The sequence below is a fragment of the Octopus bimaculoides genome, chromosome 3, assembly GCF_046866305.1.
Source record: "Octopus bimaculoides isolate indiv1 chromosome 3, ASM4686630v1, whole genome shotgun sequence".
Taxonomy (NCBI): domain Eukaryota; kingdom Metazoa; phylum Mollusca; class Cephalopoda; order Octopoda; family Octopodidae; genus Octopus; species Octopus bimaculoides.
The window spans coordinates 25,016,917-25,272,784 of record NC_142930.1 but is presented as its reverse complement, the minus strand read 5'-3'; the positions used below and the strand labels follow the sequence as shown (position 1 = coordinate 25,272,784).

Genomic DNA, 255,868 nt, shown 5'->3' with positions numbered 1-255,868 from the left:
TAAGAAAATAATAAAAATATATATAACATCTTTTGTTTTGTCAAGCAAATTTCAAAGCAAATTTTTGAGTCAGCAGCAAGGAACCTTTACAGGTCACTTGAAATGCCAGAAATGGCAGTCAAAAATCTTTCAAATCACACCTACTATTTTAAAATATCAAAGACATTGAAATACTATGTCTGAAAATCAAAAACGAATTGGTTGTGGCTAGAGGTTTTTGTTACTTGGCCTGCTCATTACTCTGATTTGAATCTCATCAACAACAACAAATTCAGTAAATTTCAAGCCACTAAAAGAGCTTCTCTGTGATGATTTGAACTGCTAGAAGTAGCAGTGAAATATCCTCTAAATCCTATCCTATAATTTTTCAAAAGACGATACCTATGACTACATTAAATAAAAATATAATGTAGAACAATAGAGAATCTACTATAATCAACATAAAACAGCATTCATTTGTGAACAACAAATCAAGAATTAAAAGAACTAACAATGGATCCTATGACAGAAATGAAACTTTTCCTCTTATGTTTACTGAACAAACATTTTTTTTCATTTCTTTTATTGATTTAGTCAAAGGATGGAGGCAGTGCCCATAAGCTTCTTAGTGTCTCTAAGACTGATAGGGGGAGGAAGTTAGCCTCAATTTGGGAACCTGTCTCAAATTCTTACAACACAGTGTACTCTGCTAATGGCATTTGAGGGTCAGGTGGTGGTATTAAACCTAACCAAGGAAAAAGGGAGTTCTCTCTGTTAATTAAATTTCAGTCAAAAATATTTGGTCAGTCTAAGATAACGGTGGAACTGGGACTCTCTTGGTTACAATGATGAGGGTTCTAGTAGATCCAATCGACGGAGCAGCCTGCTCATGAAATTAATATGCAAGTGGCTGAGCACTTCACAGACATACTTGCTCTCAATATAGTTCTCTAGGAGATTCAGTGTGACACAGAAAGTGATAAGGCTGGCCCTTTGAAATACATGTACTTCTCATTTTTGCCTACTGAGTGGACTTGAGCAACATGAAATAAAGTGTCTTGCTGAAGGACGCAATGTGTTGCTGGAAATTGAACATCTGACCCTATGATGAGTAAAGACCCCCTTCAGTCATGAATGACCATGGGATTGCACCTAGAAAGTTACCCTCCGAGGCACAAGACCAGCAGTTGCCCATACATACCAGTCTCCCCTCTCCACGCCACTGATGTTATCCAAGGGAAAGGAAAATGCCAATACAACTTGACACTAGTGATTTCATAACTCATATCTACAGCTGAGTGAACTGGAGCATTGTGAAATAAAGTGTCTTGCTCAAGAACACAACACACAGTCCAGTCTGAGAATTGAACTCACAACCTTATGATCGTGTGGCTGACGTCTAACCATTGAGCCATGTGTCTTCACAAAGGTGCATGACCCTATGATCATAAGCCAAAAATCCCAACCACTAAACCATATGCTTTCACTATGGTAGAATACACTTATGACATGCCATGGGATCAAACTGGAAACTATGTAGTTGCAAAGTAAGTGCTTTAGCTCACAGCCATGCTTACCATAAGACAGGAAGATCAGAGTCCTGAGTATAACTGAAAAAAGTCTTTAATCTATAGAGAAGGATGGATTTCACATTAAAGCTGAAGAAATGCAATTTAGTTTTTGTGGTAATGGCTATGTGTAGGGGTCCCCATAATAAATCCTCTACTTTAGTCAAGACATCTGGGGTGTAGCATCTATCTTATGTTCCCATCATTATAATTACTCATCCTTAGATCTTAATCACTCTTTTGATTTGAATTTTTAATATTTTTTTTTGCCAAAGACCAGCTTTTGAAAATAATTTTATTGACAATGTATTTTTACAGAAAAAAATATCAAAAGTATAAAAGATCAAATTATTGAGAAAAGGCAACAACACATAACTACTTCACCAAGGAAACAAAGATAAAGAAAAAAAAAGGTGGAATTCACATAACAGAAGTGGGGAGAATGGGTGGGAGTAATGAGTTGTACACCCCAAAATAAATGGTGAGTTCAGCCAAACCTCATGGACATTATTGTAAAGGCATTGCTGTGGAGAATGACTAGCAACACTTGCGGCAACGGCTTCTCCACCTTATGGGGCTCATTTCTCAGATGAGCCACAGTTATCCTGATTTTGAAGAGGAAATCGGCAGTGCAAGATCCACGAAACCTGAAGTCTCAATGGCCACCAGCACAAACAGATAGCAGCCAGTCAGGCTCCTGTATTTGTTTATCTTCTCCTCTTTTGAATTGTCCTGCCTTTACTGTTACTTTCCATCTCTACTCAGTGGTTGAGTAGTTATGAAAGGAAGTCAACAAACCACTTCACGTTTGAGTAGAAAGAAAAGCATCCAACGGTTATAGTCTACAACACATGCAAACTTGGAAAAATTGATATGAAATAGTAAAAGGGACCTTTCTCCAATAAAAAAAACCAATAAAAAATCCTAGGGGCTTGAATCAGAAGAGAGATAGACATTTCCTTTGAATAGATTCTAGTCTATCTCACGTAACACTCCCAGATGATTTGTGACCTACCAGTAACATGTAAATATGCTATATGAAATATATCCCATGGTCTGAACTCAAAACCTGTGGAACAATAATCTGACACTATCAATTTCTACAAAAGACATATCGAGGGAGGGTGAAGAAAATGAGGTTGTGTGATAATGATGCCTTTCACCTAAAAGCATAAATAATGTAACATTAATTGTTTACAACTGAGAATAAAAAAAAAGGAGTTGCTCGATTTTCTGCCTGGGAACCTTTCTCCCACCCACTCTCTCTTCTCTCTCTGTTACACACACACACACACACACACACACACTCTTTCTTTCTCTCTCTCTCTCTCTATCTCTCTCTCTCTCTCTCTCTCTCTCTCTCTCTCTCTCTCTCCCTCTCTCTCTCCTTTGATATTTTCTAAACAAATAGCTCAATAATGTATTGATTTCCCTAACGATGAAAATCATTAGGGAAATCAATATATTAATGATATGGTTTGAAACAGCCCTGTGTAAATGTATTTAATTCAGTTCTCTATACATTTAGAGTTCAAATGTCAACAGGAGAGATTTAGATTTAGCATTCCTTCTTGGAGTTGGAGAAGGGGAGGATAAAATAAGTTTCCCTTATGTATTGAGTGGTAGTGGTGGCAGTGGTGGTGGCAATGGTAGCAGTGACATTGGTGGTGGTGGTGGTGGTGGTGGTGGTGAGGTGGCAGTTGACAGTTTCCAGAGAAGATTAGTATTGTAAGTTAAGTGAATTGGAATCAAAGTAAATTGTAAGTTAAGTGAATTGGCTAATCACCAGGAATCAAAACCAAATCAGAATGAGCCAATGCGATGCCTCTTGGTAATCACTTAACCTATTAGAAATAGCAGTCAAATATCTCAGAAGTCATATTCAATAGTTTTTAAAAATAGAACAGCATATGGCAACAACAGTCAGATCAGAACCTTTTGCTTTCTATGGTACTCTCCACACACACACACAATATGTGGTTATTCAACCTGCTAGAAACAGCTACCACATTCCTTCAAATCAACCTCTGGCTCCATAGACATGTTATCTCCTTGATCTGCCTTTCCTACCATTATTTCAATGCCCTCTGCTTTTCAGAAGTAGCTAGTTACATAACATATTTTAACTCAAACATTCCCAGCACACTTCTACCTCTCTTTCTCACTTCCATCAATTATACTGTTCTCTGGGAATGAAACATTACTGTTGTGCACAGTCAGTAGATGATATCTTTGACAGAAAATGACCAAGGAAGTTGCAGGATGAACTGGTGAGGTCAGAATTCAAGATGATGAAACTTCCATCCATTCATTCACCTTCTCCTCTCACTATTCCCTGGAGAATTGTTGTAGTAAAGTTCTCATGCACATCTTCCATAGGATCCTATCAGAAGCAACTATCATTTACACATCCAGCTAGATTCCCAAGCACAACCAACAAAGATTACGAATTATTATCCAACTATCTCATTCTTGGTCTATCCCTAGGTCTCCTGCTGACTGGCTCAGCTTGAAGAAACTTTCTTGCAATTTTTTCCTGTGACATTTTAATCACATGTTCATTGCACTGGATCTGTGACTTCTCAATGCAGGGAAGCAACAGCTTGACCTGGAGAGACTCTCTGATCTACAAGTTATGCATCCTGTCAAATAATGGAGGAAACCCATTTCAATCGCTTGTATGATAGAACTTCACAGATAGAATAACATAGAACTGAGTCTAGTTGTTATTCAACCTTAGGCGAACCCTGACTGAGAATACCAATGATCAAAAGCATTCTAGCCATCACCATCCCATCATTTTAAAGGTATGTAAGGATACACAATTTAATGTAGTTCTCCTTACTTAAGAAAGTAGAGGTCTATGATTTGAGAGAGACTTGGCTGCAATTTCTTGTTGGTTGAGTAACCATACAAAGGACCCCTCATTGGTTTGAATGGCATTAGTAACTAATGTAGAATGTTGCTGTTGTTTAGCCCTAAACAAGACCTATGATCAAAAGTATTCCAACTATGACCATCACATTTAATTTTTTCTCTAACAATGTATCTTCATTCTTTAGGCCCTCAGCTCCTGAGAAAGTTTTGGGGCATCATCATAATATTTGATGTCTCTTGGGTATTTTAAACCAGATGAAGTCTATCCCTCTTCAGATATGAACTTGGCTGATTTTTCTGAGAGAGAAAGTGAGAAAAAAAATCAACTCCTAGTGCTGGACTGCTGTTTTATTTATAAACCTTGAAACAATGAAAGGGCAAAGTTCACCTTGGTGGAATTTGAATTTCAAGTGTGGAGGACTGCAATGAATACCATAGGACAGCCTATCTAATGTTCTAATATCTGCCAGCTTGCCACCAAGGACAACATTATCCAAACACTTTTCTTTCATATCTTAAGACAAGAGAGATTTAGCTGCTATTTCTAGGAAGTTGAACAACCACATAGAAATTTCTTTGTTGGCTCAACTAATCATTGTTTAGCCCCAGATCAATGTTGACAGAGTAAACCTATGATCAAAAATGTTCCAACAGTGACCATCCTGTCTTTGTAGAATTATCTAGGATTACTTTATGAAATATTAAATGTATCTTTTGATTTAATGACAGCAGGCAGGGTATAATTTGTGGGAGATTTGGCTGTTGTTTCTTGGAGGAAAACAACCACATAGACATTTCCACCCCCACCCAGCACAAAGCAGTATTTGTGGACTGTATGGTTTCAGGGTTATTTCTCTTTGTCGGCACAGAATAATTCCCAAAATGGGACTGCCACATTAGGTTGGCAAAAAAATGTTACTTTATATATATATATATATATATATATATATATATATGAGATAAATATATTGTCTTTTACTTGTTTCAGTCATTGGACTGCAGCCATACTAAGGGCAATGTCTTGAAGAGTTTTAGTCAAATAAATCGACCCCAACATTTATATTTCATTTTCATAAGTATGGCACTTATTCTTTTGGTCTTTTTGCTGAACACTAAGTTACAGGGATGCAAAGAAACCAACACAAGTTGTCAGTGTGTGTGTGTGTGTGTGTGTGTGAGAGAGAGAGAGAGAGAGAGAGAGAAAGAGAGAGGGAGACATGCACAAACATAAATCACACACACATAGACCTATACATATATGTTTAATGATAGTCTTTACATACATATATAATGACAGTATTTCAGTTTCCATTTACCAAATTTATTCATAAGGCTCTGGTCAGCCTGGAGCTATATTTGAGGATACTTGCCCAGGGTGTAGCACAGTGGGACAGAATCTGAAACCCAGTGGTTACAAAGCAAGCTCCTTTACCACACAACCAGGCTCATATATATGAGTATGTGTATTTATTATTCTTTAACAAGAATAATGTTGACAGTGACTTTGAAGTTTTGGCCAGGTAAGCCATCATTGGACAGTCCAATGATGACTTAGCTGGCTGAAACTTCGAAGTCACTGTCAATATCATTCTTGTTAAAGAATAATAAATTTATACTTTACCAAAAGTATTGAGTAATTCTTCAGTAAATGACAAATGAGGGCTCTGCAACTTCTTGTGAACAACTTGCATGGATGGTTTGTTGTAGCGGTAGTCATTGGTCTGTTGGTTGTGTGGTGTTCATACAGCAACGATGTAGGCAGGCATCTTGTGAAGATGAAAGCAGAGACTGACTAGTGTCAGATACATCATTGTCAGAGATGAGCTGCATGTGGTCAGTGGTGTGTGCCAAAGACCTAGTGCAATCAAGAACTGCCATTCTTATAGAAATCAGGAGGTCCCCAGGGCTGGTGATTAATTTCCCATGTAAGGAAAAACAATCTGTTGTGCCAACATGATTGGACAGCTGGAAACCAACCAATATGAACACCAAGTTTGGCTAATTACAAAGTCATGTGATCTGCTGGAAAGAAAAGGCCTGCAGAGCTGATAACCTGGTATTTAAGCCTTAACAGCTCACAATGAAAACATCTCACACATAATGACAGTATAAATCACTTCTGCTACATAGTGATCAAATAGTTGTGCTGCACATTAGCTCATTCCCTCCATCAAAATGACATTGTCTGTACAGGTGTGTGGTACAGGTGTGTGGTATGCTTTACATCATGTCGAAGTGATTGCAGAGCAACAAGGAATTAAATGTTTTGCACAAGAAAACAAAACACCATCTGGTCTGGGAATTGAAACCTTGATCACAAGATTGTGAGTGTAACACCCTAACTACAAAACCATGATAGAGAAATTCAAAGCATTGCTTAGGTTCAATGTCTACAGAAGATTTGTACTCAAGTCCTAAAGGCAGCATTCAGCTCTTTCTATCGTATATTTGCATGTTATTGCTTATAGCTTTATGTGTGTACTTCAAGGTACACTATTCCCCACCCACCCAATATATTTATATATATGTACTTACATATGTATGTAATAGGAAGTTGGCATTAAAAAATATAATTTTTAAAAATGCCTATTTTATAAAGAAAGATGTAGTTTTAGGGAAAGCCAGCATGTTTTGCAAATCTAAGAAAAAAAAATGGAATTCAAATTATGATAATGATATAAAATATGATTAAAAATAGAGATTTGTGACTTTTAATTAAAAAAGGAGTTTGAGGAAGCATAATAATTGTTGGCCTAAATATTTGCTCATGCTTGCAAATAAATGACCAAGATATATAAAACAGAGCTGTAGTTGAACAGACGTACTTTTAGAATAGTTAATAAAAGCTTTAGCCATTTCAATCAATATTTCTAGTAAAGAGTGAAATAAAACCAGAAGGAAAATTGGCAGAAACTCCATGGAAGGTTTCCAATATCTCAGGAGAACTAGAAATAGGTCATAAATATATATTTGAAGACCCTTTCTACTACTACTACTACTACTACTACTGCTGCTGCTGCTGATAATAATAATAATAATAGTCTCAAATTTTGGCACAAGGCCAGTGATTTTAGGAGGAGGGGTAAGTTGATTACATCAACCCCAGTGTTCAGCTGGTACTTATTTTATTGGTCCTGAAAGGATGAAAGGCAAAGTCAATCCCAGTGGAATCTGAACTCAGAATGTAAAAGTGGACAAAAAACAGCTAAGCATTTTGCTCAGTGTGCTAACAATTCTGCCAGCTCACCACCTTTTAATAATAATAATAATAATAATAATAATAATAATAATAATAATAATAATAATAATAATAATAATTCACCTTTGGAAACATAGGTGTTTTGCTCAACATCCTTAAACAAACCTTATTCAGGGGCCTTTTGAGCAGGATGGGCTACTTGACCTGAAGAAAATTCTAACTGGGCCCCACCTGCGTGGTCATGCGCTGTTTATTTTGATATGAGATCACCATGTCATGCACATATGGTTGTGATGCATGTGCCTGGTGTACCCTTATCAGACAGGTAGTCATGATGGGTATAATTGGCTTCGTATATTTTACCCCAGTGCCACTTTGATGGCATGAATTGCTCTGGTGCACAGAGCTGCGCTCGGTAGTGAAGTGAAAGCATGTTATAAAAATAAAACTACTGAACAATAATAATAATAATAATAATAATAATAATGGTTTCAAATTTTGGCACAAGGCCATCTATTCTGGGGGAGTGGGTAGGTCAATTACATCGACCCTAATGCTCAACTGGTGCTTATTATATTGTCCCCAAAAGGGATGAAATGCAAAGTTAACCTAGGTGGAATTTGAACTCAAAACATAATGAGTTGGATGAAATGTTACAGTGCACTTATCTGAAGTTCTAACAATTCTGTCAATTTACCACCTTAATAATGATAATACTCCTTTCTACAACAGGCATAAAACCTGAAATTTTTTTGGCGGGGGAGTGGGGCTAGTTGATTAGATCAACTCCAGTGCTTAGCTGGTATTTATTCTATCAACCCAAGAAAATGAAAGGCAGAATTGACCCTGGCAGAATTTGAACTCAGAATGTAAAGACAGATGAAATGCCACTAAGCATTTTATCTATAGTGCTAACAATTCTGCCAGCTCACCACCTTTGGAATATTCAATATTGATTTCAAATTTTGGCACAAGGCCGGAAAGTTTGGGTGGAAGGGGAAAGTCACTTACATTGTTCCAATTACCCAACAGGTACTTATTTTATCAACCCCCAAAAGGATGAAAGGCAAAGTCGACCTCCACAGAATTTGAATTCAATGTAATGAGAGATGAAAATGCCATTTTGCCTCGTATGCTAACTGTTCTCTCAGCTCATCACCTTTAGAATATTCAGTATTGGTTTCAAATTTTAGCACAAGGCCAGCAAGTTCAGGGGTGGCAGGTAAGTCAATTACATTGACCCCAATACTCAACTGGTACTCGTTTTATTGGCCCCCAAAAGGACGAAAGACAAAGTCAACCTCAGTGGAATTTGAACTCATAACAGAAAGACAGATGAAATGTTGCTAAGCATTTTGACTACCGTGCAAATGATTCAGCCAGCTTGACATCTTTTTAGAATATCAAATGTTCTTTTCTATTCTAGGCACAAGGCCTGAAATTTTGGGGGAGAGAGACAGTCAATAAAATTGACCCCAGTACACAACTGGTACTTAATTTATTACCCCCCCCCCCAAAAAAAAAGATGAAAAGCAAAGTCAACCTCGGCAGAATTTGAACTCAGAATGTCAAGACAGACAAAATACTGCTAAGCATTTTGCTTGGCGTGCTAACATTCCTGCTAGCTCATTGCCTTAAAATATTTAATATTCTTTACTACTCTAGACATAAGGCCTGAAATTTTGGGGGAAGGGGCCAGTCAATTAGATCGACCCCAGTACACAACTGGTACTTAATTTATCGACCCCAAACGGATAAAAGGCAAAGTCAACTTCAGCAGAATTTAAACTGAGAACATAAAGACAGACGAAATACCGCTAAGCATTTTGCCTAGCATGCTAATGTTTCTGCCAGCTCACCACCTTAAAGAATATTTAATATTAACAACACTTTATATATGTGTTTGTTTCAATATGATGTACTTCAACTTAATATAAACAAGAGAGTATGTAGCAAAAGAAAACAACATTGAGAATACCTTGTATGTGTCAGTTGGGATATTTTCATTAGTAGTGCAGCCTGATATTAACTAAACAGTTAGAATATATTTGGTGTACACACATACACACACACACACACACACACACACACACACACACACACACACACATGCACACACACACACACACACACACACAGATACACAGACATGCACACACTCACACACATACACACACACCAGGTATGGACTTGTGATCCTTCAGAAAATTTTGTGCAAGATGTTAGAAAATATAGTTTTTGTTTGGTTAAAGTTGTAGTCTGCAGAGTCACAATTCTTGATCCACTGTGTACAGCATACAAAAGAAATGTAGGATTGTTACTCCCAAGGCCACTTGGCTGATTGAGATTAACTAAACAGATTCTTAGATGTGTTTTTTCTAAACTAATTTTTATGGACGTTCAGGTATCTGAGAATTTTGATGGCTTTCTAAGTGGAATTTCCACTGGTGATGATACTCATTTGACAGTTCTGATCTCTGGTTTAAAGTTGTAACAAGTTGTTTTAGTTAGGTAAAGTCTACAGATCTAAGCTCTGTTATAGTATTATTTGTTCTTTCTCGAGCCATACCTAGCTCATAAGGGCCGGTTTCCTTGTTTCATTGGCATATAGTTTCCCCACCAGGACAGGATGCCAGTCCATCACAGGTGAGCTGTGAGATGCAGAAGGAAAGAGTGAGAGAAAGTTGTGGCAAAAGAGTCAGCAGAAGTTCACCATTACCTTCTGCCGGAGCTGTATGGAGCTTAGGTGTTTTGCTCGTAAACACACCCATTGCCCAGTCTGAGATTCAAACCCATGAGCCTGGTGCAGCTGCTAGCTTTCCAGACCTCAGTCAAACCGTCCAACCCATGCCAATATGGAAAATGGATGTTAAACGATGATGATGATTATGATGATGATGGTGATAATGATACATGTGAGGAAGAGAGAGAATGAGACGGATAGAAAAAGAAAGAGAGGGAGAGAGGAGGAGGGAGAAAGTGAGGTGGATGAAGGTTTTTTTGAACCAAAGTAGGTGTGCTGGAATTGGTTTAAAAATTTAGAAATTAAATTTTATGAGACTGTCTCTTAGCTTAGAGTCTTGTTGGTTGTGAAATGTTTTTACCAAGATATTGAGAAATGTCCATCTATAAATAATGATAATAAAAAAAAAGTTTCAAAAGAATTACATTTTAAATATTGAACAAAAATGAATATTAACAAACTGACATATTTGCATTTGAAAGTAGATACTTGGAAAGAAAATCATCTCGTGGTCAAATTTATTTCCTGTCCATGAACAAATGAGATAATTTGAAGAAGCAGTACCGCATGAGGTTTATAATTAGAACTTCATCATTATTGTTGTTATCATAATCATCATCATCATTAGCATCATCATCTTAATGTCTACTTTTCCATGTTTGCATGGGCCAGATGGAATTTGTTGAGTTGGATTTTCTATGGTTGGATGCTATTTTTGTCACCAACCATCAACTGTTTTCAAATAAGGTAAATATTTTCTCATGACCAGTTACATTTTCATGGAAGATTGGAAATGAAAGACACAACTTGCATGACAGTGACACTTGTCTACAACACTCACACAATGTCAAGGTAAGGAGACAGTAACACACTTACACACACACACACACACACACACACACACACACACACACACACACACACACACACACACACACACACATACACACTCACACCTACATATACATATGAGAGTTTCTTATAGTTTCTGTCTACCATGTTCACTCACAAAGCTTTGGTTGACCTGGGGTTATAGTAGAAGACATTTTCCCAAGGTGTCGTGCAATGGGACTAAACCATGAATCATGTTTGGAACATTTTAGAATTTAATTCAGCATTTGTTTCTGTGCAGATCAAAATAAACGTTAAAGAAACTTTTATTTGAGTTGGTGAATAAATAATGTATTCAACTTCACCCTTTTAGATTTAGAGCTCATATCTTTGAATTTTTTATTTGTTTTTCTCATTCTTCTGGGCATAATAAAATATGTCCTAGTCAATTACTCAAGTTGATTCCTTGATTATGTGCCTCCTCTGGAAATCAGTGACATTGTGACAAATACATAAAAAAAAATCATTCAGACTTAATTGAAATTCAATTGTATCAACCATAAAGTGTTTTGTTGACAGTTTTAAAATATATCTTAGCCATTGTTTCTACCAATTATTGATTATTGTCTGCTTAATCCATTCAAACAACAGTATATGATACAGAGAGGTTGCCAACAATTTTTGAGAGCTTAGTGTTGGGATTTTAAAACTATAAAAAGTTATAATGCATAAAATATATGGTGGAGCAATGTACAGATAGTAGTGTAATGCTAAAATTATTCGTTTTTGTATTTTCTTGAATCATATATACATACATACATACATACATACATTCATATATATATATATATATATATATTTATATATATATATATATATATATATATATATAGAGAGAGAGAGAGAGAGAGAGAAAGATAGATATACACATACATACACATATATACACACACACACACACATATATATATATGTATATATACACATACACACAACCACACACACATGTTTATATGTATGTATATACTTATGTTAATTCTGTCAAAATTAGGCTTAAAGGTTGACAAGTACTTTCGGTTGTGTATGTAATAACCATAAAACATGGCTGCTGTTGTTTGGTGAGGTCAGACAAATGGGGATTAAATGTGTTCAAATTTGATGTGGATTATTGTCACAGTCTACTGTTTGAATTTATATTGTTGGAGCACGACAGAATACTGATTGTCTGGCTTTCTTTTAAATACATTATTACATTGTTCTCAAATACCATGACAGCAACAAACCATTGACAATACTTCTACTTGGTTGCTTTGCTTCACAGGAAAAGCATCTAAATCTTTCTCCAAAAATTTCACTTTACTGTCCTATATAAAGATAGAACACATTAGATATTGTACTACCACAAGACTTAGGTCTTTCATGCACCCAAGGACTCATAAGTTGAAGCTTAACCTGGTCTCCACAGAGGATAAATGACCGAGATTGCAACACTACCCCATGACCAGGATACAGTTCTGTTTCAAGCTTAACTTCTAACTCATTTACAACCAAATGGACTGGAGCAACAGGAAATGAAATGGTTTGCTCAAGAAAACAATGCACTGTCTGGTCCAGCAATTGAAACCATGATCTTATGATTGTACTACTACATATCCCTAAATAGATGATAGCATAGTCAAGGTTGGAATACCTATCATAGGTTCTGCCAAGTCTGGACTGACCTGGAGCTGCATAAACAACAACACTAACAACAGCAATCAATTTATAACTTACTGCATCCCCACAATTGTAAATCAGTAACAACAACTCGTCAATGACTCTCACATAGATATGATTACTTACAACATTAGATATATATCTTTTAGCCTCTAACATCACAGCAAAAGAATGGCAAAATGCATTATTGCTACATATGGTAGGTGATGAACTGAGATGAATCCATAAAACACTTTACTTGCACAAATACAGATACAATAAAACAATTGAAGCTTACGTCACACTGACTTCAATAAAAGAACCTAACCATCTTGTTAAGAACATCACTTTGTGCTCTATGATTTCAAGCTTGATCTCAGTAAAAGACACGTTAGGGATGTATCCCTTACTCTTCCTAGAGAAGGTTAATGCCTTGTGAGCGGAATTTAGTACACATAGAACTATGTAGAGGATTCTGTTGTGCTTGTGTTTGTGTGAATGGAAATATAGGGTTGTGGTGTGTGTGTTTGTGTGCTGATGTAAAACTGTGTCAAGTCATGTTCTTTTATGTAAAAAGAAAAACTTAGCCATTCAATAAACAAAGATTGATAAAATAAGTACTCGGTCAAAATAAGTACTGAGCTCAATTTGATTGACTAAAAGTTGAAAGCAGCGCCTTGCCAGGATCACAGTCCAATGACTGAAACCTGAAAATATATGAACAAAGTTGCTTTCACAATACAGAACTCTTATTAATTATATTACACATCTTCAGAAGCTTGCATCGACACGTAATGTTAACAATGCAACACACATAGCACTATAATAGATTGATTTATAGAACAAAACACAAATATGCAACTTGAAACAGTTATAGATCTCTACAGTTAATCCGACCAGCAAAATTCTCTTGAATTGTCAAGTAATGATTTATCAGGTTTCATTGTTAAATAACAATGCAATCTGTTGCTTCAATCTTCTTCCTAAGCTGCTGAAAAAGCCCTCATGGGGTATAATTTTACAGGGGGTATAAATCTGGATTTAAATATATGGATATCCTTGTATTTATCAATGCCTTATGATTATGAAGCAGATTTGGAAAAGAGAATTAATGAAATCTAGGACAAATTTTTAAATTAAATAGAAATATGAACAGAAACAGTTGGAACAAGTCAGTATTCATTAAAAGGAAAGAAATGTACTGCCTTTGATATGGAAGTAAAAGTCACGATCATAATGAAATCAAAGTTTTTATCATTTTTAGCATTGAACATGCTTAGTAAGTACCATTAGTGACATACAATGGGGCTTCTTTACAGTTTTTACTTACCAAATTCCACTAGCAAAGTAATAGTCAACTCAAGGCTATAATAAATGACACTTGCTTAAAGGGTTCCTCAGCTGAGGAACCATATGAAGTGTATCTTGTTCAAGAACATTGACAAACCACCCAGAACCATATGGTTTCCAGCCAGCTATGCCTGGGCCCATAGTTGCCCTGCAAACTGGGTATTATGTTTCTCCAAATATGAACTCAAAACTGTGAGAAAATAATTCTGCTAATATGATCAATAGAATTGTGGAAAATAATGACAATGAATTATCATTTTCCAATATTCAATAATGAGTATTTGAACAACTCAACAATTGATGTAGATGGATTTTATGTGTAATGTGCTTCATAGTAGATTCTGGTGCATCATGTAACTTAACTGATGAAAATACTTCAAAGGTGATGAAAATGATAAGACTAAATCTACAATTTAAACATTGGCAAATAAAAAAAATATCAACTAAATATCTAAAACGAGTTATTGTTAAGTGATTGCAATTTTGCAGCCAAATAATTATATCTACAGAAATGAAACATTTTTAATATCCACATCTATACTACATTTTGATTTACTCGATCTCCCATTATTTTATGGTATCTTATTTCTACATATATAAATAATAAGCAGTGAGAAAGAACTTACAGATGTTGGGACTTGTGCTTGAAAAGACATGTCAAACTAGGTAAAAGCATGGTTGTCCTTGCATACAGGCTCATCTCCTGCTGAGCATCCATAATCTTGCGAACTTGTAGGTGCATGTAAAAAGCAGTTGTGCTGGTGCTGCATAAAAGACTGCAGTACACTCTGTAAAGTGGTTGGTATCAGGAAGGGCATCCAGCCATAGAAACCATGCCAAAAGAGACAAGGAGCAGTTGGTTAGTTCCTGTCAAACCATCCAACCCATGCCAGCATGGAAAATGGGTGTTAAACGATGATGATGATGGTATCTGGAGTGGATTCAAACTCAGTACCTTTATTTCTAAACTAAAGTAACATTCTTATTCACCATGCCACTGACACTTACAAAATCCAGTTTGATACAATGTATATCCAAGAAAACAACACTTCATGAAGATGAGAAAAACCGATTGAAATATAATGTAAATATTAAAAATATTACTTCTCTAAAGATGGGTTTAATCAGAAAAATTGTAATCTTAAAAATTTGTAAGTTTTCTTTATAGATTAGTCAGAAAATGAGCAGAGACTTCTCAGATTAACAGGATTTATAGGGTTGATGTTTAGTCTCTAGATTAACATTTGTCAAGAAAATATGAGAATTGCAAGAATTCCAGAGAGATGCAGTGCAGTTCTAACAAAAAAAGGATTTGGAGAAGGGTTTAGTCTGGTAGCTGGGACATGAAACACAATAAGGATGACTAGAGGGAAATAAATGTATATGCCAGATGGATTTGGGTGGAGGAAGCATATAAATAGATAGTTAAAAATATTAGAGGTTATTGTAATAATGATATATGACGAAAGGAAATAATATAACATGTCTGAATAAGTAGTTGTCAACCTCTTTGTTGCAGTCTAGGATATTTATATGCGTCAGCAACATTGTTGCAGATATATGAATAGTTTTCCAGTTCTTAGGTTTTACTTTAGCTTTATAGTCAGCAGTTTACTAGCTGGATGGGACTGAAGCGGTAATACAGTCTCTCAAATAGTTGTGGTGTCAGAAAAAGATGGTAGCCCATAGGTTTCCATTGATCTTCAGCAAGTTGATTAGGCAAGTGGAAAGGAGAGAAGTTGGCAGTCAAACAAGCAATGAAGTTACAGGGAAATTAAATGAAGTGAGAATTTCCAAGAAACTAAACCTTAACATGGATAACTGTCAAATAAAGCTACCAAGATTCAAATGAAGGACTCTGTGTGGTTGCTAAAAGGGGTCTCAAATCACAATTATTGTCTTATGGCTTCATTGTTGTAGGCATGGCTGTGTGGTAAAAAGTTTGCTTTGTAATCTCTTGGTCCTCTGTTCAGTCCGGCTGTGTGGTACCATGGGTAAATGTCTTCTACTGTAAGCTCAGGGTTAACCAAAGCCTTGCAAGTGGATTTGGAAAACAGAAACTGGAAGAAGCCCACTGTTCATATACATACATACATACATACATACATACATACATTCATACACACACACACACACACACACACACACACACACACACATACATATACATATATATGCAATAGTATAAGTACCAGGCTTTAAAAAAATGAAAATAAATACTTGTGCCAATTTGTTTGACTAGAATCTGTCAAGACAGTGCCCCAGCTTGACCACAGTCCAATGACTGAAACAAGTAAAAGATAAAGTGTAAGCATGCAAAAAGATTAAATGGAATGATTTTAATCGTAGATATACTCACTCAAGACAGACATGGACTTAAATAAATAAACAACAACAACAACATCCAACTACATTTAATGTAACAATATTCACAGACATCAAAGGTTATATTGTTACAAAAACTGATTTTAGGGAATTAGCTCAGCATCTAGAGAATTAAGACAAATAATAGATTGCTGAACTTTTTAGAAATCAAACTGCCATGAGCAACATCTCAGATGACAGCGATATAGAAGCAATCAGAGAGAAAAAAGAAAAGAAAAAGAAACCATCGAAAATTGCCTATCAATCTTTTAAGAAAAATGATCTCACGTTAAATTATTAAAAAAAAATGCATGTTCAAAGTGAAAGAGATTGCATATATTGTTTTTCTTTTTATCTCAAAAGACAGCACAATCAAATAGTTTAAATATCAAACAAGCCAAACCAAATTATGCAGCGTTTGGAGATTACTAAATTATTTGGCACAATTCATTCCAAACCTAGCAACAAATTCTAAGAAAATTTGCCAACTGATAAAAGCAGATGTGAAAGGGAAGTGCAGTGAATCTTATAAAAGAACATTCAATGAATTGAAAGAACTAATTTCAATACAATTCTCATGCACATCAACATCAGGATAGCATGTAAAATATAGATCGATGCCAGCAAAGTTTGTTTTGGTGCAATCTTATCACAAACTAATAATCAAAGAAAAACAAAGAACATTAATTTTGATGCTATTGAAAAGCCAAGGAAATACAATCATACAGAATAAAGAAATGTTGGTAGTTGCTGTTATTTTGTTAATGTTTACCAGCAGGTTAGCTCTAATCAAGCAGACCTATGTTCAAAAGACATTCCATCTATGACCATTCCTTCACTTCTTTTCTTCAGAAATAGTATCTCTAGGATTATAAATGTCAGAACAATTTGGCTGCTATTTCTAGTAGATAGAGCAACACATGTGAAACTCCCTCATTGGCTTTGAGAGTTGCGTAAACTTGTAAGAAATTTCACATCTATCTCTGTAATAAACACTTTACAATAATCTTAAACCCTATTTTCATGTCCCCAAATCTACTGTATTAAAGGGAATCCATCACTTCATATTCTTCCACAGTTTTTAAGACATCAGCCATATAATTTCTACATCATATGTGAACTAAATGCAGGAGAGGCATTGTTGAGATCTCCCAAGACTTTAAATCCAAACTTGGGGACAATATTCTAGAACATTTCATAAATCATATATCAGTCAATTCAGCCTTAAAGATGATAACAAATGCCAGAATAAAAAAGATAACAAATGCCAGGATAAAAATTCAGTCATCATTCTTCAAACAACTGGAATAACTGTTTCTATTAGAAGTACAAGGCCTAAAGGTTTTTTTTTTTTTTTTTTTTTTTTGGTGGGGGTAGTAGATATCATTGAATCTGATACTTGATTAGTACTTTAGTTTATCCACTCCAGAATGATGAAGATTGATCTCAGTAGAATTTGAACTCAGAATTTAAAGAGGAACATCTTCTTCATCATCATCATTGTCTTAACACCCACTTTTCCAAACACAGTTTATTGAGGCAGGATGCCCTTCCTGTTACCAGCCCTCAGCTATTTCCAAGTAAGGTAATATTTCCTTATGGTGAGGCATGTTCTTGCTGAGTAATGGAAGTGGATAATACTGCTTGTATGACAGTGGCACTCACTTACATCTTCCACACGTGATGTCAAAACAAAGACACACACACACATATATATAAAAACACACATACATATGATAGTTTTTACACAGTTTCCATCTACCAAATCTATCAAAGAATGTTTTCTGATGCCAAACTTTAAGCATATTTTTTTTACAAGACACTAGTTGTCAGTTAGATACCAATACACTTTAGATACCTAAACACTGAGAATGTACAAAGTCTGAGTAAAAACTGACTCGTTCAGCCCATGTTGCAGTGGTGGTGGTAGTGGTGGTGGTAGTGGTGGTGTTGATGATGATGATGATGACAATAATGATGGACACATCTTCAAAATGGAATATAGAATCACTACTTACATAACAATAATTAATGTGATGTGTGATGCCAGCAAAGTATGAGAAGTTTTTTCATGATATCCTGATGCATCAAAATAATAATCTCACTGTTATGAGAAAACAGGGGTGAAATAAATACAAAGTCAGTAAGTTTGGCAAATAAAACAAAAAGGCATCAAAAGATTTATCAGAACTTATCTATTATCAAGAATATGGAGGAGAGGAGAGAAGGGGGGGGGGCGGCAAGGTGGCTGAGTTCCTTTTGAGCATTGGGCCTCATGGAGGCAATGACCAAGGCCTTTGGCATTATATCATGTTTGAGAAGAAGACCCATCAAGACGAGCAAAATTGCAGTCGTGGCAGATACTGGTGTCACACAATGGCACCCATGCTGGTGGCACGTAAAATCACCCATTACACTCTTAGAGTGGTTGGAGTTTGGAAGGGCATCCAGCTGTAGAAAACTATGCCAAATCAGACAGGAGCCTGGCGCAGCCTTCCAGCGTGCCAGCCCAGTCAAACCGTCCAACCCATGCCAGCATGGACAACAGACGTTAAATGATGATGATGATGATGATGATGATGATGATGATGGAGATGATGATGATGATGATGATGATGATGAAGGCAGAATATAAAGAGTCGATGTTTGATAGCAGGGGTACTAACAACAATGATAACACAAACAACAATACTAACAACAACAGCAACAACAATAATCCTTTCTACTGTAGACACAAAACCTGGAATTTTGCAGGAGAGGTTAGCTCAGTGCTCAACTGGTACTCATTTTATTGACCCTGAAATGATGAAAAACAAAGCCCAGCATGCTAACAATTCCACCAGCTCACCACCTTAATAATAATGGTTTCAAATTTTGGCACAGAGCCAGCAGTTTTTGAGAGGAATTTTGTGTCCACACCCACTCCTGCACATAATCTGTCCCCTGAAAAACCTTCTGCCATAATACATCTTCCCAACATCCTTTTTCCCCACCCATGTTCAACACCCACTGCATTCCCCTCCACTCTTCCACATGTACCTACCTGTACACAATGCCTCTGTTGAACCTCTTCCATACAACATAATCTCCTAATACCTCCTCTCTCTACTTGTGTCCACTCTTTACATTTCGCCCTCCATTTACAACTCCCCTTTTGCAATCTTGTCACCTCAGCCACCCTCTCCAATTCCCAGTCTACTTATTCTACACCCCTTTCCATCACATCTTCACCATCTCTCTCTCTCACTCTCCACTCTCTCCTCACTTAAGTTAGCCATGTTTCCCCTCAAATGCAACATTCCTTTTTCCGGTCCCTCAATACTACTCCCACCTCAGTTGAGGAGTCTTGCTTTGCAAGTTACTTGGCGACCTCACTGCTGCTGGTGCCATGTAAAACACACCCAGTACACTCTGTAAAGTGGTTGGATTTAGAAAAGCTTCCAGGCATAAAGACCATGCTAAAGCAGATAGTGGAGCTTGGTGCAGTCTTCTGACTTACCAGTTCCTGTTGAACCATTCAACCCATGCCAGTATGGAAAAATGACGTTAATGATAATAATAGTGATGGTAATGAAAAATGGTAGCATGGAAAGCAGAGACTTGATACATGGACAACTGCTGGTCTTCCATACAAAACTTTATATTGGAGCTTGGAATTTATTTTGGAGAGGAATGCTTTCCAGCTGCTGATCAATTGTAACACAAAGCATACAGAAACCTTGGAGAGAGTAATTTGACAAATATTTGATTGCTATTTCTAGCAGGTAGAAAAACCATGTAAAGTGTTCATGGTGTTCAAATGAAACTCACTTTTTCTTTTGTATTTTTACTGCCTTGATTTCTATCAATGCAGACTATGCTAGTCTTCATATTTTCTAATGATTATGCTAGTCTACATTTTGAAAAAAATATCTTACTTTTATCATAAAAAGAAATGTTCATTTTTGGGCATTAATTTTAAATTTGCTCCCAGAATTTTTTGCATTAAATCAAATTTTTTCAGAAATGGATTTTCAAAATTTAGCAATGTGGTGCAACTGAAATGTGCATATTAGTAAAACAGAAGCAGCAAATATAAGGTATGATAACTAGTATAGTTATTTTAGTTATTTTATAGAAAGATCAAGTCATTTTTACTGATATTTAGTTAATACGTTATGCATTATTGAGAGAGTAAATATCACTGAAATGACATGAAATAGTTCAACAGTGCTGTATTAGTGAAAGAAATGCATCACCCCACTGAGAAATTTTATCTGTTTCATATTAATTCAACAACGGAAGATGTAGAATAAGCTAAAAAAAGGGGAAAATGAGGTTGCTTAGGCAAGTACACTATTTATAGAAGCATCTTCCACTTCTTAGATTGTTGAACTTTTAGGAATCAACAATAATTTGGCCATCATATTTACTTTTGACCATCTCTGGTCTCTTTTCCCAAATCTTTTATGTTTTGATGGAAACATTTCCCTTGTACTTTGCCATCAGTCCCTAAATTAGCAGAGAAGTAGTCTAAATGATTATGGCGGTACAAAGGTCAACTGAAAAGTTCATAGACTGACCATGATACTCTCATGAAATGTGACCAAATGAGGTTTATTTTTCAACATAAACCCCCTTGCAGTCCACACACTTCTTTCATCACACTTCTTACATGTGCTTAGATCCTATTGGTGATGAAGCTTTCATCCTGTTGATCAAAAAAAGTCACCAACAGCAGATATGTCATCATCACTGTGATACTGGTTCCCAGCCAAGTGTTTTTCATATTGGGGAACAGATGATAGTCAGATGGAGCCAAATCAGGAGAATAGGGAGGGTGATCAACCAGTTTAAAGCTACAGTCACACCCAACAGCCATTGAAACCAAGGACTTGTGTGCTGGAACATTGTCCTGATGAAATAAGGCCACTTTCATTAGGTTTCCTGGGTGTTTGGTCTTGGTAGCCTTTTGTAACTGCCTCAGCGAGTTAGCATAGTACTCTCCATTGGTTGTGTGGCCCCTTTGGAAGAGAACAATGCCTTCTGTATCTCAAAAAGCTGAGACCATCCCATCACCTTCCTGGCAGATGAAACAAGCTTGGCCTTTTTTGGAGCAGGTGAGAAGGGGTGTTTCCACTGCATGGATTATCTATTTGTTTCTGGCTCAAAGCGACGAATCCAACACTTATCCTAGTTTAGGAAATGTTCAAGGAAACCAGTTGGATCTGCCTCAAACAATGTCAGATTTTCCTGTGATGTGATCAGCCTGGTCCACTTTTGATCAGGTGCTAGAAGACACAACACCCACCAAGTAGAAACCTTTGTCATGCCAAGTTCATGGTGCAGAATATTCTCAACTCTCCCATGGAATATGCTAACAACATTGGCTATTTGATTTATAGTCAATCGCTTCTCATTTATCACCATGTAGTGAACACGATCAACGTTTTCCTCAGTGGTGGCAGTTGAAGAATGTCCAGTCTTTGGGTCATCAAGACTCTCCCTTCCCCTTCTAAATTCAGCAGCCCACTTCATGCTGTTGATAAAACTGGAGTGTCTTCTCCTAATGTAGCAACCATGTCAGCAGGAATGCCCTTGGAGGCTAAACCCTTTTTTTTGCAGGTACTTGTTAACACTATGATGGCAAACATTTTTGATTTCAAGAGAAGTCACTACTAATTACTTTTGAAGTCTTTTTTGAACAGTCAGGAGTCAGTTTACTTTGAAAGAAACAATGCAGTTATTAACAAGAAGAGATGACATTAATGCACACAAGATTTCATAGCTCTAGCATTACTCCTTTATAGTCAGCCTATGAACTTTTCAACCCACCCTCATAATGCACTTTAATACTCATTTTATATCTTAGCTTCTGAAAGGGAGGAAGTAATTTATTAGATAGTCATAATTTTCTGATTTGTCTTTGCTCCAAAAGGATTTTTCACAACTTCTGTAAATGTTACCCAGACGCTTTTCTCAACTGGTTTAAGTTAACTTATAAATTGCTCATCTTTCATTCGTGTTCATATTTTAAGACACCAAAGACACCTGTCTTCAATTTCTCTTGACATAAAGTAGGAATTTTTCTACATAGATCTTTGAAGGAGTCCCCTTTCTCTAACATTCAAACATTATTTCATCAAATCTTTTTTAATGAAAAATCCTGAAAAAATGCTGTTTTCCGCTTTTCCTAGGAGGATGTTCATAATGCACTTGTCAACATCGAAATCTTAGCAGCCATTCCTTCAGTTCAATCATTCCCAAACACACGCACAAAAAAATGGGATATTTAGGAGAAACCACACTGATGTCCAAGTAGTATGTAAATTGCGTTCAACCTTCCCTATATCATGCAATTGTGTTCAAAATATTTGAGAAGTTTTTCGTTAGTTTTTTATGGTTTCATGACTTTTATTTAGATGTGGAAAGCAAACACGACCTTCAAACATTAGGCCTCACTGAGGCAATGACTAATGACCGGGACCTTTGGAAATATGCAGTGCATGAGAAGACCCGGCAAGCCAAGTGAGACCATAATCCATGGCCTTTGCCAGAAGTGTAGCCAGCTCACTTATTCATATCTTTACTTCGTTGGACACTAAACTCTGCTTGCAAAGACCTGTTGAGGCAAGTAAAATCGAAATCGAACCATATTCGATGACTGGCACCTGTGCACTAACAGCACCATCCAAGCGTGTTCATTGCCAGAGCAGCTGTCTGGCTTCCATTTAAAAAGGGGTTTCTCATATTAATAAGGGAATAAAACTTCCATTTAATAAGGGGCTTCCCTTACCCAGCACCTGTATGTGATATATCCTTAGACTATGTTACAGCTGTATTACCAATATGAAAAACTTAAGCAAACTAATAAAATTAACTGAGGCTAAAATTGCATATACAAAAATACTGATGACTGTCACCTGAGTCGGCCATGCAATGCTTAAGCGATAATTTATGGATCAGGAGTCACCTCCACCAAATCAAATTTGAATATTGTGTATGAACACTTCATAGGTATGGTGGAAGGGATATTTAAACACTGATGCTACAACTCTACTTCTCCCTTTAAAAATAATTAAAAAAAGCATTTCAGCAAACCTATTCAATTATGTCTTGATTTTGAAAGAACATGCTACTGTTTTTGACAAGTGGAAAATTTTGGAAAGATATTGACCATACAAAAATGATACAAGATGTTGGTTATGTGTTGGTAAAAGAGGTTTCATATTCGTCAACCTTAAACTCACAGACTGTGGATATTAGATCAGATACCTTCACAAAATGCCACTACTCTGACAAATATCTTCTGAAACACTAAAAGATTACACTATCACCTGACTGAATAAATCAACATTTAACAGTTTACCAAGAGCAATCAGCTTCTATTTCTCTCCCTTGTTTCTACTTACTCTAAATCACTCCTGAAAGTATATATATTAGCAGTTTTTTTTTTAAATCCTTGCTAACATGTCATTATTTTATGTTCATCTTGGTTTAAAACTCCCTTAAGGCTGTTTATAAAGTAGCAAATATTTTTTTTAATTTGGTATACCTATTGATGTTTGTTTCCTCAACTTCAAAAATTTTTGAGTAATTTCAATTAACTTGGCTGTAAATAAATGCATTTATTTCTTAGAACAAGAAAAACAATAGCATATCAACACACAAAAGATGAAAATGAAAAAGGATGAATAAAAACAAAGATTCTTTTAATGTTTATATAGTTTGGCAATCTTTTAACAGATTGATTTAATAATTTGAACACTTTTAGTAATATTTTTAATTATTTTTTAATAAGTATTTTGTCAGCACAGGTTAATTTGCACATATATATATATATTTATATATATATATATATATATATATATATATATTTATACATACATAAATATTTATATATATGAACATTTTGTTTTATAGTTAACAATTTTCAATATAATTTTCATTTAACAATTTTTAATATAATTGTGAATTTTAATTTCAAAATCAGTTAAATGTTTTTTTCTGTTAATAAAAAAGAAATAAAAAATAAACATTTAGTAAATTTTTTTGAGGGGTGTGTATGGAGTGGGGATGTGGAAGAAAATCCAAAGAAAATTTAAAAAAACAGGAAACCTCATCATGTGAGAGTTGTATAAGCCCCCTTCAAATGATAAGCTGGAATATTACAGTCAAAAACAACTGTTGTAAGAATAGTATATAACAGACCACTGTGCAGATGTTAGTAAATGTAGTGATGTAGGACTTTAATAGAGAGAAAGGAAGTGTGTATATGTTTCAGGGAGAGAAAGAAAAGCAGGGCTAAAGCAACTTGGATCACATATGAAAGACTCAGATTCTTTTGGTTGTAGTAAATAAATGGTTTCAGTTTTGTTTAAAATATTTACATTAATATAACAGCATTTATGAATAGATGTATGTGTGTGTATGTGTGTGTGTGGCTGTGTATGTGTGCAGGGGGTGTATATAGTTAGTCAGAGTATGTGAGTGTGTATGTACAGAGGTGCATATTTTGTTTATTGCAGTGTGCATGAATATACACGTTACTGGTTTCACATGCAAAATCTTTGAAGTGTGAAATGCAAAATCATTCAGTGTTGGAGAGTGTATATAAAAATCTGTATGCATGCATGAATTTATTTATGAATATTATTACTCTCACATTCTGTCTATTGAAGATTGCCAGCATCCATGTAAATACACAGGTATAGTGTTAATGCCCTATGTTTATACACACATACATACATACACACACACAGAGTGTATGTGCATGTATTTGATAGAATAATTAGTTTGGTGTAGGGTCTTTCAGAAGGTTTTATTCAACACCAAACTGGCAAACAGACTCTTTGGTTGCATATTAAACAAAATATGCAAAAATGAAGAGCTGTATCCTATATATTTATTAGACATATACACACACCAAATATTTCATACCCAGTGACATTTAGCATTAAAGCTAAACTAATACCTCATCTATGGATTCTTTGTACACTTACAAAAATAAGTGCATGTGCACAGACACACAAATGTATATATGCATGTGTGCTTGCACATCAATGTATATATGTGTGTATATACATATATATATATTAAATGAGTAATGTCAGAATATTGCTAATAGACAATCTGCTGAGACAACATCCAGTATGCCACATTTATAACTGAGGGGGAAATGCATCATTTTACTCCACAACATCTCACTTTTTACTCTTCCCTTCCTTTTTGCTCCTTTCCATATGAGGCTTCATAAACAGATAGAAATAGTGGCAAAACATTAGTAAAGAATTGGTAAAGGGTTTCAAATGAAAAGTAAGTGTAGTTAGAGTATGATTGCATCTTGCCCCTAGCAGTGGATGGTATGTTTATTAAAGTGGTGGTTGAGGAAGTGGGGAGATTGATAGTAAGAGAGGTGTATAATCAAGTGTTTGGTACTAGGAGGGGTACAGTGATATTGTTACTTGGTGTGGGTAGAAGGACTAAGGTTTTGTATGTGCATGTACTTTATATATATATATCAAGATTTGAACTTGTGTCCACAACCAGTCTTGCATTCAGGCAATCTACAGTACAGTTTAATACATTAAGTGAGAGTTGTGTGTGATTGTGTATGTATACATGAGTATGTAAGTGTGTGTGTGTGTGTGTGTGTGTGTGTGTAATTACTGGTCTGCATATTGTTGGAATGTGCATATGCATTTATGGGTGTATATGTATTGTGTCTGTAACAATGGTTGGCAGATGACAAAATCAAAGATCAATAGATCCTTATATAATTTTTTGAGAGGGTAATGGGAGTGTAGTTAGCTGTGGTAGCCACTGATTTCTTCCAGTCTTGCCAGAAGTATAGTGGCAGCTGGAGTGAGAAATTTGTCAGATGTGCTGCGAGGACAAGGTTATAGCATCAATTTAAACATTAACTGGACAATTGCTTATTCACATCTCATTTTAAATATGCAAGGCAAAGAATAAGAAAAATACCCTCAAGTGTAAAAAAATGCATATCTTAAATACATTTATACACCTCTTAGGGATTTTTCTTTCCATATTTAAAAAAATGTTTTACATATTCCCTGCCTCTAACATTTTGTTTCAGAGACAAAGTATTTTTGCTTGCTTTCATAAGTTCCTTTTAAAATATCTTTAAAAATGCAAGCTTCCTTTTTGTTTTTAATGTTATTGTTAATAGTTGGTAAACTGGTGATTTGTGTAATTTGACGAAGGGCTGACATGAACCCAAGGTAAGTCTTTCCTCTTGTTAGTGTCCTTTTTTGAAGATTTCGACCGTTGACTGGCCTTGTTGCGTAAGCTCTGGCGATCAACAGTTGCATAGAGAGGATTATTAGCAGCAGTGGATCTACTTACTCCAACACCACTAGCTGGAGTGCTGTAGCAAGCAGCAGTAGAGTCGTACATGTGGTTGTCATAACTAGGGGGCTGTTCAGAGCTGATCACACTAGGTGAGCCACCGGCACCAAGGCTATCAAAACTGGTTGCATGGTTTATGCCATAATGGTAACTGCTTTTGAAACTGTTTCGAGCTGGTGACTTATAACGCATCTTGACAAACTCCATTTCATCATTCACACTGGTAGCTATGAAATAGAGAAAATAGTATCATGGCTAATAAACATCAGAAAATGAGGAAATTGTATTGACCAATTTCTGAAAAGAATCCAAAATTATATCAGTATATCTGTTTATATATATATATATATATATATATATATATACATACGAAACGAGTGTGTAGATTCAGAATGTGCAAAATATATATAGTACTGTATTTCACATTTTCAAGTTGTTTAACCCTTTTCTGATCATACTTCCAGTGAAATATATTATCAAAATTTCTGTTAATTTTGAAAGCAATCAAGAATTTGGAGGGACTTTGTAAAATAACTTTTCCATTAAGCTAGTTGTTTGCATTTGGAACAGAACTTAGTGAAAGGTTCTTACATAAAATTGCTATGGAAGAGTTTAATTTAAATATGATTTTGTATCAAACCATGAGTAGTCTCAGTAGATTGGTATCAGAAGGGTTAAACATACATTTACTTCTAATGAAACAATTCTAAAGTTCAATTGAAGAAAAAGTGTATAAATGATGTGTGTTGAGATGCAAAGTAAAAGCAAAACATTCAAGCAAAAGCCTTCCTTGGAGAAGAGTAAAAAATAAAACATTTGTTGAAAGGCTCTGCTCTAAAAGGTTTTTCTTTTTTCCTTTACATATCAACAGACCTCACTTTTTGATTCACACTCATTTTACAATTAACAGAGTCTTTTGCCAAATGACAGAATCATAAGGGTCATTATATTCTAGGGTTTACGCATGATGATGTAGTTAACTGTTATAATTTTCGGCACATCCTCTTTCACTTCCCATATACGGTACAGATATACACTCAAATTATATATTAATAATATAAAAATAATATAAGAATATTTACATACATATGTGCACACATCAGTGCAGAAATTGCATATATGACAATCATTATTACAACTAAAATTCCAAAAATAAAATATATACATAAAAATATTGGATTTCTGTTTTAAAATATTCATCAATTGATAACAAATTAGTAAAGGTTTAGTATATTGACAAAAATGAACAAACAACAGAACAATACATTTTATCTGAAATAATCCTGAAATAAGACTTATTTCTCTTATTAATATGTTTCAGTATCAACCCTGTGTAATATTGATGTCTTAGCAGAAAGGCCACACCTTTTCACAGGGAGAATGTGATTGTGTAGTATTTGATATAACTTTGAGAAAATTAAAGAATGTTGTTTAGCACCAGGTCAGCCTTGACTGAACAGAACATTGATCAAAGGCATTCCAGCTTGACCATCAAATTTCTTATTCAATGTATCTTGACTATAAAGTCAGTCCCTTTGAAATGTAGGATTGAATTCATGAGAAATTTGGCCATTATTTCTAGCAAGTCTAGTGATTGCATAAAAGTTACCTTAAAGAGGTAGATACAATGAAAGAAATTGTCTTTAAGAACTGAAAATTGAACCCTATGATAGGCATCAGCACTGTAAAATTTATTTTATCTAAACAAGACTATAAATGATAAAAATAAACCTGCTTTCATCCTTGTATATTACTTGTAATTAATTTACTGATCCCAGAGAGATGAATAATAAAGTTAGCTCTGGTAGGATTTGAACTTAGAAGCATGCACAATAAAATATCATAATGAATTTTAGTCCCATACTGTTATTGCACTTCTTAATGTCATCATGCTTGACCTGCATAATAGTGGAATTTGGGTTAAATGTTGGCAGTAACTGAACAATGCTGGCATGATAATATTTAGGTTTGCCTATTTGTTTGTTTGAGTTCAAATCCAGACTAGGCCAATTTTGTTTTTTCATTCTTACAGAATCAGACAAAATAGGAGTTAATATATGGGCACAAAGCAATAATGAAACTTCTATAAATAGCAGCCAAATTTTACCAAATTAAAAAAATGAATACATTGTCTAGTCTTGGATATACTGTGTCTAAAAATTAAAGATGACATGGTCACAGCTGGAATGTCTGATCATAAATCTACTTGATAATTGATCTGGGATTAAACAAGTGAGGTTTATCTCTTGGCCATGTATTTTGACAAAAATAAGATACTGGAAATATGTTAAATGAAAATGCCTAAACAAAAATAAAAACATCCTCCTTCTTTCAGTCATGTTAAAATGTGTTAGCTAATGGAAGGTCTGCAAGACAAACATTAGAGTAACAAAATCAAGGCAATAATTGCAAGCTATAGGTTTTTTTATGTTATCCAGATTAACATCATCTGGTTCTTAGAGACTTTTAGCAAAGTTCATTGTTGCAAGCATTTGGAGGAGCCCCTTGCTCTCTCACTCTCTCTCTTTACCCAAGTCTTTTTCAACTTGGTCTTTTGTTTCATCCTTTTGGATTCAAAAATGAGTTAGAGTAATAGTCAAGCACTGAAGTAGATTCTTCTCATACTCTCTCCCTTTCAGCTATATTGCAATGAGAGGATTGTAGGGACCACTCACAATGTCCCTTTTCTCAAAAATGACAAATGTATTGGTTAAGGGTCTGGAAAACTCTTAAAAAGAGAAAAGAAAACCTGACATGGAATCATTGAAGGATACAGCACAGAACTGAATTAAGGATGAATGCTCATACATTTCTTGAGAGCATTGATATATATGTATATATTAGTTTTATTGTATCTTTTTTTCTCACTACCTATTTTTCTTCCTTGCTCTCTTGATAGTCCATCAAAAGGAAAAGAGTAACATTTGAAATGTTAAGACACTTTCCCTTTTCCTTAAAGTGTTCAGCGTGCACACACTGTTATACTTTGCCTTTGTTAATGGCCTGGTCAGAGGAGGAAATTATCTCAAAACCAGAGATCTAGCACAAATGCTTGCAACAGAGTGAACTCAACTAAAGGCACCCAAGGGGCCAGCTACTAGTGTTAAAGTGGGCAACAGAGTAAATCTACCACCCTAAAACAGCCACTTTTTGGGCTTCTACACAGTTCCCATGTCAAGTAAATTTTACTCACAAACCTTTGCTCAATCTGAAGCTCAGGTACAGAAAGTACCTTGTAGTGGAATCTAACCCCAAAATATACAATACAAAGTGAATTTCATAGTCATACAGCCATATCTGGAACCATAGGTTATTGTGTTACCATAGAACTCTTCATTTTTATATTTGTATCTAAAGCAAGTGTATTTTGGAGAGTTCATCTTTAGTTATAACTCACCAGAAAAATTGAACTGCAGAGCTACAGCAATACTTGTTTACATCTGAAGCAGCAGCTTACAGATGTAGACTATATTGTGCCACCAAGTTATGGTTAGGTGGACTTGTCCACTAATAGTTAACTATTACCAATCCAATGTTCTGCTATTTCTACCAATTCTTATATTTAAAAGTAATGTTTAAAAAATATATAAGTTAATACAGTCATGAGTTTTCTTACAATGAAGCAATGAAATACACTTTATAAATCATTTTCAAATAAACCATAATAATAATCAGAACTGACTACATAGAACCTCAAACATCTTCTTGTAATCAATTTAGGTCGAGTTCTTTTTAATTTCATTTATGCCACCATTAATATGGAAACTTTAATGCCATGTACAATTTCCTGAACAACTTAGAAATAAAGCAACAATCGAAGACAAGAAATGCCAATTGTTTTCCACTAAACTTTCATTTATTAATAATTATCTCTTAATGAGCCATAAAGCCATAAAGTGCCAAGAGACAGAAAGAGAGAGAGGAAACATAAATGGGAATTTATACCATGTATATAGTTCCCAAAGCATTATTGCAGCAAGTGAAGCATAACTTATTGGTTCTGAAAACTAGCTTGCTGAAAATTTACTGCTGTATTATACCATATCACACCAAAATCCATTAATAATGGTGTCTTAGATAAGCATGAGATCATAGAATTGGAGAGTACGAAGAAACTAGAAGTTGTGACATTTAGTTGTTTCCCAAAAGTGTAATTGATTTTTGAGTATCAATGAGGATTAAAAACAAAAACTTAATTACAGAATTGGTTCACCAAGAATTTATTGGTTCACACAGTAATATTTTTAATAAGCACAGGTAAATATAACAAACACGTTTAGACTAATTTCTTCATGATTGCTTAAAGTAATTTAGATAGGACTTGTATGTAGTTGTTTAAAACTGTTAAACAACAAAAAAAAATGCAATCAATAAGAGTCTGAAAGTCTGAGTACTTGCACTGTGTTAAACACCCCCAGTTATATAAAGTTAATAAATCAACAAAGTAATTTAAAATGTTAATTATTGTAACGCAAACTATTAAATAATATGAGATCATAAGCACACAAATGAAATCACTGAAATAAAGTGTTGCTGGATTGAATTACATGTTGGCTGGAACAGAGAGAGAGTGAGTAAACATAAAATAGAGTGTAAGAGAGAAGGAAAGAGAGAATGAGTGAGAGTAAGAGACTACGTGTGTGAGTGGAAATGTGCAGTGCAGTAATTATAAATGCTGTGCCTCACTGAAGTTAAATCATCATCTGATCAAGAGAACTGCAGTTAGTTTAAAGTAGAAAGAATGAAGACCTGACAAGCTACTAGAAAGTTGACAATCTGGTATTACTACTAGTGTTATGTCTCTAGTAGTAAAGACACTTCACTTTCAGGAATCCAGTTAACCAACCTGTAAATTGGTACCTATGAGGATACAACCTCTGCCTGCAGATAAAGGAATATATAACATGGTTAAAACGAACATTTAGTGCAGTTTCAATTCCTGCATTAGGTAATACATAAGATTGCTTTGCATGAAAGCATATGCTAATCCCTGACGGTATTTTAAAAGATAGTACTAAGTTCTGATTTCGTCATTTTAAATGGATGAGAAACATTTTCCTGGATAAGATGCTAGTCTCCCTCAAGTAACATTTCTGAAGCTTGTAGCTTAAGTGCATCATTCAAGTATTCAACAGTGGCTTCAGAAATTTGAACTTAGAACCATTTGGACACTTGTCTAATATCATATTCTGTGACTTCAATCACACACACACACACACAAACACATGCATGGAGAGAGAGAGAGAGAGAGAGAGAGAGAAAGAGAGAGAGAGAGAGAGAGAGAAAGAGAGAGAGAGAGAAAGAGAGAGAGAGAGAAAGAGAGAGAGAGAAAGAGAGAGAGAGAGAAAGGGAGAGAGAGAAAGAGAGAGAGAGAGAAAGAGAGAGAGAGTGAGAGAGAAAGAGAGAGAGAGTGAGAGAGAAAGAGAGAGAGAGGGAAAACCTTCACCTGCTTAATTTTTATGGAAACTAATATAAACTGTAAATCTCAACCAATGACACAGGATCTGCATTCAGATCTGTGTCACTAGTCAAATGAATGTGTAACCATTTCTGGTCACATATCCAGAAATGAGTAACCAACACAAAAGTCTGTGGTGGAAATTCTCAAATAGTTTGATCAAATGTTCCTCAATCCCACAAATACTCTAGACTCAATGCCACTCTTATCAATATCCTAGACATCCCCTACCCTTGTTATGAAGTGTTAATCACACAATTTTCTGAACAAATACCATGTATAATTTACACCAAAGAAAAAAAAGAAAAAAAAGAGACCATTTAAATAATACGTATTAGTGTTGTAGATAATATGAAAGTAAAGTGTGCTGTAATATATTGCATTTTTAGGATATTGTTTTATTGAAGATACCACTAAACCTATGTACTGCTACAATGGCAATCAATCACATTGCATGTGTGTGTGTTTTATCAAAGCTTTGCACGTCACTTAAAAGTTGCTTTCTTGTCATAGAAGGAAAGCCTTGTTTAAATATATAAATAAATGCAGTAAAGAATAAAAACAACAAAATAAAGAAAATTACTGGAAAAAAAAATCCTCCAATACAGTCAACAAAACCATGCTCTCCACCCTTTCCAATTCCATCGCAATACATTCTGTAGACATTTAAAATTCTGTACATGGGTTGGTGGGGATAGACATAAAGAACATAAATAAGGATAGAGAACATTAATTACATGCAGCTATAAATAGGCACAGAAAAAAGATAAAGCAGGAAGAACAGACACTGATGTAATATGAGAAAATAGCCACAGTATAAAAGCACTTATTGTAAATATGTTGTAGTTGTTTTAGTTGATCCACCTTGATCATATCTGCTATGGGAGACCTATGACAGAAATAGATCAATTAAATCTTTTAGAATCAGCCCATATATCATGCACCCCATATATGTGGAACTTCAGTCTATTTTGGGGACTATTCTGTGCATGCAGTTGGTTAAGTTATATTTTTGTGTTGAATTGAAATAGAATGAAAATTTTAAGACAAACTGTAAACCAAAACAAAATTTATATGTAATTGTGATAAAAATTGGTAACTTGTATATTTCCTTTCTTCATGCTGCTACAAGAATCTATACACAGGCAATTGAAAGGTAATAGATGCTTAATAATAATAAACCCAGTCCTATATATATAAAAAAAAACAACAATGAGGAACAAGTTTTATTTTATTCTCTTTGTACTTGCATGAACATGAGTGGAACTAAATGTAGCAACAAGCAGCAGTATTTTTGCTAGTCTCATTTCCTGTATAAATGAATTACATACCTTTATTTGAAGATATTCAATACATACAATATCCTTTACATTTTCCAGTATTTGATTTTGTATGGTACATAAAATTTTCAGAAGTAATAGATATAATCTTGAAGTAGTATATGTATACAAAATCATATACAATTTGTTTTGGTTTTTCATTTTGTCTTGAAATATTACTTTCGTTTCAACCCAACATGAAAATAGGACTTAACCCATCTACACCACCATATAATTTTCATTTTTGTAAATGTTTGAGGATATATTTCAGTAGTTTTTTTTTTTTATCATCATCATTTAATGTCCATTCTCCATGCTGGCATGGGTTAGATGGTTTGACAGGAGTTGGCCAGCTGGAGAGCAGTCTAGGTTTCATTTTGTCTGTTTTGGCTTCTTCCTAATCATCATCATCATCATCATCGTTTAACGTCCGCTTTCCATGCTAGCATGGGTTGGACGATTTGACTGAGGACTGGTGAAACCGGATGGCAACACCAGGCTCCAGTCTGATTTGGCAGAGTTTCTACAGCTGGATGCCCTTCCTAACGCCAACCACTCAGAGAGTGTAGTGGGTGCTTTTACATGTCACCCGCACGAAAACGGCCACGCTCGAAATGGTGTCTTTTATGTGCCACCCGCACAAGCCAGTCCAGGGGCACTGGCAACGATCTCGCTCGAAAATCCTACAGGAGCCAGTCAGGCGGTACTGGCAACGGCCACACCATTTTACAGAGTGTACACTGCTTTTAATGTGGCACTGGCACATTAACTGTTATTAACTTTGGTGGTACCCAGAATAACATAAGGCAAAATAGAATTGGTCAATAACAGATTCCTTGCATTTCACAGAAAGAGGTTGGCAACAGGGTTTAATGTAATGTTTCTGTTAATCTCGTAGTTATTTTAAGCATGTATTTTTGCTTTTATATGATCTACATCAGATGATAGAAACGAGCCTAATGCACCACCTAGTATAACACTATCAACTGATGCTTGTGCTATGTTGTACTGTGTTGCAAATCTCTGGTTTTCTCCCTGTTCAGGTTTATCTTGACAACAATAACTTGCAAATTATTCTGGTTGGGTATCAATAGAATCAATCTCACCAGTCTAGGAGCACCTGTAAAGCTAATGAACACTGGTCCCCTTCTCCTGAGAAACTTTAGCAATATTTGATAGTCTTTATGTGGTTTTTAAGATCTCCAAATGTTTGAGAATAGTAGACTTTTTGTTTAACTACAGTTAGCCAGCTGCACAAACTTATGATCAAAAGCATTCCATTCGTGATCAACCTGTACATTCCAAGCCAGTGTAGCTAGAACTGAACTATCATTTAATGTTTCCTTTGGCTTTTAAAACAAGAATATGTTATAAAGAAAATCTGACAGCTGTTTTTAGCTGGTTTGAGTAACCATACACAAATTTTCACATTGATTTGTAGTAGCGCATATAGCAGGGCTGCAGAAGACAACAGTTATGAACTGTCTTTTCTCTCTGCATCTCAAGATCATCTTTTTTAGGTAAAAAGTTATGGCTGGAATACCAACAGATCTACACTGAAGTGGGTGGAGTGCCCAGCAGTTGACGTTTGTTAATGCGATTTTTAAAGAAGACAATATTGATTACCATTGACAGCAGGGAAACCTATTGACTACACTATAAGAGGGACATAACTAAAAATTTTGACTTTACAGTTTAATCCATGGCAGGTTATTCTGGTAGAACCTCGGCAATCACCAAACTATATCAATGAGGTGTTTTGAATCCAGTATTCAATTATAGTAATATTTGTACCATAACATTTTAACTATTTACAGCTAAGTGGACTATAATCCTTTCAAAGTTTAAAGGTTTTGATCATGAGTAGAGTACAACACATAGCTAGTGAACTGACTTCTCAGCTATTGTGGGCTATACAAGCTATGTCCCATGTACCTTCGAAGAGGCTAAATAATACTGCACTGGAGATAATAGAGAAATAAAAAATAAATTACTTCACCTTCCATTATCAGAAATAGCCATTAATGGATGGTCAATTAAATCAATTTAAAAAGATGACAGAACAGAAATGTAGATGTTCATGCCTCCCCACTTGCTGGTGTATTAGAGAAGAAAGTGAATTAGCTACCACCAGGGATAGAACCCAGATCACAGGAATGATTTGCCAGGATCTTGGTTTCAACACCACTGTACTCTTTTTATGAGAAGAATAAATACAATAAACAAAAAGAAAAAACATAAAGACATTTGAAATACAAAGTGATTCATTCCAAACATCAAAGACAACACAAGAAATACTCCAGTTTTTTTTTCTCTTTGGAATGGTGGAGCAGAGAACAAGCAGTATAATCAGCAAAATTACATCAAGTTTAAACAGAAAAAAGTGCTCTAGCTATGACAAAACAATAAATAAAAAAAAAGTGTTTCATATACATACATATGTATATATATATATATTTTATCTTTTCATATACGTACGCCAAATAGAAGTTGCTTGGTTTAATCCAAAGACTCAACAATTGCTCCACTGTGAGAAGAACGGTGAACATCGAAGCAGGCAGAAACAAGAACAAATCAAAGACATATAAGCAAAACGGCAAAGCAAAGTGCAGATGACATAAAGCCTGGTAAAATCTGAACACTATGTATATTACATATATAATCATATAGACATACGCACATAAATGTGTGTGTCTTTCTTCTCTCTATATATGTTGTATTTTATAAAATAACAGAAAACAAAAGTTGTACAAGTCACCCCCCCCCCCAACCACTGCAAGACACAAATTGTCAATACAGAACTAAATGTGGCAGCTGAGGATAACATAATGGAGACATCAGAGAAAACAACACGAACATACATCAAACAATACAGACAACAGTGGTAAGCTGAGTGAAAAAGAGGATTTGAATAATAAATCACTAATTCTCAATCGAACATTGTAATGGGTTTATGTTACAGACCGGAAGACAAAAATGATTTCTTCAGCTTGCTAAATTCCTTATAAACAAACATGTATTTCCATTATTTTGAACATGAAAAGAAAGTGGGTGTTATAAATAATCAGTACAATGGTGATATTTATGTAGCATTACTATTAATGGCTTGTTTCAGAAAACTATAATTAGTTTCTTGGATCAACAATCATTTGTCAAAAACTTTCTTTTCCATGAAAGCAAAGAAGAAAAAACAAAATCAAAAGGTGTGTACAGACCATTCTTCCAATAGTTAAAAGAAAATAACATGAAAATCTATTGTATTTAAATTAAATTATTTTCCAGTGACAAAATATTTTAGCATGGAAGGTTTAAATCTTGTTACCATATTTTTGTTGAAATACTGTTTTGTTAAAATATTTTTGTCATTGTTTCAATTAACTTTTAAAATAATGAAAAATTCAGTAAAATGATTTTGTACTTATTAAAGCTGATATTTAGAATATAAACTGACATTAAATATAGATAGAAGGTTTTAATTTATACCACGTTAGGTAGTTTGTAAGAAATTAAAAGGAAATTAATCTCAGATTAATTAAAAGCAACAATAAACAGAATATAAATCTTTGTCTTAATTATATTCTGTCATGCATGTAGTAGAGAACATATACATAATCTGTATTGTGGAACAGTTTTGTAGATATTAAAGCACACACACTCACAGCAACATTTGTTTTATTTTATTATTTCTAATAGTAATAATAACATTAACAATAATAATACATTGTTACTTATCAAAATACTTAATATTATTGATATTCTATTTTATTGTATCACAGTGAAGTGGAGTATAAATCAAGATACACTGAGACAAAATATCAGTGAAATAAAGTGACCAAATCATAGATGTACAGGAAAAGACTTTGATAGCTAATAATATATATGATTGCAAAATGATAAAATAAAGTGAATACAACCATGAACACATATGTTTAATGGCTATAATAAATCTACCACACTACAGTTGTCTTATTCCTCACACATGATCATAGAATAGATCTCTTGGCAAAGAAAGCAACTAAAAGATACAAACATACATAAAAATAGGTTGACTGACTTCAAGCTTTGCCTGTCTTAAGGCTTGTTAAAAACAAACTGAATAAGCTTTGAGATAGGTGATACAAGTCAGAGTTAACCATTTTCTCATAATAAATTTGACTCTACATTTAGTATTGACTCTTTTAACCAGTAAATGTTATTTGTCATCAAATAATCCTAACATTAATATATACATACATATTATGAAAAAAATAAGATATTTCAACCATTTTAACACTGCTAGCATTATATATGTATAAATCTTTTTACATCTGACAGTTTGGGCAACACCTAAAACCAGCTGAGTAACAACTCTCTTCACCAACTGACTTATTCTACTGAAAATGAGAGAAATGTTCAAAAAACTGTAATCAGTTTCCTAATGTGTATGGAGAAGGAAAAAAAATGAGGCTATACAAAGGTGAATATTCAACAAGAACCTACACATCTTGTGAACTTTATATAAATGGGGGTGTAAGAAATGACATCAAGACGAGATTGAATGAGGTTTATTTCTAGCTTCAATGATTATTCCTTCAGTTTTAGCTGCCAATAAAATTATGAGTGTGTATATGTTGTCTGCATATATAAGGATGTACGAACACTTTCACACACACAATGAACTTTAGTTTCTATCTATCAAATTCACTCATAAAGCTTTTGTTGATCCAAGGCTACAGAAGACACTTGCCCAGGGTACCAAGTAGTGGGACTGAACCTGAGACCACATGGTTGGGAAGTGAACTTCTTAACCACAAAGGCATATCTACATGTATTTTTATTTTCATATTTCCCTTTTTACTTTCTGTATCTCTCCCTTTCAAAATTAACTTATATAATGAACTCTACTAATTGCAACTCTCTTAACTCATCTCTGATGATGGGATATCATTTATTTCCCTGAAACAGCTGTAAGACTACCTTTCTCTTTATAAATGTCTTAAAAATATCACATTGCCTTGGCCTTATCATCTTATTTAACACACACACATGACATCACTTATCTGGCATATATGTATGCCTGTTTGTCTCTTGTCTTTTTATTATATGCTCAAACTATACATTTCTTATAGCCAATCTTGTTCTGCAGATGCAGTGTTCATCTATTATTTGCTTATACTAGTGTCTTCTCACCCATTGAATATATATAAATATTACTTTGATTTGGAGTAAGGAGTGACCCGCAAAGGCTCATTGAAATCAGATAGATGAGAGATCTTCAGTGAAGCGTGTAGAACAGGAAACATGTAGGTATATATCTAAAACTAAAGAGAAACCTGTTAAAAAAGATTTAAAGTGAAACAGGATCATTTTAGAAGATTTTAAGCATTTCAGAAATGGTTTGTGGAAGCAGGAAGAAATGGAACCTAGCGGAAAGGGGAAAACTGTGCAGATGTTATAAAGGATTGACAGCATGTATAGATCATGGAAAGTTGCAATTAGCCAAAGAGTGTATCTACATGCTTGGAGATGGAGAAGTTAAGTATTAACTTACAGTAAGTCCTGAAGCAACAAGAAAAAGACAAGATAGTAACCTCAGAATATTCAAGATCTATGAAGTTATTAGTAGAGGTGAAATAATACATTGACATAAAACAGAATAAGTTTAGAGCACACACACACTTTATATATACAATGAGTATACAGGGATAAATTATCCAAGTGGGTACTATAAGTGCTCAAAGGAATAGTCCAGGTTTTTGGCTTACTATATCAAGTAGTAAGAAGCACCAAAGATTGCTTAGGGTGAGCAATCCCACTGTAATTCTTCTGATGGTTAAAGCCAGGGTTGGCTCCCGAAAATGCGTGTGTGTGTGTGTGTGTGTGTGTGTGTGTGTGTGTGCATGTTTGTTTTCCAAGTTGAAAGTTAAAAAATTGGAAATGAAGATCACTTTAAATACTCATTGGTCTATATTTTGTAAAAAGAAATACTATTTAGAGTTGTAGTAAATAAATCATGAAAAGTGCTATTGTCACCATATTTTTTACCACATTATAAAATGTTAAATTCACTTTTAATTTATTTCATGAGGTGAGTTTTGGTTGAACTATGTCAATGACCAGGTTACAGTTGTGGGACACATATTTGACTCCTTATGAAATATATTCAAAAGTGAATTCAACAGTTTGTGTGTGTTATAAATGGCTGGAATGGCTTTTCCATAGCATAACTGCAATATTTTGATAGGTTATTTTAAGCATGTAATAAGAGCAAGTGTTATAATTTGACAGACACACACAGACATGGGGTATTTCCTGTGTGAACAGTTAGGTGCACAACTGCTATTAATGATTCAGCATCCAATTGCACTTTGAAACTTACTGCAGATGATGCAAATAACCACAATGGTGAAATGAGCACAAGATAGAAATGATATAAACTACATCTTGTGTTTATCATGCTTTTCCATATGTATGTAAGAGAGGGAGTTGTCTAATGTAGTGTAGTGATATGAAATATGTATTGTAAGTGATATGAAATATGTAGCAAATAGAAAATAATGTATGAACAATTTCTAAATAACAGCCAAAAGGTGAGATAGATTTAAAACAAGTGAGAACAATATATTTCAATATGACAACAATATATTTGAGTAAAAAAACAACTTAAATGCTCTTACTAGTTGAAAGTTCAAGCTACATTTAAAGAAATATTTTAATTCAATATGAAGTTCTATGTTTAGTGAATACTATAATAATAGATAATGTGTGTGTGTGTGTGTATGTGCGAATATATATATATTTCATTGAAAATAGAATAACAAAACTATCATCTTGGGAAAACTATAAGAATAAGTATAGAGAAAATCTATTTTGGACAATTGAAACAGAAGGAATTAAAAAAAAAAAAAATCAATGTGTTTGGCAGAATATTTTGAGAACATTTGTAAGATGTAATCTGGTTTTGACAAATTGTGTAGCAGTCAACAATAAAGGATAAACAAAACAGAATAGCCAGAGTAAAACATCCAAATCGCCCACAAAAAAGCCCCAACAAAACAACCACTGTTAAAATGGAGACAACATATTTTAAAGTATTTTTAATCTTAAGAGCATAGCCATGATTAGAATGCTGATCAGACAATGAACTTTGACTAAAATCAGCATAGTACACACACACACACAGTTGTCCAATCTGTAATATTAAATTAATGCAGGCTATGACATAAATGTGAAACTTGAGCTGCCAAGAATTGCTTCATTTTTGATGCAGCTTGCTAACAAACACACACAACAACTATAGTCATTATCTAGTGCTGTAATCCTTAAGACAGCCATTAGTATATACATACATAATGCAAACACATAAACACATACATGGAGAAATAAATCTTGGTAAAGACAGCTGCTATAATTAATATCGTTGTCTTGATTATATAATTGCTTTCTGTGTGTGTGCATCTTACATCAAGTCTCTTTGTATCAGTCATTAAAGATTTATACAGTATTCATTATTATGTTTTAATGTTTACTACTACCATTACTACTATCACTACCATCTGTTTTCCATTTAGCTTTGAAGTCTAACAAAATACTTCAATTCAAAAGATTACCAAGCCATGAGACAATCAACAATGTTTTGGAAGACATCTTGAAGCTTGAGATATGACTTGGCAATGGGAAAAGATGGTGGAATATTTATGAAAATATTGAAGATTTTTTCCAATTTCAGAATATTTTTCTGGATAGAATAAAATATGAAAAGTAGTTATTGTTGCTCCTGGCCCAAGGAAGTATTTAAATTTGATATGGCAAGCTAACAAAATACTCTTTAATTGCATCAATAAACGATACTTATGAAGATATCTATTTACAGCTATGTGGACTGGGCTGATGAATGCTGTGTCTGGAATAACAAACCAACCATCAATCAGCTGAGACAACAAACTAACTTTCAATTAGTTGGGTCAATAAACCAATAACTTTTGACCAGCAAGGAGAACAAACCAATTTTTGACTAGCTGAGATAATAAACCAATCATTGATCAGTTGAGATAATAAACCAATCATTGACCAGCAAGGATAACAAACCAGTAATTTCTGATCAGCAGAGGTAACAATCCAATCTGATCAGCAGGGGTAATAATCCAATCTGATCAGCAGGGGTAACAATCCAATCTGATCGGCAAAAACAACATATTGATTTAGTTTCATAAATGGTTTAACATTTATCAAATTATTTTATATACAAATTATACGTCATCTAATCAGTTTATCAATTTGTTCGTTGAAGGAAGTGGAGCAACAGCTATAGTAACTTCAAACAACATTTGAATAGGAGATCACTCATTGAAAGTTGGTACAGTTTAACTTTTAATAGGATTGTTGTCAATGGAAAACCTGGGTAGAAAGTAAGTTTCATGATAACTAAAGCATTACTAGTCATTGATCTCTTGATTAGGTAACAAAGTTGATGTTTGTGAGGAAAGCTAGAGTCTAAAGATTTATCTCCCTACACACATACACATACACATGAGTGTGTGTGTATATCATCTGTGTGTGTGTGTGGGGGGGGGTGTTGCAGGAATGACTGGATGGTTAAGAAGTTAACTTTGCAATCTTAAGGTTCCATCTTATGACATGGCATCTTGGACAAGCATCTTTTACCAGTCTCAGTTTGTCTTTTGAGGGAAACCTGGTAAGTGGAACAGTGCAGAAGTCTATACAAGGAATTGTAACTGTTATTCAAAGAACAAGTTTTGCCACACACTGTATGTCCCACTGTCTCTACCTCTTGATTACTTTAATTGTACAAGTATCTGTAAGATATCCAGCCACTTAAACTACAGCTTAATAAATAAGCAATTTAATTCTATCTGTGAGCATTCAGTCTTCTTAGAAGTTTGTAGGAATATATTAATGTTCGGGAAGACAGCGCTTAGCAGTGATGTGTATAAATACAAGCTTGTTACTATTTGTTGACAAATGGATGTAAATGCACTGAATCAGCTTGCAGTACCTCTTAACCAGACTGTGGGATGCATGCATTTTACAGTAATTATCTCTTCTTCAGTTTGTATCTATTCACATCAATGCTCAGTGCTGTCAACCCATAGCTTATTTACGATGAGCTGCCAAACAGCGCTACTAGTAACTGAATGATGATGGGAATATCATAAGAGAGATAGTCTCTAATGTCAGCTAGCAGTGCTGCCTTGTCCAGTTTTTGTGACTGAAGAGGAGGTACCTATTCTGAATTGCATGCATCCCAGTCTGGTCAGGTGGTGCTGCAAGCTGATTCGGTATATTTATGCCCATTTGTCAGCAAACAGAAATTTTCTCAATGACAAAACACAGTGGATGGCTTTCTTACAGGTTCAAATATACCTCAAGCACATTTCAACTGGTAACAAGTTTGTAATTATTTAATGTGTTTTTAAGATAGTAGGGAGACATTTAAAAATTTAACTGCTTTTTCTAACAGGTCAAACAATCCCAGGAGACTTCTTTCTTGGCACATTATTATTGTTTAGCCTGATGCTAATAATTCAAATTTATCATTATCATTGTTGTTGTGTAGTTATTTGCTTGGTTACACTGCTGAAAGACTGGGTTTTTCAACAAACTCATTATTTCCACCCAAACTTTTACTTATGTAGTTAAGTCTCACAGAGCAAAAAATATTTCCTTTTAATCCTTAAGTAAATATGGAGACATTGCAAATAAGAGAAGTCAACAACTTTATCTGAAAGAAACACATTAACATCATGACTAAATTTGTTGTAGAACTATGATAACTTAAAGCAGATAGATTTCCTAGTGTGTGTGTACATGTGTTAGTTGAATGGTATCTTCTAGTCATGTGAAGAAGGAATACTAACCAGTTCTTCAACTATACAATTCATTCATTATTTCTTTATAAAAAGACCCAACTTGTTTTACTAATAGATTTTTTTTTTAATGTAATAATGTCAAACTTTAACATAACTTCAGTGTTATGATGATGAGAGCTATGAAAAGAATAATAATGAAAATAATGATTTTTAACACAAAGCTGAGTTTACAGCATGAAGGTTGAAATGAAATAAAAAAAAACAAAAGCGAAACAGAAAAAAAATCACAAATTTTGGAGAGTGAATGGTTGATTAAATCGACCCACTACTTGATTGAGTTATTAATAAAATTGTCTACTGGAGCATTTGGATTCAGAATGTAAAAAATATGAAACTAAATATCACAAGTCATTTAGTTCTATACCTCTTTTTTCATAAATATTTTTTTCCCTGCCAAGTCAGAAAGGGAAGGACAGCATCTGTGACCTTTTACTTTTTTGGGGCCTCTAAGGCTAGTGAAGAAGTTACTTTAAGACCAGACACTTGGACCAATGCTCACAACAGAGTGAATTCTGCTAAAGGAATCTAAGTTGTCAGATAGTGGAATTGAACCAGGCAATGGATTAACTCTACCAATCAGATAGGCCATAGCAGGATTTGAACTCAAAATGTAAATAACCAGAACAAGGAATCTTGTCTGACATTAACAATTTCTACTAATCCACTGCCTTGGGCTGGTACTTTATTATACTGAGCGTGAAAGGATGAAAAGTAAAATTGACCACAGAGAGCCAAAACTACAACTCCTTCACTCTGTCAAATCACTACCTTCTGTAAGTATGGAAGTGTGTGTGTGTGTATGCATGTGTATATAACATCCATCTTCCATGTAGGTATGAGTGCTTACACTCATATGCATGCACACACAATTCCACCATCCATAACTTCTTATACATAGGAAGAAAGGTGAAGTTACTTCCAAAAGCTGGATTAAAAGAGATAGAAATAAAAGAAAAAATAAAGAGACTTAACTGTACAATGATATTAAATGATAATGAAACTTTAACGAGCTGTATTATAAAAAAAAACAATAATATCAATTCCCAAATGCAAATACTTTTATACATTTACCTTCATTATTGTCAACAACACACAGGAAATAAAAAAATATACTGAAATTGATTATTCCGAAATATACATGTAGACCTAACTGGATTCCATAAATCATTGTTTCAAAAGAAATGCATCATTTATATCAAAGAAGACATACAAGTACAAGATATATATATATATATATATATATATATATATATATATATATATATATATATATATATATGCACACACACACACACACATAACTACAATGATACAGTTAGGCAAATGTTAAACTTACTTTAAAACATTTAATAATCTAAGACTTTGGATGAAAATACCTCTTTATAAAGAGTGATAAGACTAGAAAATGCCTCTGGATTTGGTGCACAAGACACAGTGCACCAAATGCAGTGATTGCTACAATGACTGCATGGTTCAACACATTTGCATAAAAAAACAACTCCATACAAACACTCCTCATCAGCCAAAAAGCAGCTACATAAATATCAGAACCATGATCATGGTTACCTATTTGAGCTGCAAGATCAAAATGCCAGGAACTTTAAGATCAAAGGAGCTATTCTCATCAGACAACACAAACCAGCCATCAATGATTAATAAGAATTAAACAATGCTCATTGGCTAATCTAGCCATTCCCACTGTTCTTCATACAACACAGCTTTTGACCCTGCTTTTTCTTTAGACTTGTAGCTTTTAACCTACTCACTGACAATAGATTCCTGGTAAAATAACTCTGAAACCTACTTTATGCAACATCATTTGCAACCCAGCAGCCACCATAATTTGCATCTGAACCAAATTAAGTGTGTTAAATATGCAAATACTCATTCCATATCTTGCTTTAAATGGTGCAAATAACTTTTTATCAGTTGGAAGATATAAGCACTGATCAGGAAACAGCTTGTTCACTGAAAGTATAAATAAAGCCAGCAGCTTAGCTTTAGTTTTTTGACTGATGAGAGACAACATATCAAAAAACTGGTATTCCAGAATGCCATGTGCCATTGAGATGAGTGTGTTGAACACACTGATGTCATAAAAAGGATATAAGACATACACTGTAGTGTCTGAACCTGCTTAGACATGTTAAGAATAAGCAGATATTCACTCCAAAATTATTCATACCTCAACATTTAATTTACCATTTCATACAGACTAGAAACTGTAAAGAATCTAAATGTGTTCTGTTCTTATCACTCTTTGTAGAAGATTGACCTGGAATATGTAATATTTTAGCATAACAGTTTAATCTTTGCTCTCATTTATACTTACTCTAACTACATTGCTGCAACTTTCTAAATCCCTACTTTATTTTTTTAATATTCTGTAATGCTTCAAGCAAATTGCAATACTTATATATATATATATATATTCAATTTTACAAATGTGAGAAATATAACTCAATACATGAAAGAGCATTTATATATATATATTTTTACTAATAGAGAGGCTATAGTAACTCAAGAACTTAGAATTTTATGCCAACATACTTAGCTTGTTAAATACATTGGCATCAAAGTAGATTCTTGAGACGCTATATCTTTGGCTAATAAAATATTATTGGTATAGTCAGTGTATGAACTAATGCATTATTATCAATAGTTTCATGATAGTTAAGTAATCATCAAATAATATAAAACTAGTGACTGTCCATAAAAACACACTGACTAACATGAATTTGTAGAATGCATGAATGGATTTCAGTTATTTGCCATGACTGAGACATTACAAAGAGCACAATTTTATTGAAATCTCTTGGCTGAGCTGGGGAATTTCTTTTACATTTTACAAAATAAAAAAGGCTTTGAAAGAATGTCTGAAATCATTCATGGATTAGGGAGTTCTTAAAAAGAGTTTGTTGAGGGTTAGCAGAAAAATAGTATTTAGGGTATTGTGAAAATATACATAAAACAAAACTAATAAATAAAAAGGGGTATATGATAGATCAACATTAGTTTGCTTAATCAAGAGCTGGTGTGCATTTCCAAAATCTTAGCTATTAGCGAAAGTGGTGGCAATTTTATTGGGATTGCTGATGTTCAAGATTAGTCCTTTTCTCAGCTATACATAAATTGCACGCTTCAGACCTGTTGATACATGGTCTATTCCTATCTAAAATTTTCTACTTTAAGTTAGAGTCAGTGGCATGCTCTTTTAAATACCAGACATATCTATTTTATCATATTCCTTTTTCTTTGAAGGCTAATGTGTGGTTGAAGTAATACTATTTAAAACTGCCTTCCACCATATCAATGTAGTTTTTACACCCTATAGTGTGGTTTGTTTTAGTAGAGCTTACTATGAGTTAATTCATACATTTACTATACCTATACACACACATCTTATACAGGCACACACATGTAGAAAAATTTGATAAGCATCAATATTAAAGACCAATAATAAATTTCTTTTCAGAAATACTTTACGAAAATAACATGCTGACAAGTATTACAAGAGTTTTTTTTTTTAAATATCTCACGCTGAAAATTTGAAACAAGGCAATCTGAAATATGTTTCAAACATTATTCATGATGATATTATAATAATAAATCATCATTAATAATAATAATGATGATGATAAACAATAAAATAATATTTTCATTCTTTTTATAAAATAAAATTGTGAACAGAAATAAATGAAAAAATAAATTTAAACTTTTCATGAAAAAAATTTAGATTCCTTTATCAAAAAATTATATTAACAAAAACAATAATGAGATTCAATATACAAATTGCTATAGAAGCTTAATATCAGTATGTATTTGTGTGTGCATGTATGTGTGTATGTATGTATATAAATAAAATCATTATGTTTATGTTAAAAGAGCATTCATCATTTTGCTTGAGAGTAAAGCACACATAAGCTAAGACCATGCAAATCAAGTTTTGACATGGGCACAAAGCCTTAGATATATAATGGGCACAGCAAATGAGATTGTGTGATGTGCATGCCTTTTCAAGAGACATAAATGATGTGTGAAATGAAATGTCTGGCTACAACTGGGAATTTAAACTGGGTTGCAGACTTCACCAATAGCTTGTCTCTACTCTGATGCTTGCTGAGGGAAGGACCATGCAAACAATGATATCACTACAAAGAACGGTCAAGTTGGTCTTAATCAAAAGCATAGGATACATTTGAGAAGTGCTTTTAAAGGATAAGTCAGAAGCCATGGAAAAAGAAAAGCAGAATAAATTTTCAAACAGTTTGTTGGTAAAAAAAATAATCTAATGAACCTGATTAATATATAAGAATTTTGATTCTAGATCTGAAGAATCTAAATTCAGTTGCTAAGATGAGAATTTAACTCCAATGATAATCACAGCTAAATTTCTAGATTTGATATCGAAACTGAGACTAAATTCAACTTCATTATCAAAACCAGAATTTTAAATTCAACAGTTTCAAGGCCGAGTCCTTAAAATTTATTACAATATTAAATTTAGTACCCTAAATTTAACCTCAGAGTTGAAAATAAATCCAATAATAAATCCTAGCTGGGTATTTAAATTCAACTTCAGAGCTGTTGTCCTAAAGTCAGATATAACTAAACCAGAGACTTTAACATAGTGATGATATGATCAGAACTATATTTCAAATCTTTGAAAGAATATTGAAGGCTTAACAATAAAACTGAGACCTTAAATTCAATATCACTAGAAATGAATACTTAGATTTGACTATACTTTTTTTTAAATATTCAGAATTTCAAACTAATTTATAGATTTGGTTACTAAGTACTAAAATTAGTCCAATTGCCAAATCTAAAAGGATTCTATATTATGGTTATTAGTGTTGTTATGGAATGATCAACTGCAAAAGAATTGTTGACTGCAAATAACTATAACAATTCAAGGAATAGAAAGACTTTGTAATTAAGATCACAGATTATAAAATTCTAGAAAACTAAAATTTGTTTTTTCCTGTCATTAAATTCAAAGACATGAACCAGATGACAACAGTTTTTTGCATGGAGAATATGCCAGAAAATTGTATAAGAGTGGTATAATCAACTGAATTGATTTATGCCTGAGATTTGATAAAATTTTGAAGAATAAAAGGCAGATATGACTGCCATGAAAATTTGACTAAAGATCTGAAGTTTGAAACAACATATTCTAAAGCATTTAATTTCTGTTACTTCACTACTACTGTCATGAAGATAATTTATAGGCATGCAGATTTAGTAATACTTAAAAGGAGAAAAAAATGTTTGGTAATCACTTAAAGAAATTTAACATCAACAGAAGAAATCCGAAATTAATAGTTAGTTAAAGTCAAAGAATACAAAAAAAAAAAAGAAAGAAATACTATGAGTAATCTGTTTTAAATAAAATATAAACCATACAAAACAAAAAGAAACAGGCAACTGTAGCAATTAATACTATAAAAGATTAACCAAAATTAAGCCATCTTAGAACTGAAACAGGTTGATGAATATAAGTAATTTAGACATCACATTCTTTAGTAAAGAGAGCTTGGTGGTGGTGATGAGGTGTAAAAATATCTGGCTTCAATATTGGAGAAGTTGGTGGACAAAGTTATGATTTTACAAGGCAGACTACCTTTAAGAGCAGGATAGGACAAAGAGCATATCTCATGCAACAAATTAGTTTGAAAAAAATTTAATAGAACAAGAACATCCATTATGGGCGGCCACATTTCCCTTTCCCCACTCCCAACTATTTGCTAAATAAAGGATGGAATTAAATGAATACTACTTCACATAAGCATGAAATCATAAAGGTAGTGTACTTTAAAGACCTATCATTTTGAATTGATTCTATTTGGAAATAAAATTTAAAAATTGAAGGTAATATTACATAAAAACTGTTTAATATCAGTATTATGTCTCAAATACTCACAAGGCAGATGGTTAGGTCAATAGGGTGCAGGATAACCATGACATATTAGCAATTTATATTGTCACTGCTACAGTATTGTTCCTGAGGCCAATAACCAAGCTCACCTAGCTCTTAGTAGGCATCAGGTGAAGGTCCCTAAAATACTGGTGATGTTTATGTCAAGCATGACAAGCTCAAGCACAACTTGTCTATTATGAAGGACACTTTAGAGGCAAGACAGTACACACAAGATCTGTGAAGACAAATTCAGCTAAAATTAAATTTATTCTGAAGCATCTCCAACTCAAAATTCTTTTACTCTATCAATAACCCCCAAATTTCATCTGATCTTTCTCTGCAGTGCTACAATTGCAAGAATTGATGAATAATTCTTTTATAGAATGTCTATTATTTTTAGTTAAAAACCAATTTCCTCAAACCAATCCTAGATCTAAGCAAAACTGACCCATAAAAGAATAAGCCCATAAGAAAATGGCACAATATTGCAAAATTTTTAAGTGCAAACAAATGTGATAGGCAATGGTCAGAAAATCTTTTAACAGACTGAGTCTTTCACAGTTCTGGCCAAATACTTATATGCAGCCACCACCCAACAGGAGGCAGAAGTACAGTACTTTATCACTCAAGTGGTCATTACTCCCTCACTAAAAAAAAACCTAATAAAGAATATAACTTTGCTCAATATATCCAGGTTGTTACACTATGCCCCATACAATTAATTACTATCCAAATATACATGATTTAGGCATGTATATCTGGGACAACAAATGTTATTTGGTCAATGATCTGCATGCTACAGATCTGCTTCATCAGAGCTGACCTGTCCATCACAACAATAACAAAAATTACTGATAGATAAATACAAAGGGGTTAATTAGGCCACCCACAAACAAAAATTGTAATTTAGTCAAACAAGACATTCAGAAGGTTAAAAAAAATTAGCAAGAGAAAGGGATAGTGGAAATGGATTGTTTAATATGTTAAGGGGATGCCACTGATGGAAGAGACAAGTATCTTAGGACTACATACGAGTACAAGGGTTGCAGCTGCATGTGGGAGCCTTTGCCCTGTGACTGATAGGAGGTATACGAGTCAAATCCTCCAATGAAATCGACTGGAACAGAGAACAAGAAAATCAGCTAAAACACAGCATTTAAGTTATCAAAATTTTTTCAAATCCCCCCCCAAAATCAAAGAGTTCCAGATTAATAAAAAAAAAATCTCATGTACAATCAAAGAAAAGTGCTTTTGAAATGAATAAAATAACAGACAAGACACATACTGATAAATAAACGTAAAGGCAGATTTTTTTTTAACAGTAAACTTTTCTGTTTGCTCCTTTATGTAACATTTTCATAAATACTACAAGCAATAAAATATATCCATTCAATGTTGTTGCTCCAGTTTCAGTAGAGAATATATATATATATATATATATACATATATATATATATACATATATATATATATATACATATATATATATTATATATACATATATATATTATATATACATATATATAAAGAACATTAAGTCATGGCTTGTATGAAATATTCTTCCCAAAAACTAAACCAGAAAAAACAGCAAATGTTTGAGAAAGATTATAAAATTCCCTTGGCATAAATAACTTTGAATAAAAAAGTTATTATACAAAGTTATCTAATTAAATATAATTGTGAAAACATAATAAAAAACAGATAAGTAACAAAATCAAAGTTTTACATCATACAACTTAATTCTGTCATGAAGTTCACTTGAATAAAATAACACAAAAAAACTAAGTTTTAAACCTTTCATTTGCTTTCATGCATACAAGAATAGATATATGTATATACATAGAATTAAATCAACAGGAGAACCTGTTCAAAAATGCCCATTATTGTCCAAACTGACTTAGCCAAGTTAGGTTATATGTGGTATATATATATATATATTATATACTGTTCCATCATTAGTGAGATCAACAAAAAAGTACTCCATCTAGTGAGTGACAAATGTAATTTAATAAGACAGGATTTAAATGTGAGCTACTATCAGTTTCATGCCTCTAAAAATACAATGGTCAGACATGCTTTAGTCCAAACAATTGCTTGGAAATAGATGGCATACTATACAAACTTATCTAACGATTTTATTTTCAGAGGCATGAAACTAACAGTCACATGAATTTAAATCTTGTCTATTAAATAAGGTTATATATATAGAATTTTAGTTGAAGGGATCAATGACAGTACTTTATTTTTTAACCCTTGTACTTGCTTTATTGGTCTCTTTTTGCTGAACTGCTAATTCACAGCACATATACATACACACATATATTAAAACAGAAATGAAGAGGAAAACTGTCTGGCAAGAATATACAAGGACATTTAATTTAGCTATATAATAAAAAGGTGTGTGTTTAACCTCACTCTCTCTCCAATGATGGAATGCTCGCCCTCTGGAATCTTCATTCAACACAATGTTCCAATAGCAGGGATATTCTAGAAAAAGCTGTTAGAGACTATGTACACCTTTTTATTATATAGCTAAATGAAATGTCCTTGTCAAGTCCTGCCAAACAGTCTGCCTCTTCATTTCTGTTTTAATAAATACCTGCCTGCTCAAAGGGAAGCCACTTCTAGTCACTTTGGAACCCCATGCCAAAACAGATAAAAGGGCTTGGTACAGCCCCTTGGCTTGCCAGCTCTCATCAAACCAGCCAACCCAATCCAGCATAGAAAACAGACATTAAATGATGATGATTTGAGCACCGAAGGGCATTTCTTCAGACTGTGTCTCAAAAAATAATATTTTTTAGACTCAGTGTGAAGAAATGTAGTACATGGGTTCTTAAAAAGATGTGTGTGTGTGTGTGTGTGTGTGTGTGTGTGTGTGTGTGTGTGTGTGTGTGTGTGTGTGTGTGTGTGTATATATATATATATATATATATATATATATATATTTATTTATTATGAACTCATTATATTCATACTGATATATATGTTCATAAAATGAATCTCCCATGTTATATTGAAACAATTGTAACTATAGAATTAAAAATACCATAAATTCCAATCTTTGATTTAAAACATAAATACATATCCCTGTATGTACCAAACTATCAGACGTTTTTTCCCACCGCTGATCACAATACATTTCTCATTGTTTTAGTTCTTCTCACACACACACACAGTGACTTAAAATCTGAGTTTCATGCATTGATACTTATCATAGTTCGATAAGTGTCAAAGCATGAAATTCGCAGCTCCTGAGTCACTCTTTTGTTTCTGCCTATTAAAAATATAATATATAGTCCTGTTTTAAGTTTTATTTTCCTGTTAGTCTCACCAAACACATATGTAATATTGCTAGATAACTGAAACTTCAGAGTTTTAGAAAGGAAAAAGTAGGAAAATTTCAATTTTTATACCTTTGTTGAATATGTAACGACAAGATTACTAAAATTATTACTACAAGGAATTGAAATCAAATTGCAGTTTTCATTTAACAGAAGCTTACCTGCATCATTATCTGTAAAAGATGACTTATGTGAATGAAATGTGTTGAGTTTATAGAGATTATTAATTGTATTTTAGTTTACCAGAAGATTGAGACTCCTGGTTGAGTTGATGGGGGTATTGAACTGCTGGTGGATTTATATTCATTCAATTGACAAAGCCCCACTAACATTATTTAACAAAACAGTGGTGGAACCTTCATATAGCCATTCAAACTTACTAAGATAGGGAATCACAAGGGTTTTAGACAGAGACTGCAAATGTTGCTTAGTCTGAGGTCATGAGAGGTTTGAGTGGAAAAAATTTCAGAATGTTCTCAAAGAATGCTAGAACAAATATATTCTGAAGAACAAAATATCATAATGAATAATATCTAAGGAGCATTCCATAAAAAGAAAGAAAAAGCTAGAGAGAAACCAATGAAGATGGTTAATATCTCTTGCGATAAATACCTCTTGGAAATTAATTTCTCAATGGACTCCGTATCCTAAATATTTGAGTGTCAGCCTTCATACCTATTTCCCTTTAATAATGATACTTCTAGTACAGTAAACCTATGGGTAGGGGTCATATTCACCAAAGGACAGAAACAATTATTGCAAGGTCAATCCAACTATGCCCATAGTAAATGTGGCAGATTTCACCATATGTCAGCTTCTTATACAAATGATACAAGAGAGATTCTCATCAAAATTTATATCTGAATCTAATAATTCCCAAATTCTAAAGATCCACCAAGCTGGCACTCAACTTAACCTTCCAGAGCTTTAAGTGGATGAGAAGTAAACATTACTCTGATAGAACATTGGCCCATAAAAGTAAACTTTTTACCAGAGTAAAAAAACAAAGTTATGGACATTGATATTCATAGCTAGATCACAGCAGCTCCGAGCAGAGACCTATGGAGGAGAGTAATCTACTCTTGAGCCTATACATATGCATAGTCATTAAGGGCCAGTCTATGATGATGATATAACACAACAATCAATTAATTAGCCACATGAAAGGCAGTTCAGAATTGTGGCAAATCAGGGTACCACCAACGTTCTCTTCCTACAAAGACAACACCATGCTCTGTAATCTGGGTCACTAAGAAAAGTAGGGGTAGAGAAATTGCCTGAGAACTGTGCCAGTTATGTACAGGAATGTCAGCAAAGAACTTAGTGTGATAGTAGGTATCCATCAGGGTTCAAATCTCAGTGCCTTCTAGTTCATTATAGCCACCCACACCATAACAGGATTTTAAAACCATCTGTGTTAATTTGTGTATGCTGATGACCCAGTTCTCCAGGTCGAGTCTGTTGAAGGATTCAAAAAGAAATTCCAAACATGAATACAAAGTATAGAATCAATAGATTTTAATATAAACCTTGTCAAGACAAAACTTTTATTTTGTAGTAAAGACAGAACTTTGCTGCTCTATGAGAAGTGGCTTGATATGCTGAAAAGAAGTTGGTAAGTATTCCATTTGGTGTACACAATGTAAACACAAAGATACAGAAAGATCACAACTAGACTGTGAAAGGACTTTACATGTAGCAGGTGCTGAATTGTACTTAGTAGTAAGAGCACCCATAAAACTCATTCTTTCAAATGCCTGGAAAGCTTTCCACTAAATTCTTTCTCAGTGAATGAAGAGCAGATTGCATGATGCTAGTGTATGAAGTGCAGCATTGCAGGAATGCAAAGGATGTGCATAGGCTGATAAAAAGAAAATGAGGCAAGCATGCTCTGCTGGTTATGTAATATTAGTGTGCATAAACAACAGGGCTCAAATGAGTTGAGACAAAACCTGGATATAAGACCAATTGACTGTAGTGTGCAAGAAGGGATAATGTGCCAGTATGGACACGTGATTGTTTTCAGGATGACAGTTATGCAATTCAAGTAGAAGGAACCTGTGGAAGAGAAGGATCTGGGAAGACATGGTGAAGACTGATCTCAGGTTGGTGAACCTCACAAAAGCAATAAGGAGCTGCAACAACTGGCGAGATGCTGTGCTAAAGAAGATTTGTCCAATCCATGCCAGCATGGAAAATGGATGTAAAATGATGATGATGATGATTAACAACTCAGTACTGCATAACAATTATCAATTTTGCAGCAGTGAAATCTAGTACACATGGGCTATACTTAGTGTTAATTTGGCAAGCTCACATGGAGTCTAGTTAGAGCTAGTTATATTTGGCTATTGGCCACAGGCAATACAATGGTAATAGCAAGAGGGTTTGGAACTTTTAGATGTCACTCAACTTGAGAGAAATAGCAAGCGAATTTTCCATAAATCATATCCTATTGTCAGCTAAGAAAAGAGTCTACGTTTTAGCTGATGATGACACCCAGTCTTTTAACCCAGTACAAACAGCAACACGGTCTCCCATAAATTACCCTTGACCTTAGATAGGGAACAAAAGAATGTAAAATAGTTTTTAAGAAACATATAAAAAGAACACAATATATTATTTAATACTAATAAGGATAAACTAATACCAGAAGACTTGAGTTCTACATATTGTTCAGTCTGCTATATATTTACTTGTCAAAAGATTTTAATTTTCTATTTAATATCATACATTTTATAAAAGTTTAAAAAGAAGAAAACAAATCCCTAAACACACCCAAATTCTTCAAAAGAAATGAAAGAGAAAATAAATTAGTTCAAGATATCAAATATTTCATTTAGTACGGAATAGCTAATGTAACAAACTTGTATTTCATTACAGTATTTTAGTATAATGAAGCATTTACATTTAAATACTATATTTTTTTTTATGCAAACACAACCTCAATTTCATTATTATTGTTGTACCCATAAGACATTAAATCATTGATGTGTACTATGTTTTGAAAGGGTGGATTAAGTCAAGTCTTTTAGAAATCTAAAACACATGTTTGTGTTGCAGATTTATTTTGATATTATTGGAGATCATATTTACTGAAACTGATGAAAATAAATTAGATTATATTGAGGAGAAAAGAATTTGAAAGGCATGATGTATTTGCTTTTGAATAAAACTGATTTAGATGAAAAATCAGTTGTCTGTGTGGAAATATTTTTATATTGTAACTCAAAAGTAGGGCGACACATTCAGTCTCAATTACTTAGATTGTGGACTTAGTTTGGACAAAATATTTGACTAACCTTGATTGATATTTATTAGCTGAGATAATAGGGAGTCAGACTACTAGTCTTAATTTGTATTTCATCAAGATACTACACTTTCATTAGCTCAGCTGTAAACAGGCACCATATATAGAAACAGGTAAGTTTTTAGATCTATTGTATAATTAATGAGTATTATATTAGTTTGTAAAATTTACAACATACTTTCATTGTGTTTAGAAGTGAAGATATCTCATTTGTTCATATGGAATAAGCACCAGTGCACTGTGACACATTCAGGTAATAGCAATAAAAAATAAAGAACCAAATAAACAAATTGCTGGGACAAGCAGCAGATTACCATTATTTAGTCTATCTTTGATTCTTAATTCAAATCTAAAGTTTATGGTCAATAAAATAAGTACTGACTATATACAGGAGTCAATTCAACAGACTGTAGAAATCAATAATATAAGTTGACCAAAATTACTATAAAATGATTAATAATCAATAAACTATACATGTTCTTTAATACTGTCATAATCTTCTGGTTTGCTATATGATAACCATTATTTTATAGAAACCAAACAAACAGCAAAAAGTGAGTAAGTGTAAATACATTTATATATTGCCCAATTCATTATTTATTTATTTTGTGTGTCAAACTAACAAAACATTTTATATTTTACTTGAGGAATCATTATTTCATTTCAAGTATCCAGCACTGTTCTAGTTAGATTTTGATTATTTTTGTACCTTATTAATTCAAACATTTAAATCTCACTAAATCTTCTGTGGGAGGTATTTTGGTAAATGCTTACTCTTACTTAATCCATCCTAAACTCTTTTGAACAGTCAGTGAAAGCAGCAAACACACGAGGTATATTAGTTTCTTGCAAGAAAAAGAAATATCCATTCTTTTGGCAGATCCATTTCTTGAAGAATGAGAGAATATGACTCAATAATTTTAATTGCTGCCTTCTTAAGCTCTCTTAATCTCTGCTAAACAGCTCTGACCAAAAGGTTAAATGTTTCACCTCACAGAACACTTTTTATTTCATTTTGTTTTTATTGACTCTTCTAATGCAAACCACCTTTGATCTCCTAAAATTCTAGTAATTATATTTGATTATCTTCAGCCCATTATTGATTCCAACAGAATTTTATGATATCATTCAGCTACAGTTAATGATGGGTAATAAAGGTGAAGACCAAAAACATCGATAAATAACCAGTTATGTTGATTAGAATATATTAGAATTACTAGGTTTAGAGTTTAAAGACTGTTTAAATGTAAGAAGGGTTTTGAAAAGATGTGGAATTTGAATGGACGAATATGTGTTATATATAACTAAAGCTGTCCAGTCAAAACAATATAATGGGAAGGCTTATAACAAGAGAATATGGTGAAGTTTAGAGAGAGGATTTAAGAGTTTAGAATCTAATAATACTAATACCTGACAAACTCTCAAAAGAAAAGTTTTAACTGAAAAGTGGTGATAAATTATAGATTCATAAAACATTCAATATTGTTGCTAAATAGATCTAATATAAATACATTTTCAAGGACTTTAGAATTATTCAAGAAAATGTGCTTCTCCAAGAGATTACATATAGGGTGGATGTAGTGAATATAGTGGGTGGCAGCCTGGCTGATAAAATAATACACTCCACTCTAATTATACATTACATCCAGAGGCAACTCCAAGTCATCTGCGTCTCTCAGGCTCAGCACAGATTTTGCATAAGACATGTATAAAAGAAAGTAAGAGACCTAATGCACACCACAGACTTATACGTGCACTGATAATTTAACAATAAGATAAAAATATAGTTTTAGTATATCTTTCTCCATTTCTAAGTTAAGGGTAAAATTAAAACAACCTAGCAAAACACAATGATCTTTACACACAGATGTACAGAATGACAGCAAGCAGATAACGACAGTGGAATGCACAACAAACATCAGCAATCTGACTGTCACCTGTACTCTTGACAAAAGATGCCAGTTAGTCTTTTACACCTACCACGCTCGTTTGTACTAGCCTGAGTTGCTGTATAATTTTTCATTCCTTTAAGAATATTGTAGGATGGAAACATTTCATAGATTGGAATTTAAATCCTAATCTCTATAGAAATTTGTTTCAAGAAAACATTGAATTTAAATTACTTTTAATTTTTACAATTATAGATAACTCAGGCTGTAACTTCCGAGTCTGAGTTAGGCGTGAATGAACGCTGTCGAGAGACCGTCTGCTATGAATGATATTTTTTGACACAGGACACCTCTAAGGTGACCACCAGACGCTGAATGAAAATAAATGAACTGCAGCCAGGCTCAATAAAAGGAGTCCAAGTTACTGGCTGCAATTACATACTTGATGTCAGTGTTGACAGAAATTGAATCAGCTTGCAAATACACGTTCATGTAACAGAGTCTAAAGAAACTGGTGATAAGCTTCATCTGTAATAATATATATAATAGTCAACTCCTTTGGAGAAAAATCATAAGCATAAGTATTAAGAAAATTTTCAGAATAAATAGGGAAACATCCTGTCAAATATTACAGACAATTTAAATGGAGGAGAGGGTTCAGGAATATTTATCCAGAGTAAACTAAAATCTATTTAATAAAAAAACGAGATAGTGATAATTATTTAGGCATTTTGATCAACTTTGTTTAGGTAAGGGTGAAGTTTAGGGTATTAATTCAGAAAGATAGGTTTAGGTAAGGGGGGAAAAAACTGCTGATTGGGTGGAAAGAAACTTGTACACCTGACTGAACTTCCTAGATACAGGTAATTTCACCACAAATTTCTTATGGATTTTCTTGAACATAAAACAGGTAGAATATTTGAGCTGGGTAGGGCTGATTTAAATGCTAAATGATTAAAGAATGAACCTGCTGTCAATAGCAATAAAGTCCCTACATCCACATGGTACAGTTTCCAGCAAAGTGGGCCAAGCCATTCAAAATTATATGTCAAGTACTCAGTACCATGAGATACAAAGCCATACTATTTGAATCAGCAGCTACAATAGTAATAATTTATGTAGTTGCAGCTATCAGATAAATAGAGAATGGTTGAGAGGAATTAAATGTATAAAAGACAATACAGCTAAGTATATTTTGGAGGTTGTTAGTTTAGCTTTGTGACTTCATTTCCTGCTTATGATAAAGCTGTGGATTGAAAAAACTATTTACAAGATTTGGGAAATAAGGATTTAATAACAATTTAATAATGAGTTCATAGAAAAAAAAGCAATAATAATGATTTCTTAATGACACAGTCAAACAATGTGCAGTTGACAGAAATTACCCTAGTATATACCCAAAATTGGAAAGCTGAAGGTAAAGTTGACAATAGTAGAATTGAATTCAGAACATAGACAAAATGGAATATTAAATGATTTGTTTCTTAGTCCACCACACTACACTTCCATTGCTAAAACGATCATCCTAAACATTCTACATTGTCTAAGTCCGAATTTCAAACTCAGCAAATTCTGTTTATTCATAACTAGTATTTCAAAATGGCATAATTTAAAATATATTTAACATATATTTAACATCATCATCATCACAACCACTGTTTTTACAACCACTTTTTTCATGCTGGCATGGGTTGGATAAGACTTGCTGAGGCAGTATTTTGCAGCTGGGTGTCCTTCTTGATGCCAAAACCTCTTAAAGCCTTTACCACTTTGCAAGCAAAGCAGATCTTATATGAATTTAAATTTACTGATAAAGATGAAAGATAAGGGTGTGATTAAAGAAACATTTTAGAATAAAACAAATAAACAATCGAATCAATGAAAGGAACTCTGCATAGTTACTTGACCTGCTAAAAATAGCAGCCAAATCACCCTCAAATCAAACCCATTTTAAAAGAGGGATCAAAACATTGGATAATGTTATCCTTGACACTGTACATTTAAGGACAAAAAAAAAAAAAACAGAGTGGATGATAGTCAAGGCTGTAAAGGCTTTCACCATACATCTGCTCAAATATATTGGATAATGTAGTCCTAGATACACTGTGTGGAGGAAAAAAAAAGAGAGTCACAGCTGGAAGGCCTTTCATCAAAAGTATGCCTGATCAAGGCTGACCTGGGGCTAAATGACAACAGCTAAACAAATAAGTTACAAGCAAATATACACAAATGCATACATCTGAACAAGATTAAGGTGAGACAAGACTTGTGTAGCATCCAGATTTCTTAAGATGAAATACAAACCTTGCTTTAGACATCAATAATTTCACAGTAATCAACCTAGAGTGATATTTAAATGTAGTGATTTTACAGTGATCAAATTGCAGAGGTATTTGATAAAAATCTAAAGCTTTTTCATTCAACAAAATGCTGAAAGAATAATTTAAAAAAAAAAAAAAAAACATCGAACAGATTTTCAATAAGAATTTTAAAAATCTAACCATAAGAAAATGTCAAATTACCCATTAGAGATTATGTGTGCATAATTTCATTTAAAAATAAATATATATGCTGTTGTAAACAATTAATTACCAAATATTATTTAAAATACAAACAGCTGAAAAAAAAAATGGGAATAAAATTAAATCTGGAAAATAATGATAAAGAAAAACACTTGAATATATAGATAAGATTTTTCCTTTTGGGCAAAATATGTAAAGTAAATTTGTTTCCTAAAGGAGAATTTAGTTCTATCAATGGAGTATTGGAATTGACATTTAAACAACTAATACTGCAAATATAGGATATGGCTGCAATAAAAATCAATTAACTATCTTTGCAACTGAAAACAAAGCAAACAAACAAACTAGATAAACAACAGGACTGCATAAGTGTGCAAATGTATACATTCCTATACACATGCAAATAAACAGGAAACACATACAACCAAAAGCTTTCACAAATGTGTGTCCATGTGTATGTATGCATGTATGTTTACAGTTTGTATGCAATAGGTATAGGTGCAGCTGTGTGGTAAGTTTGCTTCCCAGCCACACAGTTCTGGGTTCAGTCCCACTGCTTAACACCTTGGGCAAGTGTCTTCTACTATAGCCTCGGGGCAACTAAAGTCTTGTGAGTGGATCTGGTAAATGGAAACTGAAAAGAAGCCCATAGTATAAATGTGTGTGTCTTCGTCCCCCACTACTGGTTGGCAACTATGGTGTTGTGTTTATGTCCCTGTAACCTAGCAGTTCAGCAAAAGAGACTGATAGAATAAGTACTATGCTTCAAAAAAATAAGTACTGGGGTCGATCCATTCAACTAAAAATACTTCAAGGTGGTGCCCCAGCATGGCCACAGTCTAATGACTGAAACAAGTAAAAGATGTGTGTGCACGTAAATATGCATTCAATGGACAGCCATGAGTGAAGTAAGACACGTATGTGTGTGCGTGCATATATATATTTATATATATATATATATATATATATATATATATACATGTGTGTGTGCGATCATCTGTTTTCCATGCTTACACACACACACATTTCTATCTTAATAGAAGTGTTACAAAGCTGTGTTGCAACTGGTTATTAAAGTAGTAGCTCAACCAATCAAGTGTAGATGTTATATACCTGAACGCTGCAAAGCTTTTTAATACATTTGATCACAGGATAATATATCACAAGCTTCATGATCACAGCATAGTTAGAAAACCAGGAGTGATTGTATGACTTTAATGGACACAAATCAAGATATTGGCCAAGGACACCATTTCAAAAGAGTTAATTTTGAACAGAGTGCTGCAGGGTACTATTTTTTTGGCTAATACAATTTGAAATAGCTCTCTCAGACATTACCAGTTATTATACTTTGTTATTGCTAGTTATGTTGATACCAAAATATCAAAGGCAATCAAGAGACCCAATGATATCAAAAATATAGGGGAAGATCACAATGCCATTTGAAGGTACTGGTATCAAACTTTAGGAATTTGCAGAGTTTTGTCTTATAAACCATGCAGTGCTAAATGTGTTAACCTATCTCTCTGGGTTTGTTATTAGTTGCTTACAGTTTAAAAACCATCACAGCTCTTCAAGATCCTCTCAGAAAATGTAAAAGAAATGTATAAACATACACAAATGCATACACATGCATAAACCCAGCAAAATGTCATCAATAGCAATAATGTGAAACAACATGTATGAACAATCTATAAAGTCTAAAAATGACTGCTGCACACTGAAATATTACATGAAAGAGACAAAGAATTAACAGTATCAACAATATTAATAATAATCGCAACAAAGAAATACAAGAGCATTTTGCTGACAAGCTGGAAATAATGAAAGTAGGTATGTCTTGACTACAATTACAAGGACCAAGAAAATTCAGGCAAATCATAGCTGCATATAACTGAAGATGTCTTCATAGCAAAAGCAAATATGGGTTATTATAAACAGTATTCATGCTTTTATTATCTGTTTAAGATGAAATCAAGGTTTTTTTTTTTTGCTAAATGTTTTAGAACTTGAAATATTTAATGTATGTATTACATGTTATTCTTTTACTGGCTTCAACTATTCAGTAATGATCATGCTCGAGCACCATAACATTTGAATTACTTATAATTATAAAATTAACTATTTTTATGTAACATGTATAGAGAAAGCTACTGATTTTTAAAACTTTTTTGTAGAAAAGTATGTGTTTGAATACATGGTTGTAGGAGAAGTATGTGAGGTGAGTAGTGTGTGTAGACATAGTTAATGAACTCTTTGTGATTTTAAAGTTCTGGGTTTGAGCTCACTGTATGTATTTTAGAAAAGTTGCCCCTATGAGTAATATTTGATTGGCAGAAACTCTGTGAAGCCTGACAGGTGGACTGTGCCTGTAATTTGAAGGCCTGGTCTCATCGCACACCGTCATGCTGATTTTGCTTGTTTCTTGAACACTCAGCCACTAATTCTATAAAACAAATGAGTAAATAGTTCTGTTGATCAAGCAACTGAAATACTTATCAAAACAAGAGTTTGCGTGTATGTTTACTAAGGGCTTCAGACCCATACCTTACGTTTCAAACATGTCATACATAGGCAACTGTAAAATTCAGCAGAAACTCGACAATCAATAGTCCATCAAATATTTAAATCCATTCTAATATGAACAAAATTCTATCAGGTCCTAGATACTGAATTTAAGCCCTAGTTACCACAATACACATACAAAGATATTTTGCATAAAAGTGTAAAATCCTGTGTTAGCTGATTCTTACTCATTAAAGTAAAAAAGAAAACAAATTTTAAATGAAATATTAAAATATTAATTAGAAATAACATCATTATACTATCTCCTTGGTAGTCATGCGATCACAAATTCTATAGAAATTCTATACTTTTTTAATTTCTCCCCCATCACCCAAATTTTGAAGGTGATACTCCAGAATGGCCTTGGCTGTAGTGGCTACAACATACTAAAAGTAAAATCTTAATGTCAAAAATCCAGGTGGCAGGGCACTAAAAAGCAACTACATATGATATCTAGTCGTAATAAAACAATTTTAGTTTGGTTAGAATATTAATTATTGAACGAGTTATTAACCTAAGATTGTTTTCAGACTACATTTCTATATATTTGATAAAAACATGGACACTGGGATAACAGAATTAAAGAGAAAGAAAAAACAATGCATAACAAGTGTAGCTTATTCCTTCTTAAATCTTATCTATCCAAAGTCCATTTGGCATTTAATTTGATGTACAGAAATAGATTTTCGTTAATATTGAAAATAAAGAACATTTGTTAATTCCTTGGAAATACAGTGTGTGTGTGTGTGTGTGTGTGCATATTGCTAGAAGTACAATAATAATAAATTATAACAATACTGATTAACAGGCATTTTAATAATTTTCAGAACACGATAAATGGAAAAACACAAACAAAAGTTGGCAGTCAAACAGGCAACAGACAATGTAACAAATGATAGCAATAGGTATATGCATACACACACACACACACACACACACACACACACACACACACACACACACACACACACACACACACACACACACACATGCATGTCTCAATAAATGTACAAATGAAAGAAAATGTGCTTAATATGTTTATTTATATTAATTTTGACCCAGAATCACATTGCTTAAATCTTCAAAGGAATGGAAAAACATTATCATTAATGGTGAGTGGGGCTTTTCTTCATTTGCTTTCCAACTCTAAATGCAGCTGATTAATCTTTCTAACAACAAATCCCACTGCTTTCCTTAACATGAAATCTGAACTGTCATTTTACTGCCAAGAATGAGACTAATACTATTCCATAAACTTTTATCAACACTTACTTAAACTTTATTGAAACCTAATACTAGACCAGTTGTTCCCAACCCTTTTATTTAAATGAGTTTTCCCAAGGACCCCTTTTAATATGCTTATCCTTTTGTGCATGTATGTGTATATATATATATATATATATATATATATATATATATATATATATATATATATATATATATATATATAATGTAAGCACACACACACATATACCACCAGGGGTCCCAGGTGGGGAACCCCTGTACTAGACCCTCTAAATAGAAAAAGGGAAACTACACTAAGCCGAAATTACCAATTCCACTATCAGTCAGAAGTAGCTGGTAGACACCAATTCTACCACATTATCCAACCCAACTAAAAAAGATGGTACACATCATCATCCAATTAGAATCAACCTTGTTTAGAAGCTATCAAAGTCTGCCACTCAGAATCAAGTATTTGAATGATCAGGGTTATTGGTTTTATTTCTGTGAAACTTTAAGTAATGCAATTCTGAGTAAAATGTTAATACAAATATACACATATACGTATTTAGACATATCCATGCATGCATATATATACATTTGTAGATAGATAGATAGATAGATAGATAGATAGAAGAGATACATATCCATGCATGCACTTATATACATGTATAGACATATCCCTATACATATACATGTATGCACAATAACAATATGGAAAGTAAATGAAATGAAGAGAAAAATGACAAATATTATACAGCCAATGGACTAACTTGCCAGGTCAAAAGCAGCATGCAACAGCTCTCAGCTGAAGGCTAAACTATATCGGAGCTCTTAAGTTTGGGAAAGGAAATAATCTAAAAGGATCACAATCGTTTCTAAGGGTATATGGACAAGGACTTGGTTTGTAGGGTTCTCTGTTTTTTTTTATTTGTAACTTGCAAGTAACAAGATGTAGGGAAGAAAGTAACAAAACAAAAATAAATTGAGTGCATTGGTTGTTCCTTGTATATTATTTAATTTTATGTATTTATTGGTAGACATAAAGGACAATTCACCGTAAGGGACCCATTGATAGAAATTGAAATATACATTACTTGCCTACTCAGCAAATGTTGAAATGTTTCAATGGTGTAATGGTTAGTATATTTATTTAATAGACAAAATTCAATTTGTCCTGAAGGATTTGTAAAAATACTGCTCTTGAATTATAACTTACAAATGCATAGTTTGATATTGTTTATATATAAGGGACAGAATTCTATCTCCCATGGATTGATTTACGAATTTAGTTTAAATAAACAGAGATAGAGGGCTAGAAATAATTTGTCATTAAATGAGCTTGCTATGAAGTAAAATCAAGAGTTTAAGAATAATTTATTTCTCACAGAGGAACAATTTCCTGTTTGTAGATGATTAGGTGTATAATGCAATTCTTTACAAGATATCACTAAAATTATTATTATTTTAGGAGAAATATCTTAAATGTTCAGAAAATTTTTTTAAATAATTAAAAAAAAAAAAAAGGCATGAATATGGAAAATATAATTATTTTGAAGGTAAATAAATAAAATGTGTTGCTTAAAATTACAAAATAAAAAACACAGAAAGAGAACTTCAGGGAATGACTAAGGATCTAATTAGTTGAGATCTGAATATTTTTACAGCTTAATATAAATTTTGTTTAATTAATGACAGACTAACTTCCATTTTAACAGAATTTTTAAAAAGTTGGCTTCTGTCATTATGACTTTCATATTTGTTGTAAAACCATATACAATACATTGTACAAAGTGTGTGTGTGTATAATTAACTAGATAAATAAGACCTTTAAACTCTTACTATTTTTCTCTTACAGTACAGTAGCATAATCAAGGGAAATTTCTCTAATTATATTTTCAAAGGTTTGGGCTGAAACTAATCACCTGTGTTAATTTAACACTATGAATTACACGTATTAAAAAATTACAATGTGTCAAATATAAGAATAATTTTTGAGTCAGAGAGAAAATATTAAAAGAAACTAATTGTATTTGTTTTTTGTTTTTTTTTTATAACAATTATTTTTTTTTAAGTACCTGATTTATGTACAGAAGCTATCAAAAGCAACAGGGTAGCAAACAAGACAACTAAAGAAAACCTACTAGCATCTTATAGTTTTATAGACATCACAAGCAATGCAACAACACAATATATGTTCAAACAAAGTATTAATCACCAAGAGAATTTATAAGAAAACGAAATCCAAGAATTTCTTCACAAGTAAACTCTAAATGAATTAGTAGGAGGTTAAAGTGTTAGAATGTAATGCTTTATTAAAGTAATCACTTGAAAGTGTTATCGTTGTTAATCTTGTTGTTGTTGTTATTTAAGCAAGAGTGCAACCATAGTAACAATAATAAGAGCATTTCAGTTGTTGACAACTGCAGATGTTTGTTGGTCAAGGCCATAGAAGCTGTTATTCCCTGCTGCAACTGATCTGTGATTCAGAAAAATGAAGTGACAAGAGCCTTGACTACATTATGGAGCAAAGAAAAGGAGAAATAAGAGAATGGAAGAGTGAGAGAGTACTATGGAGGGGGTAGAAAATAAAAGAGAGAGGGTATTCTTAAAAATCTTAAATCACTGAGAATGGAACAAATAAGTTCCCTTTGAAAGAGAGTTTTTTTTTGGAGTATGAGCATTGAATAATATATATGGTCCTTATTTAGGTGGCTGTCTGACTTGGGGAGTGAAGGAAAGAGCCAGAAATGAAACCTAGTAGAATCAAACTTTAAGATTATACATGACCAGGTAGGTGAAAAGTTTACTTCAGGATCTAAAGGGAAGCAAATTAATTTCAGGATTTCACCTTATTTGTTATTTTTCAATTAAAGAAGAATAATGCATCATAAACTAGTGAATTGTTGGGTCACCAGTGAAGTCTTCTATCTTAATCCACCATGACATGAGCAAGTTTGTTAAATGGAGCTCATCTCTTTCTCTCTATCTCTCTCCTCCAAGTTATTGATAAATTAGCCAGAAGTGAATTTGTGGGTGCAAACCTTAAAGTTTAAAAAAAAACAAAACATGAAAAAGTGGAAGCATTCATACTTTTCCAAAGGGCACAAAAAACAAAAATGTGCAGAAATATTTTTGGAAAGGGTCCAAAGTTGCTTTGCGATCCCAAAATCTAAAATTCCTTGACAAATTCTATTTCGTCAGTTAGTCATCAGCTTCCTAATTTAATTTTGCAAACTTCCTGCTTCTATAAATCTCACCACTACTTTAAGTTCACACTAGATAACAACAATTGTAAAGTACAGATACACAAGGCTATGTGAATCACAAATTTTAATATACAGAGCCTATTAAGTAGTCTCTACAAGGTTATTTGACTTGTTAGAAATAATAGCAAAATCTTCCCTACTGCCTTAAGAAAAACAATGGAATGGATACATATATAGGTGCGGGCATGATTGAATGGTAAGAAGCTTGTTTCCCAACCACATGGTTCTGAATTCAGTCCCACTGCATGGTACCTTGGGCAAGTGTCTTCTACTATAGACTTGGGCCAACCAAAGCCGTGTGAGTGGATTTGGTAGATGGAAGCTGAAAGAAGCCCATCATATATATATATGTATATATTTGTGTGTCTGTGTTTGTCTCCTCACCATCGCTTGACAACTAGTGTTGGTGTGTTTACATAACTTAGCAGTTCAACAAAAGTGACTGATAGAATAAGTACTAGGCTTACAAAGTCGTGGGGTCAATTTGCTTAACTAAAGGCAATGTTCCAACACGGCAGTTAAATGATTGTAACAAGTAAAAGAATAACAGCCATAGATATACAAAAATGTATGGCCATAGTTGAAATTCCTTAAATCAAAGGTCCTCCCAATAAAGGCTGACCCAGAGAAAAACAATAACAACATGAATATTTCCCATCATTATTCCAATCTATGATACTTAAAATTTTAACTACTAAAAGTTATTATATAAACAAAGGCAGACAGTAAATTTATCTCAGTCATATTTTGAATTATATCTATCTAGTACTTCCCAGTATACACAACTACAAACATAAACCAATTTATACTTGTACACAATCTTAATATTACAACACTCCACATATTATACATAAAAATACATTTAATGTTGTGAATATTAGATGTAATCAAAAAAACTTAGTTCAGTCTTTAGCTGAACTGGCTAAATTTGATACTCTTTTCTTACAATGTACTATAGAGAATTCTAATAAAATAGGGAATCTAACACAGTGAACAGAATTTTGTTTAAAAATCTAGAAATATTTTGCGTAAATTGTTTTTATAAGAGACACCGTTCTTTTAATAATAGTGTCAAGCTTTTAAATACTTGAAAGAGAATGAGAAGGGAATAATTTAGAAACACAGTTTCACTAGCTACAAAGTCCCGAGTAGTCTATGTGTTACTAGACTTGGGATAAAATATTTTAAAATTAGAAAAAAAATTTAAAAGAATATTTCTAAACTATAAAAAAAAACCCTTACAAAAAAAAAACATTTGATGTTGAAAACTCATCACCATAATCAGTTCTCTGTTTTAACCCTTTCATTACCATATTTTTAATGAAATACACTGCCTACGATTTTCAATTAATTTTGAAAATAATCAAGAATTTGGAGAGATTTAATAAGATAATTTTCTCATTATTAAGCTGATGTTTGGAACATAAAAGGTTTTTACATTAAATTGCAATGAAAGATTTTTATATAAATATAAACAATTTAAAACAAATAATTTTCTATCACAAAACCACGGGTGGTTTCAGTTGCATTTGTATCAAAAGGGTAATGCAAGTTATTCATGAATTAAGCTTTTCAATACCTTGATTCATCAAATAGACTATCATTAACTTCAACTAAGATACAATCAACAGAGGATAGGTTGATATGATAGACACAATGTTTATGTCAGAAGGTCATAAATGTTTATAGACACGATGTTTATGTCAGAAGGTCATCACCTACATGTGGTCAGTTTCATTACTAATCAGTGACAATTTAACACTCCATCACTATATAAAGAGCTCTTAATTCTTTTTTTTTTTCTTGAATGACTTCATCAGAAAATGAAGGACAAAAAGGCAGTGTCCATAACTTGTTAGGGCCTCTGAGACTGGAGGGAGAAAGGGAAGATATCCTTACACCAGAGACCTGGCTTGAGTGGACTCTGCTAGAGGCACTTATTCCTGAAAATTTTGTCTCCTAACAATGAAAACTTGTTGCTGTGAGCAAGAGATATCGATATAAGATATCCGAGCCTTCTATAACCACAAACAGGAAATTTGCAAAACAAACTTTTTCAACATTGATAAATTGAAGCAAATGATAACTGGGGTTGGATTATCAATGACAATTGAGGTTATAAGTTGAATAAAAAAAAAACAAAGGAAGAAAAAAATGATGAGTATAGCGCTAAGTTGTGTCAAAGACAAAGCAAATTATAGAAAAAATATTTCATCAACCACAATATAAGCAAAATGACCAAAACAAATGGAGATGAGATTTCTTACAATTCAATTTTGAGAACTGTTTCAAGATAACTCTACATCGCTGACTTAACAAATAACTGACCGAAATTGATGAAAAGCAAAAAAAAAAAGAAAGAAAAAAAAAAGTAGTTTAATTAATTAGCAAAAAGTAAAAATATTTCAAGCAGAGTTCTCTATAATGATACTTGAAATGCTTGATATTTCTTCTTACGGTACTCTCACATAGTTCAGTTTTCTTTTTTTTTATTGAATCGACTCTTGATAATACAAAACCATTTCTAGTATCCACAAATCCTAGTGATGTGGAAGTTTTATTAGCTATTTATTATTTCCAATGAACATTTTTCTCTTCTCACTATGTATGTATGTATACACCTACACATGCATTTATACATATGTGTATAGGTGCAGGCATAGCTGTGTGGTTAAAAACTTCACTTCCCAACTGCATAGTTTCAGGTTCAGTTCCACTGAGCAAAGTATTTTCTACTATATATTTACTTTGACAAGAATTTTAATATATTTTTCATAGAGATTAAAACAATGTTAAAGCCAAAGCAAAGTGAAACACTTTAAAATGAATTTTATCATCATTTATAAGAAATAAAATGGAAAATAATTTGTTCTATGATGAATTTGAAATTCATTCAACACCTCTAATCTTTATGTCATATGTACACTAACAAAAGAATGAAAGAAAGTTGATTCATTCTGGATCAGCCCTGAATTACCAGGTCTGTGGATCAAGGACATTTCAGCTGCAAATATCTGCACTTGTTTTACTTTTAGATATTGTATCTAGGACTAAATCATGCAATGTGTCTTCCCTTTATTTTTAAGTAAGGATTGATTAAAGAGGGATCTGAATGCTATTTCTAGTAGATCGAGCAGCTACACAAAGTTGTAATTAAAATTACAATAATGTTTTCATTTCTTACAAGTGATGGCAAAACTGATGACATTCTCATTGGATTTCAATAGGAACAAGACTGTAGAAATTCGTTATTGGAAACAGCATTGGTTAAAAAATAGTATTCTGTATATCTTACTTAATGCAGATATACTATAGAATACACAAAACTGATTCAATTTCCATAATTTTACCTGTTGTACTATTGTACCTGTTAACTATACTGTAACATAATTACTACACTAAGTAAAAGACCAGCTTATATTGTCTAAGAATATTGTTGAATGCATCAATTGCATAATACAGATACATATATTATTTATCACTGAATAGCTAGAAAGCAATGATAAGATACACTGGATTTTAACTCAGAACAGTTGATTAATGACCCTGATACTGTGATGTATTAAGCCTAACTTACTAATGACACCATTACTAATGACAACCATTTCCTATTTTTCTTTTATCAAAATGTGAAACCCAATAAATATTTCACAAAAAGGTTGCTTGTTTCAATAAAGATTGTTAGTTATACATACAACTGGCTTCTGCAGTTTTTTTCCCCTCTACCAAATTCTAGTTAATCCAAGGCTATGGTGAAAGACACTTGTCCAAGGTACAGCAAAATGGCATCAAACATGGAACCACATGGTTGCAAAATGAGCTTAATGACACAGCAAAGGCTAAGTTGACTTCAGTGGAATTTGAACTCAGAATGTAAAGCTGGAAGAAATATTGCTAAGCATTTTGTCCAATACTAATGGTTCTGCCAATACTAATTGTTGCCCATGACAACAAAGTTAGACTAGATTTACTGTGCACTCAACTGGTATTCATCAATTCTGGAAAAATGAATAGCAAAACTGAATCTAATAGGATTTGAACTCAGAATGTAATCAGACATAATATTATATACTCTGTCCAGCACTCAAGTGATTTAGTCATCCACTGTTTTAACAACAATAATAATAATGCTTTCTAATTTTGGTACAAGACTAGTAATTTTGAGGGGAGGGGGCAAGTTGATTACATTAGATCCAGTACTTGTCTGGTTCTTTATTTTTATCAACCTTGAAGGTCACTCTTCTTATTGTCCGTCCAGAGGTTTGAACAAACCATATACCCCAGGAACTTAACCAAACCTGTCTCTCCAATATATCAAAATGCAGAACTTGCTTCTCCAGGTGGTGAATTGCAAACCCAAAATCTTTTCCAGATTAATTACTGCTTCTGCCACTACCTTGCATTCCTTTAGAATAGTGCCAACTAACTTATGTTCATAGTATCTGACAATGATTGTAGCTGTGTCCTTTAAAAGATTGAATTGACAATGTCTATCTTCTGTATTTCTCATCTCATTCAGAATTCTGATTGCTTAGTCACGAATGGCAAGGATTGTCAACTGCTGCCATAGTAATTATTCTAGATACTTTTGGAACAAAGAGTAAAAAAAAAAAAAAAAAAAAAAGCAAGAAAGAAAAAGAAAATGATAGCAGATTGTTCATGTTCTGACATACAATGACTAGTAATTACTATTTGGGAAGAAGTTGATAATAAAAAAACAATAACTGTTAAACTTACAAAAAAAAACAACCTTAAGACATCTTAGAACCATATTGGAGCACTAATGGAATGAGGTTAGTTCCAATGTAAAACATGAAGATAATATATAATAGTTTACCTTTGTTTTTGTTTTTCCCTCTTTTTAGTTGAGACATACACTATATTATCTCCGTTAATGAAATTTATCTATTTCTATGAAACTATCTACACCTAATTTATTCTCTATATCTGCCCACTGATACCTATTAGCAATAACTATTTATCTATACCTGTATTTCTGTGAGTATTTATTTGTTATGAACTCAGATATATATTTACATAAAAGGAAAGAAAAAGAGTGTGAAAATGTGAGACAGCACTGTGGAAATTTTATATATATATATATATATATATATATATATATATATATATATATATATATATAGTATATGTGTAGTGCAGAGTGTAGAATATGCACCTTACTGGCACTTGTGCTGGTGGCATGTGAAAATACATTCGAGCAAAGTCATTGCCAGTGCAGCTGGACTGGCTCCTGTGCAGGTGGTATGTAAAAAACACCACTTGAGCGTGGCCATTGCCAGTACCGTCTGACTGGCTCTTGTGCTGGTGGCACGTAAAAGTACCCACTACACTCGTGGAGTGGTTGGCGTTAGGAAGGGCATCCAGCGGTAGAAACTCTGCTAGATCAGATTGGAGGCTGGTGCAGCCATCTGGTTCCCCAGTCCTCAGTCTGATCATCCAACCCATGCTAGCATGGAAAGCAGACGTTAAATGATGATGATAATGTTTAGAACTTCATGCATTCCTTTGTAGTTCAAAGGATATGGCTGTGAATACAAATCAAATTACTTTTTGAAATATTCAGTAGTTATCCATCGATAATCTGAACAGATAGTGTGAGTGTGTGTGTGGTTTAATTAAAGGCTAATTCAATACTTATAAGTTGAGAATTATATATAATTTTAGGGGTAAGATTGACAGTGACTCTAAAGTTTTAGTTCAGTTGTCTTTGTCAGAGTGTTTAATGAAGTCACTTTTCTTTGCAAAAATAATATATATATATATATATATATATATACTTCGTGCAGGTGACACATAAAAGCACACACTACACTCTCTGAGTGGTTGGCGTTAGGAAGGGCATCCAGCTGTAGAAACTCTGCCAAATCAGATTGGAGCCTGGTGTTGCCATCCGGTTTCACCAGTCCTCAGTCAAATCGTCCAACCCATGCTAGCATGGAAAGCAGACGTTAAATGATGATGATGATATATATATATATATATATATATATATATTAGTGTTAGCATATAAGGAGCTAGTGCAATCACTTGTAGTAGCTGTTAACAAATAAAGGACTCAAAGGAATTAAAACTGTCCAGAGTAATTATTATTTATTAATTGCATAGTTTCACAGCAATCTGCAGTATGTTTTGGTCTAATGACCTTAATGAGTAGAATGACTGAAGTAGACACTCTTGATAAGTTGGCAATAACCAAATGAATGAAACTATTTCAACTGTTCCTTTGTTTATTTTGCAAAGAAAGCTCTGAGATTTGATCATAAGGTCTATTTACACAGTAAGGTTAGGTATATGCTTATTAATTGCAAACAAACAGACCACCCATCAGACAGACCAGCCAATAGGATAGATGCCAACTTGAAACACATTGTGTTAAAATTTGCAGACATTAAGCTATATCACAAGATAAAAAGAATGGATTCTATGTTATAGATCTTCCCGCAGTCCTCCCTGACAATGCAGTAATGAATTGCGAAGTGGCAATTCAAGCTAGTTGTAAACAAGTGTACCAGTATATATTTTGTGAAGGAAAACCCAGAATTTACCAACTCCCTCCACAACACAAAGCTTAAGGAGTTTGCAGTTGAGCATCAGCAAACCATTATTGTCAACAATGATCTGTATTGGACAACAGTTCTAAAATTATCAAAAAGGTTGAAGGTGTAAGACCTTTGTTAGCTGCTTACCAGCTCTCATTTAAAGCTATATATGGCTGTGATAGTGGAGGCGCAATGGCCCAGTGGTTAGAGCAGCGGACTCGCGGTCATAGGAATGCAGTTTCGATTCCAAGACTGGGTGTTGTGAGTGTTTAGTGAGCGAAAACACCAAAAAGCTCCACGAGGCTGTACTCTTTCACCACAACTTTCTCTCACTCTTTCTTCCGGTTTCTCTTGTACTTGTATTTCTAAGGGTCAGCCTTGTCATACTCTGTGTCACACTGAATATCCCCTAGAACTACGTTAAGGGTACATATGTCTGTGGAGTGCTCAGCCACTTGCACGTTAATTTCACAAGCAGGCTGTTCCGTTGATCGGATCAACTGGAACCCTCGATGTCGTAAGCGACGGAGTGCCAACAACAACAATGGCTGTGATATGACCACACAGTTTGCATCACCAATCTAGAACAACCATCTTGTCCAGACTATTGATTGAGTGGAAGTTGTCCAGAGATGTACAACCAGATGAATACCTATCCGTGCAAGAATAATGTTAGTCATTGACTAATGTTTCTTTCCTTAGCACATATTCGCTTTTAGTGGTTTTGTTAATCTTTTCAACATTAAATATGCTAATACAAATTAATTTACTAGTTAATTTAATGTGGGTGGATGACACATATGAATTATTTAATATCTAAATAATTCTATCTTGTTTAATTTAAAGGTTACTATTTGGAAGGTAGACAAAACACAAACCCCTGCTCTATCTGTAGAAACTCTATAAGATGTACCCAGTGTAAGCTATGGACACATAAGAGGTGCAGCAATATCAAAGGAAGGCTAACTAGGAAGATAGTTCTTGTATGTGGCAGATGCTCAGGAGCAATAAACACTGAAAATGTGCAGAAAACCACTTTTGCCACATTCCAGGGAGAAAAACTAGAAGTAGATGATAGCTTCCGTTATCAAGGTGACCAAGTTAGTAACGGGGGAGGGTGTGCTGAAAGTGTAGCTGCTAGAATAAGAACAGCCTGGGCAAAGTTCAGAGAGCTCTTACCTCTGCTGGTGACAAAAGGCCTCTCACTCAGAGTAAAAGGCAGACTGTATGACGCATGTGTACGAACAGCCATGCTACATGGCAGTGAAACATGAACTGAGGACATGCGTAAGCTCGCAAGAAATGAAGCTAGTATGCTCCGATGGATGTGTAATGTCAGTGTGCATACTTGACAGAGTGTAAGTACCTTGAGAGAGAAGTTGAACCTAAGAAGCATCAGTTGTGTGCAAGAGAGACGATTGCACTGGTATGGTCATGTGACAAGAATGGATGAGGATAGCTGTGTGAAAAAGTGCCACACCCTAGCGGTTGAGGGAACCTTTGGGAGCGGTTGAGGGAACCTTTGGGAGCGGTAGACCCAGGAAGACCTGGGATGAGTTGGTGAAGCACGACCTTCAAACATTAGGCCTCACCAAGGCAATGACTAGTGACTGAGACCTTTGGAAATATGCAGTCTGTGAGAAGATCTGGCAAGCCAAGTGAGACCATAATCCGAGGTCTCTGCCAGGGGTGTAGCCAGCCCACTTATGCATACTTTTCCTTCATTGGACACTAAACTTTGCTTGCAAAGACCTGTTGGGGCAAGTGAAATTGAAATTGTAATTGAACCAAATTCGATGACTAGCACCTGTGCCAGTGGAGCGCTAACAGCACCATCCAAGCGCAATCATTGCCAGAGCAGTGTCTGGCTTCCGTGCCGGTGGCATGTAAATAGCACCACTCGAGTGTGATCGTTACCAGCATTGCCTTACTGGCACTTGTGCTGGTGGCACGTGAAAAACATTTATGCGAGGTTGTTGCCAGTCCCGCTGGATTGGCTCCTGTGCAGGTGGCACGTAAAAAACTCCATTTTGAGCATAGCCGTTGCCAGTACCGCCCAACTGGCCCTTGTGCCGGTGGCATGTAAAAGCACCCACTACACTCTTGGAGTGGTTGGCATTAGGAAGGGCATCCAGCTGTAGAAACTCTGCCAGATCAGATTGGAGCCTGGTGCAGCCATCTGGTTCGCCAGTCCTCAGTCATATCGTCCAACTCGTGCTAGCATGGAAAGTGGACATTAAACGATGATGATTATGATATATATATATATATATATATATCATCGTTTAACATCCATTTTCCATGCCGGCATGGGTTTTATATATATATATATATATATATATATATATATATATATATAGATTAGCACATTTGTGAACAATGATTTTAAATATAATTACTGATTAACTAATCAGTAATGATCTTATGAAGGACTGATTGAAACAAAGCTATATTGAGAACTTTAACTATGAAATATGCTAATAGTCCAAAACATTTTAAAAATATTTATTGTGGTAACATACTTTTAATGTAATTGATAAGATCTCAGTCAAAGTTTAGGATATTACTGTAATATCTTCCTTTTACTTTTAGAAACAATGTTGCTAATATTGTAAGTCAGTCAAACTGATATTTCATTTATCTGCTGTGTGTTATACAGACAATCAGAAACACTAACAGTGAGTAATTAACCCAGTTGACTTCAAGAGAAATATCTATCATATCTTTAGTTGTCCACAAGGAATTGGACTAAGCACAAAGTAACAAAACCTACAAACTCCATCACTGAGATGTTTATCTTATGTTCCCATGGCACCTACTGATAATGAATTAGTCTAGGCCATTGAGAGTTAAAAATATTTTCTAGGGACATAGTGTGGTAAAGGTAAAATAATACAGACTGTTGACCCATTAACTTGACGAATTCAGCTTAGTGTCTCTAAGGGAAAATTAGAAAGGAAGTAGGAAAGCTGACAGGATGGAGAGACTAAAAAATGTTTTGAAATTAAAAGTTATGTTTTTGACTAGGCCCAAGGATAATCTTTTGCAGGGGAAATGTATAGGCAATTGATTTAAAGCAGGATATTACTAGCACTTTTTAAATAAACCTAGGGAGGATAAAAGTCAAAGTTATCTTTGGTAAGATATAAAACTAAGAATATAGGCAAAGCAAACAAAGGAGCCACTATATGGAGGTACCAGGTAGAAATAAATAGCAGTCAAACTTCCCTCAAATCAGACCCTGCTAACTTAAAGTATACAGTAGATAATGTAGTTCTACAAATACTATCTGAAAGCAAGATAAGATAATTATGGTTGGAATGCTTTTGATCACAGGAGTTGCATGTTCAGGGCTTGCCTAGGACTAAACATACCTGAATGTAAATGGAAGAAATTAAATAGTATAAGGAATTTAGTGTGGTGATCTAGTCACTTCTGCCAATTTCATTGACCTAATTTTACGATTAGTATGAATAAGCATATGCAGAATTTAATGAAAAATATCACTTCAGCTGTCAAGGAATCAGAGATTATATGTAATGGTAGAGAAGCTTAAATGATAACAATTATATTAAAATTTTTAAGTCTATCTGGGCTTGATGTCTTTGTATTTTGCACTAGGGGGTAGGGGATAACACATCTGATGCTTCATTAATTCATTTCTTTAAAAATAATATATCTGCTTCAAAAATTTCTTTGACAAGGCAATAATAATAGAATTAAAATAAAGGAACAAAATGGCCTGATGGGGGTAGAGAAAGTAGGGAAGGGTTCATTCTTTTTTCTATTGAATACATGTTATTTCCTTGATGTGCTATTGTAGGAAAATAATAGTTACTGAGATTTTGTTATTATGCTGGCTTATCTGAAGGGCTGAATTAATAATGACATTCCAGTGACAAAGAAGGTATTACTTGACAAGATGATGGAGTAATTTTTGGAGTAAACATTGAACAAAATTAGACATGAGTCATTAATGTGACAATCTTTTAAATATCTAAATATTAATACTAAAAATATAACCCTGCCAAAATCTACAACAATAACAAAAATGCTTTAAATTGTGTATGAGAGAGAGAGAGAGAGAGAGAGAGAGAGAGAGAGAGAGAGAGAGAGAGAGAGAGAGAGAGAGAGAGAGAGAGAGAGAAAGAGAGAGAGAGAGAGAAAGAGAGAGAGAGAGAGAGAGAAAGAGATTGCTCTTTGTCATTGTCATTTGGGTTTCTATTATTAGCAACAATAGATTAAAAGCCAACAGCATACAAATGCTACCACAAACATGAGTAAAGGTTAAAACCTTTTTCTCTTTTTTTTTTGTAACCTGCAGGGCTATTTATGACATTATTTATAGACCAGTCTTCCAAAACCACAAACCAAACATATTTACTTAAAGAAGTAAATGAAAAAATACTTTAAATAACTTAAAGTCATAATTGAACATTAAAACCTTACAAATACCTTGAGTATCCCTTCGTTTTTATAAATGTACTTAAATGTAAGGAGAAATAGTTTTTCTTAAGGATAGCTACCTTTTGAAAAAATGTAATTTTACTATCATCTTTGAGCAAATAAGCTTAAGATACAATTTTTAGATGGTATAGTCATGAAGATATTATAGATTAAGCATATTTTAGTGAAAAAGCCAAAAAAGAATCTTTAAAATTAAAAAAAGTGGGATAAGTAAATAAATTTTAAAGTACGCAAATGAAAAAAAAAGAACCCTACTTAGAGAAAAACCCTGGAATAAGGATACTCTAATGGGAGACCTAGCAAGTTAATCCAAAGGTTAGATAGCATTGTCATAAGAAAAATCTAATGACCAATGCTATTGGGATGGGCATAAAAAATAAAAGAGTGTACAATATTTAAAAGATTGGTGTACAACATTAACACAACCAACTGGTTATGTTGTGACCATTAAGAATTGGGTCTAGGAAGACTAATGCTGCAGTGAAATGTCACGCACCTGAGGCTGCAGGGATGGCAAGCCGCAATCTAAGGTAGTAGTAGTAGCAGTAGTAGTAGTAGTAAGAGAAGTCAGGGTGGTAGTTGGACGGAAAAAGAGCCACAGGTGAGCAGGTAGCAGTCAAACTGATGACGACTGAGCAGAGGAGGACCAATCCAGGCTCTCCGTGTAGGACACATAGGTGGGGAGTGCCCAGCTGTCCCGGAGCTGTACAGGCTGATACTTGGCACCGCTGTCACGGTCTTTGGGGCGAGTGTAAGTGCTAGTAGTTGTTATGTACTTACAGCTCTCATCTTCTTCTGTGTACATGTAGATGGTGATGCAGGAAATTATAAACCCAAAGAACTAGAAGAAAAGAAAACAATTCATTAACATAACAGTTTAAAATCAACCAACCAAAGCCACAAGATACATTGAATACTAAAGACATAAGACAGCTTCTGTAGTGGTTGTTGTTCTTTAGTCTCAAGATAGAACTGATCAAGCAGGACTATGATCAAAGACATTCCAGCTATGACCCTCCCATATTTTATTACAAACATTGTATATATAAGGCAACATTATCTAATATAATCTTTTAAGCTGGTAGAACATGATTTTAAGGAGAATTGGTAGCTATTTCTAGCAGACAGAACAGTCACATAAAAGCCCTTTCATTGGCTTCATTCAGTTTCTATTTTAAATAACTATAGTTAGTCAACTTGCTAGAAATAGCAACCAAACTTTCCTCAAATTACACCATGAATAATGCAGTCCTGGATACATTATACATGTAAAATAGATGTATGGTTTGCAGCTGGAACACTTTATTATAGAATCTGCTCAATTAAAGAGGTTTTAATTTTGTCAAATCATCATCATTCAATGTGTTTTCCATGCTGACATGGTTTTGATGGTCTGACTGGAACTGGTAAGCCAGAGAACAGCATTAGGATCCAGTCATCCATTTTAGTATGATTTCTACAGCTGGATGCCCTTCCTAATGCCACCCACTTTAGAGTGTACTGGGTGTTTTTTACATGTCACTGGCAAATGATTACAATAAAATCGAATTACTTAATGCAACTGAGCAAAGAAAATATAACTGGTCTCTTAGAACTGTACATCAGGTTTGACAATTGGTCTTGTAGTGTTGATGCTGAAGGGTCAACACAGAAGCCAGTCATTGTGTAGAAGCTCAAAGGTGTAGTTTCCCCAATCCTTTCAACATGACTACAAGACTAGAATTTAGGATAGTAGAATAATGAAATACTCATCATTTTGATAGTGCTGCCACAACTTACAATAGTGAATTACACCAACCTGAAATACCTACTTGGAGCTTGGGGGAATCAAAGTCTTTTGTATATAGTCACAATGCAATCCTAAAGACAGGATAGGAACTGCAAAATTCTTGACTAATTTTCCAGTTTATTAGTGTTGGATAGAGCACAGTGGTTACTGCAGGTACCTGAAAAGTACATTAGTCACTGCACAATAGAGAATTTACTGCAGATAGCAGCTGTTACTGCACAATATATAACGGCACATTAATCATTATACAATACAATCATCACTGGAAACCATAGTGGCTACAACACAGAAGAGTAACCAAGGAAGTGGAGTATGTAAATATATATGTGCAATGCATAAAGTATATATGTATGCAAAAGTCAGACTTTGTAACGGGGGGTATGCTGATAAATACTTCAGAGAAGTGGAGGTGATTGTAGTAGTAATAAAAGAAGCAGAGAAAGGAAACTATGTTAATGAATTAGTGAGGGAAACTACTGGATGAAGTCAATGATTTTTGTGTACATAGCAGCAGTATTATCCCATAAATGTGAGCAATACTCCAGTCAGGAGTCTTTCCTGAGTCTTATTGAAAGTCAGAAACTAATTGGGTTTGAAGTATTTCATGGCTCTGAAGTGGAGTCCTAACCTTTGTGATGCTGTTTTAGCAATGTTATGTGTTAGGTTACCATAAGAAATCATCAGAAATTGCAAAAGATATCAAACGCTTCAATTCCAATCAGCACTAATCATTTCCAAAATTCTAAAGTTATTGTTCCTAAATATATAATATCTCAGGTTCTAACAATGCACAAAACCTATACACTACTATATCATTAATTTTGTCTTTGGTCGTTTGACTTTTTGCTATTGAAGTGAAATGTTAGAAATTATACAATAAACAGCTGAACATAATTAAAATATTGATATTATCAACATACAAATTGCCTTAAATTTTTTTTTAAAAAAAGCAGAGACAGATAATTAGCAATTAATAAATAAATGTATAACATATTTGACAAGTATTCTATGTCAGTTTTAGTTTACTACACACATACTAACATACTGTAAATGTATACTGTATGAATATAGTAAAGGTGTTAATACACAAACATTTAGACTAATCAATACATGCTTATATTGAAAGAGAGAGAGAGAGAGAGAGAGAGAGAAAGAGAGAAAGAGAGAGTGAGTGTGTGTGTGTGTGTGTGGGTGCGTGCGTGTAATAAATCAGAATAACACAATGATGTATGTTTGGTAAAACCAATTAATTGCCAGTAATTGTTCAGTATTAGAGATATCTTCTCAGATGGAAGAGATAATAGACAACAAAAGCATCACAAAAGGATTGAACATACATTACCCACTCTCCTGGCCACACACAATTTTCTTTATTATCATCATCTACATTATCATCATCATCATATAGACTATCTTTATTATTATCATCATCATCATTTTTAATGGGATTTTTTTCTGCATCCAATTTGCTTATACTTCTTAATGAGTAACTCTTCAATTTTGGATATTTGGATAAATTGTTAAAATAAATATATTTACAGACAAGCACCTTCTTTAAACATTGTCAGTCAACCAACCAATAAACAAGCCAATAGTAATGTACATTGGGAGGTGGAGTGGATATTTCCAGTAAGCTTAACTAAGGTCTGTAAAATAGTGTTGGATTTATCCATCTCTCATTTCTAGGAACAGAAAATTCCTGCCATGTTATTAGTCTATTAAAGCGTGTACACTCTTCAACTCTGGTGTGCCCCAAGGATCAGTCATGTAACTCTCAAACTAGACCACAGGGATTAGGTTTAATTTTCAATCTTAATCCTCTCATGTAAGGCCCGTATTAGTTGATTGCTCACATACCTTATACAATATTGCTGCTACCCACAAACACACACATGTACGTGCACAAACACACAAAATCATCCTACATAGTACACAAAGCAAGGCACTTTGACTGATAAATATTTATTCTCCAATAAACTTCAATCCAATATTTAGCTTCCACTTTTTACCACTACTTTCACTTTGACAATAGCTTTTGTTCTTCTGAACAAGCTAACTACTTACCTTCTCCAGCAATACAACCTACCTAACCAACCCATCATGCCATTGACTGGGTCTCATAAGGCTTTATATAAAGCACTTTGCCCACAACCTTCTTGCCAGAATTTTACACTAGTGGGATTCCCTTCTCGCTTGTTTTTTCTAAGAACACATGTTGAAGCTGAACATCAGCTGCTTCCATATACTGTGACTCGCCCAGCTGCTCTCACTCTCCATGTGCCACAGCTCGCCCAGCTTGCCCAGCTGCCCTCACGCTCCATGTGCCGCAGCTCACCCAGCTGCCCTCACTTGCCACCTGCCATGGCTCATTCAGTTGCCCTTGCACCACAGCTTGTCCAGCTGCTGTTGCTCTCCACATGCTGTGGCTTGCCTAGCAGCCTCCACTCTCATTGTGCTGTGGCTTGCCCAGCTGCCTCCACTCTCCATGTGCTGCAGCTTGCCCAGCTGCTCCATGCACTGCAGTTCACTCAGCTCCATTCACTATGAACTTTTATCACAACACATGGTAGTTCAACAAGCTATGTCTGGTTCACACAATAAAAGAGTCTATTAAATCACTTGACTTACTGGAAATTACAGCCAAAACACTGTCTTCTTAAAAATGAAAGGCTACATTGGGCAATGCAGTCCCTAGTGAAAAAATATCAGGATAGCACCCACTACACTCTTGGAGTGGTTGGCATTAGGAAGAGCATCCAGCTGTAGAAACATTGCCAGATCAGATTGAAGCCTAGTGCAGCTTCCTGGCTTGCCAGTCCCCAGTCAAAGTGTCCAATCCATGCCACCATGGAAAACAGACGTTAAACAATGATGATGATGGTTACAGTTGTAATGCCTTTGACTACTCATCTGATCAATCAGAGCTGATCTGGACTTAAACAGTAGTAATACCTCTACACATGACAGCTCAGTTTACCAAGGAGCATCTCAGTCACAGACACCAACTAGTATCTTCTGAGAATGTCACTGGCAACATAGTCACTTGTGTGTGTGTGTGTGTGTGTGTGTATATATATATATATATATACACATATATATATATATACACACACACACACACACACTGAACTACTTAGTTGATGTCATCTAAATTCCAATGAAAGAGCCTTGTTTCTTTCTCAGTTTGAAAGAAATTTGAGAAATAAAACCAGAACTCACATGCATATAGTCATACCTGCATATTCTCACACACAAGATTACTACAAAAGACAGTGCTATAGCTATATTGTTATTTATTCAATATATAAGAAAGAAATATTGAGTCTGAGACAGTAAGAGAAAGAGAAAGCAAGAGAGAGAGGGAGAGAAAGTGAGAGGGATACAGTAACAGGAAATTTCTAAAGAGTGTATGGTAAGCTGATAAAATATTCTCAATATCCAACAGCACAAAGTTGTTAATGTACTGAACAACATTTACCATTTCTATACAGTTGTTTACGTGAATCTTTATATATAATTGGTAAAGAACTGTCTTATTCACTAATGAAAAAAAAAAAAAATTAACTCATTAGTCAGCTGCTGAGTTATGGAACTTGTTTTTATTCTTCCTTTTTAAACCCCTACAAGCCTATTACACACACACACACACACAAAATGTATGTGTGTGTACGAATGTAAGGGCATGTAGTCTATAAATCTATATATATATATATATATATATATACACACACACACACACATGCATACACACAAACACTTTAAAATTATCACTGACATTCTTTTAAATGTGTAGATCTGCCATAGCAGATATTTTGCGATGTTATTATTTCTACTTGAATAGGAAAATTTTATGAGCCATTAATAATTCATAGCAAATAGAAGCTTTACTAAATAGAGGATTTATATCAATAAGGAAACACTGAAATAATTCTGGAAAACAAATCTACATTTTGTGGTCAAAGAAAAGAATTTATATAATAATTCATTTATTGGGAATGGTAATTTCTAACAGGCATTGAGCCAAGCATTTGGAGGTGGGAACAGTTGAATGAGACAACTCAGAGAACTGACTGGTCCTTTATTTTATTGACCATGGGAAGATGTGAGGCTATGTTAACTTTGGTGGTATTTGAATTCAGTAAATAAATATTATAAGGTATTTTGGCCAAATAGTCTACAGATTTTGCCACTCCACTATCCCTATTAATATTAATTAATGAAGATAATATATATAAATAATATAAAATATTTTATATAAACCACACTAAGCCCTTCATTTAATAGCTTTTAGATTTAATGGACAGAATAATAAAATACACTAATTAATCATTTTAAAAATAAAAAAAAATTATATGAATGGAATGTGTGTGAGAGGGAGGGAGAGAGAGAGAAAGAAAGAAAGAGGAGGGGGCGGACTGTTCCATAAAGTGATATAGGAGATGAAAATGAAGCATGAAATAGAAGCACTAGCAAAAAGAAATAGAGGGAAAGAAAAATATTTGGGGAGTCACTGGTATACATGCTAAAGAATGGTTGAGATTAAAGAAAATCTATGCATTTCTATTACTGAGAAAGTATAAGAGCATGTCACATGAGAGAGAGAGAGAGAGAGAGATGGAAGCAAACATATACAAAAAAATATCCGTTACGGAATTGAAAGAATGTTGGAAAAATTCAGATTGAGAGGTTATTGGTACTGTTGCTGTTTAGCCACAGGTCAGACTGTTTAAAAGCAGACCCATGATTAAAGATAATATCCAGCCATGTTCAGCTGGTAGCTTCAGGATATCTACGAGCAAATTAACCCACCCATCCTTTGCTGTTGTTTCAAATAATAGGTTGAGATTCAAAAAGATTTAACTGTTGTTTCTAGTATGCTGAATGACCACATAGGGGATGCTTCATTAGCTCAATAATGAAAAATTAAATGGGTAAGAAAAGCAAGTTTGTGAATATGTTTTTGTATATCCTAGAGTGAGTGAGTGAGTGAGTGAGTGTGCGCGCGTGTGCGCGCGTGTGTATTAATGTCTGAGGAGACGGTTCATTTGTTTTGGGAAGCATGGAAAACACTTGTTTTGGTCTCAATCTGGTTGTGCACACATGCACACAGACTATTTTAATTTAATAATATAATTTTGTATTGTACAATAATATACATCATTTGAAAGTGTTTTTTTACATTGAAAACAGTAAAAAAAAAGTCTTCCAGGTTACATTCGATTTAATAGAATTTTGTCAGTTTATATATATATATATATATATATATATATATATATATATATATATATATATATATATATATATATATATGTATATATATATATATATATAAAATATATATATAAAATATATAAATATATCAATAATAAAAATTATCTATATATATAAAATGATATCAAAGCTACAACAAAAACTTGTTTTCCAATTCTGAAGAGTAAAAGTTTAGTTTTCCAAAAGTAAATAATCAAAATATTAGGAAACAGAACTCCCTAAACTGCCACTAGTCATTTTGTGTGTGAGTGTGTGTGCACATACTGTGGAGGTGCAATGGCCCAGTGGTTAGGGCAGCGGACTTGCGGTCATAGGATCGTGGTTTCGATTCCCAGACCGGGCGTTTTGAGTGTTTATTGAGCGAAAACACCTAAAGCTCCACGAGGCTCCAGCAGGGGATGGTGGCAAACCCTGCTGTACTCTTCCACCACAACTTTCTCTTACTTCCTGTTTCTGTTGTGCCTGTAATTCAAAGGGTCAGCCTTGTCACACTGTCACGCTGGATATCCCCGAGAACTACGTCAAGGGTACGCTTGTCTGTGGAGTGCTCAGCCACTTGCACGTTACTTTCATGAGCAGGCTGTTCTGTTGATCGGATCAACTGGAACCTTCGACATTGGCATGCTGGGTGAGATGCTTAGCAACATTTTGTCCATCATTACATTCTGAACTCAAGTTCCACTGAGGTTGACTTTGCCTTTCATCCTTTTGGGATCAATAAAATAAGTGTCAGCTGAGTACAGGGATCAATGTGATTGACTTATCCCCTCCCCGAACTTGCTGGCCTTGTGCCAAAATTTGAAACAATTATTATTATTGTTGTTGTTGCTATTTAAGGTGGCGAGCTGGCAGAATTGTTTGCACACTGGACAAAATGCTTAGCTATGTTCTGAGTTCAAATTCTGCTGAGGTCAACTTTGCGTTTCATTCTTTCAGGGTCAATAAATTAAGTACCAGTGAAACACTGGGATCGATGTAATCAACTAGTTCCCTTCCCCCCAATTTCAGGCCTTGTACCTTTAGTAGAAAGGATTATTGTGGTTGGCATTAGGAAGGGCATCCAGCTGTGGAAACACTGCCAAATCAGATTGGAGCCTGGTGTAGCCATCTGGTTCACCAGTCCTCAGTCAAATCGTCCAACCCATGCTAGCATGGAAAGCGGACGTTAAACGATGATGATGATGATTATTAAGACTGTGAGATGGCAGAATCGTTAGCCTGCTGGACAAAATGCTTAGTGGCATTTCATCCATCTTTACATTCTGAATTCAAATTCTGCTGAGGTCAACTTTGTCCTCCATCTTCCTGGAATCAATAAGTACCAGCTAGGGTACATAGGGGGTTGATGTAATTGAGTAGCCCCTTCTTCTAAAATTTCAATGTCTATAGTAGAAAGGATTATTATACTAAAGTGGTAAGCTGGTGGAATTGGTAGCATATCAGAAGAAATGCTTTGCAGCATTAGTTCTGATTCTTTGCATCTTGAATTCAAATCCTGCCTTTCATCCTTTTAGGGGTTGATTAATTAATGTACTGGTCAAATACTGGGTCGAGATAATCAGCTAGCCATCTTAATTTAAAATTACTAGCTTTGTGCCAACATTGAAAGAAATTATCATCATCTTCATCATTATTATTTACAGAATGGTACTACAAATAAGAAAGATTGCTATCTTTCTATTTTTAAGTTGTTCATCAACAATTCAAGCTTCACAACTACTTTCTACGAAGTTAGTAATGAAGCATTAAACCTGTTCTCTTTTTTTTTTACCTATTATATATATTCACTACAAAAGACATATGATTGAAAACTTATAATAATTCACTAATGGTCAGCTTTCATTCATATATGACTACACTCCATATGATAGTTCGATATCATTTCTTTCAACATATGAGACTAATCCAGAAACAGACACACCTTCTATTATTGGTGATAGTGTTGTGTAGCAACAATCAGAAGTATAGAAAATTAAGACTGAGATATGTTGGTAAAATGTGGGGAAGTGATGGCTAATATTTAAGAGGAACCTTCATAGTAACCTTCACAAAACTAAAATACCTTCATTTTTTCCCTTTTAAAACATATTTGATTACCAAATATCTGAAAATTTAATATACAAGAACACACATATACACACATATACACATAAACACACATAGATAATACACACACACACACACACACACACATACGCCATCATCATCATTTAATATCTTCCATGCTAGTATGGGTTGGATGCTTTGACAGCTGCTATAAAATCACTTCATTTGAAAGTTTTTGAAAATATAAAAAATACTGAATGAGAGTGAATCTGGTCTTTAAGATAACTAGTGAAAGCAATTAGCTTGTATTAGTCTTATTGGACAGTTATATTGTTGATTTTAATAAATAGCAACATTACATATTCTCTACATCATCATCATTCAATGTCCAGTTTTCATGCTGGCATGGGCTAGATGGTTTGACAGGATGTAATGTATCCAAAGACTGCATTGTGCTTTAACATGGTTTCTATGGTTGGATACCCTTTCTAATGCCAACCACTTTACAGTGTGTACTAGGAGTCTTTTTCACACTAACACTAGTGAGGTCACTATCTTGCAAGACTACAAATCCTGAGGTAGGGCAGCTTTATGCTAGGAGATGCAGGGTGAAAGTATGAGGAAAGGGGCCAGAGCAGAACAGGTTTCTTGCTGTAGAGGTGCTAAATGAATTCTCATATTTTAGGAGAGAGTGGCTGTGATTGGGTGAGGCTGGAAAGCAATATAATAGTAGTGATGAGGTGTCTGGGTGAGTAGAAGTGAGTTGGGATAGAGGAACCATGAGTGTGGGTGGGTAGAGGTGGCAAAAGTGTGTGAGGGAGATGGGGAATGTTTGAAGAAAGAGGTGACAACTATAATTAACTTTAACTGGATAATCTTAGTTCAAAATTTTCAATTCATATTACATATGTGAGACCATACCTAATATGCAGTAGGTACAGGCATAGCTTGCTTGCTATAGGATCTCAGGTTCAGTCCACTTCATGGCACCTTGGGGAAGTATCATCAAATCCACTCCAATAATGCATTTTCTATATTTTCTAAAAATTTAACTCATGATTTTATTGGAGCTGTTGCCTTTGCTTATTTGCATAATTAAACAAAGAGACCTCTGCCCTCCATCCGAAAAGAAATTTTGCATAACTGCATAGATAATCTCATTAAATTAAAAATTTTCAACTCACTATATTGCAAACATGAAATTTGTGTGTTATCAATTATCAGGTCATTAAGAATGAAATGTCCAAATTTCTTATGCACCAAGTTTGATAGTCATTAACTCTGTTTTATCCTGACAATTCTTTGCTTTACAACATTGAAGAGTTACATCATCACTTTTTGAAATGCAATTCATGGTGTCTGATTACATTGTGTTTTCTCTTGTAAATCAATTTTTGTGAACCCATGGATAGATCAAAAATTCGTGTTGTTTATGAATGAGTTCTGTCATGGAACCAATGCATCCCAGACAGCTCAAAACATCAATGAGGCTTTTGGTGAAGATGTGGCGAATGTGCACACTGTACATCAATGGTTTGAGAAGATCCAGTCTGGAGACTTTACTCTTGAAAATCAACCCTGTGCTAGACCCAAGACCAAGGTGGATAATGATGAGCTGGAAACTGTAGTGGAAGGTGATACATCTCAAACTATGCGTGAGTTAGTAACAAGGTTTTATGTTTCAATTCCAACTGTATTAGACCACCTGAAACAAATCAGCAAAGTAAAGAAGCAGAACAAGTGGGTATGACACGAACTGAATGAGCATCAAATGACACGCCATCTTGAAACTTGATGTTCTTTGCTGTCATGGCATAAAAGCAAATTATTTTTGTATCATATTGTTACATGTGATGAAAAATAGATTGTTTTCAACAATAGCAAATGTTCTGCACAGTGGCTGAATAGAGACAAAGTGCCAAAACACAATCCAAAAAAGAATTTTCACCAAAAAAAGCTAATAGTGTCTGTTTGGTGGTTCAGCACTGGTGTCATCCACTACAGCTTCATGAGACCTGGTAAGTCAATTACAGCAGATGTATACATCAACCAATTGGATGAAATGATTAGTGAAGTTGCAATTAGACAACCAAGACTGGTCAATAGAGACAGGCCAATTCTCTTGCAAGACAATGCTTGACCACATGTTGCACAAAGAATGCTACTGAAGTTACAGGAACTGAACTTGGAAGTACTCTGTCATCCACCTTATTCACCAGACCTTGCACCAACTGACTATCATGTTTTCCAGGCATTAGACAACCTCTTGCAAGGAAAAAAATTCAAATCTGAAGAAGATGCAAAAACAGCTTTTCATGATTTCATCACCTCTTGCTCTCCAGAATTCTTCACTGCCAGCATAAATAAGTTACTGATAAAATGGCAGAATTGTGTTGATAATTTAGGTGCACACTTTGATTAATTGCATTACTTTTTATTGAGATAGAGTAAAATAAACTTTCAGTTCAAAATTGGACATTTCATTCTTAATGACTTGATAATTTTTCTTCATGCTTGACATATATGCTAAGTGAAGACTTTCAGTTGATTCTTTAACCCTTCTTAAACAAACATATTACTACCCGTACTAAAGTATTCATATCTAAAATAAAATCTATTACAACATGAATTTTATTGCAAGACATCTGTTGATCAACATCAACATAATATATACAAATATATAAAATATATATTTTACTAAACACCACCAAAAAATTTTTATATTAAAAATTACTTGAAACATAAGGCAGTCTACTCATCAGAAATGAAGTTAATGATGGACATCTGTGGTTGCTTGACCTACTAGAACTAGCTGAATTACACCTACCATCTTAAAAAGAAAGACGGAAGGAAGGACATATCCAATAATGTAGTTCTAGATGCACTATAACAGTGGGAAAAAAGAGTGGATAGTCACAGCTGGCATGCCTCTCATAAATCAGCTTGATCAAAGCTGACCAGAGCTAAACAACAGTTTATTTGAAATATAGTTACAAAAGTTTAAATGGTGTCACATCACTACTTTCACTGCCTTTATCTGTATTCTTTTCCCTCATATTCTTTCCTTGAAGACAGATTTCACAAGCAGTTTTTGATCTTTCAATGTAGCTATAACTACATCAATTGACTTCTTTTTACTGCAGTTAGCAGATCTCAAAAGGTGACCAATATGCAGTTTAAATAGCCCACAGACTTTATTGACCTCTTAGTCTGCTTTTTATCTATTCAAACACCTTTAAGCAAGCAAGACAACTTTATCTTTACATTCACCATCACTACCACAGCAGTTTATCATAGTATCCAGGTTAAAGAACTGTTCTTCACTTAATCAATCATTTTTACAGCAAAGCTAAACTTGTTTGACTTCAATGCTTTGTCCCTCCTTCTTCACCTCATCTGTCATATATAGTCAGGCATGTATGTAAGACTTCTTCCCTTTGGCTATTCGCTTTTATCAAGGTATCATCATGTTTTATTATCAATCTATAAATGAATATTGATGTGTGCAAGCATTACAGTAGTAATGAGATTCAGGTCACATATAAGTAGGCATACAATTCATTATATAAACACATGCACACAAACATATACATGTATAGATATGCATACATGGAGATACATGTTGGCACAGGCATGTGTATATGCTCATACATGTATGTAAATACCTTTATAGGGCTGCATATATGTATTTACAAAACGCACACTCACACAATCAGAACCACACACACAAACATGTATTTACTATTTCTAATTTTCATTCCAGGATTGATATCAAATAAGAGTCTCAGGTCTCTGTTCACCTCCAAACTGGACAAGAATTAATAAGTGAAGTCTTAACCTGTAATCTAATTGATAACAAAACAAATACATTAGGTAACAGAAAACTAATACATTAGATCTTGGATGGCAATGAATCCATAAAGAAAATCCTTTCACCAGATGAAGCTAATGAGAAAACAAAATATGATTATAAAACACAACAAATACACACAATGGAAACAAAGTGGTGTGTGTGTGTGTGTGTGTGTGTGTGTGTGTGTGTGTGTGTGTGTGTAATGATTAACTGGGTACTAACACAGCATATGCGGAATTTTTAAACAAATCTACAATTATATAAACTACTAAAGAAGATCTTTAATTGTGGAAATAATCTTAGGGCAAGAATCCTCATAGACAATGTGCGGAAACATATTGGGCTATGAATGACATCATCAGAACATAGGATGCATACATTTCTGCATAATTATGCTTCATCAACTATGAATACAGAACCAATTCTTTCATGGCCCTATAAGAACAGTAGTCCTTATATCTAAGAATAGCAAATAGTATATTATCTGTGTGCAAAGGATGGTCAATTAAGTAGAGGAGCCTTGAATAAAATATCTGTTACAATTATATTTAACACATTTGTGTACATTCAGACATAAGACCTTTCACTGCACGATAACCTCAAGAAACCATGCACCTTGTAGACAACATCATCATCATCATCATCGTTTAATGTCCATTTTCCACTTTGGCATGGGTTGGACGGTTTGACTGAGGTCTGGAGAGCCAGTGGCTGCACCAGGCTCCAATCTGATCTGGCAATGTTTCTATAGCTGGATGCCCTTCCTAACTCAAACCGCTCCAAAAGTGTAGAGGGTGCTTTTTACATGCCACCGACACAGGAGTCAGTCCGGCGGGCCAGGCATCAATCACGTTTGGATGGAGCTTTTTATGTGCCACCGGCACAAGAGCCAGTCAGGGGTACTGGCATCGGCCACGATCGGTTGGTGCTTTTACATGCCACAAGCACAGGAGCCAGTCAGGCAGACCTGGCATCGACCACATTCGGATGGCGCTTTTTATGTGCCACTGGCACAGGAGCTAGTCAGGCAGCACTGGCATCGGCTACATTCGGATGGCGCTTTTTATGTGCCACTGGCACAGGAGCTAGTCAGGCAGCACTGGCATCGGCTACATTCGGTTGATGCTTTTTATGTGCCACTAGCACGGGAGCCAGTCAGGCAAGCCTAGTATTGACCACATTTGGATGGTGCTTTATATGTGCCACCAGCATTGGAGCCAGTCAGGGGGCACTGATTTCATTGGTTTTACTTGACTCAACAGGTTTTCTGAAGCATATCATATCACTTGATGCATCAGGGGTATTCTTAACAGGACCGGACATATGTGGCTGCGATCTCACTTTAGTTGCTGGGTCTTCTCAATCACAGCATATCTCCTGTCATTGCCTCTGTAAGGCCCAGTGCTCGAAGGTCATGCTTCACCACCTCATCACATGTCTTCCTGGGACTACCTCTTCCACAGGCTCCTTCTACAGTTAGGGAGTGGCACTTCATCACACAGCTGTCTTCATTCATACGTAACACATGGCCATACCAGCGCAGTCGCTTCTCTTGCACACCACATTTGATGCTTCTTATGTCCAACTTTTCTCTCAAGGCACTTACACTCTGTCATGTATGCACATTGACATTACACATCAAGAGGATCATACTAGCTTCATTTCTTTCAAGCCTACGCATGTCCTCAGCATTCATGGCCCATGTTTCACTACCATGTAGCACGGCAGTTTGCACACATGCATCATACAGTCTACCTTTCACCCTGAGTGAGAGGCCCTTATTTGCCTGCAGAGGTAGGAGCTCCCTGAACTTTGCCCCAGCTATTTTTACTCTAGTAAGAATAGCCCCCACTACAGACCTGGTCACCTAGGTAGCAGAAGCTATTAACTACTTCTAGTTTCTCCCCCTGGTATGTGATGGAATCTGTTTTCTGTATATCTTCAGTGTTTATTGCCCCAGTGCATCTGCCACACACAAACTATTTTCCTGGTTAACCTTCCTCTGATATTGCTGCACCTTTTATGTGTCCATAGCTTACACCGAGTACATTGTATGGAGTTTCTAACCACACCTTTTCTACAGATCAAGCAGAGCCATCTACCTGAAGCGGGTTGTGATTTGACAGAGTTCCTACTAGGACTTAGGTTTTTGCTAGGTTAATCCTAAGGCCCGTCAATTCTAGACCTTGCTTCCACATCCTGAACTTTGTCTCCAGTTCTGATAGTGACTCAGCTATGAGAGCAAGGTCGTCAGCATAGAGGAGCTCCAAGGGGCAGCCTGTCTTGAATTGCTCTGTTACTGCCTAGAGGACTATAATGAATAAGAGGGGGTTGAGGACTGATCCCTTCCATCTTACCTCTTGTACGCAACATACATCAACACATCTCTATTCAGACATCTCTACAATCTCGCTAGACCTACCTTTCAATGTGCCTACATTTAGAGTGCCAACTCTGAAAACTGGGAAAGAGATATGGCAGGTAACACAGGAAAGAGAGATGTTATTCAGTACCTAAAAAGAAGGTTCCCGTGAACATTTGATAATAGGCGTCATAATAGTTGTTCTTGATTTTAACCTGCCATCATTCAAACATGTGTGAGTTGTTAAGGTTGTTATCTCTACTTAGGGGGCGGGGGAGCATTGTATATGAAAGTGTTTTGGGATGTTGTAAATATAAGCATTGTGGGCCTAGTGGGTATAGCATTACTGATGCTGCAGATATGTGTAAATAAATAAATAAAAACATATTGTGAAACCATTGTGCTATGAATAATGTCATCAGACCATAAAATGCATGTATTTCTGCATTGTTATGCTTCATCAGCTACAAATACAGAATTAGTCTTTCACTGCCCTATAAAAATCAGGTGTTCAAATTGTTGGTTGGTTGAAAAGAGAAAGCTGTAGTTGTGCTGAGAGAGATAAGAGGAGGAGAAATTATTATAAAGAGTGAAAGATTACTTAGATAAATAGATATACTGATAGGGTTGAGAATCAGCAGCATGCAAGAGCTGTAGTCCTGAGAAGGCAATTAGATATAGGAAATGGCTGAAGAGTGAGAGAGGGAAGAAATAGTGCGAGTAAAAGAAAAAATGTGGAATGAAGATACAATGAGGAGGAACAATAAGAGAGGTAAAGTGATAAAATATAGGTATAAAAAGTAAATGACAGAGAGAGAGAGAGGGGGGAAGAAAAATGTTTACAACAGTTAAGTACAACTTCACTTGATACTGATTTACAGCTGATATAGACTAGATTATACTGAGGTTTAAATAAGTCTATGTCAAGAAACAGTTTAGTTTGGTTATGCATTCCAAACTACTGATTTTTTTGTCAGTTAATTGTCACTTTATTTAATTTCTCCAAGAAATCTTTGAAAATGGAATTTAGAAAAAGTTTCAACAAAGGTAAAATAGATAGTTGAATACATGAAAGAAGCAGAAGTAGTTGAAGGCCAGAAAGAAATGGTTAAAGCCATGAAAGAATCAGTTAAAGTTATGCAAATAATAGTTAACAAGAAAATGTGGCTACAAATCTAAAAGAAGTGGTTATACATGGGAAAGAAGTGTTTAAAAACAAAAGAATATTTAAAAACTTGGGAAAATGGGTTAAAAACATGAAAGAAATAGTGTGGTTAGAGAAGAAAAATAGTTAAAGATCTGAAAGATATTAAAAGTACTTACTGAAAACAAACACTGCACAGCAGCATGAATGAATTCAACGTAATAATATTCTACAAGACACCCTTCTACAAATTCTTCAGGTGGAATTGGTCTACTGGTTTCTCCATGGTAATTTTTCTCCCATGTGTTATTTGTCACCTGACAACCAATGCCATGTTCTAACCACCAGCTTTTATTCTTTGTTCCAATATTTAAAATGTATAATTCTCGTGTCTGTAAAATTAAGAAATCAAGGTATTAAAATTCACAGAGAGAGAAAGAGAGAGAAGCAAAACAAGATATTCTTATACTAAGAAATAAGATAAATACACACACAAACACACACAGAGACCCACACCCAGACACCATATACATAGAGAGGCACATGCAGAGGAATAGATATATTTAAACCAAAAGATATACACACATACATAAGACAGAGGGGGGAGGGGAGATTGAGGGAGAGAGAAAAATTCAGGCCTTTTACTGTTGTCAGCAATTATTTTCTTGTAGTACTGTTAGATGCAGATGGGGATCAAATACAAAGAGTTTGAATCAAGAGATCAGTGTGAAGTGTTGTGACAAGTTCAGAATGATTTGCCAAATAATTTGTACATTTCTAATGAAATATAAATGAAACTATCTAGTCAGCACTTACAGCTACATTTAGCTGAGGTGGTAACTTCTTGAACCTTAGCCTATTGCCATATAAAGCAATAATTTATGAAGCCCTTATTCTCTTATAATAATTCCATGAATTTCTATGTACCTTGCTGTATCAGAAATGTCAAATAGAAGAAACTTCGAAATATTTCCTCATTTATATATCATACTAAGCAATATAAATTAGCTTTGTTTTGTGGCTTGCAATTATCTAGTAGATAATTAGTTGTCATCTTTATTTCATCTTTGCATTCTGAGTTTTGACCAAGACTATAGATGAGGTTTGATCAAAACGTATCAAGACTTGCTATAAAAAGCAAACTACAACACTTATCAATTCAGTATTTAATCTCCTTTGAAGAAGTCCTTTTCTGAAGTCACATACTTTATCTAGCATTGTTTCCATTGATGGAAGCATTTTTGGAACTCCCTTTTTTGAGATAGCAAGAAGCTGCATCATCACATTCTTGTGGATATCATCAACATTTTGAAATCTTGTTCCTTTCAAGTGGGATTGGATTCTTGACTTGGTTTTGGAGTCATAGCCATAGACCAAAAATTTGTCACATATTATGACCATTTTCAAGAAATTTTCATCTTTCACCACACAATCAGAGACCCTCCGCAGCTGAAACCCAATCTTCTTTCTGAGATGACCACACTCGACATACTTTACTTTCAAGCACTGCTATAAACAATGGAAGTGAACAAGAACATTATAACTGTGTGCATGCATGGCAGAATTCAAGGTCAATCTGTGGCAAATGGCTTACACACTGTATACTTTAGCTCTGTTACCATAGCATCAGTTCTAATACTTTCTGATAGGACCTTGTATACATCTGTAAAAATACAAACTCATGTAAACATACATATAAATATACATGTGTGTCATCATCATCATCATCGTTTAACATCCGCTTTCCATGCTAGCATGGGTTGGACGATTTGACTGAGGACTGGCAAGCCAGAAGGCTGCACCAGGCTCCAATCTGATCTGGCAGAGTTTTTTTTTTTTTTGTCATCCACCTGTAGAAACTCTACCAGATCAGATTGGAGCCTGGTGCATCCTTCTGGCTTGCCAGTCCTCAGTCAAATTGTCCAACCCATGCTAGCATGGAAAGCGGATGTTAAATGATGATGATGATGACACACACACAACAGGGTAGTTGTATACATATGTATTCTTATACAGAAGCATTTACTTGCATGCATACATACATGTTCAGGTGTGGCTGTATTGTTAAGAAGTTTATTTTGCAGCCATGTGATTTTTGGTTCCATCCCACTTTATGGTACTTTAGGCAAGTGTCTTCTACGACGGCCTTGGACTGACCAAAAACCTTGTAAGTGGATTTGGCAGATGAAAACTAAAAGAAACGTGTGTGTGTGTGTGTGTGTGTGTGTGTGTGTGTGTGTGTGTGTGTGTGTGTGTGTGTGTGCGTGCGCGTGTGTGTGTGCGTGTGTGTTTTCATATCTTGGCATTGCTTGCTAACTGTATTCAAACACCTCCATCATACAAGTGGTGGTATTTGTCTACAATCTTCCATGGAAGTAAGTTTTGCCACTGTGTTGTTCATTTCCAAAGGACTAGGAGGGCTTGTGTGTTGGCAACAGGAAGCACATCTGGCCATATAAAGTCTATCTCACTCATTCAAGCATGGAGAAGTGGGTGTTAAATTGATGTGTGTGTGTGTGTGTGTGTGCAGGCATGCTTGTGTGTTATTTTATTTCATTTCATTATCATTTAATGTCTGTTGTCCATGCTAGCATGGGTTGGAAAGTTTGACCAGGCTGATAAATGGGAGGCTGCACAAGACTCCAGTCTGATTTGGCATGATCTTCTACAGCTGAATGCCCTTCCTAATGCCAACCATGCCAAAAATGTAATGAATGTATACAATCGAAATAAAGAATCTAACAATAGCAAACCAAACAGAAAGCCTCTATGTCAAGAGTGGGGAACCCTTGCACCTGAAAGTGATATTTTGGCTACCATTCATATTTGAAACCACCAGCTGACAGAATTTCAGAAAACTCATATGAAGGTAATTATTTAAGCATTGATACCAAAACTTATAACTTAATATAGCTGCATTCTTAAGAATCAATGAAACTAAAGATTCAATGTTTGTGGCCCTGCAGATTCTTATGTACTGGTAAATTTCCCTACACCCACTGTTTTACATGGTCATTCAATACCAGACAAATTCCCTCGTATCACAATAGAATTGATTAGCATTTCTTTGGCTTACAGTTCAGTATTCAATTCCTCTCAAGGGAGATACTACTGTAATAACAAATGTTCTATCCAAGAAGATATTATTTTCCTCATTACTTTCTAAATGTTATAAAAACTACAGTAAAACACCAGGCTGTTTAAAAATCCTTTTGACAAAGAACAGATTAGCTTAGTGAGAACAGCATAGAATCAACTGAAGACTATAATGTACAGTTACTATTAACCTCATTGTTGAAATTTCTATATAATTCACTGAAGAATATACAGGAGTAAATTCTTTTTGTTTCTTCTACATATATAGGCTACAAGATAATAAACACTTATCAGTTATCAATATCATTACTATTGTTGGGGAGGTGGAAGTATAACAAATTCTCTCATTACTTGTTAATCAAGAAAGAGGGATAGAGTCTACGACCTTTCTGAGACTTTTCTAAGACTAGTGGGATTAATGTGAGTGACACTCAACTTAAACATCTCTAGTTCAATAATTGCAGGAAAATGGCAGATAATGAGGGTACTAAGGAGTTTAGTCCCAATATTTACAACATGTAAGTTCTGTAAAAGGCACTCAAGGGCCAAATAATAACCATGTGAGGCAATGGTAGGCATGTGAGGCCTATTACTATATAATACCTATTTACAGCCGAGTTGATTTGGCCAATGAGAGTTGAATGTCTTTTGCCAAGGAAACAGTGAATGCCAATACTAGAATCTGAGTCAGTGACTCTTTCACCTTACTAACAGGCACCAATGACTACCCCGAAGACTATAAAGATATAGGTTACCAAAAGATTATGAAAAGAGTTCCTAAAAACATTCTAAGGTTTAACAAAAGATCTTTCTTACAAAGCCTGCAATTCATTCTACTATACATTATATACACATATTTTTACCTTTCACAGACATTATTGATTTCATTAATATTGAAAGAGTTTTCTTTGATCTACAATTAAATATAGATGTTGCCTAGTAGCAAATGTCCATATATCTTTAGATGCAATACTTCAGTTTTTTTTATATATTGACCAATTTATATGCATATATGCATACACACATACATATGCACATACATGTACATATACACACACGTACATATACACATATATGCACACATGTACATATACACACACATACATATACACACATACGCACACATGTACATATATACACACATATACATACACATGTACATATAAACGCATGTACATATACACACACATGTACATATACACACATATACACATGCACGTACATATACACACACACACATGCATATACACATATACACACATATGTACATATACACACACACATACGTATACACACGTACATATACACACATACATATGCGCACATGTACATATACACAAACATGTACATATATACATACATATACATACACATACACACATACATACACATATACACACACATGTACATATACACATATACACACACACATACATATACACACACACATGTACATATACACACACACATGTACATATACACACACACATGTACATATACACACACACATGTACATATACACACACACATGTACATATACACACACACATGTACATATACACACACACATGTACATATACACACACACATGTACATATACACACGCGTACATATACACACACATGTACATATGCACACACATGTACATATGCACACACATGTACATACACACACACATGTACATATACACACATACATATAAACACATACATATACACACACATGCAGAAACATGTACCACACGCACAAATATTGATGTAATATAGCTGAATGGCTCAGGAGTTCACTCCTGAATAGAAGCTCCTTGTTTTGATCTCACTGCTTGATCCCATGAGCTATTATTTTCACTATAGCCTCATGTCTAATCATGCTGTGTGAGTGAAACTGGGCAGACAGAAACTGTGCAGAAGCATGTTGAATTGTAGAAGTAATTCAAAGACCCAGACTTGTGACACTGTATCATGCTTATTCTGCCTGAATAATCATGTCAAGAGTAAACATTCTTCTGGAATGAATACACAACTGGTTCAATGAGTTTGGCAGCTCAGTTGACTGAACAGCTGAAAACTCATAGTTGGAAATTCTGAGAAAGATTCATCATATAAATATAGATATTATCATTGTTTTATGCTCACTTTCCATGCTGGCATGGGTTGTCAAGATCGAAGTCAGTTCTTATTTGAAGCAACTAGGTTTCTATACCAAATGAGAACCACACCTTGATTGTACATTTTATTTTTGAGGATGGTGTCTATGACTGGATGTCCTTCCTAAACCAACCACTTTACAGAGTGTACTGAGAAGATTTTATCATGGCACTAGCATTGGAGAGGGTGTTATATCCTCAGTGAGTCAAGACTGAAGGTTCTTTTGACCTTATATTATCTCCAATTATTCACAAACTGCTTTACAGAGGATATTAGGTAATTTCATGGCATCATCAAAACTAGTGAGGATGCCATGTACCCTTCAAGAAAAAAATATTCACAGCTCCTTGTAGTCTCTGTTCATATGGGCTAATGTAGCTAGTAAACAGGGTGAAAGGGGAATGGTATGAGAGTATCAAAACATGATATGAGAATATCAAGACATGAACAAATGATCTTTGACAGGAATAACATTATCATTAAACCACTAAATTTACAAATAATTAAAGAATTCCTGAAGTACAGTGGATATAAGATTGAGGTGCTAAACTATATGGTTAAGTGTTCAGAATGGTCACAACCACTGGTTGGAGCAGAATAGCCACAACCAGTATCTGCTTTTGGGTCAAGAAACAACTCTTCTTGCCTCAATAGATCTGCCTATCTGATGAAACAGGTTCTACTTTGTTTCTCTTAAAGTGGTTAGCATTAAGACATCATATTATCTCAAAGAAAAAAAAAATAAGGTCATATTGGATATTGTACTACCAAGATGATATGTCTACACTTATTTCTAATTTAGGTACAATGCCTGAAATTAGTGGTGGGAGGGATGCTAGTCAGTTGGTTGGTCAGAGCTGTATTGTTTTTGAGTATAGGCTTGCTCAGTCAGAGCTGACCTAGTTTAACCCGTTAAAATACAGGTTACTCTGTCAAATGTAATGCTTATTTGTTTACATTGTTTTGAATTAATCATGCATTATGTTGTAGCTTCAAGATTTTGATATGTTAGTGTATTTTTAGAATGATGTTGCAGATTAGGTGTGAAAGGTCAGATCTAGCCAGCTTGAACATAAAGCAGAGAGAATATTTTAAGTCAGATATAACCAATTTAAATGCTAAAGAGCAAAACGAAGGAAAACAACAATGAATGTTCAAAAAAAAGAAAGAAAAAGAAAAAAACACAGCAAACAACAGTGAGTGAAAATGTATGCAAAATAAAAAAAAATATTATATGTGATAAAACAACGGATGATAAATCTTAGCTGCAGCCAGATACCTAAAATATAGAAACAAAATTATTTACATTGGTAGTAGCTAAGTCACTGTTGATATATTTATTAGGTGAATACAGAGATTTTGCTTTATAACCACTGCCTGCTGGTATTCTTGCTATTAGAAACTAAAATGATAAATATCTGCTTAAACATTTTTATGTTAAACTTTGAGATAACAATGGTTTCTTTTGATAAGGAAGAAAGCAAATCTTTTAAAGAAGTACAGGTAAAAATCAACAAAATTAACTGCTGCATATTATTTACTTTATTCATCATAGAGGGGTGAAAAGCACAATTGACACCAGTACGATTTTGAATTAGTAAATGGAATGACAAGACTAAATGTATTCTGTTATCTTATTTTTCTCTCCTACCAACTAGCTTGCAGAGCTGAGTTCAAATTGAAAGATGGATTCAGCTAATAAATCAATTAGCTGTTTGTCATAGTAAATTGACAAGCATTTTGTCCCTACTGTCAGCCACTAATAGACCAAAAGTGTGTGTGTATATATGTATGTGTGTATATATATATATATCATGCTAGAGAGACTGTCAGTAAGTACTAAAAGCTATTTTCCTCCAGTTTGTTCATTCATCTAATACCTGTTTATCCATGCTAAGCTTGGATTAGAAGGGGAGTTATTTGAGGTAGTATTTTATGGCCAAATGCCCTTCCTACTACCAATGCTTACCTGTTTCTCAAGTACAGATTGATCCAGCAGTTTGGCTGTGCATACACACACACACACACACACACAATACTTTATATATCAAGGTATTCTTCCTACTACCAACCCATACCTGTTTCTCAAGTAAGAAATTTTTTCTTTATTCCAGAGTTCAAGAGTGCAGAACAACCAGTGATAATTTCAACAAGGAATGTTAACATCATCACCAGTTATTATAATAGCCAATACATCATCATCATCAACAGTCCAATATGAATACTAAAGATTATGAGAGTTGTGGAATCTCTGAAAATTTGACAATGCAATCAGCTTATGAAATTTTTTGTATGTAAACTGATATTTATTCATTGTTAATGAAATGCACATAACATCATGTAACTAAATATTATAGTGATCTATCTAACTGTAGAGTCCAACTACCTGCAACTCGGATATAATAGTCCTTCACACACAAACAATATCAAAGTTAACGGTCTATTTTGAGTATCACTCTTAGTTGGGCTGTTCAAGAATCATGAACTGTCCAGCTAAGGGTGAATCTCAGAGTAGACTGTCAACTAATATATATATATATATATATATATATATATATATATATATATCCACTCTACCCAGCATACTGATTTCTAAACCTGATAACACTTGATCTATTAAAATATTTTGTTGATATATTTTATGATATTTTACCACTTACACACACATACAGGGCTGACTCAAGGTACTGGCAACTTGGGCAGTTGTCTGGGGCACCAGCAACCCTAGGGCCCTACACACACACACATAGGTGCATATATATATATATATATATATATATATATATATATATATATATATATATATATAGGCATTTATGCTATATATATACACACACATACACATGTGCATGGGACAAAGTTTTCTACTATCAATAACTGCTGTATATAATGTCATTGATTACAGGTTTCTAATGGGTCAATCATGGATTTATTGCATTTCTGGTAAAAGTGACAAGTGATTGTAATTCAGGCAGAACAAATATCACACAAAGTATTTTTATTTGATGATGCCAGTTTTTTTTTTCTGTTTTTGCTATTGTTTACATCATTTGTCAATATACTTCAGTGAAAGACACACACAGAAAGTGGGATTAAACCTGGACCCAGATAGTTGTGAAATCAACTAAACCACACTGAAAATTTAACACAAAATGACCAAACAAGTAACTATGAACTCTATGTTAGTGAAAGAAAAGTAACTGGCTAACTATCAACTTTGTGAAGGTTACAGTGGAAAATATAGATGAAACATGATACAAATGAAAGCACTTAATATCTCATGGCTTTCATACTTGTCTTGAACTAAATCTATTTAGATGCATGAACAGATGCACATTTAGTTTAGATGCAGGTATGCACGCACATGTAACTACTTTTTTTAAATGTATTTTGGCAAGATGTCCTTTCTAGCACCAATCACAATGCCACCTTGTACTGACAAACAAGAAAAGAATTCCAGTGGTTGTTAGAGCAAAAATATTTGCCTAGGCTTGTAAGCATAAGAAGATAAGTTAAGAGTGTAGCATATATACAGTACCTGGAGAAGAATACAAATTCTTTTACTTCTACAAGGAATTCACTTTCACCAATAACTATCAATGGACTAGGTTCAAAAATGGCCCACACTAATCTGAAACAGTGTTATGGTGATCTCAGCTGTTTCATATAGAGAATGTCCCAAGTTTGAAACTTACTGGAATCTTTAGAACTGTGTGCCAACAAGATAACCTCTATGCTGTTACTCAATCTGCTAAGAAATAGCAGTTTAATCTCCTTAAAATTACAAAGTATACTTTTGAAAATTTAGTTCTAAATATATTTATCACTGGTATCCATCACAATCACCAACCACTGCTACTCTCTCACTCTCTTCTATACCAGCAAATATAACTGACATTAGTCTTTCCATTGTTCTTTGCACTGTCTCTCCCATTTTCTCCTCCTCTTCAAAACTGTCCTCTTTCATACTTTTACCTCTTTACCCCATCTCACCCTAGTTCAATATTCTGCAATTTAATGAGTTTGTCAAAATGACTTTGCAATGTTGTCTGTTTAGAGTTGGTGCCACAATAAAATACTAGTACACATTTTAAAGTAGTTGGTGACTGAGTGGAAAGAAAATAGGGTTGAGAAGACCCTTTAGTCTTATCAAGGACCTAACAACCTCTCAAATACTGGTACCATAATAAAAAATGCATAAGCACTATTAGTAGTTGGTGTTAGGATTAAACCCTCATTCTGTGCTTTTTTCGGCAACTCTGCCATGGTTAAATACATCACTCTCACTATGGAGGGAAGCCAGTAAAAATTATGGGTGATTCTTCCCTCTCTCTCTCTCTCTCAATAAGACATTTTGAACAAACTCAATTTTCAAAAGGTAAATGAAAATTCTGTACAGAGTTTAAATATTGTTCTTTAGAAGTAAGACAAGAGAACAAGTATTTAATAATATTACATTATGTTAGTTAATGCACAACTATTTTGAAAAGAGGTAAACAAAAGAGTAACTGCATTAATATACTTGTTAATTGTGATATTAATTTTTACACACACACACACACGCACATATATATATATATATATATATATATAAAACCAACATCATCATCACTGTCATCACCATCATTAACTGCTTTGCTATCACAAACACTGACTGCTTTGCAGTTTTCGTCATCAATAATACTCTTGCTGTTGACAACATCGTCATTGTCGATATGTTTACCACAACAGTATAATCAAAAGTGTGAGCAATAAGTTATTCTTAATAATGTTTTAACTGAAAATTATCCATTTATCAACCATGATGTTTCAAACTTAACTGAAGTATTACCAACATAACATTCCAAAAAGGAATGTTGTTACAATTAAATATTGTTAATGACTTTCTATAATTTAAATAGTTTTACAAAACGCTAAATGATTAACAATGTAGAAATAGCTAGAGACTAATTAGTTTTAAACTTTGAATATTTTAATTAAACATTTCTACTCATTAGAGAGGTTAAGATTTAGGTATGCTTCAAATGGAATAAAAATAAAACCAACTTAACCCTTATCAAGATGTTTTTCAATTCAGAAATGTTAAAAATATTAAATATAACTCTAATTAAAGTAATTTAGTTTATTTCCGATAAATAATTGAGATCAATAGGATAGTGAGATAGTTCAATGAGTAGAATGCAACTTATTATTCTGAGTTCAAATCCTAAGTGAAATGAACCGCATATCATCTTTTGTTAAGGTTAATGAAATAAATAGTACCGGGTTAGGGTTAGAGTTAGTCAAGCAAATCTATGATCAAAAGTATTCCAACCATGACCTTTCAGTTTTACATTCAAAACTAATATATCTAGAACACCAGTGTGTTCTTTTTTCTTAACATAGTAAGATGTGGTTTGCGAGATTTAGTTGATATTTTTAACAGGTTAATCAACCATGTTGGCTTGTATAAGTACCAATTTTACAATAGGGCTGATTTAATAAACCATATTCAACCTATATATAATATCTTTCTTATGCCTCAGTTAAGAAAATCAATAGGTGCCAGATTTCATTGTTGCCCGGTTTTACACCATCACCTGTTCCTTGGATACCTTTAATGCAGTTCAATCAATCGTAAAGAATTCAAACCAAGTTTCCAGTTTTAGGCCTTGAGAAAATAAAAAGATCACGGGCACTGCTTTTTCCTCCTTGATTAAACAGGAAAAATAATAAAAATAAAAGATTAAAATCATACATTTTATGATTAATTCAATTTTGAATTCCTATGCAGAAAATAATTATCTTGCAAATATTTTTTTTTTTCTAATAAAAAAAATTTAATTTTGACAACTCATTAGACTGTTTTTTTAAAAATATTTTTTGTAAGTTTTACAAGTGGATTCTTACTTTCCTTAATGTTGCCCTAATTTGGAATGTGAAAAATAATGTCAAGTTTGCCGATTTTTAATTAATCAAAAAAATCAAATGCTAACATGATGCAGTAATAGTCCAAGAAGAAAGTTAGGATAGTCTATAGTTTCATACACTGTAAATTAAGAAGCTCTCAAAGGGCTAAGTGTGCAAATTTGGACCCCACTATGAAAATTGTAATACAAATAGAGTAAGCACTAATGTGATGACCCATAATGGAATATTCTCTCATATCTAATAAAGTGCTGCTACTACACACATACATATTAAATTTCATGGAACAAAACAAAAACAACACAGCAACAAAAATACTATCCACTCAAATAATTGACAAAGTTGTCTCTCCTCTCATTATCTCATTTTGTGCCCTTTCTTTCAGGACATACACTTGCTACCAAGCCTTGACCCTACTCCCTACGGTATTAGTTTTAAGGAATTCCTTCTCTGCCCATTTATTTTTTCCTTAAAGTGGTCAGCTTGCAGTTGGTCAAAAGAAATATCAACTGGATTGATTTCACTGGGCCCACAAAAGCCATGGCTCAAACCCTTTCTACAAACCAAACCATTAAACACACACAAAAGCAGACCTGCCACAGAAGTTTGAAGAATAATAAAAATTATTTTGGCCCATTAATACACCATGTTCGTTTCTGTCCATGTTTCTAACAGCCTTTGTACTCTCAAACTTGTTGGTTCCAAACCAGTAATAATATTCAGTTCTATCACTGCTCTGCATTATTGGGTTTTTCAAAAGAAACTAATATAACATCAGTAGATCAGATCAAGACGCTTAGGACAAACCAACTGTTAAAAACATTTTATTTGAGACTGTTAATGCATGTGAGAAAGGAATGACTATTACAAAATCTCATTTTCTTTCCTTGCTCCAAATTATAGAGCCTTTGTGATTATTAAAAAGAAAGAAGGGGGAAAAAAGCAATAATCATATTGCATCTTTACAATTTCATATTTTGAGTGAAAATCCAGTTTGGGATGCTTCTTCCCAAAATGCCCCCAACAGAAAAACAAAAAAACAAATGACCATAACAGCAGCAGCAACAACAGCTAGAGCAATGCCAACAACAGCAGCAGCACCAATAACAACTGTAGCGGCACCAACAATAACTGCAACAGCAGCACCAGTAGCAATAACTGCAACAATAACAACACTAACAATAATAATGATTATGATGCTGCTGTTCTATCTGCTGGTTGTATCTTATAGCAGGAACCCAGACGTGTTTATTTAGATTACACATCTTAGCTCACCGCCAACCACCACCACCACCACCACCACCACCACCACCACCACTCATCATCATCCCTGCCTGACATCCACCTGAAATAGCACATTACTATCTGAAATAAGACACAGCTAGAAAAGAATATTGCTGCTGCTACTGCTGCTGTTGCTGTACTACTGACTTTTATTGTCATGGCAAGCAATAACAACTTTGGTAAAAGAGGCCTGGTGTGATGTGAGCATGCCCACGTATGTGTGTGTGTATTTGTGCATGTAAACCTGTAAAAATACACACCTATACACATATGCACAAGCATATAAAGTAATGTGCATGTAAGTGTGTGTGTGTGTGTGTGTGTGTGTGTGTGTGTGTGCATATGCATGTGTACATAATATATGAGAATGTGTGAATATAGACACAGTGTGTACCTGCATACGCAAACATTATCTCAATTGTTTTTAGATTCTGCTTTGAAAAACAGAATAATGAAAGAGGCCAAAAATATATAAATATAACCCTCACCCACCACTACAAAAAATAAACATATAAAATTAAAATAAATATAGGAGAAAAAAACAAATTGAAATAAGTTTGGAGTATCATTTTGTGTTTTTTTAAAAATATTTTTATCACACTAACACTACTACTGCATTGATACAAAGAAAGAAAAATTAATTTTAGCATACAGCTTTTTACTTTTTTAATTATCTACTTTATTATCCATATTATGTGAGAGGGTGTGTGTGTGTGTGTGTGTTGGCAAATTCCCAGATTTCCAAATGAACAATAAACTCTTTGAAGTAAGTAAAATTAGAATGGTGAGTATCTAATTCTAAGATCTTAATTCCTGGTCATCTGACGCTAAGATACAGCTTCAACTTCCTCATGTATTTTGATGCTTTAGTGTTCATGTCCCTTTTCAGGACCTCAGAGGAAGTAAAGTCTTTCTCAGAGCAGGATTCTGGCTTCAATGTTTGGAACAGAGTGGATTCTGCTGAAGTCATCTAAGTGTCAGGTACTCATGTTAACCTTTTTGATACCAAACTGCCCAAGACTGCCTCTGGTTCTATGGTAGAAACTTCCAAATTTAAAGTGGTGTAAATTAATATTTCCCATCAAAATTGCATGTTAATTTGTTTCAAATAACTTAATAACAAAGTTATTTTACAAAATTCTTCATTATTTTCAAAATTAATTAAAATATAGAGGGTATATTCCAACAAAACTATGATAACAAAAGGGGTTAAACTAAGTGACAGATTAGGTCTACCAGCCAAGAATAGGATCAATCCCTCAGATAAACCGCCAAACAGTTTCCATGTTTCACTCACAAGACTTGTTGATCCACAGCTATGGCAGAAGACACTTGCTCAAAGTTTTATGTGCAATAGGGTCGAACTTGAGTAATGACCCTCTGGCGCTGTGTCTCTTGTAAGAAAGAGTGATGAAAGACAAATGAGTAGATGAGTACTTGTATGCAATTCCTAGCATATTAACCAATTATTGTAATACATAAGACAAAAAAAAGAGTTATTAAACCTGCTAGAAATGATAACTAAATCTACCTAGATTTTGCACTTTATCACTGAGTCACTAAGAGAATCACTATGCAGCAAATTAGCTTCCTAAGAATAGCTGCCAAATCTTCATATTATCTCCAACTGTCTTAAAAGGAAGAATGGCTATGGTTGGAATAACAATCATAGATCTTCTCAGTAAAAGTTAGCTGGAGTTAAACAATAGTGCAAGTAGAATAAGAACTGAATGGATTAAATGTTAATCCTTCTCTCTTGTAACGGAAGGTAGAGTTTATTCCATCTTAGTTGAGATTAGACACAGTGCCATCTTGAAGCATGGACACACTGAGCAGTTGCCCAGTAGCAGTACAAGTTCAGAGATCCAACACTAATCTATGAACGCTATGGTTGCGTATGCAGAGGCTCCAATACATTGATTTGTCAAGAGCCCTATAATACTATTAAAAGCTCTCATTAAACAAAACAGGAGGAGGGGTGGTTTGTGCTGTCTACAGCAATAACTTATCTGACAAGAAGTGGAGAGAGAAGGTAATATTGATATTTTACATGAGTATATCTCAAAATTATAGCAGAAGTGCATAATTGCTTGAATTGACTCAATATATTACTGACGTTGATTTTATTGTCCCTAGGGGGATAATAGAGGAATTTGATCTTGGCAGGATTAGAACTCAAAACACAAGACATATCTAAATACTGAAAGGAATTTTATCTGGTCACTACCACTTTTATCTTGTCACCATCAGTGAAGAACATAGTAACAATAATGTATTTAACAATCAGTAGTAGACACCATACTCCTGCACACCTTGTATATGACCATACAAGTGGATGACAGCTTGTAAGAGTTCATATTTTGTCACCGGTATTGTCATGTGCTCTTGGCTGAAGCAATTAACTTTCAATGTCCAACATGAGATTAGTAATATTCTCCACGCTGATCAGTAGTGTCTCTATAAAAAAAGTATTTTGTCAGTTTACAGTACTGAATTCAAATCCTGCTATAGGTCTGAAGAAATGAATTGAAAAATTTTTCGGTCATTGCTTTTCTCATAAATCAAGTCTCTCAGCAAAGAAAACAAAATGCACTTCTTTGGGACAAGATAGTGTCTGCTCATTGATCACTAAGTCACTTTTGTAAAACAATGACAAGAAACCAATGACAAATGAATGTCTAGGCTGTTTGTCTGTAGGTCAAAATTTCTGTCGACAAGGGTCAAGGTTTTGTATTATAGGGAAGACATGATTGTATTTATAATATGTTATATAATTCAGTTCTATATTTAAGAGACGAGGAATTATGTACATTATTTACATTTGATGGATATTTGTCCTCATCTTGTTTGTTGTTAACACAACGTTTCGGCTGATAAACCCTCCAGCCGAAACATGTTAACAACAAACAAGGTGAGGACAAATATCTGTCAAATGTAAATAACGTGTTATATAATTTATTAACACACCAAAGACATAAATGGTAAAGTTAACGCTAATAGAAACTGACCCAAGAATTTTGAATGCAAGATATTTAGGGGGTCTTTTAAAGTAGATCTCTAAATACTTTATATCTATCTCAATAACAGTAATAATGAAGATTTCAATCAGTGAGGCAAAGTTGTACATTTTGGAGAAGTTATAGTGGTAGTAATATTGATCAGGATTATGATAACTGTTTTCTTACAATGGATGAGGATTATAAAATTACATGAGAGGTATAAAGTTGAATGAATTAGTACCGATATATGACTGGTACAAGGCAGGTAAACTCGCAGAGTCAATAGCACACCAAGCATAATGCTTAGTAGCATTTTGTCCATCTTTATGGTCTGAGTTCAAATTCTGTCAAGATTGACTTTGCCTTTCATCCTTTCAGGGTCGATAAAATAAGTACCAGTTGGACACTGGGGTTGATATAATTGACTTAACCCCATTCTTAAAATTACTGGTCTTGTGCCAAAATTTGAAACCAATATATGATTGGTACTTATTTTACTAACTCTAGCAAGATTCAAGACAATATCAAACCCAGTTTAATTTGAACTAAGAATATGTACAAGGATACAAATACCAGAAATTACTTGGAGTGGTATTCTATTGTTTTTGTTCGTTTTCTTCTTTAGCATTAAGAGAACACTAATCACAACCCAGACAAAATTACCAACACACAGAACATTGTTACAATGACAATAGACCATAGTCAGATAGTGTTGGTGGCACTTTCGGTTGAAAGTAAAAAGTAAACTGTGATAAAATAATTACTCTATCATTAATATCTTGGTAGACTTAATTTATTTTCAGGAGTCACAGGATCAAAAATATGGAAACTATATAGTCAATACAAGCAGATCAGTATGTAACTGATATTATTTTAAGTGTTAAAGATGGGAAAGATGAAACTAATCTAGGTATGATTTAGAATCAGAATAAGAAGAGAGAAATGTATCTAAAAACATTTAAATTCATTATTTTCTATTATTTCTAAGTTAGCAATACAGTCATTATCAATATGTAATTATGATGATTATTAATTATATAAAGCACAAAGCCTTAAAAAGAAAGAGAAATGGCAGATGATAATTATGATGATGGTTATGGTCCAGATTGGACCAAAGGTCCTTCCTGAGCCATAGACTAACAAGGCTGGCTTGTGTTGTGTATATATTACCCACCTTCATGGGATATGCTGGTCCGTTACTGAGTAACATTTATACCAGCTGACTGGACTGGAGTAATATGAAATTAAGTGTTTTGCTCAAGAACACTACACATCGTCTGGTCCAAGAATCGAAACCACATTCTTACCCTCAGGAGTTCAACACTAGTTACTAAGCTACACCCCTCCACTATGGTCCAAACTGAGTAGGCCTATAATGAAAATACAATGAAACCATAACTACCACATTTTATTTTTTCAGAAATACCATATATTAGTCAACATTATTCAATGTATTTGTTTTTAAGTTGGTAGAGCATCATTTGAGGGAGATTCAGCTTCTAGCTCTAGCATACTGAGTGACCATGTAATGGTTCCTATCGCTTCCCTCAAAAGTTTGTGGGCTTAATTCAATTTACTGAGATCTTAATGATAAAGGAATCGCATGAACACGCAAAGGGCCAATTTATCCTAGACGGATGCACTTAATTGATGAAGATACTTGATTGAATCAATCCTAATGTCATGTTGGTAATTCAGAATTCATTTTGACAGGATTTAAACTCAGAATTATGCATCATAAAGCAATTAGCTCAACCCATAACTATTTTCACTGAGTCTTGCACTCTAACGATGCTATCATTACCACCAACCTAGAGGAGCTGGCAGAAAATGATAGTGAAATATGACGTTTCACAGTAAATGCTGAATCACTCCATTACTAGTTTTCAATCAAAAGAATCACAATACCATTTCCTTTATTAATACCTACCCTTTTCAAATGCTGTCTTTGTGCTTCTAAAATCGGTTACTCATAAATGAACATGATCAGCTGAATATAAACCAGTCACAGTATTAATATACACTACACATTTGTTTTTGTTATTGTCTCTCCCCACCCACACACATAAGAAACCTGAAAGGAATAGAAAACATGCTTCTTTCCATTATTGATTGATTGATTTCTTTGGAAGTTTCTAGTTTCTGGTAACATCACCTAATGGCAGTGAAGGCATTTTTACTATACTAGCATTGATTATAACATAAGTAATTTGTTGCTATTTATTCAAAGTGTTTGGCATGTCTTGGAAAACCTCTTGAGATTTTCATTGATTCCAAGCATTTATTATTGCTCTGTCAGTTAACTACTTCCTCTACTTGAAAGTAAACTGCATGCTTGTGTGTGTGTGTGTGGGGGGAGGTTTGCCTGATTGTGAAGTATGTGAGTGTAAGTGAGTGTGCCAGTTTGTATTTGTGTGTGCATACATGCATGTATCTGTACATGCATGTCTGTACTTCATGACTACAGCACCATTTTTTTAATCTTTGTTTCAATCTATTTTTTTCATACTTGTTATATCTCCATCACTTTTACGTCTTCATAAGGCTTAGAAATTAATCTCTCCTTAAATCCTCTTAACTGTAACCGTTTCAAGTTATCTTCTCTTGCCTCTCAATATAACTTTTCTTTAAATCAATATCAGCTGCCCAGTGTTTATTGAAAAATATTTTGTCTTCCATATTTTCCCCTTCATTTTATATTTTTCTTCCTAATATCATTGATACATTAATGTACTTTATTCTCCCTCTCTGCCTAGCTTGGCTACATTTTTGCCTAACTATATTTTTGTGTGTACCATCTATCTGACTGTCCATGCTTGTCTGTCTGCACCTGTCTATTCAGGCTTGTCCATCTGTATACCTATGTCAGTGACTGTTTGCCTGTCTGTCTAGTAAATCTGCCAACCTAACAACTTCCATCAGTCTATTCACTTTTCTATTTTCCAGATTCTTGTTTGCCCAAACTATTCAATTTTCTTTTTTTTTTTTTTCTTTTAGGTTTGAGTTTTCACTCATTATCACATATATGAAGATTTGTTTTTAGTTTCATTATTGACTGCTTCTATATACCACCCCCTTTCATCTTTACATTAAATACTGCCATTTAGTATTAAATATATTTCATTATTATTTCTTTTTTCATTTTGTTTCTATCAGAACTTCACCCATAGCCATGAAGAATTCAAGTGAAACAGATGGGAATTATTATTGTTTGAATACGAATTCTATGTTACCTTTTTTGATAATCAAAAGCACTTGAGGATGCATTGCTATTTTGTTTCTATTTCTTGATTAAATGTATTTACTGAGCTGTATTATAATATGTATCGTTAAATTTGTGATTTTTGTTGCTGTTTTTGGAGGAGAAGGGTTACTATTATAGAGATTTGTCTATTACTTTTTTTAATAACTATTTTAATACACACACACACAGTGTATATATTCATGTGTGTAGTTTATAGCTTTTATGGCCAAGAGGCAAAGTATGTAAATGCAAATGAGGTGTATATACACGTGCGTGTCAATGTATACACATGTTAGTGTGCATAAAGTATGACTGAATGAGTTTCTGTAATATGTGTGTGTGTGTGTGTGTGTAATGAAACAGAAAAGAAAAAATGAATTGCTTTCGTCTATTGATTGTTTTCATGGTTAAGATTGTGTGTGTGTGTGTGTGTGTGTGTACATGTATGTACAGAGAAGTACACATGAACATTCATCTTTAAAAAGATCAGTAAATAACTATATTCCGCTAAACTCCAGTAAATGGCTAAAACATTCCATTTAGATACATTTACTAATCACAGTAGATTGATATATTGATATTAAATATATTTTGCTTTTGAGTTTTTCACAATTTTGTAATGGATTTTATCATCAGTTTTTGAATGGTTTGCTTTTGAATGGTTAGCTATTCATATATTTTTATGATATTCTTGTCTCCAAGGTAAATAAATAGAGTAAATAAATAGGAGTACTAAGGAGTTGATTCAATGGCTGGGATGTAGAAGTTAAAACATCCAAGACTGCTAGAGTGCTTGGTTCATGGCATGTTAATTCAATTTCTGTTGTGAATGATACATTGTATTTCTGAGTAGGATTCTAAAATTCAACAATGTTTCTTTTTTCACATTGCTACCTTGAATCAAAGAGAGAGCTTCTGAGCTTAAAAAATAAATTGTGGCTGTGTGGTAAGAAGTTTGCTTCCGAACCACATGGTTCAGGGTTCAGTCCCACTGCATGGAACCTTGGGTAAGTGTCTTCTACTATGGCCCTGGGCGAACAAAACTTTGTGAGTGGATTTGGTAGATGGAAATTAAAAGAAGCCTGTCATGTATGTGTGTGTGTGTGTGTGTGTGTGTGTGTGTGTGTGTGTGTGTGTGTGTGTGTGTGTGTGTGTATATATATACATATATATATATATATCTAGCTGTAGAGTGGTTGGTGTTAGGAAGGGCATCCAACTGTAAAATCCCTGTCAAAACAGACACAGTAGCCTTGAGTAAATTTTCTACCTGACTGGTTCCTGTCAAAATCCTACCCATGCATGCATGGAAGATGGACGTTAAATGATGATGATATGTATGTATGTATGTATGTGCATATGTGTATGTGTGTATGTGTCTGTTTGTCCCCCGTCACCACTTGACAACTAGTGTTGGTGTGTTTACATCCACATAACTTAGTGGTTTGACAAACGAGACCAATAGAATAAGTACTAGATTTCAAAAAAAAATTCTTGGGTCAATTTGACTAAAACCCTTCAATGTAGTGCTCCAACAAGGCCACAGTCAAATGACAAACAAATAAAAGAGTAGAATATACACTACAACTAGAAAAAAAAATGGGAGGTGGAAAAATGGTTCAAGTACTTTTGATTATAAGTCTACTTGATTAAGGTTGATTCAAGGTGAAATATCAGGGTGTGTGTGGTAGGGAAACCTACCATCACCTGGTCCTTGTTGTAACACGCTCTTGTAGACATTCACATCAGTCTCCACCACTAACTTGTTCCGTACTCACTCATGGTTTTCCTGCAAATTTTCAGGCTAGTTACTAATGACAACAACCACACCAGTTTGAGAAGGCCTACAAAAGTCTTTGTATTGTCATTCTGTGTCTGACTTATTTTTAGCTGTTACAATTTGTTATGAAGTTATTCTGGAGAAAAGTACCTTTGATAGCCTGGTAGAATTGTTACTGACTTAGTAGATGCTTTGAGGAATTAAATTGATATTCGTATATCAAAAGTTTAATGAAATTATTTCAAGCAGTTATTATAAGTATATTTTTTTTAATTCTGTCCTTTCTTTTCAAAAGTCTTTTATGGGTTAATTTATGAATGCCTGTTATTCATAAGAGAATAAACTTATAAACTGCTCTACAGAGTGAGAAGAACCGGGACTTGTGTAATGTTGATGAAAACATTAATAGCTTTAAGAGAGAGAGAGAGAGAGAGAGAGAGAGAGAGATGGACAAAACTTAATAGTGAGTTAAGAGGACACAAAGTGAAACCTGATAAGTGAGAGAAAAGAGAGATGACTGTTTAAGGAAATAAAATTAGAGTGAAATGTAAAAAAATATCAGGAAATATTGAGAGACAGACAGACAGAGAGTAGGAAAGGACAAGAAAAAAAAAACAGGTTAAATAGAGAAAAAGTAGTAAAGAGAGAAAATTTAAATTTAGTTAAATAAATTGAATAATGAACAAAAATAATTTAGTCTTCATAAAAGTGTTACAAACTGAGATAAGAAGTTGTGAAGTTGTTGTTTGCACAGTTAGGACCAACCTGGGACAAGACTTATGATCAAAGGCATTTCAGCTATAACCATCTCATCCCAAGGCAGTAGAGTGTGATTGGAAGAAATTTGGCTGCTATTAATAAATAGCAGGTCATGCAACCATGTAAAGGCTCAATCGGTGGCTCAATAGTGAAGTGATTTACAGAGGTGGTGGTGATAGAAGGGAGAGAAGCAGCACCATTAATAATATTCTCTACTACCACCACCACCCCCATACAAAAATAAGGTATAAAATGAGTCATCTTTTTGAAATTGGTAAGTTGAAATGGATCAATTAATGATATTGTATCATTATTATTATTACACAATCTGACAGTTAATAGCCAATTTAAGGGACTGAGAGTGAGGCTGAAACCTCATTACCAACTATAAAGCTTAACTATTGAAGGTGGGTGGATTAGAGTGGTAGTTGTTTTTATTTTTTTCTTATCAATTCAAAGGAACCCATAAGAATGAACTACAGGGTTAAAAATAAAAAAACAAATATGTAAAATGAAATAAAATTTTTAAAAGGCTTTGAGAAATCAAAAGGATTTTGAAAAACAAAAGCAAATTAAAAAAGGTGAAAAATAAACAGTAACAAAATTAAAACAGAAAAATGAAGAAAGAAACAAGAACAAAAATAAACAACTCATCATCAAATACAATTATTTAAAATCGATGTGTGCCTTGCGTGACCTTAGAACTTTTATTAGAATGGTTGGAAAAGGTTGGGAAAATTGTCAAAAAATTTCAAAAAATTGGTGGAGCAGTGGATTAAATGCCTTTGATAATTTAGTTTATCTCACAATATTCAGAATTTAAATCCTAACAGAGTCGATTTCACTTAACATTCTGGGACAAAAGAGTGATAAAATATTTAATATGAAGAATATTCTGGGGAAGGCCATGTACTTTGTAAATAAATGAATAATTAAAACAGTAGAAACTTGGCATGATAAAATGGTTGAACATCAGAGCTTTTAGTTTCTAATTGTAATGGTCTAATCTACAGCGTCTTGAGGGATACCTCAGTATACCTACAGGTTATAAATAAGCTGAAACATCCCTCAAAACATGCTACTCCTAAATTATTCATTTCACTAAGTAGTAAGTAAGGTCTCCAAGGTGTTCATTTACTTGTTACTACCACAAAGATCTGCATCAGTGGTTGGTTTTACCTGGGCTTGCATCCTATGCTTGCTGCAAAGTTGCAGAATATTGAAAATGAACGATACTGCTTGCATCAATATTTATTTTTGCTAGCAATAGCCGGCTCATTTGGTCAAACTATTGTATCTCCAGCTGCTTCAGATGCCAAGAGACCAAAAACTGTCAAAGTGCTATAGAATGGTGAAACTATTTTTTCATCTTCTGAAAAAGCAACTTTTTTGACTTACAACACTTTTGCATAATAGCAACTATATATATATATATATATATATATATATCTGTCTGGCATTTGCCATGATAGATCACTAACCACTAAACCTTTTCTATTTTCTCTCCCTGTTTATTTCTGTGTTCCTTTCTGTCAAAGAGTGTAGGCTCGAAATGTAAAAGACTTTCTCACTTCCCAAGCATTAAACTAATACATCTGTTTGTTGTTTACACACCTGTCTTAGTCTTGTTTTTTTTTGTAAATTCTCACTGTGTATGTATGTATGTGTATGTATATATATATATATATATATATATATATATATATATATATATATATATATATATATATATGAGAGTTTGTTGTGTGTGTGTGTATGTGCCTTATGGATTCGAAAACAGAGTTGCTGATTTTGACGTATGAGGTATCAAAAGATTCAGTAAGTTTTCGGCTACCAGTTAAACTTTATTTTCATTTACATATTTACATAATAATCTTTCTAGAATATGTGTGTGCGAGAGAATCACAGAAAGAGTAAAAGACAAAGAGAAGAGAGAAAACAAGTTTCTATAGAAGTTGAAAGAAGAGAGATAGTGAGAGAGAGAGAGAGAGAGAGAGAGTATGTGACTGTACTGCCCAACAGTGAAATGGGCTGATTTTGAAAGAGTTTAGTTCAGTTGTGGCCTGGACATTGAACAAACAATAGCGTTCACTTTGAAGTACCACTGTTTGGATTTTCCTTTTCATCATGGAGAGTTGTGGTTTAACGAGCATTAACAATTATCACTACTTATGGGCTGAAATATTCTAGTTTTTATAACCAACATGAAGATTTGGCTGATTTGACAGCACTCACAACACTCAAATATATCTGAAAAAAATGTTATTCTGGTTGTTATAACAAATTCAGAAACTTGGCAAAGTAGAAAGCCTTAGTCGCTCTTTCAATACAATTAAAGAAATGTTATTCCAGTCCTTATAACCAGTTTGAAGATAATGCTTTTTTAACAGTCCTAGCATCCTATCATATTCCTGCTATGTTGCTTTATCAGTTTGAGTATTCAATACCGCACAGCCTTTTTTACTGCGTTAGAATTTATTCTACAACCTATAATCTTACACAGTTAAAATATATAGGAAGTGATGTGAAATTAATTTATATCTTGCTACATACATCCTTCAGCAAATGTTTTAAATTAATATTCACAGCAGCAACATATTCTTTCATACACACTTCGTTCAGCATTCATTTAAAAATTGTAAAATGATAAATTATTTGTGTACGAAAAATTGAATTATGCCTTCTGAATTTTCTTGTAGCTTGACTTTCTTCACCATGACATTCACTCTTGAATTTTATAACATTTAGTACATGTTCCAAATAAATGTTGATTTTCTGTACTTTGTTGCATTGGTGAGACACAGTAATTTTTGTTAAATTGGTGACTTTCTGACACCGGAATATTTCTTTGGGAAATATTCCCTAAAAAAATTTTTTATAGCATAACTATGTACCTATATTGACCACATTTCATTTCACTTCAAGTTCATGTGTGTACATCTGGTTTCCAATATTATCAATTCTATGAGTGTGTGTGTGTGTGTGTGTGTGTGTGTGTGTGTGTGTGTGTTTCCCCGTTCGTTACATCTATTGTAAAATATAGTAAAGGACATTTTACGCTGTTTTAATGAGCCCACATTTAATGAAGTAGCCATCCTTATGGTAGGTGATCCCCATGAAAATCATGATATTCTCATTCATGCTTGAGATAACAACCTTAAATGTGTTTCAGAGACTCACTCCTCTTATGATGCTCTCCAGTATCCTTTTATTCTGTGGAATGGACAAGATGGGTATCATTTCAATATTCCACAGACTGAATCTGCAACAGGAGACCCAATTACAAATGAAAAGATATCATCAAATGATTTCTATTCTTACCAACTGGTGTTAAGACCAGAACAATCAAATCAATTACACATGTATCATGATTTATTTCAGCAATACCTGCTAAAGTTGAGAGTTAGCGTCTCCTCTACATTTGTAACAATAAAAAAAGTTAAGGACTAAAAATTATGTTCATCTCCAAGAAGCTCTGAGGACAGATGGTGATATTCAAAATGTTGGGCAACTTATAATCCTCCCATCATCATTCACAGGTGGTCCTCAATATATGCACAAACAAACAAGATGCTATGACATATAGAAAATCAAATCTTTTTTCACTTTCACCTGCAATCCTAAATGGGAGGAAATAAAATCCAACATTTTTCCAGTGTTGCATCCTCTGGTATTGCAGCGACCTCCTCAATGGGGGAAGAACTGTTCATTCTATGTTCAAGCTCCCTCTAAACTTTGCAATGGAAGAATCTCAAATGTGCAACATTTTCAAAAACTCTGCAATAGCAACAGTTCAACGAACTTGCCTCATTGTTTGGGATGAGTGCACTGCAACATCATGGAGTTCTAGAGGTACTTGACCATATCCTCCAAAACATAAAAAACAATAGCATACTGATGGGAAGAGTAACAGTTATTCTTGCAGGAGATTGTCAAATGTCACCAGTTATTCCCAAAGGATCAAAAGCTGATGAGGTCAATGCATGCTTCAAAAAATCGTACCTTTGGAAACGTGAAAAAACTTCATCTTACAAGCAACATCAGAGTACTTTCACAAATTGATATGAGCTTCTTAAGATTGGTAACGGGATATTAACATTCAACTCAAGACTTCTGTTACATGAAATTACATGCGGTCAAATGACACTTTCTCTTAGGGATCTTATGGATAAAGTATTTCCTAATTTATCTGTCAATTACACTGATGTAAACTGGCTATGTGAAAGAGCTATACTAGCTCCAACTAATGAAATGGTTGATAAACTCAATGAACTTCTTCAAAAGAAATGACTTTTCAATCAACTGACAACAGTTGACAAGAGTTGATAAGGTTGTTCAATACCCTGTTGAATTTCTGAACACACTTAAGCCCACTGGTATACCACCACATAACTTGACACTAAAACTGGGTGCTCCAATTATATTGCTTAGGAATCTTGACATATCTCACCTGTGTAATGGAACTCGTTTAATTGTTACTTCCATGAAGCCCCATGTCCTACAGGCAACAATCATAACAGGTAGTCACAAAGGAGAAAATGTTCTTATTCCAAAAATTTCTCTCATACCTACAGATGCTCCATTTGAATTTAAACCACTTTAGTTTCCAGTAAAACTAAATTTTGAGATTTCAGTTAACAAATCTCAGGGTCTATCCCTCAAGGTAGTTGCACTTGATCTCTCTACTACATGCTTCTCTCATGACCAACACTAAATTGCTTGCTTGCAAGTTGGAAGCAGTGACAATTTATTCATTTTGACACCAACAAAAAATTACACAATGAATATTCTTTACCCTGAGGTGCTTCAACACTGACAGATTTTCAGTTCGAAATTCTATTATCATTATAACTTGGATATTTTTTATACATTATAGATATTTTGAAATAATTATGAGAATATATCTTTATATTAATTGTTTACTAATCTGAATAAGAACAGCATTAACACAAGCAACACCGGGTCCTTCAGCTAGTGTGTGTGTGTATATATATATATATATATGTATATATATATATGTATATATATATATATATATATATATATATTTTTTTTTTTTTATTCTTGGGAATAGATATTTCCCTTATGAATTTTTTTTACACACTGGCTTCTTGATAAAATTCTTGTAAAAGAGTTTTATCCTTTTTTGAATTTACTTATCAATATATATATATATATATATATATATATATATATATATATATATATATATATATATATAACCACCTCTGTCCGGCCATCACCATAATCGACTGCTAGCCACTAAAGCTTTTCTTTATTCTCTCTGTTTATTTTCTTGTGTTCCTTTCTGTTGAAGAGCGTAGGCTCGAAATGTAAAAAACTTACTCACCTTCCCAAGCTTTAAACTAATACACCTGTTTGTTGTTTACACACCTGTCTTCGTCTTTTTTTAAATTCCAACTATATGTGTGTGTATATATATATATATATATATATATATATATATATATATATATAAACACACACGTGTGTGTGTGTGTGTGTGTGTGTGTGTGTGTGTGTGTGTATATATACACACACACACACACATACATACACAATTATCGTTTTTCAGTTTCCAAATCTAACCACAAGTTTTTGATTAGCTCAAGGCTATAGCAAAAGACACTTGTCCAAGGTGCCTTGCTGTGGGACTGAACCCAGAACCACATGGTGGAGAAGCACATGTGATACTACACCACAACACCTGTGCTATATATACACACACACACACACACACACACACACACACACACACACACACACACACACACACACACACACACACACACACACACACACACACACACACACACCTCTTGTATAATGTGAAGGTCTTTAAAGCTACTACTATAATCAATGAGTCACGAGATTCACAGAAGGAATGAGAAATATTTGATATCCTGGAACATTGATTTTGAGGAGACTGATCAAGTGAAATAATGAAATATCCAACTAAGCAGAACTTGTAAAGAGGAATGTGTGTGAGGTAAATGAAGAAATAGGTATAAAATGTGAGGTAGGGGGAGAAGAGACGGCAGAAACCAAATGAATGGTGGAAGACAGGAAGTGGCTGAAAAGGAGTAAGGGAAAAGGAGGTTGAAAAGAAAAAAAGAGAAAAGCAAAACTAAAACATTTTGTGAAATGATACAGGCACTAATTTCTATGATATACTCCCTGAACCCACCTGAATGACTATTGAAACTCTATGTATGCATTTTTAATTCAGTAGAATTTGTGTTAAGGGCGAAGATGAAAAATATAACAATATAAATTCTTTAAAAAGTGACCAATAAAAACTTCAATAGTTGTTATATATTCTCACTGACTCTTTTATATGTTCCACACTATATTTTTAAGTTGGGAGAGTGTGATTTGAGGGAAATTTGGCTGCTATGGATTGAATAATTGTGTAAATGCTTTTTTGATTACCAGAATGATATTGAACTATTAAAGGTGTTCTGTTCAATATGTTATGTATGGCTACTAACTGGTTTCAAAATATCTTGGTTATTTAAAGAAATACAGTTGGTTTAGGTCACTAGGAATTAGATAATCAACTTAATAAGCCAGTACCTTTTTTCTTTTATAATTTAGTCAGAAGAATTGAGGAAGTGCCCCCTAAACTTTACAGTTCCATTCTCAAACATGTAAAATTGATGAAGCTGAAGTCCAATCTAAACGTCAGTCAATGTCTTCAGGAAAAAAGAAAAAAAATGTACAGAAGCAACTGGTTGCAAATGTACAGAAGCAACATTGCAACAGAGTGAAATCAGATGAAGATATCTAAAGAGGAGCTGGTGCTATTAGATTAGGTACCTTGTTCTGTGATGTGTCACCAGCAAAGAAGGAACAGAACACCTGTCTGTAAAGTACATTTTGGTTAGGTGGTGAGCTTGCAGAAATGCTAGCTAACATGTTGGACAAAATGCTAAGCAGCATTTCTCCCATCTTTATGCTCTAAGTTCAAATTTCTATGAAGTCAACTATGCCTTTCATGCTTTCAGGGGGTTAATGAAATAAGTACCAGTTGAGCACTGGGATCGATGAAATCAACAAGCCCCTCCCAAGAGATTTCAGGCCTTGCACCTCATTTAGAAAGGGCTGTTATTATTATTATTAATAATAATTGCCAGTGCTTGATTAGCCATTAATGAAAGTAAGTACATGCTTAGGGCATCAAAAGAAGTGGAGGGGACACCACCACAGAAATATAAATTGTTTACAGCACAAAAAAAATCACTTCAAACTTGCTAAAATAATATTCGAGGAAGTGTATATGATCAGAAATATAATTTCAAAGTGTTCATGGTGTCATAGTGAGGATTTGATCAAAGACTTTACAATTAGAAAAAAAGTAAGAGAAAACTTTTGAAATATAAAGTGGAAGCATAAAAAGATAAAATGAATATTTTCTCCCATCTTGCTCTTCATTTTGTTCCATTTTGAAAAACAAAAAAAAATCATTTTATGGTTTATTATTGTTTAAATTTTGAATCACATATATATAGTGGCACCAAAATCTTTTAAGTGCTTAAGGCCTCAATGGGTCTTAATCCGGTCCTGTTAATCACTGAGGAGGAAGAGCAGCAGTAGCCTTGACCTTTGCCTGCCCTCCTAGACCAGTGTAACTGAAGGAAATGATGTTCACTTTAAACACCTGTAAATAGTTGTCTGCTTGGAAGATGTAAATTAGGAGGGGATTTCAGAAGGAAAGGACTCAGTAAAATGGAATCTGAGAGATGACTTATGGTAGGATTGATAGAGATATAGAAATAGATGCATCATGTGGGCCTAATTGGAGAGTCTATTTCAAAAGAAATATCGTAATAGCAACAGAAGAAGCAAGAAGTAATGTCTGTGAGCAAGTGGTTCAAGAGTATGTGTTTGTGTGAGCACGTGGACACACAGGTGTATGTATATACGTTTATGTATCAGTGTGGGGGGGTGTATGCACAAGTGTGTGTGTGTGTGTGTGTGTGTGTGTGTGTGTGTGTGTGTGTAGCACTACCACTGTCTCAAGAGCACACAAGAATGCAATGTAGGTTTCACTTGAGCTTGTCTACTTATTTAACCAAGTTATACTAATGATATTACAAGAAAAAAAAAAGCCCACAGTCTTTTAAGAAATACAGCTGACTTTCATCCATCTTGTTTTATCCAATTAAAAAGTATTCAGATAGTGAACACAGCTTAACTTTTCCCAATAAAATAAGATTAGTGAAACTTCATTTAAAAACAAAAATTAATAATATCAAAACATAAATATTGATTAAGATGACAAAAAATGGTATTAAATATTAATTTGACTCAAGCTTGTTATAGTGTTGAATATTTCTGAGACACTTTCAATTTATTTACATAATTTTTTTTTAAAAAGAAATTTTAAAATTATTTTGAAAAATCCCTGAAATTAAAATAAACTGCTTAAAATATTCAAGTCAGCAGAGAAGCCTCTAATGTGATGATTCAACCTGCTAGAAACAGCAGCTAAATTTCCCTCAAGTCATACCATCATCACAAAAGGAAAAATACATTGAATAATAATGTTTAACCTTTTCGTTACTATATTTCTGGCCAAAATACACCCCTCATGAGTTTCAATTAAATTCTAAAATAATCATGAATTTAGACTAGTCTCATTAAACACCGGTAACTTTTTTATTTATCAACATATTAATATGATATTTGGAACATAATTAAAGAAAGGGTTCTTAATCAATTCTATTGCATAATTTTTGTCTCAAAGTTCTCCACGTACTGGCGGGGGGGGGGGGTACTGCTAGTGTCTCTCACATGTAAATATTGGTTCAGCTTCACGAATCGTACTCGTTCATAATACTGGAAATATATTCATCGCCAAAAGGTTCCTAATCGCTCCAGTAATTTGTTATTCTGGGTAACTGTCTAATATCCATAACAACATTTATGGCAAAAAATGCCCGTATTTCATCTACAGTTGCAGGAAACCGCAAGCTATCTTTTTTTTTCCCGGTTTGTTTACATTCTTCGTAACGGTTTGTTTCCGCAGTAATCAGTTGAAACAAGCATGAAAAGGAAGTCTAAAGGTTTCGCTTCCTGAGAAAGACTATGGGTAGACCCTGTTTCCTCACAAAAATTGTTAATAAAAACGTTTGTTTTAATTTTTACTCCATTCTGGTGTAAAATCATCCTCGCTGTCACCGTCGCCGCTTTCAGAATCGCTGATTTCGGTTTCGGATACAGAAATATCCGATTTATTATCGTTCACCACGTGCTTTTGTAGCTCATTCATTCTTTTCTTCGATATCTCCATATCTTCTGTTGAAAAACCTTCAAATTCGGAATCACTGCTTGATAGCATGAAACTCCTCTCCATCTTCAAAGTTGAAAAAAATCAACGCCGCAAAAAATGTGGAAAAAAATCTTCCAAAATTCACTGAGTTCAAATATCAGGCCAAACAATGTGGGAGACAATAACTCAACTGTTTGCAAAGTGAAATCAGGTGTTTTAACGACTGTATTAACGAGATTTGGGTTCAAATATACATTTAAATAACAATGGGTATGCTCGGTCGGCTACGGCCGGGTTAGTCTTATGAACCAAAAATTTTTTCGGCCGGCTACGGCCGGGTTAGTAACGAAAGGGTTAAGGTATGCTTAATGAAACAGGATTATCTTTGTTGGAATGTCTTTGATCATAAAGATCTGTTAATTCAAGGCTAACTTGGGACTAACCAATAACTAAACATACTGCAAGGAATTCAAAGGATGCTACAACCATAATTTGTTTCTCATATTTTATCTTTTTTCTTTTTTATGAAGACTCAAGTTTAGTCTTTCATGAATTTCTAGAATAAGAGAAATAAAGAGAGAGCATGTGAAAATGAAGTTGGGAAAACTGGAGTTTATTATAGAAACAGAGAGAGAGGGAGAGAGACTGTTGCACAGAACAGCAACTTGCAGAATGAAGTACTGTAAGTTGTGCTATTTAGCCCCAAGTCAGCCCCGCTTAAGAAGGCCTATGATTAAATCATTCAATCCACAGATATTTGGTTGGGGTGGGGTCAGGAATAGAGTGCTATGGACTACATTATCCAGTGTATCTTATTTTAAGATGATAGATACAATTTGAGATTCAGCCACATAGAGGATCCTCCAGTTTTGTTCATAGGCACAACAGAGAATATGTGACAAGATATAATCAACCAATCTTTTGGGAAGTAAGTTAATCCCTTATCAAATTGCTCAGTTGAAATAACATTAGTTACGGCAAAAAAATTCAATTTAAAACTGAAATCAGAAAGTCAGAATAAAGATTTTGTTTTTTCAATGAGTTTGAACAATATAATTTCTAACTTTGGTAAAAATCATGTATTGTGGACAAAAAAAGGCATTTAAATTAATCAATTTCAGTACTTTTAATGGTACTTTTATTTAATTGGTCTTAATAGGAGCCTCTGTAAAGTCAACATCAGCAAGAGAGAACTTAAAGAAACAATGACACCATCAATAATGGTTCCTCATATTAGGACTAAGCCATAAATTTGTATTTGAGGGACTCTAATTGGTAGAACCAATACCAGATTACTTATTTAATCAGCCAAGGAGGGATGAAAGTTAAAGTTGATGTCAGCAGGATTTGAATGCAGGAAGCGTCAACAAAACTCTAATGCCTTATTGATAACAACCATTATAATAAAAATAACACACCATCATTTGATGTTCACTTTCTCATGCTTGCAGGGTCAGACAGAATTTGTCAAGGCAGATTTTCTATGACCAGAAACTCATCCTGCCACCAACCTGCACCTTTCCAATGTAAAATAGCAAACAACTTCACTTGCATGAGTCCTTTACAGCAATCATATGTTAAGACACGGGTATACACAAACACACACATATCATCACCACAAGGATTTGGTTGGCTTGGAGCAACTGTAGAAGACACTTGCCCAAGGTACTGCACAGAGGGACTGAACCAAAGAACACATGGTTGGGAAGCAAACCTCTTAACGACACATTCATGCCTGCACCTGACATGTTTTATATAATACTTCTGATGGGAGATAGGCTGTTGCTGGTATTGCCACCCATTTCAAATTGGTTTTTTTAATCTATAAGATAATCCTGTAAGACATATCCCATTCTTTTAACCATACAAACTCTCTTGGCTATACATATAAGACACACAGATACAATCAGAATAAAGTGAATGTTTACTTACCCTGCTTAATATACCAATTTCTAAGTAGAGACAAATGACAAAAATATTCCAACCTATCCATAGCAAACTCCATATTGAATACTGAAAAAAATTAAAAATAACAATATTAATAATAGATACTGGCTCTGATAGTCTGACACACACACATGGACATCCACTCTGCTGAAACTAAACAGTTGATTTCATTGATCTCTGTTACAACATGCTATTTCTCATTCTTTGTATGTGTGCATGCATGCATGTTTTTATATATATATATGAATTGGAGGTGCACCTGCCACTTGCACTCCGAGTTCAAATCTCACCAACTATGCTATTCATCTCTTCAGAAATGATGAAGTACCAGTTGATACTGCCCTCCCTCTCTCTCTCTCTCTCTCTCTGGAACAAATCTGATCTGGAGAGAATGGGTTCCACCAGATTTAGATGTGCACTGGGACCCAAGAGTTCCACCCATTGATGTAATCAAATATCAATGAGTTGTCAGTCCAATTTTTCAAAACAGCATCTGGGCTCTTAGTGTTGTATTCTTGAGCAAGATTATTTGACACTGCTCCAGTTCACTTAGCTGTAGAAATGAGTTACAAGATCACTGGTGCCAAACTGTATTGGCTTTTGCCTTTCCCATGGACAACATTGGAGGTATGGAGAGGGGAGACTGGTATGCATGGGCAACTGCTGGTTCTCCACAAAACAACCTTGCCCTACAAACAGAAAAGGATTGAAGAAGCACCAAGAAAACATAAGCTGTGCAAGTTCAGAGCCAACTCCTTGCCTTTATTCCCAGCAGACCATCAGTGCTCAACCTGCAGTGGAACCTTCTGAGTATGCATCGGCCTGATTGGCCAAAGCCATATGCACCATGACCCATCTTCTTCCATGTGATGAACTGGTCATTGCTGACAATGATGGACAAAAGTATATACATACATACATATATACATACATACATACTCAAAGGTAGAAAGTAAAAGGTATTTTATTTTCAGTTTGTATAACTTGTTTCTTTTTGTATACCTACATTTTGGTTTTGAAATATTTTGTATGTAAAACAATGGGCCATATGTAATGACCATCACTCAGAATCAAGACTTGGCTCTATGTCATATGCTTTTGCTGTTTTGGGAGCCCCTTTAGTTGTGAGTAGACACAAACACCCTTGACCCAGCAGAGCTTTCACCTACATTTCAAGTCACCTTCCTCTCCCTCTTCAGCCTTTTTGGTCATATGCACCATACAAGCTCTTTCGCCATAACAACTAGACAAAGAAAACAATTCCTGCATTTCCAAATCATATGAGGGCAAAAGGCCAAACAATCTTGTTTATTGGCCAAATCCACCATGAAAATGTCTTATATCTAATACAGTTGTGTAACATAACTCCATAAGTCAGCAATGTTTGAACACTGAGTAAATGTAGAACAGTTTCAGTGCTTTTCATGCATCTCAAACTGACCTGGACAACAGTTCTTTGCTTGTTGAGCTTATTTCAAACCAGTAATCTACCCCAAACCTTCATACTGCCAGGATAGGGATTTTTGGAAGCTATCCATAGTCCCCAGACAAAGTTCTGTACTTATTTTATTGATCTGTACTTATTGTATTGGTTGATAAAGTACCAGTTCTTGATTGGTACTTTATTGGCTCCCAAAAGGATAAAAGGCAAAGTTTATCTTGGTGGGATCTGAACTTAGAATATAAAAAGCCTGAGCAAATATTGCAGGGCATTTTTTCTGATGCTCTAACAATTCTGCAGCTTTACACTCTTATAATTCTTTGTAATTTTGGCAAAAGAGCAGCTATTTTGAGGGGAAGGGGAAGTAGACTAAATTAACTCCAATACTTGATCAGTACTATATTTTCTCAACCCCAAAAGGATGAAAGATAAATCTGATCTTAGCAGAATTTGAACTCAGAATCTAATGAATAAAAAGAAATACTATAAAACATTTTACCAACTAACTATTCTATCAGCTTGTCACCTTAATAACAACAATTGCACCTGATTTAGATACAAAGCCAGCAATTTTGAAGAGAGAGGTTTAATCGATCCCCTCAATCCCAGTTCCTGACTAGGGTTGATGGAATACTCAACTCCCAAAATGAGATGGAAGGCAGTTGACTTTGGCAAGATTTGAACTCAGAATGTAAAGAGCCAAAATATTTAAAAAAGCAACTGAATGGAATTTTGACTGATGTTCTAAGCATTCTGCCAACTTACTGTCTGAAAAGAGTCAGAAGAAATAACACTGATGACGACGACGATGACAATAATTGGTGATAGAGCTGCAGAAATAGTTAAGTGCCAGATAAAATGCTCTGCAGTATTTAGTGTAATCACTAAGTTCAAAGCTTACCAGAGCTAACATTACCTTTTATATCTCTGGGTTAATAAACTAATTTATAGTTATTGATCTGACTCAAATCAATTGTACACCCCCTACAACAATTTGTATTGAAGAAAAAAAACAATCAATGATAAGAGCACTTGAAAATGTCAATGTTTAACTTAAGGTAGCTTCAAACTAAAATGGACACAAATTGATGGAGAAGATGATAGCAATGGTGGCGATGATGCTGGTGGTGGTGGTGATAACTAATTAATTACAAACCTCAAACGAGGCAACTGTCACCATAACTACTACAACAATGTTGCTAGGCTGTCATTGAAAATCATGGTGAAAAGCAATTTGCAGGCCTTAATTGGATCTTTAACCATAACACTGGTATATTTTCACCAAGATACTTGTATTTTGTTGCAGTTTTTTGTAAAATTATTTTTTGATTACATTAACAAAAATATGAATGACTAATTTTAGCAGTTTAACAGAAAATAATAAATTAAGTTATAATATTGGCTTCAGATTTTAGCACAAGGCTAGCAACTTTGGGGAGAGGGAAGTCGATTACATCAAATCCAGTGTTTGACTGGTAATTATTTTATCAACCCTGAAAGGATAAGGCAAAGTTGACCTTGGCAGAATTTGAATTCAGAATGTAAAGACGAATGAAATGCTACTAATCAGTTTGTATGGCAAAATAACAATTCTAGTAAAATTATACACATAGGTAAATAATTTTAATGAGAAGAATCAACATTCAAATTTACAAATATGTACTGGGATATCAGTAAATATATGGAAATGCAAGATAACATTTGGAAGTACACATCATAAACTTCACTAAGGTCATACATTTTGGGGAGGAGTATAGTCACTACTTGTCTACAAAATAATTTATCAACTATCTTATCAAACTCATACATGCAACATTCCACACATAGAAGCATCTAAACGCAGTGTAGTAAAAACACACATACATTCTTACATGTACATATATATTCATAAATATCTGTGTGAAAGCTCTAAGTGAGGAAAAAAAAAATTTTTAGAAAATTCAGTCTGAATCTCAGATGGTAAAACTACTTGAAATTTAAAGTTTGGAATTTAATTCAACACAGCTGTTGCCTAAATTTTGATACTGAGCTTTGTTTCTGTAGATTATCATTTTAACATCAGATCAGTAGACCTGGTACAGAGTATCATTGCTTATCACAGCTCATTTTGTGAGGCATAGCATCTCGAGATCTCATCTCAATACTTCTTATGTCCTTTTACAAAGTTAGAATGATGATGTTAGGAAGCATACTGGGCTCACCATTATCATTTAATGTATTTTTTTCCATGCTAGCATGGGTTGGATAGTTTGACCAAATCTAGTAAGCCACAGAGATGCATTATACTGCATTTCAGCTTTGGCATGATCTCTATGGCTGAATGCCCTTCCTAACACCAATCACTTCACATTATGTACTGTGTGCTTTTTCCATGTAAATGGCACTAGTGGGTTAGCCAAGTAACTTGCAAGGCAAGAAAGAACAAGGAAAAAGTCCTGATGCTTAAGTGAGGCAAGTGTTAGAGAGAGTAGGGAGGTGAGTTTATGTCAGAGACAATAGAGGTGTCTTGCTATAGATACTTTGCATTTACATGAGGGTAAGTGGGAGTACTTGAGAAAAAGGTTAAATGGTACCTTTCTGTTTTTTATCATGCACATCATAGCTTTTTTATCATACATATAAAACTTTAAGTCATACATCATTAGCAAAAAACACCTTAATAGATTTTATTTGAAAAACTGTGAGACAACTAATGATTCAGGTATAGATTTGACTGTGGTTAAGAAGTATGCTTTACAGTTACACAGTTCCAGGTTTGATTCTATGTAGTACCTTACACAAGTGTCTTCTACATTAGTCTCAGGTTGACTAATATCTTGGTGAATAAAATTTGGTGGGCAGAAACTATTAAGAAAATCCATTGTATATGTGTGCTTAAGTTGTGGTCTAAAGACAAAAAAAATGTTCACTGGGATATTTTTTTAATGCTGGAAGTATGTACAGACAGATGTTAGATTATATGAAATAAGCGGGGATTAATCACATATAGTGTAAACAGAATGGTTAGATACTGTTATTTTTCTGTATTAAACACTTAATTGCTTAATATGCATTTATAGAACATGGCATATATGACATCGTTCTTCAACTGCTACAAAGGTGCAATGAAGATTACCGTGTCCAAATTCTTAAATATTTAATGTGAAACCATGGTACAGAAGGAACTATAAACAGTAGACATATACAAACACACATACATACATCTGAGAGAGAGAGAGAGAGAGAGAGGGCGGGAAGTAAACTTGGATATGTAGGCTTATAGCACATACTCATTTTTAGCCTTACCATGAAAAGTAAATATACTGGTCACCTTACATGCTTCTCTCTCTATGGTCAGAAAAGAAACTCTTAACTAGTCTCAGCAATTCTTGTAGCTTCAGAGACCATTTAACCATTAGCCAAACCACAGAGTGAATAGGAGCTTACATCTATTTACAGCACACATGAACTCAGAACTGAATAAGTCTGCCCTTATCCTCTTCAACAGTAATGCTGGCACTGACAGCATTATTGTTAATAAAAGTATTGCATGACATTTTGGCCAAATTAATAAAAATACCTTGTAATTTTTATTCTACCTGAACAGCATAGACTCCCTTGCCAAAGTAAATGTAATGAACCAGTGAAACACATGTTAGAAACCTATATCCAACAAAACAATTGTTCACAAAATGCAGGGAAAACTTTGGAGATGGAAGTCTGGTTCAAATGCTCACAACAGAGGTACAGAAAAAAATACCAATCTAATGCATGTATATCTGCATCAAAATGTACACAAAAGGAAATAGTTGTTTGGGTTAATTTTTTTTAGACTAAATGTAATATTTATAAGTATTAGAACAAGTTTTCATGTATAATTCAAATGGAATTGAAATGAGGTGACTTGCAGTTTGAATGTTTTTCATTCTATTTCAGCAAAAATTAAAATTCCATAATAAATAAGATAGCTCAATATGTCAGACAGATGACATTTTTTTGATACATCACAAAACCCATTAAGTATATTCTATTCCAAAATTTGATTTAAAGCCAGTTATTTTATCCTTTAATTTCAGTTGTGTTATACATACTCCCAAAGATATGTATGTTACAAACACACAAAGACATACACTTTTGGGTTTGTGAGTGTGTGCATAACTATGCTAAGTGTGTGTGTGTGTGTGTGTGTGTGTGTGCGCGCGCGCGCGCACACGCATATGCGAACATATGTTTTTTCTTCTAACCTGATCACCTGCTCACTGGCAATGTTATAAAAAAAAAAGGGAAGACTAATAGAAATGTTTTAAAAAAAAGTGGCTATATTTTTGTTATCCTCTGAGCAGCCAATTTTACCTTAATGCATATATATGTTTTTTTTTTTTTTTTTGAAATTATTTGAATTTACTGTGTAAAGGAAGTGAAGAGTTGTATTTAGGATTTTAAGGAAGTTTTGCCAATTTTTAGAGTTCTGCTTACAGATTGTATTTGCAAAGTGTGCCAGCTGGTCATTTTCTTTGCTCGAAAACCCAGTTTTTCAAAATCACCATTTAGATAATATCATGACTAAATGTGCTATTATAAGTTGAAATTTATAATCTGAATAGTAAAGTATTTTGAAAATGTTTACATCTGCAAAACAAATGGCCTCTATAACCAAGTTTCCTTATTCCAAAAAAGTATACAAGACTTGAGTTTGCATCTGGAGAAAGTTTGATAGAAATGTTCTATCAATGTTCTTTGCATTGAAACATATATGCTCATCATAAATATTTTCTATATTTATCTCAAAGCAGTCTTTTTAAAGAAATTTTGTATATTGTTTTAACAGCAAAATATAATATTTTGGAACACCTGCTGATCACATGTATAATATCCTCCACAGGAATGTGACAATATTCTCAATCACATCCTAGGTGTGGGGTTCTTGCTCTTGAATTACAAAGGCATAACCTTCAAAATATAATGGCCAAGACTACAAGAAATGCCTCACTTTCTATCAATAGCGACATCATCCTCAAGTTGTCAGAAAACACAGCCATAAAGAAATAGCAATGCATAACCTTTTTGAGAGTGGGTAGTGCTTCTCAATCAAGGGATTTTGATCAGGTACACTAGCCCCACAGTTCTGAAATTACACAAAACATTGGGAAGTGATCTGGAAGATATTTGCTTTACTTTTGAGCTCTTGACTACTATTGCTTAGCAGTTGTGGTCTGAGTGATACCATACAATATTTGAAGGCTGCCTGTACTGATCATAAATAAGCCTCTCTTCCACCCCCTTTTATTCTCAGATGGTATCTTAATATCACTATTTTAGTGCAAGATTCCAGTTGATGTCAGAATCTTGTAGAATTTAATATTTGTGGTGCAGATTTCCTTTTTAGCTCTTTCAAATGTGGGTACCAGTACCCATACTAAAAATGCATTGAGGATAATTTCATATAAGAAGAAAATGACAAATTCTCGAAAGACTGATATAATAGCCTTTGGTCATTCATTTTGTTCCTAAAATCTTTATATCATACATTTTTGTCAATACCTAAGTATTGTAGCACTCATTCTAAAGAACAGGGAGCTACAGGGACCCTTGTGTATGTATTTTCATGAATGGGTGTATGCATGTAAATATAAAACAAATGTACATATTTCAAATAACTCTCTGCGTTTATATGTTAAGTTGTTTTGAATAACTCAAACTTTGCTTGACAGATGGCCAAATACACACACACACTTGATTTTACAGTTATTACCACTGTTTCAGCAAAATGGCTTCAGTTGGATGGCCTACAATATACTAGATTTTCAAGTGTCTTTATCTTCTGACATAATTAAGGTATTTGTGTGAAAGAATAAATATTTATCTCAATAGTTAAGCTAAAGTTAACATTTATGCAGGGAGCATGAAAAATGCTAACCATAAGTAACTATATAATCATGAAAATCTATTAATAAATGACTAATAATATTTCAATTATTTTATCAAGTATAAAAGACAACACTAGACATGCTTTTGGTCTCATTAGGATATTATTTTATCACTAAAATAATACAATATTGTATTGTGTTACACTGATTCAGCTTGAGAATTACATTGAGTACACATGTCAGTAGAATACTCAGCCACATTAATTTAATTAGCCAGGCATTCAGTTGAATGTTCATTGTTGAAACCAAAGGACAATCCATCACATAACATAGTATACTGCTTGACATAGACATAAGTAGCATCAACGTTATCTATTATCTTCTATTAAGCCTTTCTTTGATCTGTTTCTAATGTGGGTACATTCCACAATAAAGTCACAGCAACTTTTAATCACTATTTATTAGTCCTTTTTTTTAGTGTACCACAAAGTATGCACCTTCAAATTACAGCAGTTCATACTTAGTTGGTATCAACCTGTCAAACCTTTGATCAACTATATTAGTGATAGCCAACAGAATTATTAGGAACACCAAGATGTAGTATACTGTTTGCACAACTACACTGATAGATATACTGCATGTAAAAATAGATTAAATTTCATTTTTTGAATATTATTCTGTTTCCATTCTGCCTTTATACTAGGTGTAGGCTATCATAGGACTTAAGAAAACACATGTGACCTACATTTTAAAATTGATTAGGAGTTGCTTAATAGTTTAGCTGCATAGAAGCTCAAAAATAAATTCCAAGCCTACTACTACTTCAAATGAAATGGTATTACTTATGATAATAGTCATTTCTGGTTCGGGCACAAGGCCAGCAATTTTTGAGAGGTTTAGTTGATATCAACCCAAGTGCTTGACTTGGTATTTTATCAACCCTGAAGGTATATAAAGTAAAATTGACCTCTGAGATTTGAACTCAGAATGTACAAACACAGAAATAATACTGCAAAGCATTTCTTCCAAAATTCCAACTATTCTGCCAACTTGTGTATTAATAATTTCTAAAACAGGCACAAAACCAGACATTTGAGAGGAGAAGTTGATTATAATGAACCCAGTATTAGGCTGATATATTATCCAATTGGCCCCAAGAGAATGAATCAGCCAATCTACCTACTACTAAGAATGTCTTTTATTGATCACAAGGCCTTAAAAAAAAATCAAGAACAGTAGGAAATTTATACTGGGTAAAAGAACAAAATGAAAAATAAGAAGGTCATTAATAAATATGTGATGTCCCCTAGTGCATGGATCCCCCAACTATGGATTTTTGGCAGCTACTTGAAACAGGATGAGTAACTATGTACAAGGATCACTTAATACTCATATTTGTGTGAATTATTTTGGTTGCCTTCGTAAAATGAGCATTTGAAGCCTTTAATATATAGGTAAAAAAAGATAACTAATATGTTGTAGAAGTATCATAACAATTATAACCTTCAATATATGTGTACCTTACTAACTTCTAACAGTTTTTTTTACATTTTATCCTTACAAATCACCTTATCTGGCAACTGTCACATATCTAGCTACTGCTCAACATTAGTAAATTAACAGTACAGCAATCTATTAAATAGCAACAAAGGTATTTTACAATATATGAGAACTTTTCCCTGGATAATAACAGTTATGATGATAATGAATCAAGCTGGTTTTTAAATTTTTATTATGCCAAAAGGGAGTTTTTAATCACTACCACCGTCACTACTACAGAAAATTTCAAAGTCAGTTAGCCTGGTAGAAATGGAAGTGAAATCTTTCTCAAATCATCTTTCCTGTTTTATGCTTTTAAGAGGAAAACATTAAATAAGGTAGTCCTAGACACATTAACATCTGAATAAGAGATAGGCAGAAGATTGAATATGTTTAATCATAGGTCTGTCTGTTAGATCAAGGCTGACCTGTTGGTAAATAATTTACTAAAAATCTTATCTATGCAATAACTACTAATACTACTAACACTTACTATACAAAGAAATTTATTTACAAAAAGCTAGATTCTCCTAATGCTTTTATCGCCACAACCACCCAAAGCAAAATCATATCTTTATACAAAAGATATATCCTTAATACTACAACTGTTGCAGCTGCCTCCATTAAATAAAACAACTAAACAATACTACTAGTATTACAGCATTGTTATCTCCATTGCTAATAATAGTAGTAGTAATAGTAGTAGAAACAATGTTGCACCACAAGCCATAAGTTTCTTCAAACTACAACAATGAAACAATACATAAGCCTACATAAATGATAATACACAACAAAAACAACACTAACACAGACCACAAATCACCTCAAGTCTGTAACTATAACACTGCAATACAAAGCATTATGGTAAATAGGTTTCTGTGGCAGTTTCATCAGAAATAAAAGCATATAAAGCTTTAGGCATACAGTACGAAAGCTTGTTGATACTTGCACAAGGAGTTGGAATATATTCAGTAACTCTCTATATTTAATCAAGACTTTTCAAAATTCTTATGTCTTATTTCACCATAAGTGATATTTCTCTACAAAATACCATCTTCTAGGCTGTTACATCTATGAAGGTAACACCAAAGTAGAGTTGCTTCACAAAGATGTTATTTCACATAAGGGTTCTGTTGTAAAGCAGTTTTTTGGCGACAGTTGTTACTCTGACAAATATTGCTATATTACAAGGTCATCGATAGAATGGGTCTATTTGGCACTGTACGACCCCCAGTCAGTGTTATTATCCTCAAAAGGTTGGCTCGTTATAACGTCCACTCAGTATCACAGTATAATTACTATATCAGCCCATCAACACAGTCCACCACTTGACCTTCCTCTGTCAACTGGTAACTGGTCTAATGGCTGGCTACTACAACTTTTTACCAGGAGGGGTGTACTGTTTCACTATGCAACAGTTTCAGATATGGTTTAACAACCACATGGTTTCAGAATTGATCCCACTATAAAATATGCTGAGCAAGTGGTAGGGAATCATCTGGCTGACCAATACCTTGGGAGTGGTATTCAATAGATGGAAATTGCAAAGGATATAAATATTGGTGAAAAACCAGTGCTCTTTGGATGAAGTCCATCAAATTACAGACACTCCCTGTCACTGTCGTAATTTGAAATGCAGTGAACAAGTGACTAGCCCTTTCAGTGAGCAAATGACTAGCCTTTTGCTGGATACCTGTAACTAACAATGCTATTATTCATAAACTATATCAAATAAATGATCAAAAACAGGTAAAGCAAAGGTTAGCAGTTTAATAACATCCCCTAAAGAAACAAGTTGAAGTTTTGAACTAAATCTAAAATCAGTGGTGAACCTTTTTTCTAGAATTATAATTCAAAATATACTATATGCACAGAAATGGCTGTGTGGATAAGTCTGTTTACCAACCACATGGCTTCAGGTTCAGCCCTACAGCATGGTATTTTGGGCATCTTCTGCTATAGCTCCAGGCTGGCCAAAGCTTTGCCTTGTAGAAGTCATACATACATACACAAACACACACATATATACATGCAATATATATATACATATATATATATACATGCAATAGATAGATAGATAGACAGACATACAAACACAGAAATATGTATGCATAAGCGAGTGTGTTTATGTCTCTTTGTTGCAATGTTATGCAATAGCAGTAAATGAGTGTCATTGCGATATAAGCAGCATCATTCATTTCCAATATTCTGTGAATTCATGCCTGGCCATGAGAAAATTTGACCTTGCTTGTAAACAGATGAGGGTTGGTGACAGGAAGGGCATCTGAGTGTAGAAAATCTGCTTCAATTCAATAAACATTTGTCCAACCCATACAAGCATGAAAAAGTGGATGTTAAAAATGAGGATAATTTTCACTCACATGTTCTGAAGCTCAAAACTTTACTAGAGGCAATTTTGCTTCTGCTTCAATAAAATTTTTACAAGAGTCAATTCAAATTTATAGTCTTGTATGAAAGTGAAAAGTAATTAATATCAAAAAGGTAACAGAATGTTAGAACATCAGATTTAAAGTTTTGCAGTATGTAATCCAAGTTTCTACAGATTCTAAGTTTAAATCATTCTAGGGGTCACCTTTGCCTTACATTCTTTTAGGTTGAAAAAAAAAATCTCCTAGTAAACACTAGAGTTGAACAATCAACTATAACCCTTTATTATAATTTTGTGACTATGTTCCAGATGTGAAAAAAATTGATAATTATAGTTTCCCATGTTGCAAATAATAATAATAATTAAAAAAATCAGCATTTCATTATTACTACTATTAATAAAAAAGGTGACGAGCTGGCCAAACTGTTAGCACACTGGTTGTCTACCTCTACATTCTGAGTTCAAACTCTGCAGAGGTTGACTTCGCCTTTCATCCTTTTGAAGTCAGTAAAATAAGCACCAGTTGAGCACTGAGAGTGATTTAATTGACTAGCCTCCTCCCCACAAATTTCAGGCCTTGTGCCTATAGTAGAAAGGATCATTATTATTATTATTATTATTATTATTATTAAGGTGGCAAGCTGGCAGAGTCGTCAGCATGCCGGACAAAATGCTTAGCAGTGTTTTGCCCATCGCTATATTCTGAGTTCAAATTCCACTGAGGTTGACTTTACTTTTCATCTTTTCAGGGTCAATAAATGAAGTACCAGTTCAACACTGGAGTTGATGTAATCGACTCATCCCCTCCCCTAAAATAGCTGACCCTGTGGCAAAATTTGAAACCATTATTATTAATATAATAAAGGCAGCAAGTTGACATGAAAAAAAATCATTACAACATTGGACAAAATGTCATACTGTATTTTTCTTGCATTTTGCACTCTGGGTTCAAATACTGTCAAAGTCACCTTTGCTTTTCAGCCTTTTGTGATCCATAAAATTAAGTACCAGTCAAATACTGGAGTTGATGAAATCAGCCAACCCCTTCACTCCCACCCCACTCCTGAAAATTGCTGGCATAGAGTCTAAATCAGAAACCATTTCTCATTACAATACCAGACTCCATACATACAAATCATCATCAATTGTTTTAAATATTTTTCTCTTTCTCTGTTCCAAGTTCAAATACTTTTACATTAGCTTTGTTGACCATTCTACCTTGGTCAATAAAACAAGTTCCAGTCTTAATCTGAGATTTATGCCAATTAATATTCTTGCCCTTTAATAATTGATGTACATAAGAAAGCAATCAGAGTTGCAATTACTATGACAACAATACTACTATTACAAAGACAAGTGAGCTACATGCAGTGATAAATACTTGTCAAACCAAATCAATGGTATTGCTTTGTTCTCCAGTCAAACCCCATCCACTGCATTAATACATTGTTAATAACCTTGGGAATGGCATGAATGGTACCACTTCCAAGTGAAAAAAGATTCTCATTTTTGTGCTTATATAAGAAAAACAATATCATTACAACATTGCAATTTTTTTATTACAGTTTTAACAAAGAAGTTAGTCATTATCTTAAAGCTTCAAATGTTCAAATTTTAAATAGACAATTATTTTGTTAATAACTGACACATGCATATACTTAGATATCATTATTGAAAACTTGAAGTATTTCTTAATACATTAATGTTTTGTTAGAAAGTATCATCAAAGCCTCTAATTTATATTCTAGTATATCTTAGATTTTATATATATAATTTAGAAGGAAATTTCTTTCCCTTTAAGAGCCATTAAACTGAAAAAAGCAGAACAGAAAACGAAAAATGTTGAGTTTGGAATGGATCTACCATAATTAATTAGATACAGACTATCTCAGCTTCATATCTTCCTATATAGCCAACTATCTAAACCAAACTTTTAATTATCTGCATAAGAACCAAAATATTGTTAATTATTAGTATTTACTATTGCTGTTTTATTATGGTTATTGATATTTGTAATCAGCTTGGGATGGTTGAATGAGTTGGCATGGTGTCATAGAAGTTGTCTTTGCCAGAGATAATTACACCTGTGTCCTTAGCCAAGATGCTTTTTGTACTTACTTCCTGGCATTAAATATGCTTATGCCCCAACATAGGAAAAACAAATGTTCTAAAAATTGCTTGTTTTTACAAGCAAGAAATTTACATAGTTTGTCTCCAAATGAGTGAATATATTTGATGTTTTTATATCTTCAGACTTAAAATAGAGATAATTCTTTCTAATTTTGACACAAGGTCAGCAATTTTTGAGGGGAAGTCAATTATATCGATCCCAGTGCTTGACTGCTACTTATTGTATCAACCTCAAAAGGATGAAAAGCAAAGCTGACCTCAGCAGAATTTGAGCTCAGAATGTCAAAAGCTGGAGGAAATGCCAATAAGTATTTCATCCAGTGCAGCTAGCCACCTTTTTATCACTAATAATAATTTTTGATGTAGATACAAGGCTAAATACTTTTGGTAGGAAGGTTGGAGCGAATTAGATTGACTCCATTCAGAATTTGACTGGTACTTATTTTATCCACTCTGGAAAAGATGAAACATAGATGGCTTTGATGGGATTTGAACTCAGAATGTAAAAACATGACTAAATATTGATTTATTATACAGACACAAAGCCAGAAATTCATGTTGACCTCCATTACTTTACTGTCTTTTAGTTTAGTGAACTCTGAAATATGAATAACAAAATTCAACCTCAGCAGAATTTTAACTCAGAATATAAAGTAACAAAACTAAATTTTAGTCCAGCACTAAAACTAAATTTAGTCCAGCACCCAAATGATTGTGTCAATTCGTTGCCCTTTAATTATAACTTCTAATAAACAAAATTTTGTGAGAGAATCTAGTCAAATTGACTACAGCATTTCACTGGTTCTTTATTTTATCAACACCAGAATAATGAAAGGTAGAACTGAACTCGGTGGAATCTGAAATATAAATGTAAAGAGAGCTAATGAAATAGAAAACCTTTTATCTGGTGCTGTAGAAGACTCTACCAGTCCCCTGTCCTCTTACTATTATAGACATTGACATTCCAGTAGTAATAGAAAGTATCAAATAAAAAACATTTGAAGTAAAATACCTACAGCTTTATCAAAAGGAGCTGTATTGAACTTGATCATGCATTCATCTAAGTATCATCAATCAGAGCAGTTTGATATACCAACAGAGATTGGAAAGGCACATAACTACATATAGTGAAGAGAGAAGACAGTGTATAATTTAATTTTTGCATAAGAAGTAACAAGACATCAAAATTTATTATAGTGATAGAAGTATAACTGATTACATTAACCCCAGTACTTGCTAGCTATTTATTAACTTAGAAGGATGAGAGGTAGATTTGACTTCAGCAGATTTTAATTAAGAACATGGTAAGTCATGATTAAATGATTTGTGTATTTAGTTGTAGCTCACTCAGTATAAGACTACCAGATCTTTTACACAGGCACAGACTTAGCTGTGTGGTTAAGAAGCTCACTTCAGTCATGTGGTTTCAGGTTCAGTCCTATTGTGTGCCACACTGGCAAACACAAGGTTATCTACTATAGCCCTGAGTTAACCACTGCCTTATAAGTAGATTTGGTAGGTGGAAACTAAAAAATGTGTGTGAGTGTGTGTATGTTGGTAGTGGGTCAGGGGACATGCATGTGTGTTTGCATCTCCTTGCCTTGACAATTGTGTGATACTTGTAAATGAGTGCCACTGTCATACAAGCAGTGTCATTCATTTCCAATATTCTGTGAAAACATGTGAGGTCATGGGAAAATTTTACCTTGCTTGAAAACAGATGAGAGTTGGTGACAGGAAGAGCATCCAGCTGTAGAAACAAATGCCATTTGACCTATGCAAGTATGGAAAAGCAGTTATATGATGATGATGATGATGGTGGTGGTGGTGGTGTGTGCATGTGTGTCTTCTTTTTCTTACATTGATTAACTGGTGTTGGTTTGTTCACATGCCCATAATTTAGCAGTTCAGCAAAAGAGACTTACAGAATAAGACTTAAAAATAAGTAATGGGGTTGATTTGTGTAACTAAAACTTGCAAGGCAGTACCTCAGCATGGCTGCATTTCAATGATTGAAATAAGTAAAATTTTCTGATGGAACTAAAGAAATATTTCCGGATTATCCTTCTTCAGGCACAATGGTGCCTAAAATTCTGAATAATCCCATTGAGATATGAAACAATTATTTATGTAGCAATTAATAATTCACACCAGATTTTTTTTTTTTTTTTTTTTTTTTTTTCTTGTTAATGACTAGAGACTAGTGAGATCATTAAGGTTAGAAATTTAGTGAGAGAAGAATGATCAATTATATTGACAAGTACTTATTTCATCAGCCCCGAAAATGAAAGATAAAAATTGAACCTCAGTAGGATTTGAGCTCAGTGCAAGAGTAAATCATTTCAGTTCATTGCTATTACAATTTTGCAAGTCAATAAAAATTGTTGTCGTGTGATATATTTTCCCCTCCCAGTAGAACTGCCCCAGATTTATGTGCAGCATTTATTAAATATTCACCTGGCATTTACTGATTACAAATTGTATCACATTTCTGCTTTGAAAAAAAAAAAAAGGAAAAGGTATAAGTGGTTTTGACTGCATTTTCTGATATCAGATAATTGTTTCAACAAGTAATTTTATCTATAATAATAATATTACTTTCTCCTTTGTAATGATAGTCTTGTCTTTACACCTAATTATGCACTTGAACAATTGTAGTTAATGGCTATTGCTTGATTTATAATCACGTTTCAATAAATATGGGTTATCACATTTCATTATATTCCTTGAAAGTATTCAAGTTGTTCTTAGGGGGTGGACTTAATTTGTGGCTCAGTTAAAGATTATCACATGGTTCTTGGTACTTTTAGGAGTCTGAAGTGTTGCAAACACTTGAATTAGGACTGTTCTGAAGATAATTGTGTCTTATTCTATCACTAGTCTTGAAGGACCAGAAAAGATCATAGGTCCTTCATGTCTTCCTTTAACCTACTACAAAATAAAAACAACCACCTCTAATACCAACAAAACATACTATATAAGTTTTTAATACAGACATGTCACAAATACTATGGAAAGGAAGGGGGTTGATGAAATCAACCCCAATACTAGGGTCTTATTTTATTGACTGTGAAAAGTTGAAAGGTAATGTTTACTCTGGTGGAATATGATGAACATTAATGGATAGAACAAAATACAAGGTATTTTGTTTAATATTCTACCAATTCTACCATGTAACACCTGCAACAAGGAGACAACATACATTAAAATTAAGAGGATCTTTACTCATACCAAGGATATAACCTCACTAGTGCAGATTCCACAATAACATGCTGCTAACATGCACACACACACACACACACACACAGAGGAAGGATTTTAAATCAGAACAAGGCAACAAAAGTAAATATATAAATAAAACAAACCACTACTCAATATCCCTTTTATATTAAAAGTGAACAAAAAAACTATGAGCTAATGAGAAAGCATCTACACCAGACACAGACAGCCTTTTACAAGATGTGGGCTGCATGAGACATGGCTCATTACAAGGCAGGCAACAATACTTAAAATTTTTCTTTAGGTATGTCATTCAGAAAGTCACAAAGGCCATAGTTTGCCTATGACTGATCTGTGTTTACTAGACTTAGTAAAAGCAGCAGCCAAATCTCATTGAATTTGCCATCCTACTGTCTTAAGTACATAATGCAGACAATATACCACTAAAAAAAAAAAACAAAAAAAAAAAAACAGCAAACAGGATGGTCTCAAAAGCAGTGCAAAACATTTAATCAAAGGGAAAGATTTTTCTAATCTTAACAATAAGAAAAATAATGATAACAATATCTGGTAATGCCCAAAGGGTCACACATTTTAGAGGAGAAGTAATATTATTCAAATAACCCTAATATGAGTAGTACTGTATAAATTCCAGGGTAATTAAAATAGGCAACCTTTATGGAAACTGAATTCACAAAGTAAAGGATTTACATTCATACCAAATAACAATAACAGGCATAAAAGTCACACGATTTGTGGGTGGGATTTAGTCAGTTGTTGGAGTAGGGGCAGAGATAGAGTCAATTTGGAAGAAGAGATGCAAGTCAATTTTGTCGGGTCATGGATATGGCAATCTTTTTAGTAGGGAGAGCAGGGGTAGAACTAATCCAGGGGTAGGGATACAGACACAGAATAGGAAGGTTTATAGTCAATTTTAGGATATTTGAACTCTGAAACCAAATATTACAAGGACAATTTATTAATGATAGAATCATAGTGTTTGAGAAAATGCTTCGTCATATTTTATATATCTCAACACTCAAACTGAAAGAAAGAACATTAAAAAAAACTATCCTTCTCTTTCAATTTTATACTGACTGATATAGTAACTTTTGCTGAAAGATAATTAAGGATATAGGCATGATAATTCATTGCACAAGTATGAAAAACTGAGACCATATAATAATTTCTAACATAAATACTAGGTTACACAAATGTGATGTTGGTGGAGAGTATATAGTCAATTCAATCAATCTCAGTACTTAACTGGTAGATATTTTATCAATACAGAATGAATGAAAGGCCAAGTCAACCAGTGGGATTTGAATACAGAATGTAAAGCTGCAATTAATCCTTGTAAAACATCTTGCATAGTGATCTAGCAATTCGTAGTCTTAACATAAGGTTTTTCACATTTGCATACCTCAGAGCAAATTTTAAGAGGAGGAGCTGTATAACCCATTGAATAAATCCCAATATATTGAGGATACATATTTTATCAACCAAAGAGAGATGAAAGGCAGAGTTGATTCCTTTGGGATCTCATCATTGCTTTATTATATTGGCTGCCATCATTTAGAGAAGAATGGTTTCTTTATTAACCACAAGAGCTTGCTTTATAATACAAAGCAGGTCATACAAAAGTGTTACAAAACATGAGGCAATCATCATCAACATTGTGTTAATGTCCACTTTTCCAAGCTCAAATGGGCATGAAGAAATTTGTTGAGGCATTTTTTCCACAGCTAGATGCTCTTTCTGTAACCAACTCTCACCTGTTTCCAAGTAAGGTAATATTTCCCTATGGCTGGTCAGGTTTTCACGGAACATTGGAAAAGAAAACTTCTTGTGAGACAGTAACACTTGTTTACAACAATCATGCAATGTTAAACACACACAAGCTTCTTTTATTTACCATTTAACAAATTTACTTGCAAAGTTTTGGTCAGCCTGGTGCTCTATTAGAAGACACTAACTCAAAGTGTCACACAGAGGGACTGAAACTGGAAGCAAGCTTCTCAACTACAGTCATGCCTGTGCCTTATATAAGCAATGCACATATATAAACAGGTGAAAGACAATACATGATAAAAAATATTAAAAGTTTAAATACAATATTAAAAAAATATCCACCTAAAAAGAGGTGGAAAATCACTATCTAAGGAGGACAGCTGTTGACACCTTTGACTACAATACTTGACCAGTACTTTATTTTATTTTATTGACCTTGAAAGGATGAGATTTGAAATATAATAACAATACTAACAATTTCAAATTATGGCAAAAGTACACAAACTTATAAGAAAGGCGTAGAGTAGATAGAATTCCAGTACTATACTTTTAGTTATTGCATCAACTCTGTTACATTTCATCTCGTATTAAAATAATTCTTCCCAAAGCAATAAGATTCTAAATTTGGGGGATGAACATAATTATATAGACCAAACCTAGTACTTGACTTAGTTACTGAATGGTTGAGAAGTCCTTGGTGAAGTTTGAACTCAGAATTTAAAGCTTTGTAAATAGTGCAAAATATTGTTTTGAAATAACAATAATCACTGCACTTATCAGAATAATAAATATCTCAGATTTGTGAAGGAAGATTACAGTTGACTGAATCAAACAATTTTATAATCGGTATATATTTTATTGAGCTAAGAGTGAGGCAAATCTACATTGATCTTAAAAGAATTTGAACAGATTGCTAAGAAGTAGAACTAGATTCTTTAAAAAATTTAGTCTGGCACTATCGTGTTTACCAGTTATCACCTTTTGGTAATGATCATAATGGTGATTGTTTCTCACTTAAGGATCATCATCATCATCATCGTCGTTTAACGTCCGCTTTCCATGCTAGCATGGGTTGGACGATTTGACTGAGGATTGGTGGACCAGGAGGTGACACCAGGCTCCAATCTGATTTGGCAGAGTTTCTACAGCTGGATGCCCTTCCTAACGCCAACCACTCCGAGAGTGTAGTGGGTGCTTTTACGTGCCACCGGCACGAGCGCCAGTCAGGCGGGTACTGGCAATGGCCATGCTCGAAATGGTGTATTTTACATGCCACCTGCACAGGAGCCAGTCCATCGGCACTGGCAACGATCTCGTTTGGACGTCTTACTGGCAAAGGCCATGCTCGAAATGGTGTATTACGTGTCACCTGCACAGGAGCCAGTCCATGAAACTATAAATTTGCAGGAAAGAGGTTAGTCGATTATAGGCCTAGGATTTATTTTCATGAATGAATCTTGTGGAAAAACATAGGACTAAAAGGTTAAGTTAATGGCTGAAGTATTTTAATTTAGAATGTAGAAATGAGTGACAAAACAAAATCTGATAATTCAGCACTAGCATTCCTTTCACTCCACTTATCACCCTCCCATATAATAAGAGTAATAAATAAATGATTCTGTTACTGTAAACAAAGATTCATCAAAAAGAGTTAAAATGTAATAGAGAAAAATAAATTCAATTTTCTAGATTATAAAGCCAGACATTGAAAATTCTTAAGTATTTATACAGCTGGACAGAAATATTTCATGTAACAAATTTTGTACAATAATGGACTGTTCATTGAAAACTGAGAACCAGGCAACAAAACATAATTTGATATCCAAGAATTTGCAGTAAAAAACATAACTTTTGACTGATTTTGAATATGCCATTTCTACAATTTTTCTTTTCTTTTCAGCATTTTGCCTTCATTTCAGAGTTGCAGCTGCAAAAGTTGATATAATAGTAGAGCAACAATGAAAGGAATGTTAGCTGGTGACCTGTTAGCAGTGCAGCATTGTGTTCATGGTCAAGACAACTCATTTCAAAAGTTGCTGTTGGTTTATTTTATGTAACAATTGGAGAGAAATAGTGTCAATGGTTCCAGGCTTCCAATGAGCCAATCACTAGTTCTTCACATTTCTAGCACCAGTAGTGATAAGTGTGTGTGTGTGTGTGTGTGTGTGTGTGTGTGTGTGTGTGTGTGTGTGTGTGTGTGTGTGTGTGTGTGTGTGTAACTTAGACCAGATCAACTATCATAAGAGGGTAATTCAGAGAGCACTCATTTTTCAGTTTCTCAATGATTGATGTTTTATAATCTTTGTCAATATACATCAGTAAAAACACACATACTTGTACACATTACATGTGAGAGTGGTATCCAATTCACTTTTCTATTTATCCTCCTGTACTGCTAGCCATCACTCCCATTCCTCAGATCACTCCTTATTGACATCTATCATTCTTACTATTGTCTATTGATAGCATTTTTCTCTTACCAACTAACGCTACCCTTTGTACTGCTACAGCCACCATTCCTCCTTTTCCCAAGTAACTCATTGACATCCATCACACTTTCTTACCATTGGCCATTCTTATGATTATCCATCTCTCTCTCTCTCTCTCTCTCTCTCTCTCTCTCTCTATTACTCTCTACCATTATAATGTGGCTCTCTCTTTTTCATTACACTGACATCACTGTTTCTTCCATTACTCCTTTTAGTACTGACTCATTTCTCCATTCTTTCTCACAGTTTCCTCCTTCATACTCCTCTTTCTCGTCTAGTTCATTTTCCGCAATTGACCTTTCTGTTCAATTTGTAAGTCAGTCAATGTTACCCTGAACAACTGAAAACAATGTGGACTTAGTGCATACTCTTGTCATTTGAGGTACAACTCAACCTCATATGTGCCTTGATAAGATGCATCAAATACACTGTCAAGTGGTTGGCAAATAAGTAGTAAAAAGCATGAGGTTGAGAGAACACTGGAGTCTCATTGAGGATCTGATAACCTCAATGAGACTTTTTCCCTCCACCTCAGACCACAACATTTAACTTGTCCTTCTGAGGCAATAAGGTGTGGTTTGATTTCCATCAGGCTACTATTTCTAACAGAGCAACTAATCTCTTAGAGGCTCCTTCATTATCTTGACATCATCAATATTGTTGGAGTAAGTATCTTTACAGCTGGGTCTCTCTTATCACTAAACCATTCAGATATAATATATGTATCAGAATTAATACTTTTTACTGTTTTCAATTAGACAAACTGAAGAAAGAGTAATATCCATTATTGAAAAGCACAATAAAAAAAATTAAAACAGTTTTTTTTAAAACCATGATCACATGGTTGTTTAGTAAGTTTTCCCTAGGACCAAGACGTCTGTCTATATCTTTCATAAATTTAGATATAAAAAAATTGCTACTTTTAAGCATTAATTTGCCAGTTATTTTTGTCATTCTCTAATCCAACAGATATCATCTTGCAACACTGTTCCCACTCATTCTCAATATCCATCATGTATACGTCATATATAGTACAGTTATGGCAGCTCTATTTCAAACCAAGTTATTGGTATTATTGATTCATAACTACTTTCTTTGTTTGAATTTACACCATTCTTCAGTTTCAAATTCATTTATGGAATTTTTACTTCCTACTTTTTAACAAGAAAATTTTTTTAGCTAAATTGCAAAACCACTAGAATATAAGATAACATTTCACAATTGTATCAAAAACTGTAGGCAACATTGCTAGAATTGGTCATTGTGTTGAGTGAAGAAATCAGATATACAAAGTGAATAAAGGAAGTTCACAATGAAATGCTTTATCCAAAATTTTGATATTCTTTGCCTGAATTGTTCCCAAAGGAAAAAAGAGTTACTATTCATTGGTTTTATCTTCTCGATCAATTTTCTATATCTATGAAGTAGTATTGCGACCTCAAAAATAAAAATTTGAATCTTCTTTGAAGTGATTTTAAAACTTTAATAGAACTTGAATTTTTCAAACATTGTAAAAGAAAATGAATATCTCCACACAGCAACATTTATAAAATAACTTCTAGTATATAACTTGAAGATTACAGTAATTAAGATGAAAGAAAAATAAAACCTAAATTACTTTTAATTTTGCTTTTACTCAACAATCAAAAATCACCATCAGCTTTTAATGTCCTTGTTTCATGCTGGCATGGATTGGATGGTTTGACAGGATCTGTTGGATCCAGGGATTGCATCATGCTCCAATATATACTTTGGCATGGTTTCTACAACTTCATGCCATTCCTAATGACAACAGTGAGTAGTTTTTTTGTTTTTTTAAAATTCCAACTGCACTATTTAGGTTGTCATGAAACTTGCAAGACAAAGAACCCAGAGAGAAGGGGTAGTCCACTTTATGCTAGGAGATTAAGGGTTAAAGTATGAGAGAAGGGGGTGGAAAGAACAAGTTACTGAATAAGGGCTGCAAGGTTACTCATATTTAGTAGGGAGTGGGGAAAGAGTAGTAGGAGCTACGAAGATATAAATATCAGATATGAGGGGCCCAGGTAGCAGCACAAAGTATAGGGCAAGTAGAAGTGGGTGAGGAGATAGCAAGATTGTATGAAGAGCATGAGATGAAGAGGAAACAGTGTACAGCTGTCAAAAAGAATGAGGTAGGATTGAAGGGTGATGACCAATGAGTCATGAGTTGACGAGTATAAAAGGGATGCGGACGAGAGTATGTAGGTAAGAGCGTGGCCGTTGCCAGTACCATTGGGCTGGCCCTTGTGCCAGTGGCACGTAAAAAGCACCTACCACACTCTTGGAGTGGTTGGCATTAGGAAGGGCATCCAGCTGTAGAAACTCTGCCAGATCAGATTGGAATCTGGTGTAGCCATCCGGTTCACCAGTCCCCAGTCAAATCGTCCAACCCATGCTAGCATGGAAAGCGGACGTTAAATGATGATGATGATGAAAACAGCTAATCTTAGAACTTTTGATAATTACAAGAATATCAGAATTATCACTGAAGACTAGGTCTCTTGATTTCCAGGTCATATTCTTGAAAATGATTTTAATTCCTTTAATCCTCGTTAGGCTTCATAGAGTAAAAACAGAGTTTTAAAAAATTCTATTGAAGTATGAAAATCCATTGACTGTGAAAAATATCTACTATCTTTAGCAACTATAAATTTAATGTTTTTATGACCTTGGAACAATGAAAGGCAATACAAACTCTGGCAGGGTCCCTTTAGAGTAAGGAAAAAAAAAAACTTGGAATAATGAATAACTTAAGATAAGTTCTTGGACTAACATCAGAAATTTGATATGGAACAGAAATATTTTAAGAATCTTTGACAGTAATTTCATTCAAAATAAGAACTTTTTATCAATTCACAAAAAAAGAAAATTGAAATGAACATGTTAATTAAGTATTGTACTAAAGTTTGTTCATTAATTGAATAAACTCATGCGACCTATTTATAATTCAAACACTGTTTAATAGTACAAAACAAAAAAAGCAGCCTTAAGAATATAGTGTTTTACAACTATTGAAAGCAATTTAAAAAAACTTCTGTAGTCATTGTTATTTAAATAAAGGTAAAATATAAAAGGAAAAAATAAAGCAAAATAATTTTTTTAGATATTTAATTTTGTAATATTTCTATGGTGAACTAAAAAATTTAATTAAAATTAGATGAATAAAAAAACAAATAAAATTGGTCATTTTGAAATTAAATTACTTAAATTTGTTTTAATTTATAAATTAGTGGAAGAAATTAAAACAAAATTTTACAATTACTGGCTATTTTTATAAAAATATTATAATTGAAGCTCTTAAGTAGATATTTTTGACAGATGTTCTCTTCACGCAGGGAGCTTTTATACTGCTACAAAAAAAAAGGAAAAAAATCATAAAATATAAAATATTTTTAAAATAAATTAACAAGCTAATTATCATTAGATTTAAGTGATGTGTTCATCACATGAAATGCCATAACAATACATGAACTTCTTCATAAAATCTCAGACTTAAAGAATATGAATAATTCATCTGATACAGTACTGAATGACCAACTAAGCAATCGGTTTTTATTCTGTAGCAATTTTTGTATTGTTCTGTGGGCAAGATACTTTACTCCCAATGACTAAATTTAACTTGGTTCTGGGGGCAACATTCACTGCAATGGACACCAGCTGCTGCACTATAAGAATGACAAGTGAATTCATGGCTTGCAAATGACAAACTCAATAAATCCCGTGGGAAAAGCAACTTGCTGTTACATCCAAGAGAAGATTTGTCTCTCTTCTGTTTTAAGACGCTTGTAAGTGGTTGCCCAATTGCAAGTAAAACAACCAAATCCACCTCAGATAACAATTGACAATAAGGTAATCTTACACTACAAAGGCAGGAGATTTATGGCTGAAATGCCCCTGATCATGCATCTTACCTGATCAGCAATTAAGCAACAACAGAATATGTAACTAGCCAGTATTTCATTAGACTGTGAAATGAATTTCATTTAACTGTATGAATACCTGTGGATTATTTAAAGATTTATTACAACTGTTGAGACTGCATATTACAACTATGAAACTTATGACACTGCCTAAAACTACATTCAGGGCAATATATCTCAATGGATTACAAATAGCAGCTACTATTGATAAAGTTTGCTGTAGCTCATTTTCAGTCCAGATTTTAATAAATTTATTACCTTCAAGCCTTTTAAGACCATGAACAATATAGAGCAAAAACATTAGTACCAAATCCTTCAAAGACATTGAATAGGTTTAATAAAATCTATTAGTCTTAGCCTTTCAGATATTTCTAAACTCAACAAAACCTACAAGTGCAAAATTGCAGCAAGACCCACCTTGTCTTTTCAGTAAAGTGGATGAAAACTGAATAGAATACTGCAAAATGGTCAAAATCTTTCAGCCATTCACAATGTACATTTATGTGCATTCACCCATACTTTCACACATATTAAAGATGAAACAAAGCTTAGCTCTAATTCAAAATAATCATGACAGTAAGTAGGTAAATTACACTGAGAATTCAAATTCTTCAGTTTTATAGACTCAATCCACTAATGTTATTACTAATTTGTTTTCAATCAGAATCCATTAAAAGTTTTTCTGAATAAAAATGGTTTCCTGTGCTCATAGCTTTTGTGTTAATTTCTTTAAAGGTTATGATGCATGAATTTAAATTCTCACCCAGAAATCACACAAGCAACAAAGATGCAAGATATAAACTGTACAGACAGATAGATAAATGTATAGGATATCCAAGTGCAACAGAGAGGGGGAGAGAGAGATAAGTAAAGTGATTCCATAGTTCAGTTCTGAATTTTTTACTGAACTTTTCAATTTTACTTAAATTTTGTATCTATACTTCTATAACAGTAAGAAGAGGTTTGAACCCTGGCCACAGATTTATCCTAAACACAACTACATGAATCTACATTTTATATTTGCATAAACATATACAGATATATGTGCATGTTAGTGTGTGGAAATATATACACACGTGGTTTGATCAATGTGGTAAGACACATTTTGTGTCTGATAAACACTATAATATTCAATATGTACTTGCAGAATCTTGTAGAACTTAATATCACTTCCATCATTTTGCATCCATTTTTCATGGTGGTATAGGTTGGACAGATCCCACAATGCTTCACCACTCAGTACAGTTTATTTGCCACACAGAAACAGAGACAACCATCAGTCTGTTGTCTGTCATGAATTTTCATTACATTTTTTTCTTTTATTGTGGCTGGATGCCTTTCCTACCACCAGACTAGGAAGTAGGTTTATTTTATCAAGCCATTGGCACTAAAGTGATTGCCTGCAACAAGACATGACAAATGTGGGAGAAAGAGCGCTCATTACATGTAAATTTTCTTTTTTCTATGAAGCTAATGATTCACTATTACTACCGAGATTCTTCCTCAACAAATTGATGTTGTCATCTGATGGATCATATCAAGTGAGAAACTAAATAACAGTGATTCAGCAGCTGTGTAACCTCCTCTCTCCATACACACACACACACACACACACACACACACAATATATGTATCTATGTATGTAAATCCATGCTATTACGAATGCAATCAAAGAATTTTTGAAATGTTCCCGATGTTTGGCTTTGCTATGTGTTGTTACTAAGATTGATGTCTTTACATTTAAATATTTGAAAGTAATTCTATCAAAGTATATTGAACAATCGATAATCTAAATGTCTTTAAAACATTTTCCTTATTTTCTTTTTCGACAGCTAATTATTTTAAGTGGTTCATTGACAAACATAAAAAAAAAAATCATTAAAGAGAAGAAATAAATCCCTTTTTTATATATCTTGACAGATATACATGTTTTGCTAAAGAGTAAGAATGAAAATAATACCATCACTATCTACTTCACTCAATATAAACTAAAGATTAGATAAATAAAAATAGTATAGGTGAAATTTTAAATATTAAAAGACTTGAAACTATATTTACTTCAATTAGCCATTATTCATTTAATCCAGTTTTTTTCTCTTATTTTCCTTATCTTTTCTTTAGTTGAAATATAATTGATAATTATTAGCTCATGGGTTGATTTTTGCTGTATGTTGCAAGGTCAAAAACTTTATAAAAGCATTGCTTTATGCCTCAAGACAAGACACATTACTTTGCTCAATTCCAGTTAAAAATATCACCGAAAATAACTAACAACTGAGTTATCATTAGGAAGCACAAAAGTTATCAGTTGAAATTGTTGTAAAACAACATGAAAAAATGTAAGAAAAATTTTTAATTTCCATTGCCTTTGGTCTTCTGTAACATTAAGAACTCACAACGCCTTTCAACCAGTCAGCATCATTTGTTTGTATTACTTTCTAAAAGCTATGTAACCTTGCTTTCTTTTGTAGTAAAGTGAACTACTGCATAAATGCTAAATAATTGTTTTTAGTCATTTGCTAAATAACTTGTTCTAGTGAAAAGAAAAAAAAATGCAGAGGAGAGAGACTACCAAAATTTTCATTAAAGAATGTAATGAGGAAATGAGTGATCGTTAGCAATATAACTCCTGGTATGTTTCAGTCTTACTGGACCTCCTCAGTGAAGCATGGTCAAACTGCTAAACTGTTATGAGAGAAGTATATAACATTTTTGGCAAATTAACACAGATTGTTATATATAACTTAAGAGAATGATTGGAAAAAATACCCAAGGATGCCTGCTGCATAAAAACTTAATATACTTGACACAGTAAGCAAAAAGAGAAAAAAAAATGTTAGAATAATTTTCAAAATAGTGAATTCTGTTTAAAAGAGGCAGGACAAAATCAGCATCTGCCAATAACTTATTTTCCTAGCTTAAGTGAGCTAAAAAGAAAACAACTATGAATAGTTGCTGAACCACTTCAAGACATCTATACCATAATGGAATACTGCTTATATATCTGGGGTTAGACAACCAGATGCTACACACACAAGAATCAAGAGTTACACACACGCACACACACACAAAAATATATTTCATTTACCAACAAACAAATAACACTACTCCACCAGCATTCTGTGTTCTGTTATTAGTGAATTAATCTTGAGTAAAAGGAGTCTCTAAGCAGTTGCTTGATCTGCTAAAAATAGTAGCCATGTCTCCTTTGAGTTATACCTTACAGTCTTAAATAAGGAAGGATAGATAAAGTCACATATCTCTAAAGAAAATGAAATAAAATAAATGAGCGAATGGTCATAGCTGACTTGTATGTACAAGTTTTACCCAATTTAGATCTAAATGCTAAACATTTTATTCAATCTCTTTTCTGTAAGACTAAAACTTCATATTTACTTCCACTTCCAATAGTCAGAAGTAAATAACCTCCTTAATTCTTTCGATAATAACCTGGCTGAAACTGCCTCTAGCTCTGTAGTACAAACGTCTTATTTTCAAAAGTTCTGAATTAAAATCTTCCACCAAACCTTCTTCCTAACATTAGCTAAATGATAATTGAGTTAAATTACTAAATTCTTTGTTATATTTAAAATTAAGTGGAAGAAACACAGAGCATCTCAACAGAAATAATGGTAACAAAAGAGTTAAGCCTTTTCCTGTTTGGAAGGGCCAACACTGCTCTTCTTCCGTAGGTGAAATGATACTTTGTTTCAAGAACATCTATCTCCTGGAACTGCTTTGCTCTCACTGTCTCTGCAGATGCTGACTTTAAAATGTTCAAGCTGGAATACTTAAGATTGATCAACTGTTTCAATCATACCAGTCTTGGAAGGCCTGCATAATGTCTAGAGTATTTACTGTACCTCCTCCTCTGAACAAGCAATAAAACAAAGAAACAAAAACAAGTAGAGTTCTTCTGATAAATTAACATTGTCCATCTTCTCAGTGACATTCAAATTATTATTTCTGCTAAGATTCCCCAAATTTTACAGTCAATATCTCACTTCAGTGTAACAGTATATTATTTAGATATATATCTTTTACATGGAGAGAAATAGACCCTGTTGTTTTCAACAGGAATGGTAGAAGGTTACAAAACTTTGTCCATTCAGTTTAGATTTTAGCTAATGTTATTCACTCCACCGCTGGCCTTTGATTATATCATGGAGAAAGCAATATACAATCATTATTCTCTACCTCATTCTTTCACATATACACACAGAAACATGCATGCTTGCTCATTTCATCATTTGCATGCACACACACCCACACACACGCGCATGAGCACAAACAATAGTTCTAACCTAATTATTGTGACTGAAAGTAACAGTACATTTTCTGATAAACCATCGACAATTTACATTGTATGCTAATTCCTAAGAGTGCTTATCTATTTTACATTTCTGTAATTAATTATATTACAATCTCTCCAACTTTTCATGAAACATCATCATCATCATCATCATCATCAGTAGTAGTAAGCTGAAGAATCCTTTACATGGCCACCTGAACTACTAGAAATAGCAACCAACTCCTCTTCAAGTCATCCTTTATTTTTATGAAAAAGGGAGACATGGATAAGGTAGTTGTATGTGTCCTTAAGAGATAGAATGCATTTGATCTTAAATCTGCTCAACCAAGACGAACTTAAAGATTAACAACAATTTCCAGAATATATCAATGATTGCTTTTTCTTTTTGCTGTTAAACATGAAGTTTCTGAAAATAGTTATATATAGTTAGGTTATTAGAATGCTGCTGGCTTCTCAATCTCCAAAATCAATGAATCATTAGTCTGCCACCAATGAGGCAGAGAGTTTCTTGGTAAAGACGGTTTCTGCTACAACCACTAATCTATAAATATGGTCAATATGAAGGGAAGAACACACTGGAGCACAGTATGTAGAGTGGCACAGGATAAGGCTAAGTAGTGGCCTTTCGTAAATAAAGTACATATGTGATTTTAGCATAAAGCTAACACTTTCAGTGAAAGGATGCATGCCTGGTACTTATTTTGTTTAGCCTTGTTTTTATGATTATGGATATAGCTCTTTCTCAAAAAAGGGCTTCCAAGATGGAAGAAAGGTGAGAAGGAAGTTATTCTCATACTGGTGACATTATAAATACTTGCAACAGAATGCAGCTCTGCAATAGGCACCGAAGGGCCAGCTGGGTCCATTAAAATGGGTGAGGAAAAGTTTGCCATTCAAGATCAGTTGTGCTGACAAAATAGAAATTATGCAAAAGACTATTAAGCTACACTTACAAAGCTTTACGTGAGCCTGAATATATTCCATTTAACAGCAATATGATTTTAAGGTAAAGAAATCATACTGATACTGTGAGTTGTTTTCAGGGAAACAAAAGCATTGTCTGAAATTAGTATTATCCTTAGAAGAAATAAGACTCCAGGCTACAGTGAAAGCAAACAGGAAGCTAAAGAGCTGATTATTCTGCAGCAATTAATCATAAAAGTACCATGGATGTTAGGAGTTGATAATTTAGGCATAGCTCATGGACACTGTAGGGTGGATTATGAAAGTCAAAATTTTTAATAACAAATACCACAGATAGATATTTTACTTCAAATGGTTAAATAGGTACCAGACAAAGTCTGAAGAAAGTAACATTTGTAGGCTGACAACATTTTGAGGACCAGTGATGTCTATGTCTCACATAATGTGTTTTGTAGCTTGGCAGTTTAATGTGCAAAGACCAGTGGAATACTTCACATAGAAAACAAGGGAAGGGTATCCAGCTGTAGATTATTACCTCAAGAAGTCCCTCACAACCCAGGACAATATGAAGAAGGCAGATGCAAAAATGATGATATTGAAATTCTAAGAGTTTAACTTTAAGAAATATGTCACTGCCTAGATGGTTTCTCAAGCTACATTACACAAAGTTTTCTTAGTTAACCTAACAACCCTGTTTGTTAGAAAACAACCATTCATATATTATTTATAACCAAAATACTAGTTAAGACCTAGGGCTAAACAATAAGCAGGATGTTTATAGTTGATGGTATGTCTAACTATGACTATCATTTATACAAGTATTTGACTGTTTTCCTACATAAGTAGTGTAGCATAACAGTACTACGCTGTAAAGTTTCTCCAATGCTCAAATATTTCACATTTATGAATGAAAGAGTCATTCTACAACCTAATGACTTTGTTTGTAATCCAAATTATTCTAGGTATTTCACTGCTGAGTTCATTGCTAAGTACCACTGCTTATAGTAGAGCTGTTAGTTCAACAACCTTCTATAATTACACTGTCACCTTTTTGTTACTACATTTCAAATGAAATACATAGCCTATTTATTTTCATTAATTTCAGAAGTAATCAATTGGAAAAGATCTAATAACTTTCATTATTAAGCTGATGTTTTGGAATATAACCTAATGAAAAGCACTAACAAATTTATCACAGCTTAGCTTGAAATATGAACACTTTATAATCAAGTTTTGTATCAGAGAATCAGAAACATTTGTAGTGACACTGTTACAAAACAAATATATGGAAGGGCATCAGCAAAACTGTTCCAATCCCAGTTGATGGATATACTGCATTTTAACATATATAAGGAACCCTCGTGTATAAGGAACCCCCAAATTTTGGAGGCTTAAAATTTGGAAAAAAGGTTTTGTAAGGGATTATAATACTATCCATGTAAAAGAAACTCCCATATTTTTTACTTAATTTTTGACAAAAAAGGGTTCTTTATACACATTAAAATATGGTACATTAACAAAGCCACAAATTCATTAGAGTATAATCAATCGAAATAGTATACAATAATATACAAACATACTTCCTCTATGAAATATATAAATAACAAATTTATCTTTCCCTAAAATGCAAGAGAAATAGTTGAGGCTTGATTAAAAATAAGATAGTATGATTTTAAAAGAAACAGGGTAGCCTGATTAAAATGACTGGAGTTTGATTAAAAGAAATGGGGGATTTCATTAAAAGATATGTTTGATTAAAAGAGACAGAAAACATTTGACCAAATTACATAAACTCAAATTCATTCCCAAGATAAATATTTTCATGGTCAATCTCTTTCTTCAGCTCAACTATTTATATTATTTCAATAAGCTTTAAGTTTATAAAGCAGCTTAGTGAAAATCCTAAGAATGTGTTAAAAATTATCTCTTAAGCCAGCAATTTATTTTTAGGTTTATTTTTTGTTTTTTCATTCAACCAATTGAAATAATAGGATTAAGACATTAACATTGTTTTGTACTTTAGGATGTCATAAGAAAAAAAGAGACATGCCAGTACATGAAGCAAATAATATATGAAGAAAGATAAGTAGATGGATCAATTACATCTCTGACTAGAGTAGATTAAAAGTTTTAAACTAAAAGGAACAGTGAACAAGTAAAAGGAAATATTAAAATAAAGAGCCTCTAAGCAGTCACTTGGGCTTCCAGAAATGATAACCAACTTTCCATAACAAGCTGATGCAGTTTCCTGAAATTGCCTGAAAATAAGGCAAGAGTTCATGGAAAAAACATTCGATTGTAGAACTGCTTGATCAGAACTGACCTGGAGCTAAAAAATGTCTCATAAGTTTTAATTATTAAAATTTAACAGTTTTATTCTGAAAGATTATATGCTGGAGAGGGGTATCTCATTGTAGTGCTATGGATCCCAACCTTTTCACTATCAAAGATTTGTTATTTAAATGAAATTTTTCTTATAGACCCCAAGGTTTTGAAAGGTCTGTCTAATCAATATATTGTGTATATTAACTAACAACAAACTAATTTTCCCAGTTTCAGCTCTCAATTCAAAAACATGTAGCTGAATAACTATGAAACTGAGTAATTAATTATACATTCTCTCTGCAACCTTTTAAAATTCCAAACAAAATTCAATGGACTCTCAGCTGTCTGCAATTGTCTGCTTATTCAATGTCTGAATTCTTGCTTGTTAATCTTCCTGAAAGCTGAAGTTAAGTCATGTAGCAATAAGCAGGTGAGGGATATAAATCTGGTACTTGATTAGCTTCCCTTGACATAGGAACTGAAACCCAGAGTTGATATTACAGTACAGAGGCAGTTAATATGTAGTCAATCAATTCTCTAGAAATAGCTGCCAAATCTTCAAATCACTTTTATGTCTAAAAAGAGAAAAAGCTTTGATACACTGGATGATGTAGTCCTATTATGCTATGTCTGAAAAATGAAAGATAAGATGGTTCCAACTAAAATGCTGGCACCATTTCATCTGATCATCACCTAGTTGATCAAAATTAACCTTAGTCTCAAAAGTAACAATAACTATATATTTGGAGTTAACTAGATTCAGTAATCAAGAGCTAAATCCATGGAAATAATGCAGTGCCTAGACACAAACAGACTGGTGTATTAACCAGTACCTATCAGTTTGGTCATCTGTTACTGCAAATACAATTTACATGTTTAAAAGCCTATTTGCTTTTTCAATACATTTTTAATACATTAGGAAACTAAACAAACAAGACAGGAAAGTTGTTTATATCTTCAAGCAATATATATTTACATCTGAAACCATGTTCATGTTTTGGCATCTACTCAACATCCTAAAAACTGTTTTGCCAATTAATTTATACAAGTTTAATTTTAACTTTCAATACATGAAATTAATTATGCATGACACCTTACAATGTGAAACAGATAAACATGTGTGCATGTGTTTAGAAAGGGCCATAAAGAAAATTAAAATGGAAAATTAGGTTAGTGACATAACTTATGCATAGCTAGGCAATTTTTGGTGGTATCCCAGAATGCTGCAACAACCCAATGAAAAATACTGCATAGCATTAGGAAATTGTGATGATTCACTTTTGTCAACATTTTACATTTTTTAATGAATGCCTAAGTGATGATATCAGACTAACAAACTAGATTTTGAATATATAAATATCGCTGTTGTTTAGGGCAATAAGGTTGAGAAAAAAAAAATTATAAATTAGAAGAAAACAAAAATTAAATCGACTAGTTTTGGGTGGGAAAACTCAGATTATGTACTGTTGATAAACTTCATGAATTTAAAAAAAAAACATTATCTAAATACGAAATTGCTATTTTATTTGAAAATATTTTGAATAAATTATAACATTATGTTGACATTAGGGAGAGAACAGAGATCTGAGTGTAGCAATTTACCATGTTCCGTTATTAGTACTGCAATTTACCTATAGTTAAGAGCAGCACTATTGTGAAATTAGTTGATTAACCAGATTACAGTATTGGAATTCTTCTGAAGGACAAAGTAGCTTTGTGATTAACTAGCACCCACTCCAGGAAAGCGGCATATCTCCAATCAGTTTGCAACTATGATAATTCTGAGTAAGCATTGGCTCTAAAGATACTTGTAACTAAGCATTGTGAGAACAATACCACAAAAACTAAAATTCCCCTCTAGAACCAGTAAATAGTTCAGCAGAGATTAGTTGCTAACTTTCTACAAAGCTAAAGTTCTACACTGAATAGTGTCAATCCTCTATAAGGCCCGTATAAGATCACATTAGAACATTGATAACCCTCTACAAGGCCATGTAAGATCACAATGGAGTACTGCTGACTCCTAAAAGGCTCAAGTAAAACCCACAATGGAGTAGTTCTTGCATGTCTGAGATGGTGCAGCTGCAACACATACAAGTACAAAACAAATCTCAAAGCTATTTGATTGAATGCCAAAGATCCACTCAACAGCACACCACAATCATTAGTTCTTAGATATTTTTCCATATGCTGTTTCCTATCCCTGATTTTATTGCTGCTACAATGGTCTCTGCAACTGAACTAGATGTCTCTAAACACACTTTACTCAGTTCCATTAATCTTACTGGTTTCTGTTCTATCTCTCAGTTGAGCAAAGGCCATTGTAGTAGCAATAAAAGCAGAGATAGGAAACAGCATATGGAAACACACACACGTGTGTGTGTGTGTGTGTGTGTGTGTGTATATACATATATATATATATATATATATATATATATATATATATATATATATGTATGTATATGAGTGGATCTTTGGCAATCGTCATATAGCTTTATCTAGGATTCTGTTTTTGTGTATGTTGCAGCAGCACCATTCTAATTTTCTCAAACCTTTCTCCTCAGAATTGTAACCATACATAATTCCTTACCTATACATAGGCATCTAAGTTGAGCATCTGTTGCATCATTCTAACCATTTTCAAATTGCAAGGGCCATGGATAACTTCCCTCCTCCTCCTCCTTATACTATCTTATAAAAAAAAAAATAGCATTGTTGGTGGGAGGATTAAGAGTTGCAGTGTTAAGTGGGCACTAAAAGTATTCTTGTTGAATATGTTTTCATTCCATTCAACAATGTAACATGGTTAATCAAGACATTGCCTACTAAGTTCTATATTATTTATTTTCAATTTGTTATTTCTACTTCCACACATTTTACTATGGCTTTAAAAAAAGTGCATGATTTTTGTACTGGATTTAGACAAAGCTAGTACTTGAATAAAATAGCATCCCTTTTAATGAAGGATTATATACACACACAACATATATATATATATCGTTCATACACACATAATTTTTCTCGTCTGGCCGTAAAGCCTTTTCTGTTTGTTTTCCTGTCTTGTTTTTTGTCCGCCACTACATTCCTCCATGGCAAGATTTAATTTGTGTATACAAATTTAATTTGCGGCCCATGGGAAGAGCCATTTTAACGATGCGTCCTGCCCAGCTCTTCGAAACGCCGGTGTTAAAACGGGGGTAGCTGATGAAGTAGAATGTTCTCTATGTGGCCTGTGTGTTTTCTCGTCTACGTTTTGTTTGCAATGTCCTGTACCCAGACATGCACCTATACACACAGGTGGATGTCGGTATGCACATACCTGTACGTATATATGCATATACTCATTTACTATTTGTTTTTATATATATATATATATATATATATATATATATATATAGATATATATATATATATATATATATAGATATATATATAGATATATATATATATAGATATATATATAGATATATATATAGATATATATATATATATATATATATATATAGATATATATATATAGATATATATATATATATATATATATATAGATATATATATATAGATATATATATATATATATATATATAGATATATATATATATATATATATATATATATATATATATATATATATATATATATATATATAGAGAGAGAGAGAGAGAGAGAGAGAGAGAGAGAGAGAGAGAGAGAGAGAGAGAGAAATAGAGAGAGAGAGAGAAATAGAGAGAGAGAGAGAAATAGAGAGAGAGAGAGAGAGAAATAGAGAGAGAGAGAGAGAGAGAGAAATAGAGAGAGAGAGAGAAATAGAGAGAGAGAGAGATGGAGAGAGAGAGAGAGAGATGGAGAGAGAGAGAGAGAGAGAAAGATGGGGGGAGAGAGAGAGAGAGATGGAGAGAGAGAGAGAGAAAGATGGGGAGAGAGAGAGAGAGAGGTGAACAAATGGAAATTAAGCTGGTCTTCAAAATGTCTGGAATCAATGCAGTGAAGAATGAAGGTTTTGACATGTAGTTACAGAAAAGTCATTGAATGAATCAGAAAAAAGATTATACACACACACACACACACACATATGAAAGAGAAATTGCATGTAACAATAATATATACCAAACAAAATGTTTTGTTTAACAAGTGGTATTTGTGCTGTCACATTTAAATAAAAAGAAGTACATTACAATACACTAATTTATTATGCACTTTAGGGATTAATTAATGCAAATATTGACTTCCCAATGCTTTATAGCATACCAACAGTAGCTGAAATGGCAGCTAGCCATGCCAGACAAAGTTTGTTTAATCATGCATAATCAAATGCTTTTAAAAGTGACTCTGCAGTTCAGAAACTTGATGTTAATTACTTAAATGTTTACTCTTTCCATTCAGAAAATCGGAAGTTCATATCCTATTTGATCTGACCCAAACAACATGAGTATCCTTTGATAACTTGCAATACTTAGACTTAAAAAGATTTAGTTTATCATTCAAGAGGATAAGGGTAAGTGTTAGGATTGAAGAATAGTGCTAACCTTTAGCTACGACAACTCTACAATACAGATTTGACCCCTAGGTTTTACCATATTTCATTTACTTCCCATACCTGCAATTTTCAGCCATAATCAATAACATGCAGGAAGGTGAAAGGATTATGAAGAGAGCAAGAGAGAGAGAGAGAGAGAGAGAGAGAGAGAAAGAGAGGATGAGTTCCCATTGTGCTGATTTTCTCAAGCTATGTAATACATCAAAGAAAAGCTTAAACTAGTAAACTAATGTGTCGTTAAGGGTTATGGAACATATTCATTTATAAAAAGAGATGTAATTAGCGCAAATAAGGAATAATTTGAATGAGATTTACTTCAAAGTTGCAGGCTGCCATGAGCAAATCAACACGTGACAGTAGAGCAACTAATGTTAAGAATAGTAAGTTTTTTTTTTTTTTTTTTTTTACAAGTCTCTTGCCAAAGTTAAAAAGAAGAGGGTGAAAACACCAATTTCTTTGAGTAGATCAAACATCTTGCTCTATATTGCCACTATTTGGATGCATTTAATTCAATCACTTTCTTTCCAAACTCCTACTGTATTACACATTCCAGAAGCTGTTGGTTACACTAAAACTAAATACTTTCAAACTTTTCTCCACTCCAAAGATGCTCAATGAAAAATTCAATAACGATTCAAACTAGATATTAAATTCACTTAGGACATAAAAGATCCTCTCAGACTAACAGATTCCTTTAACTATTAACTAAAGAAAAAAAATCTTCAAAATTTTTAATATAAGGTTTATAAAAAAACCCATTAAAAATAATAGTTAATATGCTTGGGAAAAGAAAAAAATGGGTGGAAAATGATCATATAATTATGAACTATCACCCAAATAGGTAAGAGTTAACATCTGTTGTGGACATTTCTATAAACTTTGATAAATTTTTATCTGCTTTAATTTGCTTAGTAGTAAAGAATATGTACTGCCTCTCCTATTCCTTCAAAATCTCTCTGTAAAGGGAAAAAACCCCATTAAATTTAACTTATTTAAAAGAGAGTCTAGCTACATTAATTTAGGGATAAGATATAAAATTAACTCCATACAATAAAAACATCTTAAATTTCAAAACAGAAGTTTTTAGCTCAATTTATAATAAGTGCACACCTTTAGAAAAGAAATATTAATTATATTAATTTAATTACCAACTCAGTTTGTATCTAACCAAGCTATGTAGTTCTTTTCTTTAAGGAATTCATATTTAGCCTTCGTAATATACTTTTGTCAGTTAATAGCAACAAGAAGCAGTTAGTTTTCAATATAAACAGCTGGGTAGGAGCTATTACTTAGAAAGATGAAGGTATTTATTGCCATACTTAACAGTAAAATAATTACTCCTTGAAATAGAGAACCAAAACGTAATTTGGGATTCTGTTTCAGAAAGCAAAGGCTGGGTTCTCAGTTTGAGGAAAACCCTTAGAGGAAGAGAAAGTTTCTGTAATTCAATACTGAAAACTCCCTACAAAGTTGTCATCACTTCATATTCTTTTTTGTTTTATGCAAAAATTTATTGCTAGGTATGGTAATAATAAATGGTTATGTGCTACCAGTAACTTAACACAGCAGCACTGCCAGCTATATCAGCTTTTACTCCCACAACAGAGCAGCTTCAAGAATATCTACTTTAACATAGCTAATTCTTAGACTAAAATTTCATCAATCATTCAGGACAATCCTAGCCTAATTACATTTTTATATTAATTACCAATGTTTCATACATTTATTAAAATCAATTAACATTTCAAGGTTACAGGAGACAAGATCACATTAACTGCATCATGTAAAATAAGCTTTTCCAGACTTCAGAATTTTAACACCCTAAAAATTTTAACTACTCAGCAAAATAGGGATGGAGTACAGCTTCTTACTTGTAGGTAAACCAGCACACTCTTGTCATAACTCCTAATCTCATTAGGTGATTGGGGGGAAAAAAATATCTAAAAATATCTACACCAAAAAATATCTGAAAATATCGACACCAAAAAATATCTACACTTCTTTAAAATATATTTGAAATGACCTCAGAATAAGCAGGTTCTCCAAACTGGCATAAACTGGGTGGGTTATCATAATTTGAGTTAACTGGTATTTGGAGTTACTGCTCTATAGACAAGTCAATGGACCATGTTTTACTAGTGCTTAAGTGAAATATTGAGCTACAAATATGGTCAGGTGTTCAAACCTTTCCATATCATCAAAATGTGGTCAGTAGAATTATTTGACTACAGATAATCTGTAATAAAAACAGTAAAGATGTATGATAGTGTTGTGAGAGAAAGAAGTTTGTAAAGGCTAACATTCCCAGAGAGATTTTTCATTGAAGGAAAAATATTTCTTTGCAAGTTATTGTGTTGGGCCTCTAGTTAAAGCTCAAATATTTGCTTGCCTCAGCTCCCAACAATTGCTTTAACAATTTGTTAAACAGTTGCTTAGAATTAGCAATAAAAAGTATCTGGCTATTAAAAAAAAAATACTAATATGGAAATGTCCAAATTTATAAAATCCATGACAGTCACACAAGCATGAAACTATTGATGTAACAGTTTAAAAAGTGTTTAATATATTTATTCTTGATATATTACATATCAATACTTCTGTGTGAAGTGTCAGACTCAGAGATCAAATATTCTAATATTCCATTATTTTTCTTTGTTCTAAGAATAAACTATTTTCCCAGAGTAATATTAATCACAAATTACAACAAATCCATCACTTTGTTTAAAATAGTCCTAAGTTAATAGATATTCAATACATTACACTTTTTTGAAAATTATATTCAAAATTAAGAAAACAATTGTTACTTTGATTATATAGAGTAATGTGTTGTGACTCAGGTCTTAAGATTACATATGGCAAAAATTGTACAGAAGCCCCATTGTGTGTGTATATTTTATTGATGTGTATCAACGAAGAATATAGACATTGATGTAAAACAGATGCTTTGTGAATCATTTGTCCTGTATCAAGTTACAGAAGATCCCTCATCATATTGACTATTGTAAATGTAGTGAACCAGTGATTGGCCTGTTGGAAACCTGTGATCAATGACGCTATTATTCACAAGTTGTGATGTAAGATAATTAATTAAAAAATACAGATTCCAAGAATTTAAAAATTCCATAATCAAATCCCCTGAAAAGGATTTGTTATTTATTTGGGCAATACTCTTAATTACATACTTCTACAAATCTTAGTTCTTGCTGTATAGCTCTAGATTAGCTCTGATCATACAGAAAAAGGCAAGCAGAGGGTCAATTGAATCACAAGGAACAAACAACCCATAGATTTGTTGTTACAGATATAACATGACTCAATCCAGCTGACAACCATTATCATCATCATCATCATCATGGTTGTCAGCTGGAGGGAGGCATGTTATATCTGTACTTAATCATATGGGGTGCAGTGAGACAGTTTGGAGAAATATTCTCTTGACTATCAAAATCTATTTCTGCCTGTATACCAATGGATTCTGGTGGTAGCCAGAGTGGGGGTGAGCAAGGTGAACACAGAGCACATCAGTTATTGTTCTGCTGCACTTGGTGGTGTATGTACAAGTACACTGGTTATGAGTCATAGTTATTGATGCTGTAGCTATTTCTGTCTGTAACTAGTTTTTAATGTTTCTCAGGGCAACGTGCACCTTAGTTCACTTAACCAGCTAGTCGATTGGAGATAGTACTCACTGACTAAATGAGGGATTTATTCCTTGTAGCTATCCCAAGAAACATGTATCACAAAATTAACACTGCAAGAAAGGAACGATGATGATGACAAGTAACACTGTAAAAGTTAAGTGTTTTGTTAGTTTGTATATTCTTCAAAGAGTTTGAACTTGACAATGCAGTCATGCACCAATATTTCTTATACCTACTTTAAGCATTTACATTACATCACTGAAGTAAAATAGTTTCAACTTGAAATTGAAATATAAATTTGGTCATCTGGGAGTTTAATTCTCATTGTATTATAATTGGCAATAAAAATAGAATACAAAAGAAATGATAAAAAAGTTAAATAGAATGAAATACTTACCACAGCCACAAGACAAGGTCTGTATTGACATACACCAAATATTCCAATAATCACACAGATAATTTGCAAAAAGTTTCCCATTATTGGAGCCCACATATAACCCAGGAAATCAAATATCAAGCGTTCAACAGTGCTGAGCTAAAAAAAATAAAATGAAAAAAAATATATGTAGGCATGTGTACATATACATAATAATAAATAGTTGACATATTTTCCATTACATACATAATATATAGTAATGTTGACTAATTTTTCATTACTTTCTTGCAAAAAAACAGACAACAAATGCTATATCAACAAAACTGTTTTAAATTATGTGTAACAAATGGGAGAAAAAGTACTCAGTACATGAAATAAAGTTTTGTTTATTTGAATCTGGCAATTCAGTATCTCTCCTCATTATCACACTATGAGTTATCTGTTAGAAAACAAAACGGTGGACTCTTATTACTTGAAGTACTGGATGTGACAAAAGAAACAGGATAGTGGAAGAGTGAATCATTATGAATATACACAAATACATATATGATGCAAACAGCATAATGACACCTTTTTCTTTCATATCAAAGATTATTTTAAACTTCTGCCAGCACCACATAAAAGTGCACATGCTGGTGCCATTTTAAAAGCACCCAGCACACACTGCAAAGTGTTTGGTGTTAGGAAGGGCATCCAGTCACAGAAACCAAGCCAAATATATAAAATAGCAGGCTGGGGGTGTTGGCAGATTTGGTAAATTATAAGATTGTCATTTCCTTGGCATTACTCAAATCAGAAAAAGAACTTTGATTAGAACACCAGTTTATCAATTAGAATTAAACTCCAATATTGAAAGATAATGAACACATTTTATACTTTCAGAATAGTCATTACTTGTAATGGTAAAGGAACAACACTTAACTATTTAAAACTTGTGGCTACTTGCTCTGCAAGAAATAGTAGCCAAATACCCCTAACAAAAAAAAATTGCACTACCTTAAAAAATAAAAAAAATGCATTGACTAATGTAATCCTGGATACACAAAAGGACAGAATAGTCATAGCTGGAATGCTTGTAATCATAGGTCCATTTGATTAAGGCTGATCTGAGATTATATGGTAATAACTGACTTAGACCAAAGTGGAACCATCTGCTAAGAGTTATAAGGTCTTATGATAGCCATGAACCAGTAGACATAATAAAGTGTTCCACCAACGACTTCATGATAAGTTATTATCTAATGTACTTTTTTTTTAAAAAAAAGAACAGAGGATATAATTTGAGGAGAGGAATAATTAGCTGTTATTTCTAACAGGTTCAACAACCAATGTAGAAGTTCACTCATTCTTTTTTGGCCACAAATGCAACGCTGTGCTGATGGCAAGATTAACTGACAACCTGTCATCTCTGCTATTCACACTAATAACTTATTTAATAATGATCTAGCATTAACATTTAGTCGGACATCATTTATAAATTCTATCAGACAATCTATATCATTTGTTAATGGTGTTGCCAAAACAACTACAGTAATTATTAACATACATAGAAAGCAAAACTGTTTTTGCATGCATGAAAACAGTAAATATTAACTGAATAATGGACTCAATACAAGTGTAGATTCTGATATTTGTAAATAATTTCATGGACAATGACTTCAGAATTTTTCTAGGTGTGTATGTTTTGTTCAAACTGAATAAGCAAGCAAAACTGAAGTCACTCAAAATTGAGTGTGTGAGAGAGAGAGAGAGAAAGAGAGAGAAAGAGAGAGAGAGAGAGAGAAAGAGAAAGAGAGAGAGAGAGAAATCCCTTCTTTTCAGCATCATATTACTATCTCAGGAGATGAAAGGGCAAAATATTAAAGGATAGATGTGGTTGATTTTGTTGCTGTTTGAGCTGGGCCATTTATTATGTGGCTTTAAAGGTTCCCTTTGACGGTGATGAGCACCACTGCCACTACTACGACCGTAGTGGCAGCAGTAACAATAATTGCACAAGATTGCAGATTTATAAAGGGAATGTATGATCAAATGAATTACATTCACATCTCTTTCCTGAATACATTACTAGTATTTATTTTATTGACATTGGAAAGATGGAGGGCAAAGTTGGCCTCACCGAGATTTAAATTCAGAAGACAGCATCTAACTAAAATAATAGTGATCTATTTGTAACAGGTCAAGCAACCATAGAGACTCTCCCTGGCTGGTTTTGTTGGGGGTATGTGGGGTATGTAACTAAGTCAATCCTAATCTATAACTGGCATCCAATTTATCAATCTTAAGATGAAAGCAAATTCCTGCTCAATGGAATATGTTCATGGGACTGGAGACAAAATTAAATACTACAGCACATTTAATCCAATGCATTAAAAGCAAAAGCCAACAAGAGTGATTCCACATGATCACTTAAGCTAGAAATAATAGTCAAATTCTTATTAAATCACACTAACATAAGATGTATCTAAAATTATATTGGATAATGTAGTGTTAGATACTAGATAATAGAAAATAAAACTAAGACAGTCATAATCAGAATGTTTATGATCTGAAGTCTACTCAGCAGGACTGAATGGTGCTAAATGACAATAATATTAATGTATCTAGTATACACTGCAGACTTTATAATAGAGGAGAGCATGTAAATCAATTCAGTTAACTTTATTATGTACCTGGTATTTATTTTATTGATCCATATAGGGATGAAAAGCAAAGTTGACCTTGATGAAAATTGAATTCAGAATGTAAACACATACAATTCTTGTAAGTCATTTAGTGCAACACTATTGTTTTATCTACTGACCTAATAATAACAAAAATAATATAGGTAAAATTAATTTTGTGGTCTGAATAATGATTTACATTGACACAAAATAATGTTAGACATGTTTGTATGGTTAAGAAGGTTGCACTTCTCAATCATGTAATCACCACAAGTTGATACCTTGTTCAATACTCTATCAACTTGTCATTGTAACATAATTGAAGGGGATTTGTTGGAGTAATTGGATACCCTTGCAACTCTGAAGTAGGAATGCAACTGGTTTGGGTTCGGTCATTCAAAAATGAAATAAAGAACATTTCACTCGGACTACACTAACTGTATGAAAGATTTGAAACTAAGGTCATGTACTCACTTGTTTTGCAATTTAGCCTAATATCCGTTCTATTTCCTATAGAAACATTAATATTGATAGTAATAACAGTTTCCAATGTTGATAGGCAATCAGATATTTTAAAGTAGGGAAAAATAGTAATTATAATAATGAACTTATCATACACACTGCTCAGCTGCACCACAATTCCACAAGAAAAGGTAAAAGAAATAACAAAAAGCAGCAATAAGTAAAGAAAGAGGGCAATGAAGCCAAAAGTACATGCATAAATACATATGATAAACACACAAAAAGACAGAAAAGTAAAATAACTCTGAAGAGGAAAGTGTTGATGGATTTCAGAAAGCATGGAATTTTTGAAGGATAGTCTCTGAACAGCCAGGAACAGACATAAGTAGATTTTTCTATGCTTTGGTAATACTGAGTATGAAAAAATAATCAACTCTCAAAGTTTGAATGGCAAAGTCTACCTGGACCTTAGAATGTATAAAGACAACTAGATACTGCAAGGCATTTTATCCAACATTCAACTAATTCTGCTAATCCATAATAAAAGAGTATTTTTGGTTTAATTCAGGATATGTAAAGTTTTCACTCAGCTGCTATCTCTCAACTTGTAGTAGAACAGCTCATATTCTTTTTCTATTTTATTGTGGTGGTGGGTAAAAGTAATGATACTTTGTTCAAAATAAATCTTTGAATGGAAGCTCTGATCTAGTTTAGTATTTGATATTGTATTTACGAAAAGGATATTTCTTTTCCTCTATTATGTTATAATCATCTATGCAAAGTTAAAGTTATGTTACTTCATTTTTGTTTTCCCATCATGCATTTTTTAATATCCTTGTATGTCATAAATATTGGTTTCAAATTTTGGCACAAGGCCAGAAATTGTGGAGGAGAGTGCAAGTTGATTACATCAACCTCAGTACTTGACTGGCACTTATTTTATCATCAACCCCTGAAAAGATGAAAGGCAAAATCAACTTTAGCAACATTTGAACTCAGAATGTAAAGTCAGAAGAAATACTGCTAAGCATTTTTTTCAATATGGCAATGATTCTGCCAGCTCACTGCCTTCCTGAATGTCATAAATACTGTCACTGAAATGTGCTGATATTATTACTGAATTTAATTCAAAGTTAGGCTTTTGAAAGAAATGTGTAAACCATAGGTGTATAGGAAAAATTAAACAGAGGAGTGAACTATGGTACAAAACATACCCAGTTTGATGGACAAAAGTAACATTTAAATGTTTTTCAATAGGGAAGTTCATTCATTCTGGTGAGTTTTACCTGACAAGGATAAAACCAACATCTGCTGTATTGTTGAATTTATTATACCATGTAGTCAAGTCCCATAATAGACCAACAACCAAGGGGTGTTTTATGATTAGATATAGTAATAAATATCTGTGAATTTGCACACTAGCACACTAGACAATGATAATTGCTTCTTATTCACCACCCTAAAAAGATGAAAACAGTGAGCTATCCTACTAGAAGGAAGGCAGAAAGAGAAAGAAAACTAAGATAGCTTGTGAATAATGTAAGAAATACTATATTAATGTTAGGAAAGAGTCAGACGTCTTTTTCATTCAGAAATTGACAGTACAAATATATTTGCCTCCATTTCTAACAGTGAAAAACATGTCTTTGGCCTTTGATCAGAAATAGAGTCTTACTACATAGTGAAATAATTCTGCGCAACAGATGTTAGTTTCATTCAATCAGAGCAAAACCTCACCAGTATATGTGAACTTCCTTGTTGAAAAAAAACATTTAAATGTTACGTAAAAAAATAAGATGAATACTATTGAGGTGATACTGTAAATTATTTCAATTAGGTGTAATGACCGAATTATGGAGTGCAGCAAATTAGAATTTTTAAGCTTATGTTTGTTCCAAGAGCAATAGTTACATCAAAATGTTGAAAACTGAATCATGCCATGTCAATTCAATGGAAACTTGGCACCATGTAGATAATAGTTTCTTCCCTAAACCATTTCCTTTCTCTTTCGTAAATGGTGAAGATGCAATGTAGATGAACCAATATACTACCAGTATATATTTTAGCAACTCCCATAGCAATAAATAATAAAATCGGCACCAATAAGATTTAATGAATACTTTAGAGAATGTATCCAGACATACATCCTATATCATATTCATATGCAAAACAAAATCTCCACACAGGTCTGCTCCAATGTAAAATGTTACTGGTCCACTTCAATCTAATCAGTTATCAGGTTACAAGTACACCTAACTACAGTATTATGTCAGTTTACTTAACAGTAAACAGGTGTCATATATATACAGGCACATAATTCATATCTGCACTCAATGTGTGACTAACTTAATGGCACCCTAGAGTGCTATTAACAGGTGTCCACTGTTGCAAGTATTTGTACTATGTGCAGTCTGATGATATCAAGATGTATTTTCCTTTGTCTGACCAGTCCCAGGAGCCCAGCAGAAAAAATATAAAATCCATAGGCACAGCCCTTGCTCTGTTGACTAAACAGTGTAAAAAAAAGTTATGTTGGCTTGAACTTCTAGATGCTGAAATCATTCCATTGGAGTAAGAACACTCCAATATATCTTAGCATCTTTTGATGAAATAAAGACATTGGTTATGTCTCAATGACCCATTGTATGACAGAACATTACATTCTGACTTAATATTAGGTGTAGAAGTCAATATTTTTAATTTACTTCTTTGAAAAAAAAAAAAAAATGGAAATTAAATGAAAACGAGTAAAAAGGAAAATAGATAAAAAAAAAACTTGAAGTTTGGGTTTTTAACCATTTTTCAATTATTCAAACATATTTCAAAATTGAGAAATATTGATTTATTTTCAAAAAGTACCAGGTTTCAAAATTTACAAAGAGAACAGGAAATAAAACTGCATGTTATCCATCCAATTTCACAAGGGTAATTTGCTTTTTAAACTCAGAAACAACATAAAAAGAACTTGTCAGTTCTTGAATAAATTCTACATCATATATTGAGCACCATTTTCTTTTATTAAAAAATTGTAGCGTTCATATAATGTTTATTTTATGATCTTGCCTTGACATAGTGATACTAATAACCTATTGTTAGAACTTAATATACATACACTTCAGAGTAAAAGTTAGGCAAGTGCAAAATGTGATATGATTAATGGAAAGACAAAGTACCAAGAATTATGTAATCAGCTTCATTGGCTTATGGCTGTTTCTGCTATAAAAGGCAGTGCCTTCAGAGCTGAATGCTTGTACATCACTTCATAGCTATATGTATGATGTAGAGGATAAACGTGAAGGCTGGAAAAAAATGAAATGAGTAAGAAGCAAGTTTTGCAGGATGTCTAATGTTGGGGTGCATAAATGACAGTACAAATGAACTGAGAGAAAAACTAGATAAAAAAGAATCAGGTGTAGTGTGCACGAGAGAAAGCTTCACTTGTAAGGGCCTCTGATGTGTACAGAGGATGTCAGTTGCATAAAAAGTGTCAAGTACTTGAAGAGGATACAACCTGTGGAATAAGGATATAAGACATGGTATAAAGTGGTGAATATTAAAGGACCACAAAAGGTAACATGTGGTGCTAGAGAAAACCCATACAAAACAAATGTTAAAATAATAGTAGTGATGTAGTTCTGTTACTTAGGGGACCAAGTTAGCAGCAATGGGTGGGCGAGTGCTGAAAGTTTAGTTGCTAAGATAAGAATAAGCTAGACAAAGTTCAGAGAGCTTCTACTGTTGTTGGCAACTAAGGGCCTCTCCTTCAGAGTGAAAGGCAGATTATATGATACCTGTGCATACACAACTATGTTACACAGTGAAACATGGGCCTTGCCTACAGAGGACTTGCAAAGGCTTGAAAGATGTGTGTGTGTGTGTATTTATAAATCTGTAAACAAATCTGAAGGATGTCAATTACAGAGAAGAGCGACACACACAGGTCCTTTATAATAAAAACTGCACTTATATATTATTTACAATAATATATGCACCATTTAAAGCAACTAAACTAAACCTAAACTGACTGAAAAAAGATGGGCTGAACCACTGGGAATTAAGCATGACATCAATGCTCACATGGCTCCATATGCACCCAATTCACCCACATAGCTCACCCATCAATTTCAGCCAATTTTAATGTACAGATAAATTTAGTTTAGAATATATATTTATAAATTTGTAAACAAACCCAAAAGCTGTAAATTATGGAGAAGAGCAACAGACATAGGTCCTTTTTAATAATAACTATAATTATATATTATTTGCAATAATATGCTCCATTTAAAATGACTAAACCTAAACAACTGACTGAAAAAAGATGGGCCAAACCACTGAGAATTGAACACAACATCAATGCTTACATGGCTCCAAAATTATCTATACATTAAAATTGGCTGAAATTAATGGGTGGGCTAGATGGGTGAATTGGGTGTGTACAGAGCCATGTAAGCATTGATGTAATGTTCAATTCCCAGTTGTCTGGCCCATCTTTAGTCATTTTAAATGGAGCATTTTAAATGGAGCATATCCAGCTGTAGAAACCTTAACAGAAACAGCTATACAATCGAGTCATGCTTCTTCAACTCAAGAACAGTAACACTAAATAAGAACTCAGATTGTGACAACTTGTGCAATCCATACCAGCATGGAAAGTGGACATAAAATTATGATGGTGATGATTAGTTTATATGAGATGAGGTTAGAAAATAGAAACTGTTGAAGAGCAAATGGATATGCTTCAATGGGGAGAGAGGTACTTAAAAACAGAAATGGTTAATAATAACAAAAACAAGCCGATATTTAATACCAATTTCCTCTAGTTGCCATCCATAGATAATAGACATTTAGGAAATTCCAGTCATAGAAAACTGGTGACATAAAAACATACATACATTCATACACACACATACATATATATATATGTGAGTAGTAGAGGTACACAGATATATGTATACACAGACATGTGTAAATGTACATATACACTTTTAATGCATCTATATTTAATGGAAAACAGTAACTAAATCAACAATCTTGTTTCAAATTCAATTCCATAGAGAAGGGAGGGAGAGAGAGAGAGAGAGAGATTCATACATACATTGATTGAAACTGAGATGAAATGAATTATGAAACTGAATTCTACATTTATTAGATATTATTATAATTATAGCTATGTTACTTGTCCAACAAGGAAAGTAGTATGGGGAGAGGGTAGATCAAATGATTTAGTATATGAATTTGATAATGTACTCAAAGACAGGCACAAGAGAAACTAATATGTAAGTGCTATAAAGCTGAACCAACCCTAATTCTATGTCTTGCTCCAAATTCAGGAACATTCTGGGTAATTTTTTAATTTTGTAGAAGTAAGAGAATTAGGAAAAGAGGGCAAGGAAGAATTAAGAAAGGAAGTGAAGTACTAAAATAGAAGAAAAACAAAAGATATATTAGAAAATAATGACATCTCTCACAAAAGAGTTGGTTTACTTCCTTTTACTAGTCAAAAACTGCTTCTGGAATCATTTTCTTATATTTGTTCCTGTTCCAGGAAAATTACATATTTAACAAAAACCAAAGTCCTAGTAAATAGGAAAACAGACAAATCACAAGTCCTGTCTGAGAGATGGCTGTGCTTGATATGTAAGAAGGGTGTTGATAGAAACTCCATATGTTGTACTCAGAGTAAGCTTTGGACACACAAGAAGTGTAGCGGGATTACCAGAAGGTTAACAGAGAATATAGCCTTTGTGTGCAGCAAATGTGTAGATACAATAAGCACTAAAAATGCACAGACAATAGACTCCCTCAAATACTTGGGGTGAACATTAGAAGTAGTAGATAGCTTCTGTTACTTAGGAGACCAAGTTAGCAACAGGGGGGGGTGCTGAATTCTTATCTTGCTAGGATGAGAATGAGCGAGACAAAGTTCAGAGAGCTTCTACTGTTGTTGGTAACTAAGGGCCTCTCCTTCAGAGTGAAAGGCAGATTATATGATGCCTGTGCATACATAACCATGTTACAAAGTGAAATATGGGCTTTGACTACAGAGGACTTGCAAAGGTTTGAAAGAAATGAAGCTAGCATGCTCTGCTGAATGGGTAATGTCAGTGTGTATGCAGGACAGAGTGGAAACGATTTAAGAGGAAAACTGGGTTATATGATGGGGACAGCTCATCACATGGATGAGGACAGCTGTGTAAAGAAGTGCCAAGCTGTAATTGTGGAGGATACCTGTGAAAGGGTAGACCCAAGAAGACATGGGATGAAGTGGTGAGAATGGATCTTCAAATGCTGGGCCTCACTGAGGAAATGACAAAGGACCAGAAGATGTGGCAATTTGCTGTACTTAATAAAGACACGTCAAGCTAAGTAAAATTACTGTCTTCCACACATACAGGCTTGTCCTTTCAGGTACCAGAGCTATTTAAAGAGCGCCCATGCTGATGCTGCAGTAATGCACCTGTGTTGGTGCAGTGTAAACACACCCGTGCCTGCGCAGTGTAAACACACCCATGCCTGTGCTGTGTGAATGAACCTATGCTGGTGGCATGTAAAAGCACCCAGTACACTTAAGTGACTGGCGTTAGGAAAGAATCTAGCCATAGAAACCATGCCACAACAGACAGAGTCTGGATAGCTTCCTGCTAGACAGCTCCATGTCAAACCATCCAACCCATGCTAGCATGGGAAGCAAAAGTTAAATGATGATGATGATGATCAGTTATCAAACCACAGTTCTTTTCAATGGAGTCTTGAACTTCATTCAAAGCTTACAGACCAGTTCTGAATTTTTTTCCACTATTAAATATGTCTTTCAAGATCTACATTTGATGTACTCTATTCATCCTTAAGAATCACAGTTGTATCTATTCTTGTTTGAGAGATACATCTAGTTCATTGTGCCTTTTATTTTTTTTGCATCAATATCAAACTGGAACTACAGTTTCACAAAGCATTGTTATTGATGATCATATTTGTCAGTACACATAAGAGTTGGAACTTAAGTTTTCTTGAGTATGAGTTAATGTGATAGCTCAAAAAACATGCAACTCTGTCTGTGACATTTACTTGGTGAATTTGCTTTAAAACTTGCAAGCATATTTTCTGGATGATATGCAGATATTTTCATAGGTTTATATCTGATTTTATTGAGCCATGTACACAAGTCATTATCATGAAATTCACAGACCTTGCCAAATACTACTGTTTCTGCTTCTTTATCCTTAACCTTTATTTCTGACCAGCCAGCATATGAATCAACAAATAATTCCCAACTGATGTGAGATCCATATATGCAGTGCTCTTTGAGAACAGCATACAATCACAAACGTTTTCCTTCCAATATTTAAGTATTTTGTTTCACTGTGGCTAATGCTCTTCTCAAATGTAATAATATAGGATGGCCATCTTATGAAAGTATTTCTGATATGGCTCTTTCACCTATATCAGTTGTTCAGGAAACTTCTTTAGCAGTATCATAAATATGGGCTATTGGCTTTGATACTAACATCAGCTTTATATGTTCAAATGTCTTTTGTTGCTGGAAATTGATTCCATGCTTACAAAATGATGCAAGCAGCAATATACAGACTGAATAAGGATCAATAATTCTTCAATAGAAATAAACAAGTCCAAGAAAAGGGTCAAATTGCTTCTTGTCCTCTCGCGGTTTTATAACCATAATTCTCCCTACGAAACAATGAAGTGGTAATATATCCTTCATTGTTAGTCTATATTCAAAATGGACAATTCATCCATTTCTAACAGATATTGCTCAATTGATGATCATGAGTGGTAATTCTCTTTATATGATCTTATCTACTTTGATTTTCAATAATTTTAGCACCAATAACATATATCATCTTGATAAATAACAATCTGAATGTCATTTTCAACATATTCACTAGTTCTCTGAAACATAGTGATAGTTGTTTTAATTCCACATGGAAGACATGTCTACCTTAGAATACCCATTAACATATTTATTGTAGTAATTTCTTGTTTCATATCACATTTCCATCTGATGATATACCCCCTTTAAATCCAATTTAGCAAAATAATTCAAACCAGAAAGAGAATAAAATAATGATTGTGTTCAGATCAGAATCTGTATGTAATCTTTCAGTTACACCTATTTTATAGTCTCCATTTACTGATATCTTCATCCACCTTTTCAAACAATCACTGAAGGAAAGGCCCATTTACTACCTCCAAGGGAATTTCTTCAAAAAGACCTTTATTAATTAGTTTCCTCAGCTTTGCAATGACTAATGGTTTAATGTGTATTGCAATGGTTTTGCCTCAACATAGCTTGATATTCCTTTGAGAAGAGTGTTAGCCTTAAAATATCTTAATCACACACTGTCCTGGAGCTTCAATCTCATGAATTAATGTTAAACTATTTATATTCATCATATCCATGCCGAGCAAGTCGTGATTTGTTTTCTACATTTAACCACAATAACATTCACAACCTCTACTCTTATCAATTTCCATTGATGTATCAAATTTTCTCCAAATTCCAAAATTTCAGTGAGTGATTCATCAAGCTGCTTTATTCTAAGATCACAATTTTGGTTTATTGAAATCCACCTAAAAATTCTGAGATATAGTGACCTGACTGCCAGTGACAGTTTACATTTTAAAATTAACAGAGATTCATATTGAGCATTGGAGTGATTTTAGATCAATTTTATAAATACTTATAGAATCTACCTGTTTGATCCTTTTTTTCTAGTTTTAAAAAAAGCCTTAAAGTGATTATCCTACACACACACACACACACATGATGTAAGGTTTACCAAATGCATCATATTTTGATGATGCATGTTTATATCCACAAGATTTATACAGGTTTCTTTTAATAAGTAACACAGTGATATCATTAAGATCACTTCCCTACCCAATCATCTAAAATTCAAAAATTTTCAGCTGATGAGAGAATTCAAGGCATGCATTAAACTTCAGATCACCTGATTAAAGCTAGTCTAATGCCTTCACCCAATGCTCTATAAGTCTTATTTGAATCTTATCTTCTGCACTCTATCTTTTGGTTCCAGTTTTCACAAATTCACAAAAAGTGAATTGACTCAATTTCTGAGAATAAATAAAATCAGATTTTGAGGTTATAAAAGTTTGACTTTCAGTAATTACATTTTTACGATGGGGGACATTATTGTAGATCAACATCATTAATTAAATGTTCAATTTTCCATGCTTGCTTGGGTTGTATAGAATTTGTTGAGGTGGATTTTCTACAGCCAGATGCCCATTTTGTCACTACCCCTCTGCTGTTCTAGGAAAGATAAGATTTCCTCATGACCAGACATGTTTTCACAAAAGATTGGAAATGAAGGACAACACTTACATGATGGTGGCATCTGTTTACAACTACCACACAATATCAAGGCAAGGAGATAGTAACACACATGCATGCACATATATACATACATACATACATCATCATCGTTTAACGTCCACTTTCCATACTGGCATGGGTTGGACAGTCTGACTGGGAACTGGTGAGCCAGATGGCTGCACCAAGCTCCAATCTGATCTAGCAGAGTTTCTACAGCTGGATGCCCTTCCTAACACCAACCACTCCAAGACTGTAGAGGGTGTGTTTACATACCACTGGCATGAGGGCCAGTCAGGCGGTACTGGCAACGGCCACACTCAAATGGTGTTTTTACATGTCATCTGCACAGGAGCCAGTCCAGCGGCACTGGCAACGCCCTCGCTCGAATGCTGTTTTTCCCCTACCACTGGCACAAGTGCCAGTAAGGCGACGCTAGTAACGATCACACTCAAATGGTGCTTTTTACGTGTCACTGGCACATATAATTGAAGAAATTGGAATCAACAAGAAGTACGGTTGGGCAATTAATTTTTAATCACAATTGTTTCCACCCAACATGGTTCTCCAAAAATTCAGGTATTTGATTATGCAACAGTTTGTTTGCATAATGAGATCCAGTTGTGTTTCCTCAAGTGTTGTCTCCATTAGTTTAAAATCTTTGACTTCAAGGCCATTCCATCTGTCCATCTGTCTTGGTTTGAATTTGGTAGCAGTTGGTAGATTTATGTTTGCTGCCAGAGTGTGTTTGTTGGACTGCTATGAGTAGTAGTAGATGGTTGTTTTGGTACCAGCTGATCACTGACCTGTTCTTCATGGTTGGCTGCACATGTGAATTTTATTAGCTTCAGTATTCAGATACATACATGCACATATCTATATCTATATATCAGGCTTTTTTTCAGTTTTTGCCAAGCAAATCAACTTGCAAGGCTTTGGTAATCCTGGGACTGTAATGCAAGAAACTTGCCCAAAGTACACACAGTGGGATTAGACCTGGAACAATGTAGTTGGGAAGCAAACTTCTTACTACACAGTCACATCAGTACCTATCATACTGCTAAAATTCATTTTCTTATATACTTTACGAGTTTCACCATTACTGAAACCTCTCATAGAGCCATCATATTTGGTTTAAATAAAAACAGACCTAATCTTTAGAGTCTTGTTGTAGTCACAAAATATGACAACCAAGCCTCTATCACATCTGGGTCATTGACTTGTACAACATTTATCCTAATACAGCAGTTGCATGTGATCCATTATATTCAAAGGTTTCATTCAACTGAATGACCAAGCTGTTACATCAAACAAATAATCATATGCAAGTACACAAATGAATGCAATAATGACATCACACAGACAAGTATATAACCAAATTTCCAGGACTTACAAATAGACACAATATATAGACAACAGCAACACTAGGCACTGCATACATATTACGCAGAATACCATATAATAGAAAATACAAAACCGAAACAGAAACACTGCACATCATACTCAAGACTGACAAAGCTGTATAGACTTAAGCACAGTGAAAACACTGAAACAAGACCATTGAATAATATTGCATTCTTTGTAACAATGTAGTGAAAAGAATACCAAAACATAATTAAAAGAAGTGTCTGGAATGAATCAACAGAATTTCTAGCCAGAAATTTGACCCAAATAAACCCAACAACCCATTTTTTTGTGATGTGAGAGTGTTAATAAACTTTTTACCATTTCAAATCATTAGTGTACCAATATACTTATTCACGTTCCTCCCCTTCTAATCTCCAATGACATTTTGTCTCATACTGCCTCTGGAGAGTTGTAACAAGCTGAAATTTGAAGATGTTATACCAAGCTCAGAAAATGTCAATAGTATACATCCCATTTACAGTTCAGAAATGTGTCACTACTAAAGATAGTTCCCAGTGGTACAATTTCCTCTTACAAACCTCCAATTTCCAAGTTCAAATCCTCACAGGAGTTAAACCATGAATTTTAATTGACATTCCTATCCAGGAAAAGATAGGTTTTTTTAAGTACTTAAAAATTATGAAAAATAAGTTACATTCCATGCGCCTTTAATAGCCAGAGGTCAATTTAAGTTCAGTAGCATAAAGGAATTCAGGACAGCAACACACCCACCCACCCACCCCCCACACACACCCCCAAACCAACCCCCCACCACCACCACACACCCCCACACCCACACACTCACACCCACACCCACACCTATCAGCCACTCCCAAAAGCCAGATTCATCTAAAATTCTGACCGCCATTCTTTATATATTTGCACACATATGCATACTTTCGATTTTTCGCTTTTATTTATTTCTTTTTACCCCTTTTAGTCATGTTTTTTGTTTTTATTTTGGGGGATACACTTTACTGACACTAGTTACAATAGTACCAGGAATGTTCTTGGCGTCACCAAAGTGGAAAAAAAAGAGTTAAGTTTTTGAAAATTAGAAACAAAAAGGCTTGGTTTTTATAAAGCTGCTGTAGAGATGTGAAAATATGGCTACTACTTGTAAATTTCAAATCAAACTTACCAAAGTCTTCCAGCACCCCCCAGGTCTTAACGCCCACTCCTAGCACCCCTTTGCTCCAAAATTTCCTCCTTGAGCTCCAAATGCCACCCCCACCCCTGACCATATGACCCCCATTGAGAACCTTTGGTTTAGAGCAAATCTATGTTTAAACAGCAAAGTGTAACTCTTACTAAATGACTTGAACTGTTGAGAGTTAAGTGTCAAGGTCATGGACACCATGCACAGTCAGTAGCAGTATATGAATTGGTGGCATCAGATGACTTTCCAGTAACTTGTCAACTTCAACTATCTGTGTTATATACCCTCATCTTTTAATATTTCAGTACAACTCTTAGTTTGACACATCATTAAATTACTCAGGATAGCTTTACATGTACACTTGCCAAATGGAATTCTGAAAGAGATTTTAATTCAATAACAGAATTTTACTGTTTTATCTTTTTTTAATTTCATTATGTTGGTGATACTGACATGGTTGACTAATTAACCCTTCTACATTCACTAGTATCTCTAGAAATTATCTACAAAACGAAATGTAGCATTAAACAATATCTCGGTTAACAACTTTGATCTACCTCTTATTCGATGATCTTTCACAAGCTTCACCCGTATACTAATTGAATTTCTGCCAACTAATTTCTTAACATGTTCATCTCAGTCTATCTGCTACTAGCAACATTTGATATCAAAATCAAAGCATTCTCTACGTTTCCATGAACTTAGTCCATGTCTTCAAATTAATTATACCAAATTTTTCTGTTTCCTCTCTGTTTTCTGCTTTCATAAATTTCATTAATAAAACAAAACCCAGAGTCTAGTAAAAGATTTAGAGAAGGAATAGGTTATCTTCATATATGACTACAGTATATCAATTCACTATTATAAATACAGAGCAAATCATTATCAATGTATTTTTAACAGCATGGGTTTGATAGTAAGAAGTTTTTCCCTATCTTCATTTTTCCCAACTTTATGTATGAAGATCAACAATATCTAACCTCACTAGTTAATGTTAAATCTTTAATCTTTCTTTACTGTAGACGTTTTTGATCCACTTAGTCATAAGAGATGTACGCCCAGTATGTATAATCTATTACATGTGCATTCCAAAACATTCGTCTCTCCTGTATAGATCAGCTTAGCTCATGTATGCTAAATTACTTTCTCATTCAACTCCTGTATTCAGTCTAATTACACTAAAATTGTTTCTCACAAACCATTGCAGATATAGTTGTGAGATTAAGTTTGCTATGCAATCGTATTGTATCAGGTTCAATCCTGCAATACAGTACCTTAGGAAATTCACCAGTACCATAGCATTGTATTGACACAACTTATGAATGAAACTGTGCAAAAGTCCAGCAAATGGTCTGTACCTATTATTGGATGATAAAGTTAATATAAAGAGCAATATAAGACCAATGCCTGGTCTTTGAGTACCTTTCTTGAAAGCCCACTTTTCTTTGAGAACAGGCTCTCAAAAAAAAAAAAAAGAAAAAGAAAAAAGCTCTTGGATACTGCTCTTCTGAAGTCATGAAATTTGTAGCCTAGGATTGAACTAGCTTTCTGTGTACAATGATGTGGTATATAGTTAGTGGAGCAGAGAAATGTTTTGCATTTACTCCACAATCTGGTTTTAATTTCTTATCGTAACTATTTCACTTTATTTCTTTTAATATTCAAGAAAGGCATTAACATCATCAAATCACTCACTCTCTCCTAATGCTCTCTCTAGCAGACAATTATTACAGAAGCTTTATTCAGCAACATATTTTACAAGATTATGGTAAATGTTGAGTAAATGTAAAAAAGCATTACATGTAGAAAAGATAAACTGGACACTATCAAAATTACATACTAAATCAGTTTCATTATTTCAAATACCAACTACAAAAACTCAATTTCTACTTCTGACAACTACTTCTCAACCTAGTTTAAATTGATAAATGTAAAAGAATTTAATAAAAATAGGAAAATACCAAGAATATTTAATAATCTCCTGAAAGTGACATTTAAAAATCTAGTTATAATATTTTTTAATCCTAAAATTTCATATAATTCACCTTGCTTGTCTTCATAAAAGAGTTAATACTAATCAGTTGAGATTAAAATGATACAGATATGAGCTAAGACATCCTCCCCCACCACCACCGTTTCATTAGATTTAGAGCCAGATAGGCTTTAAACATTTTCAAAAAATGGTTACAGATATATCTTAGTATTTTCAATTCTAAATATGATAGAACATGTCAATTGTACAGATTGTTTCATCTTGTTACCAACCCATATACAACTAGGTCTTTACAGACTACTTGTGTGAAGCAGAATAGACTTGTGAGATTAATATGCAAATCAACTGGATACAAGGTCATGAGTTCTAATCTTGTGACAGCCACCACTATATCACCTAACCACATTTGTACAGTTATTTTTATAGACTGAATTATCTGTAAATTATCATGGCCAGCTTTACATTTTATCTCTTCTCTCTGAGTGGTTGGCGTTAGGAAGGGCATCCAGCTGTAGAAACTCTGCCAAATTTAGATTGGAGCCTGGTGTTGCCATCCGGTTTCACCAGTCCTCAGTCAAGTCGTCCAACCCATGCTAGCATGGAAAGCGGACATTAAACGATGATGATGATGATGATGAAAGAGATGAATTAAATACTGAAATGCATTTCCTCCAGTATTGTACAGTCTCATCTAATTATTCCATAGGCACAAGGTCTCAGATTTGAGGGCAAGAAACAATTATACTGACCCTAGTACTTGACTGGTATTCTATTTTATTGAAATCCAGAAAGACGAAAGGCAAAGGTGACTTCAATTGAATTTGAACTCAGAACATAAAAAGCCAAAACATACTGCAAGGCATTTTGTCAGATGCACAAATTATTCTGCCAGAAATAAGATTAAAAAACAGTGGAAGGAGAGCATATCCAATTATTGTGACTCCAGTACTTGATTGGTATTACTTTATCAACACCATAAAGATGTAAGGTAAAACTGACTCTGTGCTATTTAGATGCATCCTTTGGATTTGTAAATCACTAAAGTAGTTTGTTTGCTACTGCTGTAACAATTCTCCAGCTTCTTACTTACTTGTATAAGTTTGTATGGTTAACAAAAGGTTCTACTCTCACATAAAGGAGTAACAGCTACAATTACCTTTCTTTGAAAAAGGAGGTCTACCTAAAATATTAGTTTGCTGTAGGATAGACAAACAATGTATTCTGCTTTGTGAAATTTCTATTTATTAATTGCCAACATAGGGGTATCTAAAGAAACTAGTGATGCTCTATTTCAATAAGCATAAAATTGTTTGTTCAGACTATTTTGCAAATGTTGACATTTGCATAATCATTCAATTCAAGATAAAAAAAAAAAAAAAAAAAAAAAAAAAAGCTTGTAAAATAGTTTGAGGGTAATTAGAAATAGATGGTAAATATCAACAAAGCTTTCCATCAACAACATGATATTCTGGTTCACTATGATGAGTTGCTAAGATTGCTTAAAAACATACATGGTAGTGTTTCAATTAGATTACTGAACAACTAAAATTTCTTCTATGTATTTAAGATCTTGTATTAATATGCATAGCAACAACATACACTCGAGTCACAACCATGAAATGGGTTTTACATGAGAAGCAAAAACAGAAAGCTGTAATATTCTCATGCTTTATCCACTTCAAATGACACCAGCCATGAATCGAAAACTGATTATATACTTGTTGAGAGATTACTTCTAATGTAAAACACTAACTAATAATATTTCTAATAATGAAGACCTATTGAGGAAGCATCAACATGGTCATTTGACCTGTTGGAAATAGCAAGCAGACTGCCTTCAAACTACACCCAACAATCTTAAAAAGAATACTTTAGATACTGCAGTCTTAGATACGTCATAACTTGGATGAGAAAACCCAGAAATGGTCATGACTGGAATGCCTTTAATCATTAGGTCCGATTGGTCAGAGTTGACTAGATTATTTCAGTTCTTATAAGATATCTCAGTGCTTAAGGGGTACAGAGCACATGTTTCTGGAGCTGAGAATTTTATTAGAAAGATAATGCCTGCACTTCTAGTTTTCCATATTTTCTTTAACCCCAAGTATATTTCAAGCTGATTCTTGTCAGAAATGAAAATTAGACCATGGACTTTCACTACAACAAGCTGACCTCTTGACCAAACAGTCTTTACCTCCTCATTGATATGATAATGATTATATAAATTCAGCATAAGAAATTATATAGAAAGAAATAATTAGAATTTATTATTTTTCAAATCAAGACATTCAGAATAATTACCAAGTAATAATTACCAAACTTTAAAAATTCATGAGTTGACATACATAATAATTTAGAACTCATTAATTAAGAATATAAATTCAAAAATTTGGATTTCAAACTAATGTAAAGTTATTCATAATCATATTAAAAAATTAAGCTTGTATTAATTTAATGTGAATTCTTTTTCAGATGATTTATTTCAAATTTACAAGAGCAGAATATTTTTGCAGAGCTGCAATGCATAATCTTTAACCTTAATGTTTAACAAAGGTGACAATTATTAACCTAATTATGAGTATTCTTTCCCTTCTTCTCCATCATCAAAAAATAGGGCATGGTTCTCATTTTTAGTTGTTGCAAAGATTCTTTTAAGGAGATAAGATTGCTAAACTGGATATAGGGAGTGACTATAGAATTTCGCTTGAATGTTTGAAATAATCTATTCTGCCTCTCTAGAATGGATACTATGAGAATTTTAGAAAAAAATACATAAAAAGATAGCATAATAGAATTCTAATATAGAATCACTGCATGATGGGTTGTAATGTGTGGTTCTCAATTTCATGATACACAAAAAAGCATGATCATAACTAATGCCTTCAATCATAGATCTATTGTTGGTCATAACTTGTAACTAACCACCAACAATAAACTTGGACCACAAAACCTCTGGGTTATTTAAATATTTCAAAGGCTACTTCACTGTTACAGTTTTGCACAAGAGACAGCCGACAACTCATCAACATTTAACAATAAGAAAATAACCTGTAGCAACTAGAGTAATGTGTTGGATTAAAACAATGTTTACCAAATTATGACGTTTACCTCTACTGGATAAATTAAATTCATTCGAAAACGATAAATATCAAATTAAGTTCCAAACTGCCAAGTTAAATATTTAATGTTACACAAGTCTTTCTTTTTATTCAAGAGTAACTCTTAGCTTGATTAAATCAAGAGTGAAAAATCTTTCTACTTGTTAAATGGAAGACAAAAATTGGTTTTAGGTTAACTGATCTTGCTGTTAGTTAAATCAAGAGTAAGATGGTCAGTTGACTTAAGGGATAGCTGGTTATATTACTCTGAAGAAGTTGTGTTGTATGTTTGGCCAAATACTTAGGTACAATTTACTTATTTACTATTACACAGAAGCACAACTCAGACAGAGTGTAGGACCAGAAGAAGGCTTAACTTAGCACTAATTTTTTCAAGTTTTCCTCTGGTCCTAAATACAAACCTTTTTTTATTGTTATAAAAGAGAAGGAAACATGATGTGCATGATATTTTGGAAAAGGTGACTGCAGGAAAAAACATAAGCATCAAGATATCTTTAGAGCATAGTCCAAATTTAAATGCTTTCAACACAAAAAGTCAGGTAATGTTGGTGTTAGCGTTATTGCGAGATTAAGTCTGCCACCCAAAAAAGGTACCCAAGCAACCATATGATGGTATTAAACCAAATAACCAATTAAGTCTACAATTTGTCTTCAGGGAGCTAAACACAGAGGGCATAAACAAGGACTGACAAAGGGATAAAGTCGATTACATCGACCCTAGTGCGTAACTGGTACTTATTTAAGCAACTCCAAAAGGATGAAAGGCAAAGTCAACCTCAAGGGAATTTGAACTTAGAATGTAATGGCAGACAAAATACCGCTAAGCATTTCACCCAGTATGCTAATGATTCTGCCAGCTTGCTACCCTTGGTCTCTATATTAAGACAACAAAGAATTATTCAGAGAGTTTGGCTCCTGTATTGCAGGTTTGATAGATGTATGAAAATTTCATTTTATGATGAGGGTAATAACTAGAAATATCTTGTTTAACGTAGGACGGAATATTCTAAACTCAAAACTATAATCATATATCAAAGCAAACTCACAGAAATAAGAGAAATTCTAACCACAATTTGACAGACTTTTATAAAAATAACAAAAAATATGTACAAATAAAAAATGGCACCAACTCATTTGTTTTAAATATCTGTAGTACATTTTACTGAAATAATATGCAAAACAGAAGGTACTCTTTTACCTTAAACAACAATGAATAGCTAGATAATTTATAGCATTAAGAACACTCATTAAATGGTTCAAAAGGAGCAAGGGTCCAATTAAGGACATAAGGGTTTTCATTTAATACTAAAACAGATGACCTGACATTTAAGTCTATCAGATTAAGCATTAGATATTCCAAAGGCAACAGACAAGCAAAATCTTAATTCATATTACAGTGAAATAACATTATGAGTTGTTAAGTAGAATCTGTTGGATAAAGTTACAATCTAAAGCAATAACCTTAATTCCATACTTTTCAGTAAAATGACACTTTAACATTCTGCAAGGCAAGGCTTGCTGGATATAATTTCTGTGGTATCCAACAAATGAAAAAAGGCAACAAAAAATAACTTGATAAACAGTGAAGAAGGTTGATAATATTTTCTAAGAGAAACTAATAAGGGTGTATTGTTAATGCCAGTAGTTTAAAAGTTCACTTTCCACTAAGTTCATCTCATTTTGAAAAGCATTTAATAACCACAGTTCTTTATCCGAAGACACCCAAAAGAGCAAATGCCTAATATGGTGTAAAATACTTCTCAAAATATCAATGTACACTTGAAAATTCAAAATCAATAAAAACATGAAGTTAGAATCTATTATACAAAAATTAATGGTGATAATTTTTTTAGTCCCAGGTCAGCCTGTTACAGCAAACCTACAATCAAAAGCGTCCCTGTTGCAACCATCTCATCTATTTTCAACCAAAGTACATGTAGAACTACTTTTATCTAATGTGTACTTTCTTTAAAATAGAAAAATGGGATATAAGCAGACATGGGTGTAATTTCTAACAGTTTTAACAAGAGACTCTGCTAACTGAACACAAGGATAATTGCTGTTTAGCCACAAATCACCTTTGATTGGGCAGACCTTTGCTCAAAAGCATTCCAACCAAGACCATCCCATCCCATCTTATTTATGTCAGGCATAATGTTTCTGATACTTATTTTATCAACTCCAAAAGGATGAAAGGCAAAGTGAAAATTACATGAAGATAGCAGGGCATGATATGAGGTAATAGAGCTGTCATTTTCAAGTAAATTCAGTGACCAGATAAAGACACCCCAGTTAGCCCAACAATACATAACAAATCAATGAGGGATCCTCAAAGTGTACTCGAGAATTTTAAAAGTAGCAGCCAAATACTCCTTAGATTATGTTATATTACTTTTTAAAAAAATTATACAAAGAAGGCAGGCCATCTTTGATAATGTAGTTCTGGATATACTATATCAGAAAAATGAAAAAAACAAAAAAACAACCCAAGATTGTAATGTCTAGAGTGGCTGATCAGAAGGTCTACTTTATTAAGGTTGACTGACTGTGTGCATGTGTGTGTGAGGGGATAAACAGCCCTACATGGCCCTTTGCTGCTTTTAGCAAAGTCCATGTTGTTACAAACATTTGGATTAGGTCTCCAGTCTGAGAACTTTCACCAGTCATGGATGACCTGAGAAAGATCCTAAACACTGCCCTTCCTTCTATGAAAAAGCTCTTCATCATCTTTTAACATCCATTTTCTGTACTGGCATGGATTGGATGTGTATTAATAATAATCTCTTCTACTATAGGAACAAGGCCTGAAATTTTGGGGGAGGAGACTAGTCAATTATGTCAATCCTAGTGATCAGCTGGTGCTTATTTTATTGAAAGGATGGAAAGCAAAGTCAACCTTGGTGAAAATTGAACTTGGAATGTAAAAATGGATGAAATGCTTAGCAGCATTTTATCTAGCATATTACCACTTCTGCCAGCTTAACACATTTATAATAATTCGTTATAATTTTTGCACAAGGCCAGCAATTTTAATAGGCATCAAGTGGATTACCCCAACTAAGTACCCCCACCTTAAAAAAGCAAAAAAAAAAAAAAACACAGGCATGGCTATGTGGTAAGCAGATTGTTTCTTAACCACATGGTTCCAGGTTTAGATTCACTGTGTGGCACCTTGGGCAAGTGTCTTCTACTATAGACTCATGCTGACCAAAGCCCTGAGTGGATTTGGTAGATAGAAACTGAAAGAAGCCTCTGTGTGTGTGTGTGTGTGTGTGTGTGTGTGTACATGTGTTTTTATGTCCGTTTGTACCCCAACCATCACCTGACATCCGATGTTGGTGTGTTTATGTCTTGTAACATAGGAGTTTGGCAAAAAGAGAATGATAGAATAAGTACGAGGCTAACAACGAATAAGTCCTGGGGTCGATTTCTTTGACTAAAAACCATTTAAGGCAGTGCTCCAACATGGCCACAGTCAAATGTCAAACATTAATAAAAAAAATGTAAAGCAATGTTTACTGTGGCAGAATTTAAACTTAGAAGGTAAAGAACTAGAAAAATGGTGCTAAGTGTTTGGTCTGACGAACTAATGATTCTGCCAGCTCACTGAGTAACAAAATGTTTATGCAACTATTAAATAAGACAAAATAATACACCCCATTTTGTTGTGGTTTCTTTTGATGTATTTTATAAAATATTAGCTCCAACTAGTGAAAAAAAAAAGGTTCTATTTTAAATGTCATTTTGGTATTTACCAATGATGTTAAAATACCAGAAAGAATCCACTGAAAAGCTGTGAGTGTGTAAGAAACAGTAACAATGGTAAATTGTAGCATTCTGGAATCTAAGCACATAATGAAATCTGCTATACCCTTGTGCAATTGCATAAGTTAAGGAATAGTAAAAGATAAAAAAGGAAATGTATATAAAGCTAAGAATGACAGAATGCAGTGGTGTAGAATCTAGGTAAAGGAAATCAAAAATAGATCATTTTACTAAAATGGTGACAGTAAATCAATATATAATACTAAAGAAAAAAAAGCATACAAGAGAGAAAGTGATAAAGAGAGAAATAAATTTAAATGCAAAATAGAGAATTCTCAAAAAAAAAAACAATTAAAATAATAAACAGTAGTAGTGTCAGCAATCATTTGTAGTATCTCACAATCGTTTTATGGCAATTCTTTTAATGAAACCATTTAACAAGCTTCCTCTCAAATGAAGCACAAGAAGTTAAACAGTAACAATTGCTCCTGCTTGTAACAGGTGATTTGTTCCTGATGCACTTTAATCTATGTGTTTGGTGAATGTGTAGAATTATATTCAGGATCAATACATACTGTTGTGGTGACCAACAGTTGCTACCTACTTAATGATATTAAAAATCTAAGCTTTTGTGTTGATGATAACCTGCTGTTTTGACTACAAAGCACTGTAATACACATCTCTTTCTGAATGTGACTTGCTATCTAAGTCTTGTCAATCAAAGTATCTGAGAAAAAAAATACACAGGAGAAGCTCCCTCTCAACATCATCAGTACCACCACCTGTTGCTTTCTTTATCTAAATAAGAAAGCCTTAGATAGATGCTGTGACACTCCAAAAGGCATTAGAAATATAAGGGAAGTTAAATAACTCTAAATGGAACTTGAAACGAGCTTTTAAATTTAGTTTCTCAAAGACTAACTTTTACTGAATGGTTTTCAATATTCTCATATATTATCAACACGAGACACACTGCATGGAACACCTTTGATCATAAATCTAGCCTGGGGCTAAACAGCAACATCAATACCGGCCAATATGGGAGCATCTCTGGAGTTACACAGCTTGTTTAAAACAGTAGCTAAATCTTTCACAAATTCCACTTTTTAAAAGACAAGATAATGTAGTTCTAAATATATCATAAACTGAATTAAAAAACAGAATGGTCATATTTGGAATACTTTTAATTATAGGACTGCATCATCAGAGTTAGTGTGGAGCTAAACAGTAACAATATTCACTATGTTTAGAATAAATAGAAATTAAGATGTCAAACAATAGAAGTTTAAAAGTGTGGCAGTGACTGGTACTTATTTTATTGACAATGGAAGAATGAAAGGTACAATCAATCATTGCTGAATTTGAACTCAACTAAATATGTTGCAGTTTTTAATAATGTCCCTTTATTGTTCAACCATCAACCATCTTTAAGGGTTTCTAATATAGACACAAGATCAAGAATTAGGGACAAGGCTTAGATAATTAAATAGATCCTGGTGTTGCCATCCGGTTTCACCAGTCCTCAGTCAAATCGTCCAACCCATGCTAGCATGGAAAGCGGACGTTAAACGATGATGATGATGATGATCCCAGTTCTTGACTGGTACTTTATTGGACCCCAAAAGGATAAAATTTCAAGTTTATCTTGGTGGGATCTGAACTTAGAATATAAAAAGCCTGGACAAATACTGCAGGGCATTTTTCTGATGCTCTAACAATTCTGCAGCGTTACACACTTATAATTCTTTGTAATTTTGGCACAAGGACAGCTATTTGAGGGGAAAATAATCCCAATACTTGATCAGTACTTTATTTTTTCAACTCCAAATGGATGAAAGGCAAAGTTGACCTCAGCAGCATTTGAACTCAGCACAAAGGACCAAGTGAAATGCTGCTAACCAATTTCTCTGTCATAGACAATATTCTAAGCAGAAAAAATGTCAGTACTTGACTAACATTTTATTTTATTAACCCTAGGAGCATGAAAGACAAAGTTGACTTTACCTGGATTTGAACACAGAGCATGAGTCAGAGAAAAATATAACAAGGTATACAATGTGGCAACATAGTTCAGGCTGAAGTAATTTGTTGAGTTTTTCCAGTGAATTACTTTAGACTGTACCCTTTCTCAGTTTCCTTCCTCCTACTTAGGAAAGCATGCTCAAATTTGGTCCATTTAGACTCATCACTCCTGCCAAAGTCAACCCTTGGTGGAATTTGAACTCAAGACATAAAGATTCTGCCAGCTCGCTACCTTCATAATAATAATAACGATGATTATATATCTATGTCAAAAGGATCTGCTAAAAATATTGGGACATTACTAGAGAGACAGACTGACAGAAATGTTTTTGCTTCTTTACATTATGACCTATAATCCTTCCTTAGATTATGAGCTATAATAATCCAGCCAGAGCCAACTTTCCTTTATATCCTATCAGAATCAATAGGATAAGCAGTAGTTATGTACTAGTATCAATTATATTGACTGTAGCTTTCATGTATAACATTTCTGACCTCATGTCAATGTAAGAAATCATTATTGGAACACTGCTGAACATCCTTCATTGAATGGATAATGTATTGACAGCTGTTGTTTAGCCCCAGGTTAGCTCAGATCAAGCAGGTTTATGACTAAAAGAAGACCAGCTGTGACAATCCTGTCTTTTTATGCATCAGGTACTTCATTGCCCAAGGTGTCCTTCTTTCCACAAGAAATTAGGGTGTTATTTGAAGATTTGGTTACTACTACTCAGAGTTTTAGTGGCCAGTTTGAAATGTTTCAGTGACAAAGAGCAAAATATATTTTATTGATGTGTACAGAGATTTAACCCAAAATACAATCAGCTAATTTCTACCAAGAGACATTCTCATCACCCATACAAAGATGTGATAGGATGGAAGTACAAGATTATAATTAACCTCATATTTGCATCTCTGTTTCAACATTTACAGTATCTACACTATTTCAATCAGTTTGATCACTGATCATCATCAGCTGTTTTATTATTAAATGTGTACACAGTACCAGGCTGAATTCTAACTCGGAACCTTTGGTATGAAGTTTGCTTCCCAACTACATGGTTTCAGGTTCAGTCCCACTGTGTGACACCTTGGGCAAGTGTCTTCTACTACACTCCCGGGATGATCAAAACCTTGTGAGTGGATTTGGTAGATCGAAACTGAAAGAAACCTGTTGAGCATGTATGCACTTGCATGCGTGCATGCATGTGTGTCCCACGACCATTTGACAACTGGTGTTGGTGGGTTTATGACTTGTAACTTAGAAGTTCGGCAAAAAGAGACGATAGAATAAGTATAAGCTTGAAAATTATCTCTAAAGCTGATGTCAATAGTCTGAAAAATGTTATTAACATTTTATTTTAAACATTTAACCGAAAAGTATGCTTCACATAGATTAACGAAATGGCACATGCTGTGAGAGAATAAATTCATTACAGTTCTACATTGAAAAGTTATAGTTTAGACTTAGTTTCACACATTTTTTTTCATTATTGAAGCCATTAAATCTGATAAGAAAAAAATGATTGAGAGAGAGAGAGAGAGAGAAAGAGAGAGAGAGAGAGAGAGAGAGAGAGAGAGAGAGAGAGAGAGAGAGAGAGAGATAGAGAGATAGAGAGATAGAGAGAGATAGAGAGATAGAAAGAGAGAGAGAGAGAGAAAGAGAGAGAGAGAGAGAGAGAGAGAGAGAGAGAGAGAGAGAGAGAGAGAGAGAAAGAGAGCAAAGAATATAGAGATGGTGATTTTCTGTGTGCATGTGTGTGTGTGTATGTATCACACACACACACATAGAAATAGAAAAGGAAGGAAATGAGTGAAGGAAAAAATGATAAGAACAATGGAAGACAAAAAAAAGCTACAAAAGCATCTCACATGTACACACACACACACTTGTAAAATGAACCTCCATCTGTTTCGTCGATGAGTGTTTCAATTGTTCCTTCAATGGAATAGCCTATTTACTGAGTGAACATTTAAGTGGCTGAGTATTCCACAGACATGTACCCTTAACATAATTCTCAAGGAGAGCTAGTGTGACTGCATAATAAAGCTGGTCCTTTGATTTATAACTATAGTCCACTATCTGACAGGTTCCCTAAGAGCTTATATATAAAGAGAGCGGTGGAAGGGGTGGAAGGGAGATGAGAGGGAGATTTGGGAGAGATAGAAATATGCAAAGATAGACATAATTTTCTATACATAGTACATCAGACATTTTTTTAAACCCCACCTCCACCCGCAAGAAACACCCAAAATGAAATCTTGTACTTTCTAAGATTATAAGGAAGAACAGGTCAGAAATTAATGAATTTATTTTGACATAATGATATTGTTGTTTCATGCTTTTGCCGCTTATATTTCTGCTGATTAGATAATTTCTACAAGAACATGCATTTCTGAGGTTGCTTTGATTTATCTTCTAAGATTTCTGTAACAGAACAGAGATAAAGCAGCAGCTAGAAGAAGTTATTTAACCATGAAATTCATTCTGTTATCATCAATGCTGCTACATAAAACAAGAACCAATGTAGTTTATGTTTTTGAGAGTGGCAAGATCAGTAGAATAGTGAAGAGTAGAACGATGGTTTAAACACCTAGTGATATTAAGCTATGTCCCTTTACACTAGGAGTTTAAAATCCACTAAGTCAACTTATTTTATCTTTTGGGGAAATAAGTATTAGTCAGGTGCTGGAGTCAATACATTCATTCACCCTGATCTGTGGTCCCCAAACTTTTTTGCACCATGGACTGATTTCATTCAGGAATTTTTCCACAAACCAAGGGATCACATTCATAATAAAGTGTATAATATATAATTTAATTATTACATATATAATGCACAAAACCTTGCAAACTGTGATAGTCAATAAAATAGAAAGAAAATTTTAAAATTTGTTTCCGTGCAGCCTAGAACCAAATGGTTCACAGCATAGTACTGCAGCATGGCCCAGACTAGATGATTGTACCTGCGTAAAATGACATTCTGAGTTCAAATTCCACCAAGATCAACTTGGCCTCTCATCCTTTCAGGGTCAATATACAATTATACAATGTCTAGTACTGGGGTTGATATAATCGACTAACCCCTTCCTTAAAATTGCTGGCCTTGTGCCAAATTTGAAATTGTAATAGTAGCAGCAGCCTAAAGTTATGAATGCTTAAATAATATTACTTTAAATCAATTTTACAAACTATTGACTCTTCTCTTCACTCAATTACTAACACTGTTGAAAGCCTGCTTTAAAAATTAAGGTCCTGGCTTAAAGAAATACAAAATAAAATGACCTTAAGGGAAATAATTCAAATGAGCCAATTCCATATATTATGATAAAATGAAATTGTGAACTGAACACTGCACACACAATTAGTAATTAATTGAGATTTCCTCAGGACTGGAGAAAGAAAATCAAAACCTAGCAGCAACAGTTAGCAAATCTCAAAGAAAAAGGGAGAGACATTCAAGAAATTATAATTTAATCACTCAAAAGTAATAAACATGCTCAGCAGTAGGAAAGTTTGACCAATGAAGGCAATTATGGACATGTTTCAGTCTGCTAGATCTCACCCACATCTTATAACAAAGCCTGCCATTCATTTGACAGAGTTTTACAGATAGTAAAATAGTCACTAAAAATTTCAAGCTATGTTTATATTTTCTTTTTGCAATAAAGAGGGAAATTTTAATCATTTTTCGCATATGATTTCTGAGCACTCACTCACACCGATCCACTAATGATGATGATGATAATAATAATAATCATAATGAAAGAAACAAAATAGAACCAATACATGTGTTTATTTTTAACATAATGACCCTTCCAAGATATAACAAAATAATAATTCATCCAAACTCAGAAACATCACTTTTGAAATAGAAGCATTTACAATACCCATAACATTATATGCTTATGTTTCAGGTTAGTGGCCAGATCATAGATGTACAATAGAACCTTCTGATACTCTATGATATACAATACAACAAGAAAATAAAACAGTGAACATAACCTAAGTGTAGGTATTTTAAATGACTCAGGAGTCATCAGTAAACGTCTTGCACTTGTAAGTATATGGGATATTCTTATTCTACAATTAACTACACTATAGGGACATTGAAAAATTTCATGCACTGTAAAATAGTATTTTTATGCAGGTCTTGTAGAACCTTTCCATCACCCCTCCTCCAGCTCTAAATTATACTCATTGCAGAATTTGAATTCAGAACTTCAAATCAACAAAGTGTTATATAGCTAAAAAATTACTATTTTTAAATCTCACAATGGGAGATATTCAGCAACAGTACTTTGGAGTAAAGATTGTTTGCCAACATAACATAGCAGTCCTGGTTTAGGACGAATGTTGCTGTAATTTAGTCCCTTTACCAGCACTGAACAATTGTTCGGCTAAAGGTGGCGCTGCCAAATTCCCATTCGAAATATATAGTTTTCAAAGTGACAATTAGTCACTGATCTATAAATTAGAAATTACTATTTTTAAATCTCACGAGAGATATTCAGCAACAATACTTATGAGTAAAGATTGTTTGCCAACATAACATGGCAGTCCTGGTTTAGGACGAATGCTGCTGTAATTTAGTCCCAGAAGATATCGTCTCCAGCTGGCTATATGACACACTCCGTGTCCTTTTATTTTCGAACAAGGGAATCTAGCACCCCCACTCGGCTCAAAACAATATCTGTGTATCGCAATATCTGTGTCATATAGCTATCCAGTATTCCAGCTGGTTACTAAGGTACTTTCCTATAAAATGAACTAAAGTGAACTGAACTAGATATACACATTGGAAGACACATTTGAACAGACAAGCTAATGAAGAAGCCTATATATGGTTGTTTAACATGCTAAAAGTTCCAGCTAAATTCCCCTCAGATCAAATCCTACCATCCTAAAAATGGGAAAGGCACATTTGATAATTTATTCCTGGAAATATTCCCTAAAAAGATGGAGTGGTTGTGATTGAAAAGACATAGGTCTATTCAACAAGGGTTGACAAAGTGTAACACACCCTGTTAATGTGATTGAGGCCCAAAACACTTTAGACTGTAGGTGGCACTATGTTTTGCTGGCTTTCATTGTGTTAATGCATGTAGAGTAAACCCACTTGGGTGTATCTCTTTCCAAGATATCTCCCTGAGAGCATATGATCTCAACACTAAACTAACATAACACTTGTCCATTTTACAATGCTCCTACATATGAAATCTAACAAAATCCTTCGTATTTAGTTACCACAAAAGGACTTTCTCTAAACAACCTTATAATTTGTGAGAGGGTTAATTTAAGTATTTAATGTTTATCATTTAGTTATTCTGTTTTGATAACAATGAATTTATCATATACAGTGCTCAGGTGCACTGCAATTCGGAAAGAGAGTAAAAGAGGGAACAGAAAGCAGTAATAAGTTAAGACAGCAATGATAATCAAAAGTACATGAATGGTATACAGGATAAAACATACAAGAAGTCAGAAAAGTAAAAGAGCCATAAAGAGGGTGCATAGATACATTAGGAGGATGGTTGGAGAATTTTGGGAAGCATAGAATTTTTGAAAAATATACTACACTGTTTTTTTAACAGTTGTGAGAAAGAAACATTTTTCTGGGTACATGCCAGTATATCATAGATCATCAGATATAACAGCAAAATTGAAATTAAAAAATGCCAATATAAATTATATCAACAGGAAAAATAACTAAAAGATTCAAGTTTATATTGGCACAGCTGAGAATGAGTGAGAGTGCAAGTCAGAACTCCACATGTTACTAGTCCTTCAATGATATAGTGTACTCAACCAGCCTATATTTAAGATTGCCAACTACCAGACCATTTGACCTGTCAGAAACAGCAGTTAAATATCCTTCAAACCTCACAACCATCAATATTTCTGACAGAATAGGCACAGCTGAAATACCCTTAATAATAAAGAAATGAAGAAAGTACATTTTTCTTGTTGTGCAATGTCAGTGTGGATGCATGACAGAGTGTAAACGTCTTGAGAGAAAAGTTGGGCATAACAGGCATAGGACGTGGTGTGCAAGAGAGACGATTGCATTGGCATGGCCATGTGATGTGTGTGGATGCAGACAGCTGTGTGAAGAAATGCAAATTTCTATCAATGGAAGGAAGCTGTGGAAGAGAGAGACCCAGAAAGACATGGGATGAGGTAATGAAGCATGACCTTCAAACGATGGGCCTCACAAAAGCAATGACTAGCGACCAAGACATTTGGCGACATACCGTGCTTAAGTGAAATCATAGTTGTGGCTGTTGTTGGTGTCACATAGCTGCTTGCTGTGTCTATCTACTATTTATCAGAAGTGGAACAACCCACTTCTCACTTGGGGGTGTCTGTCACAACAGAGGCAATGAGGCCAATGCTGGAGTCGCAGAACTAGCAACTATACTGGTGGTACGTAAAAAGCACCTTTCGAGCACTGGGCCTCACGGAGGCAACAACAAATGACCGAGACCTTTGGCAATATGTTGTGCTTGAGAAGGAAAATCCATCAAGCCAAGTGAAATCATAGTTGTAGCAGATACTAGGGTCATGCAACTGGCACCCATACTGGTGGAACGTAAAAGAACTTACTTCACTCTTGGAGTGATTGGCATTAGGAAGGGCATCCAGCCATAGAAGCCATGCCAAATCAGACTGGAATCTTGTGCAACCCCTCAGCTTACCAGCCCTGGTCAAACTATCCAATCCATGCCAGTATGGACAACACGTTTGGTGAGGATGATGAATAGTTCTACTGGATAAGAACCGACTGACCTGGGATTCAAACCACCGTCATTTAATCCAATTATGGAGCAAACAAAAACATGTTTGACCTGCTAGAAATAGCAGAAATTCTTAAATGTAATAAATATTTCAAATTGTGGCACAAGGCCAGCAATTTTATGGGAGGGCTATAGTCAATTACAATGACCCCAGTACTTGATTAATACTTTATTTTACTGATATCAAAAGGATGAAAGGCAAAGTTGATATTGGCAGAATTTGAACTAAGAATGTTAAGATCCAGAATAAATGCCACTAAGCATTTTGTCCAGAGCAGTAATGAATCTGCCAGCTTGTCACTTTATTCTTAAATCTAATAAATGCCATGTTGAAAATAAGAAAGGCACACTGGATAATACAGTCCCAGATAAACTATATCTGGAAAAATAAAAGAAAAGGACAAGACACTCATAGGTAAAACATAGGTCTGCTGCATTGGAACTGACCTGGGGATAGTCAATAATATCCTATCATGCAATAAGAGTTTGATGTGTTATTGATTATAACCAACTTATGTTTCATATTTAGAAGCAGCACATTATATTAGTAATAAAGTGTAGCATTATTCTGATGAAAATATATTTTTTTTAAATCTCTTTGAAAAACGTGAATGTTAAAGAGAACACCAAGAAAATACCACATACATTTTCACTCGTGTTTATTAGTATTTATTGATTATCTCAATATGGTTAATGTAAATGGAGTCTAGCAATAATGAGGGCAAGCTTACAATATTACAGATGTGTGTGTATGCATATATTTGCAAGTATATATGTATACGCTTGTTTTAGCCATTGAAATACAGCTTTGCTGGGGCACCACTTGGCATGTGTGTGTGTGTGTGTGTTTGGTAGATTTCTGCTTACCAAATCCACTCACAAGCATTTGGTTAGTCTACGGCTATAGTATATGGCAGCTTAGACAAGTGACTTCAGCTATAGCCCCAGGCCAACCAAAGCCTGTGAATGGATTTGGTAGACAAAAACTGAAAAAGTCCCAGTGTATACATATATGTATATACATGCACCCTAGTCTTGAATTTTGTGATGCTTGTAAATGATTACAAAATTGTTAATCAAATTATAAAAGTGTTTGTTTTAGGCGCAGGAGGGGTTGTGTGGTAAGTAGCTTGCTTACCAACCACAGGATTCCGGGTTCATTCCCACTGCCGGTCATAAAGCTAGTTTTGTGTGTGTGTGTGTGTTTAGATTTATGCTGAAAAAAGTCTTTAGGAGTGATGTATCAACAACAGTGGAGGGAACCACTTTGAAAGAGACAAATCAGTTTGACTGAATTTCAATCTTTTAGACAGTTCATACACACAAGATATACAAAGCTGTTGTGGTGACTATACTAGTTTATGGTTGTGGAAGCTGGACAGTTTACAAAAGAAATACCAAAAAACTTAATCACTTTCATCTAACATGTTTGCAAAAAATTCTTAACATCAGGTGGCAGGTTAGAATTTCCAATACAACTGCACTCAAGAGAGCTAATACGTTAAGCATGTATGCTTTCCTGAGCAAATTCTTGCTGTGGTGGAGTGGACATGTAGTGTGCATGCTCAATTCCTAACTCCCCAAACAGATCTTTGGTGAACTAGCAGTTGATGAACCAAAGAAGAGATACAAAGACATGCTCAAGATCACTCACTGTGGGGTAGTATTGTGTAGTCTGGAGTACAGCACTCTGAATCTGATATGACCAGAGAAGCTCAAGAGAGGAGAGCTTCAGGAAAAGTAAGAGTCCCACTGGGTCCTGACACAGATATTAAGTGCTCCTATTGTAACCACAAATTTCATGTCAAAATTGGCCTAATAAACTATCTCAGGACCCACAAAATACAAAGCTGATAACCTAGTCATCTTCAAATACATAAAAGATGAACTAAATAATGCATGCACACACACACCAAATCACATTGTCAATATATTTACAGTCAGCATACAGAAATATAATCTTTAAAACTGAATTGTTTAGAAGCAATTGACTGAAGTCAGTAATTAACAAATATAGCTACATAACAGTAGTTGCTTAAGCGCACTATTTCAATAAAACTAGAGTAAAACAAACATTCAGAAACAGCCACTCAAATGATGGGTAAAAACTCATTCACCAAAACACTACAACCACTGGCTCACATATACAATGTTTTTCTGTTTCTTATTTGACTTCTACAACAAAACTGTCTATCTTTCTAAACCTGTTACATACCTTGCCACTCAAGTCCATTTAGTACATCTATTTTTCTTCATTTCATCACTCCTATAGAGCAGTTGCTCTCAACCAGGGTTCATATGGCCCTTGAGGTTCCATATAAGATTTTGTTAAAATTCATCTACAATATATTAGTTATACTTCTACAATACACAAAATATTTTAATTCATTTTTTTTTTTTACACAATTCCTTATACGATTTAATCATAAAAATATATGATTTGTTGAACATTAAATGGCTATGAGGGACTGCCTGAGCAAAATAGGAATCAAAGGGGTTTATAAGTAAAACATAGTTGAGAAACGCTGCTATAGAATTATTCCCCAGATCCTCCACTAAACACTTCATTAATCCTTTCTCTCTACAGTACAACCACTTTCTCTTTATAACTATCTACCACTACAATCAGCCCAACCCTGTTGCTTGTATGTAACTTTAACAGAGTTCAATCTGTTGCATTTAAGTTAGAACTAGGTCTTTGGCCTAAGGGTTACACCTATCAACCAGTCATGAATGCTTCCCTTTTTTTCTGTGACTAAGCCATAGAAGTATTTCTTTCCTATCCATATTTTATCTATAGACATTGACCTAGAAGTGTTCCAAACAGAGATCAACTGTATTAATCTCACTCGTCTGGGAATTCTGGAAAAGACAAACATTGCTTTGCTTCCTCTGACAAACAAATAATAAAAATAAACAAACTTTCTAAATCAGCACTAATTACAAAATCGACCATAGTAAATTCTTGGGTAAGCTTCAATAACATTAACGGTGATAAAATAAGTAGTTGAATTGAAAAAATCATGCTACTGTGTTTCAAGGACTAAATATGTAACCTATCCTCCCTATGATACCCAACTCACCCCTCTCTCTGCTGCTCTATCTCTGGATCTAGGAAAGTTCAAAGAGACTATAGGCACTGCCCTTAATTTTTAAAGGGAAAGCAAACTAAACCAGCCTACTGAATTCGATTCTTTAACGCAAATTATTTTTATAGCACAATTTTATATCAGATTCAGAAAACGAAAACATGTTTTAACAATCACCCAAAGGACTATGAAAAATATTGGTTTTCTAACTTAGCATTTCCATCAACCTTTTATACATTTAGAAATAGCAGAATTTTAATTTAAAAAATATAAAAAGAACTTTTTTTTTTTTTTTTTTTTACAGTGATAAAATAGCTGCAAAGTATCCTATCTTAAGCATTGCTTTTTCTATGCTCAAGACACTTAGCTCATAACAGTTCAAGAATGATATAGATTTGTTTTATCAGAGCAAACTAGGTGCTAAATATACCATTCTATGATCAAAGGTGTCCCAACTGTGTCAGTCCCATCTTTTATTCCGAGAACAGTGACCCCCAGATTGCATTATCCAGTGTCTTCTTTCTAAGTAGTAGGGAGGGCAAGAGGGAGATTTGAGTGCTATTTCTAGCTGGTAGAGGCTCCTATCATGTAGCATAATAATTATTAGCTATTGCTAAAAATAGATGTATCTGGTATTTTATGTTGCAAATGTGAAATACAGTTCTCAAATTAATTAACAAGATACTGCTATACTATTTTAACAGATTACCATGATCATCACAGTTCTGTTACAGAAGACTGGGTCTTTATGTTTGGTGTCTCCCATGTTGGGAATAGCTTATTGATTTCACTATTAATAAGACTCTGAAGAGTAAATGCAAAGTTTGGAACAATGTTATTCTTTTTACCAAACTAAGATGTTACAAATGAGAGAAACTATGTAATTAAGAATCTTTGCCATTTTTACTCTCTCTCTTCTTCAAACTGGACTTGACAATCCAAATTTTGGACATAATACAATACCTACAGCAGGATATGAACTTAAAGAAATCCATGGCTCCAGCATATTAATTAGCTCCTATAAGAAAGTATTGTAATTAGATATCAAGGACTAGATCTATTTTTAAGTTTATGTTTCAAATTTAACCAGAATAAAAACTATCCAAATTTTCAGTCTTGTAATCTAAATCAAGTGAGCTAAACACTAAGGTTCAATCGATCCTTTCTGCTATTCTACCTTGGCAATATTATCTGTTTGTATAAACCTATTTTGCAGAAGGTTTGTAAAGAGAGCAAATGATAATATTTAAACTTGTGAACTCTGAATGAATAAACTTTGGTCAGAATTATCCAATCTTATTTTCCAAGCACAGTATTTCAGACCAAATTAATCGCTGTGCCCCTTCTTATTCAAGCTGGTGGGTTATGATTTCAGAGTTGTGGCTACTATATCTAGCAAATTGAACAAACATGCTCAGGCTCCTTTTCATTATTATTATTACTAAGGATACCCGTCAGAGTGTAAGTATCTTGAGAGAAAAGTTGAACATTAGAAGCATCAGTTGTGGTGTGCAAGAGAGACGATTGCGCTGGTATGGACATGTGGTGAGAATGGATGAGGATAGCTGCGTGAAAAAGTGCCACACCCTAACAGTTGAGGGAACCTGTGGAAGAGGTAGGCCCAGGAAGACCTAGGCTGAGGTGGTGAGGCAAGACCTTCGTACATTGGGCCTCACCGAGGTGATGACTACTGACCGAGACCTTTGGAAATGTGCTGTGCATGAGAAGACCCGGCAAGCCAAGTAAGATCGTTGCCAGTGCCCCTGGACTGGCTCTTGTGCGGGTGGCACATGAGATGCACCATTTTGAGCGTGGCCGTTGCCAGTGCCCCTGGACTGGCTTGTGCGGGTGGCACATAAAAGACACCATTTCAAGCGTGGCCGTTTTCGTGCGGGTGACACGTAAAAGCACCCACTACACTCTCTGAGTGGTTGGCGTTAGGAAGGGCATCCAGCTGTAGAAACTCTGCCAAATTAGATTGGAGCCTGGTGTTGCCATCCGGTTTCACCAGTCCTCAGTCAAATCGTCCAACCCATGCTAGCATGGAAGGCGGACGTTAAACGATGATGATGATGATGATGAGGCAAGCTGGTAGAATGCTGTGGTATTTCCTCTGTCACTATGTTCAGAGTTCAAATTCCATCGAGGTTGACTTTGCCTTTAGGTTTGATAAATTAAGTACCAGTGAAACACTGGGGTCGATGTAATCAACTAGTCTCCTCCCCACAATTTCAAGCCTTGTGCCTATAGTAGAGAGGATTATTATAATTATTATCATAAATCAGTTTATTTTTCACTGTCAGTCATGTTGTAGGATTGATCTGAGTGTCAGCATCCAACTCCTAGAAATTTCTGGCTTTATGCTACTGTTGTCAGGAACATATACAGGATGTGATGAATAAATTGTCTAAATTATGCAAAAATGAAAATAGCACTGACATCTCATTTTAACAGATATATTTACCAATTTATCTAGAAATATCTTGAAAAACTAAAGAGTAAATTTATTCAATAAAATTGCTATTGGCTTCAACTATGGCCTCCAGACGATTTTGGAATATGCTGCAACTCTTCTGGACCGCCCCATTGTTTAAGTTGGTGAATGCTGCCATAATCCTTGCTTTTAGCTCATCTTTGGTGTTACAAGGAGTTTTGTTGGTATCTTGCTCAACTTCTCCCCACACATAGTAATCAAGGGGATTGCAGTATGGGGAGTTAAGTGGCCAGATGTTGGGGGTGATGTAGTTGCAGAGATTGTCTTACAGCCATGACTGGGCTCTCCTGCTTGTGTCACATGATGCAGAGTCCTGTTGGCCAGACATATGGTCTTCCAACACCTACCCTCTTTACCTGGGGCAGCACTACCTCCTCCAGACACTTGATGTAGGCAGTTGTGTGGGAAGATGAATAGAGGCATAATGTCACCATCACCAGTGATCATGCCAAACACCATGATATTGACTGGATGTTTGATTTGTATCACTCTCGGTACATGTTTTGGGAACATGGCAAGCCAATGGAGGTTGTGTGTTCACCATTTGATCCTGGCAGAAATTTTTCTCATCTGAGAAAAACCAAAGCATGTTCAGTTGGAGGGGTTGCTTGCATTTGTTCAAAAGCTTCATAGTGCAGTCTTTCCTCTTGTCCTTGATGGCTTGGGATAAAAATTGGTTCTTTCTCATCTTGTATGAGGAATACCAAATGTTTTCATGCACAACCTACCTGATAAGAAATTCAAACACCCCCATGTTCCTGGCGATGGACCTGAATGATCCGGAGAGATCACTGTCAATCAGGGCCTGGATCTCAACAACAAATCCACAAGTTCTTTTCTTATCAGAACGATCAGAATGAGTTTTCCGAGCTGCCGTACTTTCGTAATCACTATTAGACTCCTTCAACTCTTTCCGAATCCTCTGCACTTTCCTTAGGTTGACACTCAAAACCAATGCGCATGTACGAAATTAAAAATATAAAATGGCAACAATTTACCATCACACCCCCTCCCTCTGTGTGTGTGTGTGTGCGCGTGCGTGTTTTAATAATTTCAAGAAGAAAAACACTGTGGTCTTTTCAGGGCCTCGCAGTCTGGTTGAGAAAAGTTATCAGAGATTAGTCTGAATACTGACAACAGAGTAAACTCTACTAAAAGGTATCTAAAGGTCAGGTCATGGTGTTAACTCCTCCAGCCCTAGTTACTACTACTGCTACCATCACCACTACTATTATTTGGGTTGTTTAATTCCAAGTCAGCCTTTATTTCAGACGTATGACCAACAGCATTTGAGCCATAACCACTTCCAACACACACTACAAATACCTTGAAACTACATTATCCAGTGTCTTTTTATTCAGAAAAGAAGGAATTGAGGGAGATTTGGGTGCTACTTCTGACATGCCTTGGTGTGTTTCTTATTAATGTTACTGCACTGAAAGATTTACACAAATAAAATCCATCAGGGTTTAGGTTTTACTTTTGTTTAAAAAATATAACCAGCTACTTAACTAAAGCAAAACTTTAAAACAAAATAACAAATCTCCACACATAATCAATGAAAGGTAGAGAAGTGGGGAGTTCTGAAACAGTAATCAATGAGAGCAGTAGTATGAAATAAAAAAAATAATAAATAACAGCAGAATGGACCCTAAAGAATATTTCTAATGCCAAGGGACAGGATCATGAAATAATCATTAACTGAAAAATTTATATCGAAAATGTTTTTAAAAAGGCAGCTGTTGTTTCCACTCAAGAACAATTTAGATGTCCTCATTCCAATGCTATGAAAGGAACGTATTCCTGTAATGTTAAGCACGATAATTGCTAGTTGATCCACTAGAACTAGAGTGCATACAACGTTGATAGTTGATTTGAATAAGCAGTGGGTAAGGGAAGGGATTTATTCTGAGGTTTGGAAAGAAGCTTTTTTTTTTTTAGTAATTTCATTCCACTTCCTTCCTATCACCACCATGTTTCCAATGATTTTCAGGGATCCATGAGAGGGAGGAAGTGGTGTATGCGTATGGAGTGACTGAGTGTGTGAGTATGTGTATTTTGTGTTTGTAAGGGGTTCAAGTAGTTTAATTAGATTGAAATTCAATCAATTTATTTCTGCTAAAGTGCAAAAGAAATATGGCAGAATAATGTGAAGGGAATCAAGCATGTGTGCCAAGTACACAACATCTGGAAAATTCTGTTTTCACAGAATTTATTTTTTGTTTACAAAGAAGCCAACAAGGTTGAATAAGTCCAGGAACAGGTTATCTTTTTGTTTTTAACCTGTAGAGAACGACCGTGCAAAGCAAAGGAGATGGTGACGAATGGAAACAGGCTCTTTTTAACGCGTCGCAAGGTTGACACAAAACATGTAATGTAACATAAGAGGGCTTGCATGTGAGATGCGAGGAAGTGCCAGCAAAGGAAAGAGAGTGACACAATCGTTAGATATATATAAAGAGTAAGTTTATTAGGGTAGTCAACTGTGTGTGTGTGCGTGCGTGCATGCGGCAATATAAAATAATAACACAATATATGACAGGCCGTCGTATGAATAAGAGTGTGTATACAATAATGTGTGTGTATGTGAATGAGAATCTGTAACATAGACGATAAATGTCCTGAACAAAGATAAGAAAGTACCAGTTCATAGAAGAGTTACATAGTAGGTAGAATGTCTGTACACAAGAGGTCGTGGCTTCTAGGCAGAGCTGAAGTGTCACATGTCGTGAGTGAAGTTGAGGCTTCTATGCCGAGCCGGTTACTTGAATACAGAAGATTCTCGCAGGTTGTTCTGGCTGTTATTTCTGTGGGGGAAACAATCCACACAATGTTGAGAAGGAACCACGGTTGTTGTTGGTAGTGTGTACGCTAGTGGCATCATGTTGGCGCTGGCGATGGGACTGTAGTAGACAGTAGGACGGTGGTGTTGACGTCATCGCTGGAAACTGGCTGTTGGTGTGTGGTCAAACGACCAGACCTCAAAGAGGTCCAAAGCCAAGACAAACTGGCATAGATAAAGCAAGACTATTCATAGGTAAAAAGGGGCTCCAGAAACAGCAGGAAAACACTCTCACGTGACCTTATCAGAAGGCCACGATTGGTTGATGTTCACCCTGGCGCGAAACAGAACTGGAGACAAATGCCGCGCAAATAAGAGCCAATCAGGGTGATGGACACAGCATGGTCCAAGCAGGCCGAAGGCTAGATGTCACCCACTATGTTCGCATTTGTGAATAAATACCCGAGAGAGAGGTTTCACTACAAACTTTTTAATACTGTCAAAGGTATTGCACTTAATTTTGTTATTGGTGTTCTTGCTCCAGCAAGCCCTGATCAAACCAGTTATTGCTGTTCTGCAATTTTGTATATCAGGGGCTTTTGTATATAGAAAAAGTGTCCTACAATGATTTAAAGGAGGTCAGTTGCTTTTTCTAGGAGTCGAATGAAATGCATGGAGGATGAATTCATCATTGCACATTATTTTACCTGTTATTGGTCATCGTGATCAAATAGCCCATTTATCAAAAACATTCCAGATGGACTTTTCTTTTTCTAAGACCAATGAAACCTTGGACTACATGATAGCCAATATGTCCTCCTTTGGGAGATATAATCCAAATGTATTCCCAACAAGCCGAGTAGCTGTGTAAGGTTCTCTCCTTGGTTCATATTTCTATACATGGCACAATCAGTAGATTTAAAATATCTTATTGATACTTATTTACATTCTTAAATTCAAATTACGACAAACGTAAATAAACAAACGAAGTTTGCTTTTAGAAGCGTTGAGATGTCTTAGAAAGTTAAAGAAGTGATTTTAAATTCTCAATCGCAGAATAATGCTAATAATATAGCCTGAACAGGATAAAGTACCCCTATTTTGCAGAGAGAAGTGTAGGTGGCTAGCTGTGGACTCGAACTCACATCCCCGTGATTATGCGAGTTCAAATCCTACCAGAGTTGACTTTACTTTTTCCTCCTTTCTTCCAAAAATTAATTATTAGCATTCAAATGGAAGAAAAGGGAGTCACTCTAATCGTCTATAAAGTCAAGTTACTTAATGCTTGTGAACACAATGAACATTATGTCATTCTCTGCACTATTGACATTGTTAAACTTAAAAGGTAGTATGCTGCAGGCAACGTTGATTTTTTTTTTTTTTTTTTAAGGTATGGATTTCTGAGTGAAGAGAGGTACCTGAGCCCACAGGGCTTCTCTGGCTAGTGGGAAAGAAAAGTTATCCTTAGACTACAGACCTAGTCCAAACATAGACACTACAAAACTGAAGACCCAGTTTTTGACAATTGGGTTTTCAGTTTACTGGGAGCTTTTGGGTTGTCTTTTTTTTGTTCTTTTGACAACAAATTTATTAATTTCCTTCAAAAGATCGCTAAAGACAAAAGAAAAGCCCATACATCGGCAAATAATAAAGCTATCAAACACACATATTTTCACACCCACGTCAACACATGCACCATCTGAAAATAATACAAGCGAAGTTTTCAACGTTTAATTATTTTTGTCCTACAAGAACACCACCATTGTTTGAATATATGAACACGGTGACTAACTATAGAAACGACGGTTAGTATAGAGATCAGGGTTGTTTATGGTTTTAGGAGAAAGAATGAAAACAACACAAGAAAAAACATCTTAAATGAAAAGTCAGCTAAATGAAATAAGTTCAAGACAAAATATGAAAAGATAATTAGTAACAACTAGTGTGAATGGCAAGCATTCTGTGTACCATTTTATTTTAACCTGTGTCAATTTTCATTAGTCATACGTAAATTATTTTCTGTCTGTTGCACAAAACAGGAAGTTATAGTTGTGACTGTTTCACCTCAGGTCAACTTTTATCGACAAGCCTACGATAAAAGGTGTTCCCGTCTTGACCAACATTCCTCTCTACGCCCAAATAAACTATATCTAAGACTACATTATTCAATTTGATCTTGCGTTTTTTTTTGTTTTTTTTTTTAAGAGTGCAAACAGATTTCAGGACTACTTGGTTGATATTTCTCACAGGTCGAACGAACACTTCTATTCACTATTAGTAGTCACAGGTGCAGATATGATGGTACATTGTATAGGTAGTTTATTATATGTATTTTATATGAAGTAGTAAATATCTGTCACAGGTAGCCGAGCCTACCAACTAAAGGCTCCATGATTCAGTTACTGATCGTTACTGTACAAATATGAATTGATATGTTAGCTGAGCTCATATTCTTCAGGAAGAAGAACTGGCGCCAGCTGGTTAATTTATCCTGAGATACTCTCCGCGAAGAGGTCTTTAGTGGACACTCAACTCTATAGTGCGTCTCTAAACAAAGATGACTAATACTGTGGATCCGTGTTAAGAGGAAATAAATTCTCTATCGAATTCCTTTGTTGATGACTCCATCTGAGTTGCGAGGTGTAGGCTTACTAACACAGATGTTTTCTGGTTGCCAGTAGTAGTACGTATCATATATAGGAGAATATAGGCGAAATGACTAAGTGAATACAGTATTAGATTACTATTTCTAATTTGAACCAGCATGGAAGCCACGGGATCAATAGATGGAGAATCTCTTGGCACATTCAAATTTGAAAACGTTGGTGAAATCCGCATAATTAAAACGGTTTAACTCTTAGGATCAAAACAATTAAATATAAGCTGCAATAACTATGTGTAAAATTGAGGAGTGTTTCTCAGCACATATGTCTTGCAAATTGCTCCGAGTAATAAAAGGCTTCCTCACACCTGCTCTATGTGGCAATCGATCTGCTCGAAATAGCAGCCGAATCGCTCTCAAATCCCGCCGCACTGTCCTAAATAAAGGACACGTAAGCAATTGTGCAAAGCAATACATCCCAGTTCACTGGACTGTCGAGAAATGATACCAGATCATCTAAGAATGTTATGTATGGTAAACTTAATACCATAATATTAAATTATAGAAGCAGCAATTAATAAACCTCCTCCATCAGGGCTTGAAGGAGGGAGACATGAAAGGAACAAATGAATTCAAATAGACAAAAAGCATAGAAATTATTTTATATATCGTCTTCAATATAAAAAGAAGTACTGCACTAGGATAGAAAATTCAGTAGAGTACACTATTTAGTCCTAATGCCGGCTCAAATTTTACCCGAGCTGATTTTGTCTAGTTTTGGGAGTTGATAAAATTTAGTGTCCGAAAATCAGCTCGATGATTAATATCTTGGTTTTGTGTATTTATTACCATGAACCAACAAAGAGCTCCTAAGCCAGTGATGGGCAACGTGCGACCCGCGGGACTTTATGAACGGCACGCCTAACGAAAAAATTACCTTGAATTTTGTTTGGGCGGCCTTGCTTGATGACGAGTTATGTATCATGCGGTCCGCTTCCCACCCAAAGGTTACACAAGCCTATTCTAAGCGGTTACTCGAACAGCTAGAAATAACTCACTACTGTTTTAGGATCTGTGAAAACGAAAAGATACACGGGCCAATTACAAGTTGACTACACTTTTGGTGGTTTGAGTGACAAGGTAGCATCTTATTCTGTGCATAACAAATAATGCAACAGACTGGTTTTTTTCGCTTATATTTATACCCATTACCGACAAACATCAGTAAAACTCAGAAACACTCAACAAGCCTGTACAGTTACCACCAAGTATTGGTCAAACTAAGTTTATGGTAGAAGTGCCGCTCACTAAGATCGACCCTGGGGGTGAAAGTAAAATATACGTACACTCGGTGGTTAGGGTTAGGATTTTTGTTGCGCCGAAAACGGATGGTGTACGTATTTTTAAGCTCCGTCGACCCTGAATCTACGTTGTTACGAAGTGAACTTAACCGCTCGAAAATGAATAGTAGAAGAATAAATAAAAATGAATAAAAAAAAAAGACCAAAAAACTGCGAACACCTTGTTCAAGTGCTGAGTGGGTGAGTTTTAATAAGCTCTGGTTTCTGGCGGAAGTTATACGAGACGTTAAGTCAAAATTGGACAGCATTCAGAGAGAACTATTTTGAAATATACGAAATTGATAATTCCATTCTAGTAAATAAGAAGTGTGAGGGGGGAGAATAGAATACGCATTTCCACTTATAAAAAATAAAACAGATCTAATTTCTAATTGTTGGCTTTACTATTTCATTTTAATAACTAGTAAACAACCTCTCAAAGACATGAGTAATTTTATCCCTGACATAACATACCAAATACATTTCTGAAAGAAAAAAAAAAAAGAATCAGTATTTAACATGGACACGTGAGAACAGGATGTAAATTCACTTCAGTAAATTCTTGAGGAAAGTGTCCATTGAAAATATGGTTGCTCCCGATGGAGTGACACAGGAAAACTTCCCGGAAAATAAATAAAAGTTTTAGCAATTACATCAGGAAAATAATGTAAATCTCTAATTGGCGAGCTTTCGAAATAGCTACCACAACTTCACGGAGAAGGGAAAGGGTGGGGACTTAGGTGACCGTTTCCTTTAATGAAAGAATCTTTTACATTTGACTTCTCTCAATTCCATGGATCTTTTTTAAAACGGGGGCCACATTTTTCATTAATGTTTTACGTAGTGTTTTTGGTACCGAAAGACTTTCAAATTTCGTATACTTATCTATTTTGTGTAATAGAACAGAAAAATATTTTTGTATTCGAATTTATTTCATGTAAAAAAATTGTCTTATTTCGATAATTTCAACCAATCACTGACAAGTATTCAGTTGTTTATATTTACTCCTTTGGCTGATTAAGCGGTGTAAAGCGTATTTAATTTCCATAGCTTCGTTTTGCTTTTTTCTTTTTAAATTTGCTGTTTTACCCTAACCCTAACACTGATAGAATTGTTTCAGAATCGTTTGTTTATGTAGTCGGCACTTAATGTATATCGGCTGAATGGACGTCAGTGATTGGTTGAAATTACAGAAATACGACAACTTTAACATGGAATAACTTATAGATTTCTTTTTTTTTTTAAGAAGACTAAGAGAAAAAGATGTTTTATATGACACATTCTACCAGTGTTCCAAGTTTCAAAGTGTTTCGTTAATGAAAAATGTGGCCCCCGTTTTAAAAAAGATCCTCAATAAGATTGTAGGAAGAAAATAGTTTATGCCATTGTTGCCGAAATTACATCATCACCACTATCATCATTATGCTATTATTATACTCAGAAGAGAAAAGAATGTATGTAAACAAATAGTTCTTTATAAATCTGGTCACTGAGTTTAAGATTATAGTAAATAATATAAAACAATACACAAGTGAACTGAAGTGAATAACCAAAATTAGAATAATTGAAATAGCATACAACTAAATCAGTAATATAATAACCCCCAACTCACACATAAATCATTAAAGCCATATACATGAACAAAAAAGAAAAGTTTGTTCTTTTTTATTGATAGACCAATGCTTTTCAAAAACTGTGTCAAGAAATTTATCCTTCAATGTCAGAATATTTAATCTTCGATTTTGCACAAATGCATATTAAAATTAAATATCAATTATCTATCGTCTGAATTTCTGAGAGGAGGAATTAATCATAATTACACATTAATATATTCGAGCGTGTTTCCTCGTCTTGGTTGTTACGATTACAATTCGCCTACTGCACCTGATTCAGCCTTCTTTATAAGTCTGTTGAAATTGAGGTAGATTATCTTCATTGATATCCATAAAAGGGATATTTTTTTTTTATTAGCTATTCTAATTGTGAGATCGCTTGCTCGATCTGATTGAAGTAATGTATATTAGGATACGAGTGCGCACATAACTTTGTTTTAGCAAACTGCAGAATAATATTAGTTCATAATAAAGTTAGTCAGAAGATATAATGGAATTGTTCCTTTGTTTCTATGCAAGTACAGAAAGTCTTCGAATTTTCCAAGGAAATGGAATGAAATTAAATCAAATAAAATACAATATTTACGTCATTACATTTAAGAATTTGTTGAAAGCTTAAGTTTCTACGGTAGAAGCACAAGTTCTGAATAAATTCTTAAAAGTAATGACGTAAATATGTTAATTTTATTATACTTCATTGGAAAACTAAAAACTTGGTGTAATTTATACAAATAACCTGAGAAAAAATTCCTTAATTTCCTCTTACTACTCCCCACCGCCATATATATATATATATATATATATATATATATATATATATATATATATACTGGAGACCTCAGCAAACTAGCAAATGTGGAACACTGTTGGTTGCGGTCAAGAGTACGGCAGTCAATTCAGACGGACTAAGTGGCATCGAGTAACATTGGCAGGCGGTAAAGAAGGCAATCATCCCTGCTGCTAAGGAGACCCTAGGGCCCTGTCAGCTAGACGAAAGACAACGCCTGCACCAGCGACATCTACAGGAGAAGTCAGAAGTGCAGGGTCGCTTTTCCTGAAATTAAGTTCAAAGTGTAGAGAAGTGAGATTGTTGAAGAACGACTAGTGACGCAAGTAGGTAGGAGTTTTGCAGAGCATGGCTGACAAGCACGACTACCACGGGCTGTTTACGGGACTGAAAATCATCTATGGTCCCCGGAGTAACACAGTGACACCAATCAAGTCAGTAGACGGGAGAAAACTACACACCGACCTTCAGGAGATCAGAGTTAAGTGGAAGGAACATTTCTGTAATCTACTCAAATCAGCAAAGATCCATTCAACCAGATGTCTGCAAATGGCTAGAGTGGCACCAGAGATAGATGATCTCTGCCATGAGATCCCCATGAGGGAGAAAGTCTTGAAGGTTAGGGCAAATCGCAAGACACCAGGCCAGGATGATGAGCCCTTAAACGTGTTCGCAAAAACTCCACCATGAGCTGTTGAGACAGTACAAGACTTGTCTTTCTTATGAGTGTGTACCCCAGAACTTCAAGGACATCCTGATAGTCACCATTTACAAAATGAAGTGGGGTGGAGCAGAATATGGGAACCACCGGAGCATTTCTTTGTTGGCAAGGTACTGGCAAAAATCTTTCTCAACCGACTGAAAAGCATCTCAGAACAGGTCTTACTAAAGAGCCAATGTGGCTTCGGGCCAGAGAGATCAATTACGAACATGATCTTCACACTGCGACAGCTGCAAGAGAAAGCAGGCAGCGGAGTAACACCAATCCCTCTTCGTGGTGTTTGTGGACTTTTCCAAGGCATTCGATACGGCGGGCCGAGAAACTCTTTGGAAAGTACTAGAGACTTATGAATGCCCTGAGAAGCTTGTTAACATCAAGCAGTTCTACGCAGGAATGAAAGGACTAGTCTTGGCGGAGAATTTAGTGAAGCGTTTGCAACCAACCACGGTGTGTGCTTGCCCCTACATTCTTTCTTTATCTCGCAGCTGTGCTTGATACTACGAGGGTCAATTTGCACAATGGAGTTTTCATCCACACTAAAACCGAGTTCAATTTGGCCTGTCTTCGTCCCTCCACCAAAATCAGGGAAATGTGTGTCAAAGAGACTCAGCAACATTGAGGACATGCAATACATTGTGAACTGGTTTTCTTGTGCAGCAAACAAGTTTGGCCTCAAGATTAACACTTCGAAAACTGAATTTCTCTACTAGTCTCCACCAAGATGTCCTAATAGATTGAGAGAGCCTGAGCCAATGGCAGTACACGGAGATCCCCCAAAGTACACCAAGTCCCTTACCTATCTAGTCTGCGCAAGGATTTGCACTAACTCTTCTGACCTCGAAGTTGAGAGAGGAATACAGCCTGTCACAAAAGCTTTTGGCTCTCTCAAGAAGCATCTATAGAGCTACCATGACACTGCCCACAACACGAAGATAAAAGAATACAGTGCCGCAGTGCTCCCTTGCCTCCTCCATGTCATGGAATCCATGGCCCTCTACCACAGGAACGTCAAGGCCCTGACGCACGTTCAACTTCGTAATCTGTGTTCTATCTTGCATATCAGATGGCAGGATCGCATAGCTGATGCAGAGGTCCTGTGCAGCACTGGCGCAGGTACTGTGGAGGTTCTCATTACCTCATCGCAGCTGTGCTGGGCAGGACATGTTTGCAGGATGGAGAGCGGTAGGATCCCAAAGGCTGTTTTCTATGGTAAACTGTGTCGGAGTAGGTGGAGCCGTGGTGACCTGAGGTTGCTATACAGGGATGTACTGAAGAGATATGGAGAATTCCGACATCTCCCCAGGCACTTGGGAGTAGAAGACTGTGACGCTGAAGCTCGTAATTCCAGGCATTGAGGAGAGACAACAGAGAGAATACGAAAGAGCACAGAAAACGCATCATTCCGTTGCGTCAAGTGGCTTCACCTGCAGCTGATGTCATCGCTGCTGCATATCATCAAGAGGAGGCCTTGTAGCCCACATGCAAGTTTGGCAGAGAGGATTACTGAACAATAATTCACGTCGACCTACGACAAACAGCTTTAGAAGAATATTTCTCTCTCACTCTCTCCCTCCCTCTCATATAACAGGGTCAATGGCGATTGATAGTTGATAGCCAAAGGGATACAATCTCCTTTGTTGACGTCAACCTCTCAGAGTGTAATGGATGCTTTTAAGTGCCACCGGCACGGGTGCCAGTTATGTGACACCAGCATCAGCCATGACTACGATTTCACTTGGCTTGACGGGTCTTCTCAAGCACAGCAGATTGCCAAAGGTTGCGCTCACCAGTCATTGCTTCTATGAGATGAGATTCTCTCTCTCTCATATATATATATATATATATATATATATATATATAACACATTGTTTGCAAGTAGATAAATGATGATGTATGTGTGAATGACGTACGCACAACTTTTCAATGAAATAAGATTCCCCCTTAGAGACGGAGTTGAGGTGGAGGGAAAAAGAGATCATTGTTGGTGGCTATTAGAGAAAAGGAAAGACACTGAAGATTTTAGGAATTAATTTTATAAAAAAACAATTTTGCCTGCTGAAGTGTGTAGGTGGAAATCTAATGTCTGTTAGCAGATTAGGTAACAACTACAGACACTTCCGTCTTATTTGACCAAAACAGCGAGTCTTCACGAGAAAACTTTAATGTTTCATTAATCTATTCTATTTAGTATACGTATTAAGTAAAATTTTTCATTATTTGAAATTACTCGCTGAAAGACTTTATCAGGGACATATCAAAGAAAAGTTTCGAAAATCCTTCGTTGATATACTACCTTATAAACCTCTCTCTACCAAGAAAGGTTAAGTAACGGAAGAGCTGTTTTTATCAACAACAATATAAATAAATGTGCCCTAATTTTTAACAGGGGTATTGAGTCATCTGCAGTAGAGACCGCTTTCCTGTCGTGTGCTAAGGTCAAGTCAATTTGGCAGAGGTTATCTCTATCAAAGCTATTAGCTATTGTCGGAAATAAAATATGAAAAGAAACATCGCTAAACAGGCAGCCAAGTTTTACAAAACACACGCACGCACACACACACGCACACGCACACGCACACACACACACACACACCAATAGGCAATAAGTGTAAATTAACAATTAATTAATCGCATCGCTTCTAATTAAGTGCGAGTCAATACATCAGTGGCAAATTCAACGTCATGCTTTTTGTCTGCTGAGTAAATACACAGCTAAACATTTTACATTTTTATGCACTGAATAAATGTTTCATTTCCTTAATGAAATAAAAATTAAACTAAAAATTTATTTATCATCATCATCGTTTAACGTCCACTTTTCCATGCTTGCAAGGATCAGACGGGATTTATTGAAGCAGATTTTCCAGTCAGATGCCCTTCCTGTCGCCAAGCTTTACACGTTTCCAAGCTAAGTTATTTTTTCCCCGTTTACAGACATGTTTTTCATGGCAGACTGGGAATGAACAGCATCGCATATATAACGGTGATACCTATTCACAATCATCACACGATGTCAAGTGTACATACAATTTTTTTTTTTAAATCACCGTTATTTCTAAAAATAGAATCATTTAAAAAATAAAAATAACGCTGTTTTAAACTAAAGGAGGCAGAGGGGGGGGGGGAGCATTCTCAAAAAGCAAATTGCCGCAGCAATATTTCGCGATTTTGGTTTTCTTTCTTAACGAAATTTTTGATCTGTGATATACTGTTCTATTATTACTTCTTTCCCGAAAGCGGCGAGTTAGCAGAATCATAACTGCGTCGGACTTGCGATATTTATTTGACTCTTTACTTTCCAAGTTCAAATACCATGCAGGTCAACTGTACTTTTCATTCTTTCCGGTCGATAAAATAAACCAGCAGTTAGGTTCCCTCTCACTGAAATTGCTGGACTTGTGCCCAAATTTGAAACAATTACTTCCTAATGATTCCATTCATTTTCAAGATGTCTAAATGTTTGTCTTTGATTTCACCCCCCTCCTTTTTCATTGAAATATGACATTTGCTCTACGAATAATGCTATGACGGTGAATTTTTACCGATGTATTGGCTCACTATGTAATTACCTTGGGATAAAATTACCGGGTGATGAAATTACATGCCATGCAATTTATACAAACTGACACCTTCCCTTCAGTTGAGCATGCATGTGCGCGCGCGCGAGCGTTCCCTATAACATTAATGATATGACCTGACTATTTAAGATACAAAATATGACCTGACTGTATTTAAGATACAAAAAAAAAATAAGTATCCAATTATATTTTTCCTTTTTGACGTTAAATTAAAGTGTACACTAATGTAAACATCTTTTTCATTACTGTTACAATTTCTCCGTTAACAAATAGGCTAACTAGGTGACTATGTGACCTAGCTTTTATTTGCTTAAAAAGTAGATAAGACAGAAGAAAATTATGAGAGAAGAAGGAGAGGGAACAGAGAGAGTGAGATTACTTTTCAAGAACATAACCTTTTCAATCCAAGGAGGTCAAGCCTTAGTTGCTAAAACTGTTTATCAACAGAATTAAATTGATAAGAATTTTGGTACAACTTTTTATTAAAGACAAGTTTTAACTGTATTTGTCTCCTCGACAAGAGTAGATAGCTTGCTTACGTGTTTCAATTAATACAAGATAATCAAGAATTTAGAGGAGTCTAGCATCATAATCATCTGAGTTTGGTAGTACATTAAGCTGGAATTCTGAACACAACTTCTAAAATAAAACATTCTCATATGAAAGTTTTAAGTATCGAAATACCAGTGTTGTTTTTATAATTAGATATAAGATTTGAAGGCATACCTACACAAGTGTTAACCCCTCCCCGCTACGATTTTGTTTCCTCATAACTTTCAGAGAAATGCGTATCTTTTAATGAAATTTTCTACAAATACTTTACAGATGGTGTATACTATGATTATATCGGAATTTAATGTGAAAATAAAATCAGTCGGCGCGCACACAATCATATATTATCTACAAAATGAAACTTGAAATTTTGAAAACATTATGTGATGTGAAGTGTATTTGTACGTGTGCGCGCCCACCGATTATGCTTTTTCACGTTAAATTTCGATATAATCGTAATTTACATTATCTGGAAGGCATTTGTAGAAAATTTCAGTATAAAAAAAAAAAAACCCTATTTTTCACAAATTTATGTAAAGACGAAGTCGGTGGTGAGGGTATATCATACTGAAAATAGGTGGTTTCAGACAGAGACCCAGGGCCATTCCAAGCAAGGCGATACAGAAAGGGTTTTAAAGAATCTCATGGATTAATTCACTCCTCAACTTTGCTATACACAAAATCTTTTTATATACATACAACAACACTCAAAGTGATAGTTTTGTCTATATACGGTTAAGAACTTTCACAGCATGAGAAATTAACTGTTTAGATAGATTTCTTATCCCAGACTTACTGAACATCTTTCAAATCCCAGCAACGGAAGAAAGTACGAAATTGTACATTTAGCACTATGCTGCATCTTAAATTCCATTGTTCAATCACCTTGATGTATACCGACTTAGAAAAATTTCACAAACCATGTGTAACATTGAAGAGTCTTCCATTGGAACTCTATTGTAATTAAATCTATACATGTTCCACATTGTATTAACACCTTGTAAAAAAACACATTTATCTGTAAACAAAACGTAAATACAGATATAAAAGAAATTCGAAGATAAGGCAATTTCCTCATCTCTCATTCCCTCACAAAGTATTGTTAATATATGGCAAGAACAATTTTACTTTCAAATGTTGGTCTCCTCTTGATTAAGTATTGGAGCTCTGCAGTTACAAGCCGTAGCCATTTCTTCAATGATTCAAATATTCATTCTCAAGCCAACAAGGGGAGTGAGCCTCTTTGTTATGGCTTCACATGCGAAAAATTGCAGCTAATTCTCTCCCTCATAATACTATCATTTAAAAGAAAAATAACTCTCATTGGATGTCATCCTAGATTGACTATATCAGAATAAAAGACGTAGTAGTTAAGTAAATTAATTATATTCACTTATTGTTTTGATATTTTAATTACTTTTTGAGGTGGTTTTGTCTACTAATTACGAGGTTTATCTAAGTTTTTCAACTCATACTACATATGTAAGAGGCTAGCAAAGGATTTGTATATTAATACAATCCAAAATACCCGGCGTTACCAAAGGTGAAGTCTTGAGATATATGTCGGAACGTAATTTAAAGTATAATAAAGTTTCTGGATAAACATCTTTTGATTTCCGACTAAATGAGGTAAACCTAGGTAGTTCTCGATGCGAATCAGAACCGGATTACAGGTTCAATCCACAGAAGATTCTCCAGTTCTTCACCCCCTAACCCTGCTCGGTAGTGACCACGATTTGCATAAGCAAGCCAATCTAATCTTATGATTTTGCAGACTTATGTCGATTTTGTTATCGTTTGGTCTCCAGGTCAACGCTGATCCAACAATCCTGTAATCGAACATAATTCAAGCGTGTCTTTTTCTTCTTCGTTAGGCAGAGTACAATTAACGCAACATTATCCAAAGGTCATTTTCTCACACAGTAGGACGAAATTTGAGGACAATTTGGTTGCTACTTTCCTATTGCCACTGGGTCGAACAACTATGTTGATTTTCGGAAAAGAGATAACAGAGAAGAAGCAATGCGGAACGAACACACACGCAGGACAATAGACGGAGGAAGGTAGGATTAGATTCAAGAGGAAATGATAAAATGAGAAGGCGCTATATTGCCCCACATGTGATATAGAATTGAGAATTACAAAAGCAGTAATTTACAAGCAAACCGGAATATTAAAAACTCTTATGTTTCTTTTCTTTTTCTTTATGTAGCCTTACAAACTTAGTGGCTATTGACTGCATAAAATCTTATAGATAAATGGTAATTTCTGTTTGTTACTATCTTGTTGCCTATACCAATGAACCAATCTTGAAGAAATTTTGCATACATGTTAAACTAACATCCAGTTGAATTATAGGCTAACTGGATTTCAAAAAAAAAAAACTACAATGGGCCCCCTAAGGGGTGGCTGTAACTCATGTTTACAAATCAATAGCACATCTGATATGAATTAAGTAAGGCTTCTGTAAGGCTCAACCATGCACTCCTTCATGTAAACAGCGAGCGACCTTTGTGAGAACAAATCCAAAAAGGAAAACAATTCTACATGCAGCGCCCGTACGACACGCTAAGGTCACATGGGTATACTAAGGTCACACGGTCAATTGCAGGATTCGTGGAAAGGATATGGAACAATGAAATGAAAAATGACCTGGAAGTTGGTTCACCATGAGATTAATTTGAAGAATTAAACCCAAATCACCATAACATACTAATTATTTTTTATCGCGCAACACGAGATATGGCCACGCTACGATAAATTACGACACGCAACAATGCCAAACTATTTGTCAATGCATTTGTAAATCTATTTATCTAATTTATTTTACTCAAATGTATATTCGTTTGTTAAAATAATATAGAGACATTCCTTATCCACCCACTAATCGTATTAATAGTTTGTAATACCTGTTTTTAGCAATAAACTATTACCATAAAGATTAAAATATTTAATGGCTTAATTACACCTAACTAATTCTAAAATTTATATATTGACATAGGAATAGGAGCGGAACTAAAACGGGAACGGAATAGGATATGAAACATGGGAACAGGAACTGGAAATAACCCACGTTTTTCCAGGGTATTCCCGGGTAATTTAGCTAGTATATACGCATATAACAGAGTCTTTCACTCGAAAATAGATAAGCAAAGACAATATATATCAGCAGATTCGATGAAGCTCTGGGCCAAATTCCTTACGGTGTTTAGTTACAACCCTTTATATTTTGAGCTCAAATTTACGTGTCTTTCGTTCTTCAGGGATCGGCAAAAACTACCATTCAAGAACTAGATATATTCGACTGTTCGCCTCCCACAAAATATGTGGAGTTGTACTTCTGTAAGAAACCATTATTATAATACACATCCATACATAATTATTATATTAATTACGCTTACAGAGGGTGCTTAAGTTCGTTTCTATATTGTTTCTGTTGTGACATTTTATGTTCAATAAGCCTTAAATAAGGTTCTACACGTTAATCTTTAATGATTGGTCGTTTGACCTATCACGTGAATTTGGAACATTTGGTTGAGCCTCGTATTTTGATTGGCCGAGTATTGCGCGGGATATGGATCTGACGTTTAATCACGTTGTGCTTAATACATCCTCAAACAATTAATCTGAATCATCGCTAGAACCTACACTCTGCTTATAAATAGTTATGTCAAATCATTTGAGCAGTGAGAAGAGAGATTTCCTAGAGCACGCGTCATATTTTCCTGCTGTTACAACGAAGCACTTGTAACCAACGATAATTCAGAGTTGATTTATCCGAACCGAATCTGTGGTGTGTTATTTCACAACAATCGGAGCCATGCCTCATGCGGCCCCATGCATGTTCTCTGATATACTAAAAGAGGAGGTTGTTGCCACTGGAACAGTTTTTCATCATATGTTGTCCGATCCGCGCTGAGTTTAAGCTAAGCAACGATGACCAAAGTTTCGGGCCTATCGACACTTTGCGAGCAGTGATAAAAATGGATTTTGAGAAACATGGGTATGCTAAGATCCGTGAGTCTGGAGTTAGACACTATAAACCTCTTTCTCCCGCCCGTGAAGTGAAAAATTGAACTCCGTCCATCTGTATGGTCACCAACACTATCATTTCCATCAATGCTTCTAAATGAACCTGGATAGTCAAGAATTGGTTCTCCTTCCCCACATCACGATTTGTGGCCTCCTGCCTGTTGGATATTACTAATTATATTAAGAGTGGTCATATTCTTATCGAAACCAACAAGATCGATATTCTATTATCTTTATTATATATTTATTTTTTTTATCTAAATAACTATATGGACTAGTGCCCATCTATATTTTGGCAGTTTAGGATGAAATTCGAACCAACTACTTTCATTGTTGATAATCCATCGAGTTTTGTTTACCTCTCCTGTTTAACACCAGGTCAGCCCTATTTGAATAGACAAGCGATTAAAGAGCGTCTAGCTGTGATTATCGGTGTATTGAAGACCACATTTTTCAATGTGTCCCATCCTTCAAGATAGACGGGTATGTTTTTGTGTGTGCGGATTTGGCTGATATTTCTAGTAAAAAGAACGGCCACACAGAGGCTTCCTCGCTGGACTGTATCTATTTAAATGCTATAATTTGTTACCACAGTACAGTTTCCTCTCTCTGCACTGTTTCTGTATATATTTATTTACAATGCAAATAAGCAGTCGTTCTCATGCAAAACATCGTAGAGAGGATGGATAACAACCCCGACTTCAGTGCGACTGATCGATTTGGATCAATCGAAAGCTTTCGATTGGGTCGATTCTCAATGCAGTTAGTTTCAGTGCCGTTTTCAGAGGCTGAATCGCTTTAATGTACAGCAGCATCAACATGGTGGTCAAACTAAAAAGCATCGGATTGAACATCGGATCAATTTTGAATCACAGTTTGTATGTGAAACACTACTACGAAAACTAGGTGTTAGGGGGATGCACTTTGTTCCTATTGGGACGTAGGAGAGCCGTGTTGGTATATACGGAAGACACCAATATAATGGTATCGGACACCACGGAAGTCGAGGTAGTTGGCACTAATCTAAAAGATTAAGAGATTTTGAAGGAAGCAAGAGTTAACTAAGCAAGCTGGAGAATTTGCAGCTCGGTGCCTGGGAGGGTAAATCCATCTTGGCGAAGCATCGTGAGGTACCACACCATGTTTGAATTTCTCTTTGGCTAGAATAGAACATCTACTTTTCTTGTGAAAGGGGGCACGTTTCACTGGTCGGACGAGTCATCTATTTCCAACCCTCTCTGCGCAATCGGCTCGATATGCTCTGACTGATGGTACGTAGACATAAACTGAGGAATATGCAGAGATTCTACCTTGATGAGCAGGTGTGATCGATTTGCAAGTCTTTCCACAACTCATCTCTTGACGGAGCTGCAATCCTGGATCAGTGAAGGTAATGGTAATGTTACGAGGCGCTCAGAGCTCTAAAAGAATACGAGGTGGAAACAAAAGCAAAAATTAAGCAAGTTCGATACCTGGGAAGGAAATTCCTTGTTGGACAACGAGGTCAGTAGATCTTCCACATTAGCTTTCTATAGATGATTGGTGGTAGGGAAGAGTAACTAAGTTCTCGCAGAAACTAAGTGTCTATTACATTGGTCTATAACGGAGGACTTTATTAGGCTATAGGGAAGAAAACTGCCGACTAAAATCTAAAGGTATGAAGGTGCCGACAGAGATACGCGAAGAGCGACAATGTAGTTCCACATTCATTTGTTCAGTATTCAACCGAAACTGACTTGTGGAGTTATGTTGAACAACTGTTGTTGCATGTAGAACGGATTTGGATATCGGCCGCGATCATTGTGAAAATCGCTCTGCCACATTCATTCGGTAAGCAAGCGTCGGTAGTTTTCCTATTTAGTGGCTATGACGAAAGAAGTTGCATGTTGAACACGAATAGACATATAGAGGCAGATTAGGAGAAACGTTAGAACATCGGGAAAATGTTTTGCGAGCATTTGTGTTCTGAATTCAAATCCCACTGCGATTAATTTTACCTTTTATCCCTACAAAGTCGATAAAATAAAGTGCCAGTCAATTAATGGGGTTGATTTAATCGACTGATTCCTTCCCCTCAAAACTACAGGCCTTCTACTTAAATAAGAGACATTATTATTGCTGACGCTGGCAAAAACGTTAGTACGCCGGGCGAAATGCTTAGCGGTTTTTCGTTTGTCTTTACGTTCTGAGTTCAAATTCCGCCGAGGTCGACTTTGCCTTTCATCCTTTCGGGGTCTATAAATTACTGGGGTCGATCTAATTGACTGGCTCCCTCCACCAAAATTTCCGGCCTTGTGCCTAGAGTAGAAAAGATTATTGCTGACGGCGGCAGAATCGAGAAAGTGTCATGTAGTATTTAAGTTTGATATCTTCTTTATGTCCAGAGTTCAAATTCCAACCAGCTCGACTTTAGCTTTTCTTGTCAATAAAAACAAGTTATCGTCAAGTATCGAGTTAACCAATTACATGTCCCCAACCCCACTTCCATAATAAAATCCACGGTTTTGTGCTTATGTTATTATACACCACTGAAAAGGCGGCGAGTATGACAGAAGAGTTAACTTGTCAAACAGAATGCTTCGCGGCGTTTCTTCTGAATCGTTACGTTCTGAGTTCAAGTTCTGCAGAGGTCGACTTTGCCTTTCGTCCCTTTCGGAGGTTGATAAATAGGTACCAGTTAAGACTTGGAGACGGTGTAAATCGACCAAACCCTTTCCCTCAAAACTGCTGCCCTTGTGCCAAACATTAAAAAGAATTATATACTGCTGATATTTAACCAGTGATTTTAACAGCCGAGTATATTTAAATATTTGTCATATCCAGCTGGGCGTTGACCACAAGATGTTTGTGCAATTAAGCGCTTTATGGAAACTTGTAACCAGTTCAAAACGTAACTACATTTTATAACTTGAATTTTTCTACAAAGATGTTGAAGGGTTTAGAGCAAGAAGCTTTTTCAACTTTTGACTTCGAGCAACGACGGACGGATGGCACAATAATAAGAAAACCCACCTGCTCATAAATTTGCCAAATTAATTAATCTTCTTTTACTTGTGTCTAGAGTAAATTGATTTCCTGTGGTTAATTGGGAGGAAATTAATATCATTAACTAAGAATGTATAAACTGAAAGAAAGAAATTTCATCAAAAATAATAAAGCAGAAAAAAACCTATTTAGGGGTGAAATTCCGGGCAAATTGCACAATTTTCATTTGGAGAAGTAAAAACATTCAATAAAAGCATAAATCTTAGATACTATCATAGTTACACTGCATGTATGCAAAATACACATATACAAACTCATACGCGTACACTCACATTAATATATATATATATACATATATATATATATATATATATATATATATATATATATATATATATATATATATATATATATATATATATATATATATATATATATATATATATATATATATATATATATATATATATATATATATATATAAGTAGACGACGCCATCCTCCTTTATCTGTCATGAGGGAACGTTGTGTAGGTGAATAACATCGTCTACTATACTGAAGTATTTCGCCCTCTCTCTTATACACACACACACGTGTGGAACCGCTAAGTTACGGAACATAAACAACAACGCTTTTTTTTTTTTTTTTCACGGTGTTACATACACACACACACTACACACACTTCAAACAATCAAGAACAAAGACGTGTGGCGTCCAGGTGGATGGTAAGCAGGGATTATGGATTCGATTACCGTCGAGATTCCCCTCCCACCTTCTACACACTATATTTGCATAGCAATCTACACGTAATAGATATAATGCTATTCTTTCGTTACGAAATGTAACGAAAGAATACCGACATAATATTATAAGATAAACAACAGTTCTGTTTTTTAAATGTATAATTTCAAGAAATTCGATCTATATTAAGGAAATCATCCTCGACACACACTATTGCATTTATTAAAGACTTTAAAAAAAAATTAGAATTGAATAAATATAAAAGATATTAAAATTGAGATTAAAATAATAAATAAACAATAGAAATGGCTACGTTTTATGAAGATCTATAAAAATCTTTATATATATATATATATATATATATATATATATATATATATATATAATTTCACATGTAACTGGAGACAGTTTGCTAACTTGATCAAGGAATTGCCAAAGAAGCTACTTGACCTGCAAGGAATAGCAGTCAAATCTCCTTTAAACTCCACCCTACCATCTCAAATAAAGTTTAAAAAATACATTATACAGTGTAGTCCTACTACGCTTAATAAAGGGGAGATGGTTACGGCTGGAATGCCTTTGATCATAGGTGTGCTCGATCAAGAGTGACGTGACTCGTGGCTAGTCAAATCAGCAAACCTTTCCGAACGAAGAAATGGAATCAGCGAAGCATGTCTGGTAGAAGACAGCCGAAAATGGACGTTATAAATTTTGAAAGATCGTTAATTTTCAAAACCCATCAGTCAGGAATTAAATATTAGGAAAAAAAACAAAAAAAAAAAAGCTTTGAAAAACAATGGCCACCTTTTAGATCAATACCCTTGATACTCCAGCCTCTCCCTCCACCCACCCCTACATAAACTATTGATTTCTCACACAGGTTCACGATAAACAAAATTTTAAGAGAAGAGTATAGTTAGCAATATCGCCTCGAATACAAGCCGGAGATTTATTTTATCGATCCCAGAAGGGATAAAAGGTAATGCTAACTTCAGCAGGATTTGAACTCAATGACACATCGCAGCCTTTTATATCGCTTTAGTGGAATGAATATTTCGAATATTTTCTATAATTACTGTGGAGTGACTGTGAAAACATCAATATATTATTTGAAATGTAACAAAAGAATTCTAATAATGGAGACAGTTAATATACCAAAAAAAAAAAGCGTAACTTTTTTTTTTTTTTTTTGCCCAAAGCTTAAAAAGAAAATAAATTTCTTTCTTGGCGTAAAGTCTCAAATTTTTTTATAGCAATCAATGTGAATGACGTTATTGTTGGTTTTGTTTAACCATCGGTCAGCTCCGAACGATGACATCAAAAGCATTCCAGCTTTTATCATCATGTTTTATTTTTGTGGGAAGGAATTCACATTCACCATGTTCCCCTTTTAAGATAGCTTGGGAGTGGGGGTCTACATTGTTTATTCTTGCATAATGCGAGAAATTTAATGCAAGTTATCAGATTAGAAAATTGAGGCTTAGTCGAGTGTAAAAAAAAGTCGGAGATAAAATAAAGACTTTTGTGTACCAAAACTAGGAATTGCATTACTTTCGAGATCGCATTGTAATCGAGTAAACGCGGTTCTTAAGCGAGATTTAGCTGCTATTTTTAGCAGGTTGCACGACTGCGTAGAAGCTTCCTCGTTTCATTAATTAGTGTTGCTTTGCCCAGGTCATCCTTGATCAAGTAAACCTATAATTAAAAATATTCAAGCTGTGATCATGCAGTCTATTTGGGTAGTTGGAGGAGCACACTACCTATTACATTCTATCTTTATTTAAAATGGTTTCAGGGAGATTTAGCTGTTATTTCTAGCAATTCAGGATGACGTTATAGACAACATGTTTGGAAACCGGCTCATGTATTTGGCTCTGTTGGACAATCATGTACGTTTGATCACTCGACGTCAATAAATATTTCATTATATACACAATAGACTGTGCTCACATGGTTGAATAAAAATTATCAAATTCAACTTTATAAACATTGGGTGAGTCGAAGCTACCCGGCACCTATAAAGGATTTTTTTTCTCCTTTTTTGTGTTTGTTTATAAAATCGGAATAAAAAAATGTTACGATTCTCTGTATGTGTGTGTGTGTGTGTGTGTGTTTGTAAATAAGTAATGGATTTGCCGATTTAAGACGAGACAATTACAAATATTAATGAGAAAGGGAATTTCTACCTAGTCGCTTGACATGATAAAGCTGCAAGCACTTCAGCTTCAAATTACAACCTGGGCTTTAGGAAAAGGGCACATTGGATAGTGTTGTCCAAGGTGCACTGTGCAGGTACAGTGTACTAAGTCAGGTTGACCATACCTAGAATGCCTTTGATCAGGTGTCTGTTTACTCAATAAGTTGGAGCGGGTATTAAATAGAGAGATTCGAAATAAAGATAAAGCACTTCTCTCTTCGCCTAACTCCAGAATATTTCTCTGAAAAACAATTATCTGTAGCGCTATGGGCAGTTTGTTCGGGGTCTCACCGGTGTAGGGGCCGAATTTTGATCTGTGTATGTTGTAGTTTGCTGTCAATAAATAATAACTATAGGCTCCAGTGCATTAAATTTACCCGAGGGCCAATGATGCTACTAAGACGGCTTTGGTTATCTGTATTCGTTAAATAAAATTTCAGCAGCGTTAATACAAATAAATTTAACCTAGCTAACAGTTAAACTTTAACAACTACTTCCTAGAGATAATGAAATATAATCCACAAGTGTCAGCAACTAGGCTAGTCGAGTCCGCAAACTTGCTTCGTCACCTGTTGAAGTCAAATTATTTCGTTTGCATTGTTAATGCTAACCTATTTACTGTTTAAACTATAAACCTTATGCATTGTGCAGATATTAAAAAAATAATAACGAACAATGTGTGTAAACAAATTTAAAGAAAAGTATGGCAATCCTTCTCTCTTAAACGCCCTTTAATAGTTTCTAATAGAATTGGTTCATGTAATATTTCCCTTCATCCAATGTTTTCCTATTCTTCCTCCTCATGAAGTTATGAACATCACAGCACAATATAATCTGCCTTACAAAATGTTTTGTGTTCGTGAAAAAGAATAGGTCCATTACAGTTCTATACACAGCTAAAAATATATTGTAGTGTCATCAAACTGAGCCGGTATTTTACTACGTTTATCAACCCCATAAGAATGGAAGATAAAATCGACCTTAGTAGGATTTGAACTCAGAACGAAGAGGGTTGCATCTATAAATAAACACCGCAGGTATTTTGTCCATTTCTCTCACATCAATAATCTACTGCCTATGATGTTTGGACAGTCGCGATATGGACATATCTCATGACAACTGTTTCTAAAACATTAGAAGGGGCACTTTATCAACAGACAGAACGTTAACCCCATTAGTGCCCAAATTTTTTTTTTATTTATTACCAAAAATCTTTTTTTTATACAACTTTATCTGATATTAAATATATTAAAAAATTCTATTACAATATTTGAAAGACACTCCAGTCTTGATGACTAACGAAAGATATCTAAGAAAAAAAAAGGACCATGGGCGCTAATGGGTTACTGTTCTACCTGGAAATACTGATTTGTTACTTAAGCAGCCATGGTAATGCTGTGTTTAGGGTCTGTTCCAAAAATTGCTGAAAGAGGACACTAGTTTCCCCTTGGTGCAATGACATATTGAGAAAGTGTACATGCCTATATTTTAATTATTTACCGATTTCAACCTCCACTATAGTCTTAGTATTCACTTTTTCTAAACTATATTCTTTTTCATTGAAATGACAATTTCAACACATACTTTCAGATGAACAAAAGAGAAGGAAATGGTTTTATGTGACATCTATACCTTTCTTTGTTATAAGCTACACAGGTAATATGGTTACCACCAAAAATCGAAACCAGAGTTTTCAGCTCGTCAGGCGATTAGTCGTTAATTTACAATTTCTTTTCCGTTATTAAAGAGAGAGAGAGAAGGAGGCAGAGACTATCAGGTTTATGCTTTTCTCAAAGCCATGTAAATAAAGTGAAGAGACTTTGTGTTGGTGGCTATGATAAATGTGATAAAAATAAATGACAGGATTGTCACAGGCTTTTGAAAAGTCAATCAACCAGCGTCGACACAGGGCTAAACAACTACAACGGGACCGAATACAAAGAAATTGTAGGTGTTTCTGAAGCTATTTATAGAAACCATTTTCATAACTACTATCACTGTGGGCGAGTAACACAGGACATGAAAGGTTTTACTTAGTGACCACAGAGGAAGCATACCTAGGTGAGTGAGTTGCTATCAACAACACAACATCAGGTAAATGGAGAGACCAAATGTGAGATTGTCCACTAAACTGGTCAGTGTCATACTATTCCTGCATACCAGCAATAACTTCGCAGTTCAGAAAGGTAGTCCTTCACCCTCTCACTTTCTCGCCAGGTTTCATAAATAACGAAAATGTTCAACAAAAGAAAATATACGGCATGCTGTAATTGTGATATCTGTAAATGCGGTACGAGTATTTACAGTTATGCAGGAATAAAACATTCTCCCTTTAACCATCTCTCTCAAATACGTTTGGATTTACAAATGGGAGAGAAAGGAGGACTCAATATACACAATAAATGGTCCAGAAATTCAATGGATCCGTTAAACATTAGGCCCATTACAGGGAATAGGAACAAGATTAAATTGCACTCATGCCTTTCTTATAAACAGAAATACAGTTTAAAATAAAGTTTCGTTACCCACTGAAGTATGAAATTTTGATTTCTAATAATGTGGGACTAAGTATAAATTGAACGTCTGTTTTTTTAACGTCCGCTTGATATAATTTCTCTACCTCCTTTAAATCCCTTGGTGGGCTGAAGATAAACTCTTGTTAAAAAAAAAATAATAGCCAATATAATAATTTATAAGGAACGATCCGAGAAGTAGTCGAGGGTGAACATGGTCGTTGTGACATGCATGCCTTTCTTTTAAGAGCGATGGTAAGTTATTGAAGGGAAATTGTTTCGCCCGGTGATCGAAACCGAGTTGCGGACATCGGTAAAATGAAACACGGTTACTATTATTATTGTATGTCTGTGTTGCCTTTGTCTTTGGGACAAATCAAAGAAAACATTTTCACAAAAAGACTTCATTATTTGAAAGATTTTGTCGCAAGGATGAATATATATATTCATAATATGAATGGGTGTTTTCATAGGCGGAAACATTCGTGTGTGTACCTGCACACACATATACACAAACACGTGCATATTATAATGAAACTCGCACAGAATTTATTATTTAGCATTTAGCAAGGCAGGTGGGACAAGAAAGAAAACAAAAGACGATATACAGTGAAAAAACAGTCAAAATTATTATTCTCTATTATTTTAAACAAACGGTCTATCACAAACAGGTCAGTAGTGGATGGATGCGTGTCGGTTGTCACCTCACCTTTTTTGTGAAAAGGGGGTTTTACCGTCAAATAAATGAATGGTTAGACGTATTTTTGAGTGAGGAGGGGTGACGAAATAAATAATACAACTAAAATAAATGATAAAAAAAGAGTAATATGGAAAAGAAATTTTCTTTAAAAAAAATGTGATAACTTACCAGCTGTAGGACAAAAATGACCATTATTGCCGTATTGGTCGGCGATAAAGAACACCTTCCACTACCCATGATGATGTAAAGAGGAAAAAGGTAGATGGAAATATTAATAGCACTTTGCGACGGTCACACGACAGAGAAAAAAAAATTATATATATATACACACACACACACACACACTAATCAACAGCAACTTGTGGTGCTGTTGTTCGTTTAGTTGTATAAATAGTTTTTCTCCTTTCTTTTTTTTTTTTCGTTCCTCAGCACAATATTTGGTTTACTGGTGCCACCAACTCAACAACATCATCGTAATTACTGTTGTTATTATTATTCTACTATGTACATTGGAGAAACGAACAGCGGAACGTGTGTAACAAGTTGCCGCTGCCATATCACCACCAAGCTTCTCCTGCATCAGCCAAGTGTCAAGCAGGTTTTGCTCTCCTTTACTTTTTCTTTTCCTTTTCTTTATCTTGCACATTGACAACTAACATTAGCAAAAGCATAACGTTACACCGTATAACCTTCCGCCTAAAACAAAAACAAAAAGTAGGTCTCGATTCTGAGGTAGTCTTTGTAATTTCTCGCATAATTATTTCTTTATTTTAACTTATATTTATATTTATTGTCTAGCAACCAATATATCTGCATATATATATTTTTTTACCCTGAGAATTCAGTTCAATAAATACTGTTTCAGAAGACAGGCGAACAGCCGTAGATCTTGTGGTACGCTAAAACCACGCAACAGGGTTTCGGATTCCTGTCATTGTCATCCAACTCACTTCATTTATGACACTCATACGCTTTGGAAATGCATGAACACCTCAACTTCTCTCCCACCAAAATACGACGTTTGGTACTTAGTAAATAAAAAACATCAATATTTTAGATAATAACAAATTTGATATGATTAACTTCAATTACATAGTGGGAATCGAAGTACCTCAAATAGACAAGGAAATCTAAACTAATCTTCAGGTGACAAAATATAGAAATATTTTTCATGTCATTAAACTATAATACTTGGCTATACATTTTATTACTATTTGTAGGATAAATGTGTGTATGTGTGTTCGCTAGCAGAAATATTCGTTTACTGATACACAAATACAAAACAAGTTGGTTGTTGACACATTTATTACCCGTCCTGTATGGTGTGTTTCTACTACACATACATACTCTCAAGAGTAACCCTACCGGCGTATTAACACATAAATGAAACAGCCCAAAACATCCGCCCAGCAGAATTTGAACTTGAAACATAAGTTCAAATTCCGCCGAGGTCGACATTACATTTCCGCCCCACCAGATTGATAAAATCAGTGAGACTGATTAAATCCACTGTTTTTATTCTTGTGCCCATGTTAAAAATTATAACCATAAATTAAGTCTGAAGTGGCGACTGTAGGAGCATAGAGATAAACTCCCGGCATGTCAGGGTCGAGAATGCAGTTTCATTTCCCGGTTGAAGCTACTTCATATACTCTGCTGCTATGAGCCAACAGAGATGCTTCTACGTGATTGATTGTTCGACCGGCTTGACGGCAATCTTCTCATAATTGAAAGATCACCACTTAGAAACAGCAGCCAAATCTTCTCCAAATAAACCCTTACTGCACACATTAGATAATATAGTCTTTGATATACAAAAAAAAAATACGATGGTCAGTTACTGAAACGTCTTAGATCAAAGGTCTGTTAATCAGAGTCGACATGAGGTTAATCAATAATAACCTCAATACAGACGACGTTTGTACTAAGTCCAAAAGTAACTGTTATTATGTAAGTGAAAAATAAGAAAGAGAGAGAAAGTGAGAGAGTGTGTATTTATGTTTGACATGGATCGTTTTGTGGAAAATCAAAAGAACAGGGTCGACGTGCAATGAAACAGATGATGAAGAGTAACGTTTTGGGCAGTGCCCCTCGTCGGAGAAGAGAAAGAGATTATACGACGTGGCTTTATATCTAGTAGTAGTCTCTGAGGGTGACACAAGTTGTAATAGTAGTATCATTAACAGCGGTAGCACAGCAGCAGTTAAACCTCTCCAAAAACATGAAGACAATAGCGTGTCCCATTACAATTTTACTAAGGAAAATAATAATGAAGTGTAAAAAAGAAAACTTTTTTCTTAATACGTTGTTTACGTGTCTGGACTACTTTTTGTATTGTCAGTGTATTTTGTATTGTCAACAGCATGGCCTGAAGGTGGGCAGGGATGTCAACTGATGAGAATTTAGGGTCAACGACAGCGTCTCAACGTGGTTGTTTGACATGGTAGACATAGCAGTCGAATTCTTTCAAATCACACCCTATTGTCTTCTACAAAAAGTAAAAATCAAGTTAATCCAGTTTTACATACCCTTAAAGAAGCAGTATGTTGAAGGCCAAAATGCCTGGGATCAGCAGTCTACTTAATTAGTACTAATTTGGAGCGAAACAGCTTTAAAAATATTTAGCCAAAAAGAGGGCCTTAGCGAATTCATTCGACCTGCTAGAAATAGCTGCCAAATCTCCCTCAAATCATATTACTTTTAAAATACGCGATCAATGTGGTGCTAGATAAACAGCGTCACAAAACGTTTTGGATCAGAGACGGTAAGGGATCCTCTGCTCCCTCGGTCTGCTAGAAATGGCAACTCTTCCTCAGAGCACATCCAATCACAGTGAATAATGGGGTCCTAAATACAGTATATCTGATAAAAGAAAGACTGGACGGCTGCACGAAAAATCTATGTGTAGATCTAAATCAGAGCTGACTTGAGGTAAACAACAGAAACAATGTTTGTGATGTATTTCAATTTATAGAAATAACCCCACCAAATCTACCTCAAATAATACCCAACCAAATAACCAAATATCTCTATCTAAAGGGTCAGACTAGATAATGTGGTTTGAATCAATAAGAGAGACTCTATGAAGCTCAGGATCTGTTTGAAATAGCAGCAAAATTTTCCTCAAATGAAGATTATTAGGAAAGACAGACTTAAAAATAGACCTCAGTAATTAACTGGTACTTATTTATTTACCTCCAAAGGATAAAAGGCAAAGTTGACTGTAATAAGACATCATCGACATTTGCATCAATACATGGATGTAGATATGGTAGGGTGGTTAAGATGTTTGCTTTCCAACCACATGGTTCCAGGCTAAGGCAAGTGTTTTCTACTATAGCCTCAGGTTGAAACAGACATTGTGTTTGGAATTGTATAGATGGGAACTGTTAGATTGACTATACCTGGTCTTGGTGGCGGGTTAGAATTAATCCAGCACTTGGATTGTGACCATCATCTGACTCTGAAAGTCAAGTAACCTATCTAAGGGATTAAACCATTAGCTATAGCTAGTTCATTTTGTTCCTCATACTAGTATTAAATACCCTGCAAAAATAAAAGGTCATCAAGCTGTTAGATCAGGTTATGAAAGTTACAGAGAGGGTCATAGCCCAACTAATTAGGGAGCGAATCAATTTAGATGAGATGCAGTTTGGGTTCGTGCCAGGTAAAAGCACTACTGATGCCTTATTTCTAGTGAGACAGTTGCAAGAGAAATACCTAGCCAAGGATAAACCTCTGTACCTGGCTTTCGTTGACATGGAGAAAGCCTTTGACAGGGTCCCCCGATCCCTTATCTGGTGGTCAATGAGGAAACTTGGGATAGAAGAATGGCTAGTGAGAGCTGTGCGAGCCATGTACAGAGATGCGGCCAGTAAGGTGAGGGTTGGAAATGAGTACAGCAATGAATTCCGGGTAGAGGTAGGGGTCCACCAAGGTTCCGTCCTCAGCCCCCTATTATTTACCATAGTCCTCCAGGCAATCACAGAGGAGTTCAAGACAGGTTGCCCCTGGGAGCTCCTCTATGCTGATGACCTTGCCCTAATTGCGGAGTCACTATCAGAACTAGAGGAGAAGTTTCAGGTGTGGAAGCAAGGTCTAGAATTGAAGGGCCTTAGAGTCAACCTAGCTAAAACCAAAATCCTAATAAGTAGGAAGGTAGATAAAACACAAACCCCTTCAGGTAGATGGCCCTGCTCAGTATGTAGAAAAGGAGTAGGTAGTAACTCTATAAGATGTACCCGGTGCAAGCTATGGACACATAAGAGGTGCAGCAACATCAAAGGCAGGTTAACTAGCAAGTTAGTTTTTGTTTGTGGCAGATGTTCAGGTGCAATAAAGACTGCAAACAAACAGGAAACAACTTCTATCTCATTCCAGGGTGAAAAACTAGAGGTAGTCGATAGCTTCCGCTATCTGGGCGACCAAGTTAGTAGTGGGGGTGGGTGCGCTGAAAGTGTAGCTGCTAGAATAAGAATAGCCTGGGCAAAGTTTAGAGAGCTCTTACCCCTGCTGGCGACAAAGGGACTCTCACTCAGAGTAAAAGGCAGACTGTATGACGCATGCGTACGAACAACCATGCTACATGGCAGTGAAACATGGGCTGTAACTGCTGAGGACATACGTAAGCTCGCAAGGAATGAAGCCAGTATGCTCCGTTGGATGTGTAATGTCAATGTGAATACCCGTCAGAGTGTAAGTATCTTGAGAGAAAAGCTGAACATTAGAAGCATCAGTTGTGGCGTGCAAGAGAGACGATTGCGCTGGTATGGACATGTGGTGAGAATGGAGGAGGATAGCTGCGTGAAAAAGTGCCACACCCTAACAGTTGAGGGAACCCGTGGAAGAGGTAGGCCCAGGAAGACCTGGGCTGAGGTGGTGAGGCAAGACCTTCGTACATTGGGCCTCACCGAGGCGATGACTACGGACCGAGACCTTTGGAAATGGGCTGTGCGTGAGAAGACCCGGCAAGCCAAGTAAGATCGTTGCCAGTGCCCCTGGACTGGTTCTTGTGCGGGTGGCACATGAGATGCACCATTTTGAGCGTGGCCGTTGCCAGTACCGCCTGACTGGCTCCTGTAGGATTTTCGAGCGAGATCGTTGCCAGTGCCCCTGGACTGGCTTGTGCGGGTGGCACATAAAAGACACCATTTCGAGCGTGGCCGTTTCCGTGCGGGTGACACATAAAAGCACCCACTACACTCTCTGAGTGGTTGGCGTTAGGAAGGGCATCCAGCTGTAGAAACTCTGCCAAATCAGACTGGAGCCTGGTGTTGCCATCCGGTTTCACCAGTCCTCAGTCAAATCGTCCAACCCATGCTAGCATGGAAAGCGGACGTTAAACGATGATGATGATCTACTCTGCTCTTCATTTTCTAAGTCTTACATATATCTTTAGAATTTAATGTGGTAGTGCTGGAGCTGATGAAGATTATAGTAATGATGATTTGTTATTTAATTCCATGTTAACTGTGACTGAAGGGTCCTTGTTATGAACATCTTGTTCTGTTTTAGACACAGTACATCAAATGTATCTTTATTTATTTAAGATAGCACAGTGTGATTTGAAGAAGATTTGGTTATGATTTCCAACCACATAGAAACTATCTTATTGGCTCATGATAATGATGACAATGATGCTGATAATAATGAGGATGTTGATAGTGATGGTGGTGTGGTGGTAGCAGCAGTAATGAGAAAGATGACAGTGTTAATGGTGATGACAATGAAGACAACTCTACCACACACACACACACACACACACACAAGTGCAATAGTTTTAAGATTAAAGTGCTGATCCTTTCAATTGGCAAGGTATTGGAGTTGCCAGCTGAAATGCTGATGGTCAAGACACTCACTGGATGCTCAGTTGGCACAGAAATGTACCTGGTTGTAAATAGGTGGCATAAGCAACAACAGAAATACTAAAATATTGATGACTGTTTTGTTAGTTTACAGAGACAACTTCAAATTCTCCTGTATGTATAGCTTGTAAAGATGTCAGCTTAGCTAAGATGACCCGTCTTTTACCCTCTACTTAAACCTGAAGCTAATAGTTCTCCCACTCCCAACCAATACTTTGTGAATTTCCCATGAACCACTAAATAAAAGAAATTGACATGAACCAAGGAGCTGTAAGTTTATTTATTTATTTATGTGTGTGAAATATTTCCCAACTCTCTCTCCCCAACTACCATTAGTAAATATTACTCCCAATTTTGTCCCCAACTACTTTTAGTAAATATTTGAAAAGGCTGTAAATAAAGAAACACAAAGAAAAGGAGAAAGGTAAGCATGAATGAGAGAGCAATGGATATTCTATTTACAATGTTCAGGTTATTGTTGTGTAGCCTAAAGTCAGCCCTGATTGAGCAGGCTTATGACATGTGGGTAGTCAACCAAATGGTAAGGTGTGACCTACAGGTTTGTCTTCCCAGTTATAACATGCCCACCCATCCCACCCAACCCCATCTGAGAACCCTATTACATACTCTGACATTCACTTATGACTCAAATGGAGTGCTGCATGACAATCTGGACATTTCCACTCTCTCCATTATCCAGTCTCTTCCTGTGCACTCATTACACTCATAGATTCTGGTTGTGGCCCTAGCAGATGTAAACAAGGTAGACTTGATTAAAGATCAGCAGTTGCTGTTCCTCTTTACTTATTGTTCATATAGAGTACACCTTACACAAGTTTTAGAGCTATAGTTGTTGCAACTATTTTTCTGTGTGTATATATTCCTATTTCTTGTCTGGGCTGAATGGAGAGATAGTCGTCTTTTTTTTTTTTATTTGCTGCTTAGATGTCTGGATGTTGTATACATGTCTTGTGAGAGTTCATTACACTGTTAGTTTTATGGTTTAGCTTGGATACAAATATTTACTAGCTTCATTTTTCTATTCTTTACAGTTTTTTTTTTTGTTATTGTTTTGTTTAGTCATTTGGTGCTGAGTTTATTTTGGTTGTGTGTATATTGCATTTGAGGTTGTCTTTGGTTTTATGACATCAGCTATTTCTAGTGTGCAATTGGGGTTGTATTCTTTTTATGTTACCTTGTGGAATATGTTTTGCAATACATCTATAATTATTTTATTGAATATATATATATTGCAGTTTCTATTTTGGTGATTATGATATCATTGATTTCTATAATCCTTGATTCTGTTTCATGGTGAAACTTACTATGTTCTTTTTTTTTTTTTTTTCGAAAGAGCTTTGTTTTGTTCTTTTAGGTTTTTGTTTTTTTATCTATTTTGCTCTCTTTGTTGGTATGCAAGTGTGTTTTAATAATAATTGGAAGGTATTCCAGGGTAAGTTGGAGGATTTCATGCTAAGTGTTTGTGTAAGTTGAATGTGTGGATCAGAAGATGATATCTAAGAAAGAATTGTTGGAGTTGGTTTGATGTAAATTGCCTAGGATGTAAAAAGAATTTATATTATCTCTCTTGGAATGTATTAAACACTTCCTAAGGTGTTTAATTCATTGAAATCTTTTTATGATGGTATTTGTGAGAATGTGTAAGTGTTGTAGTTGAGGTGCATAACCTGATGAAATGGTATTTATATGTTTATTGAATTTATGATTTAAGGGTGGTGGATTGGCAAAATCCACTAACCCTACATTATATCAATCCTATCTGAGTACTGGGTTCCATATCATCAACTTCTCCATTCTCAAAAAATTTTAGACTTTGTGTCTATATAAGTAAATAGGCTTGGTACTTCTCTATTTACACAGCCTCACAGAACTCCTCCTATGAAAAACACTAGTGTACATTATTCAGATATGTGGACATATATTCAGTTTATTTGATGGGTTATTAATAAGATTTTGCTACCAAATAAAATGTTTATAACGCTACATGTGTCTCAAGTAGTGTTGATCAAGTATACATAAGGAAAACAGACAGTAAAGAAATATAAATAACAGATAAAAGCCACATAACACACACTGATTTGATTAACTGATGCTGAGTGTGCAAATGAATAAAATGTTTCTAAGGTTTCACATAGAGCATACTTATGATAAGACGGAGTAAAGTAAGATATAGTATTAACAATAAAGGAAAAGATGGGTTTTAGATGAATATTTTATCAAGTGATTGGTAAGATTAAGAAGGCAAAATGTCCAACTTCACAATATCATATATACAAACATACTTGCACACACACACACAAAGAAGTAAGGTAGTAGTTGTAAGATATACAGATAAACCATCAAGTGAAATCACCAAATCCATCTTTATAGATATATACGTGTGTGTATGTTTTGTAGAAATTTGAAGTGATTTCAGGTGGGATTAGAAGACAGCGGGAATTTAGGTAATTGCTGATTATGGACACTGGAGACTATATAAGTAGAGATGATGGTGGTGGTGGTGGTGGCTGTAATGATGATGAAGATAATGGTGATGATGATGACAATACCATCACAACTGTTGACATTGGGGTGAGAAAGATTCTTGTACCATGAAGAGGAGTGATGATGCTTGCAAGGTTGAAGATGATGAAGACGACAGACAGAGATACAAGAACTGCAAACTGTAAATTGGTATTGGGGGAAATAGGGGGCTTTTTGGTCGGAAAAGAGTAGAGGGGAAATCTTTTAAAAAAAAATGTGAGACAAGTTTTAGAATTGCCATAATCATCATCATCATCATCATCTTCATAATGTCATTACTGCTACCAAAACTAACAGCAGCATAATTCACTTTTATCATAACCACTTCCAGCTATCATAAACACATGTACACAGGTATATGTATTATAGCATCAGCAGTAAATTAGCCTTTAGCATTTAAGCTGGCCCATATCTGGTGAAGATATTCTTCCTGTTTTATGTTCAAACTGGCCAAATCCAACCTCTCACACCCACCCAACAATGTCACACAATCGAAACCTCAAAGTTATAAGATAATGCTGGATACGTTCAAATCAATGCAGATAAATAAGTATTACATTTGACAGAATAGTCTGAATGCTAAAGGGTTAATGTCCACTTTTTCATTGGAATTTTTATGGTTGGATGGCCTTGCTGTGTCAAGCCACACCTGTTTGCAAGCAAAGTAATATTTCCCCTTCATTTGACATGTTTTCACAAAAGATTAGAACCAAAATGACATTGCCTATTACAATGACACTCATTTTCTACTACCATGCTATGTCAAGACAAGAAGACACAAAAACACACACATACACACACATATATACATATACGTAGGAGCACTCCATCGGTTACGACGAAAATGGTCCCAGCTGATATGATCAACAGAATGGCTTGCTTGTGAAATTAACGTACAAGTGGCTGAGAACTCCATATACACGTGTGCCCTTAACATAGTTTTCAGGGAGATTCAGCATCACACAGGGTGTGACAAGGCTGGCTCTTTGAAATACAGGTACTACTCATTTTTTGCCAGCTTAGTGAACTGGAGCAGTGTGAAATAAAGTGTCTTGCTCAAGGACATGACGCGTCCTCGAGAATTGAACTAACAACCTTACGATTGTGAGCCGAATGCCCTAACCACTAAGCCATGTTCCTTCACACATATACATATACATACATACATACATACATACATACACATATACATACATATTTCTACAATGAACTTCTTTCAGTTTCTGTTTATCAAACACACTTACAAAGCTTTGGCCAGCCTAGAGCGATCATAGAAGACACTTGTCCAAACCACACAATAGGACTGATCCCCAAACCATGTGGTTGGGAAGAGCAACTTCTTAAGCACACAGTCATGCCTATGTATTTATGTATGTGTGTGTGTGTGTGTATATATATATATATATATATATATATATATATATATATATATATATATGCATATACATTTATATATACATATATACATATACATTTATATATACATATATATATATATATACATTTATATATACATATATATATACATGTATATATATACATATATATATATGCATATATATTTATGCATATATATGTGTATATATATATATATATATATATATATATATATATATATATATATGTATGTATGTATATATATAACAATAATATTAGGGATAAAAATCCAAATTTACAGGTAAAAACTCAATTAAATTCAATTTATTAAAAATTAAAATTAAATTAAGTTTAACAGTATAATATATAGTTTTAGAGAAAAGAACCAAGGTTCATGAACTCATCGATGAAAATCCACAGTCACATATAGAAAAATTAATAAGTAAAAGCACAATAAATAAGTATAAAATAATACAAAGTAAATATCATAAGATAATGATAATAAAACGACTACACGTGTTTCATAACCAAATTTTCAAATAGAAAAAATATTTAAATCGATTAAAACTATTGAAAATCAATTCTATTCAAAAATATAGCTAATCTTCAGGTCAAATTACATGAGCAGTCAACAGCCATCCAACAAATTATCTGTAAATATGTATATATCTTTTTCTTTTTTTCTTATATGTATATATATGAACAACAACAACAACAACATCGAAAAATTCCTTAGGAATGAAAACCCAGGTTCGAAATTTCCCTAAAATACCTGAAGAAGGCTGGAGGGTATATCAGCTGTAACGTTGTGTTAACAACAAACAAGATGAGGACAAATATCCGTTGAATGTATATAATGTACATAATTCCTCATCTCTTAAATATAGAACTGTATGTAGGAAAGAAGGAGTAAAGAGTTTGAAAAGAAATATATAAAGGAGAGCATAAAGAAGAAAAGTAAGAACAAATATATACGAATGATTGCAAAACAGGACTGACACCATCCAATACAGCCAGGTTCCTTTGTCATTGCACTTACTATACCATTTTCTCTTCCATTTCTAATTCTTTGAGATTTATTGTTTAGTTGTTTATACCATCAGAACTAAAGCCATCATGCTTTACTACTTTCTAAAGTGACTGCTCTATCCCTTGAAGACAATCATCATACATTGTCTATTCGTTTTTGGATAATGTCTATTCAAACATTGCTTGCTGCAGGCTTGAAGCCTTTGTCAACTTGTATAGGCTTCTTCCCCTATATCAGTTTTTATGAATAATTTATCTGGATTAATTGGAAGTTGTAGTATATGCAGATACCATATTGTTTCCAGGTGATTTTCTCTTTATCTTTTTATTTTTGTATGGTGGGAAGCTTTTTGTCAAAAAATCAATTAAACTCCGTAATACTCTTTGAGTACCAAGTTATTGAAATATCGCTTTGTTATATAGATATATAGCTGACAGCTCAGCCCACTTTCTAAGATCTTAACGCTCACTTAATTTGTTTTTATACCGTCACTTCATTTTAGAGTTCTTTTTTTTTCCCATTCACACACAAGGTTCCAGACAGATTTTGACTTCAATTTTAACCAATTGATGTGTGTCATTCAAGCATGTCCAGCATTATTTTGAATTTTCTCACGTTATAAAAGACTTGGTTTGTGACTGGCTATACCCCATTACAAAGTAAAGAAAAGACGATTATACCCCACACTCAGTCTCTCATTTCATTCTGTCACTCTTGCTTATTTTTCTCCCATACTCTCTACACTGATGAATAGAGTTGTAGGTTTGTGCAGTTATTCCATAACATTTGATTTTGTGTCTCTCCCCACGTTACTTCATACATGCATACACAGTGTCACATTCTATGAGAAGAATGTGTTCTCACACATGGCTTCTCACATACAGAGATTACATTTTGCATAATCAATCTGTACTACATGACATCTTGATTCTTCACATACATTGCAATGCATACACACACATTATCACATGGTAACAAACATGTAAGGTAGCAAATGAAGTGGCAGAGTTATTAGAGCAGTAGATGGACTGCCTTGTAGTATTTGTCTTGACTCTTTTGTGTTCTGTGTTCAAATCTCACCAAAGTTAACTGTCTTTCATTCTTTTTGGTGTCAATGAAAAAGTACCTTTCCAGGGCAGCAGACTAACAGAACTATTAAAGCATTGGATGAGATGCCTTGCAATATGAATTGGCCTAAAAGTGGTAGCCCTTCCCTTGGACAACATCAGTGGTGTGAGGAGAGAAAACTTGTATGAATTAGCAATTTCCAGTTTTCTGCAAAAAGAAAAAAATTACCCAGGCCTACAGTTACAGGTGCAGATATATAGTCAATCATGTTTCACAGTCCACCACCACCACCACCACTACCACCACCAAGCAAATACCATAAAAATAACAAGCATGTTATAACATATATGCATATATAATGTTCAATACAATGTTCTCTCTGCAGACACAGTTTGAGACTGAAAGAACACCTTTACACACACACACACACATTACTGTGGATAGAAACACACAGACACAAATTATTGTTTAAAATATTTCTTCACAGACAGTTTTGTTGAACTTTTGAACTCTGACAATATTTCAAATATTTCCATTCGTATTAACTTTTCCATATTCTGAAGATGAATTGTATTTGATTCCACACAATTTTCTCTTTTGTTCTTATTGCTGTTGCTTTTATATCATAAGTTGAATTGTGTTTTACTGAACATTTTAACTGCACACCTTCTGTTATACATTATACTTTTTCTTATTATATCTTTATATCTTTATACCACACCTCTCCCACCTCCGTTGATGTGGTCTTGTGAGTTTCTTGTGATCTCCATCATGCCAGTGCCACATAGAAAGCACCCAATACACTCTGTGAAGTGGTTGGTGTCAGGAAGGACATCCAGCCCTAGGAACCATGCCAAAGCAGACATTAGAGCAGTGTACAGTCCTTTGGCTTATTGGCTTCTGTCAAACTGTTCAACCATGCCAGTACAGAAAACAGACATTAAATGATGACAACGAGGAAGACAACGATGAAGACAATGATGATGATGATGATGATCGTTTAGTTCACTGTCATATGTCATAACTGATTTATATCATTATTGAAAGAAAGAAATTTGTTAGCTTATTTATGCTTTTTATCTATATGCTCAGTTTTATATATATTCTCAGTTGGTAAACTGACTTCAAATATACAGTAATCTTATAATTCAGCAGGAATGACAACAATGAATGAAATGAATCTATTGCTGCTATCCTTATCATCAATCTTTTATACAGCCTCATTAACTTTTTGATGAAGTTTTTACAATAATGAAATATAGTCATTTCTCAGTTGGAAACAGGTGAGAGTTGGCATCAGAAAGGGCATCCAGCCATAGAAAACCTGCCACACCAAAAGTGCTGCACATATGTATACTCCTGTCTGTGATACTTCATCTTATATTCTTTAGATATATAAATAAACTTTCCCTGGTTTCCTTGATTGTTTGTTCTTTCTTGTATAGAACCCGGTTGAGTCCAGGAATGAATCACATGATCTGTTGTTTATTTATGCTTCATGACTAATATTGCATTGCGTTTGTAAGGAACACAAGTCTCAGACAGCTATAGGTACCACACGGCAGAAGCAACATACTATAGCAAACAACAATAGCACTGGTACTGTTTAATTTACATGTATTTGATTAATTTGCCATATTAAGTTGAGATGAAAACTTCAAGAAACCATCATCATATCTAGATTCATCTTCTACAAGCTTAATGGTGTAGTAGCCAGAGATAGGTAAGTACAAGTCCATTAGATCCCAAAGGTCTATGAAAAAACATCCCTATTATACATATGATGACTTCAAGGCTCTATTTTCATTGCAGCACATTTTTACATTTATGATATATATATATATCATCATCATCATCATCATCGTTTAACGTCCGCTTTCCATGCTAGCATGGGTTGGACAATTTGACTGAGGACTGGTGCAACTGGATGGCTACACCAGGCTCCAATCTAATTTGGCAGAGTTTCTACAGCTGGATGCCCTTCCTAACGCCAACCACTCAGAGAGTGTAGTGGGTGCTTTTATGTGTCACCCGCACGAAAACGGCCACGCTCGAAATGGTGTCTTTTATGTGCCACCTGCACAAGAGCCAGTCCGGGGGCACTGGCAGCGACCTCGCTCGAAAACCCTACAAGGCCAGTCAGGCGGTACTGGCAACGGTCACGCTCAGGATATATATATATATGTATGAGTGTGTGTGTGTGTGTGTGTGTGTGTGTGTGTGCGTACATCGTGTGCATACGTGTGTGTGTGTGTGAATATATTAAGAAAAAAGAGGTACTAAGAATTTTGAATAAATGTCTATTTAGCACATTCATCTCTTTTGAGAGATACATCAAGAATGATTTTTTTTTTTTACAGAAAATTTATACCATTTTTATATATGTGAGTTAGTTGAAAAAAATCTGGAGTTGAATTGGGAAGAGAATGTTCTTTGCTATTTTAAATCTATAGGTCTGTGTATATAGCTATGTGTGTGTATGTATGTGTGTGTAAGTATGTGTGTATGGTGAATTTTTGGAAGCTTGCATAGAGAGAGGGAAAAAAAGAAAGAGAAATGGGTCTTTTCTGAGATGGTTGAAATTGCATGATTTTTTTTGGTCAGTTGTCATGCTATCCATCCATTTCTGGGATGGTTGAAATCAGTGACAGTTCAAGAGGTCAATTTTATTTTACATATAAATGTACGCATATATACATACATATATGTACATACCTACATATATATGTATACATACATATATGGGTAAAGGACATCAAACAATGTGGACAAAATGAGAAATGAGAACATAAAAATAAAAACATAGAAAACGAACTTTTTTTTCGAACAACAAATAAAACAAACAGAGAAACAAGACATGCAACATAAAAAACATTCCTTTCATCAGTTGCTCCCTGTTTTATCTACTCTGCGTTTCGAAGGTAAGGACAAGACGCATCTTTGTTAAAACAGTCCTTCCCTCAAAGCAAATTGAATAAAATTTGGGATTTTTTGCAGAGGGTGAAAGTGGTAACAAAAACAGGACAGTGAGAACAAAACAGTAAAAACAAACGGTGAGGGCTGTTAAGCCAAGAGGATGTGAAGTGGTGAACGCTGGAAAAACAAGCCTTGAGAAGAGACAGATAAGAGCACCTCTTGTCTTTAGAAAGGAAGTGGAAGAAAGAAAGATGGATAGCCGTTAGTCACGTGTGAGCGAGAGAGTGAAGGAGGAAGAGTGAGAGAGAGAGGGAACAGTGAAGGAGAGAGGAGAAGAATAGGGAAAGGGTGGGAGAAAAAAACAGAAATGAAGAAGAACAAGAGAGGGAAACAGACAGAAAAGAGATTTATCTATCTCCCTCTCTTCTTCTTCGTTTCTGTTCTTCTCTTCCACCCTTTCCCTATTCTTCTCCTCTCCCCTTCACCGTTCCCTCTCTCTCTCTCTCACTCTTCCTTCTTGACTCTCTCACTCACACGGGACTAACGGCCATCCATCTTTCTTTCTTCCACTTCCTTCCTAAAAACAAGACATGCTTTTATCTGTCACTTCTCAAAGCTTGTTTTTCCAGAGTTCACCACTTCACATCCCCTTGGCTTAACAGCCCTCACCATTTGTTTTTACTGTCTTGTTCTCACTGTCCTGTTTTTGTTACCACTTTCACCCTCTGCAAAAAATCCTAAATTCTATTTAATTTGCTTTGTGGGAAGGACTGTTTTAATGAAGGTGCATCTTGTCCTTACCGTCAAAATGCAGAGTAGATAAAACAAGGGACAACTGATGAAGGGAATGTTCTTCATGTTGCATGTCTCGTTTCTCTGGGTTTTTTTTCATTGTTCAAAAACGTTCGTTTTCTATGTTTTTGTTTTTTATGTTCTCATTTTTCATTTCTCATTTTGTCCACGTTTTTGATATCCTTTACCCATATATGCATGTATATATACATATATATGTAGGTATGTACATATATGTATATATATGTAGGTATGTACATATGTAGGTATGTACATATATGTATATATGCGTATATTTATATCTTATTTTATTATATGATCGAATGCCATGCATCCTTTTCCAAGTAACTTTTATCTCAATTTTCTTTTAGTCGTATTTTTTTGTCAATGTTATTCAGCCATAGAAAATAGACTTTATCAAAACTGTGTTGGAAGGATTTTAAGCATGTGTGTGTGTGTTTAAGCATATGTGCATGAGAGAGAGAGAGCGAGAGAGAGAGTGTGTATGTGTTGTGTGTTAGCTACTTAAATGAATTTTTCCAGTTATTTTAGTAACAGCAACAAGAACATTTTAATAAGGATTTTTCATGTGTTTGTCAATACATTTGTTTGTTTTTATACTTAAACTAAATATATAAAAAAGAAAAAAAATATATTTATGAACACACAAAACATCCTTATTAAAATATCCTCGTTGTTTGTTACTAAAATAACTGGAAAAATTCACTTATGCAACCAGCACATAACATACACACTCTCCCATACAAATATGCCTAAACACACACGCACATACACACACATTTAAAAACCTTCCAAAACAATGTTGATAGACTCCATTTTTTATGGCTGGATAACATGACAAAAAAATTACAATGACTAAAAAAAAAATTGAACTCTTGAACTGCCGTTAATTTCAAGCATTTCTGGAAAAGGCCTCTTTCTTTCTTTCTTTTTCTTTATTAAAATATTGCGTAATGAAATCAGTTCATTCTTTTTAAATAACCCTGTATATATTTCTGTTTTAGATATAAGGCCTGAAATTCTGGAGGGTGGGGCTAATTTATTACATCAACTGGGACTTATTTTCCTTGACCCCCCCCCAAAGGATTAAAGTCAAAAGTCAACCTTGGCAGAATTTGAACTCAGAATATAGACAGAAAAAATGATGCTAGGCATTTTGTCCACCACACTAATGATTTTACCAGTGCACTGCCATAATAATAATAATCTTTTCGACTAAAGGCACAAGGACTGAAATTTGCGAGGAGGGGACTAGTCGATTACATCAACCCCCAACTGGTATTTCATTTATCAACCGCAAAAGAATGAAAGGCAAAGTCAACCTCAGTGGAATTTGAACTCAGAACATAGCTGCAGATGAAATGGTACTAAGCATTTTGCCCCACAAAGGATGAAGAGGACAATACAAAGACAGGCATAAAATGTTGGGGTTTACATATAATGAAATGATAAAAAAAGAAAATAATGTAAGTATAAATGGTATGCAATGTAAAAGAAGGGACATATGCATAGTATGCAAAGGGTAAAAAAAAATGGTTGGGGAGAGGATGACAGAGATGTAGCCCTTCTGATACAGGTTAACCTCAAGGGATAATTGAGGAACCCCACTGTCTGAGATTTCCCTGAACACCAAAAGCAAATGCTCTCTCCAATTGCTTCTCTCTGACTCACAGGTCTACACTTAGAGAAGTGCCATCCACTCTTGACATTTTTGCAACTTTCACCCATCTTTCAGTAAACTTACTTGAGAACAGCACTTCCCTCTCCACTCTCAGTTTCATTTTCAAGTGAAACTTGAAGAAGTCAATGAGAGTTCTAACAAAGAGGAATAATAATAATAAAAATAATAATAATAATAGTAATTTCAAATTTTGGCACAAGGCCAGCAATTTCAGGGCTGGGGTAAGTCAATCACATTGATGCCAGTATTTAACTGGTACCTATTTTATTGTCCCCAAAAGGACGAAAAGCAAGGTCAACCTCAGTGGAACTCAGAATGTGGAGATAAACAAAATACCTATAGGCATCTTGTCCGGTATGCTAACGATCCTGTTAGCTTGTCACCTTAACAATAATAATAATAATAATAATAATAATAATAATAATAACAATAATCCTTTCTATTAAAGGCACAAGGCCTGAAATTTTGGCGATGGGGCTAGTCAATTATATTGACCCCAGTGTTCAACTGGTTCTTATTTCGTCGACCCCGAAAGGATGAAAGGCAAAGTTGACATCAGTGGAATTTGAACTCAGGATGTAAAGATGGATGAAATACAGCTAAACATTTTTCCCAGTGTGCTAATGATTCTGCCAGCTTGCCACTTTAATAATAATAATAATGATGATGATGATGATGATGATGATGATGATGATGATGATGATGATGATGATGATGATGATGATGATGATGATGATGATGATGATGATGATGATGATGATGATGATGATGATGATGATGATGATGATGATGATGATGATGATGATGATGATGATGATGATGATGATGATGATGATGATGATGATGATGATGATGATGATGATGATGATGATGATGATGATGATGATGATGATGATGATGATGATGATGATGATGATGATGATGATGATGATGATGATGATGATGATGATGATGATGATGATGATGATGATGATGATGATGATGATGATGATGATGATGATGATGATGATGATGATGATGATGATGATGATGATGATGATGATGATGATGATGATGATGATGATGATGATGATGATGATGATGATGATGATGATGATGATGATGATGATGATGATGATGATGATGATGATGATGATGATGATGATGATGATGATGATGATGATGATGATGATGATGATGATGATGATGATGATGATGATGATGATGATGATGATGATGATGATGATGATGATGATGATGATGATGATGATGATGATGATGATGATGATGATGATGATGATGATGATGATGATGATGATGATGATGATGATGATGATGATGATGATGATGATGATGATGATGATGATGATGATGATGATGATGACGACGACGACGACGACGACGACGACGACGACGACGACGATAATAATAATGATGATGATAATTATAATAATAATAGGGACAGCAAGGATTATCAGGAGGGGTTAAGCACTTGAAAGACAGCTGACAACTTGTGGATACCTAAGGTTACCAGTAATAATCTGCTACCCACATAAATCCTACCAAGAATAAGACCAAACCTGAGCCAAACCAAAATAATAATGATATCTTACATGACATGAGACCAGAAACAGTTGATTATGATGACCCGAGTATTTCAGAGAAACTTATTTTTTCAATCCTGCAAGAACGAAAAGCTAAGTCAACTTTGGTAAAATTTAAACTGAAAATACAAAGGGATATAAGAAAATACCACAAGGTATTTTGTCTACCACTTCTTCCAATCCATTGTCCTAGTATGTGGACAATTATATTGCTAACACAAAATAAAGATTAATAAATGACATTTGCTAACAAGAAAAAACATGTATTAGAGCTGAGGAAGAGTAAGGGATATACAAAGAGGGAGAGAGGGGGAAAGAGGAGAGAGATAGAGAGAGACTGTGACTCTAAACCTCCCTTTTTACAACTCCATCTCAACAAAATGCAAGTCCAAACTTTGACTTTTCTAAAGATTATATCAAGTAAAAGCATTTTGCCTTTTGTTTTTGTTGTTTATTTAAAGATGCGACAAATATTATCTAATTACCAAAGAGTATAATCTGATATTATAGTACATATTAATCCTTTCTTACAGACTACTAAGAAGGAAGATTAGAAATAGATTTAATTCTTTTCTTAAGCAACAGAATTAACAACTGAATGTATGTCAGTTTTCCATTGTCTTATATAGCTCCTTGTAAGCAGATATATAATGTTAGTTTTTCTACCATCTTACAGCTACTTGTCTCTGTTTCTGAGATGAGTTATTACTAAAGTAGCATGCATTGATTGTAATATTAACTTCAATGTTTTTGCTTCTACATACTCTGTATTTCAATCAATATCTTTTCCAATAAGCAGAGGTCAGTAGAATGACAGAAAATTTAGCCTGGTAGACTAAATGCTTTCAGTATTTTGCTTCATTTTCCTACATTCTGAGTTCAGAATCCTCTAAATAAAATTTGCATTGTTTTCCTTTTTTTTTATTTTTTAAATTCCAGGTTTGATTAAATGAGTACCAGAATTGTACTAAAATTAGAGGCAAATTACCTGAGCGGCAAAGGTATTGGTTGGTCTACTTTCTTCTAACTTGCAAAACTGTTAGTTCTTAGCCTCATGTCTACCCTGATCAAACACACCTATGATCAAAGATATTCAAGACATCATTATCTCATCTTTACTTCAGGAACAGTGTACTCAAAACTACATTACTACATTATCCAATATGTCTTTTTTCCTGATTGTGTGTGATTTGAGGAAGGTTTGATTGCTATTTCTAGCATATCAAGCAATCAAAATAAGAGTTTCATTGTTGGTTAGTCTAGTTTTTATACTGTCTATATTGCCTAGTTTGGATATCTGTCAGGAATATCTACCAAATTATATAGAATTATCATTGATAACATTCTAGTGTCCTCATCTACTTTAATCCCTGAATCCAGAACTAAGTACTCACATTTAAGAAGACATCTGATTTTTATAAATTTGTATTGCAAGATTCCTGATGTGAAATCATGTATTGAAACAGATATTGTTGTATTTTGGGATGGTTATTTTTTGTTTTTTGCCAAATAAACACACATACTATTGGGTTGGCAACTAAGTTGCTGCCATTTTTTAAAATTTAAATTTTTTTTAAGGTTTAATAAAAAATAACAACTAATTAATCAATAATGTATTCACCTTTGTTGTTTACAACTTCTTCCCAACGTTCAACAAGATTTTCAATACTTCGTTGGTAGAAACCATCCGATTTCGACTCGAAAAATTGATCCAACCAAGCTCTCAATTCTGCATCAGTATTGAATGAAACTCCGCGCATAGCATTTGAAAGAGATCGAAAGAGGTGGAAAACCATTGGTGCCAATCAGGAGAGTGTGGCAAGTGTGGCAGCACTTCCCAACCATGCGTTTGAATGGCTTCCTTGGTCATATTGGTGATATGAGGGCAGGCGTTGTCGTGCAGTAGAAGAACTCCATGCTGCTGATTAGGTATTTTCTCTTGAATAGCCATGTTGAGTCATTCCATCTATTGAACATAAAGTTCCACGTTGACCGTTTGGTTCTGTTCAAGCAATTCATAATGGATAATCCCTTCTCAGTCCCACCATATGCACAACATCATTTTACACAAATGAGGACCATGTTTCACGTGCGGTGTCGCTTGTTTACCGGAGCTAAGCCATTCCTTAAGCTGCTTCATATTGATGTACAGGCACCATTTTTCATTGCCAGTAATGATTTGATAAAGAAATTGTTGCTTGTATCCATGAGTTGAGTGGTGATGAGCAAGCAAACCAGCGGAGATTGTGGCTTATTGATTTTTGTTGTTGTCACTTAAAGCATGCGGAACCAATGCTCCATACTCCTGAACCTTTCCCATCGAGTGAAGATGCTTCTCTATAGCAGTGTGGGAGCATTCCATTTTCTCTGCCAGTTTCCTTGTCGTTTGACGAGAATTTTCATGCAAAAGTTGGTTTAATCGCTTTTCATGAAACTCAACTGGACAGCCGGAACGAGGTGCGTCTTTGAGGTAAAAATTTCCATTTTTGAACTTGGCATACCAATCACGAGCGGTTCTTTCAGCTATGGCACCCTCTCCATACACAACACAAATGTCGCGAGCAGCTTTTGCGGCCTTAGAACCTTGATTAAAAGCAAAAAGAAGGAGGTGTCGAAAATGCTCATTTTTCTTAACTTGACATTCCATTTTAATGATCTGAAAATAAACAAAAATTAACTAGAATTAACTAGAAGAAAAAAGAAAAACAAAATAGATTCCAAAATGATTCAAAAATAGAATTCTTGAAAAAAATAGATTCCAAAATTAAAAACAAAATAAATTCCAAAATTTAAAAAAACAGCAGAAACTTAGTTGCAAACCCAATATATATTTGTTCTTCACTCGTTTATTAGTGTTCTTGTTTTTTTTTATTTTAACTCATGTCCATTATCCAGAAATCCTTTGTCGCACATCTGAGACCTCTTCAGTGACACTTTTTCCAGACAATGGACATTAGTTAAAATAAAAAAAACATAAGAACAGTTAATATACAAGTAAAGAACAAATATATAGAGTGTGTGTTCATTTGGCAAAAACAAAAAAAAAAATG

The 255,868-nt window shown here is 34.5% G+C and overlaps 1 protein-coding gene across 2 annotated transcripts; it reads right to left on the bottom strand.

Annotated features, from left to right (window-relative positions):
* Window positions 1-26,749: 26,749 nt before the first annotated feature.
* LOC106878292 (sodium/potassium-transporting ATPase subunit beta-1-interacting protein 2) lies at window positions 26,750-234,628 on the bottom strand. Of its 2 annotated transcripts, XM_089348690.1 has the most exons (8): window positions 234,111-234,628; window positions 168,499-168,636; window positions 127,563-127,643; window positions 95,320-95,532; window positions 79,456-79,516; window positions 50,558-50,642; window positions 39,264-39,271; window positions 26,750-27,183 (listed from the first exon to the last, which is right to left on the bottom strand). In XM_089348690.1, exons 1-8 carry the CDS (start codon window positions 234,177-234,179, stop codon window positions 26,771-26,773), a joined length of 1,068 nt encoding a protein of 355 aa, XP_089204816.1. In that variant the 5' UTR covers window positions 234,180-234,628; the 3' UTR covers window positions 26,750-26,770. The 2 variants fall into 2 exon arrangements, with proteins under 2 accessions (XP_089204816.1, XP_014782961.1); XM_014927475.3 differs by lacking the exons at window positions 39,264-39,271; window positions 50,558-50,642.
* Between the last annotated feature and the right edge of the window lie 21,240 nt (window positions 234,629-255,868).

Excerpts from the sequence above, each read along its gene's own strand:
- LOC106878292 (XM_089348690.1), bottom strand. The coding sequence starts at position 234,179 with ATGGGTAGTGGAAGGTGTTCTTTATCGCCGACCAATACGGCAATAATG. Across the intron at positions 127,644-168,498 it reads GACCTTGTCTTGTGGCTGTG|TATTCAATATGGAGTTTGCT; the intron begins GTAAGTATTTCA and ends AATTTTTTTCAG. Across the intron at positions 95,533-127,562 it reads AAATTGGTATATTAAGCAGG|ACACGAGAATTATACATTTT; the intron begins GTAAGTAAACAT and ends TTAATTTTACAG.